This window comes from Euprymna scolopes, chromosome 2, assembly GCF_053919585.1.
Source record: "Euprymna scolopes isolate OS-2025 chromosome 2, ASM5391958v1, whole genome shotgun sequence".
NCBI classification, from domain to species: Eukaryota; Metazoa; Mollusca; class Cephalopoda; order Sepiida; family Sepiolidae; genus Euprymna; species Euprymna scolopes.
In genome coordinates this window covers 180,000,364-180,288,721 of record NC_136483.1, presented here as the reverse complement: position 1 = coordinate 180,288,721, position 288,358 = coordinate 180,000,364, and the positions used below count along the sequence as shown (strand labels likewise).

The 288,358-nt window shown below is 35.6% G+C and overlaps 5 protein-coding genes across 7 annotated transcripts; 4 read left to right on the top strand and 1 right to left on the bottom strand.

Moving 5' to 3' along the window:
- Positions 1–13,844: 13,844 nt before the first annotated feature.
- Positions 13,845–103,663, bottom strand: LOC145299277 (kelch-like protein 38). Of its 2 annotated transcripts, XM_080144390.1 has the most exons (7): positions 103,531–103,653; positions 65,558–65,674; positions 44,719–45,384; positions 32,550–32,750; positions 29,851–30,058; positions 16,144–16,374; positions 13,845–14,529 (listed from the first exon to the last, which is right to left on the bottom strand). In XM_080144390.1, the coding sequence occupies exons 3-7, from the start codon at positions 45,337–45,339 to the stop codon at positions 14,048–14,050; spliced, it is 1,743 nt and encodes a 580-aa protein (XP_080000516.1). In that variant the 5' UTR covers positions 45,340–45,384; positions 65,558–65,674; positions 103,531–103,653; the 3' UTR covers positions 13,845–14,047. The 2 variants fall into 2 exon arrangements, with proteins under 2 accessions (XP_080000516.1, XP_080000515.1); XM_080144389.1 differs by lacking the exon at positions 65,558–65,674 and having other exon boundaries at positions 103,531–103,663.
- A 47,498-nt stretch (positions 103,664–151,161) lies between these two features.
- LOC145241121 (uncharacterized) lies at positions 151,162–151,998 on the top strand. Its single transcript, XM_080104008.1, has one exon. It carries the CDS (start codon positions 151,162–151,164, stop codon positions 151,996–151,998), a length of 837 nt encoding a protein of 278 aa, XP_079960134.1.
- Positions 151,999–152,223: 225 nt separating this feature from the next.
- Positions 152,224–152,568, top strand: LOC145241105 (uncharacterized). The gene has a single exon (XM_080104006.1). It carries the CDS (start codon positions 152,224–152,226, stop codon positions 152,566–152,568), a length of 345 nt encoding a protein of 114 aa, XP_079960132.1.
- Positions 152,569–153,028: 460 nt separating this feature from the next.
- LOC145241089 (uncharacterized) lies at positions 153,029–153,676 on the top strand. The gene has a single exon (XM_080104005.1). The coding sequence runs from the start codon at positions 153,029–153,031 to the stop codon at positions 153,674–153,676; it is 648 nt and encodes a 215-aa protein (XP_079960131.1).
- A 3,785-nt stretch (positions 153,677–157,461) lies between these two features.
- On the top strand, positions 157,462–278,796 carry LOC145299251 (uncharacterized). 2 transcript variants are annotated; one of them, XM_080144387.1, is made up of 23 exons: positions 157,462–158,028; positions 167,404–167,475; positions 167,949–168,072; positions 171,566–171,639; positions 176,626–176,747; positions 178,955–179,114; positions 188,467–188,633; positions 189,980–190,053; positions 192,457–192,579; positions 194,885–194,994; positions 197,501–197,643; positions 202,583–202,695; positions 203,473–203,576; positions 209,914–210,138; positions 221,862–221,972; positions 224,532–224,634; positions 230,643–230,799; positions 234,855–234,972; positions 237,812–237,919; positions 248,789–249,547; positions 254,630–254,856; positions 257,206–257,360; positions 278,151–278,796. In XM_080144387.1, exons 1-23 carry the CDS (start codon positions 157,825–157,827, stop codon positions 278,177–278,179), a joined length of 3,582 nt encoding a protein of 1,193 aa, XP_080000513.1. In that variant the 5' UTR covers positions 157,462–157,824; the 3' UTR covers positions 278,180–278,796. The 2 variants fall into 2 exon arrangements, with proteins under 2 accessions (XP_080000513.1, XP_080000512.1); XM_080144386.1 differs by lacking the exon at positions 278,151–278,796 and adding an exon at positions 262,138–263,802 and having other exon boundaries at positions 157,469–158,028; positions 197,501–197,645; positions 202,585–202,695.
- Positions 278,797–288,358: the final 9,562 nt, after the last annotated feature.

Below are 288,358 nucleotides of genomic sequence, written 5' to 3'. Positions count from 1 at the left end.
AAACTGAATTTTACATGAAAATAATGGTATCTACGTATTCCTCATATTTTTAAGATGATTATATCCAAAAATTTCAAAAATCGTTACGGTACAAAATTATTGATTAAAGAAAATAAAAAATAGAATTTGAACAAAACAATCGTATTTGCTTATGTGACACAAGAGAGTTCAAAAGGGAGGTAATTTTCCGTTTCGATTTATTTCATGAAAACAAAATGGCTGCAATTTTTCACCTGCTAACATGATTAAAGTTATTTTTTTAATAATTCAGTAATATTCAGGTAATTTCGACTGCATAATTTGGAAGCTAACATTGTAATTTATTAGAATTGACAAAAAATCATGAGAAGCCATTGTTTTTTTTATCTGAAAACTCCATTTATCGACTACAAAATTTCGTTCTGATAGTGTAGAAGTGACACTAATTTTTTAATAAAAATATTGGACTTAATAAAAACAAAACCTGTTGAATTCATAGAGTTCTGTCCTATCATGTTTTTATACATTTAACAAATTTTAGTTAATTTGGCTAAAACTTGTAATTAAATTAACTTGGATAAAGTCAGTAATCCTCTGCTTTTTCTATACATACATAAAGAAAGCTATAGAAGGAGTTTGGTCCCATCTTTGAAAACATTTTTTTGTAAGGTTGATTTGAAAATTTTAGAAAAACAACTATCTCTACTTATATATAAAAGGCATTGTGTGTGTGTGTGTGTGTGTGTGTGTGTGTGTGTGTGTGTGTGTCCATTCCCTATGAACTCTGAAATGGCTAGGCAGACTTTTTTTTTTTTAATTTCACATAAATGTACTTTATGTGTCTGGTAGTGTTTTTTTAGATAGGTGTTTGTATCAGAATGCCTCCAATAAGTATCAAAAATCGATAATCCAAAAAAATCCAATTAAAGAAGGTGTAGTTCAATTTGGACCAAAATATTGCAAGTGCATTTGATAAGTTTTATCACCGCACAAGCAGAAAGGCCCACTGTATAAAATCAACAGGAGATTCTTTCTTCTGGAAGCGCGTTCGAAAGGAATGTTTCCATTTAGAACACAATTGTATCATGATACTCAACTTTTGCATTTTAAACTTGAATTCAAGCCATTATATGAAATAATTTTATAAAATAATCAGTAGTTGTAGACTATAATGTATTGTGAACAAAGTCACTGTGGGGAGGCAGATAAAGCTTCCTCCCAATAAACCATTGTGGGACCCTGACTAGAACAGACAATCGATTTAATTGAAAAATTAACAATTTTACTGATTTCAATGACAATAAAAGTATTGGAAGTGTGAAACATTCATTGATCCTTATTCAATCCTGGGCAACTTTGGGTTTACCTGCTTGTAATGTTATAAAATATTTTATTAAATGAGTAAAATTATTTTTTTCCTGAAACTTTATAACATTATTTGGTTATCTTAAATTTTCAAATCAACTTTACAAAATAATGTTTTCAAAGATGTGGACAAACGGGTGCACCAGTCATGCAAATCCACTAATTAAAACTGACAACAAACGCTAATAGCAGATATATCCTTTTCTCTCCACAGGAGAGACTGACCTTTCGAGGTTAATATCACTAGAAAAAGGAAGAGAAAAAAATAAAGTAAAAACACTAACAGTGTTCTGTGAAAAAGGTGTCTTACCAGAAAAACAATATTTTAATCATTTGATCAAATATTTTACATGTTTTTTTTTTTAAATGTTCAAATTAACCCAAGAATAATATGACAAATGTTGACAGACTATTATCCTCATCTTTTCTTAGTTGTTTCACGACGTTTCGGCCAACTATTCCTCTGGCCTTCGTCAGATGGTAATCGTGATGGGATAGGAACTCTGAATCTGACTTTTCTTACATCAATCTGGTTAGGAAATTCAGACTTCCTATCTCCTCGCGGTTACCACCTGACGAAGATCAGAGGAATAGTTGGGCAAAACGTCGTGAAACAACTAAGATGAGGATAACAGTCCGCAATAAATAAAATTAATAAAACAAAACTCATCTCAATAAGGAGTTCCAATTAAATAAAAAATGTTGACAGATAACCCCCCCCCTTTTCATTTTAGTATATCTTTATCTCTAACCTTCTTATTTTTAACCTTTTCTTTTTTTTAATGGAGAGTAGATAATGCACTGTGGATGTCTTATCGGCAGCTCCAGTAACTCTCGCTTCTCCTTATTTGTCCTTCAGTTCTCATTTCCAATAAGTAATTTTTCTGATAAAGGATGAAGAAAAAGCTGCTTTCTAGGTCGGCAGTTCTTGCATGAACAATAGCCTGAGAAGTCGGAAATTTTCTGTTTTTATGTCTATCCTTGTGGCCATGTTACTAGTAAGGGTGCTGGAGGTAAACTTTTCATCTGGGCTGACGTTATCCGCCTGATAGTCAGGGAACCGAACCTTGGATTAACCACTAAGGAGGCTGTCCTATCAGCAGGTGCAAAGTACTGGGGCTGCTGTATTGCCATTTGTTGAATGGATTCTGGACCATGCAGTAGTTTCTGGTGGGGCCTCTCAATGCCATATTAGTGGGTAATTGTTATGGCTTTACCTTATCAAAAAAAAAAAATTTCCTGTCTTTTTCTCCTATTTTCCCTCTCTAACCTGCTCTAATCAAGTATGCCGACCTGTTTCACAAATCCCAAAACCTCAACATGAATTATCTCCAGAAAAAAAACACGAATAAACCTAGAACCACATCCTCCAACGTAGACCCCAACTACCATATGTCCTTGTCTAACATCAGGGGTCTATGTTCCAACCTTCTAGAGGTTGAAACCCAATTGCAGGAGACGAAACTGGACATATTGTTCCTAAGTGAAACTGGCATAGGGCCGACTATTTCCCTAGATGAGTTTATAATTAATGGATACTCTAACTTAATATCTAAATCTGACCCCCAAGATCGCTATGCGCATGGAATATGTGCCTACATTAAAGATGGCTTTCCGTGTGGTAGGGATATCTCCAGAGAAGACCCGTATTTACCTTATATGTGCTTTTGGGTTGCATTTGCTTACACCACTGCATTTATATTTGCCCTCTATCACCCCTAATACAGCAGAGTTACTATCTTTAAGAGCATATCTGAGAAAATTGACCACATCCTGTCTGCTTTTCTTTCATCTAACATTCACATCTGTGGTGACTTCAATGTCCACAATGTGGAATGGCTGACCCATTCAAACAAGACAGATGATGAGGGAAGGTTCTGTCATGACTTCTCCATTACCTCACTCAGATTATTCACGAACCCATCCGTGTGCCCGATACTACCAGTCAGTATGCAAGGCTTTTAGACCTTTTTCTCACAACTTCCCCTGAGTTATGTTCATGTTCTGTTCTATCTCCCCTAGGATCTTCCGACCACTCAGTTGTATCAGTTAAGATAAAAATGAAATGCAACAAGTCTTCAGACATACCTCTCCACTGTACAGTATATCGATACTCTATGGCTGACTGGGATAACTACAGTATAACTGGAAACGTTTTCTCAATTATTAAATCATTTCTCTCTGATAGGCTCATAATAGTAGTTGATGGGCAGAAATCAGAAGCCCACAGTATTAATGCTGGTGTCCCTCAAGCGTCCATCCTGGGCCCAACTCTCTTCCTGATCTACATTAATGATCTCCCAAAACACATACTTAAATCATTCGTTGACATCTATGCTGATGACACGAACATCTATGGCAACACATTAAAGGCCGTAAATGACAAAGTTCTCTCTGATTCTCTCTCCTCTGATTTTGAGCGCGTGGTAGAATGGGGGAAGAGGTGGCTGGTTACTTTTAATACATCTAAAACCAAGCTTCTATCTTTACATCATCACCATTCTGATCCCCATCTGGCATCAATTGAAATGGATGGCTCTTGTCTTGGGGAGGCTCCACGTTTTGACAAGCTTCTGGAATTGACCTTTACTCCTGATCTGAAATGGAACACATACATGAAATCTGTTTCCAAGGTCGCTGGAAAAATGGTGGGATCCTTCTACCGCTCCAGTAGATATATCACTGCTGATGCAATTCTCTATCTATATAAAAGCCAGGTACGTCCAAGGATGGAGTACTGCTGCTAGAAGCTGCTAAAAACAGCCTATCCTGCAACACCCTTTCCATCTCAATCCTCGTGGGTCGGAGAAAGCACTCCCGCCCAGGCACCCCAAGAGGACAACCCCAAGATGAAAAGGACCAGAAAGGCGGCTGACGAGGGAAAGAGGCACCTTTCTGGGGGACCACTCACAACGAACCCCCCTCCACCTCAATCCTCGTCGGCCGGAGAAGATCCCACCACTCCTGCTCCCCACGAAGTTGGAGACGAAGAGGCCAAAGGCAATAATGGTGGTCCACAGCCCGTGGCACCCTCAGTCTCCCAGCCCCTATCCGGTTACCCAGCACCTACTCCCCATGAGGGCAGCTCCCCAACGCCCAAAGGGGAAGATGATGAAGACGGAGTTGCCCATAGAACCCAAGCACTTTTCAGGGACACTTTGGAATCGCTAAAGGTTCTCGTGGGGAGGGGGGGATATAAGTCACTTCCACCGCCCAAAGCTCCCCAAAACACTCCGACACCACCGAAAGCCCCGAAAATCAACCCACCGACAATAACGCTCAATGGGAGAAATTCCATGACTCAATCTTCGGGCAAAAAGAAGGAAAGGGGCCAGAAAATGGGCCAAAACCAGTCTACGACACCACAGGAGGACTGGCCAGAGTTAGCCCCAAACAAAAGGTCCAAGCAGCAGCAACAGCAGCAGCAGAAAGAAAAGGCAGTGGCAGCCGATCCCCTTCCCGGTCCGTCCAACACAGACAGGATGAGAATACAGCATGGGGCCCTCAGGAGCTGGAGCAGATGACACCCAATGATTATAGGGAACTCTTCAACTCCATTTACAAGGATGTCACAAAGGGAACAACCATCAAACCCCTTCTGGGACAGATCGAAAAATTTGAAAAGAGAGTTCTCTCCCTGATCACCTCCGACCTCAAGACCAGGAGTTTAACGGGTGTCAACAAAGACACCATGGTGGAAATCCTCATTGACTTGAACATTCCAGCAAGTTATATATGCAGAAGGAGTTTCGCCATGTGGGACATTCTGCTCCCCAGCCAGGAGGATGCAAAAAGACTGGCCAGGACCGAACATAGAAGCAGGAACATTCGGCTCCAGCCAGTATACCTCAGCGGGAGGAACACCACTGTCTCAGTACTGAACGTCCCGTGCTATATAACCGGAAAACAAGTCGGGACCATACTGAGTCAATACGGTGAGGTGGAGGCAGTCGCCCCAGCCCACGGTCGACGCAATGTTTTGACCGAGGACTACAAAGTTTGGATGGTCATCGGTAAGGAGAGTTTCGACAATGTTCCAGCCATGCTCAAGTTTGGAGAGCAGACCATGACGCTGATCGTAAAAGGGAGAAAACCTCACTGCTGGCACTGCCAGCTGAGGGGACACATGGCCAAGGACTGTCCTAAAAGGCAACCAGCCTACCCCCAGAGAAAAGTCCCCGCCAAAACCCCAGCAGAGGTACAAGCCACAGCCCCAGCTGCAGGGAATTCCGACCCGGCAGCAGAAGCACATTGGGCAAAGGTCACAAGGAAGGGCAGACCCAGCAAAAACCCGCCCAAACCAATAACGACCAAAACTCAACCCAAAATCACCCCGATGGACACTCAGGCGCCCTCTTCCTCAAACAAGAGGAAGTTCCAAGAGTCTGAGGAAGAGATCGCGTCGGAGGATCTAGCCACAGACACAGAAGAGACAACAGCAGCAGCAGTCAGCAAGAGAATGACGAAGAGGAGGAAAAGCAGGAGATCCAAGGAAGACACCCCCACCCGCAAAGACAATATCCAAAACAGATGAGGCTAAACCCCCCAAATCCCACTCCTCCAAACAGCCAGAGCAATTTCCCCCCTTCCTCCCCGAACCCCCAAGAACACTACCACGCAATCCATCCTCAGAAAGGTCTAATAACGACCCAAAAAAAAAAAAAACACCTCCCCCACCACTAAACACCCCAACACCCGACACCCCCTACACCCACTCCCCCTCCAGTCAAGGAAAAACCCACCCCACCAGTCCGCACAGAGCGGACAAAGAGACTTCCCTTCCTTCCAGGAGGAAGGATATGTGAGACGGGCCCTCTGCAGCCAACAACAGAACTGAAAGGCCAGCAGAAGGTTCGTTATAACGAGCTAAAGAACTTTCTCTATGTCGGTGGCGATAATGTCACCGACCCAACCAAGTTCAAGGACGCTCCCTTGTTGACCACATTTATTAGGGTCAACAGGGATTCCAGGACTGAGGCCCTCTGAGCATGGATAGACACCGCAAAGGATGCAATCCCAGGCCAGCAGCTGGTGGACACGATGCATCCTTTGCTAAACAATTTAGTTTTTAAATATGAGGGCAGAGTCCCTGTATATATTCCTTCTACAGGGCTTTAAAATTAATTTTCCCCCTGGACGTGGGAGGCGTGGCCAAGAATCGAGTACCCTCTGCAGACTTACTGACAGGAAGCCTTGGACAGGCCTGCGACGTCCTCACCCTCCGGGGACTTCAGGCCCGTGTGTGACACTGAATAAGGTAGATGATCATGGGTTTAAACTTGCCTACTTGTAATGTGAGGGGCCTCAGATGTCGAAGCAAGGCCACGCGCATGCTGAGAGATCTGGTGTCCCTCAAAATAGATATTGCCGCTATACAGGAGACCCAATTTATTTGTGACGGGGATTGTCAGGTGCTGGTGAACGATTACGATGTTTACTTAGCATATGGCAATAACTATAGTTGTGGAATATCCTTGCTAGTAAATTGTACCCTATCAGCGTCGGTGAATGTTGTTCACGCGGACGAGGATGGGCGGGCGATTGTCGTCGATGTTGCCGTTAATAGCAGTGTGTTTTGGATAATCGCAGTTTGCGCACCTAATTCTACTGTGGAGAGGGCTTCCTTCTTTCGATGGGTGGAGGGTTTTATAGATGATCCAGAGAGGGTAGTCTTAATGGGTGATTGGAATGCCATCCTTGATCCCAAGGTAGATAAGGTCAGGGGACTAGCGGGTTGGTGTTGTGTGACAGCAGTCTGTCTGACCTAATGGCTTCGTGCGACCTGGTCGACAGATTTTGCATGGATCACTCGGGGTGGGAGATGTGGACATGGCATCCTAATGTGCCTTCCCATTCAAGTACTTACTTGGATCGGATGTTAGTAAGAAGAGGCGATGTAGACTTCATATCTTGCCCCACGTTTCACTTTTTAGGACACTCGGACCATAAACTTGTTATGGCCCATTTGAACTTGAGCTCTCGGCCTAAACTGGCCGGATACTGGAAGTTTAACAGCACCTTGTTGGAGCTGGAGGACTACCGGTTGAAGGTTACAGAGTTAATCCGGTGGGTATTAGTGGGGGCGGTTACTGGGAGTAAGTGATGGGTTAGTCTCAAAGCTAAGATTAGATGCTTCCCGGTCCAGTACAGCCAACACCTCGCACTAGAGAAGGCTAAGGCCAAGAAGCATAGAGAGAATAGGCTGACCCGGGTGGTGGAGGGACCCCTAGAGATAGTGCTAGCTAAACAAGACCTCAACCGCTTGGCTAGCGAGCGGTACGAGGGCCAGATAGTTAGGGCTAGGTTAAGTCTCAAACGAGGCTGTTAATGTAGACGCTGTTGAGCGTAAGGCTGCTCTAAGGCACAGCTCGAACGGGTACATTCGAAAAGTAAATGACCTGGAAGGGCACACCCTCGTGTCGACGCGGGAGATTTGCGAGGGGTTTTGGAAGCATCTATCAGAGCGCTTCACCCAACTACCCAGACTCAGGGTCGAAGAGTTTGGCATCTATTTGGCCAACTCGCCTTACCTCATGACGGCTCAAGCGGCTAACTGTGATGGTCTTGTCATGGAACATGAGATCATTACTGCGTTGAAGCAGGTCGGCTGCAACAAGTCCCCTGGGCTTGATGGTCTAACATACGAATTCTACTTGAGGCTGTAGCCCATGTTGGTCCTTATTCTGAAGGATATGTTCAACCATTTGTTTGCTCAGGGTTCCATCCCTGGGCAGGTGACCAAGGGAGTGGTCACATTGCTAAGGAAAGGTCAACGACATGGAGGGGAGGAAGACAGACGATTTCAGGCCCTTGACTCTGCTAAACACAGAGTTAAAGATTTTGGCCAAGGTTCTTGCAAATCGGTTGCAGGTTGGCATCACTGACTTGATCGAACCAGACCAGAGCTATGCTGTGAAGGGGAGATCGATTCAGGACAATCTTCATCTGATACGCATGATCATAGAGGGGACAGAAGACGACGCCGAGGCGGTGCTGATCAGTTTGGATCAGTCCAAGGCTTTCGATAGGGTCGACCATCGGTTCCTGGGATCTGTGCTGGAGGCCGCCGGTTTTAATCCGGACTTCCGCAAGCGGATCTTTGTACTGTATGACAGGCCGACGGTAGCAGTGCAGATCAACGGTAAGCTGTCGGAGTCATTCACCGTCTCCCAGTTGGTACGACAGGGTTGTCTGATGTTGCTTCTCTTGTACGTCCTGGCATTGGAACCCCTCCTTTGCAAGTTAAGGGACAAGGCGACTACACCAGTCCTGCGTGGGATAGGTCTCCCTAGAGGCACATGAGCCAGGGTTTCCGCATTCGCCGATGACGTTACTGTGTTCGTGTCTTGCCCCACGGACATTCAAGTGGTCACTGAGGCACTCGCTCGATAAGAAGCAGTTACGGGGGCCATCTTCAATCGCAGTAAGTCAGTTGGGTGCCTGGACCGGAGTAAATTAGCTTCTGGGCATCTTCAGTTGGCCCGACGGCCCGGTCCGGATCCTTGGTGTGTCTCCAGCTGGAGAAAAACTGCTTGGAAGTGGAGACCAAGGTCAAATCCTCTGTCAAGACTTGGATTCGAAGGAAATTGTCCTTGAAGGGTCGGGCGGAGGCATGTGCTACATACGTCTTTCCACTCAACCTGTACGGTCTGTCTGTACTTCCCCTACCTGCAGAAAAACGAATCAGCTTACAGGAGCACCTCGACTCACTCTTGTGGAATGAGGTGAAGCAGAGATATCTGTGTTCGAAATCCAAATGAGGGAGGTTTAGGACTGCCCGATCTCCTGCGTCACAAGCACGCAGACAGGTTGGCCTTCCTGAACCGTTCACTGTACGTAGATGTTCCATGGGTCACTGCGGTTGGAAGCTCATTTTCCAATCTCTCATCTGACCCCTTGGTCTCCGCTGAGCTTCGACCGAGTGGGGAACAAATTCTACGCCGAATGCCGGTCCGAACTTAGAGCGTTGCCGGGGACCAGTGTCCTCGAACAGTCTAGGTCTAGGAACAGGCTTTATCGGGAGCTAGTGGGGGCATAGCAAAAAGGAACCGCTAGTTAAGCGGATGGGGATGTCATTAGAAGAGGTCCGCTCCCAGTAGAGTTGGGCACCAGGACGGGACTTTCTTACCAACTCGGAATTTTCCCTTACCTGGCAACTTGTCCGGAATGCACTGCCCCTCTTTGATGAACTCCACTTGCACAAAGAAGAGACCCGAGTCTATTGCCTGCGCTGCGATGAAGGCATGAAGGAAATGGTTGTTCATGCTTTCTTCCACTGCAGCAGGCTTAAGACCCTTCTAGGGTACGTCAACGAGGTAACGGCTCTCATCAATGCCACACGCTTGCTTGAACTCGACGAGTCATACTTTTTGGAGATCCGCCGCTGCCTAAGTAGAAAAGAATGGGTTTTCTGGAGATCCTAGCAGTAGCGAGAATGTTCATATGGATCACATGCCTCAAGCGAGTCCGCGAAGGGATATCTGTTCCGGATCGGGATCTGATCGTCTACTTTAAACATCTGCTTAAAGTAAAGATCAGATGCGATTGGAGGAGGTTGCCTCGAGTGGTCTTTGACAGGAGGTGGGTGCATGACACTAGCTTGTGCATCCAACGAGGCGCCAAGTTTGAATACGTGTTACCACCTACGGAACCCATCCCGCTAGGTTAGCAAAAGAAAATTAAAAAGACTCTTGACTGGTGGTACAAATGAGATCTGGTCCCCCAATTGTTTGTTTTGGCACTAAAGAACCTTCCTGGAGATTTTACTTTTTTAAATTTTTTAATTTTATATTGAAATTTTTTTAATTGGAATTTTTTCTTTAAACGGAATAAATTAAATATGAAGATCAAAGTGTAGTATCTGTTCTTACTACATGTTGTACTTATGTTTGTAACTTTGTGATATAAAGTGGAGGATCACTTTTCTGTATTAATTTAATGTAAAATGATCACCCACTTTCCAACCAGTCAGTTTCAAAGCCATTCAAGTCATTCTCCAGATTATTCAAGTTGTTTTTGAAGGATTCCATTTATTTTTTAAGCATTCAAGTCAATCTTAAGGTCATTCAATTCATCCTTAAGTTCATTAAAGTCATTCTAAGTTATTTACTTTTTATTTATTTAAGTCATTTCAGCCCATTTTTCGGTCATTTTAGTTTATCTTTAAGAATTTCATGTCAATCCTACATTCACGCATTCATTTATTACACGAGAGCATGTGAGTAATGGCTATAGACCTTGTTTCGACTATCTAATAATAATCCAACTTTGTCAACTAAGCTCCAACCCCTGTCCCATCGCTGCAATGTTGCATCTCTGTTTTACAATTTTTTTTTTTTTTTTTTTTTTTTTTTTTTTACATGGGGTCACCACTTATCAAGGCCCGAAGGCCACTCAGGGATAAAGGTTATTGCATGTACAGTATTGTAGTAATCATTAGTATTGGGGGTTTTGATAGAGTGTCTTACTTAAGGGGGCGGTTTGTCAGGAGTTTGTTTATGTTGAACTTGAAGACGTCCAAGTTGTAGTCAGGTGGGAAACAAGCAAGCGGCAGAGAGTTCCACTGGCGTGCAGTTCTAAGAAAGAAGCTTTGCTCATGGAATCTATGTTTGGATTTAGGCACAGATAAAGAGTGGGGAAAATTATTGCCAGTAGTTTCAGCCAGAGGGGTGTTTCTTGTGAAAGTTTAGCGAGGGGGGACGAGGGATTGGAGCTCAGACGAGCACTTGCCATGGAAATAGCGATAAAACAAGGACAGACTTGCAACGTCTCTTCTGTGGGAGAGAGGTTGCAGGGAAGAGAAAAGGGCATCCCCCACTAAACCACGAAGTCAATTTTGTACTTTGTTTTAATGGAATGTGCTCTGATGAACTTATTGCACTTGTGCCCCCCGACATACATATCCCTGATAAACCTGCTTAGCAACAAAATCACACCCCTTCACTGCTGAAGTCCCTAAATGCCAGAAAGTTTTCTACTCTAATAGTTTCTTTCCCCTCAAACAGCTAGACTTTGGAATTACCTTCCAGCTACCTCCTTCCTTGACTGTACTGATATGTAGAAGTTTAAATGTAATGTAAATCAACATCTTGTTAATCTTTCCTAGGCATGGTCCCAAATAGTAGCCTCTTGCATCGAAGTGGTGATATGCCTTGTTAGCGATGAATGCAAATAAAAAAAAAATAAATAAAAAAAGAAAGAAATTGGCATTCTAGCAATTTTGAGAAAGATTGCAATGCAGCACCATTATTTCATGATCTCGAATGTTTTGGTGAAGAAAGAATCAGCAAAATTAAAGATTCAAGACGTTCAAATTGGGTGATAGAAACCTTGCAGTTAATGAATCATGGTCAAGCATCAAATTTCAATGACCATTTTTGTAGATATGGAAGTAGAAAAACGCTTGCTATAAGAATGTTTGCCAAAAACTTCAACATGGACCATCTGACATTTGAATTTTAACTCTCAAAAAGCTCTGAAAAGTATGAAAATTGACTGTGTGGTTCCCACAAGAAGTCTGAAAAATGAAATGTTTTTATTTAAAGTTATTTGTTGAAGTTCATATCCACGTCTACACTTAACTTCCAAAGCATATTACTGTTAATATAGAATTTTTATAAAGTAAACCCGATATTGACTTCCGCAGAAGAGTAAACAAGACGTACAGAAAATTAAATTCTGTCAAAGTTTTGCTGAAATATTGAGACAAAAAAATTGACTAAAGCAAACCATTTCTCTGAACAATAGAAATGAATCTCACACCGGTTCTCGCCAGATCCATGAAGTTAAGCAATGATGAGTCTGACCAGTACCAGATGGGTGACCATTTGGGAAGGCTAGGTGCTGTATATACCGTGTGGAGTCGTAGAAATTTCCAGATTGGTATCTGGGGGCGCGTTTAACACTCAGATGGGGAGATACACCCTCGAATCAAGACAGAAAGCAATGGGAAATTACTGACTTTACTTGTCTTTGGTAGTACAATTTGGAAAGGCGTGGTCGCTGATGCTGTTAAAACAGCAGAGGTACTGCATGCATGTGTGCATCTCTTGTTGATGGGGCTACACATTTTTATATCTCATATCACTTTTTAGTTCTCGCAGTTCACCAAGTCAATTGTCTCTAAATTCCACGATGTATAGTCCTGTATAATCGCTTGCTTCCAAGTTTTCCTTGGCTGGTCAAACTTCCTGCAATTCAAAACATCAATATTTCTGCAAAAATTTATCCAGGAGGATGAACACTCCATATATACCAGCATAACCAATTTCTCTTTAGGATAGTTTTATGCTCGGCAGATCTAGTACTTTCAGCAAATCATCTGACTTAAATTTCCACACTGTAGATCGATCTGAGTTAATAACCAGAACAAAAATAAGAGACTTGAAAACATTTCCCTACAAATACTGACTTAAAAATATTAGATTAAAGGTCAACTGCTTTTTTTTTTTCATGAAAATCGTTGCAGACAAGGCATGAAGCCAATTGATGCAAGGAGTTAAAATTTAAAAAAAAAATACTATTTCAAACTCAAAAACTAGCTAACAATAAGTGTTGATAGATTCTGACCTAGAAAACAGCAATTTTTTCTCCTTTGTCAGAAACATCACAAATGGAATGTGAGGACTAAAGAACAAAGAGAAACTAGTTACAAGGTTTTCGAAAATAAACTCACGCTTTACTTTCTGCTCTCCTAATTATGATCGTTATGTTGAACCCAATATATTTGATTGATTTCGATTAACTGTTTTGTGTTTTAGTATGAAATAAAATTTAAAAAAATAAATCGTTAACAAGAAAAAATAGACAATTTCTTATTTACTAAGAAGACCACAGACATTCACGGTTATAGAAAAAAATAAAACAAAATCCGAATCAATTTCGTTTACTTTAACAGCCTCGTAACTCGCTTTTCTTTATTTATCTTTTGGTCTGTACATTTCATGAGCGATGTTTCTGACAAAGGGGAAAGAATTGATGTTTTTCCCAGATCAGAATCTATCCATATAACACTTTTCACTGACTAGGTTTTCACCTTGAAGTGTTTTTTTTCTTTTTTATTTAAGCTCTTTACATCAAGTGTTTTTCTGCTTTGTCTGGAGCAATTTCCATTAAAATTTTTTTTTTTTGATAAGATTGCATTCATGATTACTGAAAAACAAAATTGAAATTAATTAAGAAAGCACCATTTTATATAAATATATATATGTGTGTGTGTGTGTGGAAATGTTTTTTTTGCCCCCAATTATATTTCACCTTTTATTTATACTAATCCTTTCATTTAGTAAGTTCAATGTAATTACAGAGCATATAACAAATAAATAACACAGGCACCTACATATATATATATATATATATATATGTGAAATGGATCGTTTGTTTTAGTATAAAATAACCACAAAGTATTAAAAACTGCTCATCAGAGACAAACCATTTATGGTTTGCTAATAAAGCTGCAGATATTCACGGTTGCTGAAAAATAATCACAACAAAATCCGATAAAAGTAAGAAAGCACCATTTTATATACTATAATTAATTATTATTAATTAATTATTAATTTTATATACTATAATGTACAGCAGCTTTTTATTTTCAGTTCTTTTAAAAAAAATAAAAGGAAAGAAAAAGAAAAAAAAGCAGCAAAGTAAAAAAAAAATAAGTAAATTTAAAAAAAAAAAAAATCAACCGGTAATGACGCAACTCCTACTGCATAGTTTCCTCATAAAATGGCAATGTGACCAAGAAACTTCTGGACAGTTGAGATGACACAGACATCTCCACCCCAAATTCCTGTGTCGCTAAATCATACGTTTCCATGTGATCACAGTCATTCCCCATACAATAAATTTTGCCATCTAGTTCGGCACAACTGCCAAAAACGTCCTTATAACGCCCGAGGCAAGTCCAGGCTTCGTTCTGGTCTACAATGTCCGGATCGTATTGATAGAGCATATTGTTGTAACCACCTTGGATAATGATTTTCGAGCCCACAGTAATTGCTGACATGACTGTGAATCCAGGGGTTTTTGCTGGAGGGACGTCAGTGGTCACTATAATCCACTGGTTTGTATCGGGGTTGTAGCTCTGGATGTCCAGTGTCTTAAAAAGGTACACCCGTTGATTTACACTTGTTGCTGTTGCAGCAAATTCTGGCCGGATTAACTCAGAACACACAGTCCAGCGATCTGGAGAAAAAAATAGGGAAAGAGAAAAAAAGTGAATAAAAAATGTCATATTTTGAATTTAATTTTAAAATATTATCTGACGATGTTTTTGAAGTGAGATTTAAAAAAAGACATTTTTTAAAGAAAGGATCACCACACATCTATGCTCAAAGGTCACAGGTGGATAACGAGGCTACACCGTGATGATCAGTAATGGTGGAACTTGGGTAGGGTTTGATTATTTAAGAGGATGGCTCAACAAATATTTACATTAGATTTGAAAATGACCATGTTATAATCAACTGGGAAGCAGCCCCACAGTATTGTTCCACAGATGGGTAGTTCTAGGATAGAAACTTTGCTCATGGAATTTTCGTTTAGTTTTAGGCACTGATAGGTAATAAAGAAAATTATTGGCAGTTGTTGTAGCTAAATAAGTGTTTGCTGCAAAAGTTTTAATGTGGGTGGGTTAGGCGGAAATAGAAGCTCAGCCAAAAACCTGCCATAAAATGATTATAGAGAAAAGACAGTAGATCCACACCATCTCTTCTGCAATCTTCGTCATAACTAGAAGTGACTTAGTCCACAATACATTGTAGTGTACATTGCACTGTAGAGAACTTATAGTTGATTTTATAAAATTATTCTTATATATAATGGCTTGAAATAAAGTTTAAAATGAAAAAGTAAAATATCATGGCTCAATTGTACTTTAAACAAAAACATTCATTTCAGATGCACCCCTGTCATATAAAAGAACCTACTGCTAATTTTATATAGCAGGTAATTTAGTAATAAAAGTTTACAAATGCACTTGTGATATTCGACTGTGTAAGGTGTTAACTTTGATCGAAATCGCCTGCTCTTTCTTTCATCGGGTTATTTCGATTATCGATACGATTTTGATACAAAACCTATTTAAGACCACTGCCAGGTACACAAAGTACATCTGTATAAAATTTCATAAATATTAACTCAGCCATTTCAGAGTCTATAGGGAACAAACTCACACACAAAGCTCCTTTTATATAATGGTAGAGATCTTTATGTATACCGTTTCACTATATTGCTCTCATATTTGTCTTTTACAAACCTCTGTGAGAATAAAAAAAAAATATATATATATATATATATATATATATATACACACACACACACACAGTAGAAACCCGGAATATGGCATAAAAAATTAGTAACAAAATACAGTACAGTATATAATACACATATATCTAATCAAATAACATCATAAATAACACTGTAAGGCAGGGCAAATACCATAATCAGGGGCCGGAAAAACATTGTATTTCATATCGTAACCTAAAAAAAAAAAAAACATATCCTAGAGCCACTGTATCCCGGGGTATTACTGTACTTTATGTAAATTCAACCATAATTTATTATAATTTCTTCATCGCTGTCCTTTTTTTATTATAACCTCTATATTATTAACAAAAATCACATATTCAACATGGCAACACTTGTGTTGGTGAATGGGCTACAATACATGCATCACTATAAAAACGACAAAAGGGAAGAGTAAATATTCTAATTTTACAATGTTATAATTAACAATTCTTTTTATATAATTTAAAAAAAAAATTTTTGGAAGCATGAACATCTTTCCACAGAACTTACCTTCATCGGAATGGTACCGATGTACTGAGCTGGTGATGACTCTGTATTTGGTGAAGCCACCGATCACGTAAATATCCTTGTCCATCACGCAGACAGCATGGTGACGCCGTGGCTCTAAGAGGGAAGCTTTCATAGTCCATTTCCGTCTCAACATGTTGTAAGCCCATGTAGTCATCTGCCAATTGTTGCTACCAAGCTTGGCCTCACCCCCCAGGACGTACACTTCAACCCCTGGAAAACAAGAAAATAAAACAACTTATTTTCTTATTTGCAACTATCAATTTAAATTTAATCTTTTAATCTAATATTTAAAGTAAAGTTGTTGTTTTTTTTTGTTTTTACAAATCAGTTTCCACTTATTAAGGCCCAGAAGCCATTCGAGGATAAGGCTTAATGAGTGTATGGTAGCCAATGGGACAATTTAGTAATTGTTCATAATGGAAATTCAGTAAATTGGATTACTTAAGTAAGGGGATGGCTCATCAAGAAGAGATTTGCACAGGCGTGCAGTTCGAAGTAAGAAGCTTTGTTCATGAAATCTATGTTTAGGTACAGATAAAGAGTGGGGGAAATTATCAATGGTTTCAGTTAAATGAGTGTTTTTTTGTGAAAGTTTGGCAAGGGAGGACCATAGATTCGAGCTCAGACGAGTACTTGCCATGAAAATAACGATAAAGGAGAGATAGGCTTGCAATGTCTCTTCTGTGGGAAAGAGGTTGCAGAGAGGAGAAAAGGGCATCCTTCACTAGGGTACAAAGTCTATTTTGAACTTTGTCAAGGTAGAATAAAGGCTTCTAGCAGCTCCTGCCCAGATGTGGCAACAGTATTCCATCCTTGGACGTACTTGGCTCTTATACAGGTAGAGAACTGCATCAGCAGTGAGATACCTACTGGAGCAGTAGAATGATCCCACCATTTTTTCCAACGACCTTGGCAACGGATTTGATGTACATGTTCCATTACAGGTCAGGAGTAACTTAGAAAACGACCTCAGTTTGTAGCGAAATTAGGCTGTAAATGGATGGTAGCATTTAATGTTAAAACTAAACTTATTTTCTTTAACAATTACAAGAAACCTTCTCAATCACTATGACACCTAACACCCTACTTGAGAGTTCATCGTTCAAACTACTCAGCTTAACATTCACAGGTAACATGAATCGGAACAAATACATTAAGGACATTGTAAAATCTGATACAAAAAGGTTCTTTTTAGTGTGCTATAAAATTACTCACACCTATCCTGTATATCTACCATTCGCATACCATGGATGGAGTATTGTTGCCACATATGGGCTCTCCCTCTTAGACAGGGTCCAAAAAAAATTCTCCAGTCTAATATCGACCAAGCTTCAACCTCTGTCCCATCACCATAAGGTTGCTTCCCTATGTCTGTTTTACAAATACTTTAATGAAATGTGCTCTGGCAAACTCACTGCACTTGTATCCCCTCTCCTCAACATACAGGGTGGAATGAGAAAAGTGTCATCCTTAAAAAAAACAACACTACAGCTTTATTTTAAAACTTTTATTGAAAAAAAAAAAAACAATTTAGGTAACTTGATAATGTAGTAGAGCTGACATCTATTTAATGTAGCCACCTTCAGCCTCAATCACTGCCTCAATACGGATATGGAACTGGGAGTATGATTTATCCACAAGCGCTGACTGGCAGGAGTTCAGCGAATACTCTGTGGATTGTGGCGATCAGGCTAGATTTGGTGTTGTGGGAGGTCATGTTGGTGATATTCTCGACGTATAACCAAACAAAGTAATCCAACAAGGGGTGGGAGCAGGGAAAGAAGAGTACAAAGTTGTAGCACTCCTTCTGAAGCCAAGCCAGGGTTTCTTTGGACTTGTGGGCTAGTGCCGAGTCCTGCTGCCACACCCAGGGTCTGCCAGCAGCCATCTGATTGCACCAGGGGATCGTCACACTCTTCAGCACATCGAGTGTTGACTTTCAAGCCGACTTCCAAGATATATGGTATGATATGGGCCTTACTTGAAACCACACCAAAGATGATAACCATGGTCGGAAACTTTGTTTTCATCCCCCTGAGCACATCCCTGTTATTCATAGCAATCCAACGATGGATTTTGAGGGTGCTGGCAATGGTCCTGTTGGATCGGTAGAGAGCATTAGTTGTACAACGGTGCATCTCTGATTTTGCTCATTGAACATTGTGTCACTTTTAGACATGATAGAGAGCGCCTATCGCGCTTGGGATTTGTACACAACTGGCCAACTAGTAGATGGTCTGCAACAAAATAGGAAACCAGTTTTCATCAAACGGAAATGGAATCATGTCATCTTTTCTTGGGTGACAATATTACTATTCCACTTTGTACACCCAACAAACTTGTCTAGCACAAAAATCCCACCCCTTCACTGTTGAAGTTTCTAGATGTTGAAAAACCTTGTACTCTAATAGCTTATTCCTTCAAACTGCTAGATTTTGGAATTTCTTCCATTTCCTGCTTCCTGATTGTAATAGCACACGGAAGTTTAAATGTAATGTGCACAGATATCTTGCTCATTTACTCACATCGAGGAGGGGCATTGCCCGGTTGTAAAATACAGTTAAATTAAGAAAAAATTTTAAAGAAACGGGACTTGGGTGCTATCTTGTGTTATTAAAAGAAAAAAATTCCGTCTAGTGAACGTGCGTAAGAAAGTTAAGAATTTTAAAAGATAGGAGAGAGGGGAAAAAAATGCTGCGTACTGGGCGTAAACTTGCAAAACTTAAGTTCATAAGTGAACATATTGTCAATTGGACCATGATGACACAAATGTTATGACGTTACAAATTTGGCTTTTTAAAATGAAAACGAATCGACCGTTCGCGTATGCACGATTAACAAACAGCATCAAAAGTATTTTTACATGAAATAATTGCTTTTCTAATTTTCCGATATTCTGTGTCTGAGAGATCACTCTTTCAAACTACATTGATGCCACTTCGATGTGGATGACAAAAGTTTTAGTGGACATACAAACACACAAACAGACGACTGAGATTTATATTATAGATGAGGGCCATCTTAAAAAAGTGTGCATAACTGTGTATAAATAAAACAGAGTTATATCCTCTGTATCCGTTCATACAAAATAACTTCTCTTTGAATCTGTCTATATACATATAAAAGTGAACGTGTGTGTGTGTGTGTGTGTGTGTGTACATTTCTCTACGCAATAACTGTCAATTTGGAGTCTACAGACTCGAAATTTAATATACAGGGTACTGAGATTTGGGAAAATCTTTGTGATTGGTTTTCGGCCAGAAATTTGGCTGTTAAGGGGTCAAAGTTCAACGATTTGACTTTTGAAAACTCTATCAAACTCCTCTGCCAATTTTGGGTCTAAACACTTGAAATTTTAGATGTAGGTTACTTGGACATGGATCAAACTTTTTTAATTTGATTTGAGCCCAAAACAATAAATGTTAAGGGGGCAAAATTGGGGTCAAAGCTTTTTAAAATTTGACCTTTGCGGTCGCTACCAAATTACTCAGCCAATTTTTGGTCTAAACATTTAAAATTTTACAAAGTATATTTAGACATAGGGCAAGCTTTTTAGTCAGTTTTTGGCCAAAAATTTGGCTGCCGTCTCTAGCAAACTATTCAGCCAATTTTGGACCTAAACATTTTAAATTTTACAAAGGGTATTCAGACATGCAAGCTTTTTAGTCAGCTTTTTATATATATTTCATTTTAAAATTCAAATTCAGTCAACGCTTCCAACACGAAAAAAAAAAACTAACCTGATATCGTATTTAAGTTTATATCATGAACGAACAACACCGAGCGGCCTGCTAGTCTTCTACAAATTCAAATGTTTTTAATTACATTTTAATATTAGGAACTCATTTTCAAGGCTAGTATTGTAATCCCAGGTTAAAGGTATGGCTTGGAGACAGTTTCAAGGAAAAGAACCAAACATTGGGATGAGATTAAGATGAAAACGATCTGACACCCATTTCCCTGTTTCACAAATAAAACATAGTGGCATCAATACTGATTGGTACCAGAGAAATGAGAGAATGGAAGACCCAGGGGAGAAAACAGAATTTTCCGCAAGATGTTAATCTTAAACAACTGTTCAGAGAGGGAGATTTTTTTGTCACTCAGACTCCAGGGAACAAGACTTGTTTCTTCTGATGAGCAATTAGTGATAATGACTTGCTTGAGAACTTGTAGTGAGTAGAGGTAACGAAAACTAAGCATCTTGCTGCACAAATCCCCACTTAGGATGGCCTTGTAAATCTGACTCCTAATTCACAGTAACACCTCTTCAGTGGCAATACGCCTGAAGAGGTGCAAATATGAGTAAAAAAAAAAAATATACACCAATGTTCTGAATTGATTGTAAATCAAGAAATCTTTCGTAGTATCAACTATCGTAGGAGCATTTTCGAAAAATATGGGACAAAAGATGAAAAAAGACTAAAACAAAATTGGAATCAAAGAAAAAAAGTGCTTGTGCAGATTAAGTGATGTTTTAAACCAACACATTTCGGGTGAAAACATTACATACTTACAGGCTATGTCAAAATTAGTATAAATTCAGTAAATTACAAAAGACGATACAGTAAAAGATGTGTTAAAGGCATTTTTAACAAAAAAAAAAAATCATCCACAGTTATTAAACATCGTGTGTTTTAAAATGGTGGGCCTTTAAGGGAGATAAGTCAGTTTGTCATAAAAAAATGTTGCACAATTCTCATTAAAACAAACGATAAAACTTGATAATTCAATAAAATTTATTTTTACTTGTAATTATTTTACTCTTGGATTATTTTTCATAATTTTTGGAATTTAATAAACTTAAGTCGACATGACACGTAAATAGGTAATAATGTTTTCACCTGAAATGTGTTGGTTTTGACATTTCAACATTACAAATAAATAACTGAACCTCCATTGGATTAAAGGGAATTAGCTATTCCATTCTCAACCAGAAGAGGAGAAATCATTCTAGACTGAGGTAGACAAATAGGGACTTTCGTGATAAAGGAATTCAAATGATACGAAAACAGTAACAAGCACAATCGGCACTCAAAGTCGAGTTGGGCATGTAAAGGGGGAAATAACTCTTTAAAAAAAAAATTAGAATTACTTCCCTTGGATCATAAGTTTGGTCAAAATTAATTGGAAATAGGATTTTTTTTATTTTTTTTTTAATTAGGACAATACTTTATTAAGCAACATGTTTTTTTTGTTTTACAAATTTTGATTGAATGAATAGATACATTCGTTTTTCTTTTCCCTTCTCTATCGAGGTATTATCAGTTATGCATGTTTTTGTTTTTTTAATTCAAAATAGCTGATAGTTTTTGAACAAATGATTTTTAATAAAATATTTGCATCTTAAACATGGTTTCAAAACATTTTGTCTGTTTATACAAAATTTTAAATTTCTAACAGATGCTTCTAAGAACTTTTGTCAGATCCCATTACACTACTGCGACCATGTGCTTAAAAATAGCTTCAATTAAAGAAATATTCTCCACCTTATATTGTGTGGCAACATCTGCCCACCACTTCAATAGTAACACTAGACATTAGAATAGGTATTAGACTAGTATTTCTAATTATAACTAAAAAAAGAAAGACACTTTCTTTTATGATGGATATTTATGTATTTTTTTATTTTATTTTTATTTACTTTATAAAGCCAGGAGTCCATCCTGGGTCCAACTCTCTTCATCAATGATTTTCCAAATCACATCCTAAGATCATTCGTAGACATTTATGCTGACAACACTACTATCTATGGTAACACTTCAAAGGCCGTAAATAACCAAGTTCTCTATGATTCTCTCTCCTCTAATCTTGAGCACGTGGTTCAATGGGGAGAGAGGTGGCTGGTTAATTTTAATGCATCTAAAACCAAGCTTCTATCATTATCAACGCTCTGATCCCCATTTGGCATCAACTAAAATGAATGCCTCTCATCTTGGGGAGGCTTTGTGCTTTGACAAACTTCTAGATCTGACCTCTACTCCTGATCTGAAATGGAACACAGACAGAAAATTCGTTGCCAAAGTCGCTAGAAAAATGGTGGGACCATTCTACCACTTGAGCAGATATCTCACTGTTGATGCAATTCTCTACCTGTATAAGAGCAAAGTACATTGAAGGATGGAGTAATGGGTAAGAACTGCTAGAAGCATGTTATCCTGCCTTGCCTCAAGTTCAAAATAGACTTCGTAGCCTAGTGAAGGATGCACTTTTCTCTTCCCTGCAACCTCTTTCCCAGAGAAGAGACGTTGTGAGCCCATCTCTCTTATCATTTTCATGGCAAGTGCTTGTCTGAGCTCCAATCTATGGTCCCCCCTTTCACGAAAAACACTCATCTAGCTGAAACCAATATCAATAATTTCTCCCACTCTTTAGCTGTGCCTAAACCTAAACATGGATTCCATGAACAAAGCTTCTTTCTTCGAACTGCACGCCTGTGAAACTCTTGTTTACCTGCTTTCTAGCTGACTACAATGTGATCATCTTCAAGTCCAACATAAACTAGTTCTTGATAAGCCATCCCCTTAAGTAATCCAATTTACCAAATTCCACTAGCAATTACTCTACTGTCCCATTGACTACTGTACACTCATTAACCTTTATCCTAGAGTGGCCTCCAGGCCTTGATAAGTGGTGATAATTATAAAAAATGAAAAGCCGCGGTCATAAAACCGTTAGCAATAGACAAAGGCTACTAAGCTAATTAGGGAATGCATAAAACTTAGGAATATCACGATAGTTAGCCAGTATAGAACTCTGAAAATGTGACAGTTATATATGCTCATTCACACAATTCTGAGGCAGCACATTCAGGACTGCAGAACATAATGCAAAAGGAGATTGTCGATACATCATGAGTATAATATATGCAGAGGGTCTAATATAAATGTATATCATCACAGGCTTGGCCTGTTCAGATGCAGCACAGGGCAGTATTTCAGCACTGCAGTGGAGTAAGCACCACAAAATAATCTGTAAACAACAAAAGCAACTGTTACATTCCGGTAAGTAGATAGTTGATCTAATCCAAGCAGCTCATATACTCCAGGGGGAAACAGGGTTGCGGTAGAGAATGAGTCGTATATATTTGATGGCATAATGCTGTAAATGCTCAAGAGAATCAAAGATCACCTTGCTAACTCTGGTGAACACTAGGAATCCATATTCCAAGTGGGAACGAATCATTGCCTTGTAGAGCCCAGTCAGCAAATGCCATTTATGAACAATTTGGTAGCTCAGGAGATGCAATACATAAAGCTCCTTATTAACCCTAATCGATATAGAAGACAAGTGGTTGTCAAACCTGAGTTTGGTAGATATTATTACTCCCAGATAGTTATGACATTTCAAGAATTGCACAAAATTTATTAGAAAAAAAAATCAAGTTTAAATAAAAACAATGATTTTTTATAAAATATTTGCATTTTAAACATGGTTTCAAAAACATTTTGCCTGTTTATCAAAAATTGAAAAAAAAAAAATTACATGATGTTTTGTTTTTGTTTAAATTACTAATATTTTATAAAGAAAATATAAATATGCAAAGACATGCATAAATATTATTACAAACTACTGCCTTCAGTGGTGTGCAGATGTCTTGTGTTGTCCTGGGATCAACTCCCTAATTGTATTGTTAGAAATTGTACCATTAAGTTTACAGATTTCAGAGTTCATTTTAAAAAGGAGAAACAATTCTTAGCACCATTTTTGTACCATGCAGAGTAAAAAATATTAAAAAATAATTAAGTAGCTACTTTGGGGAGCTATACATTAACCTTGCGTTAACCTGTTCAGAAATTTACTGTACCTTTATGAATTGTCTTCCTTCTTCTGACTAGCAAATTTGGCACCTAGTTATAACATTAAGTTGGTTGGATTTTCAAAGTCAGGGCAAAATAGCATTTAAATAAACTGTTCTTATAGAAAATAAATTTTCATTTGTTTTGTTGTCTTATGTTATTGACAAAATAATAACATACTTTGCAACAATTTATTTTTAGCAAAAGTTAGGCATAGTTGCAGAAGAAATTTGAATATGATGGATCTCAGTACAGCTAACTTATAATAAAGTAAAGTCAGTCTCTTTGTTGATCATCATCATAGCTTTCACCTTATAAAATCTATGTTTGATTCATCAACATGTTAGTGCAAGTGTTCTTAACTAGAAAAAATATAATCCTATTGAATTCATTTGAGAAGTTATTTTTGAAATGAAACGGTTATGAAAAAGAGAAGTGTCTTGATGGAGAGAGTTATTTCCCTTTGTTTGGTCTACTCGTTAATTTTTTTTTTTTTTTTATATATAGATGCCAATCTTTAGTCACTTAAAGAAAAAATAATCCCAGGCAACATCGAATAGGGATAACTTTAAATAAATATAACTCTGGGTGTTTCTGAGATGAGGTACACGTTTTAGACTGTTATACCCATCTCAGGTATCACTATTACATTTGTTAGATAATAGCCAGGCAACACCAGGTAAAAGCGTTTGTTATCTGTTCATCTATCTATCTATCTCTTTATCTATCTATCTATCTGTTTATCTAATTGTCTATTTATCTAGCGGGGTAAAAAAAAGATTGAATCATGGAAAAAAACAAGCTGAGAAAGCATGCAAGTGCAGAAACAGTCAAAGGGTCATGTTGTGACATGTAACAAACTGAGCTGCCGGTGAATTGCACTGGAACTATGCGAGCAGGGATCGGATGTGACATGTCAGGTGTTCCGGTTTGAGCAAGTTTAGTCACTATTAGGTTGAGAAGAAAGTTCTTGCAGAATTTTTTATTTTGATTTCAAATGGTGTATTTTCAAATAAGTTTTCGTTGTAATGCCTTTAATTCATGCATCATTTTAAAGAGCGTTTTTCACTCTAATTGTTTCAATTACAATTGTTTTAAAATATTATGTATTTTTTTCAGAACGTTGAATACAAGATGGGAAAAAAAGCAAATCATACAATTTTCTTATTTCAATTAAAGCTAGGCCAAAAAGCTGCTGAAACAGCTTGCAATATTAAGGAAACGTTTGGCCCAGGAACCATGTACTAGATGCATAGCACAATGGTGGTTTAAGAAATTTCATGGTGGCAACAAAAGTCTTAAAGATGATGAGCATAGTGGTCAACCGTCGGATGCTGATAACAATTAATTCAGAGCTTTAGTCAAAGCCAATCCACACACAACTGTTGGAGAACTTGCTTCCGAATTAGACATAATATATACGACAATTTCCAACCACTTGAAAGAGATTGGAACGACAAAAAATTTTGATAAATGGGTGCCTCATGAATTGAATGACAACCAAAAGAAACGCCATTATGAAGTGTCATCTTCCCTTCTTTTACGCAATAAGAGCGACCCGTTTCTCGACCGTGTTGTGACTTGCAATAAAAAACGGGTTCTTAACAACAACAGACGATGCTCAGCTCAGTAGTTAGACACCAACAAAGCTCCATGACACTTCCCGAAACCAGATTTGCACCAAAAGAAGGTAATGATGACTGTTTGATGGTCTGCAACCGGTCTCATCCATTGCAGTTATTTGAATGCAGGCAGAATCATCACAGTGGACAAGTACTGTCGACAAATGAATGAAATGCATTAGAAACTTCGACAACACCCAGCATTAGTCAACAGAAAAGGCCCAATTCTTCTCCATAACAATCCCAACCGCATGTTGCTATAGCAATCCTATAGAAGTTGAATGAATCTGGCTATGAAACTGCCTCATCCGCCATACTCTCCAGACCTCTCACCTACCAACTACCACTTTTTCAAACATCTCGACAACTTTCTGCGTGAGAAATGCTTAAAAAACCTAAAAATGCCTTCAGTGACTTTATCATTAGAATGCAAGATTTTTACGTTACTGGCATAAATAAACTTATTTTGTGTTGGCAAAACTGTGTTGATTCTGATGGTGTTTATTTAAATCAATAAATTTTTGTTTGAGTCGAGATATGTTCATCTGAATTCAAAAGTTAAAAACCTGATATTTTCACATGTTGAGAGTTGATTTTGAGAGATTGTGAAAATGGTAAATAATGTATTTTCAAGCGATTCTTTTAAATTGTTAGTTTTATGAAATGAACTGCTGTATGGATCCATATGCAATCGAGTAAAACATCTGTAATTAATAATTATTGTAAACCTGATGTTGCTCAGGATTTATAATAGCAATAACACAGAACCATATCACAATAATGAAGTATATTATCTGGTAATTGGTACAGAGTAATCCAAAAGTGCTCAATTTCCTAAGTAGAGCAAGTGTGTTTAAACACAGCATTGCCTAGGAGAAATACTTTCCTTTTTTATTATTTTGTATACTAGAAAAATGGCATATAAAAATAGGAATAATACAGCATCATATATCGTACGGAGTATAAGTTAGTTTATCCAAAGTGCTTAATATCCTGGATAGAGTAGATATGTTTAAAGCCCATGTCACCTGGGGGAAAAAACAATACAACTGTTTTGTTATTCTGTTTTATACAAGAAAATCTATTCAGCTTTGCTTGGATTAGAAAGTGATAGATAGTTATCAAAAAGTGCTCAATATCCTAAAAATAGCAGTTGTGTATAAATCCCAAGAGTGATAGGAGCCTTCTATCATGTCTGAAAGTGACACAATGTTCAACAAGCGAGAGCGGAGATGCACCGCTGTACAACTCATGCTCGCTACCGATCCAAGTTATGACAACAGGACCATTGCCAGCACCCTAAAAATGCATCACTGGATTGCCACGAATAACAGGGACATGCTCAGGGTGATGAGAAAGTTTCCAGATACAGTTATGGTCTTTGGTGTGGTTTTAAGTGAGGGCCACATCATGCCACCTCACATCTTCGAAATTGGCTTGAAAGCCAACAGCAAAGTGTACCTAGATTTGCTGAAGAGTGTGATGATCCCTTGGTGCAATCAGGTGGCTGCTAACAGACCCTGGGTGTGGCAGCAGGACTCAACACCAACCCACAAGTCCAAAGAGACCTAGGCTTGGCTTCAGAAGGAGTGCTATGATTTTGTATCCTTCTCTTACTGGCTCCCCTCCTCCCTCGATCTGAACACGCAGGACTACTTCGTTTGGTCATACATTGAGAACATCACCAACATGACCTCACACAACACCAAAGCCAGCCTGATCGCCGTTATACACCCAGTTTCGCTGAGCTCCTGCCAGCACTTGTGGAAAAGGTATGCCCCCAGTTCCGAACCTGTATCAAGGTGGTGATTGAGGCTGAAAGCAGCTACATTGAATAGATGTCAGCTCTACTACATAATCAAGTTATCTAAATTGATTTTTTTTCAATGGGAGTTTTAAAATACAGCTTTAGGGTTGTTTTCTTAAGGGCGACACTATCATACTACCCTTTACAAACACACACAAAGTTGGTCCTTTCTTGATTGGCATTGCCCGGATGCATGATATCTAAAATTTAGAAAAAAGATATTTATTCTTTGATTCTAAACTGAAATAGATTTCGTCAGGTAGTGTCAGTTTTCCACACAGATTATGAACTAACTAAAGGAAGGTAACGTAGTTTTTAATCAAGTAGTTAATACCCTTATGAATTATCTGCGTGCGTATGTACACGGAGAAAAGAAAGGGCTGAGTGGAGAATAAGAGGTGGTAGGCAAAAATAGAGGAAAACAAGGGAAGATGAGGAGATAGAAGTTTTTATAGAAATATGTTACACTTTTATCCTGGATAACACAGCATACCTCTGCTAGTAAATAAGATTTCTAAAAAACATTGACCATATAATAAATACTAGCAGGACCTGTAGAATTTCCACAGTGGAGTTTTTCATATGTAATATATTGATGTTTACATTCTGTGGATGTTCAGTGTAAATGGAGACACACTGATATTATTGTAGCTCTTTTGTTAAAACTACAAAAGTATTTAAGTAAGTAAGCAGGGATACCCGGCATAGCCTTATAAAATACGCTTAAATATATTTTAATTTATGTAGATATTATTGTGATTGTGATTTCAAAAATAAAAAAATATATCCATATGACTTGGGTGCATCAGCTTAAACCAAAACTTATGAAGAAAAAAAAAAAAATATATATATATATATATATATATAACCTGAGTTCCTTCTGCTTTAATCAAAACCAAAAAATTCTTGGTAAAATCATTTATAAAAAAAAAAATAGATGATTTGAGTGCCATCAGTTATAGTCAAAACCAAAACTTATGAAGAATTTTTGGCATAATTATTTAATACAAGCAATGGAGGGTCATAACAATTGAATAACAGTCACTCAGAAGAAAAAAGATGTAAGCATAACACAAAATAACATGCGCTATCATTAATATATAGAAGATTTCTAAAAAAAGATTAACCATATAATAAATCTGTCATTTACAATCGCCATTTTAAAGACTTTAACCTATCTAGAACAACCAATGTAAGTAATCATCATATTCTGTATTTCACATGTATACAAATTAGTGATGGGACGATTCCAATATTTTTCCCTCATTCGATACCATAACCGATTCCGTACCAAATTCCCGATTCGATACAATAACCGATTCCGTACCAAATTCCCGATTCGATACAATAACCGATTCCGTACCAAATTCCCGATTCGATACAATAACCGATTCCGTACCAAATTCCCGATTCGATACAATAACCAATTCCGTACCAAATTCCCGATTCGATACAATAACCAATTCTGTACCAAATACCCGATTCGATACAATAACCAATTCCGTACCAAATACCCGATTCGATACAATAACCAATTCCGTACCAAATACCCGATTCGATACAATAACCGATTCCGTAATAAATTCCCGATTCGATACAGTAACCGATTCCATACTAAATTCCCAATTCGATACGATTACAGATTCTGTACTGAATTCCCGATTCGATACGATTACCGATTCTGTACTGAATTCCCGACTCGATACAATAACCGATTCCGTACTAAATTCCCGATTAGAGACAATAACTGATTCCATACTAAATTCCCGATTCGATACGATTACCGATTCCGCACTAGATTCCCGGTTCGATAAGATTACTGATTCCATACTAAATTCTTATACAATTACTGATTCCGATTCTTTATAAATCTCTAAATATTTAACTATAAAATTGTTATTTTGTCCAGATTACTGTAAAAACACATGTTAAAGTGAGAAAAGCACATGCTACAATTCGAGGAAGTTGAAAGTAAGACTTTGTTGCCACAGTAGAAACAGTCCTTTTTTATGGTGCTGAGGCATGGACTCTTACAAATGCGCTGAAGAAGAGACTGGATGGCTGTTACACACGGATGCTCAGTATAACCCTCAATACATGATGCAGGAGCCATGCAGCAAACCAACAACATTATGGTGACCTACCACCAGTATCATTGAAAGTACAGCAGAGAAGGATGAGCGTAGCCGGTCACTGCACGAGACAGCGAAGAGAAAGCCGCCAGAAAGCTAGTTCTGTGGATACCAACAGATGGACACCCAAACCATGGTATGACCTACATTGACAACCTACTACAGGGCACAGGATTAGAAAGTGTCATACGAGATTGAAAGAACTGAAGAAGTCGTGTAGATTTGATGGTGAAGTGTCTTTAAAGACGACAGAGATGAGATGAGAGATGATAAACTGTTACAATGATTTCCACTTTAGAAAAACTATGTACATGCATCATACCTACCCATGGTACACACGCGGTAACCCATATCTGCTTCAACTGGAGCTTTGACCGGGTACATGTCGTCAATCTTGACGTAGACTTTCATGGTTGGGTCCCAACGCATTATTGACCAATTCGGACTTGGAAGATTGTTACTCATTTTACTTTTATCGCCACCAACCCAGAGGAGGGCCTTCGGAATTTCTCGGCATTCAACTCTCACCTCCTCCTGTAAATGACATGGACAGGAAATTAATAAAAATAAAACAAGAATGGATCTATTCATGAGATATGTGCATTCAATCTGCTCGCAAATGCTAGTTCAAATAGAAATTTAACAGACGAACTGAGAAAATGCTATTTCAAACTTGCATGTTACAAACAGACGAACAGAGAAAATGCTATTTCATCTTGCATGTTACAAACAGACAAACCCAGATGCTATTTAAAACATTAGTGTTACAGAAAAACAGATGTACAGAGAAAATGTTAATTCAAACGTTAGTATAATAGATTGCTGGATGGTCATACAGAGACTCTCACACAAATGTTTGGATATATCTAAAAATGCTATTTAAAGTTCACCATGACTGACGAACTGAGAGAACATATATTTGTAACATCTAAAAACCGAGTAAAACTGTAGCCTTTGTTAATCCCACCTCTCACACATACATAAAAAAAAAATTAAAAAATTACACCTTTTTTTAGCTGATTACATGCTAACAACCCAAAAACGTTGCTGGTAATCATGTTTTGATCTAAGTTTTATGTAAAATATACACCTACTTCCGGCTCACTAATCGGTAATGATCACTTATTGCAAACCAAATAGCATTTAAAAGGACCAGCAAACTGGACAAATAAGTTTTCCACTTCATTTCTACATTTCATGAGACCAGCCTGATTGTTGTCATCTATATATATAAAAGCGAAAATGTATGTATGTATGTACGCTTTTCCTCGATGTCCACAAAAGGCTTCTTTCAGAGAAGCACTCGCTCGCTTCACAACTTCTTAAAACTTTTTATATCATCTATAAATTGTAATATCTCAGTTAACCACGGAGTTCGCCTGTCTATTTAATTTTATTGACTTTCAAACGTTAATTATTTCACATTTCCCGCATCGGCACGCGTTACATTCGGTTTTCGGTATAAAAAAAACGAAACTCGACTAATCACAGGCCCAGAGCCAGTGGTCTCTAGAGAGCTAAGTAACGTTTGGTCAATGTCGACTTCGTCATATCAGACGGTAGCTTTCATTTCGAGACGAGGGAGCGGGTTTTTAAAAACAAACAAACCGATTTATTGACCTCATTAAAAACTGTCCTGCACAAAATGCTAACTGCTGAATACCTATCGCCGTCAAGTCAATCAAAAACGTGCACCTGTTTTTTTTTCACACTTTACTATTTTCCAACTGTGCGTCGTCAAGGCTTTTTTTTTCATGGGCACCTTTTTTTTTTTCACACACAACTACAAACACCCGGACAACGCCGGGTACCCCTTGCTAGTCTTCTATATAAATCTCACCTTTCTGTTTAACTGTATGTATGTATGTTTTTATGTCTGCCTAAAACTTTTGACAGAGGTGACGAGTTTTCACGAGTGTCATCATTTTGAAGCTTGACATCTTGGATGACAAATATCGAAAAATTGGGCAAAAACATTAATTCCTTCACCCTCAACTGGGCACTTTTCTACAGGGAGGGGTCGCTTTTTTCGCCGATATATTTGAAAGTCATCCCCTCTTTTCGATTGTCTAGCCCTTATTTAAACCTATGTCACCTTCGGGTTTGGTAATGGGTGCAATAACAAAGACGTCAGGTTTTTTTTTCACGTTATTTGTCTCCTTCACGAGATGGATTTGAGACTGCCTGCTTACTACCAATTTTTTTTTTTTTTTTGCCCAACACACACCTCCAAACACCCAGGCAATGTCAGGCACCTAAGCTAGTGTCAATATAAAATAAACCTAGATGGTATACAATGGGAAAAATCAAACGTGAAGTATTTAATAAGATAAAGTTAAGAAATCAATTTTGAAAATTCTTGGCCTTTTTTTTTTCATAAAATCTTTCTGGGAGTTCATATCTATTGCTCTTTCTGCTACTCATAAAGTTGCTTATCTTTATCACTGCAAAAGCTTCATCACACCTGAGCTAATTTTCTATCACTAAAAACTTATCAGGCAACGTATGAAGCACTGTTGTCATATTTGAGTTGGCGAATCTGTCCCATTTGAGGGTTCTTAAAGTGCAGAAACGTATCTATAGTTTAATTGGCCTCATCCTTTCTTTATCTCTCACTCATATGATGTAACTAGTCTCAGTCTTTTCTATAAATACTATTATGGCATGTGTTTGAATGGAATGCATTTGTATCCCCCCAATGTAAATACAAAATAAATTTTTACTTTGACAGCTTTTTTTTTTTCTTAGACTGCTTGCCTCTAGAATTCTCTGATTCTGGTTTCCCCTGACTGTACCGACATGTAAAAGTTTAAATGCAATGTGACCAAGCAACTTGCTATCAAACTCCCCACTGTGGTTGCCTCTCTATAAATATGGCCACTATCACAGTAGTTTGTTATGCTCCAGTAGCAATATAAATGAGAGAGGAACACAGTACAAATAAAAAGAAAAAGAAATTCATTTTCGGATATTGAAAATTATTGTTAAATATTGCAAAGTATAAAAAGAATCCCGAGGAACTTACCTGATCGTCATCATTTTCAAGTCCATTACTTGCTGACTGGTCACAAATGGACGATAAGGTAGATAGGCACTTGGGGAATTTGGATAATAATTTTACAGACTTTAAACTCTGAATCTCTTCTTCGTCGAGTGATGAGAAACATATACAAGAATGGAAGAGGGATTCAAAATTGTCACCGCGACTTTCAGCATCATGTTCAACCTTAAAGAAAAAAAAGAAACGTCAATGTATATACATTAGTCAATGTGATTATAGCGTAGTAAACATAAGTAGTGGGAATTTTGTAAATTGGATTACTTAAGGGTATGGTTCATCAAGAATTTGTTTACATTGGACTTGAAGACAATCAGATTGTAGTCAGCTGGAAAGCAGGTAATCGGAAGAGAGTTCCCCAACTTGTAAATCAGCCCTTACCCTTCGGAACACATCAATGTAAGAGATGACAGGAGAAGAAAATCAAAACTTTTTTTCCTTTTTGTTGTTTCTTCCCATTAATACAATACATGATAATTTACAGTTTAACAATGCTTGCAAAGACTTTATTCTCCTTTTACAGCATACGTGCATAATACTTTCATAGGGGAGGATTAGCTGTTCTAATAATGGCTTCTTTCTCTCTCTCTAGTGATTCAAAAAAGAGAAGGATTTAATCAGCTTATCTGCTACTTGTTACTTCAGAATTTCTATGCTATATTCTGACACATTGTTTTAATCTTAACTTCTATTAGAAAATTCCTACTTTTCTGCTTAACCTAACCTTATAGAAAACACTATTTTTAACATTAGTTTTATGCATTCAAATTCAATATAACTACAAGGCAACTCTTGCTAGTCTGTAACTTCAACAGGAACATCTTCAAATGAAATACTGACTCACCATTAATAATAATAAATTTAAACGAAACAAAAAATATGTTCTCTCTCTCTCTCTCTCTGGTGATTCAAAAAAAGAGAAAGATTTAATCAGTTTATCTGCGACTTGTTACTTCAGAATTTCTATGTTATATTATGACACATTGCTTTAATACCAATCTTTTAACTTCATTTAGAAAATTCCTACTTTTCATCTTAACCTAACCTTATAGTTATTAACATTAGTTTTATGCATTCAAATTCAATATAACGACAAGGCAACTCTTGCTAGCATGTATCTTCAACAGGGACATCTTCAAATGAAATAGTGACTCAACATTAATAATACTAAATTTAAACAAAACAAGAAAATACTAACTACTGATATCATGGCCACTTTATGGTGACGACACAGATTGGCCATGATTTTCATATGCCTGCTACGAAATATGAAGTTGAGAAACAGAAAACGTTTGCACACAAAAATGAACATTGTCTTCACAATCATGTGATCCAATGTACTGAACAGCAGATACACAACTACTGGAGGAGAATAGAAAGTGGATCTTGGCTATACTTTCAGCAATTTTTCTGACAAAGGAGAAGAATTGCTGTTTTTGGGGTATGAATCTAACACTTCTCATTGGTTAGTTTTTTACCTTAATTTTAGCTTCTTACAGCAAGTGACTTCATGCTTTGTCTGGAGCTATTAGATAAAAAAAAATGTAGCACTAATTTTGGAGAATTTTCTTTTAAATATTGTCTCATAAGAATTACCAGAAAATGTTTTTTTTTTCTTTTTTTTTTAAGCATCTGTGTATAAATGTAAATATCTGAACATATAAAAACTGAACTTCAGAAAATTAGTGTATTAATTTATGCTCTAGGCGGGTACAGTATTCACCCTATGCAAGTTGAACCGGCTTCCTCCTATGTAGGAAGTTTCTAGGGAATATTAAATTCACAAGTGGTCCCCAGACTCATGTATATCCTGGTCAGGGGAGATAACATTAGTTTTTGCAGAAAGGTGGCACCATCCTTCCACATACAGCACCTGATATTTCCAAGTGATCCACCACCTGGTACAACATTGCTTAATTTCTTTGGGCTAAGATCAAAGTGTAGTAAAAAAAAAAAAAAAGTGCATACACAAACATACAGATTATTTTTTACAAATTATGTTTTTTCATTCAAAACGCTGGGGAATTATTAGTTAGATTAGGATCCACAGAGTGAATGAGGTATTGTGGTAAATGTTGCCAGTCAAGCGTAAGACTCCAAAGTCTACATCATCATTACATTTTTTCTGTAGTCTCAAAGACCCTGTGCTCCCCCCCTTCTTCGAGGGCCTTGTGTCTAATTTTGTTGTTAGTGAATTTTATTGTTTTTTCAATTTTATTATTGTAAAAATTTTAATTTTACCGGCAATAAAATATATAACTAAAATCAAAGTGTAGTATCCATTCTTCAGATGCTACGCTTCAATTTTTTGTTCTCTGTCAGTGGAGGAGAAATCCTTCATGACTAAGACGATTTTTAATTCTTTTTCCTTTTCTCCACATTAAAAAAACGTCTCTGGTGTCTAACTCTGTCCTGTAGGGTGGCATTGAAAAATAGGAACTACAATGATCTAATGGAAACCGGCATGTCAACATGATTATGTTGTATAAGCGCTGGATTAGGCGTGTCAGAAATTTCGTGAAAAATATTGAATAATTCCACCCTGTCTTTCCAAGCTTATAACTCCTCGAAAAATGTAATTCAAGCCCTAATTTTTTTTCAATTAAAGGAGCAAGGACCAAGTTTTCATTTGAAAAAAAAAAAAGAAAAGAAAAAACAAACAATGTGGTTTTTTTAAAAAAAGGTTTTAAACTTCGGACTTTACAGGTAAATTTCTAAAAAACACTACTTTTTTGTTTTAAATTTGAATATATTATTTATTGATCTTTTATCTTCAATTTGTGATATATAAAACTTTGGTGAGTAAATTAATTATTTACTTTTTAATAGACACTTGAAAATGGGGGGGGCGTGAATTTAAAAAAAACGTTTGTCTAAAATATTATATTCGGTTTATTGGAAAGAGCATAAAATTTCCCACTGACCCTGAAAATATCGTAAAAATTGAATCAATAGAAAAATTTGGATAGATTTTTAAAGTTTAAAAATTGAAAAATACTGAGTTTGTAAAATTCAATTAATTTCATTACTGTTTTTTAAAAAATAAAAAAAAATTCTATTACTTTTAAAACAACTTTAATGGTTTATTTTGGGAGTATAATCCATGAAGAAAATAAATAACCCCCTTTAAAAAAGAGAAATTACGAGTTTTTTTATATTTTATTCGCAGTTTCGTGTTAGAGGTATCAAAAATTCGTACAAAAATTCTGAGTGCTAGATATGTAACTAGATTTTACATTGAAAATATTCCAAAATGATATTTAAAAAACCATTGTATTGTTTTTCCAGTCTTTCTCATTAGACGATCTTTAAAACTAAAAAAAAATATGCAAACTTAAAAAAAAACTTCATTTTATGCGATTGCATTATTGACTCAGGATATTCAGGAATTATCTCCCTTATATTATATTTAAGTTATCTTCCTTGAGATAGTTGCGACTATGTGCAACTGCAACGAGTGCAACGTTGGGTGTTTAGTTGACTGCTTAGAGTGGTCAAATTAGAAACAGTTGAATACTCATCATATAAATACCAAACTTTCTTCATATTTATATAATCAGAAAAGTTGAAAATGAATTTACCATACTGGATAATTTTTTTACGAACTTTTTCAACAGTTTTGATCTAAGAATTAATATTCAGTGATATTTTAGTTCCAAAATCACAGATGCATTCTTTGCGTTTTTTTTTTTTTATTTTTTTTTTTATTTTTTTTTTGTTTTTTTTGTTTGTTTTTGTTTTGTTTTTGCATGTCTCATCCGCTGCAAAGAGAAATTCAGCTATACACCAAAGACTAAATATACATTTTTTCACAAGGCAGTAAAGACTTTACCACATTTAAAAACTCACAAGTAAGGGAAACAACTTAGGATATAAAGAGGGAATTTGTCAACAAAGATAAACGAAGCCCAGGCATAACGGTCGGAGGGGGGGGGGACAAGGAACCCATGTTTTCACAGTACCATTTTCTGCAGCTAAGAAACCCCCCTTCGTATGAGTAACTGCAAACAATCTTTCATGTGAAAGGTTTTCTTCTCACTGTAATTTTAATAAGCCCTTCCATGCACACAAAACTCTGGCCATATTATTAAAAGCAAGCTTTGTCTTTTTACTTTTTTCATTTCTTCTTTTAATTAATTTCTTATAAGAAAATACATTTTGAAAATCTATTCAATGGAAAAATAAACCATTAGAAACAAATTAGTTTTGCACTAAAATCAAGAGGACGTCTTATAAAAAAAAAACTATGAAATTCAAATCCTGTGGTTAGAAAAAAACAAATGGAGAGGGGGAGCTCCTATATGAATACTAATTACCAACAAAAAGCTAGGTATTAACTTGTGTGATATTGAAAGTTTAATTTATTTCAATTTTTTTCTGATTTGTTTTTTTGGGGGGGAGGGGGGGTAAACTGACCCATTATTTGTATTCTGTGCCAATAAAAAAATTAGGTATAAAGTGGTGTGATGTTAAAAGTTCAAAATTTTCAATTTTTTTTTTTTTTTTGTTCGTTTTTTTTTGCAAGATGTTCTAAAATTTTTAAATTAAATTTCCCCATTATTTGGAAAATAAAGGCAAATATATTAGTTTTATGGTTATTGTAAAAAAAATAAATACATTTTTAATATTGAGGAGTTTTTTTATCCTTTCTAGAATTAGCTTTTTATCAAACAAGTCCATAAATAATTATTTTTTGTTTTTATATTTATTTACAAACTAGAAGGCCATCCGGTGTTGCTAGGTCATAAAATATGTTTATATATAATATAATTCATGCATATTTTGTATTTATCATTTTATAGCTAATCTCTATTGATTATTATATTGTATCCTACATACAGTAGTGGCCACTTGGCGTTGCCCAGTCATAAAATACGCTGAAATACATTACAATTTATGCAAATTTTGTATTTATTATTATTATAGAACCAATTTTCTAGTGATTATTATATTGTACCCAATTTATAGTAGCGACTTCAAGTTTTAAAAACTAAAAATATATTTTGGGTGCCATCAACTAGAATCGAAACCAAATCATTTAGCATTATTCTCCAGCATTATTCGTCACCATCTGAACTAAGTCAATATGCAAATCAAAACTTTAAAATTAACGTTAAAGAAGTAACATGTGTAGTCAACTTATGCCTATCAAGTTTCAATTTTGATTCCTTAGCAGCTATTTTTGCCGGCTAAAAAACCAAACTGAATTTGTTCCTCAGGCCTGAATCCCCTATGTATCAAGTTTCAAGTCTGTAGACCAAAAGTTGCCAGAGTAGTTTAGTAGAGACCGTTCCACAGAGAGACAGACAAGGTTACTTATATATATATTTTTATCTTCTTTTGCTTTCTATTATTCGCAGAATAATGTATTTTTATAAGTTTCTCTCCTGATGACCTGACATTATCTGGAAATCGAAGTATAATACTTCACAATTAAAAACAGCCTACAATTAATTTACAAACGAAATAACTATAAAGCAAAAGTGACAAACAGATCCATTTTTCTATCCTTGATGCCCGACACTAACTGGAAGATGTACTTCACGTTAGAAAACAGTCGTTTAAATAAAACTCACTGAACAGATGAATCATCGAGCATTTTGTTTCTTCCTTTCTATTTTAGATTCATATTGCCAGATTTTTATTTATTTTTTTTTTTTGTAGTTGTTTAAAACTGGAGTTGTGATTTGTTCAGAGGGAGACACTTTTTGTTACAGAACAGACTGATCACATGACTGACTTCAGACAGCAACAATGATTACAGACTGTGCAGTGAATGCACACAGATGTTCACATACTGAGCAACAATATATGGAACAAGCCTGAAAGAACTGCACTCATTGTCGATGTCACAGTCCCAAATGATTTCGGCCTTAACAGAGCTGAACGGGAAAAGATGACAAAATATCAGGACCTTAAACATGATCTAAAAACGACATGGTCTCTGAAAGAAATAAAAATTATACCAGTTGTGATCGGAGCGACTGGATTAATAAAAAAGAATCTTCATAAATACTTAGAAGCAATCCCTGGAAGACCAAGCTGTAACGAAATACAAATAGCAGCCATAAAGGGAACAGCATCTTTTCTTAAAAGAGCCCTCGGATATAAATTTAAATCATAACAGAATCAAGTGTTAGCTCCAGGAGGGAGCCCCTTGATCTCTTAAAACTTACTGAAGTTAAATAAAAAAAAAAAGCAACTAGAGAATCAACTATTTTTTTCTGGAAATCAATAATATATTAAAGTCGTAGTTTTATGGAATTAAGTGTAAGAAATGTGTTGCAGAATAAAGTGTGAAATGTTGTATATGAGGATTGTGAAAGAACTGTTTAGGAAGTGCTTATTTTCCTATTAGAAAATTTGGGAAAAAAAAAGAAAAAGGAAAATCAAGATTACTTTTTTATATAGATGTCATAATTATGAACATATCCAAAAATTACAAAAAAAACAATAAGGTAGAAAATTAATAATGAAAACAGTTTTCAAAAACAATTAGCAAAAATTGAATTTTGCTAAACTGACCTAAAATTTTCAAAGTTTTCAGAAAATAATTACTTCTACTGTTACAATTTGAACTCACCTGTTTATTTTTAGAAAAGCTCAATTTTTGCTAATTTTCTTTAAATTATGTCCAATGTTGCGATATGATAATTTAAGTAGACACCATTGGTTTATTGGAAATTCAATATCTCGATTTTTAAATTTTGCTCTAATAATGAAGAAGCACTAAAAACATGCATAAAATGAAAAGAGAATTTAAGATGCTTATTATATGGGAGTTGTTGAGTTTCTTTCATTAGTAAAAAAGAAAAAAAAACGACTATACTACATGTTAATTAAAGATATTTTTAATACAATTAAAAGACATTTAACTTGTTTTAACCAAGACTATTTTTTTTAAATAAACCATGATTGTCACAATTATTTCAACAAAAAAGTACTTTTATTTTTTTTATTTTTTTTTTTTTTTTTTACACAGGAATCACCACTTATCAAGGTATCAATACACATGAAAAAATTGAAATAGCTTGAAATATTTCAATATTGGTATGCATAGAAAGAGCTTGATTAGCTAAGAAAGAATCTTTTTAAATTTTTTAAATCTGATTAAAATTAAGGAAGTTATGGCTATTTTTGTGCCTCACACGTTTGGATATTTTTCCCTCTTTAAGACCATATGCGTTTCGTCACATTTTTTACACTACTTTTTCAGTAAAAATGTCATATCTTTGTTAAAACACAAGACTAAGAAATGAAATTTACCATATAAGTGTATTTTTGTACAAGGAATCAGAATATGCAACTGAAAATCTCCCAAAGTTTATGGTTTCCAAATAATCTGCAGTAAATGTGCATAAATATGCAGCAATTCCTTAAAAATGCCATGTATCCATAAACAGAAAAGAAGTTGGAGAACTCAAAGTTGAATTGTAATTTGCTTTATGTACAAAAAACTTAAATCTAAACATAAGACCATTTAAAAATGAATATATTGCAATATTTCTTTGATATTATTGTAGATTAACACTTTCTGTTTAACCCCACTCAACTCCTTCTGACCACCCCTCCAAAATGTGATTCTACCTTTTTAGGAAATTATGTACAAAATGCCATGAAAAACTTTAATGAAAGATAAACAAATTATTTTAGAATTGAATGTAAAATAATTTCCTATTACAGGTCATTCTAGCATTTTAGGGCAGTTAACTGTTTTTTTTTTCTATGGGAAAATATGCATGCTTTTTTTTTTTTTAAAGATGATTATGTGTAGTTTTAAGAGGGTTTCTATGCAATGAGAATATGGGGAGGGTTACCATTCGGACTTTGAATTAATTGTAAGGAAAATTATGTGTGAACATACTGAAAACTTGACAGAGACAAAGCTAACAAAAACAATATTAGAAGGGGGAGCGGTTAGTTTCACAAAAATTTAATGTAAAATAATTCATCATTTCCTGGCCATTCTACCATTTTAGGACAGTTAACCAATTTATTTTTATGTGTATTTTTCTTTAAGGAAGGATCTATTTTTTGTTTGTTTGTTTTAGATGCTTGTATGTGGCTTACAGAGGTATTTTGTTGGGGGGGGGGCTTGCCACTCGAACTTAGTGTTATTGTTAGGGTTAAAGAGTGTTTTAGGAGGAGACTTGCCACACATAATTTGTATTAGAAGTGAAGTTAAGAGAGCTTTTTTTCAAAGAGAGCGTTCAAAAATTTGTTGATTTCTATTTTCGAGGTTGAAGGTGTTAATTCCATAGGCCGTTTATACTACGCTGGAGCAGGTTGTAAAAATATCTTTCGCTTAATAAGTAGAAAAAAAAATAACGAAATAAAAAGCTTCCTAATTGTAGTTTGATGTGTTTTCTAATTGCTTTTAAAATTTCAAGAATATTGATACAGATTTTGAGGGTTTGTATTACTATACACATAGATTCGAAAAAGTTGTCAAAAAAAACAAATATATAACAAATAAATGTTATCAAAAGCAAGTTAATTTTCTACCTAACTGGATAATTTTTTAGTGTTTTTATTTAATGTAACATGTTTATTCAGCTTGAAAACAGTGTTTACCGATATTTTGGAAAATTTAAAATGGTGCCCGATTCTCTTGAAACGGTAATTTTGGGGAAAAGAGTTAAAAATAAAAAAGTAGACAAAATACTGCTAGAAACTCGCTCAATATATGTTACCGTGACATAGGCTGACATATATTCGGTGAGTTTTTAACAGTATTTTATATAGTTGTTTTTTATTTTTAACTCCTTTTCTCAAACTTACCGTGTCAAAGAGAGTCGGGTCGGGCGCCATTTTTAATTTTCCAATACATCGGTAAACACTGTACGTTTTTCGAGCTGAATAAACATGTTACATTGAATAAAAACACAAAAAATATATCCAGTTTGGTAGAAAAGTAACTTATCTTGCCTTTGATAACATTTATTTGTTATATATTTGTTTTTTGACAACTTTTTCGAATCTATGTATAAACGAGATTTTGATACTTATTTTGATTTTGAAAAAAAACATTTGTGGCTGTTTGCAGTAAAACATTGTTTTAATTCGTTGTTCAAAACTAATTTAAAGAATAAAAGTGCATGCAAGCTATATATCTACAAAAGTTTATTTTGTTTTTTTAACCATGTTTTTAAATTTGACGAGCAATGTGAGAAATTGCAACAGATTCATAATGCCGAATTGGTTGGGATTGTTGTTATTATACATTCTGAAAACCGAATAGTTCTAAACTAATGTTATTCTGATAACAAAATAGCTCTCATTAAACATATAAGAACATTTATATTCATATTTTCATGTTTTTCTTAATTCGTTCTTGAATAAAAATTAAAGAACGCGTGTTGTTTATACACTGTGCTATTGCTGATTCTACAGGCTGGAGCTGCTGCTGCTTCTAGTAATACTAACTTCATTTGACCAAATTCGAGAAATAGAAACAATTGTTTTTTCGGGTAGGTCCTTTTAAATTATCAATTACCGCGGTCCTACTCAACATAAAATAATACTTTTAATTGATAAAGATAGTAAAAAGATTGATTTACTTACTACTGGGTGTCCAAAGAATTTTTTTTTCAAAATGTTCAATACTCGTCATATTAAAGTCTTATTTTTAACACGACAAAAAAAGAAATGGTCAAAAATATTTCGGACACTTGACAGTATTAAGATTAACACCTCTTCTAATTGGTTCCCAAATTTCATGACGAAATTCTTCATACAATCACGGTACGGACCTTTAGAAAACAGGGGGGGGTCATTACAAAACCTTACCGAAAACGCCATTTTATGACGTTCACATTTTTATCACTTTATTTGCTTAAAACTCTTAAAATATATAATGTACATTCATATTTATTAATTCATTTGAAAGTATATTCATTTCCGAACAAAACAGTAGTAATTTGAAGACTTGAAGTGCTTTGGTTTAAGAAATATGGCTATTTTAGTAGAACTACCTTGAAATCTGTGATTATCCAAAGCGTTTTTTCGTCCGTGTGTATTACTAATCAAGGTCCGGAGGCCACTCGAGGATAATGGTTAATGAGTATACATTAGTCAATGTGATTATAGCGTAGTAAACATAAGTAGTGGGAATTTTGTAAATTGAATTACTTAGGGGGACGGTTCATCAAGAACTTGTTTACGTTGGACTTGAAGACAATCAAATTATAGTCAGCTGGAAAGCAGGTAAATGGAAGAGAGTTTCATAGGCGTGAAGTTCTAAGAAAGAAGCCTTGTTCATGGAATCTACATTTAGGTTTAGGCACAGATAAAGAGTGGGGGAAATTATTGATAGTGGTTTTTGCTACTGTCTTGTATGCAACTTATTAAAAATGAAAAAATCGTTAATTAGTCTCACCTTTATCTTTAATAATTAAATAACAGAAAATTTATGATACTTATGCTTTTATAAACAAAAATATAAGACTTCAAAAATGATTTTTTTTTTTCGGCACTTATATAGTATGGAGCACAGGTGAAAATCGCATTCCAATAAAAATTCTTCCATATACTTACCAGGTAATTACAATAAGCTTCCAGGCTTTTTTCATATGGGCACTTTTATTAATAGTACATACATGGAACTCTAGTCTCCTTTGAAGTAATCTTCTCTGGCTGCAATGCATGTACCATTCCAACAACTTCTGGAACGCCCCATGGAAGTCCTCATGTGAACGTGTCAATGACCCTCATCACAGCCCCTTTCATCTACATTGTCTCATAACGAGAGACTCTAAGGTTTTCTTTGAGCTTAGAGAATCACTAAAGTCATAAGGAGGGTAAGGCACTGTCTTGATGCTCATCTTAGTTAAATAGTCCATGGCAAGGATGGAGATGTGGACTGATACATTTGCACAAATCTTCCGCATCTTCAGTTCCTTGCAAATAATTGTGTGTACAATTCCCACACTGACATCAAACTGTCCACTTATTGTCACTATTGACGCACAACGGTCCAAAATTCTTTATTTGGCCAATCAACTCTGGTTTTCTGACTTTCTTACTCCTCCCACACCTCTCATCATCTTTCACAGATTCCCTGCCTTCCTTGAATTTCTTATGCAACTCAAAAACTGATGCGCGATTTATGCAAGATGGTCCAAAAGCAGTCTGAAGCATTCCATACGTTTCAGTGGCATTTCAAAGTGTCCTCATATCCAGATTACATTTTTGAAATTCATCAGCTGTGACAATCAGGCTTTAGTAGGGTGTATTCCAATTCCAGCTGTAGCTGTTTATTTGAACCTGAAATCATAAAAATTGGTCAGTCATCTCATAAGATGTATAGTAATATCATACTGAATTTTCAAGAGTCGATGAGAATTTTAAATACTTGTATTGTTTTGATTATTCGGACAATTATTTTCATCTTGGGTGTTATTGGCACAAAGTTTTGGTCGATGAAACCTCCGACCTTTGTCAAGTGTAAACTCCATGTTTTTTTTTTCAACTAAGGAAAAAGGGGGTTAGCTCTGTATTGCAAGAAATCGGATCCTGGGTTTGAGGGTGTGTCCGTAAATTATAAAAAAAAAGACAATTTTCAGGGGTCACTAGGGTACTTTTTAAGAATTCCTACAATTTTTAACCAAATCCTTCTGCTAATTGTCAATATTAGTGAAAAACATTTTTACAAAATCATGGATAGACATCTTACGTGCTTTCGGTTTTTCTAGAAAATAAAGTGCAAGGGAGGTGACTCTAAGAAAAAAGTTTTTTTGGAGAAGAGAGATTATCTACCTTAGGTTGGGCCTATTTTGTGGAAGGGTTAAAAAAACGAAATTAAAAAAAAAAAAAAAAAAAAAAAAAAGTTTCTTTCTTATGTTGTGCCATCAACCGAAACGTTATGCCAAGATGAGAATAACTGTCCAAACAATAAAAATGATACATTCATATCTCATCTCAATAATTCAGAATTGCATTTTAAATGCCTGTACAAAGAAAGTCTGGAAACTTATTGAAGGCACCTCATACATATCAGGCAAAAATAAGTATCCTCAACAAAAATTAACGACTATACCCCAAAATAAGCCTGCACTTTTATTACATCCAGCCCACATGAGGAGGCAGGTAAATACTAACTCACTGGAACAGTTGAAAAGATTGGAACTCTACTTACCCATTTAACCAATGTCTGGATGACAAGCAGTTCATTTGGTGTATTGAGTCGCCTGTCGCTTAAGAATGCTTTTAATTCCTCATTGGTTAGATATAAAAGGTCATCAGCGTCCGCCACTTCACTGAAATACCACAACGCATATGCCTTGCAGTAATTGTACAAGTCCTTCATGAAGAGAGTCGATGCTAGCATAAGCACTGCAAAGCAATTCTGATTCGCATGGTCCCAAAGAAAATCTTTGCAACGCGCATAAACATCTGTGAATGCCAACATGTCCGCGGTTCGTGTTAAATCAAAAATATTTTCGCGATCAATGATAAGTGCTTTCCGATAGCAAGAATCCAGGATGAGTTTAAAACTGGTCGCAGACACGCATTTTAAATCTATCGTGTCGAGGTTCTTCTCCTTCATCGGACGTTCGAACATGGCTTTAAAGTATTGGCTGTTGGACGAGAGGACCTCCTTGTGGCATTCGAGTGTCTCATCCTCCACGACTAGAGAGACATCTGGGCAGCCGAACTCCTCTATGTATTCGGGTGATATGTGAAATGACTGTTCACAGTTTGAAATCTGTCCAGTGTCATTTTGAGAATCGGAAAGGTCATTGGTGGAATTGTTCATGTCACAGCATTGATTAGGAGTTGGTAAGCAGGAACTAGGGGAATGCTGAAAAACAGAAAAAAGAAAGGACATTTTTTAAAAAAGGTATGCACCAATCTCGTGCGGGGGGGGGGGGTCTCAACGATGCATTTGTTTACAACATAAAAAAATAACATTTTTGGAAGATTTCATCATTCTATTAATTATAGTAGCAACCAGACTCGTGAAAAAGAATTTCAAAAACTACCTTGCAAATATACCCAGTAAACTAAGTGTAAGAGTAATACAAACAATTGCACTTAATGGGATGATTAGAATCTAAAAAAAATCTCTCTGTTGGAATATATAAGACAGTGGATAAATGCTTGCATTCAGTAGGATGCCTCATTGCCAGCTAAAATAATTGAAAAATAATAAAATGAAGTCGATTTTCCCTCTCTCAATTCAAATACCATAGAACTATAAACAGAGTCACTACATATAATTCCAATATGATCAGTTTTCTGCCAATAGCTAATGTATGCTACCGGAAATTTATAGTCATTTCATTTCGATTTCAGAATTTCCTACATTTATTCCATCCAACATGACTCTCACAAAACAGTTATACTAAAAACGTCTACTACCACGCTTTAATCAAATCCCAGGAATTCTCCTTCACTAAATACATACTCGTTCGAAGACAAGGCTTTCTTTTCCATCTCGCCTTAGTTTCAACCCCAGCACCGTTCCTCCATCTAGGGCCTCCGCCGGTTTCGCAGTTAACCCATACTTCTCGACATGGCTTCTTACTTTCTCTGCTGTCACCTCTGCCTCCTCCACCAGGATGTCGTCAATGTACGAACTAGTGGCCTCCTCCACTGTACAGTCTTTGCTCAGCACTGTCTTCAGAACGGCAGTCATAATTTTGGGGGCTGAACTCAGCCCAAAGCCTAACCTCGACAGACAATACACCCGCCCCTTGTACCGGACCAGTTGGTACTGCCAGAGTTTTTCATCTACATGGATCTGCAGATATGCCGATTTCAGATCAACAATCTTAGTGGCCCGCCCCATTCTTCTCCATTTCCTCATGACCTCCTCACATACGTCGATCCCCGTTCCAGTGTGGCAGGCTACGTGTCTGTTCAATTCCCTAAAATCCAGCACAGGCCTAATCTTGTTTTTGGTAGGCTGAACAACCGCCAGTAGTGGCAACACTCCTTTTTCTTCCCCTGTCCACGGTCTCAGAATTCCTTCTTTTATCCACCTCTCCACTTCTTCCTCGAATTCTTTTCTTATTTCTCCTCGCAGGGTGTTTTTGTAGCAGCCCACCTTATTCTGTAGTTCTGGGGGCCCGGAGATCCATTTCCATTCCACCGTCCACCTCACGCCATCAAACTTCGCCAGGAAATCTTTGTCCTCAATGCAGCAAACCTCCGGTTTTGGGGTTCTGACGGTTCTATCACCTTCCACTCCTGTCATCCACACTGCGCCGAGACGTCCAAACGTCACTTGGCCCCCTCTTAACGTAGCGGCCCCCAGTCAGTTAATTGCACTCATACCTATAATCACGTCGACACCACCAACCAGATGATTCAACACTAGGGCTTGCAGTCCAATGGGCACCCCTTGCACCATTACTTCCGCTGTCGTCTCTCCTAGGCATTTCACATCCCTGCCATCCACGGTCCTAATAATCCTGGTTCCGCTCCATGACCTCGCGACATTCCTCGCTAACAACGTTGTAGTGTAGCCTGTGTCGACAAAGGCTATGGCTCTCTTCCCATTGACTACCACCGGTAACCGAGGCAATGTTCCATCATGCGCCATTTCCACACAGAAGGGGTAACCACTGGCGCAATAGCTCCCCTTCACTCGTTTCCCTGGTCCCGTGCAGCAACACAATAGCGGCTAATATGCCCCACTTGTCCACATCGGTGCACGTGATCCCCGGTCTCGGCTCTTTGCAGTCCTTGATCAGATGAGGACTCTGGCACCGGAAACACTTGATGGTAGGTCTCCCCTCCTGTCGCCTCGCCGGCTGCCTCTCATTCAAGTGAGGCCTCATGCACATATTTCCACTCACAGCTGCAGCCACGATTGGGCTTTTAACATTTTTCACTAGGACTCTGGCGTGGACCAAGAGATCGTCCACTTCCATAGAATGGATCCCCGTGATTCTCTGCATGTTCGCAGAGATTTCCTCTGGGAAGCCGTTCACTAGGTACAGCTTTACCGTCATCTCCAGGCTCCTCCCCACGTAACCAGCCAACCCTGCCAGTCTCCTGATCTCTGCCGCAAAGATGGTCCACCTCAAACTTGACAGCTTGCCAAGTGCTTCAAATGGGCCCTCAGCGAAGGCCAATTTCAGCCTTTGCTCCACTAAGGCAAGGTCTTCCTTGTCTTCATCTCGCATCTGCTGGTAAATCGTGAGGGCTTCCCCCTCTAAGTATAGCGGCAGCAGGGTGACCACATCTTCTATCTTTTGCAGCTTCACCACCATTTTTAATTTCTCCAGCCACTTAATCAGGTTACCCTCCCCAGTAAAGGGTCTCAACATTTGAGTGCTCAGTCTCCACTCAGCCATGTTAATTTGCTTGATGCGCCGAAATAGCTTGTCGGTTGCGTGACACTGCTGTCCTAACTTTCACTTTCTGATTACCACTTGACGCGTCTTCTCTCCACTCCAAAACGAACTTCTGCAACTTTAGCTTTTCTCTCCCCGAATCCGACTTTTCTCTTCTACAAATACAACTTCTCTGCTCGCAATCTAACTTCAGAATACCTTCCTTCCCCAAATCACTTTTCTTTTATCTCCAATCAGGAGCATCTCATTTGCATACCTCGCGGTCACCCTGTAGGCATATAAAGAAACAGGGCAGCCATTTTTGTTTCTTTCTTCATTATGAACACGAGGTAAGCCACACAAAAACGCGGTCGGTCGTTCTTGTTTCTTTTTTCTTCATTTACACCACAAAGCTCAGTCCATCATCATTACATTCTTTAATTATGTGATATTATCTATCACTAAAAATTACTTTCCTCTGTAAATATGGACTGCTCCCTCCATCTTAGTAACTTATTTTTATGGTCTTTTAATTGTCCAACCGCAATCCTATTCAATGAATAAAATAATATAATTACTGAACACTAAACATGGCACCTCCTTCTCATTCAAGATTACATTACTTATACAAAATAAGTCAACCACTGATTGTCATGGCAAATAACACCTTGAGAACTCCTTCAAACTCCTTAGCTTAACATTCAGAGGAAACATGAACTGGAAGAAATACATTGAGGACATTGCCAAGGTTGCTGCACAGAAGATGGGTTCCCACTACTATACTAGAAAATTAATCCCTCGCAAGAGTATTCTGTATTTCTACAAAACCATCATCAATATTGAGTATTGTTGTTACATCTAGGTTGGTGCATTTTTAAACAGGGTCCAAATAATAAGTCTAATAGGTGCGGCAAGCTCCAATTTAGAAATCACTATAATGAAAGAATTCTTGTAAATTGACACATAACAGGAATATATTTTGTTTTGGATTAGTCCCTATTTTTTTGTCTTCTTGCGAGGGAAGAGTTTGACATTAAGTTGTCTTCTTTTTTTTTTTTTTTTTAATATGGGGGTCATCTAGCTACCAAAAAAGAGGCCCTCTCGATGGGACAGGTTTGAATAATTTTAGATATTTTTTTTTTTCTGTTTTTTTTTTGTTTTGTTTTTTTTTACAAAAAATCATTTCAAAAGAACTTTATCTGAGTTTTGATCAACTTCAAGAATTAGATGGAGTTAACTCCCCTGGTGCTCTTCCTCCTTCTCATAGCTGGAGTATGACTCCGTTGCGATCACTGTCACTAAAATTTGATTTTTCTCTTGAAAAAATTATAAAATGAAAAAAAAAAATTACTTAATCAAATAAAGCGATATTTTTTAAGAACTTTATTCCATAACAGGCATATATATATATATCAAAGAGATTTTTCTTTATCTTCATTGTTTTTTTATTATGTTTGTTAAACTGCACAAGCACCACTTTTTATGTATCCCTTTTTCTCGAGTTGGAGTCAGATAATTTTGAACAAAACCCCAACATCTAAAGCAACGAATTTGCTCAGATTTCTCACTTCATAACACTAACAATTTAAGAATTAACCCACATTATGCCAGCATAACTTTTTTCTTTTTCTTTTTTTTTTTTAGAGTAAAATACATTAAATGCATCTGTTGTCCCTAGAATTATTTTAATTACCTCCCTTGGATTCAAACCCAAGTTATTTCCCTTAAATTATTTCGACCAACATTTGAAAATCACTTTCATGTCTGGAAGTTAAGAAAACTTGTTTCACACAAATCTAGAATAAGATTCTATTCCTTTTCTGACTGATCTTTCAAACCCATCCTTTATATTTCGACTAACTGGCCATTTCTGTACAGTTTTCACAAGCACAAACATCATCCGAATCAGGCGCCATTTCAGTAGCAATCGCTCCCAGAACAGCTCAATTTAAATTTAAGTGGTTGCAAAAAATGTAACAAGTGTGATATAAAATATTTGTTAGCTTAACACATCAAATTAATTTACTCCAAACTAAATCATTGAACCCAGATATTCAAAGCCATAAAATCCATTAATTTATTACAGTCGTAATGTAAATTTATGTCTTATCAGATATGTGGGGTTGTTGCTGATAAGTGGTGATGTTATGTGCAGATGTTGGCAGCCACACAAGCTAAAGATGAATTAATGTGGGGCGATGATAACCTGTGCGGAGGTTGGAATGTAGAGAAGGTGTAACGCAGGTAGGGGATTGAGAGTAAGCGGAATTAAAATACTTATTCTTACAGACTCAAGAAAAAAGAAGGTTGAAAGAAGAGAGGAAGATGGGAAAATAAAAAGAAAAGGGAAAATCTTTCGGCATTTCACGGTAAAGAATTATTTTTTGGGGTTTGTTTTTCTCAGTGTCGATAATTTTGTTATTTTGCTATTTTTTTTTTTAACACATTTTGTATGAAGTTATTTGAATTGGAACTTGACAGGCGTAAATCAACTTAAATTGCTCTTCTATGCAAATGTGAAAGCAAAGATTATTTTTAAAGAAAACAAGAATTGGGCCTTTGCTTTTTTTCTCACCAAACAGGTTGCATACTGATTGGTCAATACTTGAAACATCTGAGCTAATCATGTAAGCTATTTAACAGATAAGGACGGTAATTTATTAACACATTAGCAGGGGTGAGGGGACGCCCGGCTTTGCTGGGTCATAAAGTATGCTTAAATATACTTTAATTCATGTACATTTCGTATTTATTATTACGGAGCGAATTCTAACCCGTAGGGAGGTTGGAATGTAAAGAAGGTGTAACGCAGGTAGGGGATTGAGAGGGGGAGGATTAAAATACTTATTCTTATAGACTTCATAAAAAATAAGGTTAACAGTAAAGAGGAAGATGAGAAAATAAAAAGAAAAGGAAAATTTTTCGGGGGGGGGGGGTAGTACTGAACGCTAATTGGAAAAGGATGTGTTTTTCTCACTGTCCATTATTTTGTTGATTTTCTTTTTTTCAAAGAAATTTTGTATGAAGTTATTTGAACGAGGGAGAAAACTGAATTAGAAATGTCAAGGGTATGAATTCCATATAGAAACGATTTAATTTTAATAAAATATGCATCAAGTGCGCTTGAAAGTCAAATCACAATATTAGGAAAATAAACAAATACTTGTTTGAAATTTGTAACATAAATATTGGCTTTCAAGCATACTTGGTGCATATTTTATTTTATTCCAATTAAATCAACGTTTCTGTATGGAACTCACACACTTGACACACTTCTCACGTTGCCTACGCACAGTTCCAACATTTCCAAATACAACCACTAAGATACAACATGCGGTTCTTTACAGACATTTCTTTCTCCAACTTTACAACATAGCAAGAAAGAAAAAAACAAAACAAAGAAAACATACTGAGGATGAAGTATGGCTCCGAAATATATGTTTAAATTTCAAACAAGTAAAATATTTGTTTATTTTCTTAATATTACGTTGTGATTTGGCTTTCAAGCGCACTTGATGCGTATTTTATTTTATTAAGTATGACAACATTTGCTAAAATTATTTTAAAATTACAAGAATAGCCTTGCAAATGTGTCCAGTGAAAGCATAGAGTATTTCAAAAGAAAACAAGAATGAAGTCTTTCGCCTTTTTCTCACCAAATAGATTGGATAGTGATTATTCAATATGTGTAGCATATGAACTAATCAAATAAGCTATTTGACAGAAAATGAAGGTAATTTGTTAACACACTGGAGGGGAGGGGGACTTGCCAGGTCATAGATCAGGTTAAATATATTTTAATTAATGCAGATTTCAGATTTATTATTACAGAGCCAACCTCTAAAGTTGAGCTTTTTTTCTCTCTGATATTAATATTAAAAGCCTACTTTTTCTATTTAAAAATTGTTAAAACAAACGTCTTAATATACTCAGTCATAGATATGCGAGCGACTTCATAAAGGATAACTAATTTGCATATTCGATTGAAAAAATAAGCGTTCATTAATTTTTAATGGTTTCTATATTGTGCATAATGGCGTAGAATTTAGGATGAAAACGTTTTAGCTCACAGACATTTTTATATATCTATATGTACATATAAAAGTCACCTTTTCTCTGTGTGTGCGAAATGTCTACCAAACTCCTCTCTCAATATTTGGTCTACAAATTCGAAATGATATATAGGGTATTTGGACCTTGTGAGCACTTTCAACGTTTTTAGCCTGTAAAATAGCTGCTAAGTGATTAAAATCGAAAAAAAAAAATTAGAATTTGATAGGCGTAATTAGTCTTCTATGCAAATGTGAAAGCAAAGATTTAAAAAAGAAAAAAAAAATGGTTGGGCCTTTTGCTTTTTTCTCACCAAATAGATTGCATAGTGATTGATCAATATGTAAAACGTTATGAGCTAAGATTTTTTTTCATTCAGTCCCTTTTGTATACATAAAAAGCTTTGATTTCAGGATGATAAACCTTCAGTCCGGAAGGATCTTGCGAGAATAAGCAGCTCAGAGAATATGGGTAATAATTGTGAATCATCATGTGCTTTTGTAATAAGTGCAACATGTTTTTTTTTTTGCATGTATAACAAGGTTGAAATGCAACAAAGAAGAGAGCTTCAACATGACCACTCTTTTACATGATTAAAAAGAGAAAGATTTTATCAGCTTATCAGCTACCTGTGTCTTGAGAAAATATATCCTGACACATTTTTTAATCCCTCATTTCTTTGGCCTTATTTTTCCAGACTCGCTTCCTATCTTGCCTCAAAAAAAAAAAAAAAAAAAAAAAAAGGTAGTGCCTGGGAGGTTAGTATCATAACAGAACAGCTACCCCACTAACCCACCACAAAAGGAGATAATATTTGAGAGGATGGTCTTATGTCAATAGAACAGATCCTACATTGCTCCCTCACATGCATTGAGCATTGAAAGATAGCACAAGAGTCTAATTTATGTCATAGTTTTGGTTTCAGACAGATATCAACTCAAGTCTTAATTAGTAATAAAATAAATCGCTAGGGCCCTAGGTATGATTTTAAAAGACATCCAGGGATAAACCCTGTTTGGGATCTGTGGAGTTCTCCCTTAGTTACTATTGCTCCCAGGTCCACTTTAACCCAAAGTGATAATACCTGTTAGGGCATCTGGTGCTTCAAACAAATACAGCGTGCAGCAGAAATAGCTCCCACATTTTAAACGTCCAACTATACATTGCTAATGAACTTATGCAAGTGCCAATATTTTCATTTAGCTAATAACTTGCTATTTTTTTTTTCAGGTACCCTCATCAAGCAATATAGTTTGGACTGGTGTACATCGTGCTTTCAATTTAGAAATGTTTTTGAAGAATGGTGAATCTGTAACGACAACACAGAGAACTTTTCAGGTCCATTATGGAGTTAGGACGACATGATGCAGTTCCAGATAGAAAAATCAATATAGCTATGGGTTGTAAATGTTAGAGCTACTGGAAAGTCTCGAAGCAGTTAAATGCCAGAGAGTATTTCAAACTGTGAGACTTCCTGTTATTCAGTCTCCTACACGTTCAGCTCGCAAACATGCTTCGACCTTAGGATTGTCGATTGTCTGATCGAACAATCAGAAGACTTGATATGCAGTTCCATTCATGCCAAATTAATGATTGCTCAAAAACTGCATGAGCACAAATGAGGTGGGCGATATTTCTGTCGCACCCTGTATATACCCAAGTTCCATTAATAACTGATGTAGCTATTTTTTTTTTATTTTTTTTTTATTACATTTTCACCCCAAACAAGGCACATTGCCACTTTGGTGTAGGGGGCTACTAACAGGGGCAACAACTACTGGAGTACTATGTAGGTATTTAGGCAGCAAGATGTTGGTTCACGTTGCACTTGAACTTCTGCACGTCAGTACAGTTGAGGAAGCAGGGACCTGGAATGGAATTCCAAAGTCTAGCAGTTCTGGGGAAGAAACTACTGGCGTAAAAAGATCTTTTACATCTAGGGATCTCTACAGTGTGGGGGTGGGATTTTGCAGCCTGTCGGGTCTGTCGAGGGTGTTCACGTCGTGGGGGCACAAGTGCTTGCAGTTCGTCAGAGCATTCACCATTATAATACTTGTAGAACAGGCAGAGGGATGCAACGTTTCGTCGATGGGACAGAGGCTATTATATGAAAAAGAAAACAGAATGGTAATTTTTTTACACTTAGTTACCATGCTACCAACAGAAAGATAAAAATGAAATCCTTTTTTTTATGCGATTACACATGTTTTGTTTTTGTTTTTTTGTTTTTTTTTCAAATAATGTTTCTTTTTTTTTTTTTTTTAATTTAAACTGGTGTTAGATCCAAAGAATCCATTACGCATATTTCTGAAAGATTCAGAAAATTTGAGCAACCAAAAATAGATTGAAAAGAATTAAAATGTTCATTCAGAATTTTTCCTTCTTTCCTTCGTGTTCTTAATTTTTGTTTTATTATTCTTCAAAATATTTTAAAAATTACCTTCACTGGGTGTTCAAGTGCAACTTATGATAATTTATTCGCTGCATAATTGAGCAGAGAAGCTGTTACTGCTGACAATAATAATTAAATATGGAACATTAAAAAAATCAGTATAATGTTAATAGTTGTTAGAACACTAGGAACAGTCCCAAAAACCTAAAGAATGGGAGAAATTGGAATCAAAGGGAAGACTAAGACTATACAATGGATATCAATGATGAAAACAGCTGAAACCTAAAAGAAAAATCCTTGAATGCAGAAACTTGACTATAATCGAAACATTTGTATTTGTGTAGTCAGACGTGTTTGTGTAAATAGAAATATTAGATTTTTAATGCAAGATGATTTATAATTATTTCCATAATAAGACAATGCCACAGCCCACACAAACCATGAAAGCCACAGACTGGAAGTCTTAGACCTGAGTTTTGTTGGTCAATAGACTTTTTTTGTACATGGTGTACTTGCTCAGGTAATCCAAGTTTGGATATGTTCTACTGATAAGCACAAAGGAGGATAAAACTCAAGTCTAAGGCATCAAGTCTGTGGCTTTCATAGTTTGTGTGAGCTACATCATTGTCTAATTGTGGAAATAATTATATATCATGTCACATTAAAAAAAAAAAAGAAATCAAATAATAGCAGGCTGCCCGGCATTGTCCAGTCGTAAAATACACATAAATATTATATTCTAATTCATACAGAAACTTAGACATGTGTATGTGAGTATTACATTTTTTTTCTAAACTCTTGTAATTAAAAATTAAAAAATACTCAAGCTGAGATCAAAACCAAAACCGAAAAGACAGTGATTCAAGTATAATAACCATTAGGCCAGCTTGAAACAATTTTTAAAAAGTGTTTTCTAAACCTAGTTATTTTTAACATAATGAATGTGTCATCTGAACCATACATGCATGTGCATTTGTGAAATAGTTAGCAAAGAGTTAAAAATCCGATGACCCCTCACATACCAATTTTCCAATTTTGACCCCTCACATTGTCTGGATATCCTATATACCAAATTTCAAGTCTGTGGATCGAAATTCCTGAGTTCTTTATATTTAGATGACTACCAACTTGTTGAGAAGAAGTGGGTATATTCTACAGTTGGATTTTACTACGGTTTGCTTGATCTGTGTTAATCTTGCTTGTATTTGATTAGGAGAATACTCGCCTCACATGCAAGTGACATGAAATCCTGAATTCAGATATGTTCTCCTGATGAAGAACTTAGACACCAAGATTGGAAAGTGGGATTGAGCAGTCAGTGCCCCCAAAGTCCAGCAGTCTGAGGGAAGAAACTATTAGAGTAGAAAGCATTTTGGCATCTTGGGACCTCAACAGTATAGGAGTGGGATTTTAATGTTTGTCAACAAAAATAAGCCTCAGTTTCCGCTATCACTTTACTGGAGTCAATTTACTTTGCCTAAAGTATTGTTTTCAGCCCAAACCTCAGGCGATTAGCAATTAACTAATTCCTTCTCAAAGAGAGAAGACAACACCTGAGAGGGTGGACCTCCTAGAACTGCACAGAAGTAGCATCACACCACAATCAACAGGAACCAGATCATTACAGGAACGCTCTAATGTCTGTTGATTTTGTTTTGGGGGGGGGGTCAAGAAACTTGACTGTAGGGCTTCCGATCTGCGGTTTTCACGTTCTGTGCGAGCTGCAGCATTATTCAAGTGTGGAAATAATTAAATTACACTGTATATTGAATAAATGTATATTTGGTGTAGCTTCATCATTGCATTGACATTTACTTGTAAAAACTAGATGCTCACATCAGTGCCAATCGGAGATTTTTGTACAAGTTCTTCCAAACTAGTTCTTTACATTATTCTATCGCCTCTCGTAAGGAATCACGCGACCAAAATTCGAGAGAGAGGAGTGAAAAAGGGAAAATAGCAAATAAAAACGTTTAACAAAGAATTTGTCCCCTGGGCAACACTTTGCATTTTGGAACACTAAATCCCCGCCCCATAAAGTTCTATTTTTGAATAGTTTGGACAGACTTCTTGGCACCGCAGAGTGCTTGGAGTTAAATTTTGGGAACTAGGTCGGCCTGAACAATAGCCAAAACATTTGTATTTGTATAAATAAGAATTCATATTCAATAACTAAAAGACATCACTCAATAAGTCCTGAGACTATAAAAAAAAAAAAAAAATTATAGGCCATCAACCTATAATAAAAATTATGCCATCAACCTATAATCAAAATCATGCCATCAACCTATAATCAAAATCATGCCATCAACCTATAATCAAAATCATGCCATCAATCTATAATCAAAATCATGCCATCAACCTAGTTTATCAGATAAGAATGAGACCGATTCCAACACTTTTCTAACAATTTGAAGTCATTTTTCTAAAATGATCTGTCCTTAAACTTCTGCATATTAGTTCAATCAGGGAAGCAGGAAATTCCAAAGTCCAGCAGTCTGAGGGAAGAAACTATTAGAGTCGAAGGCATTTTGGCATCTTGGGACCTCAACAGTATAGGAGTGGGATTTTGATGCTTGTAAACAAAATATGCCTCAGTTCCCGCTATCACTTTACTCGAGTCAATTTATTTTGCCTAAATCATTGTTTTCAGATCTGCAAACAGTCAGTAGTCACTAAAGGTCAGATCAGGAGAACAGGGTGAATGCAGAAAAAATTTCAAGTATAATTCATGTAGTTTTGTCATTATTGTGAGTGACTTGCAACTTTATTTGTGGATTTTTTTAGTGTTCGTACACACCAATAAAATTTGACTTCAGAGTGAAGTAGTATATCCTGTTATCCTCATCTTCATAGTTGTTGCTTCACCACGTTTTGGTCAACTCATCCTTTGGCCTTCTTCAGATGACTGCACGAATTGCATACATACACAAATCATCTCAAAGAATTAAAAAAAAAAAAAAAAAGTAATAATAATGCTTATCAAGATATTGATTTGCTTGAGCAGTATTTTTTTCCATCAGAAAGCAATGTTTTATCAACATACAAAATTCAAATTTTTCAATTGTTTTGAAAATTTCTAAAATAGCTTAACTAATATTTAGGTTCAGCTCAAGCTTTGGCATTGGCCACTTGAAGGTATATATATATATTTGAATGTTCCCTATAGAAAGAAAGGTCAGATAATCAACATAAAACCTAAAAATGTATTCTGATGTCAAATTTATCGGGGAAGACAATGGAAGTGTTAACAGCTAAGGTAAGGGACTATGAAGGCATAACACTTAAAATTCAAATATATTTTGGTAAATATTAAACTATATGTATAAACTTTTCTGGGAAGTCATCCTGAATTATGAAAAAACTACAATTTTTTCTTATTTATAGTTATGGCGCCATTTATACATCAGGCCCAGGACTTATTAAGTGATGTTATATTCAGTGTAGGCTGATCATTATATTGACAAGAAATAAGAAATTTGGAGTTTTCATTTGCAAAGAGATGATATAAACCAACTTTGTATTATCTGCTCATTTCCATATCAGGTCATAAAACAATGAGAATGCATGAGGCCATTTAAAAAAAAAGTTCTTTCTTGAGATGATTAACATTTAAAGCAATAAACCTACTTTAAGGAACCCCCACCCTAACCCTCAACGATTATTAAACCACATGTACCCCATCCAGACTTATCTTAAAATTGGCCACACCCTGTGTAGATATAATGCACATGTCCCTAATCCCAGTTTTAAGGTGACAGTACTTTTAACAAAATGGTGAAAAAAAAAAAATAAATAAGACTTAAGAAAAACTTTAAACTATTTTTTATACAAAAAACTAATGACTAATTATTTTAAAAGCTTGTATGTTTCATGCAGACTTCAAAGTTTGTCCTGGGGAGGGCTACCTAGGTCTTTAGCTCAGATAACTAAGATTAGAATAATAAATATTGAGAAAAGTAATAAAATATATGAAAAGCACACACACACACATATATATATCTGTGGAAATATTCTTTATTCGCTTATATTTCCCTTTTTATATATACCAATCCTTATTTAAGAAGCTCAATGTAATTACAGCGCATATAATAAATAAAAAACAAAAATCTTTATTCCAAATTTCATGATGTTGACCATCTTATAATTTATTCCTTTAATTCAGTTGACATTCACAATTCTTAACAGTATCTGTTTCGTAGCACAAAATCATTCACTTAATTATTATATCAGTCAGTGAATCTATTTTGCCCTTAACACAATTTTCAGAGCTTTTAACGCATTTTATTTCCTTTTGGTGGATTGGTTGTTGCTATTTTTTCTGATGAGTTAAGGACAAAATAGATTGCATGGAAATTTACCTCATTGAGCGAGGATTTAAATCTCCTTTTAAGCAATCCGATTTTGAACTACTATTCTTTTAATATGAACACATATATACGTATTCGCTTGTATGGATTTATGGACTGTTTTTCTCAAAAATAGCCACAGACTTTAAGCGCTCGTGCGGCACTCTTATAAAAAAATTTAGTAATTTCAAGCCTCGTGATATTCTCACAAAACCCTCACTTCATTAATCCTTCATTATGAACATTCAACACAAGAAAACATTTATGTTGGAACAATTCAAATTAATATTCCTAACACATAAATAAATCTTGCTTATTTTATGCTCATTCAGCGATTTCGTGTTCTTTGTTGAGTGCCGTTTTTCTAGATTCCATTTTTATTTCTTTATGAAGAATGTAGATTAGTGAGTCCTTTCTATTAATCTATTTAATGGTCCCGTGAATACACTCCTACAATTGATAAATCCCGATTATGGATTGGTTACCCTGCCGATCGCACTTCCCACAAGTCTTTTAGGATTTAATTAGACATACATAAAATCGAGTTTATTTTTTAGCCGTGTATAATTAGTAAAATAAAGGCACGACTAATCTAAAAATTAAACTTCTTTATTTTAAAAAGTTTAAAAAAAAAAAAAAAAAAAAAAAAATGGCGCACAGAATTGGGGAAAAAAAATAATTGTTTCAGTTTTTAAAGAGTTCATTCTGTAAATAAATACTTATCTATTTACCGTCTGCCTTAAGAGAATATTCAAAAAAATAATTTATTTTTTGTAAATACTTTTTATATTAACCTAGAAATATATTTGCCAAAAAATAACCTTTTGACTGAAACTTGTCAGTAAATTCATTTTGTTGTTTATCTTAATACCACAACAGATTTTTACGATATTTTGCGCTGACAAACCCAGTAAATCGTTCATGTCGACGTTGCTTTAATAGCAAATCAGCAGCAGGATCAAATAATCGTATATTATTTAGTCCTGTAATTTTAATAAACCTCCATATGTCCGACTAAAATCCGGCACAGCAAAATGTCCGATTCAGCTCCTGTTGATTCAAACAAGTTTACACATTGTTTACACATATGACAAACAGCAGGAGCAGTCAGTTGTATATTGATCAGGCATAATTTAGGTCGTACATTTTTAGTAAAATCCAAAAAAAGGCAATTATAAGAATCGTTTTTGGTATCGGAATATATGCACAAATTTTTCCGATGCCAATACCAATTTTTCAATTCCCGATTTCGGTTTTCATCCCAACACAAATATATATATATATATATATATATATATATATATATATATATATATATATATATATATGCATGCATGTACGTAGATTACTGTTTTAAAAAAAGCAATGTAAATATATAAACGATAAAAACTAAATATATATATATATCTGATCTTGTCTGTCTGAGGAAAGGTCTCTACCAAACTGTCAATTTTTGGTCTACAAACTTGAAATCAGATATATAGGGGATTTCGACTTGTGGAATAAATTTGATTTGATCTTTAACCAGTAAAAATAGCTAAGTGTTCAAAATTGAAAAAAAAAAAATGGAATAGCAGGTGTTAGTAACTTAAAAGTGTTCTTCTACATATTTTTACCTCTAATAACATTTTAAATTATCATCTGCATAAAGGCAGTACAGATTGTAATGAATAAGGCTGGATAGCTATACGTTTTAGTTCCAATTCTAGCTGATGGCACCCAAGTCATTTTTTTAAGTTTTGAAATCATTCCTATATAATAGATACAATATAATAATTGATAGAAAATTGACTATAATAACAAATACGAAATCTGCAGAAATTAAAATATTATATTTAAGTATATTCTATGACCGAGCAATGCCGGGAAACATAATTTAGTAATATAAATTTTATGATTTGAAACGGTTAAATTTAAAATCTAGAATTTTTATCATATGCAAAACAAAGAATACATTTTAATAAGTATATTTTCTTAACCCATGAATTTTTTAAGTTTATGGTATTTATTTGCTTCCCACGAAAGCAAATTAGGCACAATGCCGTTTTTAATGTGGGTTTAAACCAGCTCCCCTAAAAGTAGGGGAAAAAGGGGGCACTCTGGTTGTGACCAAAAATAATAATTGACCTAGTATAGAGGGTTTCCCCTCCATTGACTGGTACAAACTATCTTAAGTGCAGCATCTGCAGAACAGATACTACACTTCTGACCCGAACGCCAAGAACAAAATAACTTTTTTCATCTCAAACGAAAAATATTAGCAAATTTTATAAATGGTTTGCACCTAATTTGCTAAAGGTAATAAACAGAAAATTATAATTAAAAGTTTTTAAATATTTTGTAAGACCGATAATCACTGGATTTGCATATCAGTAGATTTATTGCATTATTCTGAAGTGTGTGTGTATATATATATATATATATATATATATATATATATATAGGCAACCTTTCTAGGAGAAGCAAATCTGATTTAAAAAAAACCATAAAGCGTGAGACCAGTACCCGCATTAAGCTGGTCTGCAGTTTAATTTGTTGCTGGCTATCTTGCTCTTGCTTGTTGCTGGATCTCAACATTTTGAACCGAGAGAGAGATTTAGCTGTCATACAAAGCTAAGACTCTGTAACATCATCTTTGTATAGACACTCCCTCAGGCATTTGGGCTCATAGACTTTAACTGTCCGAGGGAGTGGCACTCGTCTCGCAAAACATTGCAATCATATATATATATATATATGCCAGCATGAGGAGACAAGCATCAAAGTGTCCTCATTCATCAATCAATGGTGATAAACTATTAAATATTCATAAATGAACCTTGGACAAGCCAGTCATAGACTTAAAATGTACTTGTACCAAATATGGTTGGATTGCAGAAGGAATTGTGAATTTTAAGGATTTTCACAACAATTCGACCGATATAACCTCCAACCTTCTTCCGGTGTATATTTTTATATTTTTTTAGGTTTTGGAATCTTTTGCGATGAGGCTTCATAATTTGTGTATTCATTCTTTTTGTGGACTGTTATCCTTATCTTTATTGTTGTTTCGCAATTGTTTGTGAAACAACAACTATGAAGATGAAGACATCAGTCTGCGAAAAGAATGAATAAACAGGAGTTTTTATCAATGTTCAACAATTAGCACACCTGTATATAAAGTGCGGAATTGGAAAGAACAGTGACACTGCTCAGATTTGGGCTGTGCAGGCCCTCTTCAATTGAGCAAAGAGCCAGGGGGATTGTTTTTATAGATATTATATTTGAGATCATCCTGTAGATAATAATCTGGGATATTATAGTCCGGTGGGTGTGAAGCCCATTCAGGAGCACACCTACAATTCTTAAAGTATTTAAGTATCTGCTGATATTACTGGAATCAAAAATCAAAAAATTGTTAAACATTCATAGATGAAAGATGGTGTGGTCTGAAACTTAATGAACAAGACAAGTATAGACTTAAATTTACTTGAACCAAATATATTATTAGATTTTAGAAAGAAATGTGAATTTTATTAGTGATTCCGTCACAGTAGTTTGTTAGGGGAGGGGGGGGTCATTCTTTTTTAAGGAGTCGATTCTTTTATTCCTGGGCAATGCCAGATGATTCTGCCAGTGTGATATAATTCACAAGTAATGACATTTAGCTTCAGTCACAAATGCAATCAAAAATAATTAAAACAATTAAGTAGTTTTTCGGTTTTGTACATTTTTACTAATTTAAAAATCGTCAGGATGCTGACATTATTGAATCACGCCATAATAGCATTTCATTTGGGATTATCTTCATCCACTACAATAATTAAAGTTTACTCTAAATATTACAGGATTTGAAATTCTACAATGGTGTCACCCAACAAATGGTTTATTCATTTCATTTTTTTTTTTTTTTTTCTGAAGTCGTCTCTTATTTCTTTCATTCCCGTTTCTAATTAACCTTTTACTAATTCTAATGAAAAGCAATTAACAAGTAACGAATTAAGAACCCAAATATTAAACAAGATTAAAAAAAAAAAAGTCCTTCGTAGATTTGTTTTTTGTTTTTGTTTTTTGTTTTACTCTTTTTCAAATTCAAACCAAGCATACTGCCACCTGGAACATAAGTTACTATTTGGGATCGTGTCTAACAGTGAACTGTGGGGAGTTGAACAACAAAATATCTGTTCACATGACATTTAAACTTCTTCAGGTTAGTACAGTCAGTTTCTTCCTTGGAATGCTAAACTTTAGAATTCCCTTTCTGTTTCATGTCTCCCGGGGAAGAAACTATCAGAGCAGAGGGCTTACCGGTATCTAGAGACCTGTACAATAAAAAGCAGGCACAGGGATGCAACATTGCAGTGATGGGACAGGGGGTTGAGCTTGACTAACAGTGCGACACCTATTAGATTTGTGATTCTGTTTTGGACCCTGTGTAAGAGCAAGAGACTAGTGTTAGATACACCAGCCTAGATATGGCTACAATACCCCATGCATAGATGAATTGTGGGTTTGTAAAGATACAGGATGTTTTATGGTGCGAGTAACTTCTTAGCATAGTAGAGGTAGCTCACCTTCTTTGCAGTAGCTTTGGCAATGTCCTCAATATATTTGTTCCAAGTCATGTTACCTGTATATTTTAGTCTGAAGAGTTTATGTCATAGTAATATAATATACTGAGACAAAGTTGAAGTGACGAATCAACAGGTTCAGAAAGGGAAAGAGACAACGTCAGTTCCAAAACAAGATCGATTCAGCAAGAAAGTCATGTTGTGCGTTTGGTGGAACTTTGAAGGAATCGTGAATTTTGAGTTGGTTCTGAATGGTTGTGCCATCAGTGCAAAACTTTACTGTAAGCAACTGGAGCAGGTCTATGAAAAGTTGAAACAAAAATACCCAGCTCTGATCAATCAAAATCGCCCTTTAATGCACCAGGACAATGCCTAGCCACACACCACCAGGAAGACCAAAGACAAGTTTGAAGAGCTGGATGGTGTTGAGATTCTGCCACATTCAGCCTAGAGTTCTGAGTTCTGACTGTACTCCATCAGATTACAGTCTTTTCCGCTCAATGCAACACTTTCTGAAGAGCTGCAGATTTAACTTGTTTGATGAAGTTGAGGAAGCATGTCAAGAATTTTTTTGATTCAAAGCCAGTTGAATGGTCATTTGACCAAATCCAAAAGCTTGCAGATTGATGGCAGAAAGTCTTGGAAAATGATGGTCTTTATTTTGAAAATTCATTTTTTTTCTTGTTATTACTTGGCAAGTAAAATTTCAGTTTTTACTAAAGTGTACTAATTTTGGGGACAACATAATCTATATATCTAGAAAAGTGAACGCGTCTGTGTGTGTAACTGTGTACATTTCCCTACACAATAACTGTCAATTTTAAGTCTACAGACTCAAAATTGATATACAGGGTACTGAGATTTGGGAAAATCTTTGATCGGTTTTCGGCCAGAAATTTGGCTGTTAAGGGGTCAAAGTTCAATGATTTGACCTACCAAACTCCTCTGCCAATTTTGGGTCTAAACACTGGAGATTTTAGATATAGGTTCCTTGGACATGGATCTAACTTAACTTAATTTGAGCCCAAAACAATAAATGTTAAGGGTCATAATATTGGTCAAAGTTAAAAAAATTGACCGCTTTTTTTTTTTTTTTTTTTTTGCTCAACATACCTCCAAACACCCGGGCTACGCCGGGCTGAAATACTAGTATATGTATAAACAGCTTTTGTTTTTTTAAAGTTTTTTTTTAAAGTTTTTACATATACATAAACCTCAATAAACACAAGCAACAAATTTCCACAAATTCATCAAGAAAGGTTTTATTAAAATACAATTGTTTCAATTGTCCTCAATCACATTTGTGATATACAGAACATCAAATTCTTGAGGAGACTTCATCAGTGGCGATAAAAGTTCACCTATGAAAAAAAAACAAAAAAACTGAAGTATTTATCGTTTTATTTTTAAATATATTTTTAAAATTCTATTTTTCACATATTTTCTATTTTTTGATTATATTATTCAAGGGAAAATATTCCTTTGTTTTTAATCTGAATGTCTAACCACAATTTACACATTAACATAATTATTTTCATTACGTTTATTTTAGATAAGGCCTAATTTATGGTGGAATACTGAATAAAATAAGGAGTGTTTTAATCCTTTTTTGTTCGTATTTTTGGGTAGGTGGAACTCATCAGTCCTGGAAGGCAATCCATCTAGAAAGTAAAACCTGATTTCAAACGTTGTGGAATACCTACTGACGGGAAAGGCTTTAGATGTAAACTTGAAGAAAAAATCTATAATGGGAGCTCCTAAGGCAGTTCAATGTTACCTAGAACTTATATTCTACCAGGTTTTTGCAATAGTGCCAAACTAGAAAAGATTTGCTGTTCCTTTGGATAAAGCAGCTATGTAGAGAAGAGGAAACAATGCTATGAGCAACAGCCTGTTCTCCATATCACACCACCCAGACTAGTATCTAAAGGATACATCTCCATAGTCGACTGATGGAAGCCTCCTCCTACTACTACTACCACTGTACAGATTAGTTAATTTTTTTCTTTACTTTTTCCCTTATTTCTCCAATTATTCTTTTTTTATATGATGTAATAAATGCTGACACACATATGGCAACAGCCAGCATATGCAAATATTGAGACGTACACGTGCGAGGTGACTTCAGAGAGGAAGACGGAAAGAAAAATATTATTAAAAAAAAAAAAAAAAAAAGTGGATCCTTGAGGTTAGAAAAGGACAGAGATAGGTTAGTTACACAGGTGGCCCAGGAGGGACAGGAAAAGATGCATGCTAAACATGGCCAAACAGAAACAGAGTACCACTTGTTAAACACATTGGAGTATGAGGGAAATTTTAAACAAGAGAGAATGCGTTTTCTGAAAAGTACCTGTAAATAAATGTCTGTTGTTTAACTGGAAAAAAAGCAAGTAGAGTTCTTTCCTTGTCTTGTTTCCTTGCGACTGTCTGCATACAACATTAGAATGGCTTTTGTCCAGAAGTCCACCTACATTAAAAAACAAAAATAAAGAAAAATATCCTTGATGTATGTACCCATGATGCAACAAAATCATATTCCAAAAATCACATATTCATCAAGTAGCTTATATTTTTATAATATAAATCGTTTTTAAGCTATGAATGTGAATTCATAGACATTACAAAATAAATCTCACAAACTTTGAATTAGTGTTAAGGTATCTCCTTTATTTTATTTTTTTTCGAAATGGTAGACAAGAAAATCATTCCTCTAATATTCATAAAATTTGATTTTCTTATTTAAAAATAAATCTACTTGATCAATTTATAGGATTTTTGGAATATGACATTTTTGTTTCATCACTGGTATGTACATCATACAGATTTTTGCTTTTTTAATATAAGGAGAATTCTGGACAATAATTATATATATATATATATATATATATATATATATATACTAGCCTGGATGCCCGGCGTTGCCTAGGCGTTTGGAGGAGTGTGTTGAGCAAAGAAAAATAAAGGTGGTAGTAGGCAGGCCGGCTCGAACCCATACGAGAAGGAGGAAACGAACACAAAAAAAAAAGTGACGTCTTTGCCGTTGTGTTCAAACCGGAAGTCGCAAAATTAAATTAAGGCTAGTCAATCGAAAAGAGGGGATGACATTTGAAAATATTGGCAAAAATGTGACTGTCTGATAGAAAAGTGCCCAGTTGAGGGTGAAGGAATTAATGTTTTTGCCCAGTTTTTGGATATTTGTCGTCTGAAGGGTTGAGCTTTAAATCGATACTGATCTCGTGAAAATCCGTCGCCTCTATCGAAAGTTTTAAGCAACTTACATACATACATTTCAACAGATGGGTGAGATTTATATTATTGATGTCTGTGTGTGTATACATATACATACACGAAATTTCATAAGTAAGAAAGAAATCATTATGTAAGTATATGTATATATATATATATATATATATATATATATGAATATGTATGAAAAACATGCAAATATAATACATATCAAATAATTTATACATAGAACTATTTGTCTGTTCATGCGCAGACATACATACATTTAAATAGACAGGTGAGATTTATATTATTGATGTGTGTATGTGTGTGTATATACATACACAAATTTTCTTGAGTAAGAAAAATCATAATTATGTAAGTACAAATATATATATTATATATATATATATATGAATATGTATGAAAAACACGCAAATATAATTCGAATCAAATAATTTATAAATAGAACCATTTATCTGCTCATGCACTTGAGTTGCTAATGGTCCACTAACTACAGTAACAAACACAAATCATGTTTGATTATTCGAAAGGGACAGACAATAGATTCCAAATACCTTGATTGTTCATCCAAGCAGAAATCAAACAAAGTTAGAACAAAGCGTTGGCACAAGCAAGCATATATGTGCAACAATCTGGTAGTCAGCAATGACGCCAGAATTACTCAGAGAATTTATTTAAGCTCCATTGAAACCTTGAAACTACAGCTATGATGCCTTTCAGATGCGGCAGCAAATTGGCATGAACTTCAACACATTTTTTTTTTTTTTTGGTCCTCTCGCTTTCTGACCCAATTATGTAACCTGATCCAGGAAATCTGTAGACAGATAAGTTGTAGGGGAGAACGGTATCACTTTCCCTTGGTTGTTTCATTAACCCTTGGGTTTATCTTAAAATACTGATGGCTTAGTAAAGAGGCATCTTTCGGGAGATGAAACCGAGACTTGAACCTCGATTTCCACAGCCTACTAGCAATACTTCACTAATCATTATGTCTACAGTGGTTGCCCATAACTATCTTGACAACTGCTGATTGTCATGCATGGTCTGTGTTCATTTGAGACACTGTGTGCTCTATAAGAGGAGCTGGCTCAACCCTTCCTGAATGAATATCACGAAGTCAGACGCCAAGTTAATCATTATGTTAAATGGGCAAGTTAAATAAACAGATTAACTGTAGTTATGGACAACTTGAAATCTGCTTTTTTGTTGGTTACAATACCAAAGTTATGGGGAGGTGCCACTTCTTTCTCTAGATTGCTCCACTTACTCTTGATCCTCACCTTATAATGCTGAGTATTTCTAATTCAGCCTAAAAGTAAAAGTGTTCGCAAATCAGCTGGTCAAGTCATACTAGATTGATTGATATAGGAAAATGAATGGACGAAAAAATCAGAAGTTAAAAAAGGGTACACTTCGACAGAGGGGATAACTAAGCCTGCATATGAACGATACGGCAGAATCATATTGATACACTGAAGTTAAGCAATGTTGAGCCTGGCTACTACCAAATAGGTAACCATTTGACAATTTCAAGGTGTTGTATTGTGTTTTTTTACATGGAGGTCACCACTTATCAAGGCCCAGAGGCAACTCAGGGATAAGGGTTATTGCGTGTACAGTAATCAATGAGATAGTATTGTAGTAATCATTAGTATTGGAGATTTGATAGAGTGTCTTAAGAGGGCAGTTTGTAAGGAATTTGTTTATGTTGGACTTGAAGACATCCAAGTTGTAGTCAGGTGGGAAACAGGCTAATAGAAGAGAGTTCCACAGTCGTGCACTTCTGAGAAAGAAGCTCTGCTCATGGAATCTACATTTGGATTTATGCACAGATAAAGAGTGGGGAAAATTATTGACAGTAGTTTCAGCCAGACTGGTGTTTCTCATGAAAGATTGGTGAGGGGTAGGCGAGAGATTGGAGCTCAGACAAGCACTTGCCATGGAAATAACAATAAAACAAAGACAGGCTCGCAATGTCTCTTCTGTGGGAGAAAGGCTGTAGGGAAGAGAAAAGGGCATCCCCCACTAAGCTATGAAGTCTATTTTGTACTCTGTCAAGGCAGGATAGGCTGTTTTTAGCAGCTCCTGCTCAGATGTGGCAGCAGTACTCCATCCTTGGACCTACTTGGCTTTTATATAGATAGAGAATTGCATCAGTAGTGAGATATCTTCTGGGGTGGTAGAAGGATCCCACCATTTTCCCAGCGTCCTTGGCAACAGACCTGATGTACATGTTCCATTTCAGATCAGGAGTAAAGGTCAAACCCAAAAGGTTGTCAAAACATGGAGCCTCCCCAAGACAAGAGCCATCCATTTCAATTGATGCCAGATGGGGATCAGAGCATTGACGATGTAAAGATAGAAGCTTGGTTTTGGATGCATTAAAAGTAACCAGCCACCTCTTTCCCCACTGTACCATGTGCTCAAGATCAGAAGAGAGAGAATTAGAGAGAACCTTGTCATTTATGGCCTTTGATGGGTTGCCATAGATTGTCGTGTCATCAGCATAGATGTCAACGAATGATTTAAGTATGTGTTTTGGGAGATCATTGTAGATCAGGAAGAGAGTTAGGCCCAGGATGGACCCCTGAGGTACTCCAGCATTAATACTGTGGGCCTCTGATTTCTGCCCATCAACCACTACTCTTATGAACCTATCGAAGAGAAATGATTTAATGATTGAGAAAACATTACCAGTGATACCGTAGCTAGAAATCTTGTGAAGTAGGCCCTTGTGCGATCCATACCTTATCAAAGGCCTTCAATATGTCAAGAGCAATTGCCCTGGAAAGGAAGCCTTTGTCAAGTGATTCACTAATCCTATGAGATAACCGTTATTACATCTGCTGTAGATCTTGTGGAGCGGAAACCATATTGCAGGTCACTAAGAAGGTTGTTTCTGCTGAGGTGGTTGACTACTTCTTTATTTAATATGGATTCCAACAATTTACTCATGACACACAGGAGACTTATTGGTCTGTACTGAGAGGGAGATGACTTTTCACCTGAATTCTTAAATACAGGTCATACTGATGAGGTTTTCCAGAGTGTTGGAAAGCACTTCTCCTTAAGGCAACGCTTAAACAGTTTTGTAAGTATGGGGGCAAGTTCTCGTTGGAGGTTTTTCAGCACTATAACTGGAATGCCGTCAGGGCAAGTAGCTTTACTGGAATCAAGATTCTTGATTAGCTTGGCGACCTCACGCACAGATATTTGTATGTTGCATAACGTGTTGTTTGTTATAGGAGGAAATACGGAGAGTTGATCTTGTAGACATGTAGACACCCAAGACTCAATTAAGCTCAGGTTAGATTACCATTGACAAGGGTGTATCCCTTGAGTGATATGAACAACATCTATTCAACCTATGCTAGGTTAGTATATTATTATGCTTGGATTAATTATACTTATAGCACCTCAGGATCAGAACCGACCAAAAGGACACATTTTGAGTTGATATAAACATTTCTGAGCAGTTACTTATGTGATACTATTGGCGATCTCCACCTCTCAGGTGTTGGGAAATAGAGGAGAAAGAAAAAGTAGTAGGAGAAAAAAATGTTAGCGGCAGAGTCATGGATAGGAAGTTGTTCACGAAGACACACAAAACGAAGCTGACATGGGATTGTTGATCATGGTATGGCAGTGAACAAGAAAAAAAAAAGGACCAGATATATATTTAGAGTTATTTTATGGGTAGTTTAAGGTGTGTGTGTGGGTTTTGCAACAATTGGGACAGTTAGGAACCGTCTTGGGTTTGTGAGAGTTGAGGATGGTTACATACAAGTTGGACATAGTTGAACGTAAGCACAGCTTAGACAAGATCAAGAGATCTTTAGGAGGTCAAGATGAGAAAATCAATTTATCTCCCGACTGACCGACACACTTTCAACAATAGATAAATGTGAACCTTAGCATGCAGAGGGTTGATGGAGTCACACACACACAGCACAGAGTGCAACAGACATCCACAGAATGTTTCCGATGTTTTATCTTACTTTATTTTTATACTTGTAAGACAGTGAACCCTCTCAGCAGCCAGCAATGTGAGAGATGATGATATGGCCAGAATGTGAACAGACAGCGAAAGAGACGAAAATCATGGAAACAATGTTGGGGCCAGCAATGTTTAGTTGGGTAACCATTTGGACATTTCCAACGTATTGGATGTGGAAGGAAGATGAAACCCATTAAAACCTTTAATACATTTATATAAATGATATAACATAGAAAATATTCTTATTTAAAATTTCACAAAGAGAAGACAAAGGCTGAGAAGATGGATCCTCTAGTGCCAAATTTGATTCCAGTTTTTACAGGTATGATACCTGTTTCATGCTTAATAGTTGAACGCATGTAGAAACTGCTGACGTAGGTATGAGAAACATGATTTATCTTAATTCTTGATTTGTTGCAAGTAGTTTTTATTGCGTGGGTGGGGGCAAGCTTCGTGGCTTGCTTGTTTATTCATCAACACACATTTTAACACGCATTCAGCTCTTTTAACAATTAATCTTTATGCAGAGGGAACATTTAATTAAATTTCCAGCAATGGATAGGGAGTAGGCACGTTTTACAAAAAAACATAGCATATATATATATATATATGTTTGGGAAGAGTACTAGCGTTGTTTGGTGTGTGTGTGTGTGTGTATATATATATATATATATATATATATCAATTGAAAAAACAGTTGTGTATGAATAAAGTTGCTTTGTGAATGATTATACTTTTCCCTCCACTCATATGAGCTCTCTGGTAAGCAGGATAATGATTACTACTTGATATAAAGCATTGCATTTCATAAAATATTGATCTCTCTAGGAAGGGAGTAAAGTAAATAAATACGGATTTTTTTGATTATTCGGACTACTGTTCTCATCTTGAATGTTCTTTTTATGTTTCAACCAATGTAATCTCCGACCTTCTTCAGGAAGTTAAATTCATTACAAAAGTAGAGAAAATTATGTTTTTTGTTTTTGTTAATATTTGATTACATGTTTCTGAATTTTTGTGATTAGGATTGATATTTGAATTATTTGGACTACTGTTCTCATCTTGAATTTTATTCTCACAATGTTCAGGTAAATGTAACCTCTGACCTTTAGGTGTTTCTGGTTGAAATTATGACTGTGCGGAATTTCAAACAGAAGCCTTTATTTAACCCAAGGAGGTAGCATGCTCTTGTTCCATCAGCCACTAACAGACAGAAATCTTAAATAATACGCAATTATTCTCTTACTATTATCCACGCTGAGGATTGACCTTTTGACCCTCTAACTCCCAGAAGAGCAGGAGTTAGAATCGAATTTTTCTTGGTACTTTACCGGTCTTTGTGGAAAAAGAACGAGAGCATGTTATCCCTGTGGATTAAAGGGTTCCGTTCAAAATTCTGTAGAGATTCCCCAACTTTGAGGAGTTGAGAAGATGAGAACAGTAATCCAAATAATACAAATTATCCTCATCACAGAAATTCAGAAACATGTAAACAAGTATTAAAAAAAATTATAATTTCCTTTAGTTTTGGAGTGAGACGTCTTGACTAAATTCACTTCCTGGCCTCAAATAGGAAGGTGGAATTGTTAACAAAAATATGTCAGAAAAGCATTGGCATGGTTAAGTAAAAGAATAAGTCAACTGAAATAAATGGTCGTCTATTTTAATTTACTTTTTCTTATTAGAGGTTAGACACAAGGTCAGTACACGTTGAGAAATCCACACTAGCCTACAAAATAAACAAACATAAAAAAACGCCGAAGTAGCACAATCAGCATTCCCAATTAGCAGTAAACTACCTCCTTTTTAGCAAGAGAAAATAAAGACTGAAGAGTATGGTCTATCTAAATAAACTGATAGCACAGCATCACCTCTTCACTTCACTGCGTTCTATCAACTTCAAATAATACATCACACCTCAATGTAGCGTGTGCATAGCTCACCTTGCTCCAAAAAAAATGACAAAAATGAACTCTCCTTTTGTTCTTGCTTATATGCAACCCAACTGTCTCATTTGCATATGATCGTCGAGAATTCTCGTTAGTTCGTACAATTGTTGAAAACATCAACTGGATGTCACCATTTTTTAAATTTTTTTCTATTATTCAGCAGCTGGATCCTACAAGACTCACAGACATGTGCACGTTTTTTGAGGCAAGTAATGGCTCTCGTCTTCAGGAGGCCTCAAGTTTTGACAAGCTTCTGGGCTTGACCTTTACTCCTGATCTTAAATGGAACACGTATATCAAATCTGTTGCCAAGGCCGCTGGAAAAATGGTGGGATCTTTCTATCGATCCAGTAAATATCTCACTGCTGATGCTATTCTCTACCTATATAAGAGCCAGGTACGTCCAAGGATGGAATACTGTTGCCACATCTGGGCAGGAGCTGCTAGAAAGGACTTGTCCTGCCTTGATAGAGTTCAAAATAGACTTCGTAGCCTCGTAGGAGATGTCCTTTTCTCCTCCTTGCAACCTCTATCTCACAGAAGAGATGTTGCGAGCTTGTCTCTGATGTATCGTTATTTTCATGGAAAGTGTTCAACTGAGCTTCAATCTATGGTCCCCCCTCGCCAAACTTTCACAAGAAACACTCGTCTAGCTGTAAACACTATCAATAATTCCCCCCACTCTTTATCTGTGCCTAAACCTAAACGTAGATTCCATGAACAAAGCTTCTTTCTTAGAACTGCACGCCTGTGGAATTGTCTTCCGTTTTCCTGCTTTCCGGCTGACTACAATATGGTTGTGTTCAAGTCTAAAGTAAATAAGTTCTTGATGAGCCATTCCATATAAGTTATTAAATTTACCAAATTTTCATTACTAATGATTACTATATTGACCAATTTCTACTGTACACTCTTTAACCCTTATCCTTGAGTGGCCTCTGGGCCTTGATAATGTGGTGATGCCTTTGCAGTATAATGGATTATGATCCTGCGCAGTCAGGAGATTCTATTTATAAACAATGCTGCTAGGAACCGACAAATCGAATTAATTCACATTCTGCTACCAACTAATCAGAAACCAGAATGCTCCATAAATATTAAACCTTTCTAATGTTTTCTTCATGTACACCAGAAGAATCTTTTGCTCTGGATTCCAACTCGAGAACTGTCTACAGCAAACCAGCCACCTCCAGGACTTGTGTAGAACAATGAACCATCAGAAACTGTTCTGAAACTAAACATGGCTTACACTTCTAGACTTATTACAATTTTCTCTACAGAGAGTGGACCTCCTAAGTTTGCATAATTTACATAAGTATAATAATATGAATGCTATTGTTTGTGGATGACTATACTTTCGCCCAACTCTTGGTTGAACTCTCTAGTAGGATAATTGATGATTAACACTTACCATAAAGCATTGTGTTTTATAAAAGAATTGAGCTCAGTAGACAGTTGGTAATGTAAACAAATATAAAAATAGTATCATCTCCTGGTGAGCATAATTTCCAGGGAAAGCACTTGATTGAGCTCCATCAATCTCAGTTTCCTCGTAAGACATACATAGATAGAACTTTTGTTGCTAGTACAATGAAAAAAAAAAAAAAACTCTTTGTCTGCCGAGCATCAGAGGGTATCTTCAAATTGAGCTTCTTTGCGAAGCCTTCCTTTCTGTGAAACCATTACTGCAGGATTACTTCCCTACAGATTACAATGGGCTCATTTTAAATCCAATGTTATGAACCATTCCCATCATTCTTAATCCTCTTATAACATCCTACAACATTCATCTGACAATTATTCTGTCTCATTAACACATATCCTCGAGTGTTTTTGTCTTGATAAGTAGAAACCGATCTAATTATTATTTTTTTTTAATTTAAAAAAAAAAAAAGAAACGTGATTTTTTTTAATTGTCAATTGAGTTTCGAATCCCAGTCAAGTATCTGCCTGATCTTTTATCAGGATACTATCCTTCCATCCTTATTTTTCTTTTATTTTATTTTTGAGGGGTTGGGGATAAAATAGTATCTGTTGTCATAATACCATTCTTTCAAACATTATCTCCTTTTTGGAGAGAGTAATAAAACATCTGTTCTACTGGCATAAAACCACTCACCCAGGCATTACATCCTCATTTGGAGGGGCAAGTAGAGTAGAACATGTTTGTTCATTATACAGCAGACGTTCCAAAAGTAATGTCTCCAATTTTTTTTTTTTTTTATCCATTCAATCTTTTCTGTATGGAAGAATCCAATGATGCATCTCTACTTCTGACAAACTTCCATGTCAGGGGCTGCTTTCTTAGAGTTTCACATGGTCAATATCTGCAACAGAGAGATGAAGCTTCCAAGTCATGAATGCAGAAGTTCAGTCATCATAACAATGTAATTTGCAATCTCCTCTGATCCATTTGGGCGGAATAAAAAGATAGGAGGTATTACTTTTGAATGTTCCTCATAAAATGAATATATGAATAATAGAATGATATCACTTATCAAAAGAAGTGTATTTCCCTTTACAGTTATCTATGTTAATTAGTGGGCCAGGTAATTAATATCCGCTGTAGGTGAAAGGTGGATTGAAAATGCATGCTTAGCATCTCCATACCATTTAAGGAAGTGTCGGTTACACCATGATGAGTGGTTGTAAAATATGATTAATGGCTGCCGGCTTTGAGCCAAATAATGACCCACACCAGTCCCCCTCCCCCCCCCCCAAAAAAATAATATATGAGCTGAGCTGACCTCAATGGAACCAACATGGATCCATGTTTGATATATGTCCGTTAAATCTGCACATTTAATGGTGGAAATACTATTTCAAATAGAAATTTTAGATTGACAAAAGGACTAACCCTTTAACAGATAGAGAGAACCCCTTACAGATGCATAATTTCTATTTCCATGCTCCCCCACGAGGGCAGAGTTAGTTGGTTTTTAATATGGAGAAAATTCAGCTCACCAAAATAGGGCATTCTATATTGGGACAAAAAATTTAAATTGCCTCAACCTAAAACGATTTTAAATTCACTAATCAAGAACATTGGGCACACAAAAAGTGCAATGGAATTATGGGTAGGCTGAAAAAATAAAATGGACATTAAATTGATGACGATGATGATATAAAAAAAATTTTTTTTTTTTTTAAATCAACATAAATGTTCATTGTAAAAAACGTTAAACAGACTAATCTTACTTTATGTATTAGATTATTATTTGTTGTTTGAAACCTTTTAGAGTCATTTTATACCCACAATGATCAACAAAAAAAGTACTTATGCAGAATAGGGACCGTGTTATCATTGGGATTGATGAAGTGTTTGGTTAGGTTGTTTTGTTTTATGGCATATCAATCATTTACAGATTATTTAAAGCTGAATCCAGTAGTTTTGGTAAAACGCTTATGTTTCAAGTTCTTTGTGTCTTCAAATATTTATTCATCATGTTTTGTTTGATTGCTTTGTTTTACGACATATCAATACTTTTCAGGTTACTTGATATCCAGTCATTTTGGTAAAATTTTCATGCTTTCATGCAAACAATCACGTAGAATCAAAACCAAAACAAAAGCACTCCAGCCATATTTCCTACTGATGTAGCTATCGGGAGATAGGTAAGAAAGATTTAATATTAAATAACTTTAAGAAATTAACTGAATTTGGGCATGGGCAAGATGAAGTAAAAATATGCCGATAAGTTGAAATGAACAGTTTGCATTTCAACTTGCCAATATATGCCTGTATGCATTATTCATTCAACCGAACAAAGATTTTAATCCTTATAAACCATCCTTGGTGTATGATTACTATTTCCTGTTAATTACAGTGTTATGTGACCAGTAGTTTAAGAGTTTATCTGTTAAATATTTACACACAAACAGACAGACACATACATCTGTTTTATTGATATAAATCTATATCTATATAAAAGGCAAAAGTGTCGCGTGTGTTTTTGTATGTCCAGCAAAGGCTTTTTACAAAGTGGGTGTTCTCGAGAGGGTTACTATTTTTTTACAACTTTTTATACACTCCCTAGATCATAATATCTACGATTTGCGAACGGACGTCTTATCTAAATTTATTTACATCAACTTTTATAAAATGCACGTTTTTCTATCCTCTCGTATGTTTGTTCATGTTTTTCGTATAAAAGCGAAACTGAATCAAAAGCAAAAAGCATCTTCCTGGCCTTTCGTGAAAAGCAATCAGTTTTGAGCAATCTGGGGGAACCCTTCATATCAGACAATTGCTATTCATTTGGACACTCCCTTTTTGTGGGGAGTTGGTTTTCTCCAACATCGTGGGGAAACAAACAAATAAATGAAACGGTGGAAAGCTGAACTAGCCTCCAGCACACGTTCGTTTCTGCAAGTCAATGTTTTAATTGTCATCACTAAATTTTAACGCTTTTCACTTCCTATGGCCTTGTAGCGTAGCAGTAAAATGTCACATTTTTTTTTTTTCACTTTCTTTTCCGCCTTCAGGTTCCTCAGAGGTTCAAACCTCCCTCCCTTCTACCATTTTTTTTTTGTGCTTAACACACACCTCCAAACACCCGGCAAACCACCGCACGTCAATTATAAAGGGGAAAGAGTTATCTCCCTTGCTATATGTATGATAATTTCATGTCACGTTTTTGAAAAATTCGATCAAAAAGGCACTTTTTAATCATATTTTTGCTATAATTAATTTATAATTAACCTATTTCATGTTATTTTTTTTTATTTTACTAAAATATGTTTTAAGTTGTTTGAGAGTAATGCTGAAACACATTTTACTATAAAGTACCAACCTTAAACTAGTCGATTACTCATATTCGCTAAATTTACACACATTACTGCGACGATCAATCGACCTTAATACACTAATGGTACAAAGAATAGGAAACGCCCCTCCCCCTCTTCATTTTAGGTATGAAGGTCCATAACCTCCGTTGTCAAAAGTGAGGGCAGGAAAGATACTCAATTGCACAGTGGAATTCATCTTAGACATCTATGATGCTTGATGTGCAATCAATACTAAGATCATGTTGTAGAGATAATTGACAGGCTATTTTTAGTTTATAGTTAAAAACAGATCTTATAGGCTGTGTTGGAAATCTATGCGAGTGAAAAGGAACTAAATGAAATTAATACATGACCGTTTACATATGTTCCAAGATTTCAAACAATAACTTTTGTTTTAATTCTTTCAACAAATGTAAATGATCTGGTATTAATTTCATTCACCTCATATTTACTCTACTATAGCTCTGGAAGAACTAACTCCTCTTATATTGAGCTGATATATATATATATATATATATATATATATATATATACACGCACACACAGGATTTTGAATGAATAATTGTAATTCCCATGCTTTCCCCACCAATATAAGGGTTAGCCAAATTGTTATCTGCATATTGTGTACTCTTATTCTGGCTTCAGACAATTATATATTAGTGGCCCGCCAAAAGTGTGGAAACCAAGCAAAAAAAAAAAAAAAAGCAAAATTCATCCAAAAGTCGCAAAATTTAAGTTGGCCTGCCAGGATACTATATACACAAATAAAAGCAAATTTGAGCATATTTTATTGAATTGAAAATACATATTCTTAGTTTACTAATTGTCATAACATGTTAACTATAGAATAGTATTACAATCTTCAAAAAGTCTGCAATTTTTCATGTAGTTTCGTCTCATAGAGCCAAAGATATGAGCATTTCAATATTCAATTTGGCTACTAGTCAGTGGCGGCTCGTGCATGGAGCTGTGGGACTGCAGCACCCCCAAGTTATTTCTACACAATATTAATGATAAAATTAAAAATAATACGTTTGTTTATTATTATTATTATTTTATTTTTTCTACGTATACATTATAAAATCATTAACTTTAATGTCGGTATCTCCAAATTCATATAATAACAAAAATAAAACTTGCATGGAGCTGTGAAATTCACAGTAACACTTTCTTAATGAAATTCTCTTGTACGCATGCGCGGATTAGACGCTTTAGGCAGCCGATGAAAGCCGCTTGAAGAACTGTTGCTTGGCACAGTTCCGTGTTGTGAAATTCGTTGTTTGCTTAGAGTGTGCGCTTGTATAGATATGATAACATTGTTATTGAAAAAAATAAAGGAGGTTTACTTATATTTTTTAAAATCATTATTAAAATCTGCACATAACGTGTTCTTGTACATAAAATATTGTGCTATTTTTTTTCTAAATACGCACACTTTTAGCGTTGTGATTTAAGTCGGTAGCAGACGGAAATATATAATATGCAGAAACTTTATTTTTATTTATTAAAAGTATTCGGGAATTTAGCAGTGAAGCTAACACGCGGCCAAGAGTAAAAACCAAATATACAATAAATAAATTTTACCATAAAAATAAAGTTACTTTGCCATCTACCTGCCTTTTTGTTTGTTTCTTTAAAGTAGTTTTAAATGCTATTTATTTTGCAAAACTAAACTTTACAAAAACAACTGTTTACATTTTTTCCTAGAAGCAAAAAAGCGAAGAAACAGTTTATGTTGAAAATATATTTTAGTTAGAAATCTTTTTAGCGTGTATCTTTTAGATATAAAAAATTAGCATTTATTTGCCTCCGACAAGGACAATGTTAGAAGTTTTACACTTTGAAAAATGGATTTTTTACACAAGATTTTTTAATTAAAATGTGTTTGTAAGTAAAAAAAAAACAGTTTTTTTTTTATAATTATGCATTTTTAAACTTTACATTGAATTTGTTAGTGGATGGGTCAGATAATACGCATTAAAAAAAATTAGAAATCCTTCTGGACTGAGACAATTTTAATTTTTTGGGGAAGAAAGCTACATTAAAATTCGATGTTTTATAATGCTTATATATGACATCCTATTTTCTTATAATAACTATCCACTTTATGTCGATCTTTACCGGCATGGGAAGGTCAGTAAATAGCCAAGTTTGTTCTTTTTATATAAAAAGCAAGTTGTTAAAAGATTTGTAAATAAAATTTTGTATCTTTAAATATTTTTGTTTGTTTGCTCACTATATAAAAATGTAAACTTTTTTATTTTGCATTTTATTTACAAATACGTTTTGTTATAAATACGTTTTTAAAAATAAATTTTGTAAATAAAACTTATTAAATAAAACGCTATTTTCAAATAGTAAACTAAATTAACCCTCGTAGGGAGGAAGATAAATTTCAAAGTTTTTCTTTTTTGTTTTTATAAAAAATAAGTTATTTTTAAAAATGTTTTTCGTTTGTTTGCAAAAGAAAAAAAAAAAAAAACGCAAACTTTTATTTAATCTGAAAAGGAATAAATATATATATTATTTTTATTCTGTAAAGTGTACATAATTTAAAAAAATCTTTTTAATAAAAAAATTTTTGCGTATCATCCATTTCTGATTGATTATTTGTCTTTGTTATATATTTGAATATTTGAATGTTTGTTTATTATTTGATTAAATATTTATTTATATATTCGAATTCCTTTACACGATATTAAAAAAATACGTAAAACTTTTGAAGCAGCACCCCCACTAATCTCAGGCACGAGCCGCCATTGCTACCAGTATATACATATCCATATATTTCCCCAAAACCTCTGGCGTTTATGAAGGAGAGACAAAAACTTGCTATGGTTTTATATGAGCTGAAATAGGGAGACTTGATTCCAAATATTTCTATGTTATATATCCCTCTTTTGATTTTCATAAAGTAAATTTCAAAGTGTCTAAGGATTATTTGATACTAATCGTACCCTATTTCCAAAAGCGGGAAGATATAACATAATCAAGTCTCCCCTTGCTATTATTTCAGATCATTTGAAACCATAGAATCAAGTTTTAGTCTCCCCGGAATACAGGCCAGGGGTTCTGGGGAAATATATATATATATATATATATATACATACACACACATAATTAAAAACAATTATTACAACACAATATGCCTGGGGATGATGGAAGTATTCCAATCGAAAGTGCTTGCCAAAGAAACTTATAGATCCAACCTAAACAATTTAGAGAAAAACGCAAAAACAATTATTTGGAGATTGGAGAAGATAAAAAAGAAAATAATAAAACAAAAATTCTGTGTTTTTAAATAACACTTGTCTCAATGAGAATATGCTGCCTAAATATACCCAATATATATGAGAATTGCACCAAACTCAGTTTACTATACTATTTCAGACTAATATATAATACGAGCAGGGTGACTAGACGTTGCCTGGGATTGAATAATGATCAACGATCAAAAAATGTTTCACATTCCCATTTTTCTATTGTCATCTAAATCAAAGAAAAAGCTCAGTTTTCAAGCAAAACGATCGATTGTCTGCTCTAATTGGGAACCCATCATGATGCACCTGGGGAAAGCTTCACATGTCTTTCACAGTGACTAAGTTCACAGTATATTGTACCTATTTACTATGCCTCCCCACGGGACAGAGTTTGGGTTAGGGTTAGGGTAAGAAATAATGTAAGACGTACTCCGGACAGAAGCAAACTGCGCACTGGAGAAAAAGAACGTGTACCTATTTACAATGCCTCCCCACGGGACAGAGTTAGACACCGGGGTCATTTTTTAACGTGGAGAAAAGGTACAAAACTAAAAAATTGTCTCAGTCTTCAAGGACTGATCCTCCACCGAAAGAGAACAAGAAATGGAAGTGCAGCATCTGAAGAACAGATGGTATTTATTTGCTCCCCCACCGAGCAAATTAGGCACAAGGCCAATTTTTAATGTGAGGAGTGAAGGGAGGGAGAAGGGAAAGGGGGGACCAGCTCCCGAGAGGTGGGAAATGGGAGCTGGTTAAAGGTCAGGCATGTGGGGTTGCCCCCACATCTGGTCTTTGCTAGTCATAGCTAGTCCTAGCTTGCAGTATCTGCCGGAACAGATACTACACTTTGAGATATTAAATCTTTTATTCATGTTAAAAAAATACAGAAAAAAAATCAACGATGAACAAAAAACTTAGGCACATGGCCAACTCAAAAGGGGGGATTTTGGGGGTCGTTGGTCATCCTTGTCACTCCAGAACTAAACAAAGTCAAAAGTTTCTCCCAGCTAGTATCTTCTTTCACCATAATACCGCATTCACCCTTTCATATTGGGGGACGTCCTAGTAACTCCCAATTTTTAAAACATTTTTTATTGACGTGTAAAAACAAAAATGATAACAATAAAATGGTAACAATAATTCATTTGTGTCGAGGGAGGGGGAAGAAAAAACAAAAGGTGATTAGTAGGACCCTCCCAACCCCGTCTAGTTGATAGGTTTGTAAAAGGAACCTCGCTTCTGCGGGTCAGTCTCTAGGTGGGGATGCCCTCTAGATGGGGGTGAATGGAGAAAAGAAAATTTTGTGGGTAAGGGATGGAGGTTAGTTTGTATTTCTTTTTCTCCAAGATGGGTAAAATTTAGAGGAAGGGGTGAAAACAAAAATTGCAGGTAAGAGGGGATGGGGATCTTGGAGGCTTCCTAATCGGGGAGGGATGGAACACACACTCAGCTAGCTGAGAGACTACTTGTTTAATTTAACTTTACAGAACTGCGCGTTCCACACCTAGGCGGGGAACACGTATTCAAATTTGGCTCCTCTTCGTACACACAGACTTGCCATATGTATCCATCTTCTGTCAAATGCCGCGCGATGCAGCCTTCTTCTATCACATCTGATCTTCACCCGTAGTTGGTGTTTAAAGAACGCGATCAGATCTTGATCAGAAAAAGACAACACCCCCCGGCAACCTTGCAGACGCGACGTCCAAATCACCATTCTCGCCACGGCCAGAATCGTAACGTAGACCATTTGTCTTTCCCGGTCCCACGGCGGCCTCACGTTGTCCACAACATTGGATACAGTAATTGGGCGAGGATGCTCAGGATCGATGCGAGCCGTCACCCCACTGACATACGACCAGTACTGGCGGAGTTCGCGGCAATCGAAGAAAGCGTAATCCGTAGTTTCCACAGCCGTTGTCCCACAACGGGGACAATCAGGCGACTCCAGAAACCCAGAACTGCATTGTATGTTGTTGAGTGGAAGTGCATTTCGGGCCAATCGCCAGGTCAGAGAGAACTCCGAATTGTTCAGATGACTCGAACCTGGCGCCCAGCTCCACGCGGAGCGGATCTCACTCTGCTGCCACCCCAAACGCGCGCATAGCGGGTCGTCAACGGCCCCCTTCACTAGATCCCTGTAGAGTTCCCTACGGGTAGCAGTCACAAGGTCACTGGACCTTGGTAGTCGTTTTAGCGCGGCTCGGCACTCTTTCATGTAGGCAGATTCTCCCCGCGGCCTGCGACGGCTCTCGATGGAAGGGTCGAGAACGAGGTCGGGGAAGGCGGCAGTAACCACGGGGTGCCACGGTTGGTCCTCCTGCATATAGTGGCTCAGGAAGGCCAGCCTCTCAGCATCTCGATGACACTTCAAGTCCGGCATTCCCAAGCCTCCCTCACACGGACGTTGAATACAGACCTGTCTGCTCACCCAGTGTCTTCCTCTGTCCCAAAGGAGCGAGGACAAGAGTTCGACAAGAGCTTTTAGGTGTTGTGCAGGCAGGGGAAGTACGGCCAGTCGGTAAAGGATGAGAGGAAAGACGTAAGTGGCGCACGCCTCAGCTCTACCCTTTAAGGAAAGTTTCCTAGGAAGCCACGAATTGACTGCAGCCTCCACCTTTGACCGTACCTCCAACCAATTCTTGTCAAGCTGGAGACCCGGTCCGAACCACACGCCGAGGATCCGGACCGGGCCATCTGTCCAGCTGAAGGGCGCAGGGAGGTTTGCGTTGCCACTCCATGCGCCCAACCGCAGTCCTACCGACTTGTTGCGGTTTATCTTGGCCCCTGTAATTCTTTCGTACTGTGTGAGTGCCTCCGACACGACCTCAATGTCTCTGAAGCCCGACACGAAGATCGTGACATCATCGGCGAACGCGGATACCTTGGCAGCTGAGCCGCCAGGCAGAGCCATTCCGCGCAGGGCCGAATTTGCCTCACCATGTCTCAGCTTGCGGAGAAGAGGCTCCAAAGCCAGGACATAAAGCAGGGGCGACAGCGGACAACCCTGACGAACCGACCGAGAGATAACAAAGGGTTTCGAGCGCTTTCCGTTGACTTGCACGACAGCCATGGGCTGTCGATACATTATGGAGATCCACTTGCAAAAGTCCGGTTTAAAACCGGCGGCCTCTAAGACAGATGCCAGGAAACGATGGTCGACCCTTTTTTGATCTTGACCAATATTGTAGTCTACATTACACTTTAGAGAACCTAATGTTGGTTTTATAAAATTATTTTATATATAATGGGTTGATATAAAGTTCAAAATGCAAAAGTCAAATATCATGCTTCAATTGTGCTTTAAGCAGGAACATTCATTTCGAATGTGCCCCTGTTATATGAAAGAACTTACTGTTGATTTTATATGTTGGGCCTTTCGGCTTGTGTGGTAATAAAACTTCTTAAATGCACTTGTGATGTTAAACTGTATAAGATGTTAACATGGTCAAAACCACCGGTTCCTTCTTTCATTGGATTATTTCGATTATCAAAACTTATCAAAGACATTCAGGCACAAAACCTATCTAAGAACACTGCCAGTCATATAAAGTACCTTTGTGTGAAATTTCATAAACATCAACGCAACCGTTTTCGTATCCATAGGGAACGAACACACAGATACACAGACAAATAGTAGAGACAGAGATTTTATCTTCAATGGAGGATTAGTGTAGTATCTATTCTGTTGTCATGATAGCATCCTCCCTTCTTGGAAGGGAGTAGAGTAGTATCTGTTCAGTGGTCATGAGACCATCCTCCTGTCTATCTGTATGTCTCCATATTTTCAAACTATCTCTTAAACTAAAAGTCACAGTGATGCTAGGAGTTTCAAATGATTGGATTTTTATGGACCGTTCTTTTATGGGTCTTTAGCAGGTTAAAATAGTTAAGGTCAAAAAGGGGTCAAAATTGAAAAAAATCCTTATACATTTTGTACATTAAGCTTAGTTTATTTTTAATCAGTTCATATGCGTGTCTCGTTGGCGTAGTGGTAACGTCACCAGCTTTGAATGCTACAATTTTGCTTTCAGTTTCAATTCTAGCAGATGGCACCCAAATACTGTTTTTTTTTTTGTTTGTTTTTTTACTTTTAAAATCACAACTTTATAATATATACGAAACTTGAACAAATTAAAATATCATATATAAGTGTATTTTACGACTGGGCAAAGACGGGCGTCCCCCTCCACGCTAGCCTATTTATGAAGAACAGTTATTTGCATTGAGAATTAGTGAAGTTTTGTGAAATGAGAGCCACTCTGTGAAAAAAGAAAAAATGAGCTAAGAAGGAATGGCAAGGGAAATAAATATCGTAAAGTAAATAAAAATATCCAACTGTTATAATTAAATGTAATTGTCCAAACCAAAAATTGGAAGCATCAATCCAGTCAGACAATCTTTGAATTATAAATAATGCAAGGTAAAAAAAAAAAAAAAAAAATGATAGTATTAATCCAGTAAAGATCAGTAGAGCGTAGTTCCCTTCTCGTGTCAAGATGAAAAACTATGACTGAAAAATTTTAAGAGATTCAGTATATTTATGCAGTGATACTGATGCCGGATTCACAATTCTTATCACCCTGGCTATAAATATAATCGTCCAAACCTTTGTGATCATGCACTAACATTGTGCAATAAATGCTGCCACAAAGTTATTTTTATAATGTCGACCACATATAAATAAAAAACAAATATCAAAAATTATGTTCACATGAAACACATTGTGGCTGCCGTCAAATTTGTCTTTTTATAGGACAGATGTGCTTTGATTTACCTGTCTGGAAAAGTTTTTTTTTCTGTTTTAATTTATTTTAAAGCATTTATTTACTTTGCAACACAAGTAGTGTCGTGTCTTAAGTTAGAACAAGGAAAAATGGCTGACATGAGACGGTTATCTGAGAAGTCTTGATAAACACTCAAAAAATCGAAAATTACTTCTAGTAGAGACCGACCCAATAAGTGATATTAACTAGGTCGATTTCTAACACAAAGTAACTCATCTAGTTAAATAGAGTAATTTATCTTGCCTTTGGTAACATTTGTTATATATTTGTTTTTATTTTTTTTTTAACACGTTTTCGTTTTGTTATTTTAACTACAAAATCCTCTTTTATTAATCATCTTCAATTAAACCTCACTTTTACATACTTGTATGAATCAAAGTATAATTGGAGTGTAGGACTATATAGAATCTTACATAATTAGTCTACAAACTAAAGTTCTTTAATTTTAAGAATGAACGGGTTTTCTCCTTGTACGTCGACAGCATAAAAAAAATAACCTCGCTAACCTTAGTAAAAGAAACTATTCTTTGTAAATTGACCAATTGACTAAACATTTCTTTAATTGTAATTGCCATGAAAAGCCAAGTTAATCTCAAGCTAATTAGGCACCAAAAAAAAAAAAAAAGAAAAGATTTTTGCTCCCCCGACAAAAGGAGGATCAACCTGTAAATTCACCCTCGTCAATTTGTCTGTCCGCACATTTCTCAATAACTATACCTTTGAATTTTTTTAAATTTTGCACTAATATTAAACATGATATGAGTAAAAAGATAACAGAACGGATTTTCTGGGAAAACTCCAGTTGCCCCCACCCCCCACCCCCAGGGTTGCCTTTCAGGTTAAAATGGCTAAAATTGACACTTTTGTGCTATTAAAAAAAATTGATATCTTGGATTTTTATAAAACTTTCTGCAAAGTAGTTACTAATTTTTATATAATTTTGTTTGTCTATACTTCACAATAACTCTTGGGTGTGCCTCAGGGGCTCTTTTAGGGCTAATAAAAACACTTCATTCTTGGAACTATTTTACCATATTTGTCCAAAATTTTCTGTGTATGTCTATTTAGCAGTTTTGCATGATGCAGAACTCAAATTTACATATGTTAAACTGCACCATTTGTTCATTTTCGCCAGGATTTGATGTCCCCTGGGGACTTTTGGGACTAAATGGGGAGATGGGGCACATGTTGAACTTAGTCATTTTTTTATGCCTCGTCCACTGTGCACTCACGAGGGACTATGCATGCTTCACTTGTTTTTTCTATAATTTATGGCCGATGTTTTTCAGTTTGCTGAATCAGAAAGATGTGATTTGTAAGTTGGAACTGAATTAGAAAATAAAAAAATTACAACACTCAGGATTTCCACTTAATAATGATTTCAGTAAAAGTTTCTGATTGGATAATGGAGTTGGCTGTTGCCCAAAAAATAAGCCATATTTCATTACATGTCCTTTTGGCACTCAATTTCAATTATTGAAACCATCCTTTTCCTAAGATCCAAGGGCATAGCCATCCGTGCTTTCCGTGCTTTCTGGACCCTGCCCTCTGAGAAATCAACCGAAATATTTTTCCCTAATTTAAAGCACCAGTAAAGCAGCTAGAAACGAGCAGGCAGGTATTTGCCTTGTCATAAATAATTTGTCTGCATTATTTACTGCTTACAAATTGATTTTGCCTGCCATTTCACAATGTCTCAAAGTTTACTTACCTATAGGGGAATTTTGTGTTTCATTCAAAATGTTTACTAATTTATTTATATTTTTTTGTACAAAAAATGAAAGGAATCTTCTCACATAATTTCGTTTCGTTCATTTTTCGTTTTGCTTTGTACATCTATAAGTATTTACTTACAACCAGAATGCAGCAAGACTAGACAAAAATTTATGAAACATGAAAAGTTAGAATTAGGGCAACCCAAAAATTAAATTTCTTAATCAGGTTGAGTAATTTAATTCATAAATCAGTCAAAATATTTAACTTTCACATTATAAGAACATTCAACATTAATTGTAATTTTTAAGTTGTCCTAATTAAATTTAAAAAATAAACAAAACTTTACTGAAACGAAGCAAGCATTTTATTTTGCAAAATTTTTGCAACAAAAGTTTAGGCCCCCTCCCCAATTGATCTTTCCTAGCTATGCCTTTGCTAAGATCAAACCTATATGAAGTGTCAAGTACTGTTAATGATTAAAGCCAATGTAAAGTTACTGTCAATGGTATGTGAAGGGGGCATTCATTGTAGAATGTGGGAGAAAATGAAACGCACACCTTAAATCATATAAATGAAAAGTATAAAACACTTCTGAATATTTCAGATTTATCTTTGGAACTAAATATTCAGAAATTAACCTCCTTTAACCATACCCAAGTTATCTCATGAATTTCTGTTATTTACTGTAACTGTCATTTTCACCCCAAGCAAAGCACAGTGTCACTTTGACATATGGGGATACTATTTGGGACGAAATTTACAGAGATAATATGTAGAATGTTTGTTTACATTACACTTGAACTTTTGTATGTCAGTATAGTCAGGGAAACAAAGACCCGGGAGAATATTCCAAAGTCTAGCAGTTCGAGGGAAGATGCTAATTGAGTAGAAGGTTTTTCGACATCTAGTGATCTCTACAGTGTAGAGGTGAGATTTTGTTGCTTGTCAGGTTTGCCAGGGGTATCTATGTTGTGGGGGTACAAGAACTTTGAATCCAGACTACATTCTATTAAAATACTTGTAAAACTGGCACAGAGATGCCACATTTCAGCGATAGGACAGAGGTTGGAGTTTGGTTGCTAGTGCGGGACTTATCATGTAGGCGATTCTTTCTTGAACCCTGTCTAGGAGCAAAAAAACTAGTGGCAGATGCACCAGCCCAGATGTGGTAATAATACTCCATGCATTGGAGAATAGTGGCTTTGTAGAAGTGCAGGATACTCTCAGGTATGAGTAACTTTCTAGCACGGTAGAGAGAGAGTTCACTTTCTTTGCAGCAGACTTGGCAATTACCTCAATGTATTCCAATTCATGTTGCTGATGAATGTTAAACCGAAGAGTTTGAACGAAGTAAATGCAGGTCGTGTATCATTAGCCATAGCAATCGGTGGTTGAGAAGGTTTCTTGTAGTTATTAAAGAAAAGAAGCTTAGACTTGTTAGCATGGAACGGTACCATCCATTTACGACCCCACTATTATTTCTGGAAATTAGGAATAACTTGTTCTACAGATGTGTAAAATTCAGAAGAACACCTTTTTTTTATTTTCTGACTGATTCTCAGATGTGTCCAAAGTAGTTGGTCATCTTTAGATAGCTTTCATCACTTATTTTTAGGGATGGGACGATTCCAATATTTTTTCCGATTCCAATACAATTACCGATTCCGTATTAAATTCCTGATTCAGATTCTTTATAAATATCTAAATATTTAACCAAAAAGTTGTTATTTTTCACGATTACCATAAAAAACACATGTAAAATATGCAGATGTTTTATCAAAAGTAAAGATATACTTGTGATAGATAATTTATTGATTTTAGTTTTACTAATCGTTTAAAATCAATAGATATTCATTATTTTAGTATTCAGGAGCAGAAGAATTCTCTTTAAAGAAAATCGAATAAAAAAAAGCCAATTAAAAGAATCGTTTCTGGCATTGAAAAATAGGCACACATTTTTCCGATTCTGATTCTCCAAAAAGTTCTTTTTTTATTCCTGTTTCCGATTAATCGTCCCAACACTACTTATTTTCCATTAGACATCTATCAGTCACTCCTGCAAACAATTAGACAAGTCTCACAGAAAAAAATTGGCATCTTCGTATTGTCTCGCTCTCCTACTCATAAAACCAGGTTCTCAGTACATCAACAAGAAAGTATTTACTTAATCATTGCATATCTCTTTGTTTATCCTGGAAATACATGTTCTTTACGAATTGTGTTGAAACAAATGAATGTAGTTTTCCTTTAATAATCTCATGAACATTTAATTACCATTTCACATTTTTTTTTCAACCACCAAATGGTGACAACTTGTTTAAAAAGAAACCTAACTAAACGATCGCTACAAATACGTAGAAATAGAACATCAAATATTCTAGGGCTTTTTACTGAAAAGAACTTTATTGATCCCCCCCCCCGACAAAGGAGGGATTGGACCTAGTAATTCACTCCCGTTCGACCGTCAATTGGTTCGCACTTTCCTCAATAACCATGCCTTGCATTTTTTTTTTTTTTTTTTTTTTTTTTTAACATTTTCACAAACATTAATCATGGTGAAAGTAAGTTTTTGCCAGAATGGATTTTCCGGGATAACTCTTGTTGCCCCGTTAGGGGGCATTATAGGGGTAAAATCGGCCCAAAATGTGTTTGTTTGCCTGTTTGCATTTTTCTAAATAATCATGCCTTGAATTTTTGGAAATTTTGCACAAACAGTCATGGTGAAAGTAAATTTTTTACTTGTGGAAAAGGGATCTTGCATGTTCAGCTTGTTTCTGTATAAATTCAGTAAAAACAAGAAATTCAATGTAGAACCGTTGCTAATTTTTTAGTAGTAAACGACCGCTTGCACACACATCAATATATCATATATATCAACACATATACATCACATACATCAACACATATATATCAACAGAAGTCATTTAAGTGTTTTATTTCACTTTTTTTATTTTCATCCAATAATCAAAAAAATGTCAGCGCTTTTACTTTGACAGCAGAATAAAAAAGCATTAACTTTTAAAAAAGGTGACTAATAGGAAACATTCATCATTGAACATAATTTAGTGCTTTTTTTTTTCATTTTTTAAATGATTATTCTTTTTTTTTTTTAATAGATTTTATACAACTGTACTAATAATTGCTGAGAAAAAGAGTTCCGTTTAAAAATGATAAAAGGGAAGTTTCTAATCAAATTGTCATATCAGGTTTGCTTAAAGGAAAAGCAAAAAAAATCTAGGGGGATAGGGGGAGTTCGGATGAATCACCTACACTTAAATCTTTGTTAGAAATTTTGGCAGAGATTCGGAATAGAGATTGCGTTTTGGTGAAAATTTGTTTAAACTGCAGATTCTTACTAATCCTCACGTTTAGAATAAACATTATCAAAAAGAAAAAAATTTAAACAAAAACGATTCAAGGATATTTAAAGGAGCGTGTGCTTTTTATTTTTTTCTCAATAAATTATGTTATTAAATGTATTAATTATTCTGTGTCAGTATTAAAAGGCATTGAAGAATGTTATCGCTGTTATTGAAATTTATTTTATTAATACTTCGTTTCTTATATATTTTGTTGTTGATGGCAACCATCCATCTAGGAAGATGATGGTGGAGTTACATAGCCTTGAAAGGGTGATATGGGAGAATAGCTGTTGCCCATGCAGCAGTCCTCCCGTCTCCAAAACCAGAGGATCCAAGGGAAAGATAGAATCAATACAGTTTGGCTCTAACTGGACCACAGGAATTGCCAGTGATGACAATATATAGTCACGTCGCCTTAGGGACTGTCTCTAGATTTTCCGCTGGGATTTACACCCTTAGCCTTTTCCCTGATGGGGTAATCCTGCAAGGCAGCGGAGGTTTTGAATCAGAGTTGCCTTTTCCTAGGTGAGTTACCATCCAAAGTTGACGAACCCCACCTCCCCAAAATGCCAGTGGACCAATTTCGCCCTTTCTCCCAGTTATTATAGTATAAATAGTTTTGCCAGAAGGCCAGGAGCTGGACATGGTTATCAGAGGCTATTTGAGATGCATGTCATGAGGGCATTTTTTAGGGAAAGGAGGAGGGAGCTTATCCCCACGACCACCCTCGGTTGTAACAACCTTTGAAGCCTTTCTTTTATATAACACAAAATTATCTTGTGAGATTTTTAAAACTTTAATGCGAAATTTGATTATTTTGGTTAAAAAAATGTTATACTTCGAGTTCTTTATATTTGAAAATATTTATGTACAGTATTTAGTTTGGTTGTTTTGTAAAGGAAAATTTTTGTTTTTTTTTCTTCGCAAAATAGGATTTTTGCTAAAGGAAAGGGAAAACAATAGTTTGGTGCATTTCTGGTATCTTCAGACAGTCTGATCAGCACAATGTTGCATTATGTGATCTACCAAATAGTTCCTTATCCAATATGCGATCTAGTTTACATTTTAATATGGTTCGGGTTCACTTTTAAACTACTTAATATTTTGGTACTTGTACAGTTTAATCAAGACATTAAAAAATGAAAATATCGAAAAAAAAAAAGATTATATTGTACATATGTTTTGGACTGAAGATCTCCAAAAAAAAATATTTCACTTAATTTGATCAAGTAGTTTTTTTGTTTTTTTTACAGCGGAAAAACATGTTTTTATGACAGCATATTGAAGTCAGCCATCTTTGAATTTTTTGAACACGTCATGAGGAGATAACTCCGTTTAAAGCGCCGACACTCCCTCTCCTCATCTTTAATATTAGCTTTTCTCCCTAAAAACCAAACCTTTTGCTCAGTACCATAAATTGTTTTTTTGCTGTTGACTGTTCTATCTTGGTTTTCTTTTGCATTCTTCATTGCATGCAGATTAAGCAATTGTAGCCTCTTTGTGAGTTGCAGCATGCCAGGAACATCTGTCTTGAGTTAGTTTTTCCCAGGAGTTAAAATACAAACTGAACCGTTTGAGGGAGACGTGATATGACAGAGGTTGTGGGTCAACTATGTAGCCATACTTAGTTAAGATGAAATATGTGCATGTGGATATTTAAAATATTTATCAAAAATACTTATAAAAAATAGGTAAGTTTATGTTTATATATTTGTTTGTGCACAATTCATTCTGAAACTAATTAACTGATCATTATGAATTCTGGAAGACAGCCATTTAGTGTAAAATCTCCAAATTTGAACTATATTTATGCAAAGTGGTAAAAGCCCTTCATGAATATTCAAATATTTCAAACTTCAAACTTGTAAATTCTAACAATATTCCCCAAATGTCAGTTCTTTTTGGGGTGTTTTAGTTGGTTTTTAGAGAGCATAATATGAGCGCAACCTCCAATTTGGAAATCCAAATATATCAGAGTGGCACTGAATTTGATCCAGAGTCATTTCACACCAATTAAGCAAGATTCTCTGAAGGTCTTCATAAAGTTTAGACAGTTTCTAGAATTAAAATCATGGAATGGATTTTGATCAAAATTAGAATAAGGATTCTAGATATAAAATTTATATTATACTAATTGGCTACCCAGCATTGCCCAGTCGTACAATATACTTAAATACGATATTGTAATTTATGCAGATTGCATATGTATTATTATAGAATCAATCCTCTATTGATTATTATATATTATGAGGAATAATTTGCTCGGTGGACTAATTTGTAAAAAAAATATTAGAAAATAATAATTATAATGTTGTTCATCAAATTCTGTCTGTGTTTGCTTACAATATCACGTCACCTGATATTTGGGCTTGGCAATCTTAAATACAGACTTTCTTCTCTTATAGATAAAGATTTTTAAGGGAAATATTTTACATTACACCGGCAAGGGAAATAATAAAATAAAAGAAAGAGTGTTTAAGATCGGATATTTTTTTTTTTTTTTTCGATAGACTTTTCGGATGAATTTCTGTACAAAGCACATCTATGAACACTGCTAGACATAAATTACCTTTGTGTGACATTTGCTAAAGATAGGCTAAGCCGTTTCGAAACCTATGAGGAAGGAACTCTCACACGCACAAAGTAGTAGAGATATACTAGTAAAACTATGCGACCGATGAGTACAATAGTTTTTCTAGTAGAAACAATAAATAAATGCTAGCTTTTTTTTTTTGTTTTTATACAGATTCACCTTGGCAATCAATCCAACAGATCATTAGTTGCTGTGGCATATTTAGGCCCTTTTCTGTCAAAGTAAGGTATGGTCCCACTCAGTTTTAAAGGTGCACTCTCCCAAGCATTAATTTCTACATGGTTGGTTGGTTGGTTGGTTGTTTTACGGCATATCAACCCTTTTCAGGTTATTTAATGCTGAATTCAGTGATTGTGAAGAAAATTTTTAATAGAAAATATTTTTTTTTCAAGTCGGTTTCTATTCAACCCATAGTTGGGACTCTAACAGGTACTACCACTCTGGGTCAGAGTGGACCTGGGAGTAATAGCAATGAAGGGGTGGCTCCACAATCCCTAAAGTCAGCAAGCTGGGGCCTCACCATCGGATATAGTTTAAGGTCATCTCCAGGACCTCTCCATTGGAAGAAGGATTAATTTATGACTAATGACCTGAGGCTTCCTACTGAGGAATGTTGACAGATTTGTTCATGATTATTTTGAGAAAATTTTAGGGCTACCTCAACGGCATTTTTTTTTTTTTTTTTTTTTTTCCTCGCCAATTGCTGATCCTGTACCATATTTTCCTGTGGTAGAAGAACTAAATAGCAGCATTTTTCATACCATCTGGGGATCATTCTGACTAACTAGGGACTGCTTATTTTGGCAACTCCTTTGTTGAAAGAAGGTATGGTTTGGTACAGGTTTAAGAGATCATCCTTCAAGGCAATACCTCCTGCTTGAGCAGGGAAGGTTAGTTCATTGCTGATCACTCGAGTTACTCCTAACCAGGAATGTTGATAGGTTTATTTATGGTTGTTTTTGCACAGAGTGCCCCTCACAGCTTTGTACCGCATTTTGTTGCACTGGGAAGCAAAAAAATACAAGCTATTCTGTTGTTTGTTTTTATTTAATAGAAGTCGCTCCAGACAAGGAGTCAAACCACTTATTTTTTTAATAAGTTAAGAAAAAAAGTAGGAAACTGTATTATAATGAGGTATCAAAACAGCAGATTGATGAAGATCAGTAGACCAACAAGTCAAACGAGCTGGAACAAAGGAAGCAGGGAATAAATAAGAAAATTCTAGAGAATACATGCCATGATGGTATTTATAGAAAAGACTGAGACTAGCAACATCACGTCTGTGGGAGAGATGTTGCAAAGAATAAATGGTGAGGCCCAATCAAATTTGCACAAAAAATAAATTTTTTTTAATTTTTTCACCAAGAAAAATAAAATCACAATGAAATAGGAAATTAATTTTTAAAATTATCCTATAAGTTTGAAATGCGTTTTAAAAAATGTTTTACTCTTTATCTTTATGCTTTTAACGGAAAAATAAAAAAATTTTTTTTTTCATTACCCACTATTATTTTATGAATTTTCAGAAGTACTAGTATATCTCAATTCTTTTCAGTAAACCTCCTTCCCATACTCTAAACAAAATGAAATAAAAATAAATACACTGTAAAACAACAAACAAACAAAAAACATACAAGACCACCATTCGCCCATACATGGAGTATTGTTGCCACATCTGGGCTGTGCATCTACTACTAGTCTCTCCTTCTTAGATAGGGTCCAAAAAAGAGTTGCTAATCTAATCGGTCCCACTTTATCAACTAAGCTTCAGCCCCTGTCCCATCGCCACAACATTGCATCACTGTGCCTGTTTTACAAATATTTTAATGGAATGTGTTCTCATGAACTCGTTTCACTTATACCCCCCCAACGTACATATTACCGACAAACCAGCTTAGCAATACGATCTCACCCCTTCACTGCTGATGTCCCTAAATGCCAGAAACCTTTCTATTCTAATAGTTTCTTCCCTCAAACAGCTAGACTTTGGAATTCCCTTCCTGCTACCTGCTTCCCTGGCTGTACTGATATAGTTTAAATGTAACATAAGCAAATAACTTGTTAATCTTTCCTAGACATGGCCTCAAATAGTAGCCTCTTACGTCCAAGTGGTGATGTGCTTTATAAGGAGTGAACATAACAAAAAAAAAAAAAATAAAACATGCCCTTTATTAACACTAATCTCAAATCAGAGGTAGCAATACGAATAAAATAAAAAGTGAAGTGGCATTAAGAGAAGAAAAAATATTAAAACTTACAAGTAGTTCTGAAAAGAAAAAAAAAAATGAACAAAAAAAGGTGGTCATTTTTAAACTCCAAAAATGGTTATTCGTTCCGTCTTGCATTATATCATTGGTTAATAATGCTTATTGATCAAAGTGAGGGTGACCACTTCACGTCATATTTAAAATATTTTTGCCAGGTATTTCCAGGGTAATGACGTGTAATCACATGATACAAATAAGATCCGATTCCCCCTCCCCTCCCCCATTGACATTGTGCGGCAAAGGGTAAAATGTAACCACACTTGTGGTCAAAAGAAGTAAGGGGAGTGTAATATTGTCGCATTCACATGCAATGCAAAAAAAATCAAGAGGCAATTTTTAATAATATGATTAACGTGTCAAATGTGATTGTTACGGATTCATTGATTGGTTGTTAATTAATACTGATTATCAAATAACGTAGAGAGTTCAGCTTCCCACTCTGCAGCAAGATTAGACATGAGATCAGCTTAACATGGAAAAAGGGCCAACCATTGTAAATATTTAGGGGGCCGTAGGTCAGCTGCCTCTAAGAGGGCACCTTGGAAGAGTGCAAAAATAGTCGAGAACTGATCTGTTGGTATTCCCTGATAAGGATGCTTAGGCAACGGTAATAAATCAATCCCCTCTCGAAGGAAAAGGTAATGCCTGGAAAAATGGCCTCCCATCTATACTTCATCCCAACAAAGAAGGGTCGGGTTCCTAGCGAAATAAACATGTTAATTGTAAAGTGCCGATTTTTCTCACTCCAGCTGGTATTAAGGGGTTTTGTCTATTTGTAATTTAGCTTTAAAAATTGATATTATAGTTCTGTCAGTTTGTCTGTACCATATTTTCTCAGAAACTACTAGACCGATCTGGCTGAAATTTTGCATAGATCTTTGTTATGATAAGGTGCAACGAACTAAGTATTATGGTATTCATTCAATGCACAGTTAGAGATGTGGCACAATGGAAAGGGAGTTGGGGGCTCTACATTAATAAACCTTATGCCTAACTTGGTCTGTGCTTATGAGGTGCAGATGTGTTAAGCAGGTGTTTGTGATTTTGAAAATGTTCTGCTATGACTCAAGCCAAGAACGGCAGTTCGTTTATAATATTGATCCAAGGCAAAACGATATAAGACCTTAGAATTTGAAAGGACAAACCCGAAAGAACTCCGGAGTACAAAAACAAAATGTTTAAACGTTATGTATGAATGCCCCTCCTCTCTCTTTTTCACTTCTCTCTCTTTCAATGAAAAAAAGAGAATTAAATATAATTCTATTGTTTTAAACAGTTGATGCTTGCATTCTGGAGTCGGAAGACATGACATAGCATGCTTCTGGTTTCAACTGGTCTTTATAAAAATATGCTCCTCATTGTTAAATTTTAAATAAATTATATTTTTATAAAAATGCATTTGTTCGCTATTTTTGTATAAGCGTTAAATTTCAGCATGCCATTAATACCGACGATGGAAAAATGCCTGTAATGATGCAATGAAGACAAGAAGCGACCCATCCCAGGCAGTTATAGCCAACGACATATCAACCCATTGTGTTGCTGTTTCCATGTGTCTAACACCCGAGGAGCTGGTTGCGTTTCCAGGACGTTCCTCAACCAAGTAACACTCCCCGGGAAACGATAGTACCATAGAGATTAATAGGGATTAGTCATTATGCTTTAGCAATAACACCTTACATGCAGAACACACAAGACTAAATTTACATGGTAATAAAAAAAAAACAAAAAAAAAACAAGTGTTTAAGACCAAAAATGGCCGCTCGATACTATATAGTGTATCTAAAACAACAAGAAGCAGGCTTAATGCCTGGTTTAAAAAGCCGTAATAAATCCCATTAGAATTTGTGGGGTAAGGAAAATAACTCTGCCCCAATACATTGCATCCCTTCAATCTTGTTTGGGATCACAGATGTACTTGTTCAATTTTATAGATGGTCTACGAATACATCCTGATCTGCAAATGGAAGGTGTTGTAGGTTTTTCCACCATTGCCGGGGTCTCTGCATTTTCATCCATATGTCTGCCTTCAAATACTAAACTTTCTTCAGGAATTTTCATATATAATGAAATTCTCAAGATTATCTGCAGTGTTATCTGACTATATCTCCGGTGTCACTTCCTTTGCTGCCGTTGATGGGAGTTTCATAAGCTGGTCTGCATGTCCCCTTCCAATAGCCTCCACTTCAAAATTCATTATTCCAATCATCAGGAGTCGCATCTTCTGCTTGGTGATCCCAACTGTCTGGTAATAGCACTTTCAATCCATTGTTGACCAGATCCACAATTACATAAGAGTACATAATCTGCTACTTTGAAAACATGAAGTGGTACGATTACTTTGCTCACCTTATCCATTTTGTTTCTCATGTCCACAGCCTTGTGGCCTATTTCCATCCTCTTAAGTGCTTCCTTGAATGTGCATACTGTGGTCTGCCTGTCCATTTGAGGATAGTAAGGAGTTGCGAAAATGTGCCAACTTTCATTGACATTCATGAATGCTTTGAATTCTTGACTTGTAAAGCAGGAACCATTATTAATCACCACCAATATCGATAGTCCGTGTGTTGCAAAGATTCTTCTCATTTTCTCAATAGTGGCCGCAGCATATGTTTACATTATGCATACCTCAATTCACTATGTGTCCCAAAAATGGACCTACAAAATCTATGTGGATTCTTTCCCATGGTGAACTTGGATACTCCTAACGATGACTGGGAGCCTTGCTGAGGTTACTTTGATTAAGCATGCAGGTTCTGCAAGCTTTACTAGTCTTCTTGATATCAGCTAAATTTGGGCACCACACATAGCTGCAAGCAAGGACCTACATTCATACAATTTTTTTTTTTTTTTTTTTTTTTTTTTTTTACATGGAAGTCACCACTTATCAAGGCCCGGAAGCCTCTTGGGGATAAGAGTTATTGCGTGTACAGTAATCAATGGGATAGTATTGTAGTAATCGTTAGTATTGGAGGTTTTATAAAGTGTCTTAAGGGGGTGGTTCATCAAGAATTTGTTTATGTTGTACTTGAAGACATCCAAATTGGAGTCAGGTGAGAAACAGGCAGACGGAAGAGAGTTCCACTGGCGTGCACTTCTAAGAAAGAAGCTTTGTTCATGAAATCTACGTTTTGGTTTTGGCACAGTTAAAGAGTGGGGAAAACTTTTGGCAGTGGTTTCAGCTAGACGGGTGTTTATCGTGAAAGATTGACGAGTGAGACCAGGGATTGGAGCTCAGACGAGCACTTGCCATGGAAGTAAACGATAGTCGCATCTTCCACTTGGTGATGGCTGATGCAGTTGCTGCAATACTTGCACTCTAAGGTTAGGCGGAATCACAACCCTGCTTCTTCATAATACGATGCCTTCTTCACGTCAACTCCGTTCACTTCACTAAGGCTTCATGATTACATGTGTGATGTAGTTGTTCCAGCCACTTATGATGTGCTCATGCACCTGACTTAAAGTAGGGTCTCTTCTTGATTCTGTTCTTACGACTACCACCACGGTTACAGAATAGAAAAGATGAAGAGTGGTACTAGAACAGATACTTCTTTGTTCCCAACTGAAAGGAAATGCAATTTTTTTTTTTTTTTTTTTTTTTTTTACAAAGAATCATCACTTATCAAGGCCCGGAGGCCACTCGAAGATGAGGGTTAATGAGTGTACAGTGGTCATGGGGAGCATCTCAGTCATCATTAGTAGTGGGAATTTGGTAAATTGGATTACTTAAAGGAGATGGCTCATCAAGAATTTGTTCACATTGGACTTGAAGACAACTATATTGCAGTCAGAAAGCAGGAAAGCGGAACAGAGTTCCACAGGCCTGCAGGAAAGCTTTGTTCATGGAATCTACATTTAGTTTTAGGCACAGATAAAGAGTGGGGAAAATTATTGATAGTGGTTTCAGCTAGATGAGTGTTTTCCGTGAAAGTCAGGCCATGGGGTACCATAGATTGGAGCTCAGACAAGCAATTGCCATGAAAATGATAAAGCAGAGACAGGCTTGCTTTTTTCTAGGCTATTAGCTGATCATATAATTGCATTGCAATTCTTAAAAAGACATTAAAAAAGAATTAATTTTTATAATGATGTTAAAAAAAATAAAGAGTTCTTGCTATTGTAGTGATATTTGAAAAAATGAAATATTAAATTTTAAGTGAAGCAAATGGTATCTACTGAACTGTCATATCGCAGTAATGAAAATATCCCAAAATTATAAAAAAACGATAAGATATAAGATAGAAAATTAATTGTTAATGAAAACAGTTTCCGAAAAATTTTCATAGCATCAAGTCAGGGGAAGTAACTTGGTCCATCTTGTTACAATAATGATGGATCTCACGCAATCACCTATTTGTACAATGTGTTTTATATAATAATGTAGAAACATCTAACTTAGTGTGACACCACAATTATGTAGATAACATTGCTTTTTTTTTTTTTTTTATCGGCTGTCGGATTTCGCGAACAAACAAGAACCAAATAAACTTTGAAAAAAGAAAAGAAATATTGGACACTTGTTAAATGAATATAAGCACTTATGCAGAACATGGACCGTGATTTATATATCTACTAGCCTGGGTGCTCGGCGTTGCCCGGGTATTTGGAGGTATGTGTTGAGCAACAAAAAAAAAGTGGTAGTAGGCAGGCAGACTCAGACCCATATCGTGAAGGAGGCAAAGGACGTGGAAAAAAAAAAAAAAAAACCCTGACGTCTTTGCGATTGCGCCCATCTCCAAACCGGAAGTGACGTAGGTTTAAATTAACGCTAGTCAACCGAAAAGAGGCGATAATTTTTGAAAATATCAGTGAAACTGCGACCCATCCCTGTAGACAAGTACTCAGTGAAGGAATTAATGTTTTTATCTGTCATCGGAAGGGTCGAGCTTCAAAACGATACCGATCTCGTGAAAATCCATTGCCTATGTCAAAAGTTTTAGGCAGACATACATACATACATTTAAACAGACAGGTGAGATTTATATTAAACTAGCGAGGGGTACCCGGTGTTGCCCGGGTGTTTGGAGGTGTGTACGGAAACTCGGGGGGGGGGGTTAAAAAAAATGAGTTAATGAGGTCAAGTTTGACTGTGGGATAGTATTTCCCCAAGATGTTATAGGACAATGACTAACCCACATGTGGCGAGCGACAAATGTTGAATATTTATCTTCCCGAAATCGAGCAAATTAAATAGACAGGCGAGCTTCGTTGTTAGTTGTTAACTGTGAGATATTACGATTTATATGTGATATAAAAAGTTTTAAAAAGTTGTGAAGTGAGCGACCGCTTCTCTAAAAAAAAAAAAAAGCCTTTTGTAGACATACAGAAAAAGCGGACAAACATATATACATTTTCACTTATATATATATATAGATAGATAGATAGATAGATTAAAGAAGATGTGTGTGTGTGTGTGTGTGTGTGTGTCATTCTCGGTTATCTTCAAGTTTTGTCCCCAGATATTTACAAAGGTTTTACACAGACCTGTCATCTACAAAATGAAACGAGTTATTTATTCATTTTTTTTTTTTTTTTTTTTTTTTTTGTGCTTACGCACTTATGTTACCATGCTATTTTTTTAATGATATTTTCAAGTTAAATTCAAATTTGACAATATCTTTTTATGGTAAATTTTTGTTTACTTTTCACATAACGATCACCTTTAAAATGACACAGGTTTTCTTGTATGCTGAAAACGAATACCACGTTTTAATTTGTCGCAAACAAGAAGTTTTCTGGATATTAAGCAATATAATTCCTTATATTATCACTGGTGGCTATTGTTGTACGCGTAAGCGCGCGTGTCAAAAATATGGCTTGCACGTACAATGGTCACCAGTACTAACATAAAGAATTACATTGTTTAATATCCGGAAAACTAATTGTTTATGGCAAATTTCGTTTTCAGCATACCCGAAAATCGGTAAGCGTATTTAATAACTGATCCTAATTGGGTAGCTAGATTATGATAAATATTTGAAGCTAAATCTTTAAGAAAAAAGCCCAAAAAGGCCAAATTGATAAGTGTAGCAAGCATTAGCAATTTTTTTTTTTTCACAAACAAAAAAGCCAAATTGAAAAAACAAAGCGTGTGTGCGTAAATATATAAACATTTATACATTTTGATGTCATTGTTATTTGTTATGTGCTTGTGTAGATTGGGGAGTTTTTAACCGACGCATTTTGTATATATTTATATATTGAAGAGTTTAGCTCCCAAATATTTGCGTCTTTTATACTACGACTTTTTCCGAAAAAAAAAAAAAAAAAAACTACGTAAGTTTATTTATCAATTTGATCTACTTTTGGCCATTAGTCCGGCAACCCGATTAGGGTCAGCTATTGGACAGTTTTACCCTGGAGCCTATACAAGTCGTCATTTTAAAGGTGATTGTTACGGTGGAAAAAGCAAATATCGGGAGACGGAACTTGAAGATGACCGGATTTTCGAATTAAATTCCATTTTTTTTTTTTTTAATTTGTTTATTAAATTATCAGGTGTACAGAGTAGTTAAAATAAAAGCCTGCAATACCCATGTAAAGAATAGGTTTATTTCTAAATGATATTATTTCAGCACGGTCCGCATTTCTGCAAAGATGCTGAAAAATGATAATTCATGAGCAATGACAGCAAAATTACGCGCGTTTAAAAATTATACAATTATCCAAGCAAAATTATCGCATTTTTTTTTTTTTTTCAGAAATGAATCATGATCAGTGCATAATCACGTGGTTTTGAAAATGCCGACAATTATTTTTTTTAAATGCTGAAATAAATGGATTTTTATTTGTCTTAGGCAGAAACAAAATTCCAGATTATATATATATATATATATACATATATATATATATATATATATATATATATATACACACACACACACGTGTGTGTGTGGGGGGGGGGTTCGGTTTGTTTTATGTAATATCCTCATAATATTTTGCGATTTGGGAACCCTTCTTTTGTCAAACTTGGGAGCCTACACGTAATTCCAAACGAAACCTTTTATTTAATCCACAAGTAGATTATTCTTGTTTCGTCAGCCATGATCGAATAGAAATGTTAATTTATGCTGTTTTTAGTAAGGAAGGCACTGAACATTTATACTCAAGAAGATTGTCACTTAGAATTGATTGTTGGCCAACGCAATTAAGCATTACGCCATGGGTCCATGTGTTGTGTAGTGTGTACAATTAATGTATGGATTTGGGGAGACTTAAATCTAATGTTATCAAGACATGTAGTATTATTACTGCGATTTAAAATCGACTTTTCTTTTTCATGTAAGTTCCCGAGTTCGGCTAGAAGGTCTAAAAATTCGAAAAGATGCAGTGCAGACTGCAGTGCAGCTGCAGCACTCGGAGACGGTCGGAGATTACATCGGCCGAAATGTCACGAATGTTAGAACCAAGGGGGTTGAATTTTGCTGCTTGTTGAGTTATTTCCATGGGCAAAGTTTCTTTGTAGTAGTGTTGTTTCTTTGTAGTAGTGTAGTAGTGTTGTATATAGTTTGTAGTTGTAGTAGTTTGAATAATTCAAATAATGCAAACTAGTAATCTTCATCTAAAAAAATAATAATATTCTGAAAAGTGAATTCCTTTGTGTATATAGCTGTAAAAAGAGGACATGTGCACTGCATGATGTGCACAATGCGAACCGTGTTGAAATAACAACGTTAAAGCCATTCTTAACATGGGGAGGGTGTTTTGTAACTATTTTGTACTTTCACTTAATTTAATAAACAAAAATTCGAGTATCGTAAAAGTTGAATTTAACTTAAAAAGAATTTTTTTTTAAATAGCGCGATAATATAAGCATCGGGGTTTAAATTAAGTTCTTTCATTTAACAAAGAAATCACGTCAATTTATAATTTAACTTGAAAGGCTGAGATTATAATATATATATATATATATATATATATATATATATATAGCATCATGGCCCGTAAATTGCACAGCGAGCATCATCAAACCTAAACGAAAAAATAAAATAATAATTGTATTGCAAATAAGAAAATGCACATTACAAACCTGTCCCAATAATATTTTTTCGTCTAATTTGTGAAAATAAAATAAAAAAAAATAAAATATTGTTATATAAAATACGGCCGAAAAAAAAAATCCTCGAATTCGGAGATGTCAATTTTGACAAATAACGCGTTTTTTTTTTTTTTTTAGTCTTATTGACAAGTAGTTGTTGGGTTTTCTAAAATAAAAGAATGACATGCAATTTAAAAAATAATTATTAATCCGGTTTTGAATACAAAATGAACACGAGTTCATATTTATTTAAACCGGCTTTTAAAAATACATTATTTAATCAATAAACCAAAAAAAAATTAAACACTACTCACGGTAGATATAAGCTGTAGTTGACTCGCTAAACAATTCCTCTTACATCTTTCTTTGCATTTAGAGAGAGAAAGACAAAGACAGACAGGGAGGGTACAAGGTGTTTGCAGTGGGAGTAGTGAGCGTAGAGTTAACCATTGGAGTAGTAAATCCAAACAGAAATCGGGCGTATAGTCTCTCTTCCTTGTTTACCGGAATTCCCCGGTAAAGAAATACCCTAATCATACTATTTACCCGGTCAGAAAGTTTACCTTGTATCAGCATACAAATGTTATTCGCCCGGTGACAATGTGTATCTATCTTAATTGATTGCAGTAGCTCAATTCTACGGGTGGCCATTTATGTTATAATCTTTATTTATTTTTTTTAAACGCATCAATAAGGCCCAGAGGTCATTCGAGGATAAGGGTTACTATGTGAAAACGTAGACGATGATTCAACAAAGGGATTAGTAACAATAGTTTCTCTACCAGTTACAACCAATTATTTAAAAGAAAACTCAGCAAGAATCCGTTAATAGACTTGAGAACTGCGACGTGATAGTCAACCGTGAAGTAGCCATGTGGTACTGTGTTCCACAGACTGGCAGTTCCAGGAAAGAAACTTTGCCCATGGAAATTCCGCTTAGATCGAGGTACACAGATGACGGACTTGAAGGAGAATCATACCCCCTATATATTAATATCCAATCAATGATAATTCACTGAAAAAATTGCAAAAAATCGAAATCCGTTCTTAACGGGGGTGGGGTATTTCGAAAGCCTTTCTTGGGGAAGGGTGATTCTCGTTCAGGTCTGCCGAGATATTTATTGACAGTGGTTGAAGTTAGAAGAGTTTTTGGTGTTTATTTAAATTAGTCCTTAGCGGCAATTAAAATTAAAGAAAATACATAAAAGTCTGTTTGATGTACGTACCAGTCACGGAACGAAAATGAAATATTCCAAAAATCACGTAATTTGATCAAGTAGTTTTGTTTTGTTTGTTTTTTTATTCAAGAAAATCAAATTTTATAACTAAGCGAGTTGTAGTGTTTTCGTCCGCCATGATTAAATCCGATGAAAGAAAAAAAAGGGAGAAATCTTAAATCGAAGATGATAGGTAAAAACCCAGCCTTATATTCAATACAGTTTAGTAATAAAATCGCTAAAAATCGTAAATTTTGATCTTCTTAGTTTTAAATAAAACTACTTGATTGATTTATGTCTTTTTTGGAATATGACATCTTTGTTCTGTAACTAGTGCGTACATCGTACAGACTTATGTATTTTCTTTACTTTTAATTGCCGTCATAAGTGCCAACCTGAATAAGCACTAGAGTTTTTGCTCTGAATGTTTTACAGGGTAGAGGATCATAGAATGAAGCTCAGTCGAGCACCTGCCATGAAAGTAATGATAGAGTAGAGAAAGATTAGCAATGTCCCTTCTGTGCGAGAGAGGTTCTAGGATGGAGAAGAGGAGATCGCCCACAAGATTTCAAAGTTAGTTTTGTACTTTGTCAAGGCAGGAAAAGATGATCTGTGTAGCACTTCTGCAAATGTGGCAACAGTATTCCATGGTTCTCAGGAAAACAGTCCATATGTGAAAAGAGGTAGTGCATCTTGACGCTCATATTGCAGCTTAGGTTTCTGAAAGCAGTCATCATGTGGTTGACAAGTTCTGCAGAGTTTCTGGCCTTTATGATGATGATGATATCTTGCTTGTTACCGTGCACACTTCATCTGTACACAAATGATTTAAATAACGGAAAAAGGTTTGAATAATAATTTTTCTTTTTAACGATTTTCACTCCAAACAAGGCACACTGCCACTTAGATGTAAGGGGCTACTATTAAAGACCATAGCTACAGGGACACTATGTAGGGAGTTGAGCAGCGAGTTGTCAGTTAACATGCATGTAGTAATGGGTGACCAAAAAAAAACAGGCCCAAACTCCAATTAGGCCCTGTTTCTTAGTGTTTTGTCCGAATGAAATGAAACTCTGTTCATAACTAGTTTATTAGATTCAAAACATCACATCAAAATACTAGGGTTTTTGGCCTTTTTTTTTTCTCCGTTCTACAGCATATGTTCTAGATGGCCTCCATTTAGCTTTTGTTTTTGTTTTTTTTTGGGGGGGGGGTCACCCTGTATTGTTGCCACATCTGGGCTGGTACATTTACCATTTGTTTCTCGCTCTTAGACAAGGTTCAAAAAGGAGTTTCCAACCTAAAATGGTCCCGCACTATCAACCAAACCTCAACCCCTGTCCCATCATCAAAATTTTGGATCCCTGTGTCGTTTTACAAGTATTTTAATGAAATATGCTCTGATGAACTTGAAGCACTTGTATCCCCTTGACTTAAATACCCCTGATTAACTCAAAAAGCAGCAAAATTCAACCCCCTACACTGTCAAGATCCCTAGATGCAAAAAGCCTTCTACTATAATCATTTCTTCTGATAAATTGCATGACTTTGTAATTCCATCCTGGTTCCCTAACTGTACTGACATGGAGAAGTTCAAGTCTAATGTTAATAGACATTTCACTGTTCAACTCCCTACAGATTGTCCCTGTAGATTTGGTTCCAAATAATAATCACATATGTACACGTGGCACTGTGTCTTGTTTGGGGTAAATTACAGTAAAAAATAAAAAGTAAAACATAATTAAAGGTGTCTGCCAGATGGATTCCCTGGTTGCTGGTTGGGGGGCAACCAGGTCTGGGAGCTGTTTCCACAAACTTCCGGCCATGTTTGAATTCATGATGCCAGCGTTTTACAAGGTCATATGATGGGGCATTATCACCATAAGTTTCTTTCATTTCATCAAAAGTTTCCTGTGGTGTGCGTCCTTTCAAATACAAAAACCGGATCACTGCTTAACATTCAACAGGCTCCATTTCACACCTGACTCAGTTCAAACACCTGTAAAACAGAAACCACAATTAGTCCAGAGCTGTAATTTGCCACATAACCCGTAGAGATATAAATCATTGCACTTGCAAAATTTCAGCTAGATCAGACAACTGGAAGTGGGTCAGGGGCATTACTTATTGCACGCCCATCATACCATGACGCTTACGACAGTTTTCTTAGTACATTTTGCACTTAATCTTTCACCAATATGTCTCTTTAGATTGTTTTTTCCATCTTTTCCAAATAAATTAAACTTGCTTTCATCACTAAAAAATACTTTTGCCCAATTTTCATACCTGTTTTACATACCTGTTTGCAAACTCTAATCCCTTCTTATTCTTCGAACTAACAACTGGTTTCTTCCCTGGGGTTCGATTAAACAGTCCTATTTCTTGCAGTCATCTAGAAACAGTTTGTCTTGACACATTAACACATGAGGCATTATTCATAACCCTTTTAATTTCTGTGCAAGACTTAAAACGTCCCTTTAATGACATATGCTGCATTATTCTCTTGCCAAAGTTTTGCGGGTCTGCCAGTTTTAAAAGCACTATTTTGCCAATATCATTGTAGGATTTAACAACCCTGCCTACAACACTCTTGGAACGTTTCACTTTCTCTGAAATCTCTCTAATGGTGTGCTTTTCCTTGTATAGCTTCACAATAGCCTGTCTCACAGAGTAATTAAGTTTTTGGCGTTTCGCCATGGTGCCTACTGATGCAACGTTTACAAATAACTAAGTAAGACTTATTCTTTAGTGCATTGAGTGAAAGATCGGCGCATTACTATTCACCAAATAGCCCAAGATGTCAAGATTAGTACAGGGTCTGTGGAAACTATCATTCATGACCATTTGCATATGCATAAGGTGTCTGCCAGATGGATTCCCAGGTTGCTCACTCCATTCCAGAAGCGAGAATGCATTGAGTGCTCGAGGATAAATTTGGAGATGTGCCAAGAAGATGAGTCAAAGTTTTTCAAAAGACTGATTACACAGGATGAAACCTGGGTCCATTACTATGATCCAGAGACCAAAGCCCAGTCAACGTAGTGGAAGCACTTGGACTCACCACCTCCAAAGAAGGCAAGGGTGCAGTCCTCCGCTGGCAAGGTCATACTCACAGTCTGGGACCAGGACGGAGTAGTGATGACAGATTTCCTGGCAAAGGGTACCACAATTACAGGAGCCTATTATTCTTCACTTTTGAGGAAATTAAGGAAAGCTATCAAAATCACGAGGCGGGGCAAGATCAGCAAAGGTACCCTCCTACTGCAGGACAACGCTCCGGTCCATAACTCGCATGTCACCAGATCAGAAGCACGGACGTGTGGTTATGAAATCCTTCCCCATCCTCCCTACTCTTCTAACCTTGCATCCTCTGACTTTCACCTCTTCCCAGCCATGAAGTTGTTTTTGAAAGGTAAGCGTTTTCCAGATGACGCAGTCTTGATTTCTGAAGTCACGTCGTGATTGGAGGACTAACCTGGGTGTTCTACAAAAATGGTCTCCAGAGCTGCATCAAATGGGAGAAATGCATAACTCTGGGTGGTTCCTATATAGAGAAAGACTAATAACTGTGTCAAGTTTTGTTGTTCTACTGCTATGGGAAGTGGGTCAGGGGCATTACTTATTGCATGCCCCTCATATTTGGAATGTTTTCTAGCCAAGGTACAATGCCTCTTGTCTGGTTACAAACTCGTGTAAATGTGCAGATCTATAAAAACATTGTTCAAGATCATGTTGTGCAAATCATGCAGAATTCAGGTTTCGATAGGGCTACCTTTATGCAAGATAATGCCCCATATCACAAGGCAAAGGGGGTAATGAGTTATCTTAGCAAGCAAGATTTCAAAATTATGGATTGGTCACCGCAAAGTCCTGACTTAAATCAAATAGAAAATCTTTGGAAGACCTTAGGAGTTAAAGTTTCATACTTCCTGCACATATTGTCAGTTAAATTGACCAATCAATTCCTATTAAAATATTGTATCGTCAACAGCTGAATAGGTAATATAAAAAGGGTGCATTTCTTAACTTCAATCTACCAAAAAGATTCACACCAGAATTGCCTAACGTTTTACCCTGAAGAAATCCCTTCTTGACAAAATGGCATTTCCAGTACCATGACAAATGCAGTTAGCAGCAGCAGTAACTTCGCCACCTTTTTTCTTTCGTATGTCAACAGCAATAATGACTGCTGTCATAATCACTATCGTCACAGTAAATACATCATTTCATTTTTAACCAATAAACCAATCATTGTACAAGCTGGTCATCATCATCATCATCATCATCATCACTATCATAGTCATCATTAAACAGCCATTTTCCAGTGAAAAGATCAAAGAACGTTTCATCCAGAATAAATCATTATCATATGTATTTTTTAAAAATAAATATTTGATATTTTCCTGTACATAAGAGTTTGTTTTTCATTTATTGCCATTATGTCTGTATCTCTCCAGTGCTATACCTCTGCAATGCCAAACAATCCTAGCAAGATTCATTCATACAAAATTACACAATGAATAGCTTATCTAAAACTGATCTGATATAACATGAAGTTGGGAACTGGAAAATAAAAATGTTATATATAGGCAAAAGTGATGAAAAGTTCTGGAATATTTAATTCAAGAAGAGTTTATTATGGGTAGCTATTATGTACAAGTCCTGGAGATGAAGAGTTTTCAGTCGGTAGCTGATCTGTGCAAGTACTGGACATTAAGAGGTTATGGTGAGTAGCTGTTCTGTATAAGTCCTGGACATGAACAGTTTTCGGTGGGTAGCTGTTCTGTATAAGTCCTGGACATGAACAGTTTTCGGTGGGTAGCTGTTCTGTATAAGCTTCAGACTTTATAATTGAAAAGAGCAAAAGATTGTTCTCGTATTGACACGAAAAATTATCTGTTTTGTGATTGGTTGCTAGCAGAACGTGCCTCCATTTGATTCGTCAGTTCCTATCGCCAGTGTCTATGAGTAGAACCTTCCAACTTTCAGGGATCATACCTACTTAATATATCAAAAATATTGTAAAAAAAGTAATTACAATAAAAAATGAATGTTGTTAGCATAAGAGTCTTCACTCCTGGACAGGGTTCAAAAGAGAGTTGCCAACCTGATAAGTCCTGAACTGTCATCTAAGCTTTAGCCTCTATCCCACCGACGAAATGTTGCATTCCTCTGCCTGTTTTACAAGTATTTTAATGGTGAATGTTCTGACAAACTACAAGCACTTGTACTCCTCGACGTAAATACCCCCGACAAACCCGACAAACAATTAAATCCCATCCGTACACAGAAGAGATCTCTATGTGTAAGAAAGCCTTCTACTCCAATAGTTTCTTCCCCAGAACTGCTAGACTTTGGAACTCCCTTCCGGGATTCTGCTTTCCCAACCGTACTGACATGCAGAAGTTAAAGGGTAATGTGAACAAACATCTTGCTGCTCATCTCCGTTCATAATATCCCTGCAACTTCTGTCCCAATAGTAGCCCCTTACTTCAAAGTGGGACTGTGCATTGTTTGGGGTGAAAATTGAAAAAAAAAGTCCCCACTTTTTAAATGTGGCAGATGAACAGATTTTCGAAAATTGAATGCAGACACAAACGTTTATTCATGCCCCCTTTTGAAATTTCAAAAGGAAGTCTGCACGTCTGACAAGTCTGGGTCATTATTGAAATGACCTATTTTCTGGTGACTATGATATTACTAATTGGTTCTGTGCAGTTCTAGGATGTTTACCCTCCCAGGCTGTTGCTTCCTGTCTTTTGGATAAAGTTAGTTTATTGCTTGTTGCCTGAGGTGCCATGACCAAGGAATGCCGATAGGACTGCTCAGGCAATTATTAGTAATCCAAAAATCAAGGTTTTGCTGAGCCATCTTCTTAAATAATCAAATAACACTAAATTCCCACGACTAACAATTACTACACTGTTGTACTGATGATAACTTTTGTCTTGTTTTCTTATCTTTCTCCTAAATGTTTTTGTCAGAAATACCATTATTAACCAATATTTTTTTCTTCTATTTAAAACGAAAAAGAAAAAAAGTCTCCCATGGAACTGAACATTTCTCAAATTATATTTGCATATTATCTGAACTCAAAAACACGCGGCTTTCTTGTATTTTTATTTATTTATTTTTTCTTAAGTATGCATTACTTCTAGCTAAAGTTAATACAAACCCCTAAAGGTATTACTTCCTAACCAGCGTTTTAAACGAGTTAAAAATAACCAGATTTTTTCGATTTGATAAAAGTTCCATTATAGTATATTTATTATGGGGTGGAGCTGGAACAATTTAACATCCCAGCTCGACCTAGGTAAAGACAAAAAGTATCCATGCATTAACATGGGAGGGGAGACTATCTTCAAGTACTATCCCAAGCCGAGAATGGGTAAAGGACTTCTACTAAGTAGATATTAATAGGTCCTTCTCACCTTTTTTTCACTATTTTATTTTTTATTTTAGTTTTTTTTTTTTTTTTTTCAATGGAGAGTAGATAATGCATGTGGATGTTATTGGCAGCTCCAGTAACTCTCGCTTCTCCTTTTTTGTCCTTCAGTACCCATTTCCAATGAGTGATTTTTCTGACAAAGGGTGAAGAAAAAGCTGTTTTCCAGGTCGGTAGTACTTTGTAAAGAGTAGCCTGAGATGTCCGAAAATTTCTATTCCTATATCTATCCTTGTGGTCATGTCACTAGTAAGGGTGCTGGAGGTAAACGTTTCATCTGGGCTGACGTTACCCGCCTGATAGTCAGGGACCCGAACCTTGGATTAACCACTAAGGAGGCTGTCCTATCAGTAGGTGCAAAGTACCGGGGCTGCTGTATTGCCATTTGGTGAATGGATTCTGGACCATACAGTAGTTTCTGGTAGGGCCTCTCGATGCCATACTAGTGGGTAATTGTTACGGCTTTACCTTTTCATGTGCCACAAAAAAAAATTCTTGTCTTTTTCTCTCTTATTTTCCCTCTCTGTCCTGCTCCAACCAAGTCTACCGATCTGCTCCACAAACCCCAAAACCTCAATCATGAAAAATCTCCAAAAAAGAAACACGAATAAACCTAGAACTCCATCCACCAACGTAGACCCCTACTACCGGGCCTCCTTCTCCAACATCAGGGGTCTATGTTCCAACCTTCCAGAAGTTGAAACACAATTACAGGAGAGGAAACCGGACATATTCTTTCTAAGTGAAACTGGCATAGGGCAACCACTTCTCTAGACGAATTCATAATTAAAGGTTACTCCAACTTAACATCTAAATCTGACCCCCAAGATCGCCATAGGCATGGAATATGTGCCTGCATCAAAGATGGCTTTCCATGTGGTAGGGATATCTCCAGAGAAGACCCTAATTTACCTTATATGTGCTTTCGGGTTGCACTAGCTTACACCACTGCATTTATATTTGCCCTCTATCGCCCCCACAACAGTGGAGTTACTATCTTTAAGAGCATATCTGAGAAAATTAACCACATCTTGTCTGCTCATCCTTCGGCTAACATTCACATTTGCGGTGACTTCAATGTCCATAATGTGGAATGGCTGACCCACTCAAATAAAACCGATGACGAGGGGAGGTTTTGTCATGATTTTGCCATTGCCTATGACCTCACTCAGATTGTTCCCGAACCCATCTGTGTGCCCGATACACCCAGTCAATATGCAAGCCTTCGAGACCTTTTCCTCACAACTTCCCCTGAGCTGTGTTCATGTTCCGTTCTATCTCCTCTGGGATCCTCTGGCCACTCTATTGTAGCAGTTAAGATAAAAATGAAATGTAATAAGTCTTCAGACGTACCTCTCCACCGTACTGTATATCGATACTCTATGGCTGACTGGGATAGCTTCCGTACATTCATATCTGACCTACCTCTGCATTCCATGTTTAAAAAGGATGTATCCTCTATAGTATAAGACCTGACCGAATGGTTAATTATAAGCATAGACCGATTCATACCATCCAAAACATTCCAACAAAAACCTAACAGCCAGCCATGGTTCTCCCCTAAATGTGCTGCTGCTATCGCACACAGAAATCAGTTTTTCCATAGCTACCAACGTAATAGATGTACTGAGACTAAAGCTGCTTTCAGGACTGCCAGCAATCACTGTAAAAGAGTAATAAAACATACAAGAGAGCTATATGCTCAGTCTGTTAAATCCAAAGTAGCTGATCAGCGGCTTGGTTCCCACCAGTTCTGGCAAATAGCAAACAGGATCTTGAACAGAAGTGTGCGTTCTATCCCAACTATCATCAATGGACCTGAGGTCATCTCGTCAGCATCAGACAAGGCCAGACTATTTGCCAAGAACTTTGCAGCTAATTCTACCCTATGCGACAATGACCATCAACTCCCTGTATTTCCTCCTATAACAGACAACACACTATGCAACATACAAATATCTGTGCATGAGGTTGCCAAGCTAATCAAGAACCTTGATTCCAGTAAAGCAACTCGCCCTGATGGCATTCCAGTTATAGTGCTGAAAAAGCTCCAACCAGAACTTGCCCCCATACTTACAAAACTGTTTAAGCGTTGCCTTAAGAAGTGCTTTCCAACACCCTGTAAAACCTCATCAGTATTCCCTGTATTTAAGAATTCAGGTGAAAAGTCATCTCCCTCTCAGTACAGACCAATAAGTCTCCTGTGTGTCATGAGTAAGTTGTTGGAATCCATATTAAATAAAGAAGTAGTCAACCACCTCAACAGAAACAACCTTCTTAGTGACGCGCAATATGGTTTTCGCTCTGCAAGATCTACAGCAGATGTGCTAACGGTTATATCACACAGGATTAGTGAATCTCTTGACAAAGGTTTCCTTTCCAGGGCAATTGCTCTTGACATATCAAAGGCCTTCGATAAGGTATGGCATAAGGGCCTACTTCACAAGATTTCCAACTACGGTATTACTGGAAATGTTTTCTCAATCATTAAATCATTTCTCTCCGATAGGTTCATAAGAGTAGTGGTTGATGGGTAGAAATCAGAGGCCCACAGTATTAATGCTGGAGTCCCTCAGGGGTCCATCTTGGGTCCAACTCTCTTCCTGATCTACATCAATGATCTCCCAAAACACATACTTAAATCATTCATTGACATCTATGCTGATGACATGACCATCTATAGCAACACATCAAAGGCTGTAAATGACAAAGTTCTCTCTAATTCTCTCTCCTCTGATCTTGAGCACGTGGTACAATGGGGGAAGAGGTGGCTGGTCACTTTTAATTCATCCAAAACCAAGCTTCTATCTTTACATCATCAACGCTCTGATCCCCATCTGGCATCAATTGAAATGGATGGCTCTCCTCTTGGAGAGGCTCCATGTTTTGACAAGCTTCTGGGTTTGACCTTTACTCCTGATCTAAAATGGAACACGTACATCAAATCTGTTGCCAAGGACGCTGGGAAAATAGTGGGATCCTTCTACTGCTCCAGAAGATATCTCACTACTGATGCAATTCTCTATCTTTATAAAAGCCAAGTACGTCCAAGGATTGAGTACTGCTGCCACATCTGGGCAGGAACTGCTAAAAACAGCCTATCCTGCCTTGACAAAGTACAAAATAGACTTCGTGGTTTAGTGGGAGATGCCCTTTCCTCTTCCCTGCAACCTCTCTCCCACAGAAGAGACGTTGCAAGCCTGTCTTTGTTTTATCGCTATTTCCATGGCAGGTGCTCGTCTGAGCTCCAATGCCTCGTCCCCCCCTCGCCAATCTTTCACAAGAAACACCCGTCTGGCTAAAATTACTGTCAATAATTTTCCCCACTCTTTATTTCTGCCTAAATCCAAACGTAGATTCCATGAGCAAAGCTTCTTTCTTAGAACTGCACGCCAGTGGAACTCTCTGCCGCTTGCCTGTTTCTCACCTAACTACAACTTGGACGTCTTCAAGTCCAACATAAATAAACTCCTGACAAACCGCCCCCCATAAGTAAGACACTATCAAAACCCCCAATACTAATGATTACTACAATACTATCTCATTGATTACTGTACACGCAATAACCCTTATCCCTGAGTGGCCTTCGGGCCTTGATAAGTGGTTACCCCCATGTAAAAAAAAAAAAAACTGTACACCCATTAACTTTAATTCTCAAGTGGCCTTCCTGCCTTGATAATGTGGTGATCCATTTGTAAAACTAAAAGAAAGTGCTCCTCCTTTAGGGACACTGGTATGTTTCTCCCCCATCTTCTGACCTTGTTTCACATCTTACTGCAGTAGGAAGTAAGTAAATTCTCTATTTGTATAAGAGCCAACTACATCCAAGGATGGAGTACTGTTGCCACATCTGGGCAAAATCTGCTAGAAGTAGCTTATCCTGCCTTGACAGTGTTCAAAATAGACTTAGTAGGCGATGCCTTTTTCTTTCCCGGCAATCTCTTTCCTATAGAATAGACATTGTGTGCCTGTCCCTGTTTTATCGTTATTTTCATGGCAAGTCCTCGTTTGAGCTTCAATCTATAGTCCCCCCCCCTCGCCAAACTTTCACGAAAAACACTTGTCTAGCTGAAACCACTATCAAAAATTTCCCCCACTCTTTATCTGTGCCTAACCCAAAACGTAGATTCCATGAACAAAGCTTTTTTCTTTAAATTGCATGCCTTTGAACCTCTCTTTCATTTCCCTGCTTTCCAGCTGACTACAATATGGTCGTCTTCAAGTTCAATGTAAACAAGTTTTTGATGAGCCATTCCCTTAAGTAATCCAAGTTACCAAATTTCCACTACTAACAATTATTACAATATTGTCCCATTGACTACTATACACTCTTATCCTCAAGTGGCCTTTGGGCCTTGATAAGTGTTGACTTAATGAAACCTCTGGCAAATGAGGCTAACTGATACTTGTAAAGAAGAGAGAGAATTATCTAACAAAAGTGAGAGGGAGTGAGGACAAAACAGAAAGGTCCTAATGATACCTTGATTACTTTAGCTCGGTTTAAAAGAAGGGTAACTAAAATAATCCTATACCTACATCCTATAACAATTGAATCTGTCATTCTTGTTTTTTTGCAGCACAAACTCCATACACTCAACCGACGACAAAATACCACTCAAAATCGACAACAGTAACTTTTCACAGTTGCAAAACTTACACCTGTAGAGAATAGGAACGACCATTAAGACGGGACACACAAAAGAGTGACACCGTCGTCTGATTAGTAGTATATATAGAGCACGCACGCATGCACCGGTAGAAGAACGACGACTACGACGATAGTCGACTCGGAAACCTTACATGGCGCTACGAACAGGATTTATTTTTCAACATAATTTCTTTTGCACGATTTTTGGAGTATAATGGCGTCAGGACAACACGAGGACGGCCAATACATGCAGTTGATTCAACAACTAATAAATCTGCAAAGAGAAAACAATGAGCTTCGCGGAGGGAGTGCCTCGAGTCGGTCTAACACCAAGAAACCAGACCGGCTACGTATCGAACATGGATTCACCGATGCGGACTGGGCGCTTTTCATAGACTCGTAGGCCCGATACAAACAAATGTGCGGCCTTACCGACCCCGTGGAAATCCGCAATGAACTAAGGACAGCCTGCTCAAATGAGGTAAATAGACTTTTATTTGACTTAGTTGGGCCTGGAACCCTCAATTCTGTCACAGAGGAACAACTCTTAAGGCATATACAGTTCATTGCGGTGAAAGGTCTACACCCGGAGGTGCATAGACATAAATTTCATAACCTCGGACGGCGTGAAGCCAACTAAAAAAATGACGGAGGCTATTCTCAATTTCCCGACCCCAATGAGCATTACTGGTATCAGGTCCTGGTTTGGTTTAGTTAACCAGGTGTCGTATACATTTGCACAGGCCGATATAATGGCCCCTTTTTGAGAGTTGCTGCGGACAAAGAACCGTAAATTTTACTGGGATGACACATTGAATAGACTTTTCGAAGAGTCGAAGAGGAATATCGTTCAGAAAATCGAAGAAGGGGTGAAAACCTTCGATATGAACAGAGCGACCTGCCTTTCAACCGACTTCAGTAAGGTTGGCATTGGGTATTTTCTGTTCCAGAAGCATTGCCAATGCCCAACGGAATTAGGTCCCAACTGTGGTAAGGACCACTGGAAGATGATTTTGGCCGGGTCTCGCTTCACGAAAGATGCAGAATCTCGTTATTCCCCTATAGAGGGGGAGGCTCTAGCGCTGATTTATGGCTTGGAGTCTTGTAGGATGTTCATCCTGGGATCCCCAGACCTATTGGTCACCGTGGACTACCAGCCCCTAGTGAAAATTTTCTCGGATAAGATCCTGGAGAATATAAAAAATCCCCGCCTGTTCTCATTCAAGGAGCGGTCGTTGATGTACAGGTTCCAGATTAAGCATGTTCCCGGGAAACTCAACGCAGCACCGGACTGCACATCCCAATACCCGGCGCCGTCAAGACACAGCAGACTAAAGGGCACTGACACTTCCCAGCAAATCGAGGGGAGTATACAAGCATCCATCATAGCTGCATACGCACATGACCCCAAGTTCCGAGCGATCACCTGGGATAGGATAGTCGCAGCTGCAGCCACCGATGAGGAGTGCCGAACGTTGGCGTCATACATTCAAGACGGGTTCTCAAGGTCACGCCACGAACTACCACTAGAAATCCGGCAATTCTGGCCGATGGCAGACCAACTATATTGTCTGGAAGGGGTACCCATAAAAGGGGACAAAATTTTGATACCAAAACGGCTTAGAGCCGAGGTGTTAGAGGCATTACACTCCGCCCATCAAGGGGCGAATGGTATGTTGGCTAACGCCAGACAACGGTTATTTTGGCCTGGTTTAGATGCCAGCATCCGACAAACAAGGGCGCAATGTCGGAGTTGCAATTCGATCGCCCCATCCCAGCCTAGGGAACCATTAATGCCACTCATAAACCCGGAATTCCCATTTCAAAAGACAGTCACTGACTTGCTAGATATGCACGGGAAAAGTTACATGGTATACGCGGACCGATATACCGGTTGGATTGAGGTCGCACCACTACCATCAGGAAGGGCTGCAGCGGTGTGTAACGCCCTGAGGGTTTGGTTTTGCACGTATGGTGCGCCGGAGGAAATATCATCCGATGGAGGGCCACCATTCGATTCACTAGAATACAAATCGTTCCTAGAAGACTGGGGTGTAAAAAGGCGCATATCATCTGCACATTACCCCCAGAGTAATGGCCGAGCTGAACTGGCCGTAAAAACGGCCAAAAGAATGCTGATGGACTGCGTTGATGGCTACGGACACCTACATCATGATCGGGCAGCACGGGCGATGATGACTCATAGGAATACGCCCAGTCAGGACCTTGGATTGTCGCCGGCGGAAATGCTATATGATCGAACAGTAAGGGGCCATCTCCCCGCACTTCGCAAAAAATACTGCATCCACAAGCGTTGGACGGAGACCAGAGATTTGAGAGAGAGGGCGATGGCGAAAAGGCACGTACTTAACAAAGAACAGTACGACATACACAGCCGCCCCCTCCAACAGCTCCGAGTCGGCGAGTCTGTGCAGGTGCAGAATCAGGAGGGACCAAATCCACGACGATGGGCGAAAACTGGGAGAGTCATCGAGACAATGGGTAACAGGCAGTACAGGATACGGTTGGATGGTAGCGGCAGGATCACATTACGCAATCGCCGTTTCCTCAGGAAAATCAAACCGGTCATGGATACGCCGGAGTATCCACCCACTCAACAACCCCATCAACCACCTCCCCAAATACCAAGAAGGGAGGACAGCAAACCACCGTGCAACATGCATGAGATGATGGAGGTGGAAGAAGCTGATTGTGACACATCAGAAACAGATATGGAGGTGGACCAAGATCCGATCAACCACAAGCCAAACGAGTCCGGTCCCACGACGCAGCATGAGGGTAACACGAGCACCAAGGTCACTTTCCCCTCAAATGCAAGTACCAACTCACTACTACACGGAATTCTCCAGTCACATGACCACAAAACGACGGTAGTGTGGTCACATGGTGGGGGGAGGGCATGTAGAGAATAGGAACGACCATTAAGACGGGACACACAAAAGAGTGACACCGTCGTCTGATTAGTAGTATATATAGAGCACGCACGCACGCACCGGTAGAAGAACGACGACTACGACGATAGTCGATTCGGAAACCTTACAACACCCATCTTTTGCCGAATTTTGTTGGAAAGTTTCTCCTTTTGCATTTCTAGACGTATTTTCAGATGACGCTGAAAAATGAGAATAAGTATGAAAGCAGTAAATGTCTCATCTCCATAAACTTCCTTCCGCCATGTCGACCACAACATGCCTCTCATAATGATTAGCAAGCAAAGAAACAGAAGCTTATCTTCATTTCTAAATTATATGAAATAGAAACGAATTCCAAGATAAAGAACCGTACATTCAACATACAAACTATGCAGCCTTCAATCATCTTATATAACAGGTAGACAATATTACAGTAACAGAAACCATTTCGCAGTCACCACAGCGGATACAAGCAGGTGGCTCAACATTTGCAATTTCTCGTGGGATGTTTTCTATTAGAGAAGTTTCCCAAAGCCAATTCTGTAGGTTAGAGAACATCTAACCAGCAAATGAAGAAGAATATGGGGTTTAATTCTTGACTATATGTTTGTCACAAAAGATGTTGAGGGATCTCTAGATTGCAACAAGATTTGGGAATTACTCTTTGTTTTGTTTTTGTTTTTTTTTGCAAGGGATTCTAAGTCTTTCTATCAAGATGCATAACTCTAGCCTAGAAAACAATTTCTCCACAAAGGGAGATAACTCTAGACCATGCACTTTCATTGAAATGACACCTTGAAACTATAGAATGCTATTTCTGCCGTCTTCATGTAAAACTTAGCAATTCAAATATTTTTTCAAAAGGAAGTAGAAACACAAAAAGCATCAAGGTTAAGTGCATTTCATCTCAGGAAGCCAATATCTTCAGACAGCCTGATCTGATAGCATCAGCTTTATGTAAAACTTAGCAATTCATTTGTACTGGCTAGAAAGCAAGTATCTATAATTTTTTCCTAAATATCATCTTCAGATTTTTTGTGGGGAGAAAAGTTTAACATGCCAGCTGTGGAAAATCTATTGCAGATCCAAAGTGCATTTTAGGTGAGTGATGCCTCATAATTATCGAGTTTACACAACCCAGGTGCCCAAGACTAGAATTACTGAAGTTCATCCTGTTGAATAATGATGGCGGGCCATGCCAGAGTACCCAAGAGAGCAAATGAATTATTAAAGACAACATATATATTACAATGTTATGGAAATATAAAATATTTTTAAAGAATAGCAGATATTAAAGTCGCAATAAAATATTTACCGGATAAAATATTTTAAAAGCCAAGTAAATATTTATAATAAAAGACTTGGAATTTTAGTTTGACAAAACAATATTTATTGTTAATCAAAAAACGATAATATTGACCTGTTTACGTGACTTACATAAACAAAGAAACGAGGTTATAATATATTCACATAAACAGACAAGTCAGTCAGTGTAGTTCGGAAAAAAGTTGTCTCTTGCGGTTCGGAAGCATGAAGGGATGTACTTATAGCAGGATGTAGGAACCAAAAGAGAAATGTTGGCAAACTCCGAGGGAGGGGAGCTGAAAATAAAGTTATATGTAAAATATAACCTGTTGTCTGGTGTTTCCTTCGGCGGGAAGTATCTTCATTCACAGCATTTTACAGAACCTAAAAAAGGAGCAATGGAAGAAGACATGTTTTCCTATTGTCTGTGCTAATATACTATTAAAACTCTTATCTCTTTTATCATTTCAAGATATTTAGAGTTGTAGCAGAGGCGTTTAATAATATTGTTATTACATATCTATTTTCACTTTATTTTGCATTGTTTTGAGTTATTAATAATATGAATTTTATATGTATAGACTTTGTCATTTTTCATTTAATATTGCTTTTCTTCCTACATAGTTACCTACCATTGAACAGGTCAGATTGTTAACGATCTCAGTATTTCGTTAGGAAAGAACAAACCAACTTGCCCCAAAAGCCAAGTGAATGTAAATATTCTCTCTTTTTGTCCTGATGTTTGTAGAAAGACTTCTATAGATATTATGTTTCAGAATTTTTTAGTTAAGGAGTGATTATTCATATCGTTTGGATTCTTTGGATTACTATTCTCATTCTGTCATTTTCACAACATTTCGGTCGATGTAATCTACGACCTTCTTCAGGTGTATCTTGTCAAACTTGGAAATCTTTCTTTTGAACTCGGGAATCTGCATGGAATTTTAGGAGGAATCCTTTATTAAATCCACAGAGGTACCATAGTCTTGTTCCATCAGCCATGACAAGGTAGAAGTCCTAAGTAATTCACAATTGTATTTTGAATGTCGCCTGCACTGAGTATTGAACCTTCAACTTCCAGAAGAGTGTAATGTACAACTGAATTTTACTAAGTACTTTATCCACGATACACTTGAAGTCAACTAAAACGTTGTGAAAATAACAATTAAGATAAGAACAGTTGTCTGTAGAATCCAAATAATCTATATATAAAAGTGAACGTGTCTGTCTGTGTGTTTGTCTGTGTGTCTGTCTGTGGGTCTGTGTACATTTCCCTACGCAATAACTGCCAGTATTAAGTCTACAGACTCGAAATTTGATATACAGGGTACTGAGATTTGGTAAAAATCTTTGTAATACATTTTCGGCCAAAAATTTGGCTGTTAAGGGGTAAAAGTTCAACGATTTGACCTTTGAGAACTCTACCAAACTCCTCCGACAATTTTGGGTCTAAACACTTGAAATTTTAGATATAGGTTCCTTGGATATGGATCGAACTTAATAACTTGATTTGAACACAAAACAATAAATGTTAAGGGGTCATAATAGGGGTCAAAGTTTTAAAAAATTGACCTCTGCGGTTTCTACCAAATTACTCAATTTCTGGTCCAAACATTTGAAATTTTACATAAAGGGTATTCAGAGATAGGGCAAGCTTTTTAATCGGTTTCGGTCGAAAATTTGAGTTACCAATATATAAATGTGTGTATGTATATTTGCATGTCTGCCTAAAACTTTCGACAGAAGCAACGGATTTACACAAGATCAGTATCATTTTGAAGCTCGACCCTTCAGACGACAAATACCGAAAAATTGACTAAAAACATTAATTTCTTCACCCTCAACTTGGAACTTTTCAACAGAGAGGAGTCGCTTTTTTCGCCAATATTTTTTGTTTGTCTAGCTTTAATTTAAACCTAGATCACTTCCGGTTTGGCGGTGGTCGTAATACACAAAGACGTCACGTTTTTTTCCTGTTCTTTTCCTCCTTCACAGTACGGGTTAAAACCTGCCTTCCTACTACCACTTTTTTTTTTTTCTTTTTGGTCAACACATACCTCCAAACACCCTGGCAACGCCGGCCACCCATGCTAGTATATATATATGATCAGCATATAACAAAATTTTCATACAAAAAGAAAAACAAAAGGTTTTTTATAAAAAAAAGACAATGAAGGGGTAAAACCAAGCTTCTCTCTTTTCATTATAATTATTCTGACACCAATCAGGCCCCAATTGAAATGAATGGCTCTTGTCTAGGGGGCACACCATGATTTGACAAGCTTCTGGAACTGACCTTCACTCTTGAAATGGAACACATATCACATCTGTTGCCAAGATCGCTGGCAAAATGGTTAGATCATTCTACCGCTCCCGTAGCCATCTCACTGCCGATGCAATCCTCTATCTGTATAAGAACTAAGTACGTCCTATAACGGAGTACTGTTGCTGCTATCCTGCCTTGATAGAGTTCAAAACCAGCTTCATAACCTAGTAGATGATGTCCTTTTCTTTTCCCTGCAATCTCTTTCCCACAGAAGAGACGTTGCAAGCATGTCTCTGCTCTATCATTATTTTCATAGCAAACGCTCGTTTGAGCTCCAATCTATGATCCCTCTTGCTAAATTTTCACAAAAAACACTTGACTAGTTACAACCACTATCAACAATTTCCCCCATTTTCTATCTGTGGCTACATCTAAACACAGATTCCATGAACAAAGCTTCTTTCTGCCCGTGAAACACTGTTCCACTGGCCTGGTTCCTGGCCGACTACAGTATGATAGCCTTCAAGTTTAATATAAACAAGTTCTTGTTGAACTGTCCTCTTAAATAATCAAATTCTACTCAACTTACACCATTAACAATTACTACCCGACCACCTTACATTCATTAACTCTTATCCTCTAATGGCCTTCGGGCCTTGATAAGTGGTGAATCCCTTGTAAAAAAAAAAATTACCAACACTGATTTTTATAAGCTTAAGAAAGTTGGGTAGTGTCCAAGTGAAGAAAGGAAAGATAGAGTTTTTTGAGTTCAGAAATTCTGTCAACAATTATCTTCAAGTGAAGATAGTTGATGCTTGAGTGTCCAGTGGAGAGGGACAGGAGTGAAATATTCCTTGTTGCTTCCAGGGTTCTCTCAGCTGACCAACCGTGATTGCCCAAGTAGCTGAAGTAGTTCTTCAGAAGACAGATGGAATTAATGCGTCTTGCAATCTGATCGGTCAGTGTGTCGCCAAATCACATAGCAAGGACATTTCTCCATGAGAGGAAATAAGTCAGGTGACGGTGGTCAAGTGGTTAACGGCGTGGGCTGATAAAATAGGTGTCCCAAGTTCAAATCCAGTTTATACCACAAAATCACTTTCACTTAGGATGCTGGCAACCTTCACACGGTCTTTCCTGTAAGTACCTGATGTTTTTCTGAAAAAAATTTAACTAGAAAAAAAGCGGGGAAACCAATACTGACAATAGAATCTTTGAATTCATACAATGATGATGACTTATGACTAATCATTGTATGACCAAACAACATCATTAGGGACGCTCTCCACCAGAGGAAGGACATATCAAGGTTTAGAACTGTTGCAATACTCACCCAGCCATAACAGTCATTATTGAGCAATTTACTTCGATGGTGAAACTTTTAAATTATCCTATTTTGTTGGGGACAGTCTACCAAGGTACAACGTGGGAATCTTAAATTAAATGAATCTGAAAAAAAGTGCCACATCTGATGCAGCTTAAGCAGATATTGTTGTACCCATCAATGATACGTCCTTGACAATCAGTCCGACTATGGCTTTGTTATTGTCAAACTGAGGCATGATTTCCAGCAAGAACTCATTTTTTTTTTACTTATATTCTCCCCAAACAAAGCACATTACAATTGAGATGTGAATTAGGGACCATGTCTACACTCTAAGTAGGGAGTTGAGCAGCAGGATGTTTGTTCAAATTACATTTAAACTTCTGCATGTTAGTACAGTAAGAAAAGCAGGAAACAGGGAGGGAATTTCAAAGTCTAGCAATTCAAAGGAAGAAACTATTAGAGTAGAAGGCTATCCAGCATTGGGAGATCTCTACGGTGAAGGTGTGGGATTTTGCTGTTTGTCCAGTTATTCATGATATTTACATCAAAAGGACACCAGTTCGTTGGAGCACATTCCATTAAATACTTGCAAAACATGCACAGGGATGCAATATTAATTAGTGTGGGGTCTATAAGAATCCAGACTCCGTTTTGGACTTTATCCAACGGAGAGAGACTAGTGGTTGATGCAACGGCCCATATGTGGCAATAATACTTCAAGCATGGGCGAATGGTGTCTTTGGTAGAGATATCGAACACTGTCAGGTGTGAGTATCTTCCTAGCATAGTAGAGGGTACCTATCTTTTCACAGCAGACTTGGCAATGTCTTCTATGCATGTGTTCCAATTCATTTTATTTATGAATGTTTAACCAAGGAGTTTGAATAATGAACTCTCAGTGAGAGCGTTATTATCCATATTGATCAGAGGCAATCCTTTCTTTTCTTCTTCCATAAACCAAGCAGAATTTCCATGAACAGAGTTTCTTTCCAAGAACTTCCTATTTGTGGAACACATTGTGATATAGCCGAGTTGAAAGATAATAGTTTTTTCAGCCAAGAAAAACTCGCAACACAAATTTGTTTGTTAGAAGTGTATAAAATTATATCATTAATTGCCTCGAATGTGTGCTTCCAAGCGGTAGTCAAAGGGGGAAGCAGGAGGGGAGCGGATTCAGCAGCATTATGTCATTTGTAAACTGACTGGTCTTGTGCTTGACCTGCTTATATATATATATATATATATATATATATATATATATATATATATATATATTGATCTCTTCTCTAACAGGTTTTTCAACCCCCGATAACTGTAGAGGTAATTTACTTTACCTATTCACCTCCAGCGACATCAGTTTTGACAGCTTCACCCCATCACTCAGTGTGTTTTAGCTACAAACTATCATGCATGTGCGTGCATGTGTATGTGCACAGTTACAACATGAAACACATAACCACTATACTGCTTCCCTGTAGACTACAACATGGCTGCCTTCAAATTTCATGTCAATGAATATTTGTCAAACTATTTCCATTAGTAATCAAACCAGGAGGTCTACCTCCTAGGTTTTACCTTTTCTGAGAAGGGGTTAGCTTATTGCTAATCGTCTAAGGTGTCCCTACTGTAGAATACAGACAGGGTTGCTAAGCCATTTTTCATAGGATAGAGTGCACTTCATCTAGTGTGTTGGCTTTGCAGAACCTCACTTGACCTTGTGTCACACTTCATGTAGAGGAGGATAATAAATATCTGGTACCTGTACTGCCACCATGCTTAAGAAGAATGCCAAGAGAGTTAAGGCCTAGAAAAAGAAAATCTGCCCTCATCCAGTTTTCGAACATGCGGAAATGAGCAAATATTCTTACAAATGCCACAATTACAACATTTATAACAAAAAAACAAAAACAAAAAAAAAAAACAATTTCCAGCCAATAAATAACTGCATTGAAGTCATGTAGAACAAGTCAGGATGAATTTATCCACAAGTTGTTTATCTTTGTTCAAGCAAAAACTTATTGCTTTTACTTGTGTTTGTTAATTAGTTTGTATACATATCTCTACTATTATATAAAGGGAACTGTGTGTGAGTGAGTGAGTGAGTGAGTGAGAGAGAGAGTTCCCTATAGAATCAAAAACGGCTGGGCTGATTCCTTTAAAATTTTACACAAAAGTACTTGATGTGTCTGGGAGTGTTCTTACATATGTTTTGTATCAGAATGCCCCCCAATAAGTATTGAAAATTCAAAATCGATTATTGAAAAATTCTGATTAAAGTAAGGAGTTCAATTTTGATCAAAGTTAACACTTTTATACAGCCTAACATCACAAGTGCATTTAAGAAGTTTTATCATCGCACAAACAGAAAGGCCCAACCTATAAAATGAACTGTAGATTCTTTTATATAGCAAGATTGCGTTCAAAATGAATGTTGCTTTTTAAAATACAATTGAGCCATGATACTTGACTTTTGTACGTTTAAGTTTAATTCAAGTGATTATGTAAAAATAATTCCATAAAATTAAGTTTTTTTTTATAAGATCAGAGTGCGTTCAAAATAAATGTTTGTGTTTAGAGCACAATTGAACCATGATACTTGACTTTTGTGTTTTAAACTTTAAATAAAGCTATTATTTATAGATGATTTCATAAAATCAACAGTAGATTCCCTACAGTGAATGTATTATGGACTAAGTTAATGTGGGGAGGCATGTGAAGTTTCATCCTTATACACTGTGTGGAGAGGTCCCTAACTAGGGCAGGCAGTCAAACGATTTTATTAAAATATGGGTGATTTCACTGGTTTAGTTGACAATAAAAGTATGGGAGGGCAGAACATTTGTTGATCCTCATTCAATCTTGGACAAAATTAGGTTTATCTACTGGTGTGTATATATATATATATATGTATATATATAAAATGGTAAAATGTCCACATATGCTTCTAGAATAGTAATTTTAAGGTTATGAGGGGTTTTTGAAGCATAAAAGAGAGGTTGTTTTTTTTATATTTTATATTTCAAGCGGTTCTCTGTTCTTGATCACAAAAAGTAAATACTTTTTTTGTGATCAAGAGCAGAGGACCGCTTGAAATATAAAAAAAATATATTAAATATAAAAAACAACAACATTATTTTTATGCTTCAAAAATCCCTCATAACCTTGAATATATATATATATATATATATATATATATATATATATATATATATATATATATATATATATATGTATATATATATATATACACACCTCAGATCAGCTTGCTTGCTTGGGCACTTAAACCGTCCATCTGGTTTCTGACTTCCGTTTTCAAAAAATTTGTCTGCTTACTTATTTCATGGCCGCCCTGTCTTAAGTCTGATATTAAAAGCCACTGCTGCTATTCAAACAAGGTAAACAATATTTTTTTGTTTTAACTTATTTTAATGTTTTCCTAACAAATAAATTTAATTGGGTTAAAAAAAAAACTGATTTAAATACAAATATGCAATATATAACTATAATCATATTTATAACCATATTTACTGCTTTTAGTAATGCTCCTGTGGATTCTGACGATTTATTTTTTTGCAATCCTTACTTAAAAAATATTTTCTCTTCAAGGAGTGGAGAGGTAGAAACTTGGTTTTTTGGTAGTAGTTTTAGTAGGGCCTCCTCAATTTTAATTAATTCTTGCAGTAATGCTCTCGAGGCATCCTGAGTTTTATTTTTTCACTCATCACTTAAAAAAAACGTTTGCTTAAGACAATAGAAGACAATATAATCTCAAAATCACTTTTTATTTTGAACATTTTTCATCTTACCCTTTAAGGACCAACGAATAGACTACTACTATCTAAAAAAATACCATTTTGTTTTGCAAAGGTATTATGCTTGTTTACACACATTTCAAGGCAGTGTTTATTACAATTACATGAACAAAGTTTCTTTCCTAGAATATCACAAGTGTGGAACAAAATACCAAAACAAAAATTCCTAACTGACTACAACATGGTTATATTCAAGTCCAATGTAAACAAATACTTGTTGATTCGTCCTTTTTCGATAATCAATTCCTCTTAAGTAATCTTCTGTTAATTCAATCCATGGTTTCCAATTCTTTGGTGGTAGCGATCATTGTCCAACTGACAATCTCTTTAACCTATTATCCCCGAGTGGCTTGTATCGAATTCAACTTTAATCGTCACGAACGCTCACAATAGTAATACAATAACCTCGTGACTGTAAACGACACTGTCCCTTCCTCTCACTCAAGCTTGCTTTTTATGCAGTTGTTCACCCTGTCTCATTTGCATGTGTGCCCTCTATCTTCTTGTGATCTCGCGATCTCGTGAGACCACAGTTTATAAAACACCAGACGCCATCTTTTTTACTCTTTTCCCACCCAACACTTCCATGCGGCAAGTCTACCCCTCCTCAGTCACGTCACCGCTCGCACGCACATCCACACAATGCACAAATACGCGGACGCTTGCTACTCTGGTGAGTATTACAAGGCTCCAGGCCTCGATAAGTAATGGCTCATTAGTTTAAAAATAAATACATAATATTGAAAAGGCCATTAAGATCAGATTATTTTCTGACAAATTTTTTTTCAATCAACAGCACTCAGAAAAAAAATGGCATTATCTACCCCTGTTCAACACATGTACAAAGACTTTAACTAGAGGATGTCAGAACCGAATTAGCTCCCCTTTTCTTTACCGAAGGTGGTGATACAATCTGTCATATAAAAAGTACTGCACAGCAAATTCACTCATCTTTTTGGACTTGATAGACACATCTATCAGGCACTTTTAATGTGATGAGTGAAGGGGAAATGGGGACCAACTCCCTGGGGAGTAGGGGAGCCGGATAGTGACAATTGGTATGAAGGGTTTCCCCTACATTGACCAAGGTCTTATGTGTGGGGTTGACCCCACATATGGTCTTTGCTTGCAGTATCTGCCGGAACAGATACTACACTTTGATCTTTGTTGAAGCGGCCACGGAAGGGGTCTGATGAAAAAGAAAAAAAAACAGAAACAAAAATATAGCATGGAAGAAAAAAGGGACCGTATTGTTATCATCGTTGTCATCATCAGTTTAACGTCCGTTTTACATGACGTTATGTGTTGGACAGAAGAAACTGACTTTCAAACTACGAGTAACCTACCTCTGGTCAGGTCTTTATGTATCCCTCTTTCTCATAAGTTTAATTTTATCACTTCCTCTCATGTTTTCCTTTGCTTACACTTGTGAACTGTAATTACTACCTTAACTCGTAACTCTGGGTTCCCTTATTTTGTCCTTTAGTCCTCATTCCAGGATTGATGTTTTTAACAAAGGAGATAGAATTATTACTTTTTGGAGTCCAAATCTATCGTTGGCTATTTTTTTTTTTTTTTTTACCTTGAAATAGTTTTTTTTTTTTGCTCCTTACATCAAGTAGATTCATGCCTTGTCTGGTGTGATTTCCATTAAAAAAAAAAGACAACCCTGTTCTGTAACCCCACATTGATGAAGCTCGGCTAGGACCCCTTTTTGTCTGGAAACTTGGCTCGGATAGTCTGATCTTTCTCTGGGGTTGTTACATTGAATCCTATATGCTGAAAGCGAATATCGAAGTAGCAGGCAGAAAGAAAAACAGACACGTGAATTCTACTCTACAGAATTATTTCACAAACTTATGTACAATGTTTTTACAATTATTGTCAGTTCTTAGTAAGTTTTCAAAGTCTCAAATCTCTTTACAGAGAGCGTCAGACGGGCGTAGGAGGAGGAGGAGTCACGTCTCCAGGGGACGGCAGGTTACCTCAAGTTTCGCACACAACTCTTTCAGAAACTGCTTCGAAACTGGCTAATTTCCACGTGAAACTCGTATTAATAGTGGTGTATGGTCAGGGTTGGAAGTCTCCTTAGCCAATCAGATCACGCCACGGAATTGGGAAACCCCAGATTTTGCAGGTGTGCAATCCACCAATTTTGTGATCTGAGATTTACAGATATATTAAATTCACATGACCCCCTAAGGTCATCCCTGTCAGTCTGACATCTGGCTTTTGAGTTCGCTAAGGCCAGACAGTGTTATGTTATTGTTCTAAATTCCTGTCATCAATTTTAAATGCAAAATATATTTCTCTGACTTCCAAACAATATCTATTTTGACAATGAAATAAAATATATATTTATATTCTCTATTTCCTCGGGATATCTGTCGCTACCCCGGACTGATTAAAACGGTCTTCGCATAGTTATTCGGCTCTCCTCGGGCCCCTGGGGGGATCTAAACTAAACCAAGTATTCTCATCATTTTCTTGTTTCACTGTAGCTATATCAATCCAAGTTTACTCTTCTACACATGTCTGCGCTTTAATCTATGGGACCCCCTTGCCAAACTTTCACAGAAAACACTCGTCTTCCCCCCACTCTTTATCTGTGCCTAAACCTAAATGCAAAGTCTCTGAACAAAACTTCTTTCCTAGAACTGCCCGTCTATGGAACTCTGTTCTGCTGGCTTGCTTTCCAGCTGACTATAATATGGTCGTCGTCAAGTCTAATCTTAACAAGTTCCTGTTGAGCCCACCTGCATATAATCAATTTGCACCCCATTTCCACTACTATTAATATGCTCTTGTGTCAGTGACTACCATAGACTTGTTAAGCGTTATTCTCGAGTTGCCTCCAGGCCTTGATAAGTGATGATTTCCACGTTAAAAAAAAATATTGCATTGAAGAAAGTATGTCGATGTCGTATGTGTAGGAAATTAGAAGAAAGTGAAAACACGTGGAAGAAACAGGAGAAAAGAACTTTATGGGAACGTGTTAGATGCTTGATACCTGTAGACATCTGGGGTGGAATGGGGTGGCTGTGGTACAGGAGAACAAAACAGGTAACCGTTCTCAGTTATGCAACTATTTAATTACCTGAGGATTCCGCTTTTGTTAGTCGAGCAAACATTTTACAATTAGCAAAAGCTTGAAGTTTTCCAACTTCGTTTTTTGTTTGTGTTTTTCTATTCTCTTTCGTTACTTTTCCCATCTCATCTGATTTAAGACTGAGGATTTTTTTTTCGCTTCTAATTAAGCAATGATTTGATTTATTTTCTGTCCAAGTTTTTCTGGAAGCATTTTATTTACTTCTCTGTACATACAAGGTGGAACGATAAAATTGTTGCCCTAGAAAAGACGACGTGCTTCAATTTCCATTTAATGAAAAACGATTTTCTTTTTTTGTTACAGACTATCTACTAGTTGGGCAGTTGTGTACAAATCTCAAAAGCGATAGGAGCCTTCTTAACGGAATTTGGGGTTCGTCACCAAAATCCGTTTTTCATGGTAACAAAGAGGAAAGAAAAAAAAGGGGGAAAAGCATTTAGGGCAAATTTCTCGGAAAAGAGTAACTAATAGAAATGAGCAAAAGAAATACAGACCCGAATAAGTTTAAAATGATCCAAGTTTATTAAAACAAAAAGTTATCGATTGCGTTTATTTCCCAAGGCTGGGGTTAAAAAAAACCCTTAGGGCAATTGCTCTTGACATATCAAAAGCCTTTGATAGGGTATGGCATAGAGGTTTACTTCACAAGATCTCCAGCTATGGTATAGCTGGTAATCTTCTCAATTATTAAATCATTTCTCTGATAGGTTCATAAGAGTAGTAGTTGATGGGCAAAAATCAGAAGCTCACAGTATTAATGCTGGAGTCCCTCAGGGGTCCATCCTGGGCCCAACTCTTTTCTTGATCTACATTAATGATCTTCCAAATCACATCCTTACATCATTCGTAGACATTTTTGCTGACGACACTACCATCTATGGTAGCACATCTAAGATAGTAAACGACCAAGTTCTCTCCAATTCTCTCTCCTCTGATCTTGATCACATTGTACAATGGGGAAAAGAGTGGCTGGTTACTTTTAATGCATCTAAAACCAAGCTTCTATCTTTATATCATCAACGTTCTGATCCCCATCTGGCATCAATTAAAATGAATGGTTCTCGTCTTGGGGAGGCCTCAAGTTTTGACAGGCTTCTGGGCTTGACCTTTACTCCTGATCTTAAATGGGATACGTCATCAAATCTGTTGCCAAGGCCGCTGGAAAAAAGGTCGGATCCTTCTATCGATCCAGTAGATATCTCACTGCTGATGCAATTCTCTATCTATATAAGAGCCAGATACGTCGAAGGATGGAATACTGTTGCCACATATGGGCAGGAGCTGCTAGAAAAGACTTGTCCTGCCTTGATAGGGTTCAAAATAGACTTTGTGGCCTGGTGGAAGATGTCCTTTTCTCTTCGCTGCAATCTCTATCAAACAGAAGAGATGTTGCGAGTTTGTCTCTGCTTTATCGTTATTTTCATGGAAAGTGTTCGACTGAGCTTCAATCTATTGTCCCCCCTCGCCAAACTTTCACAAGAAACACTCGTCTAGCTGAAAACGCTATCAATAATTCCCCCCCCCACTCTTTATCTATGCCTAAACCTAAACATAGATTCCATGATCAAAGCTTCTTTCTTAGAACTGCACGCCTGTGGAATTGTCTTCCGTTTTCCTGCTTTCCAGCTGTCTATAATATGGTTGTCTTCAAGTCTAACGTGAACAAGTTTCTGATGAGCCGTTCCACTTGAGTTAACAAATTTACTGAACTTCCATTACTATCGATTACTATATTGTCCTTTTGACTACTCTACATTCTTTAACCCTTATCCTTGAGTGGCCTATCGGCTTTGATAAGTGGTGACGCCTATGTAAAAAAAAAAGGAAACATTTAAAAATACATATAAAAGAAATACAAAAAGAAGACGTCAATCCTTACTTGCAAGAAAGGCTGAAAGAAAAGAACATAAAAAACGGGAAACAGTCCTTGTTTTGAATTCAGTCCTTTTAACAAAATGTTCAGTCTTTCTTTGACAAAATGCTCTTTTTTTTTTCCAAAAGGAATCACAATCAAAAAGTTTCTTTGACCTAAAATGGGAGAAAGAAGTATTTTCCCTTTGTGAAGGCTCATGTGCCTTTTAATTCAAAGGGGAGAGAAGACCATAAAGCCGCTTTGGTAGGCTTTATGTGTACAAATACGGGGTAAATTCTTGTATTAAGGAAGATTTCCTTTCTGAAGGCAACTTCGGTTGAAAAATCTTTCAAAGAGGGGATTTGCTTTTTAGGGGCGATATTCTGCTCGTCTCGTCAGCAAAATTAATTTTTGTTCTTCTTAGAAAAGAACTCCTCAACACATGGTTGTTTCCTTCGTTAATCCTTTGAGAATAAAAATTTACCAGTTGTAAGACTCGTTTGTCTTTTAATAACCGGTATTAATCTTCTAGTCATAAGACCTACTTGTCTTATAATGACTGAGAATAAGATAATTCTAACAATTTAGTACCACACAATGGAGTTCTAAACAAAGGTCTTTCTCCAAAGGAGGAGAGAAAAAAACGTAGAATTTAACATCAAGAATCCTTTTTTGACGGAGCCGAATAGCGTCCTTCTTGGCCTGCTAGGTTCGAACTGACGAAAACTGACAAAAAGCCCATCCTCCTCCTCCTCCTCCTCTCCCCCCCCTCCAGAGTAGGAGTGGAGCCGACTGCTAGAAAGGGAACTATATTTATGCTGATGATGATAATAGAAGTGACCTGCCGATCCAATTAGCACCAATTGGCAGCACGCTCAAAATGCAAATCCAGATGGTTTAATGATTGAGGGCACAGCACAATGAAGTTTCGGCCACAGTTATAGTCTTTGGTGTGCTTTCAAGAGAGGGCCACATCATGCCACCTTACATCTTCGAAATCGGTTTGAAAGTCAACACCCAAGTGCATATGGACGTGCTGAAGAGTGTGCAGACCCTGAATGTAACAGCAGGACTTGACACCAGCCCACAAGTCCAAAGAGACCCAGGCTTCAGAAGGAGTGTTACAACTTTGTACCCTTCTCTCACTGGCCACCCACCTCCTCCCCTGACCTGAACCTGCTGGACTACTTTGTTTGGTCATACATCGAGAAAATCACCAACATGACCTTCCACAACACCAAAGTCAGCCTGGTTGCCGCCATCTGCCAAATATTCACCGAGCTTTTCACTGGCGCTTGTGCAAAAAGCATACTCCTAATTCCAAACTTGTATCGAGGTGGTGATGGAGGCTGAAGGCGGCTACATTACATAGATGTCAGCTGTACTACATGATCAAGTTACCGGAATTGAGATTTTCAATAAAAGTTAAGCTGTAGTGTTGGTTGTTTTCTTTCGGGTTACAAATTTATTATCCCACCATATATATATATATATATATATATATATATATATATATATATATATATATATATATATATATATATATATATATATATGTATACATACACACACACTGTGTATCAAATTATTAATGAGTTTACATTTTAGAACACAATAACTACATAGCAATTTCTCCGTTGACATAATTAGGAGGGGATATGCGATCCCTTTTTATGAATGACTTGTAAAATACGTTGGTCCACAGAATTAGTCAAATTTGTGATTTCGTCAACAGTTATTCCTCATGATACCTCTTGGAGAGCATCCCACAACTCATCTTTGCTATTAAATTGGCGTCCACTTACAAAGAGGCGTCGCTTCATGATACTCCAAAGGTTCTCAATTGGGTTCAAATCTGGTGAACTCGCAGCCCACTCCATCTTCCGTAGGCCAGAGAATCCCAGTTGTTGCAAATGCTCTTTACTTTTGTTTGCTCCATGTGAGGGAGCATTATCCTGTATAAGAATAATGGTTCTTCTGAACGTCAACCTTTGCTTCTTCAGACTTTGCCATTTCTTTCAGAAAGCGACATCGAGTACTTTTTGAGACATTCTTCAATCCGGCTTGATCAAAGACTTCTCAACTTGTCTGCCAGGGTTCTTAACAACTTCATTCCAATATGGAGTAGAGAACGGCGTAAAACAACTCTAGATTTACATTTATCAGCTCCCTTACGTATTTTGTAGGGTCCTTGACAAAGTTCTTCACAGTTTGATGATACCTTCCTATCATTTTCGATATTTTGAGGGTAGTTTTAATTTTTGCTAGCTGTTCTGTAATAGTACTCTTTTCAGAACTACTCAAACCACCTTTACGATCCATTTTATTGATGAAACAAACTGCCTTGTTAATTTGACACACCTCAAATACAGTGGATTTAGCAATTACAATGACAACTTGTTTACATTGCATGGAACAGTACGAAAATTTCACAGTACGCGCAGCTCAGCATTGCCAACGTTTCCAAAGCTTTTGATATGAAACTACCTGTAAGTTTCTGAAACTGATAAAAAATGTTATCTCGTTAATAATTTGACACGCAGTGTATATACAAACGTATACATAAACATGCATATACATATACTATCAGGGAAACTCAATGTTGCCCAGGATTGAATGAGGATCAACAGATGTTAAGCTGGCTTTGTCATCAAAATCAATGTAATCAACTATTTTTCAATCAAATCGATTGATTGCCTGCTTCAGTCGAAACCCACTGCAATGCAGCGAGAGGAAGCTTTACATGTCTCCCCGCACTGATTTAGTGAATACATTGTAGGCTACATTGCACTGAAGAGAACCTACTGACGATTTTATGAAATTATTTTATACTAGTAGGAAGACTCGACATTGCCCGGGATCTAATAAGGATCAACAAATGTTTCACCCTCTCATATTCTATTGTCATCGAAATTGGTGAAATCGCCTATTTTTCTATCAATTATCATGCTTCAATTGTGCTCTAAACAGAAATATTAATTTCGACCGTGCCTCTGTCATATTAAAGAACCTATTGTATATGTCTGGCTTTCTACTTGTGCGGTGAAAATGGCTTGAAATAAAAGTTTAAAATGCAAAAAATCAAGTATAATGGTTCAATTGTGCTCTAAATAGAAACATTCATTTTGAATGCGCCCCTGTCATATCAAATAACCTAGTGTTGATTTTATATGCCGACCACATTTATTTATGTGGTGATAAAACTTCTTAAAAGCACTTGTAATGTTAGATTGTATAATAGTGGTAACTTTGGTCAAAATCGGACGGTTTCATCTTTAATGTTTTTTTTTCGATTATCAAGTTTCGATAATTATTGGAGGCATTCCAGTACAAAAGCCATCTAAGAACACTCTCAGATACATAAGGTACATTTGTGTGAAATTAAAAAAAAAAAAATTAGCCCAGCCGTAGTCCATAGGGAATGAACTCACTGACACACAAACACACAGACAAAGTCTCTTTTATATAATAGTAAAGATAGTGGCTTTAATTAAAATTTAAAATGCAAAAGTCAAGTATCATGGTTCCATTGTGATCTAATCACAAACATTCATTTGACAGAATTTGTAAATAAATGATTGGAGTTTGTTTCCAGTAATATATAAGTGAAATATAGCAGTTCAAAATAAAATAGCAGGAAAGTGATTTGATAAACGTACATATTAGGCAAAAGCAGGCATTTACACCAAAAATTATGGAAAATTATCAAGTAAAATTTTAATAAAAAAATAAAGTCAGTCTGTTCATGTAAGAGAAGACGTATGAGTATGTGGGAAAATATCATCAAGGAAAGCTGGCTTCTGAAGATATTACCAGTGATAGTCCAAAAAGCGCATATGCAAATTAGGAAGTCCGCGTGGGCTTGCATTAGAAGAAAAACAAAAAAATGAGGAGGAAGGGAAGCAAAGCTGACGTTGAAGTGAGAAATGGCTGGCTTGAGGTCGGAGGAGAAAGAGAAACGCACCAGTTGAGATAGACATGTGGCTCTGCAGTGGTAGTGAGAGACCTTTAAGCTAGTGTCAAGATGGTGGGGTTTTGTTAATCTTATGGCAGACAAAATGAACAGTTAGAAGATGGGCATGAAAAGTCGAAGATGAGAAATAGCTAGCTAATGTCAGCATGAGGAGTAGAGAAAGAAAAGCGACCGGGGGTAGATGAACGCCTGGGCCCACATTGGCGGCGAGATACCTTTAACTCTCTAGGGCCTGAACATATTAATACTTGAACAAAAATTCTGAAATTTGAAATTATAGATTTTATTGGATCAAGAATTATGAATCTGAAACAAAAAAAAGTGAATTCATTAAAAACTTGAAAGTTATGAAATATGCCATATCTCTCACCTTGGGCTTTAATCTTCCTGATTAGGATTGTGCCTTGTATGGCACGGGCGGCTCTAGAGGGTTAAACTGGTATAATCTCATGGCAGGCTAAATGACCAATAAGAAAAAGATGCAGGTATTGTTTGAAAAGTAATGGTAATACTCGTAAATGCCTTTTGCTAAAACAGAAAGAAAAGTTGAGTCGGATTTATTTTTGTTTGTTTGTTCCTTTTTGATAGTGTCAGACAGTGTGAGGGTCTGAAAGAGCTTTGAACTGTAACAAACATGGTTTGAATGTAACGAATATGTTACATTCGTATATATCATCCTTATGGAGAGTAGATAATGCACTGTGGATGCGTTATCAGCAGTTCCAGTAACTTTTGCTTCTCCTTATTTGTCCCTCAGTCCTCATTTCCAATGAGTGATTTTTCTGACAAAGGGAGAAGAAAAAGCTGTTTATTAGGTTGACAGTAATGCGTAAACTATAGCCCGAGATGTCTTCAAGTCCAACATAAACAAATTCTTGATGAACCGTCCCTTTAAGTAATCCAATTTAGCAAACTTCCATTACTAATGATTACTACAATAATATCTCATTGACTACTGTACACTCAATAACCCTTATCCTCGAGTGGCCTCCGGGCCTTGATAAGTGGTGACCCCAATGTAAAAAAAAACAAAAAAATATCCAATTCTGGATTGAACTGAACTCATTTTACGTTTTCAGTTGAAAAGATTTACATAAAAGAATGTAAAAAGGGAGATAAGTCAGTCGTAAAGCATAAAATGAGTGGAACTGGAAAAATATCACAGCTTGACAGAAAAAAAAGGTCATCACAATGGTCCAGTCAGGCTGATAAACGAGGATCCGTCTTTGACTGGTATGTTAGACATAAGAAAGAAGGCAGCTTTCTATTTAAAGGTATTGCGCTTTAAAGAAATATTATCGATGTTATAAATAAAAATTAACTGCAAGTATAGTTTAAGCCATTAGCTTTTGTATCCCACTCCAATTTTTTTTTTTTTTTTTACAAGGGAGTCATCACCTATCAAGGCCCAAAGATTTACTTTTGACAGCCTTATAACTCTTATAACTCTTGCTTTCCTTATTTTGTCCTTTAGTCCTCACGTTCTATGAGCGATGTTTCTGACAAAGGGGGAAAAATTGTTTTTTCTAAGTTGAAATCTGTCAACACTTATAGTTGGTTTATTTATGTTTATTTTCTTAAAATTTTGTTTAGCTCCTTACACCAAGTGGTTTCATACCTCGTCTAGAGTGATTTCCATTAAAAAAAAAAAAAAAGTATTATGTATGCTCCCACCCAAAAGGAAAATATTCAGATAACAGGTTCAACCCTAAATTACGAAAAAAAAGAGGCAAACATCAATCATATCAACCCACTAGGGCTGTATAACATTAGTACACGCAATTGACCACCCACCCATCCGTTGCCATTTCTTTTTTAAAAATAATTTTATCTGTTCCTGGCACTACATAATTCTGCACACAAATTTTCTTATTATTGTGCTAAAACATTTTTATTTTTGTATTACGTATTCTAATCAGACTATTATTCTCATCTTGAATGTTATTTGTGCAACATTTCGGTTGGTGTACCCTCTGACCTTCATTGGGCATGCTGGTTATTATCTTTATTGAAGTTACCTTCCCTTGTCAACCAATTTTTTTTTTTTTACGAAACTATGGAAAAAAAGACAAAAACAACTTCAAGAACATAAAACTATCTACGGAGCTAGTAACTTTTCTCCTTTCTTTTCCAAGATGGCGACCAGCATGCCTGATGAAGGTCAGAGGCTACACTGACTGAAACGTCGCACTAATAACACGCAAGATGAGAACAATAGTTCCAATCAAAACAATACAAACAATCAGCCCTCATCGTGCAAATTCAGAACTGTAATTTTTACATGTATTTTTATTCTGAGTAAAGGAAATATTTTTTGGAGGTTTTGCCAAATCACGTCATTTCGAAGATGTTGGTCAGCATCCAAACATCAGTGCTTCTTCTATCTACCTCTTTATTTATTTTATCCGAACGATTCAAAGAATAAGCCACTCTTTGGAATTTCTCCAGAAATTCAAATTACCTGGAATTTATATTCTTTCACAAATTTTCCAGTATTCTTCATCCATTTATCGAATTGCCAGAAGAACTGGATTAGGCATTAAATAATCCGAAAAAGGTTAAGTACTCATCCAGTTTATGACCAAATCTCTGACTATACAGTTGTACAGGGTTGAACGATAAATTTGTCACCCTAAAAACAAACTGCAGCTTTATTTTAGAACTTTTATTGAAAAAAATCAATTCAGGTAACTTGATTATGTAGTAGAGCTGACATCTATCCAATGTAGCCACCTTCAGCCTCAATCACTACCTTGATAACTGAGGGCACGCCTTTACTAACGTTGGAAGGAACTCGGCGAATACTCAGATAGTGGTGATTAGGTTGGCTTTGATGTTGTGGGAGGTCATGTTGGTGATGTTCTCGACGTATGACCAAATGAGGTTCAGGTCAGAGGAGGAGGGAGGCCCGTGAGAGAAGGGTACATAGCTGTAACATTCCTTAAGCCAAGCTTGGATCTCTTTGGACTTGTGAACTGGTGCAGAGTTCTGCTGCCACATCCAGGTCTGCCAGTGGCCACCTGATTGCACCAGGGGACTACCACACTCTCCAGCACATCCAGGTACACTTTGCTGTTGACTTTCAAGCCGACTTCCAAAGATGTGAGGTGGCATGATGTGGTCCTCACTTAAAACCACACCAAACACTATAACTGTGGCTGGAAACATTGCGCTGTACCCTCAATCCTTAAACCATCCGGATTTGCATTTTGGAGGTGCTAGCAATAGTCATGTTGTCATAACTTGGATTGATAGAGAGAATGAGTTGTACAGCGGTGGCTCTCCGATCTCACTAACTGAACATTGTGTCACTTTCAGACATGATAGACGGCTCCTATCGCTCTTGGGATTTGTACACAACTGACCAACTAGTAGATGGTCTTCAACAACAACAAAAAAATCGGTTTTCATGAAACGGAAATGGAATCATGTCTTTTCTAGGGTGACAATTTTATCGTTCCACCTTGTATACATGTTTACACACGTTAACATGTAGACACTCGGGACCCAACATATTGTAGGCTCCATTGCAAAGGAGACCAAGACAAAGAAAAGAAAGAACTTAAATTTGCTGTTTCAGGTTTTAAGAAAAGACCTTTATTCCTCATTCTCCCACCACGCATGACTTCTCATTATGGCTGTAACGTCACCCATGTTTCTAACGTGAATGTGATCCTCTAAAACTAGATCCTCAGCCTATGCAAACATTCTTCTTTTTATATCCTTTCCTTTTCTTTCTCACCATGATGTCAGTCCTGGATATGACCTTAAACTATATCCCATGGTGAGGGCCCAGCTTGCTGGCTTTAGGGAGTGTGTGACCCGGAGTGGTAGCACCTGTTAGGGTCCCAACTATGGGTTAAATAGAAACCAACTTGCAAAAAAAAACCAAATATATTCTATCAAAGAACCTTTCTTCGGCATTAAATAACCTAAAAAGGGTTGATTTTTTTTTTTTTTTTTTTTTTTTACACAGAGATCATCACTTATCAAGGCCCGGAAGCCACTCAGGGATAAGGGTTATTGCAAGTACATTACGTTAGTGAGGAGATTTGATGAAGTGTTTACTTAAGGGGGCGGTTCATTAGGAATTTGTTAACATTAGACTTAAAGACATCCAAGTTGTAGTCCGGAGGGAAGCAGGCAGACGGAACAGAGTTCCACAGGCGTGCAGTTCTAAGAAAGAAGCTTTGTTCATGAAATCCGCGTTTTGATTTAGGCACAGATATAGAGTGGGGGAAATTTTTCACAGTGGATTCAGCTAGACGGGTGTTTTTTGTGAAAGATTGGCGAGGGGGGACCAGGGATTGGAGTTCAGACGAGCACCTGCCATGAAAATAACGATAAAACAAGGATAGGCTCGCAACGTCTCTTCTGTGGGAGAGGGGTTGCAGGGTAGAGAAAAGGGCATCCCCCACTAAACCACAAAGTCTATTTTGTACTCTGTCAAGGCATGATAGGCTGTTTTTGGCAGCTCCTGCCCAGATATGGCAACAGTAGTCCATCCTTGGCCATACTTGGCTTTTATATAGATAGAGAATTGCATCAGTAGTGAGATATCTTCTGGAGCGGTAGAAGAATCCCACCATCTTTCCAGCGACCTTGGCAACAGACTTGATGTACGTGTTCCATTTCAGATCATGAGTAAAGGTCAAACCCAGAAGCTTGTCAAAACACGGGGCCTCACCCAGATGAGAGCCATCCATCACAATTGATGCCAGCTGGGGATCAGAGCGTTGATGATGTAAGGATAGGAGTTTGGTTTTGGATGCATTAAAGGTAACTACCACATCTTCCCCCACTGAACCACGCGCTCGAGATCAGAGGAGAGAGAATCAGAGAGAACTTTGTCATTTACAGCCTTTGATGTGTTGCCATAGATGGTTGTGTCATCAGCATAGATGTCAACGAATGATTTAAGTATGTGTTTAGGGAGGTCATTGATGTAGATCAGGAAGAGAGTTGGGCCCAGGATTGACCCCTAAGGGACTCCAGCATTTATATTGCAGGCCTCCGATATGATATGCCGTAAACCAACCAACCAACCAACCAACTATCACCATGACGTCACTTTCCACATGGATTGTCATTTGCATACAGCCGCCATGTCGACATCTTTCAGCTGTTTACATAAATTTCCAGAAGATGCAGAAATAAAGACTGCTAGATGATGAATTCAAAACACTATGTTTCCTCCCACTTTTCGCCATGTTAATGGCTTTTTATTTAGAAAGCCATTCTTAACATGTTGACATAGCATGTTGAAAATCATTCCCTGTTTTGAAAAAATTTTTCTTGATTTAATGTATGTAACACTTTCATTGAAACTTGCCATTCACTGACAAATGATTGGATAATCGCTTCAGCATCTTCCGGCTGCTTATGTAAGATGCCAAAGGGAAATTGCTGATGATTGGATCATAAACTGGATAAGTACCAAGAATTAATGTCGTAAAGCAAGAACAGGCATAAGTGGGAGATGTATATCCAGTCTGTTGCTAGGGTCTCCGGAAAAATATTTGGATCATTTCTTCCACTCCAGAAAATACCTGGCTGAAAATACAAAAAACTACTTTCTTGCTGTATTCATTTTTTTTTTTTTTTTTTTTTGCTAACTGTTTTCCTCACATTTATTTATTTATTGCAGACTATCATCCTCATCTTCCAGTTGTTGTTTCACAATGTTTCAGCCAACTATCCATCTGGCCTTCATCAACAAGAGCATGAGGATAATAGTGCGCGAATAAATAAATAAATATATAAAGTACTCATCTCAAAAGTACGTCCAAGGATAAAGTACTGCTGCCACATCTGGCCAAGTGCTGCTAAAAATAGCCTATCCTGCCTTGACAGAGTACAAAATAGGCTTCATGGCTAAGTGGGGGATTCCCTTTTCTCTTCCCTGCAACCTCTCTCCCGCAGGAGAGACGTTGCGAGCCTGTCTTTGTTTTATCGTTACTTCCATGGCAAGTGCTCGTCCGAGCTCCAATCTCTCGTCCCCCCTCGCCAATCTTTCACGATAAACACACATCTAGCTGAAACCACTGTCAATAATTTTCCCCACTCTTTATCTGTGCCAAAACCAAAACGTAGATTCCACAAACAAAGCTTCTTTCTTAGAAGTGCATGCCTGTGGAACTCTCTTCCGTTTGCCTGTTTCTCACCTGACTACAACCTGGATGTCTTCAAGTCCAACATAAACAAATTCCTGATGAACTGCCCACTTAAGACAGTTTATCAAATCACCAATACTAACGATTACTACGATACTATCCCATTGATTACTATACATGCAATAACCCTTATCCCCGAGTGGCTTCCGGGCCTTGATAAGTGGTGACTATCTTCTAAAAAAAAAAAAAAAAAAAAGAAAAAAAGTATTCCAATAATAAAAATAATGTTATCCTAGTCTTCATAGTTGCTGTTATTTCACCACATTTCGGCCAACTCATCCTCTGGCCTTCATCAGGTGGTTAACCATCACAGGATAGGAATGCTGAGTCTTAACTGTATCCCCAGTAATTACTGCCTTCCATAGTTGTGGTATCACCATATTTTGGCCAAATAATCTTCTGGTCTGCTTTGAGTAGGATTGAAATCGTTAACTTCGGACAATGCTCACCTAGAACCATAGAGACTCAACGTCTCTATCCACTGTGCCACGGTTCTTGAGGATTAGTTGACCAAAACGTAGTGAGACAACTACTGGGGATACAGTTACAAAACTCAACATTCCTATCCCATTGCGATTAACCACCTGAAAAAGGGAAGAGGATGAGTTGGCCGAAACGTGGTGAAAACAACAACTATGAAGATGAGGATAACAGTCCGCAAAAAATGAATACTCAACTTATGTGAAGCTTCATCTCAAAGGATTCTAAATAAAATTTTTTTTTTTAATTCTCGCTATTTAAACAGTTAACTGATCCCCCCCCCCACACACACACTTTGAACATATTAAAACGTTGTCTTTAAATATTTAGAAAAAATACGTTGGAATTCCTTTCTTCTTACAAAAAGAAAAAAAAATAAATGAAAAAGGAAATTCTGAAAGAAAAAGAATAAAATGGAAAGATCAAACAAACTAAATATTAAGACATTTTATTTGAATTTATTTACTCATATCTTTTTGTTTGAATTTAGGAGTTTTTTTCTTTTCTTTTATTACCTCGGCACAGGTTTTAATAAATTCTTGTAAAGTATTTTTTTTTTTTGCATGGAGAGGAATGTAACAGAGCCGCTGATGCACATTTAGTAGCAGCCGCATGAAATACATGTAAATGACCAAGCCAGTGCGTGAGCTGACATCACAGCGAAGAAAGAGAATGGAAAGAAAAGTGGAAAAAAGCACCACATAGTGAGGACCAAAAAAACATGTATCAGCATGAGTTGGACGTGTGGCCCATGGCAGCCTAAGAGACTTTTAAGCACGTCGAAATGGCAGGGTTTGTTAACTATATGGTAAATTAAGACTTTTAAAACAAGATGAAATGTGCTGTTGGAAAGTACTGTAAATAAATGCCTTTTATTTCGGCTAACAAAAAAAGCAAATCAGATTTCTTTTTTGTTCTTTTGCGACTGTCTTGGATTCAACATGCGAGTCCAAGTGAAAATGTAATGACCATGTTACAAGAGCACAAAATCGACTTTAAAAACTAGTGGGAGATTGTCTCTTCTCGTCCCTACAGTCCCTTTCTCACCAAAGTGACATTGCTAGTCTCTCTCCACTTTGTTATTTTCATGGAAGGTGCTTGACTGAGCTCCAATCTTTCATTCATCCTCATAAGACATTTACAGCAAGAACTTGTCTACCAAAACAGAAAATAGTTTTCTTCTGTTTTTTTTTTTCATGTGCATGGTGTCAGAAATTCTATGGACAGAGTTCCTGTTCATGAAACACATTAACACAGTAATGCTTCCCTGCAGATTACAACATCGTTATCTTCAAATTAAACGTTAATAAATACTTGACACTTTTTTAAATTGTATTTTACCCTAAATAAGGCACAGGTATCTCTTTGACGTAAGAAGTGACTATTTGAGACCAAATTTATAAAGATACTATGTAGGGAGTTGAACAGAGAGAGGTTTGTTCACATTACACTTGAACTTCTGCATGTCAGTACAGTTAGGGAAGCAGAGACTCGAGAGGGAATTCCGAAGTCGAGCAGTTCGAGGGAAGAAAGCAATATTTAAATATTACAAATGGACATCTCATTTCTATATTTCTCTTATGCTTTTGCATTTACTATTTGCGTCTATTCCTCTTTTTCCACAACTTCTAGAAACCCGAAAAGGGTTGATATGCCATAAAACAAAACAACCAAACCAAACTCATGATTAAATATTTGAACATATAAGGAATTCGAAGCATAAAAAACTTCTAAAACGACTGTATTCAGCATTAAATACCATAAAAACGATTGATATGCCAAAAACAAAACAAACAGAGCAAATTCCATGAATAAATGTTTAAATATTTGAAGATTTGGTACTAGCGCAGAGAGTGATCCGGACGTAAATAATAACGTTATTTAAAAAAGCCATTCTTAACATGGGGAGGGGAGGGTGTTTTGTGCCTATTCTATACTTCAACCTTACAATTGAATAAAAAAACATAAAACTTTAATTAAACTTGGAAATACGATTTAAAAAATAGCGTGGATCACTCTCTGCACTAGCACCGAAGATTTTTTTGTTCTGTTTTGAAAACGATCAGACTTAGCATTAAATAACCCAAAAAGGGTTGATATGCTGTAAAAAAAAAAAACCCCCAAACCAAACTACGAATAAAACCTTTTTTGAAAACGAAAGGTTTGAAGATACAAAGAATTTGAAGCATAGCATCTTTTTCCAAAGCAATTGGGTTCAGCATTAAATAACCTGAAAAGGGTTGATACGCCGTAAAACAAAACAACCAGACTCAAATCTATGAATAAATATTTGAAGATATAAAAAAATTTAAGCATAAAATCTTTTTAACATAACGATTGGATTCAACATTAAATAGCCTGAAAAGGGTTGATATGCTGTAAAAAAAAAAAACAACCAGACTCAAATCTATGAATAAAGATTTGAAGATATAAAAATATTTAAGCATAAAATCTTTTTAACATAACGATTGGATTCAACATTACATAGCCCGAAAAGGGTTGATATGCCGTAAAACAAAACAGGCAAACAAAAGGAACATTTGTTTTTTTTATCTCACTTGTTTTTTTCTCCCTGCTGCCTAAAACATTCAAACAACGAAACTAGTATACAAGATTTGTTTTAGTATTATCTAGATGCTGTCTGTAGATATGGCTAAAAAAGAATCAAAATACAAGTATAATTTGTTTTCCTTTTTAAATATCTTATGCAAAAGGTTTTTTTTTTTTTAACATCTGTTTAGTTTTAGATGTTGTTTGCTTAGTATAAATACCGAAAATCTTATTCACTAAAATAACATAAATGCACAAGCTGCGTGGATAGCATTCGTGAAGAAAAGTTGCAGAAGAGTTTTATTATGCGTAGTAAGAAGTAGTTTAGAACATGTTATTCTTTGGCTACTAGAGGTGTAGAAGTGGGAGGTCAACATTTTTGCCGTTGTATGCACTCGGGTTAACCACTACCACCTACATTATCATCATCAACAGCAACTTTTATGTTTGTTGCCTATAATTCAACTATGCTCAATATTTATCTAACTCTCATGGCGGGATGACGTGACACAAGGATCATAAAGTGGGATTTGAAAACCATCGACCTAGAGAAAGAGCACTCTGGCCTGTAAGAAATGCCTGAACAGCCTCGTTATCATTACTCAAGCGAATTGATTTCTTCTTTCTTTTCATTTCTTTAAGGTCTTATTTAAAAGGTAAATAAATTTGTATAAAAATTATTAAATTATGCTGAGCAATGGTGCATGTTTGTGTGTGTGTGTGTGTGTGTGTGTGTGTGTGTGAGAGGGGGAGGGATTGATAACATCTTGTGGAACATCAAGCCATTCCCTCTAAAGAAAATGCTAGAAAGGAATATCTGAACACAAATGGGAAAAGATTTTCTATGAAATAAAATAATATTCATAAACAAAACCATTATATTTAAATCAACACAATTATTGGATTCAAAAACGATCAAAAGACAATTTGTCGTCATCAAGACAGCTAAAAAGAGAGAGAGGAAGGAGGCAAGAAAAGAAAGAGCGAAAGCAGTTACGAGATGTCTTCAATAAGTTTCCAGACTTTTATTGATAATGCACACATGAAACTCTAGTCTCCTTCGAAGTAATCTCCTCTGGCTGCAAGACGCTTGTATTATTCCAACAACTTTTGGAAGCCTCCATGGAAGTCCTCTTATGTGAGCGTGTCAATGACCCTTCTCATAGCCCCTTTCATGTCCTCAGTTGTCTCATAACGACAGCCTCTAAGGTTTTCCTTAAGCTTAGGGAATAACCAAAAGTCACAGGGAGCAAGGTCTGGACTATAGGGAGGGTGAGGAACCGTCTTGATGCCCATCTTGGTCAAATAGTCTGTGACAAGGATGAAGCACCCTTGGTACAAATTTCGTGCGAATCTTTGCATCTTCAGTTCCTCGCGAATAATTGTGAGTACAGTTCCCACACTGACATCAAACTGTGAAATTATTATCTCTATAGATACACAACAGTCCTTATTCATGAAATTCTTTATTTGGCCAATCAACTCTGGAGTTCTGACTTCCTTACTCCTTTCACACCTCTAATCATCTTTCACAGACTCCTTGCCTTCCTTGAATCTCTTATGCCACTCAAAAACTGATGCCTGATTTATACAAGATGGTCCAAAAGCAGCCTGAATCATTCCATACATTTCTGTGGCATTTTTCTGAAGTTAAAGACAAAATTTTATTGCACAGTATTCTTCTAAAATGTCCTCACATCCAGATTACATTTTTGAAATTCATAAGCTGTAACAATCAGGCTTTAGTAGGGTGTATTCCAGTTCCTACTGTAGCTGTTCATTTGAATCTGAAATCATAAAAACTAGTGAGACATCTCAAAAGATGTATAGCAATAAGATACTGAATTTTCAAGAATCTACAACAATTTTAAATGCCTTTGCAAAAATAGTGGAAACTTATTGAAAGCACTTTATATCTTATCCTTTTATGTAGGAGCTATTATGCTTAATCTGTATATCTTTCTTTCTAGTTAGCTAAGATACGAGGCGCATTCCAAAAGTAATACCTCCTATCTTTTATTCCGCCTGAATGGATCAGAGAGGATTAGAAATTGCATTGTTATGATGACTGAACATGCATTTATAATCTAAAACTTTCACTTTGTTGCAGATACTGACGGTGTGAGAATCTAAGAAAACAACCCCTGTCATGGACGCGTATCAGAAGCAGAGATGCATCATTGAATTCCTGGCAAAAGCGCATTGCGAATGGTGGTGACTGTGTGAAAAAATAAATTCTGAGGCACAAAAGGTAACTCGTTTTAATGGTAACACTCCGCCTTAATTCTTCAATTTCTGGAGATTTGCTTTTGAAAGACCCTCATATGATAAAGCACACTCTGGACACCAATGCACAGCCATTGTTCATTGCTGGCAAAAAAACATTAATAGTGACAATGTAGAAAAATAATTGTGACTATGCCACTTCACGTTTCTCTATTGCATTCCCCTTTCCTTCCACGCACGTAGTCGTCAACGGCCGAATGAACACGTGTACACCCAAGACTTTCATTTCTCAACAGAAAATAAACGACATGTTTATTTTATTCCAGCATTTGAGTTCTTTGTTTCCTTCATTCAATTCGTTTCATTATTTTTTCTTGTAGCGAGTTAGGGTATTTATATCCTGGTCCGCAACAGGCTACATAATTTTTGTGATCATTCTTTTGTAGATTGTTACACTCATCTACATAAGTGTTAGTACTTCACCGCATTTCGGCCAACTCAACCTCTGGTCTTTTTTTAGATGATTAACCGTGATGTGATAGAAATGCCGAGTCTTGTAACTTATCCCCAGGAATTACTGCCTTCCATAGTTGTTGTCTCACTGTTATATCATCTCTTGGGGTCTGTATTTCTAAGTATTCAACGATATTAAGTTAGATCGGTCCAAATGTCAAGAGGGTCATCGACAGGAGCATGCGCTAGACAACCTTTCGAAATCCCTCACTGTCAAAACTTATATAACATAAGTTATAACAATTTTGACTTAGAAATGATGCCTATAATCTTAGAAGCGGTTATGTAAATTACAGACTCAGTTAAACAGAGTGTAAGTTCAGGTTGACCGTTGCTCGATTATTCTTTTGGTGCTAGTGCACTTACTGATCCGCGCTATTATTTTAAATCGTATTTCTAAGTTTAATTGAAGTTTTTTTTTTTTTATTCAATTGTAAGGTTAAAGTATAGAATAGGTACAAAACACCCTCCCCATGTTAAGAATGGCTTTTTAAATAATAACGTTATTTAAGCATGGATCAATAAGTGCATTAGTGCAATTCTTTTCCCTTAATTCCTGTATTGGGTGAGAAATATAGCAGAGTTCGCATGACGATGTCTGAATAAGGAAATACAAATACGATAATTTGGTTATAAAAATGTTAACATAATCTTTTTTTTGGGGGGGGGGGGAATTATGATATATAAAAGTCGAAGATAATGTAAATTGCAAAGTCAAGCAAAAAAAAGAAAAAAAAAAAAATTAAGGAGTTCACCGTTTTTTTCAAGATGAGATGGTTAATGTAATATGAACACAAAGTTGATTCATGCAAGAAATTTCTTAATTTCTCTTTTCCTTTTTTTTTGTCTTAAATTCAAATGAAATAATCCAAGCATATCTTGTCTCTTTTTTCGTTTGACTTATTATTTTATTTTATTTCCTTCGTTTGCCAATCAAAAAAAAAAAAAAAAAATGGCGCTTAAGGTAGGTTTCAATTCCTTGAGCATAAAATTTTCAAGTGGAGATTTAATTTCAATCACCGTTCCCAGTTATTTTCAACAGTTGATAATATATCTATATGACTTAACAAATTTCCAATTACGAAATTAATTTCTTTCCACTTTGGATCAAGAATGATTATAATCTGTGGAAAAAAAAATAAATAAAAAAATGAGTTGGATGAATGTTACTTACATCTGGCAGGCTCAGCGACGGGGGATATTGTGACCAACTTGAATGTCTATCTACTTCTGATATTTATTGTCGGGATTGAATAGGAGGGGTGGGAGGTGATTACAACCTATATATTTAGGGTTGGTTCTCTCTCTCTCCATCCCTTTCTCAGTCTGTACTGTTATCATAGAGACCAGACCGTTAGTCTTCTACTCTGGAATTTAGATAGTTCTGTTACCAGACTCGTTGGGCGGGTCGCTTAAAGAGGATTTCTTTTTTGCAACCCTGATTGTTGCCTACACCTTTTAAGCATCGCCCTTTAACTTTTTTTTTTTAACAAATTGCAAAAAAGAAAGTTTTAAGAATTATCCTTTTTCACTGACCTGTGACATAATTGATCAACTCGTTATTCAGCATGGAAGTTTCCAGGGAACAGATCCGTCAATGATGACTGTACTGAAGATAAAGGTTGAGGAATGGTTGAAGCTGTGTCATGGAGATGGAGTGACCCCGCACGCTTATGCCAGCTTTCGCAAGGATATTTTGGAGTATATTCATAAAATGGAAGTATGTGTCACTGAACTGGAAACAGAAGTTAGTTGGGCATCACAACTCATGGAATACCATATAGAGTTGGGTGAATTGGATGATTCCTTGGCTGCACCTACTGCCAGTTCTTTCATGGATACAACTCATTCGACATCAGGAAGAAGTTAAATTTCCTTTATTTTTCTTGTAAACCTCCAGATACAGATCACCGGACCTACATTCGGTGGTTCTGAGATGGCTATTGATCACATGAGTTTCCAGAATTTTTTGTCAAGATTTGAAAACTGTGGTTGGTATGGCTAATGACACGGAATATTTAAATTTCTTAAAATGCTCCCTTATGGACAGAGCCTTGAAGCTAATCAACCATCTGAGCTGCACAGATGCAAATTGTCAATATGCCCTTGCTTTACTGAAAAAGGAATATTTAAATATCGATGAGATCATCGATCAAATATTCCAAGACTTACTTGATTATACACCAAGGAAGGAGATCTCCTACTCGGATTTTGGTGAGTTTATTTCCAGGACTGCATCCCTCTTGGAGGAGCTAGGAAACGCTTATTCCTGTGACTTTTCTGTGAATACTTCAGGTGGAGCTCGTTTAATGGCCAAGATTCTGTTTCCTAAGGAGCTAAAGGGGGAAATGATTGGGCTGATGGGGAGCCGCATACCAACCTTGTCTTCCATATTAGAGCTCACCGGGGAGGCTATTAAACGACTACAGGTCAAGGTCGGCACCTCTGCCAGTATTTCATTTGATAGTGAAAGGAGTTCTTCTCAGAGTGGCAAGGAGACCCAAGCCCACCTCATCATTCCATATAGACACCATCCCCCAGATGTTGCCTGTATATTCTCGAAGCTTGCCCCCCATTTTGTTTGTGACTTTCAGCAGGGGAAAGAAGTCTGTGGCAGTTAATTGCCTCCTGGACACAGGCAGTGGGAGGTCATATCTGTCTGCTGATGTACTGCATGGCTTGTGCTCAATAAAGACAATTGGAATGGATTGCCAGATCAGGTTATCCACCCTGCTTGGCGAATGTGATAGAAGTTTCAAAGAAGTTGCTCTGGACATCAATTTGGGTTGTGGAAATCCAGTGACATCTCATGTTTTGGCAGCCGAGATGATCGATTTGTCCGACTAACAAATTTGGAACTCTTGTTAGATGCCTTCTGGGATGTTAAATGTTCCCTGACCGGGAAATTTTAAATTAGCTCGGATTTCATACCAATCAAAGGTATTATCGGTTTGGACCTCTTAAATCAATTGTGGCCCTTTCAACTTGTTCTTTGTCTGAAGGGATGGGCCTTCTCCACACCAGCAGGTGTTGTTCCATTTGGAACTGTGGAATCCTTCTTCTCTGAGGATCAAACTCCCTATGAGGTAGCACACCTCTCGTTTAACTCGGTAATGATGCAGACTCCACAAGTGCATTCCTCCCACCTGTGTTTTGTTCTTGAGAGCCAACCCACATACCTAGACCCCTTGGCTGAGTTCTTCCCTGATAGTGAAGTACAGAGGAGGTTGGAACAGATGTTCAACATGGAATCTTTGGGAATACATGATGAAAATACCTTCTCTGACTATGACCAAGAGCAGATAAGGCGCTTTCAAAATGCCATAGAGTTCAAAGATGGCACATACTATGTGGAGCTTCCCTGGCATGTTAACAAGTTAATCAGAGTCCCGTCTAATCATGCTGTCTCTTTATGTATCTTGGACCGGGTGACTAAGAACCTGATAAAAAATAATATGTATCAGGACTACTTGGAAGTGTTCCGGCAACAGGAGCAGGATGGTATAATTGAGATCTTTGTACCCATCCACGAATTTCAGAATTATGTATGGATACCACACCGGCCAGTTGTTAAGCATGACCCTACAGCTACAACCAAGATCCATCCTGTTTTCAATTGTAGCTTGAAGACTGGTAACAGAATGTCCCTTAATGAAGCCGCTTACTCTGGCATCAACCTCACAGGAGACATGCTAAATTTGATGAGCTTCAGAGCTAATAACTACATTCTGTTGGTGGACATTCGAAAGGCATTCTTAATGATACGTCTCAGCCTGGAAGCTGACAAGAACAGGTTCTGTTTCTTCATCAAGGACAGAGATTATCTTCGCTGTTTTAGATACTGTACGTTGATTTTTGGCTTCACTGCCAGCCCATTCATATTGGGGTGTATTCTTAAATTTCATGCAGCTCAGTATCCATTGGATGATTGTTGGAAGATGATGGAAACATGATTTTATGTGGACAACCTTGTTACAGCTGAAGCAGATCCGCACAAACTTGTCGAACTATATTCCCTTACAAAGAAACGTCTGCAGGAGGGAGGATTTATTATCCAGTTATGTAACACAAATGTTGACGCCCTCCGAGATAGGATGAAAAGTGATGGTACGCTAAGTGTACATGACAAGGAATGGGGGAGGGTTTGGGGGTATCAATAAAATCTCCTTTCAGAAAAAATGCATGTGGCACCTATTCAGTATGATCCTGGTGCCTCAACGAAGAGAAGAATCCTTTCTGAAGCTTCTAAACTATTCGACCCACTGTCTCTCTGCCTCCTGGTTACAGTCCGAAGTCATGTGCTTATTAGGACAATGTGGAAGAATCATTTTGGTTGGGATGATCCTCTCCCTCCTGAGATTTTGAGTGGTTCGAAAGAACTTTCTAAGGACCTGTCAAGGTTAAGTGATCTTCATTTTGATAGACAGGCTCTTGCTGCGAGACAACCTGGTGACCTGTACATCTTTTGTGATGCAGGTAAGGAAGCCTATGGATTTGCAGCATATGTGGTGAAAGACCGCTGATCTTGCTTGCTATTCGCTAAGGTAAAGGTTGCCCCAATGAAGGAAAAAATACTGCCTGTGTTAGAGCTAATGGCAGTTTATCTTGCACTAAAATGCCTGCCAACCATCCTGAATAATTGTGAGCAATTTATTCCAGTTAGGTTGTGCATGGCCACCGATGCCCAGGTAGTGTTGTCTTGGCTGTTGTTGCAATCTATGGCCAGCAAAAACATTTTTGCTAAAAACAGATTGAAGGACATTTTACTGATGAATTGCGAGTTAGAATCACAATATGGACTAAAGTCTATTTTTAAATATGTGGCCATGACGCATAATCCAGCTGATATGATAACGAGAGGATTAACGATGAAGGTTTCTGTCCAATTTTGAATTTTGGTGTACTGGTCCCTCTTGGCTAGGCGGAGGACTCCTTCAGTGGCCAGCATAGGAGTTACCATGCTTAAATGAACATTGCCGACAGATGGCTCATGCTTTGATGAGCTATTCACTGGTCATGGGCCAAGAATGCCCTTCTATCATACCTATCCATAGGTTCTCAACTTTTTCTCGTTTGCTGAGAGTCACTTCATTGGTCTACAAGTTTTTAGCTATTAAACTGAGGCGTGAATGGGACAACAATTCCAAAGCCGCAGTTTATTTGCTGAAATTACTCCAGAGACAGAAATTTCCTGCAGAAATTGAGTATCTGACGGAACCTATGAGGAACCAGGAACCCATGCGAGTTCGTGCCTTGGATCTATTTCTGGATTCTGATGGACTAATCCGCTCAAGGGGAAGATTTGATCGATCTTCACATCTGGCGTATGAGGTAAAAAATCACATTTTGCTTGGAAAACAGCACCCAATTACAAAACTTATTGTTGTAGACTGTTATGTGAAATGTTCACATTTGGGAACCGGAGCAACCTTGGCTGAATTGAGGCAGAGCGGCTACTGGGTTCCACAAGGTAGACAAGCGGTAAATAAGGTCTTGGCATCTTGTGCAAGATGCAAGCGATACAATTCCAGACCGGTGATTCCCAATGCCGTGACTAGTCTACCGGCTCCTCGTGCTGATTTTGAAGTGCCTTACCAGCATAAAGGCATTGACTTCACTGGCCATGTCTAGGTGAAAGAGGGAAACTCTGACAGAAAAATGTATTTGTTAGTTTTCACTTGTCTGAATGTGAGAGCCGTCCATATACAGGTGGTTCCGGACATGAGCGTGCTGTCCTTCTTTCAAGCTCTGGCTTGCTTCACAAATCAATATGGGATTCCGAGGGCTATCTATAGTGATAACTCCAAAACTTTTATTAGAAGTGGGAAACTTTTTGGCCGTATTTCTCTAATGAACGAATATCAAGATAAATTTGGCTCGTGTGGCATGAGACTTAATACTATTCCCTTGTTTTCACCATCGTATGGAGGAACTTGGGAACGTTGCATCAAGACCATAAAAACCTTTCTATTTAAGATCATTGGCAAAAGAGCAAACTGGATTATTTCACACTGGTGACCGTGATCTCCGATATTCAGAGATCGGTTAACAATCGACCTCTAACATACCAGGTGTCTGCAGACAATAATGCTACAGCTATCACTCCCAACATGTTCTTGAAACCCAACAAGAGCCCTGGGTTATTGTTACAATTGGGGCAGAGAGATCTTGCTACGACAGTGCCACCCAGCAGGGAGAGACTGATCAGAACCATGGAGCATAGGCACCAATGGTGCTGATTACCATAAGTTGTGGTACAACGAATACCTTTTGGACCTGGGACGGAAATCTCCGGAGCACTCCAGATTGCGATCAGAGAATCACCTTCAAAAGGATGATGTGGTTCTGGTTAAGAGCCCCTTAAAACCAAGACCATTTTGTATTTTGGGAACCATTGTGGATCTTATACGAGGCAATGATAATGTAGTTAGATCCGCCCGTGTCAGGAGAGGAGATGATCTTGTTGAAGTCCACTCATTGAAACATCTGTATCCTTTAGAGCTTTCTGTGGGCCCCTAACGATATTCCAGAACCAGAGGTCACCGATTCTATCAAACCCACAGTGAATGAGCCAATTGTTGATGGGGACGGAGAGCCATTGTGTCTATCTTCCGTTCCAGGAGACCCTGTCTGGTTATATCTAATATGCAATGCTCCTCAATTAGATAAGGACATAATTGTATGCAACTCATGTGATGAATGGTATCATTTCCAATGTGTTGGCATCGATGAGGCACCTCCAAGAAGATGGAAATGGTATTGCCTGAGTGTGCACCACAAAAACGACGTAGAGGAAGACCAAGCTTGCTACCTGACTAAAATTGCAATCAGCAATAGCATGTTGTAAGGGACAAGGATACCATGTTCCTTATAAACAGTGGATTGGACATTGTTATTTTATTTCTCTTTCTGAGCTTCAGTTTAATGATTATTTTTTTCCCTTTTGAATTTTTTTTCTTTTTCTTGTTGTTGGGAGTGTGGAAAAAAATGAGTTGGATGAATGTTACTTACATCTGGCAGGCTCAGCGATGGGGGATATTGTGACCAACTTGAATGTCTATCTACTTCTGATATTTATAGTCAGGATTGAATAGGAGGGGTGGGAGGTGATTACAATCTATATATTCAGGATTGGTCTATCCCGTTCTCAGTCTGTACTGTGTTATCAGAGACCAGACCGTTAGTCTTCTACTCTGGAATTTAGATAGTTCTGTTACCAGACCTGTTGGGCGGGTCGCTTAAAGAGGATTTCCTTTTTGCAACCCCGATTGCTGCCTGCACCTTTTAAGCATCGCCCTTCAACCTTTTTTTTTTTTTTTTTTTAACAAATCAGTGTCATTTTTATTTTACTGAAATTTCCGTATTTTCGAATCTTTTCTTATAAGATCCTTTGTTCGCAGAACAAGATGAAAGGTACTAAAATCGTAATACACATTTTATTACGCCTCATTTCAATGGTTTATATTTAACACAAAATCTTCCCTTTCAACAATACGTAATTGCTGTTAATGAGCTATTTTTGCATTTTATTTTATTTTTTTTCACACAATTCGTTATAATTCAGTCTTTCTTTAGCGAACTTCCATTCAAAGAACAAACATGAAAATTTTCCTGAGGTTCTTAAGCTCGTAAAATATTTGCATTCACCAATTCTATCTCGGATTATTTCTGTTCAGAAATTCATGGTTTCCATTCTTTTTGATTCGGTAATTATCCCTTTCGTCCCAATCACTAAATTCTTATTAGCATCGATGTTCTAAAAAAAAAATCCTTTTCATTCCTTTCTCTTTTTTTTTCTATGTTAGCACTTGTTGATAACGGAGTCACAAGAAAGTTCAGCAGGTCTGGACTGGACTAGACCTTAACACCAACTGACTAAAGAATGCCAAGAATAACGGTTACTTTATTTTTGATGCTAGAGTTAATTTGACTTTTAATCCAACCTGTTTGATTACTTGGTTCTTCCGTCATTATAATACTCTGCTGTTATTATTTAGGAGCATCATCATAAATCTATTCGTTAACCGATAGTCATTTATTGGATTTTTTTTTTTTTTTTTTTTTTTTTTTTTTGTTAGGTGATAATGATCTTGGATCATCACACTACGTTTTAACCAACTAATCCTCTGGCTGGCTTTGGGTAGGATTGAAACTGTTAACTTCAGACAATGCTCACCTGGAACTACAGAGACTCAACACCTCTATTCACTGTTCTATGGACCCCAAAGGTGATCAATGTTGGATTTTATGGTCTTATAAATCCAATTTTGTATTCTTATCTGGTCTTGCATTGTCGGATCAATACTGAATGATATTAATTTTTTTTTTAATCCTTTGAGATGAGGCTACATACTTTGTGTATTCACTCTTTTGCAGACTGTTTTCCCATCTACATAGTTGTTGTCTCCCCACGTTTTGGCCAACTAATCCTCTGGCCTTCTCGAGTAAGATTGAAACTACCATCCTCAGACAATACTTACCTGGAACCATAGAGGCTCAATGTCTCTCTCCACTATGCATGGGCCCTAAAGGGCGATCAAGGTTGGATTTTATGGTTTTATAAATCCAATTTATATTCTTATCTGGTCTTCCATTGTCGGGTTCGTACCAAATGTTATTATATCATATATTTTTATTTATAGTTCTTTACTTCCTGAAACCAAAATTTTTAAAATCCTATTTCGGTCACTTAAAAAACAAAACAATTTTACTGGTAAGAATAGCTTTCTTTCAGAAATATGTTTATTCATGCCAGATAATCATATTTACATTTATTTTCAGGTATTTTGATCCATAATTCGCTCATACATAGAGTATTGTTGCCACTAGTCTTTCCCTCTTAGGTAGGGTCCAAAGAGAGTCTCAAATCTAATAGTTTCCACACTATCAACCAAGCTCAAACCTGTGTCCCATCATAGAAATGTTGCGTCCCTGTGCCTATTTTACAACTATTTTAATGAAATGTGCTCTGATTAACTTATTGCACTTGTTTCCTCTTGACTAACCCGACCAGCAGCAAAATCCCACCCCCTTCACTGTTGAGGTCCCTGGTTGTTGGAAAGCCTTCTACTCTAATAGTTTCTTCTCTCAAACTGCTAGACTTTAGAATTCCTCCTTACCTGACTGTACTAACGTGCAGAAGTTTAAGTGTAATGTGAATATAAACCTCGCTACTCAAGTCCCCACAGTTCCTTCTTAGACACAATCCCAAATAGTAGCATTCTAAGGTTCCAAGTGGCACTATGCTTTTGGCGTGAAATAGAGAGAGGAGGGGGGGGGGTAAAAAGAAAGATAAAAAACGAATGGAGAGAAATGAATGATTACTTTTCTCTACTGCTATCTATAGCGTGAAGCATGGTGCAAGGGAAGTAATTACATACTATGAATTCAGCTTTGTACACCAGGTGTCATCAGTCATAACTTCCGGTGTAACCGGAAGTTAAACAACACACAAACAAAAAATACTTTTCCGCTACGATTTGTTTTTGTTATCATATACGTTGATAATTCATATTCACGTCGATAATTATTATCGCGATGAAAAAAATAGTGAACGTCTTCTGAAGGCAATGATATCAAATGGATAAAAAGAGAAAAAGAAGGAAACGTTTTTGTTGCTGGACGTTTGACAACATGTTTTATTTTTCCACGAAGACTGCAAAAGCCGTAAACAAAAACATTGGACATGGAAAATGAATAAAACATAATATTTTTTTTATTTTTAAAAAAGAAAAGGCAAAGCTGATATTATTTAATTCGTGCCGGTTTCAAATAAGCGAATGATAATGTCTGATATCGTGGAGAAAACACTGAGCTCTCTTCCTCGGCTTTTCAGCGAGAATCTCCTCGGAGGTTTCGCGACGTCCGGTCCGGGTGTGTCCACGGGATCCGGACCGACCATCGTCGGTGGTCAGAACGGTGCCTTCGTCTCCAGAGGTTTCCATACTCTTATACGCAATGTTGATTACGCACGATCCGTAGCCGTAAGTGTTTATCTTTATCTTGCTACTTGTGCAGTTTATGGACCGTGCCGAAATAGTAACGTTATTACGTGATTGTTTACACTTGGACTATGGTACTAGTGCAGAGAGAGAGAGAGAGAGAGAGAGATCCGGGCGTAAATAATAACGTTATTATTTAAAAAGCCATTCTTAACATGGGGGGGGGGAGAGGGCGTTTTGTATCTATTCTATACACTTCAACCTTACAATTGAATAAAAAAAAAATATAAAACTTTAATTAAACTTGGAAATACGGTTTAAAAAATAGCGCGGATCACTCTCTGCACTAGTACCTTATATATATATATATATATATATATATATATATATATATATATATAATGGGACCTGTATGAGAGTGCCTACCCACTAAAAATGCGTGTTTTACACCTTTTAAAACTTTTTTCCGACAATTATCAGAGATTACAAGCTTATTAGTAGAAACAATTTTGAAAAATAATGAAAATAAAGATGGACCTTTAGGAAATTGACCCCTACCTCTAAATTCAACAATTTATATTTTCTTTTCTTCTTCTTTTTTTTTTTTTTTTTTTTTCACGTAAATCACATCGTTTACAAACTTTAAATTCCAGATTAAAAAAAAAAAATGACTTCTATCGTCGGAGATCAGTTTTCAATTATAATGTTCTACTAAATTGAACACGTACTTTGTGACCATGTCACCATCACCGAGAAAAATATTGTGACTCTCTTACGTGACAGGTGATTTATTCCCGTTTACAAAAGGGGGGGGTTAAGGTAAATTTTTACTTTCTTTCCAACTTGATGACGACTTTTACAGGCTTTCAAGTATGCTGTAAATGAATATCAGTAATGTCCTATTTTATGACGGGGGGGGGGGAAGAGAATCCAAAAATGTTCAATTCAAACAAAATTGAATACAAAGTTGTATAAAACACAAACACGTTTTTTGAGTTATGAATAACAGACCTCTTCATTTTTTTAAAGATGAACATGTCTGTCTAGACATGGCATGTCCGCAAGAACACAACTTGTTGCGTGCAACAAGATGTTTTGCCATATATATATATATATATATATATATATATATATATATATATATATACATATATATACCGTAACACATTTTCCGTAAAATTTGCAAAAGGTCCATGCTTGGAGTGGCCATTTTATTATGGTTCAGATTCTTACAAGCGAGACGACGTGGATGAAATAGATGAGAGAGAGGGTAGAAGGGGTTAAAAAAGTTCTCTTCCCAACCCCTTTTTTAGACGGGAATAATCACCGGTCACGTGAGAGAATTGTAATATTTTTCTCGGTGAGGGTCACAAAGTACGTGTTCAATTTAGTAATAAGTTATGATTGAAAACTGATCCCCGATGACAAAATTAAAATAAAATTTATATTTTTCAACTAAATGTTATAAAAGGCAAGATAAGTTACTCTTCTACCTATCTGGAAAAGATTTTAGTGATTTTACTCACTTACGATTATTCTGTTCGAAAAACATATAGCGTTGAGTTTTATATGAGAACATGAAAAATGTCACAGTAACATTAGGTGTCAGAAACCAACACTAAACATGTGTGAAAAAAATTGAATAATTCGACCTCTTATCTTTCCAAGCTTATAACTACTTGAAAAATGTAATTCAAACCCTATTTTTTTTTTTTTTTCAATTAAAGGAGCAAAGACCAAATTAAAAAAAATAACAGGTTTAATAGTAAATTATGCAATATTTGTGTTTTTTAAATCGGTTTTCTTTAAAAAAAATTTGAAGAAAATCAACAAATTTTAACTTGCTTCGATAAATATATGTATATATAAATTCCAAAAAATCACTTACCTATAAAAAATAGTATTCAATGGGTACGTCCATTCTTCATTTTTAAGAATTTATCCATATTTATATTTTAAATTCCATGTATTTTTTAAATAACTATTTGAAAAATCCGCCATTTCATAAGCATTTTTACATTGTTAGCGAAACACTGGAAGTGATGTTTGTTCTTGTTTTGAAATACGGATGGACAGAATGACATAAAAACCATAAGTTCACGTTAGCCTCTAGCCTTGTGCATAAAGAAATATGTGTCCTCATAGGTGAAAACTAGTCACATTTTACTTATAAGTTTTTGCCTTAAAAAAAAAAAAACGAGTTGGAATTTTTTTTTTTTCTTTTCTCAAAGAAATATAGGAGTTTTTGATTTAATACATTTTGTTTCTCCTTTATGGAGTGATTTTTCTTTTTAATATCTAAAAAAAAAAACATTGACTGAAATAGAAATAATTGTCGTAATTAAACAAAACTTTCTGTGCAGTATAAGAATATTATAAGGTTTCACTTAAAAAAAAAAATTCAACGTGATTTAAAAAAAAAAAAAAGGTTTTAAACTTTGGACTTTACGGGTAAATTTGCAAATAACTATTTTTTTTTTGTTTTAAATTAGCTTATTTTATTTATTGATCTTTTATCTTTAATTTGTGATATATAAATTTGAGGTGAGAAAATTAATTATTTTCATTTTAATAGACATTTCAAAATTGGGGGTGGGGGTGAATTAAAAAAAAACAACCTTTGTCTAGAATATTATATTCGGTTTATTGGAAAGAGCATAGCATTACTTATTGAACCTGCAAATATTGTAAAAATTGAACCAATAGAAAAATTTTGATAGATTTTTAAAGTGAAAAAATTAACTCGTAAAATCCAATTGATTTCATTATGTAAAAAAAATGTCTCCATGAAGGCACGCAGGCACTTTAAAAACACTGTTTTTGAAAAAATAAAAAATAATATTTCTATTATTTTTCAAACGACTTTAATAGTTTATTTTGGAAGTATATTCCATAAAGAAAATAAACAAACCACTTTTAAAAAGAGAAATTACGAGTTTTTTTTTTATATTTTATTCGCAGTTTTTTTGTTAGGGGTGTCAAAAATTCGCCCAAAATTCTGAAGTCATTAGGACAACTTTAAATATTTAGGCGTCAATTTGCAGCCAATTTTTATGTTCTCAACTAAGGCTCAGCACTATATATTTTTTGAACAGAATAAACGTTTTTAAGTAAAACCACTAAAAACTTTTACAGATAGGAAAAAAGAGTAACGTCTTGCCTTTAACAATTATTTGTGTATTTGGTTACTTATGTATTTGTTATTGTGTTGAAATATAAACGTTATTTAGAAATAACATGGGAAAGGGAGAGTGTTTTGTAACTATTCTGTACTTTCACCTAACAATTTAATAAAAAAAATATTGTCAAACTTGAAAATATTATTAAAGAACAGCACGGTAACATAAGTGCATAAGCACCTATATTTGAATTGTGACCTCTTTTTTTTTTTTTTTTTTTTTTTGTATCAATATGGATTGTAAATCATACCCAGTTTGGAGATGGAGCAATAAAATTGTCGCCATAGAAAAAAAAAGACATGATTCCATTTCCATTTGATAAAAACCAATTTTTTTTTTTTTTTTTTACAGACCATCTACTAATTGTGTATAAATCCCATGAGCGATAGGAGCCTTCTATCATGTCTGGAAGTGACACAATGTTCAATGAGCGAGATCGGAGACGCACCACTGTACAACTACTGATCCAAGTTATGACAACAGGACCATTGCCAGCACCCTCAAAATGAAAATCCGGACAGTTCAACACTTGAGGGCACAACTCAATGCATCGGATGACCCTTTCTGCTCACAGTTATTGTCTGTGGCATGGTTACACGTAAGGACAACATCATGCCACCTCACATCTTGAAAATCGGCTTGAAAGTCAACACCAAAGTGTACCTGGATGTGCTGAAGAGTGTGCTGAAGAGCCGACAAGTCGAAAGGCTTGGCTTCAGAAGGAATGTTACGACTTCGTACACTTCTCTCACTGCCCTCCTCCTCCCTTGACATGAACCCGCAGGACTACTTCATTTGGTCATATGTTGAGAACATCACCAACATGACCTCCCACAGCACCAAAGCCAGTCTGGTCGCCGCTATCCACTGAGTATTCGCCGAGCTCCTGCCGGTGCTTGTGGAAAAGACATGCTCCCAGTTCCAGACAAAAATCTAGGTGGTGATTGAGATTGAAGGTGGCTACCTACATTATCAAGTTACCTGAATTGACTTTTTCAATAAAAGTTTTAAAATGAAGTTGTAGTGTTTTCTTTAGGGGCAGCACTTTCATCGTTCCAATCTGTAGTAGTAAAAATCAGTGAAATTCATTGTGTTCATCATTATTATCTTGTTTTGTCTCTATTTGTTACTGTCTTGGTACTTGTGCAGTTTACTAACAGTGTTGAAATAAAATTATTTAGAAATTCATACCAATCATGTGGATGGAGTCTTTGCTAACTATTCTGTACTTTCATTTAACAATTTAATATACAAAAGATACCATAAAAATTGAATTTAACTTGAAAATCCTTTTTTTTTTTTTTTTTTTTTTTACATGGAGGTCACCACTTATCTAGGCCCGGAAGGCACTCGTGGATAAGGGTTATTGCGTGTACAGTAATGAATGGGATAATATCGTAGTAATCGTTAGTAATGGAGATTTGATAAAGTGTCTTACTTAAGGGGGCGGTTTATCAGGAATTTGTTTATGTTGGACTTGAAGACATCCAAGTTGTAGTCAGGTGGGAAACAGGCAAATGGAAGAGAGTTCCACAGTCGTGCACTTCTAAGAAAGAAGCTTTGTTTATGGAATCTGCGTTTTGGTGTTGGCACAGATAAAGGGTGGGGAAAATTAATGACAGTGGTTTCAGGTAGATGGGTGTTTATCGTAAAAGATTGGCGAGGGGGGGACCAGTGATTGGAGCTCAGACGAGCACTTGCCATGGAAATAACGATAAAAGAAAGACTGGCTTGCAACGTCTCAGCACGGTTTGTAAACTGCGCTTTTTTTTATTTGTAATGGCCAAGTAAGAAATTTGTCAACAAAACTCGATAATTTTTGTTAAATTTGTGGTGCACATACAAGTAATTGTATCGTTTTTAGATGCTTCTACAGAATTTGAATGAAACTTTTTATTTTCTTTTAAACTAACAGAAATTTTAAGTTTGGTTCAAATTCTGTAGAAGCAGTTTTTTTTTTATTAAAAAGAAATAGGTAGGGTGGGTTATAATGTCGATTTTGGAGAATTCTGAAGAAAAAAGGAACATTTTTGCATTTGTGCATTTTAGATTTGAAGGACTTTTTTTTTGTTGTTGTTGTTGTTTTCACTTCTTGAAGAATTTCACTCAGAACAAGCGGAGACAATTTAAGTTTTTCAAAGCATTATGTAAAAATAAGTTTGTTTTCCCCCTCAAAAAGTCACACGCTTTTTAATAAATGTCTAATTATTTTGATTCCTTACAAAAGTTAAAATTTGTAAACAAAAAAAAAGAAGTTAAATGGCCTCTGTTCTGACTCGAGAAACACATTTGGGCAGAAAGATAACGTGTTCTCACCAACCATATGAAAAGTGGTAAAATTCTTCAGCTGGTGAAGCATAATGAGTCACCATTATGTCTCCAAATCAAAACTCCCATTTTTTGTCAAAACAAAAGGTGATAAGCAATTCCAACATGCAGCATAATAACAATAACGCAACACGCAACATAATAACAATAACGCAACATGCAACATAATAACAATAACGCAACACGCAACATAATAACAATAACGCAACACGCAACATAATAACAATAACGCAACACGCAACATAATAACAATAACGCAACATAATAACAATAACGCAACACAATAACAATAACACAACACGCAACATAATAACAATAACGCAACACGCAACATAATAACAATAATGCAACACGCAACATAATAACAATAACGCAACATAATAACAATAACGCAACACGCAACATAATAACAATGACGCAACACACAACATAATAACAATGACGCAACATAATAACAATAACGCAACATAATAACAATAACGCAACATAATAACAATGACGCAACATAATAACAATGATGCAACACGCAACATAATAACAATGACGCAACATGCAACATAATAACAATAACGGTTTCTTTCCAACATTGTGGAATTCTCTTCCTGCTCACCTTTTTCCTTCTACCTACATAGCCTTTTCAAAACTAAAGTCCATAGGCATCTCTTGTCTTTGCAATAATGAAATTATCTTTTTTCTTGTTACCTCCTTAAATCAAATGGCTTCATGCTTTGTCTCGAGTGATTTCCTGTAAAAATAAAAAGGTAATTAGTGAGCTTTATATTTATAGCTATCACCACTATAAGACTTTATCAGGAAAAATACAGAAAATGCTTATAAAATAATTACTAGGTGCTGCTGCTGGGGTTGGATGGCGCCTTGTGTCATCACTTTCCAGGCATTGCGATAATTAACTAGGTGTCCTGTGATGCGCAGAGGTTAGACTTGATGTTGTCCTTGGTCAGCTGCGGTATTTGCTTTTGACATCAAAGGACAACATTCCGTGTTGCCAAAGGTTGTCATCCATTCTTTTCACATGCACAAACCATCTCAATTTTCCACATCTCAGGATAAATTCCAAAGAGAGGTTACCAAGCCATTCTTGATTCTCTCAAAGTGATTATGTTGACGTCACAATGAAATATCCTCATTCCTGAACAGCATTTTACTTAGCTTTCGATTGCTGTTGATACTTTAAAAAATTTTAATCATTAAATTCTTGTGTGTCGGTCTGTCTGTTAAGTTTTTTTGTCCTCCGATGTAGTAATTGACTTCCATTTGTTTGTTTGCACTTTTCTCAATAACTACGCCTTGCATTTCTTTGAAAATTTGCACAAACATTAGTCATGGTTAAAGTAAATTTTTGCCAGCATGGATTTTCAAGGATAACTCTGGTTGCCTCACTTGGGGGGCATTATATGGATAAAATTGCCCCCAATTCGTTAATCTGTTCATTTGTTTGCACTATTCTCAATAACCCTGCCTTGGATTTTTTTGAAATTTTGCACAAACATTAGTCATAGTGAAAATAAATCTTTCACTCATGGAGAGTGACCCCACATGCTCAGCGTTTTTTTTTTTAATTAGGGAGTCACCAGTTTTCAAAACCCAAAGGCCACTCAAGGCTAAAGATTATAGAGTAGACGATGAGACAACACCGTGATGATTGCTAATGATGGAGGTGGTTGGGTAGAATTTGATTATTTAAGAGGGCGCTTCTTGCTTTCCTTATTTTGTCCATTAGTTCTCACATTCCATGAGCGATCTTTCTGAAAAAGGGGAAAGAATTGTTTTCTGGGTTGGAATCTATTTATTTTACACTTATCGTTGACTAGTGCTCGTTTTTTTTTTTCCATAAAAAAGAAAGAAAACCAAAGAAGCCATTCATGGTTTCCAATACACATAATCTTTGTTTATTATTTTCCTCCATGTTTTCAGATCGACAACAACAGGGAACCGGGTAAAGGGAAGCCATTCTTTAAGCACAAAAAATTGCAATGCAAACTTTAAAATCTGAGTTATTGCCCTTGTCAGATTTCCTTTTTTTTTTTTAAAGCATCAGCATCATTATAATCTCTCACAATCACATATTTGTTATGACCGATTGGGATGTAAAATATGACTTGTGGAATTTCAAATAAATGCATTTTAGTTTCGGACTATATTTCTCATCCTGAGTGCAGCGTTCCGATTGGATTGTCCTTCGGCCATCTTCAGGCATGTTGGTTGTTGTTTGGCAAAGAAAAGATAAAAGTTACTGGCTCCGTAGATATTTTCGTATTCTTTGAGTTAGTGTATTTTATAATTTTAGTTTTGAATTTGTGACAAGAAATTGGTTGACAAAGGGGAGGCAATTCTCATAAATATCGATACAGGATTATCTCCCTTTCATCGTATAAATTTTAAGGGTGTAATGGTTGTTTTTTTCTATAATTAGAGACATCCAAATGCTACTAAAACTCACTGAATATTAAAATATCTGTCGAGCCAATACCTTTTCTCTTTTCTTTTCCAAACAACAACCAACAACCGACATGCCTGATGATGGCTGAAGGACAATCTGACCGAAACGTTGCACAAATAACACTCAAGATGAGAACAATAACCCAGTCAATATTAGTACCTATTTACAATGCCTCTCCACGGGACAGAGTTAGACAGACACTAGGGTGGTTTTTTAACGTGGAGGAAAGGTACAAAAATTAAAATTGTCTCAGTCATGAAGGATATCTCCTCCACTGAAAGAGAACGGGAAATGGAAGTGCCGCATCTGAAGAACAGATACTACAGTCAATATTAGTAGCATTAACAATCAGCAGCTCTCATCTAAAACATTCAGAACTTTAAATGCATTTTAGGTAAAAAAAAAAAAAAAAAAATACTATTACGTATTTACGTATCATGTCTAAATTAGTAAAATTTCCTAAATTTACGAAAATGATCAAATAGAAGATCTGCTAGAATTATATTTTACAATCCCTCCCCTCCCAAAGCATTTCGCCATTTTCCATTTTTAAAGATTATTTTTAAAGATTAATTCATAGACTAGAGTTACCTCCCCTGGACTGGACATTATCAAATATAATAAAACTTTATAATTTGATAAATTTTATTTTTTATTTGTAACTAGCATTTCAACCCGGCGTTTCCCGGGTGTGTGGAAGTGTATGTTGAACAAACAAAAAAAAAAGCGGTCAATTTTTTTAACTTTGACTCCAATTATGACCCCTTAACATTTATTGTTTTGGGCTCAAATTAAGTTATTAAGTTAGATCCATGTTCAAGGAACTTATATCTAAAATTTCAAGTATTTAGACCCAAAATTGGCGGAGGAGTTTGCATAAGTTCTCAAAGGTCAAATCGTTGAATTTTGACCCGTTAACAGCCAAATTTCTGGCCGACAACGGATTACAAAGATTTTCCCAAATCTCAGTACCCTGTATATCAAATTTCGAGTCTGTAGACTGAAAATTGACAGAGTTATTGCATTGGAAAATACACACACACACACACGTTCACTTTTATATATATATAGAGAGATTATTTCTCTATGCTATCATTTTTCATAATTCTTTGAATTTTTACTAATTTCGACATATGTAAGTTTTTTCTTTTTTCCTTTTTTTTATAAGGGAGACACCGCTTATTAAGGCCCGAAAGCCACTCGAGGATATAGATTAATAAGTGTATGGTAGTCATCAGAAGAACACCATAGTAATCGTTAGTAGTAGAAATTTGGTATAATTTGATTATTTTTTTACTTAAAATTTAAATCCCATTATAATGCACAAACACCAAATGTTTTTTCATATGTAAGACCAGTTTTCGAAAATCCCCCTAAATTTTCTTGAAAATAAACACTAATGTATTTGGATTAATTATTAAATCAAATTTGTTTTCACTTTTATTTCAGAAAGAACAGCACATAATACAAAAAGAACTAACATTGATTCAACAGCGACTTGCGCAGCCAGACATTTCAGTGGTAAGTCTTATTCTTAATTTTCGTGGTGGCATATGGTCGTCATTTATCTGTTGATATTGCTTTGAGAGAAAAGATAACCATTTGAATGCAAAAATATAGAGGTTTGGTTTGTAAAAAGATACTTAAAAAGGGGATAGTTCCCCGAAAAATTTGCGTATTCATATTTCAATCTTGTCTAATCTTCCTATGCTGTCTAGATTTAATCTTTCTTGGAGGACTCGCATTACATATCCATCGTATCATACTCGTATCATTTCTCTGCATGCAACACATATCCTCAACCCTCACAGACCAGGTTTCACTTCTGTACATCATTCCACTGTATATACATGCTTACTAGGCACATGATTGATAGATTCTTCCCTTGACTATATAGATATGAAACGCCTTCCATATGAATTCTGTCCCTCCTGACTTTCGGAATTTTTTCCGCCATTTGATTGCTCTAGTAATGTTCTTTTTTTTTTTTTTAGCAACAAATCCGCGATTATTTAACTCGGTTGATCTTCTGCCACATGATGGGTTACGACGTCTCATGTGGCTATATACATGCGGTGAAACTGGCCCAGCAGGGAACTGGATGGATGAAATGGATAGGTAAGAATTAAATTCATGCTTGTCTTTTCTGTTTATATGATAATTCAATTTAAAAATAGCAAATAACATGGGTTTCTGAATTTTTGAGTTAAGGATTATCAATTTATATTACTTGGACTACTTTTCTCATCTTGATTGTTACGTTAAGGTTGATGTAAGCTTTGACCTTCTTCAGGTGTAGATATTGAACTCGGGAATCTTTCTGTTGAACTTGGGAATCTACACAGAATTTTGAACGGAACCTTTTTATTTAATCCACCGACAGTAAAATTAATTTGTAAGTTACACCCCTCTGGAGATTAAAGATTCAATCCTCAGTGTAACGGACGCTAAACACACCATTGAAAATTACTTAAGACTTCTACTCAGTCATGACTGTTGGAATGAGAGCATGCTACCCGTGTGGATTTAATAAAGGGTTCCGTTCAAAATTCTGTGCAGATTGCCAAGTTCAACAAAAAGATTCCTGATTTTAACAAGATATATCTGAAGAAAATTGAAGGTTACATCGACTGAAATGTTGTGCGAATAATAGTCAAGATGAGAACTGTAGTTTGAATAATTAAAATGATTAAAATGATAAAAATGATTAAAATGATTAAAATATTTAAATTGATTAAAATGATTTAAATAATAAAAATGATTAAAATAATTAAAATGATTAAAATGATTAAAATATTTAAAATGATTAAAATAATTGAAATAATGAAAATAATTAAAATGATAAAAATTATAAAATAATTAAAATGATTAAAATAATAAAAATGATTAAAATAATTAAAATGATTATAAAAATTATAATATGTAATAACACGGAGTTCATTTTGTTGGATATTTGTTGAAAAAAAGATTTTGGATTAATTTCCCCTTAATTTTATGGCCACAGCAGATGTAGTGCACCAGACTAGATGCAGAACACCATTATCTCGTTAGATAATCATCATGGTAACTGTAGAGAACCAGTGTGTTTCTTTTCCACTAAGATTTAAAATTCATCGAAGGAGTAACAAAAGTTGTCAAGATTTTAATATAATGATTCTCCACTGATATATCTTAGTTTTTAGGAGACAAATTATGAAAATGACGCCATAGTTGTATACTATTTTAAAATGTTATTCATCAACATTAATTCGATGGTTCTTTTTGTCTACAATATTTTTTGTCTGCAATGTTTTTTTTGTCTACATATGTTTTTTTTGTCTACAATGTTTTTTGTCTATATATGTAGTATATTGGCTCCCATTGTACGAAAGTCTGCAAAATTTCTCAAACACTTATTATTTATTTAAGCAAAACATACATTTGGCACAAGTTTTTTTTTTTTCTTTTTAATAAAAAGGTTCATCATAACATTCATCATTTGCTTTAGTCATGAAGCTTGAATCATTTTTTTTTCTTATGTAATTTTGTCAAAACTGTTGATCTCTTACCCTACACTATACAGTCACACCAAAATACCACATTCACTCTGTGGTTTTATCTTACTGAGATAAATGATCCTCAGTTTATTTTAAAAGGATTTTCTTTATCAAAAAGATTCATTATCAGCAGTAGGACAATATTTATAGATATTAAAAACAAAAAATTCTCAAGTGTTCATGCATGATATAAAAAAATGTTTTTAGTGTTATATATCATATTTTATTATTTATCTTTTTTTATTATTTATCTTTATTTTTATATATCGTTTTTATTATTTATCTTTATTCTTATTATATATCGTTTTTTATTATTTATCTTTATTTTTTATTATATATCGTTTTTTATTATTTATCTTTATTTTTATTATATATCATTTTTGTATTATTTATCTTTATTTTTATTATATATCGTTTTTTATTATTTATCTTTATTTTTATTATATATCTTTATTTTTTATTATATATCGTTTTTATTATTTATCTTTATTTTTATTATATATCATTTTTTATTATTTATCTTTATTTTTATATATCGTTTTTTATTATTTATCTTTATTTTTATTATATATCGTTTTTATTATTTATCTTTATTTTTTATATATCGTTTTTTATTATTTATCTTCATTTTTTATTATGTATCGTTTTTGTATTATTTATCTTTATTTTTATTATATATCATTTTTTATTATTTATCTTTATTTTTATTATATATCGTTTGTATTATTTATCTTTATTTATTTTTATTATTTATCTTTATTTTTATTATATATCGTTTTTATTATTTATCTTTATTTTTATTATACATTGTTTTTTATTATTTATCTTTATTTTTATTATATCGTTTTTATTATTTATTTTTTATTATATATCGTTTTTTATTATTTATCTTTATTTTTATTATATATCGGTTTTTATTATTTATCTTTATTTTTATTATATATCGTTTTTTATTATTTATCTTTATTTTTATTATTTATCTTTATTTTTATTATATATCGTTTTTATTATTTATCTTTATTTTTATTATTTATCTTTATTTTTATTATATATCGTTTTTATTATTTATCTTTATTTTTATTATATATCGTTTTTATTATTTATCTTTATTTTTATTATATATCGTTTTTATTATTTATCTTTATTTTTATTATATATCATTTTTTATTATTATCTTTATTTTTATTATGCATTGTTTTTTTATTATTTATCTTTATTTTTATTATATATCGTTTTTTATTATTTATCTTTATTTTTATTATTTATCTTTATTTTTATTATATATCGTTTTTATTATTTATCTTTATTTTTATTATATATCGTTTTTATTATTTATCTTTATTTTTATTATTTATCTTTATTTTTATTATTTATCTTTATTTTTATTATATATCGTTTTTATTATTTATCTTTATTTTTATTATATCGTTTTTATTATTTATCTTTATTTTTATTATTTATCTTTATTTTTATTATATATCTTTATTTTTTTATTATATATCGTTTTTGTATTATTTATCTTTATTTTTATTATATATCATTTTTTATTATTCATCTTTATTTTTATTATATCGTTTTTATTATTTATTTTTTTATTATATATCGTTTTTTATTATTTATCTTTATTTTTATTATATATCGTTTTTATTATTTATCTTTATTTTTTATTATATATCGTTTTTGTATTATTTATCTTTATTTTTTATTATATATCGTTTTTTATTATTTATTTTTATTTTTATTATATATCGTTTTTATTATTTATCTTTATTTTTATTACATATCGTTTTTATTATTTATTTTTATTATATATCGTTTTTTATTATTTATCTTTATTTTATTATCGTTTTTTATTATATATCGTTTTTTTATTTATCTTTATTTTTTATTATATATCGTTTTTATTATTTATCTTTATTTTTATTATATATCGTTTTTATTATTTATCTTTTATTTTTATTATATATCGTTTTTTATTTTTTATCTTTATTTTTATTATCGTTTTTTATTATATATCGTTTTTTTTATTTATCTTTATTTTTTATTATATATCGTTTTTTTTAATTTTCTTTCAGGTTATCTTTCGTGTGGTATCTTGCTACATGAAGACCACGAACTGGTCGTTCTGCTGATTAACACCATACTCAAGGTAACAGAAAATAAAACAGGTTCTGTATTTGCATCAATTAACAGTGTGAACTATGGGATAAACATGTTCAAATCAAATTATTAATTGAACCAAAATGTTATAAAAAAAGTCTTTCTAAATGTTGGTCATTTTTCCTTTCATATTTCGTACTCACCTTAACAATACTAACAGTTTCAGCATCTTGCTGCTTCTTCATTGCTGGAGTGAAATTCGAAAATCAAAAAAATGAATTTTCATTAAAAACAATGGTAGTTACTTTTTGTCAATTTCAACTAAAACCAATGTTAACTACTTGTCATGTTATAATTAATTAAATATTAATGCATTATTACATAAATAAATACATACTTTGACTATTTCATGATTTACTAATATCCGTCATTAATTGTAACAAGATAAACCAGTTATTTCCCCTGAATTTATCCTGTTCATCTATAAATATAAAAGCGAAAATGTATGTATGTGTGTTCGCTTTTTCTGTGTGTCTATAAAAGGCTTCTTTCAGAGAAGCGGTCGGCCGGTTCACAACTTTTTAAAACTTTTTATATCACATACAAATCGTAATATCTCACACTTAACAACGAAGCTCGCCTGTCTATTTAATTTGCTCGATTTCGGGAAGATAAATATTCAATATTTGTTGCTCGCCGCATGTGGGTTAGTGTTTTTCCTATAACATCTTGAGGGCGAGGGAAAAAGCGTTCAGCAGTAAATGAAATCCCGCAGTCAAACTGACCTCATTAACTCATTAAAACGAGCACCTGCTAAATCCAACTAATTAAATAAATTCAAACGTGTTTCCATAAGCATGTCGCGGTGGAGCAATGGTTAACGTCGCACGTTTTTTTTTCACAACTTCGCCTCAACAGTTCGGGTTTGATGCTCATACTTCTTTTTTTTTTTTTTACTCCCCCCCCCACACACCAGGAGTTTGCACACACACCTCCAAACAAACGCCGGGTACCCCTCGCTAGTCATTTATATATATAAAAGGCAACTGCGGCACGCGCATTTTTGTATGTCTCGAAAAGGCTTTTCTCGCTGACGGTCCCGGGGGGGGGGGTTTACTATCGCTTAGAAGTGTTTATATACCCCCTAGATAATAATATCTACGATTTGGGAACACGGGTCGCGTCTAGATTTATTTACATCGATTTTTACAAAATTCTTGCTATTTCAACCCGTCTTGTGTTCGTTCAGCTTTTTTGTATAAAACCAAAGCTAAGAATTGTTCCTGGCAATCGCACCGGGGGAACACCCAGTAGCAATCAGCTTTGATCAATGTGGGGCAAACTCCTTGTATCAGACAATTGCTATTCAATCTGGATAATCCCCTTTTTATGGGGAGCTGGTCCCCCCCCCCCCTCACACACACACAACATCTTGGCGAAACAACCAGCCAAAGTAAAAGTTAACTCCGCTACTCCTATTTGACCTCATTAATGAGGTCAAATAGAAGTAGCAGAGTTAACTTTTATTGCAGGCACGTGTCAATTCTGTTTTTAGTACTTAAATAAATTCAAACGTGTTTCAGTTGCTCTTTGTTGGCCGAGCGGGTAACGTGTCAGGTTTTTTGCACACTTTCTTTTCCCCCTTCGCCTCAAGGCTTCAGGTTCGATCCTAACTACTTACCAAAACTGTTTTTTTTTTAAGCCCCTCCCCTCCCCCAACACAAACAGCCGGGCAACAATTTTTTTTAAAGAAGTTTTAACATTGTTTTTATATATATATATATATATATATATATAAAATTTAAATAGGGTTCTTACTTCGCTTATTCTTTTGTTTTGACCCCCCCCCCCCGCCCAACACACACACCTATAAACACCTGGGCAACGCCGGGTACCCCCGCTAGTCTATATATATATAAAAGTAAAAATGTGTGTGTGTTTGTATGTCTCGCAAAAACTTTCGCCATGGGCCACGGATTTTCGCCAGATAGGTATCATTTTAAAGCTCCAACCTTCGCCCGACAAATATCGAAAAATTGGCCCAAAACATTAATTCCTTCACCTTAAACTTGGCCCTTTTCTACAAGGAGGGTGCCGAAAAAAATCGTTTCTTCATTTTCTCTGCTCCTGCTACTACGACAATGACGTCATGTTTGACCTAGAAAACGTTCACATTAGTTTAAACCACCTGCAAGTGTTTTTAAAGGTTTTTTTTTTAATTATTTATTTATTACATTTTCACCCCAAACCAGTCATATTGCCACTTTGTTGTAGGGGGCTACTATCAGGAACATGGGCATCAGGGGTACTGTGTAGGGAGTTGGGCAGCAAGATGTTGGTTCACGTTGCACTTGAACTTCTGCATGTCAGTACAGCTGGAGAAGCAGGGACCCAACAGGGAATTCCAAACTTTAGCTGTCCTGGGGAAGAAACTACTGGAGTAGAAGGCTCTCTTACATCTAGGAATCTCTGTGAAGGGGTGGGATTTAGCTGCTTGTTGAGTTTGTTGGGGGTATTTACGTCGAGGGGGCACAAGTGCTTGCAGTTCGTCAGAGCATTCACCGTTAAAGTACTTATAGAAAAGGCAGAGGGATGCAACATTTCGTTGATGGGACAGGGGCTGAAGCTTAGATGACAGTTCAGGACCTATCAGATTGGCGACTCTCTTTTGAACCTTACAGGAGTGAGAGACTAGTGGTAGATACACCAGTCCAAATATGACAACAATACTCCATACTGTCAATTTGGTTCTTACTTAAATAAATTCAAACATCTTTCAGAAACTTATTCTGGCTGGCCGATTTTATTTTCAAACTTCGCCTCAGGGCTTCGGGTTCGATCCTACCAACTTTACCCCCCCCCCCTGGTTTCTTTTTTATTTAACACCACACACACCTCCAAACACCCGGGCAATGCCGGGTACCCCTGCTAGTCTATAGATAAAAGGCAAATGCGGCGCGCGCATTTTTGTATGTCCAGAAAAGGCTTTTTTCGCTGATGGTTCTGGGGTCGTTACTATCGCTTAGAAGTGTTTATATATATATCTAGGATTTGGGAACGCGCGTCTAGATTTATTTACATCGACTTTTATAAAATTCACGCTATTTCGCTGTGTCGCCTGTTTGTTTGGCTTTTTAGTATAAACTAGCGGGGGGGGGGGGGGTACCCGGCGTTGCCCGGGTATTTGTAGGTGTGTGTATGAGGGGGGGGGTAATTAATAATCCTGCTTAAATATAAAAAAGACGATGTAAAAAAAAAAATCCAAAACCAAAACGGAAAAAAATGGCATAAATAAACCTGTGTATGGGGGGGGGGAGTAAACTAAAGAATATGCGAAGTAATAAAAAAAAACGTTTGGTCGGGAGGAGGGATTGAACCCGGAAGCTTTGACGTGGAGGTGGAAACCAATGCCAATACTTAACGGTCTCGACCACGAGTGAGAGTAATTGATTAACGTGTTAAGTTAAAGCCTATAAAGCTAAAAGAGGTTTGCTTGACAGGACAACGCTAAATGAGGTCATTGCGGGATCATTATTTTTAGTTTTCACTTTCCCCAGATGATGGTGGGAAGGGGGGGAAAGCAGAGCGAAAGCCGAGAACCCAACGTTTTTCACTGTATTTATACTAAAATGCAGGAAAAACCGGACACAAAGCGAAATAGCGCGAATCTCATAAAAGTCGACGTAAATAAATCTAGAGACGACCCGCATTCCCAAATCCTACATATTATGATATAGGACCCATATAAACAGTTGTAAGCGATAGTAACGAACCCGGGAGCGTGTGCTCGAAAAGCCTTTTGAAGACATACACGAAATGCTCACACACATTTTTCCTTTTATATATATAGATAAAATGAAACTAAATTCAAACAGTGTGTGTTCTTGGCTTTCGTGCCAGAACGTCCAGAAAGTAATCAGCTTTTGATCAATGCGGTGGAAACCTTATATCAGACAATTGCTTCCATATGGACACCCCTATTTTTTTTTTAAGGGGAACAGGTTTTCGACCCAACATCTTGGGGAAACTAAACCAAAATAAACTTCACTGCGGGATTGATGTTTGAACTCATTCACTTTCAACTTAATTCATCACGTTTTTTTTTATTTTTAATTTTTTTTTTCCGCTTTTGCCTCAAGGATTCGAGTTTGAGTCTCAGCCCCCCCCCTCCCTCCAACTTTTTTTTTGTTTTTCTGTTTTTCAAACACCCGGGCCCCGCCGGACCGTTTTTATTGCATCATGTTTGTTTATTTTTATTTATTTATTTATTTTAGAAGTTTTAACATTGTTTGTTTATTTTTATTTATTTATTTTTTTTAGAAGTTTTAACATTTTGTTTATTTTTATTTATTTTTTTTAGAAGTTTTAACATTGTTTGTTTTTATATTTAAACAGGGTTATTACTTCGCTTTGTACTCATTTTACCCCCCCCCCTCCACACACACACACATGCCTCTAAAAACCCGGGCAACGCCGGGTGCCCCCGCTAGTTTATATATAACTTGAAAATTCTTTGAAAATTATTTTCATTAATAATTAATTTTCTACTTTATAATTTTTTATAATTTTTAAATATTTTATTAATTTCGACATGACAATTAAGTAGATAGTGTTGACTTTTTTATAATATTCAATATTTCGATTTTTGATTTTCACGCTAAACACCAAAATCTTTTGTAACATATTGGCGGATATTTGTTTACAATATTGACTGTTATACTTGTTGTATTTTTTTTATTTTTAATCCCATTCATGTACTAAAACTGTTTGTTTTAAAACACTTTAATGGATATATTTTTATATTGTTTCGATATCTTAAATCAAAATGTAATTGTAAAACTACAAATTGAATCGAGATAGAATAAAGATCTGGTCAGAGATAGGTTAGTTTGCAAATCAATTTTGAAAGGCCGTTAAACAGATATTAAACTGAATATGATAAGAATTAGAAGATGGCAAATAAGCAATTGTGGAATTTCCACATGGTCATGCTAGAATTAATTAAAAAAATTTTTTTTTTTTTTTTTACATTTAGGATCTTAGAAGCACTAATATTCTTGACAACTGTATTGCCTTGTCAGCTGTCAGCCGCCTTGTCAATGCAGACATGATTCCATTGGTGCTTCCAGTGGTTGAAGAGAAACTCACTCATTCAAGGTAAGATCAAAAGTGGATCAACTGTGTGATTATGATGGCATTTGGAAGTAGTGACACGATGATTCCAAAATTGTTCCCGATCATAATACAATTACTGATTCTGTTCTAAATTCCTGATTTTAATAAAATTTCCGATTCTGATTGTTTAAACTTCTAAATATTTAGTTATATTTTTTTTTGTGGATTACCGTAAAACTCTATGTAATATGTGTATATGTTTTCACAAACATAAAAATACACTTGTGAATGATCATTAAATTAAGTGATTAAATATTTATCATTAGCATCAACAATGAACAATAAATTTTGTTATTAAAACAAACAAAAAAAAGGTGAACGTGCACTGTGGGATGACCCAAAGATGGTCAATGTGCATTGATTGTCCAACCTGCAAAGGGTGTTCATTCTAAAAGCCGTTCTTAACATGGGGAGTTTGGGGATGTTTATTCCAAAAGGCATTTTCTTATTGTCAACCTCTCCGTAACCAACTTCGGGTGGTCCTCCAGTGCACTTTCACCCCAAACAAAAAACAATAAAAAAATCATTTTTGGCATTGAAAAAAAAATGTTCTAATTTGGATTTCGATAACACAATGTTCCAATTTTTCTAATTTCAATTAATCATCCCAACACTAATATATATATATATATATATATATATAGTCAGGCAATGCTTTCCGGGCTGTTGGAACACTGCTTCTGTGGTACCAGTATTCAAGAATTCTGGCGAAAGAACTGACCCATCAAATTATCGCCCCATTAGCCTTCTCCCACTTTTCGCCAAAATATTTGAGACCATAATTAATCATGCTCTAGTCCGGCACCTTACAGATGCTAAACTTCTGACTGACAAACAATATGGATTTAGACAAGCCCGTTCCACAGCAGACATCCTCACTGTAATCTCTGAACGTATATACCATTCACTGGACAAAGCGGGGGAGGGCAAAGCCGTAGCTCTAGATATATCTAAGGCTTTTGACAGGGTATGGCATGAGGGTCTCCTCAGGAAAATTAGATCATACGGTATCACTGGTAGAATACTTAACATAATTAAATCCTTCTTAGATAAGAGAAAAATCCAGGTTGTCCTCGACAGTCGTACATCTAAACAGTGTGATATAAATGCGGGAGTGGCTCAGGGGTCTATCCTTGGACCTCTATTGTTCCTAATATTTATTAATGACCTCCCCAACAACACTATGATAGGCATGACAGGAAAACAAATGAACACATAACTAAAGAAATGTCAAAAACACTAGAGAATGACCTCCAATCTGTAGTGGAATGGGGACATAAATGGATGGTCACATTCAATGCTGTCAAGACTAAACTGGTTTCCTTCAATAATTACAAAAAACCTTCTCTGCCACCAATAGTAATGGCCAGTGACTCCCTGTCTGAGAGTACATCTTTCAAACTGCTTGGCCTAACGTTCACAGGAAACATGAGTTGGAACAATTATATTGAAAACATTGCCAGGGCTGCTGCGAAAAAGGTAGGCTCTCTCTACCGTGCTAGGAAACTACTGACACCTAAAAGTATCCTGTACCTCTATAAGGCCACCATTCGCCCATGTATGGAGTATTGTTGTCACATTTGGGCTGGTGCATCTGCTGCTAGTCTCTCGCTCCTAGACAAGGTTCAAAAGAGAGTCGCCAATCTTATAGGCCCTGAACTGGCATCTAAGCTTCAGCCTCTGTCCCATCGACAAAACGTTGCATCCCTCTGCCTGTTCTACAAGTATTTTAATGGTGAATGCTCTGACGAACTGCAGACACTTGTGCCCCCACGACGTAGACACCCTCGACAAACCCGACAGGCAGCTAAATCCCACCCCCACACAGTAGAGATCCCTAGAAGTAAAAGATCTTTCTACTCCAGTAGTTTCTTCCCCAGAATCGCTAGACTCTGGAATTCCATTCGAGGTCCCTGCTTCCCTAACTGTACTGACATGCAGAAGTTCAAGTGTAACATGAACCAACATCTTGCTGCCCAAATCCCAACATAGTGCCCTAGTAGTTGTTGCCCCTGATAGTAGCCCCCTACACCAAAGTGGCAATGTGCCTTGTTTGGGGTGAAAATGTAAAAAAAAAAAAAAAAAAAAAAATCCTGGATAAGTGAACTGGTTGCTTAAACAAAATGTTTATCTTGTACTTTGTTATTATTTGGAATAATTTATCATGTTGTTCTATTTTAATTTTCCAGACCAACCGTAAGAAAAAAAGCTGTGGCAGCATTATTTAACATTTGGCGCAAGAATCCGAGTTTAGTACCTGAAGTCTCCCAGAAATTTAGTGAAGCCCTCTGTGATAAAGACCCGAGTGTTGTGAATGTTTCACTCAATTTGTATCATGCTCTCATTAAGGTGAGTAGTGTTTCTGAAAAAAAAAAAAAAAAATAGTTAAACGATATTGAACCTGACCAGTACCAGATGGATGACCGTTTGAGAATTTTCAGTGCAGAGCCATTCTTGTCATAGAAAAATGTAGTTTATCCCAAGCAAAAAAAAAGAAAAAAATCTTTTTTAAATAGCAGCATAAATCCAGTCAGAAGTTTTTCCAGGCAAAGAATTAATCCAGTCATGATCATCAGTAAGAAAGTAACAAAGTGGCCTTCTTGCATGAAGACAGAAAGTTGTTCCTGAAAAATTCAAGGAGATTTAGTATATTTTATAACGTGGTTCTGGAGTTGGATTGGTTTGTTCCTATCACGCATGATTATAAATAGAATTGCCCAAATCTTTGTTGTCATACACTTTCCTTATGCCCAAAATTTTGAAGTTGAGAAAACTAAGCATTCAGCAAGTATGTATATATTATGATGTGACTTTATTTATCAAATGACTGTTTACTGTTAATAGATTGTTCGTTTCCTTCTTTTCTTACACCTTCTCTCCTCTTACTCTCCTCTTTTCTTTTTATTTATTTACATCATTTATGTGTTCATGTCATCCCTCTTCTCACATGTTACTGATACTACTACTCCCACTATTTACCATCACTTGTCTCTTCCGCTTTCTCTTGTACCTTAGTCGACTAACCAAACACCATGAATAAATATTTGAAGATATAAAGAATGTGAAACATAAAACTTCTTTCCAAAATTACTGGATTTGACATTAAATAACGCAAAAAGGCTTAATATGTCATATTTAGCGTGAAGCATGCATGGTCCACAGTGAACGAAGCATTAAAAAAATGACTAAGTTCAGCATTGCCCCTAAAGGTTTTAACATATTTAAATTTGAATTCAGCACCATGCAAAACTGCTAAATAGAGATACACAGAAAATTTAGGACAAATATGGTAAAATAGACCCAAAAATGGAGTGTTTTTATTAGCCCTAAAAGAGCCCCTGGGGCAAACCCAAGAGTTATCACAAAATATAGACAAACAAAATTATATAGAAATCAGTTAGTTACAACTTTTCAGAAACAAACAAAAAAAGGTGCACTGTGGGATGACCCAAAGATGGTCAATGTGCACTGGTTGTCCAACCTGCAAAGGGTGTTTATTCTGAAAGCCGTTCTTGGGGATGTTTATTCCAAAAGGCATTTTCTTATTGTTAACCTCCCCGTAACCAACTTCTTAAAGGTAAGTCTTCGGGTGGTCCTCCAGTGCACTTTCACCCCAAACAAAAAACAATAAAAAAAATCAATTTTGGCATTAAAAAAAAATGTACTAATTTGGATTTTGATAACACAATGTTCCGATTTTTCTAATTTCAATCAATCATCCCCACACTAATATATATTTTTTTTTAATAAACACAAAAGTGTAAATTTTAGGCATTTTAACCCAAAAGGCACCTCTGGAGGGGCAACTGGAGTTTTCCCGGAAAATCCGTTCTGTTACTTTTTTTACTCATATCATGTTTAATGTTTGTGCAAAATTTTAAAAAATTCCAAGGCGTAGTTATTGAGAAAAGTGCAGACAGACGAATGGACAAGAGTGAATTTACAGGTCCATTCTCCTTTTGTCGGGGGGGGGGGGGGGTAACAAAACAACCAAATATGCTTTGGCTACAACGATAACAAAGGATTAACAACGGTTGTATATTTGGGGATGAGGGAAGAGTGTCATGTGGTTCTGAATGCAAAAAGGAGACATGAAACATTGCTTCTCCTTTTTTTTTACAACTAAATTTCAACAAGTACTGATATGACAAGAACTTGTGAAACACAGCAGCCTTCATAAACATCCAATGGAAGAAAAGTTTTGGATGTGATACTATGGAATCCTCCTTCTCTTCATAATTATAACAACAGGTAGAGATTTGTTAGGAAATGAATGACAAAAGCAAACTAATTGATCCATTAACTTTCATAAATCTGTGACACCATTACAAATACTTTTTTAATGGCCATTACAATTACTTACTTTTTTAATGGCCAAATAACAATGGTGAAAGTAAGCTGAGAAAAAAAATGTGTGTAGAGTATCTGGCAGACATATCTCTGTATCTGTTTTACAAGTATTTTAATAGAATGTGCTCTGGCGAACTTATAGTATTTGTGCCCCCTCGACGTACAGACTCCCGACTCACCCGATAAGGGGCAAGATCCCACCCCTTCACTGTAGAGATTCCTAGATACTAGAAAGCATTCTATTCTTATAGTTTCTACCCTCAAATTTACTCCCAATCTTTTTCTTTGATTTGTATTTATATACATAAATTTAAATGTAATGTGAACAGACATCTTGCTTCTCACTTCCCTACATAGTTTTCTTGTAGATATGGTCTCAAATAGTAACCCTTTATGTCTGAGTAGCAATATGCCATACCAGTGGCATTCACCATGTTTGGGTTGAACTGACTTTCCCCAAAGGAGGAAATTTCATGGGAATATCAAGTTCACAAACGGGCCCACTCGCATGTATGTCCTGGTCAGGGGAGATAACAATGTTAGGTTTTTGAAGTTTTTGCAAGGAAGTGCTAATGTTTTCCTACGTACAACACCTAGTATTCCCAAATGATCACCTATCTGTAGCTGGCCAGGCTCAATATTGCTTAACTTTGGTGGTCTAACAAGAACGTGTGCATCAACATGATTATGCCGTATATAAGTGGCAATATGCCTTGTTTGGTGTGAATAAGAATAAAAATATCTGATTTCTAATGGAAAGTAAATATATTCGGGTGACACAGGTGATCATGTCAAGAGATGAAGAAGGGCTGCAATTGATGGTGTAAGTTTTTGTTGAAAGCTTTGTTCGAATGTAGAGAAACTAACGACAGACCCTAACAACAAGCACATACACTCGTGTTCAATAAATCACTTGTGTACAATGTCTGTGTGTTATTTTTATTATGAATATAAACTGTGGACTATATCTTTGTGCACCGCTGACCATCCACATTAGAATCCTAACACGGTCCATAAGAAGAAAATAATAAAATAAGAAAAAACTATAGCACATGTGTTTGAGTAAGGTGGTTGGTCAGAGGCACGGGCGCGGTTCCACGTGGGTACATAGTAATAGAAATCTAAGTGCAACTACACTATAATAATGAAATTCGGAAAACAAAAAAATCAATTTAAAAAAAAAACAATGGTATCTACTGACTTTTTGTGTCAATTTCTACTAAAAACAATGATTATTACTTAGCATGTCAGAAGTACTTAAATATTACCGTGTTATCAAACACAAGTTTTTGATCTTTATCGTAAAAACTCTTCGCCATATTTCTTTGGGAATGCATGACATGATAACAAGGGAAGTAACCCAGTTATGCTAAAACAAGGCAAGTAACTCATATTTATGATAGTTAACACAGAATTAATTTAAAAGTTCTTCACAATTGGTAATAGTTACATGCTATTTATCTCCCCTTGGAACTCTCCAGTGTTTTTTTTTTTTTTTTTAGCCAAACATTTTATATTCACTAATTTTTGTCAAAAAAATGCTTTCTTTAATAATTTTTTCCTACCTTATCGTTTTTCATAATTTTTGGATATATTCATTACTGTAACATAACAATTAAGTAGACAATTGCTTTGCCTTGAAATTCAATATTAAAAATTTTAAATTTCGCTATTATAGTATAGTTGTACTGAAATCATAGTTATGTTTTCTGACTAGAGATAAATGACAAATCGAATCTTCAATATTATGTTTATTATTGTTGTTGAAATGTTTAATGTTTTCAGCTGATGAAGTGGTATGGTGACAACTAAAGATGGCGACTATAGAACATTTTTTTTGGTTCTGGTTCAGAATTCCTCCTATATTAAAAAACAAAAATAAAGGAAGTTTTATTTTTAAATAAGAAAATCAAATATTTTTAGTAATCTATTGTCTACCATTTTGAAAATGATCTAAAAAAACAAAGGGCGATAACTCAAGATAATTATTGTTGTTGAGATGTTCACAGCTGATGAAGCAGCATGGTGACAAATAAAGATGGTGACTATAGAACATTTTTTTTAGTTCCTATCTAAATTTCCTTCTATATGAAAACAAAAATAAATAAAAATCTTGAAAAAGGAAAGAAGTTTTATTTTATAAATAAGAAAATCCAATTTTTGGAGTAATCAAAGAGTGGATGTCTTGTCCGCCATTTTGAAAACAATTAAAAATAAACAAAGGGAGATAACTCAAGATAATTCAGACTTGCACAATTTATATTGTATTTTCTGATGAATTCCCATTAACCGCTTAAAAATGATTTTCTTTATAAAAATATAACTACTTGAGCAATTTAGGTGATTTTTGAAATAAGATATTTTTGTTTCGTCATGGGTATGTGCATCAGATTTTTCTTTATTTTTGCATTTTAATATGAAGGGAATTCTAGACAGGAACTCATTTTTTAATTTTATCCCAACTAATATATAAAAGTCACTTTGTGTTTTTTTTTTTTTTTTTTTTTTTTTTTTTATTACATTTTCACCCCAAACAAGGCAAATTGCCACTTTGGTGTAGGGGGCTACTATCAGGGGCAACAACTACTGGGGTACTATGTAGGGATTTGGGCAGCAAGGTGTCGGTTCACGTTACACTTGAACTTCTGCACGTCAGTACTGTTGGGGAAGCAGGGACCTGGAATGGAATTCCAGAGTCTTGCGGTTCTGGGGAAGAAACTATTGGAGTAAAAAGATCTTTTACATCTAGGGACCTCTACAGTGTGGGGGTGGGATCTAGTAGCCTGTCGGGTTTGTCGAGGGTGCTCGCGTCGTGGGGGCACAAGTGATTGCAGTTCATCAGAGCATTCACCACTAAAATACTTGTAGAACAGGCAGAGGGATGCAACATTTCGTCGATGGGACAGAGGCTGAAGCTTAGATGCCAGTTCAGGGCCTATCAGATTTGCGACTCTCTTTTGAACCTTGTCAAGGAGCGAGAGACTAGTAGCAGATGCACCAGCCCAGATGTGGCAGCAATACTCCATACATGGGCGAATGGTGGCCTTATAGAGGTACAGGATACTTTCGGGTGTTAGTAGTTTTCTAGCACGGTAGAGAGAGCCCACCTTTCTTGCAGCGGCCCTGGCAATGCCTTCAATGTAATTGTTCCAACTCATGTTTCCTGTGAACGTTAGGCCAAGGAGTTTGAAAGATGGACTCTCAGATAAAGAGTCGTTGGCCATTGCTATTGGTGGTAGAGAGGGTTTCTTGTAATTATTGAATGAAACTAGTTTAGTCTTGGCAGCATTGAACGCGACCAACCACTTTTGTCCCCATTCCACTACAGATTGGAGGTCTTCCTCTAGTGTTTCTGCCATTTCTTTAGAAATGTGTTCATTCGTCTTCCTGTCGTGTCTGCCATAGAGTGTAGTGTCATCAGCATATATACCCATCTCAGAGGCAATGTTGTCGGGGAGGTCATTTATGAATATCAGGAACAATAGAGGTCCAAGGATAGAACCCTGGGGCACTCCCGCATTTATATCATATTGTTTAGATGTGCGACCGTCGAGGACTACCTGGATTTTTCTCTTATCTAAGAAGGATTTAATTATGTTAAGTATTCTACCAGTGATACCGTATGATCTGATTTTACTGAGGAGACCCTCATGCCATACCCTGTCAAAAGCCTTAGATATATCTAGAGCTACCGCTCTGCCTTCCCCCGCTTTGTCCAGTGATTGGTATATACGTTCAGAGATCACGGTGAGGATGTCTGCTGTGGAACGGGCTTGTCTAAATCCATATTGTTTGTCAGTCAGTAGTTTAGCATCTGTAAGATGATGGATTAGAGCGTGGTTAATTATGGTCTCAAATATTTTGGCAAAAAGTGGAAGGAGGCTAATGGGGCGATAATTTGATGGGTCTGTCCTTTCACCAGAATTCTTGAATACTGGTACAACAGAAGCAGTTTTCCAACAGCCCGGAAAGCAAGCTTCATTAAGACATTTGTTGTAGAGTTTGGAGAGAACTGGAGCTACTTCGGCTGAGCACTTTTTTAATAGCACAGCTGGGATAAGATCGGGTCCACATGCTTTTGAGGTGTCAAGGTTTTTTATGATAGCATGCACCTGAGCAGGGGTGGTTTTCAGATCGTCTAGTGTGGCGTCTGTCCGCATAGGAAAGTCAGGTAGGGGGTGGTTGGAAGGGTCCAGTGTGGAGTTTGAGGCAAACCGACTGGCAAGCATGTTAGCCTTGTCGGTTGCTGAGGAGACAACCTCGTGATTGTTGGTTAGTGGGGGAATTGTCGATTGCCCATTATTTACTACACTGTTGTAGATTTTCCAGAAGTCTCGAGTTCCTAGTTTTTGTGCTTCGATGCGCTTTTTAGTGGTTTCCGTAAATTCTCTCTTAGCTGTCGCTATTTCTTTCTTAACGTTATTTCTAGCTTCTATATACTTCAGTCTGTTTGAACTGGACTTATGTCGGTTAAACCTACGGTATGCATGCTGCTTTTGAGTAATGGCAGTTGCACAAGTCGACGTAAACCATTGGGGAGAGTGGGGCTTACTATAAAATTTCCGCATGGGAACATGCGCTTCGATTGCAGTTTTGAACCAGTCAGTGGTCTCGTTTGCACACTGTTCAGCAGGGAGAGAGAAAATATTTTTCCATGGAGCATCTCTAATTAGTTCCCTGATGGCTTCCCAGTCAGCCTTATTATAATATCTCGTTGTTTTGAGCACTGGCTCTTCAGTTTTGGGTCTAGTGTTTAGGGCGATTTCAACCATTATCACTGCATGATCAGCGTTCCCGAGTGGGCTGTGGGCCTTCGCTATGCAGTCATCGGGAACTGTGGTCAAAAACAGATCTAGAAGTGATGCGTGTTGTTCTTCCTGGTCAGGGAAACGGGTTGGAAACGTAACAATTTGTGATAGGGAGTGAGATATAGCGAAGCTATGGGTTGTGCTGCCCGCTGCATCTGTGTGAGTAGAGAATCCAAGCCAGTTTTTGTGGTGGACATTAAAGTCACCAAACACATGTATTTGTGCGCTAGTGTCGAGGGACAGTGCCGTGTCTATGCTGTCAGATACTTTGTTTATTATGGAGCAGTCCTGAGTCGAGGGAGAGCGGTAGAGAAAATAATAGTAGCTAATACTGTGTTGCACGTTTAGTCTAAAGCACATAAAGGCTTGATCATCTGTTTCTAGGTTTGTTTCTCTAGTCAAGGGAAGGGTATTACGAATGTAAACTCCAAGTCCGTGCATATGTCTGTCAGAGTCCTTACGGCAGAGTGGGAGATATCCAGGCATGTTAAAGTGGTTAGAGGGAATGGAGGAGTGTAGGTTAGTCTCACTTAGTGCTAAGATATCCGGGGTATTTGTTAAGAGAAATGCTTCAACATCAGCTAAGTTAGTTCTAAGCCCACGGATATTTGTGAATGAGAGCCTCAAGAGTTTCTTCCTTTTAGGTTCTGAAACGGCCGAGCCTATTTTTTTACAAATTTCACACAAAGCTAATTTCTAAATAAAAAGAATAATTTTTACAGGGAACTATTTTACCTTACACTGGCTAGTGTTACATAAAATAATCCCCTGTAAAAATCATATTCCAAAAATTACGTAAATTGATCAAGTAGTTTTTTTTCAGATAGAAAATCATTTTTTAACGATTTTAAGCGATTAATGGTAAATCATAGCGATTACAAGACTGAAAACAAATCGAGTTATCACCCTTTGTTTATTCATGATTTTTATTCGTTAATGTGAGAAAGAGGCTATCGAGAAGAGATTTAGAAGTCATTCCTTTTATTTGGATTTTTCGGACTACTCTTCTCATCTTGCATATCATTTTCACATTTCAGTTGATGTAACCTCTGACTTTTTTCAGGTGTATCTTGTCGAACTTGGGAATGTTTCTGTTAAACTTGGGAATTTGGATGAAATTTTGAAGTGAATCCTTTATTTACTTTATGGGGGTAGCATGCTTTTTTTTTTTTTTTTTACGTGGAGTTCACCACTTATTAAGGCCCAATGGCCACTCGGGGATAAGGGTTATTGTGTGTACAGTAATCAATGGGATAGTGTAGCAATAGTATTGGGGAATTGATAAGGTGTCATTACTTGGGGGGGCGGTTCATCAGGAATTTGTTTGTGTTAAACTTGAAGACATCCAGGTTGAAGTTGGGAGGGAAACAGGCAAGCGGAACAGAGTTCCACAGGAATGCAGTTCTAAGAAAGAAGCTTTGTTCATGGAATCTACGTTTTGATTTAGGCACAGATAAGGAGGTGGGGAAAATTATTGACGGTGGTTTCAGCTAGTCGGGTGTTTTTTGAAAAAGATTGGCGAGGGGGGGGGCCCAGAGAATGGAGCTCAGACGAGCACTTGCCATGGAAATAACGATAGAACAAAGACAGGCTCGCTACGTATCTTCTGTGGGAAAGAGGTTGCAGGGTAGAGAAAAGGGCATCCCCCACCAAGCCACGAAGTCTATTTTGTACTCTGTCAAGGCAGGATAGGCTGTTTTTAGCAGCTCCTGCCCAGATGTGGCAGCAGTACTCCATCTGTGGACGTACTTGGCTTTTATATAGATAGAGAATTGCATCATTAGTGAGATATCTTCTGGAGCGGTAGAAGGATCCCACCATTTTCCCAGCGACCTTGGCCACAGACTTGATTTATGTGTTCCATTTAAGATCAGAAGTAAAGGTCAAACCCAAAAGCTGATGCTCTCGTTTGGTCAGTCATGACTGGATAGAAGTGATCTGCAATTGTATTTTTCGGTCACCCACAATAAGAATTGAACCTCTTTACTACTTGCCAGCAATCTTTCACTATTATAATAATGATAATTTATTGATTGTATTTATTATTGATTTTATATAGATATATTCAAAGACTTCCGATATTACATTCTAGTCGTTCCAAAAGTAAAGCCTCTTACTTTTTTTTTTAACTCCAAACATTGAAGAGCTATGAAAATTTTAGTCGTACCATGAAAATGAGCAACTTTTTCCACAAAGTCACCACCATTCTCAATGCAATTTTGCCAGTAATTCAATGATACATCTTTGCTTCTGATGCACGTTCATGATAGGGGTTGCCTTCTTATAGTCTTACACTGTCAATATCTGCAACAGAGAGATGAATCTTTCTGGTCATGAATGCATAAGTTCAGTCATAACAATGCAATTAGCCATCCCCTCTGATCCATTCATCATTTAATATCCTCAAAAATCCGAGGACAGAGCCATTCATTTAATCTGAGATTAATTAAAGATATGAGCATTGTGGGTGAAAGGAGAGAAGGAAGATGACACAAACTGACCGATTTTTCCATACCATAAAATATTGATGTTTCTTGTTTCAGGAAAATCCATCGCAGTACAAGAATCTTGGAACTCCATTCATAAATATCTTAAATCAGATTTTGAAACGAAAACTTCCGCCAGAATATGATTACCATTCCATCCCCAATCCGTGGATGCAAATCTCTTTACTACGGCTGCTCACACTTCTCGGGGCTGGTGACAAGAAGTAAGTATAATGTATTTTGATTGGCTGAATTTTTGCTAAACATGGAATCTATACAAAATATTTAATTTTAATTCATCATTTATGTATATCCTCTATCAAGTGAAAAAAAAATCATCCTTTGCTTGTATTTACACTAATATTCATGCAAAATAATGCTTCAATTAGTGAAGTTAAAGGAAAAAAATAAGAACGTCTTAAATGGGAAAGTTTAAAAAGGAAATTAATTTTTTATATAAACATTGGTGTGAACACTGGCAAACATAAGTTTTTCCTTAATTTTTTATAGAGGTATACACTTATATAATATAATATAATATAATATATATATATATATATATATATATATATATATATATATATTTTACACATGATCATCTTTTTTTAGTATTTACTTTAACTATGTTCAAAATTAACCTAATGATTTCTCCAAGGAATGAAACCAATGTTTCTGTGTAGCTTTTATATGAATGAAGCATAATTTTTTCTGTAACTTTTGATGCAAAGTATACACACACATAATATTTTATGTATTAATTTGTTTGTAAACAAACTGATAGTTTGAGCACTGCGTGATAGACAAGTTATTAATTTAATAGACAGTTAAGGAGAAATTCCGGTTTGGCAATGGACACAACGGCAAAAACTTCACATTTTTCTTTCACATTTTTTTCCTTTTTTGCGGTACGGCTGCCTACTACAACAATGCCGGGCACCAAGGCTAGTATATATATATATATTCAGTATTTACTTTTAATTGTGCTCAATGCATGATGAGAGCTTAGAGCAATTTAAAAAATTTTTTTTATCAAATTTTCACCCCAAACAAGGCACGTTGCCACTTTGGTGTAGAGGGCTACTATCAGGGGCAACAACTACTGGGGTACTATGTAGGGATTTGGGCAGCAAGATGTTGGTTCAAAAATTAGTCTTATGATTTCCCCAGACAATGAAACACTTACTTTTGGCATTCTCAAAACTCTCATCTCATTTCCCTTATTTTGTCCTTTAGTTCTCACATTTCCTGAGCAATGTTTCTGACAAAAGGAGAAGAATTGCTGTTTTCTGAGTTGGAATCTATCCATCTAACACTTATCCTTGGTTGGATTTTGATCTTTAAGTAGTATTTTTTAAACCCCTTACATTAAGTGGCATCATGCCCTCTCTGGAGTGATTTCTATAAAAAAATGTTTCTGTGTAGCTTACTTACCATGAGATATATATATGGCGCTGATTCATACTTTTTTTTTTTTATCTAAATCAGTTGAAGGGGTTTGGTGTTCATTTTATGATCTATGATCTGCGATTATTATTTGTGCTTAATACCAATGGACATTTTCTGTTTCCAGTTTCAGTTTATCCATATATCCAGTGTTGAAAGAGGTTTTACAATGTGCCAACATGAAGGAAAATATTGCCTTTGGTAAGTAGTTCTTCATCTTTGATTTGTATTCTATTGCTTCATATGTGTGCAGAGATGCCTTTTATATGCATTTCGCATTTCGATGTGTATACAATGTTTGTTTGACAACGTGTCAACAGCTTTTGTATTATTTGGATTCTTCGGAATACTGTTCCCATCTTGAGTGTTATTTTCATTTTTGACCTTCTTCAGGTATATCTTGTTAAACTCCGGAATCTTAATTTTGAACTAGGGAAGAGTATAGTTTATAACTGAATTTTATGAAGTATTTTATCCACAGGTCCTTGCATAGCCGACGTTGAAGGTTCAATCTTCAGTGTAGGCAATTGCAAATTACTTGAGACTTCTACCCAGTCATGGCTATTGGATCAAGAGCACACTACCACTGTGGATTAAATTCCATGCAGATTCTCGAGTTTGGCAGAAAGATTCCCAAGTTTGATAAGATACATATGAAGGAGGTCGAAGGTTACATTTGCTAAAACGTTGTGAAAATAACACTTAAGATGAAAACAGTAGTCTAAAGAATTCAAATAATACAAATAAGCAACATTTTAGGTTATTTTATGTAGAGGAACTGCATGTGCAATCTCCATCCACAGTTTCAGTTGTTGCCATGTTTTGTCATTGGCTGTGAATGGTCCTGTGTTCTTTGATTTTGGATGACCAGAAATCATCAAACGATGATATGACACATATTAATCATTGGGCACAAACAAAAATCAAAAAAGAGAATCTATCAACCCAGTTATTATGTAACTATTGATTAGTTTATGTACATTAAGTTGGTACAACTTGTGTAGAAATAATGAAGGAAATGTACTAAAAATTCTATTAGATTTTTGTTGATGCTAAAAATTCTATCAAGTCCTTTTTTATGCTTGTCAAGCAGTCAATTTTTGGGGTAATGAATTGGCTCATACTTCATCTGTTTAACTGGCTGTGGGGAAATCTGTCTAAAGGGCTGATATTTTTTGCTTATATACAGATAGACCCCAAGCCGACATGGGGTTGACTAGTTTTGTAGGTTTAGTTAATTCTCCAGCCTAAGCACTAGTTTCTCCCCATCTAATTTTCATTAGCATTTTGCCATACATTTTTTTGTGAAAATTGTTTTGGCCTTCTAATACTTGAATTTTTACTACTCTCTTACATCCAACATGGTTAGACCCCAGACTTGCTTTTGTTTCTCTCTGCCTCCTCTTTTCAGTTGTCGATCCTGATAAATCTAATTTCTAAAACATGTGGGCAAATAAAAAGTGATGTTCCTGGAATTCCAATCATTCCTATAGTCACACATCCTACTGTTTTGGCGACCCTGTCGGTGGGGCATTAGAATACGCCGACTGCCCCCCCCTGTAGAGGGTAAAAGTCCCTCAATGGGGGTCCTGGATATGACCTTAAACTATATCCAGTGGTGAGGCCCCAGCTTGTGGGCTTTGGGGAGTGTGGAGCCACCCTTTAATTACCATTGCTCCCAGGTCCACTCTGACCCGGAGTGGTAGTACCTGTTAGGGTCCCAACTATGGGTTGAATAGAAACCGACGTGAAAACAACAGATATACTCTATTAAAAAAACTTTTCTTCAAAATCTTTGGATTCGGCATTAAATAATCCGAAAAGGGTTGATATGCTGTAAAACAACCAACCAACCAACCAACCTACTGTTTTGACAGCTGCAAATTTTGTTTGTACTTTATGCGTCTTTTGTTATAGCACTTTGTTATATGTATTTCTTATTTGTTATTCTCAGTTTGATGAGCAAGGATGCTTTTTTTTTCTTTTTACTGATATTCAACACAAGTTGTCTGTACCTTTCTGTATTGGGAGACTATGGAATTCTGCACCTTGACGAATTTCAGCGGCTGTTGTGATTGTGCAAGTCTATCCTGGATTGACAGGCTTTGTTGCAGATGCCACAAATGTATGTGGTGTCTGGTGGCAAGAGGTCTATTGCAGCCTTTTGCCATCTGAGCTCTTTCCTCTCCCTCCACCGCTGGTCTCTTCTCTCCCCACTCCTCTTGCATCATGCTTTTACAGTTTTTCTCTAACTGTTGGGTCGATGCCACCTGCTCTTGTGTCTCACAAACATTTTTGTGAAGTAGAACAGGTCTTCCTGTTGGTCTGTAGCCAGTTGCAAGCTTGCTAAACACAAGTAATGGTATTAAAACGATAGTTTTATAACTTTTTAAAAATTGATAGCTTCATAGGGTGTCAAAATTCTGAAAAGAGAATGATTATGTTTTAATCTTGTAAAATGTGTTCCCATTCTTTTTACGACTCGTAAATTTTCTTTTTCTAACATGTCTAGTTTTAATGACGTTCATTAAAATAAAAAAAATATTGTTTAAATTTAATCTGCTTGCATGCTATTTATTGCTTCAATGTTTTTCTCAATTTCAGCCATCATCTATGAATGTATATTAACAATTAGCCGCATCGCACCTGATCCAAATCTTTTAGAGGAAGCTTCAAAGTATGTGGGAAAATTTCTGCGTTCAAGCAATCAAAATTTGAAATATTTGGGTAAGAAATCATCTCGCCTCTATATCAGTTCTGTTTCTATCCGTGTATTAATATGCTTGCACCTTTCTTTTGTGTCATACTATCAGTAATTCATAAGTATTAAAATAAATTGAAACAGTTTCAGCTGATTTCACAGTTACAACATTGCTATATATTGCTCACAGATTTTGTGTAAATTTATATTTTGAATTTTATATATATATATCTACTATTATATAAAAGGAACTTTGTCTGTTTCCTATGGACTTGAAAACGACTGAGCTGATTTTTATGAAATTTCACACAAAGGAACTTTATGTGCCTGGCAGCGTTCTTAGATAGGTTGTGTATTGGAATGTCTTTGATAAATATCGATAATCGAAATAATCGAATGAAAGAAGGAACAGGCGATTTTGACCAAAGTTAACACCTTACACAGCCTAACACCACAAGTGAATTTGAGAAGTTTTATTACTACACAAGCCGAAAGGCTTGGCATATAAAATCAACAATAAGTTCTTTGATATGACAGGGGCGCGTTCAAAATGAATGTTTCTGTTTAGAGCACAATTGAAGCATGATACTTGATGTTTTGCATTTTAAACTTTAATTTAAACCATTATATATTTAAAATAATTTTATCTTGATAAGTGGTGATCACTGTGTAAAAAAAAAAAAAAAAAAAAAAAAAAAAAAAAAAAAAATCAACAGTAGGTTCTCTACAGTGCAATGTGGACGACAATGTATTGCGAAATAAGTCATAGTGAGAGGCATGTGAGCTTCCTCCCAGTCTAGTAATGGGTCCCCGACTATAGCAGGCAATCAATCGATTTGATTGAAAAATGGATTATTTCACTGATATTGATGACAATAAAAATAAAGGAGTGTGAAACATTTGTTGATCATCATTCAATCCTGTGCAATGTCAGGTCACCATGCTATATATTGCAATCATGACAGACTATTCATATTCACTTGAAGAAGCCTTCCCTCTGCAAGCAGAGGGAAGTCTCTTAGGTTTGAATGTGATCAGTCTCTATGTGATATCATACGTTTCAGTATTTTAGACATATAGTGTATTCCGTTTTTTTTTTCCTAATACACTATATTGCTATTTTTTTAAAAATGTATCGCCTCCCATTTTATTTTAAATGTATCGTCTCCCATTTCACTGGATTTTATTAATAAAATTAAAAAAAAAAAAGAAAAAAAAAGTAAATCTCTCAATCCAACTTATAAAAAGTGAAGCTGAAACACGTTAGATGGTCTACCCCATTAATTATTTTGTTTTTTCTCTCTTTTCCACTTTTAATTATGAACATCAAAACGGGTTTTCCTGTTATGATTGCAATTATTAAATTTTGCACCCCACATAATATATATATATATATATATATATATATATATATATATATATATATATACATACTAAACATTTTAGCGCATTTAAATTTTGAATGAACAGACAAAATATCTTTGAAACCATGTTTAAGATGCAAATATTTTATTAAAAATCATTTGATATTTTTATCTTTTAAACTTCACATATTTTCTTAATTTCGGACAGTAAAATATCCATCATTCTCTGATCCCCCCTCGCCAATCTTTCTCAAAAAACACCCGACTATCTGAAACCACCGTCAATAATTTTCCCCACTCCCTATCTGTGCCTAAATCAAAATGTAGATACCATGAACAAAGCTTCTTTCTTAGAACTGCACGCCTGTGGAACTCTGTTCCCCTTGCCTGTTTCTCTCCCAACTTCAACCTGGATGTCTTCAAGTCCAACACAAACAAATTCCTGATGAACCGCCCCCCCCCTAAGTAATGACACCTTACCAATTCTCCAATACTATTGCTATACTATCCCTTTGATTACTGTACACACAATAACCCTTATCCCTGAGTGGCCATTGGGCCTTGATAAGTGGTGAACTCCATGTAAAAAAAAAAAAAAAAAAAAAAAAAAAGTGTTTTTTGTTATGTATAATTAGAAATTTCCTTGTCTTGTATTGTTGAGGTTGTTGTTGCATGCGAAAACGTGGAGAAAATTTGTTATTTGGATTTTTTTAAGCTTGTGATAGCGTAACGAGGTTTGGAAAAAAGGTTAAAAACTTTTTAAAGAAGTTTCTAAAAACTTCTTTGCCAAATCTCATGACCATTAATATGCTTCCTTATGTTGTATGTATGTAGGTATTATGTTAAAACAGTTGAATATTTTACAGCATAAAGTTAATTTCTTAAAGCTGTCCAAAACGTTAAAGCAAATATGATGATAATGTTTGACATTTATAAATGATTTTTTTTTTTTTGTTTTTTGATTCAGGTATGAAAGCCCTTACTTCATTAGTAGTAGTGGCACCTCATTATGCTGTCGACTACCAGATGATCGTGATGGAATGCCTTGAGAACCCAGATGCTGCAATTCAGAGAAAGGTTAGTCATCGATACTGATTATATCTTAGACTACTGACAAGCAATTATATATATACATCCTATAAAAGAATTTGGTGCTTGTTTACATGGGTGATCTTTTAAACGATCACATTTCAGGTGAAAACATTATAAGGTCAGCTAACATACTTCTTGACTTCTTGTGTAGCGCTACCAGAAGCGATGACAAGATAAATAAACTCCTTCACTTTTATTGTTCTTCAGTAGTTTTATTGTGAAGTAATTTATTGAAATGAAATCTAACAAAAGGACATTATTGAAAAATATACAATAAAAATTAACCAAAATATACAAATAGAAATAACACAAATAGTCTGTATTTGCATTTTTAATAATAAAATAAAAAACAAACAAAAGTATTTCTTTTATTTGAAATTTTATAAGAAATATGTTTATAAAATTATAAAAATAAATTTGTTTTTAATTTTTAAAATAAGAGTTTTTATTTGAATTTATATAATAAATATATGTTTATGAAAGTATGAAAATAAAAATTATTGAAATCCAAATAACAAAATTTCAAACATCATAAAAAACGTATTCAATGCACAATATTCCCAAAATAGTTTTTAAATATTTTTAAAAAGTGTTTTTAATAATTCTTTTGAAAATAAGAGTGCAAAACGTTTTTTCAATAAATTTAAAAAAAAATAATTCATAATTAAAATAAGACCAAAAAACTTTACAATGATTATTAAAAAAAAAAAGATTGGAAAAACGTAATAAAGAAAGGCTACATGTGCAGGTGAAATATAGGTGTGAGAGAAAAAAAATGAAGGTACTAATTTGCCATGTCACCCCTTCTGGTAATGCTATGGCAGAAGTTAGAAAGTATGTTAGCTGACTATAACCCATTATTACGAATCATGGGAAAATTTGTATAAATTCCAAAAATTACAAAATAATATCCAATAGAAGTATTTTAAATAAAAGATCAGCAATCATTATTTTCCCAGACAGTTTAAAGATGGCGGACCTTTAAGTCAAGCGTTATCTCCCTTGTTTGTCGTACCGAATCTGTTGCACAACTCTTCCACATTAAAACAAAAACAAAACTCGATAATTGAATAAATTCTACTTTTACTTGTAATTATTTTTCTATTATATCATGTTTCGTAATTTTTGTTAATTTTGCCATGACATAGAAGAGGAGTCGTCTATGGTCTGAAATCAATGATGTTCCTCAGGGTTCCATAGTGTGCCCAACTCTCTTCCTGATTTTCACCACTGATCTCTCAAAGCACATTCTTAGGTCATTTGATAGACATTTATGCAGACAACACCACAATCTATGACAACACTTCAAAGGTCAGTAATGACCGGGATCTTTCTGATTCTCCCTCTTCTGATCTTGAGCACATGGTTCAATAGGGAAAAAGGTGGCTAGTTAATTTTAATGCAGCTAAAACTAACCTTCTCTCTTAATCTTTCTGATCCCCATCAGGCCTCAATTGAAATGAATGGTTCTCATCTTATGGATGCATCATGTCTTGACAAGTTTCTGGGACTGACCATTACTCCTGATCTGAAATGGAACACATACAGCAAATAATTTATCAAGATCGCTGGAAAAATGGTTAGATCATTCTACTGCTCAAGTAGGTATCTCCCTGCCGATGCAATCAAGACTGGCTTCAAAACCTAATGAATGATGCACTTTTTTCTTCCCAACAGCCTCTTTCCCACAGAAGAGATTTTACGAGCCTGTTTCTGCTCTGTCGTTATTTTCATGGCAAGTGCTCATCTGAGTTCCAATCTATGACCATACCTTGCCAAACTTTCATAAAAAATACTTGACTAGCTACAACCATTAACAACAGTTTCTCCTCACTCTCTATCTGTGCCTGAATCTAAACACAGGTTCCACGAACATAGCTTCTTTCCTAGAAATGCCCACCCGTGGAACACTGTTCCATTTGCCTGCTTCCCGGCCGATTACAGTATGTTAGCCTGCAAGTCCAATGCAAACAAATTGTTATTAAACAGTCCCCTTATATATTCAAATTCTACTCAGTTTATACCATTAATGACTACTACACTACCATCTTACATTCATTAATCCTTATCCTTAAGTGGCCTTTAGGCCTTGATAAGTCTTGAATAACTTGTAAAAAGAAATCACAAATCTACCTAAACACTCAAGAAAATTGTCTCAAATTATGAATTATCTCCCTTACACTGATATTTTAGTTATCTCCCTTGAATCGTCGAGACACATTAAAAGATACGCCCTTTTGTATGGAGGTTGAGAAAACTCGTCCACACATATACATATATAACACACACGTTATTAATGAATCTAGAATTTATGTGTCTACACTTAGATATAAATTCATTATTTTGGGTTTATAATTCAATTTGGTTTTCGAAATGTTGCTGAGTTTATGAATGTCACTGTCGCGGCATATTTAATATTTAAAATTTCTATTGCAGACATTCATGAACATTATTAATTGTCAATGGATTTTGTTGTACCTGTTTTTTGCAGACGTTGGAGCTGATGTACCAGATGGCGAACCGGATAAATATTGATGTAATTTCCCGCAATCTGCTGAAATATATCTCCAAGACAAGCCATGATCCATTCTGGCAGGCCGACATTGTTGCCAAACTATTTAGCCTTGTTGAGAAATATCCTTTCATTGTGCTTTCCTATGGACAGCAGCCAACACCCTTTTTATTTTTAATTTAAAATGTTGGGGACAGGGCATGGGCCTATGAAATTGCCTTTGAATTGTCTGATCCCATCAAAGAATATATTGTGATTATTTATGTACTTATGCTAGTGGGAAATGTATGAGCATGCAGTTTCTCTCCAGCTATGGGTAAAATTATAACTTGTGTTCAATTAATCATATACAATGGATTGTTTGCAATAGGTAGATTATTAAACCTGAAAAATTACCTGGGATTGATTGATATGTCGTTAAATATACCAAAACATCATAAAGTCAATAAATTTAGAAAAGTAGTTTGTGTGTGTGTGTGTATATATATATATATATATATATATATATATATATATATACACTTGTGCCCGATATTATTCATACCCCCCCTTGAAAATTGAGTTTATTAGGTGTAACTTTGTAAGAATTTATTGTTTACGTCCATATTGATACATATTCTTAATAAACCTCTTCTGATAATTTTCGTCATTTTAAAATCTCGGGATACTTGTAATAAAAGAAATATACAGCTATTTATAAAATCTGCAATGTTCAAAAATAATCATACCCCCTTATTTTTTCAGTATTAATCGAGTTTCTGACTGTTTGTTTCCTGTTTGATTCTTATTTTGAATGCTTTTATACAACCTTTGATTAATTTCATTACGTTTTTTGCATTTTTCAGAAATTAAAATGATATAATCTTAAAACCAATAAAAGAATAAAAATTATTAGAATGGGGAAGAAAAAAAGAGCTTAGTAATGATCTTAGGACTAAAATTGTTAATTCACATGAGGATGGTTTAGGTTACAAGTCAATTTCCAAGAAATTTGTAGGTCCCTACAGCAACAGTACAGAGCATCATCAAAAAATTCCAGAGCCACCACACAACAAACAACTTGATTGGTAGAGGAAGGAAAAGGAAACTGTCTGCTAGAGCCACCAGGAATATTGTAAGAAGTGTTAATGCAAATCCAACCACCACTACTAAGGACATTTTAGAAAATCTGGAGTCTTCTGGCATAAAAATATCAAGGCAAACATTGCAAAGGACTCTGCATGAAAATGGTCTGAAAGGAAGAAGACCAAGAAGGACTCCACTGCACACCGGAAAACACCTTGCAGCACATCTAAAGTTTGCTAGGACCCATGTGAATTCTCCAGAGTCCGTTTTCTCAAGTATTTTGTGGACTGATGAAACAAAAATTGAATTGTTTGGCCATATGGATGCTTCTTACGTTTGGAGGAAGAAAGGAGAAGCTTACAACCCAAAGAACACCATACCCACGGTGAAACATGGTGGTGGTAGCCTAATGTTTTGGGGCTCCTTTTCGGCTAGTGGTCCAGGAAGTTTGGTCAAGATAGATGGAACCATGAAGAAGGAGCAATATTTGGAGATACTCCAGAAAAACATTAGACAGGATGCGGAGAAGCTCCATTTAGGATCAAACTGGGTCCTTCAACAGGATAATGATCCAAAACATACTGTCAAAATAGTCAAGAAATGGTTTGAGGATAATCAAATTAATGTTTTGGAATAGCCTAGCCAGAGTCCCAACCTGAACCCTATCGAAAACCTCTGGCACATATTGAAAACTGAGGTTAAAAAGCGGGAACCTAGAAATTTGAGGGATTTGGAGAACTACTGCATTGAAGAATGGTCAAAAATCAGTGTTGATGCTTGTAAAAACCTTGTTGATAAATATCCAAAACGGTTACAGGCAGTTATTAAGAATAAAGGGCATGCTATGTAAGAGAGGTATGAATAATTTTGAACTAGTGCCATTATTGTTTTTCTTTGTATAATGTTTCAAACTTGCATAATTTATTTATTTGTTGAGTTTAAATTAAATGCTTATGCTTGATTTATTGTTTGAAATCCCTTTGATATTGTCTACCTTCTGGTTTGAGCAATATTCTTATAGAAATCTCAAAGATCCGAGGGGTATGAATAATATCGGGCACAAGTGTATATATTTTGTGAATTATTCCATGGATTTCTGCCTATGGATTATTTTGGACCATCTTCCAATTACGGGGTTTCCTTGGATTTTACTTGTGCAAATGGAAATTCAATTAACTTTCTTGAAGTTATATATTTGGATTTAACCGTCACTGGATTATTTATCTTCCACCAGACTATCCATTCACGTGTAATCACCTTTTTCTTCACCATATTTCCTCTGCTTCACTTTTTTGTTGTCAAGTAAGATCTTTGACTTATTTGTTGTTTCATCAAATACTTTTGCATGCAAAATCTGATCCTGCATTTTGCTAATTCCTACCCTCTGATGAGAAGGAAAGTATTTCTACGAAACTCCGCGGATTAAGGACTACCCACTTATCAAGTGTTTCCTTTTCAGATTAAATATGTTTTTAACTCTTTTTCAAAGTGTTTTTTAACATGTTTTATTAACTGTTTGCTCGTATATATATATATATATATATATATATATATATATATGTGTGTGTGTTATAGGTACATTTGATAAAAAACAAGGAAAAAGTACTCAATACATTTGTAGAGCTACATATGATTTTTATGATTTCAACCTCAGGTGTATTAACTTAATTCATTACAGGTTACGGGATGAAAATTATCTGTCAGATGATTTAAGTTAAAATAAATTAAAGGAAAGATACTTTTTTGATTACATATGGATATTAAAAACCAAAAGAGTGGGAATAATGGATAGAGAGGGGAGGAGAAAAAAGGGGGGAGGGGGAAAAACTAGAGAAAAAAATTACTATATACATATATAGTAAGAGAGAGAGGCTGTTTTTTTTAGAGGTGACGAACTTTAAATTAACTCTTTTTTTTCTTTTCTTTAATTGCAGTTTTGGCAACTATCGGTTATTTTGCGTTCAGCTTTGTTTGGCAGTTCATCATAAAGAGACTGACACCCAAGCAGCATTTGCAAATGCTATGATCAATTTACTGAGAGAAACATTTGATGAACGAATGATTTCATAAAGTGGATTTGTCAACTGACTGCCTCATTCATTAGATTATTTTGTTTAGGGATATATATGGTCCTATGTCTACGCTGATAAACCAGACTATAGACTACTTGGAAAACAACATTTGATGCACTATTGTTGAAATACAACCTAATTTAATATGCAGAGTTTGTGAAAATTGGAATTCTAGATTACACTATGTATGCATGAGCTGTGAAGCCATATACCAAAGCGGCACTTACCCTAGGTGGGTTTAACTGGCTTCATCACAAGGAAGAAGTTTCATGGGAGTATGAAATTCACAAGTGGTGCCCAGTTCCACATATTTCTCTGTCAGAGAAGATGACAACATTAGATTTATGCAGTTCTTGTAGGGAGGTGTAAATGTCCTCCTACATACAGTGTCAAGTATCCCCAAATGGTCACCCGACTGGTATTGACCAGGCTCCATGTGGCTTGATTTTAGTGATTTAACAAAAACAGGTGTGACAACATAATATTATATAGAGATGATGGGTCTGTGTGCTCGAAATTGTATTCAAATTATAAATGCTAAAAATTAATCTTTAGAATAGAGCACATATTTTTATAATAAAAATATTTTCCTGTGATTTATTTTAAAGTTTGCCACCTCCAAAAAAACACCTTTTATATACATTTTTATGAAGTGTTATAAAATTAATATATTTACAAAAGAAAGTACATTTCTATAGAACTATAATTTCTTAATACAATTAATGTATAAGGGAAGTATGGATGCACAGAAATCTAAGACATTGGCAGAATCATTAGAAAATAACCTCCAAACAGTTGTAGAACGAGGCTGCAAATGGATGGTAACATTTAATGCTAGTAAGACTAAGGTTATTTCCTTTAACAATTACAGGATGCCTCTCCAACCACTGATATCCATGACAAATAATACTCTACCTGAGAATTCTTCCTTCAAACTCCTCGGCCTAATGTTCATAGGCAATGTGAACTAGAACAAATACATTGAGGACACTGCAAAGGCTGCTGCAAAGGAGACTGGTTCATTCTAGAAGACTACTCACACCTGAGAGTATTCTGTACCTCGACAAGGCTACCATTCGCCCATGTATGGAGTATTGTTGTCACATCTGAACTAGTGCATCTACCACTAGCCTTTTCCTCTTGGATAGGGTCCCAAAAAGAGTTTTGAATTTAATAGGTCCCACTTTGTCAACTAAGCTCCAACCCCAGTCCCATCACTGCAATGTTGCATCTCTGTGCCTGTTTTACAAGTATTTTAATGAAATGTTCTCTGATGAACTCGTTGCACTTGTGTCGCCTCAGTGTACACATCCCCGATAAACCTGCTTAGCAACAAAATTTCACCCCTTCACGGTTGAGGTCCCTAAATGCCAGAAAGCTTTCTATTCTTCCCTGAAAAAGTGAGAAGATAAAAATATTTCGAAATTCTAAAATACTAGCATTTCAGCCCAGCGTTGCCCGGGTGTTTGGAGGTGTATGTTGAGCAAAAAAAAAAAAAGCGGTCAATTTTTTTAACTTTGACCCTTATTATGACCCCTTAACATTTATTGTTTTGGGCTCAAATCAAGTTAAGTTAGATCCATGTCCAAGGAACCTATATCTAAAATTTCAAGTGTTTAGACCTAAAATTTTCGGAGGAGTTTGATAGAGTTCTCAAAGGTCAAATCATTGAACTTTGACCCCTTAACAGCCAAATGTCTGGCCGAAAACTGATCACAAAGATTTTCCCAAATCTCAATAACCTGTATATCAAATTTTGAGTCTGTAGACTTAAAATTGACAGAGTTATTGCATAGGGAAATGTACACAGACACACACACAGGCACGTTCACTTTTATAGATATATATTTTCATAAATATTTAATCTAATTGATAACAAAGACTGATCCAACCTGTTTCTAATCCTTAACGCTTTTCTCCCCACATTGTCAAGCAGTGATAGGTGGTATGTTGATACCATAAATCAGTTATTGGAAGTTACCAACGGAAACGTTCCCGATGAAATTGTTTATCGACTCCTTAATGTGATTGATGATGGTAATTATTTTTGATTTTACTTGAGTCTTGAACTCAAAAGCATTCTTTCTTTGTTTCTTTCATTAATTGGTGTCTAATTGTCTTAAAGATTTGTTTGTCTCTGCATTGTGTAATGGCAACATAGCAACACTGGTTATATGCACAATGAAACATGTGTAAAACACATATGTAAAAAATAAGAATCATGATTGTAGACTGTTTATATCATTGGATTGAAACTTAACATTGTGTATGTATATATATATATATATATATATGTATATTTATTCGGTAGCCGAATGAATTAAGTCCTTGCTAATGGAGTCAGAGATGGCCTCTGTTGCCGAGTTCAAATCTATCGACCGGTGTTAATCATGACACCTTGCATTAGGGATTCTCGAAATCTCTGTATTTAATCATTATCATATTTAATAATTATCATATTTAATAATTATCATAGTAAATAATTATGTCAGCCTAAGGCAATTTTTACTTTTGTTCCTATCCAGAATGCCCCTGGATTTTTCTCCCATTAAAAACCGACCTTGTGTTTAACTCTGCCCTCGTGGGGAGGCAAGTAAATAGGAACATAGACAGTACTTAATATGACTCCCTCCACTGCTCTACACCCACAACTGCTAAATAATGGTAGAGTAGTCCATTATATTGTTTTGTGTTATTCCACATCATAATCCCTGAAATTAATTCTGAATAACTGGCCTTTCATTTTCTTGATTGTTTTTTATGCAATTTGTCAGCAATGAGTAATGCATTGTCATTTTAATTACTTTTTTTCAGCTTCCAAAAATGATAAAGAATTTGCCCTGTTTGTGTGCACCAGTTATACCGGCTATCTCAAGAAAGAGGTGCTTCCGAATACTTTAATTCAAGTGGCAGTTTGGGTGAGTTTCTTTCACTCTTAAAATAATGTGTTCAAACATTTTAGCTATTTTATAATTAACAAACTACATCTGCAGCAATATTGGACGTGAATGTGTAACAATAATATTAAAAATGGAAATTTCCACATGGAATTAGATTAACCCTTTATGACCTGAATTCTGATGTAGATGATTTTAAAAATATTTGTTCATTTTAGTTTAAAAGGTAGTAATACTAAGATTGTCTTCAAACTGGAAAAATTAGGAAGTTCAATAGTTAAACTACCACTCAGAATTTTTGCGTTTCATAAACTTACCTTGATTATTATCCATAGTGCTTGAAAAAAGTGTGTTTATGAGAACAAATAAAATCCACTCTCTGAGACAGATGGCTGCATACTGAATGTAAGCAATGTCAGTTGCAACCTGGAGGTATCTTGTATCTACCCAGATAATGAACTAATATGTATAAGGCATGTTTGAATCAATTTTCACTTTATTTATGCCATTATCTTAATTTATTTATGACTGAACGAATTAGTACAACCAGGTCATGAAGGGTTAAGATAAAGGAATTTTCCGTTACATGTTCGGTTGATGTGTACTGGAAGTTGTGTCATGGGAAAAAAGTATGTGGCAGAAGTCGCCAACCTAATAGGTCCTGAACTGTCATCTAAGCTTCAGCCTGTGTCCCACTGAACTGTTCTACAAGTATTTTAATGGTGAATGCTCTGATGAACTACAAGCACTTGTACCCCCTCAACATTAATACCCCTGACAAACCCGACAAGCAACTAAATCCTACCCCTACTCAGTAGAGAATCCTAGGTGTAAGAAAGCCTTCTACTCCAATAGTTTCTTCCCCAGAACTGCTAGACTTTGAAACTCCCTTCCAGAATCTGCTTTCCCAACTGTACTGACATGCAGAAGTTCAAGTGTAATGTGAATAGACATCTTGCTGCTCATCTTCCTTCAGCCCCCTACTTGAAAGTGGCACTGTGCTTTGTTTGGGGTGAAAATTGGAAAAAAAAAAAAAAAAAAAAAGAAAAAAAAGAGAAGCAAGATCGATTCTCTCTCTTTGATGCTCTACATCAAAGTGAATATTTTTAAGGTTCGTCCGTCAACTCTGCTGGTCTTAGTTGAGAAAATGCAACTAAAAAGAGTTAAGCAAATCTCAGAGCAAATAATGGAGTTATTTATTGTTCTTTTTAATTACTTTCATTATTGCTGCCACAAAGAGAAAAAAATGTGAACGCCATTACAACTACTACTGTCACTAGTACAGAGAGACATCACTATTCATTGACCCAACATTTCCTAGGATTGAATAATGATCAACGAATGTTTCACACTCTCATATTTTTATTGTCATCGAAATCGGTGAAATCACCCATTTTTCAATCAAATTCATTGATTGCCTGCTCTGGTTGGGGACCTATCGTGGTGCACGAGGAATAAGCTTCACATGCCTCCTCGCGGTGACTTAGTCCATAATACAGTGTAGCCTGCATTTCACTGTAGAGAACCTTCTGCTGATTTTATAAAATTATTTTATATATATTAGCTTGAACTAAAGTTTAAAATGCAAAAGTCAAGTATTATGCTTCAATTGTGCTCTAAACAGAAACATTCATTTCGAACGTGCCCCTGTTATATCAAAGAACCTTCTATTGAGTTTATATGCTGAGCCTTACTGCCTGTGCAGTGAAAATGGCTTCAATTTAAGTTTAAAATGAAAAAGTCAAGTATCATGCTTCAATTGTGCTTTAAACAGAAACATTCATCTCAAACACACCCCTGTTATATCGAAGAACCTACTATTCGGCTAATGTGGCAATAAAACTTCTCAAATGCCCCAAAATGGCACATTTTGCCTGATAACTTTTGATCCATCCATTAGATTTTTCTGAAACTTGGCCATTGTACTTAATATAAATCCAGTATTGGTGACTCTGGCAAAATTCTGGTCAGTGTCCCTGGGGACTTTTAGTTCTAAAAACGTCCCTTTTTGTGGTTCTTTTTTCATATTTCTCAACAAAAATTTGATATGTCTGACTATGTAGTGATTTTTCATGATAGTCAACTCAAATAGACATGTGTTAAGGCATGAAACTGTACCGTTATCCATTTACACTGGGATTTGACATCCCCAGGGGCTCAAAAGAGGTAATAAATGCCCCAGAATGGCACATTTTGCCATAGTTTGATGCATCCATTAGATTTTCCTGAAACTTGGCCAAAATGTGGAGGCCATTGTTCTTAATATAAATTCAGTATGGGTGGCCATGATAAAATTCTGGTTCGCATCTCTCTGAGACTTTTAGGGCTAAAAAAACATGTCTTTTTGGAGCTCTTTTTTCATTTTACTAAAAAACTTGATATGTATGTCTATATAGTGGTTTTTCATGGTGCTGAATTCAAATATATATATCTTAAGTCATTAAACTGCACCGTTTGTCCATTTTCACTGGGATTCGGTGTTCCCAGGAGCTGAAAAGGGGTCACAAATGCCCCAAAATTGCGTAAAATAGCACTTTTTACCCCATAACTTTTTTCCCATCCATTAGATTTTTCTGAAATTTGGTGAAAATGTGAAGGCAACATTGGCCCTTCACACTTCTTGTGGCGTCATCTCACATTCATCATTTCGTCACAATTTTTTGTGGCGTCATCTCACATGCAGCACCAGAGGGAACAACACATTCACAAAGAGAACAAAAAGTAAAATTGAAATAAACGGAAAAATATGTTGCTTGACTTTAAACAATGACATCTTTCAATTTTTTTTTTTTTTAAATTGAAACTTTTGTGAAATTTAAATTAATTTTACTAAGGTGTGTTTTTATTGTTAAATTAAACTTAATTTAAACAGTTATATTGAATCGATAAGTCAGATTTACCAATATTATTTACATTCATCCCACTACTGTTCTCATCTTGAGTGACCTGGTGCTACCAGATCAGGCTGTCTATTGGCTTCCTGAGACGAAATGCACCTACATTAAACTTCTGCTTTTGTTTTCTATTCTCTTTTGTAAAACTTAATTATGTTCTACAAAAACAAAAACAACAGCCCCTTTCCGCTTCCTTTTTTTTTTTTTTTTTTCCTTCCTTACTTCCCAGCCCTGTCGGTGGGGCATTAGAATACACCGACTGTCCCCCTGCAGAGAGTAAAAGCCTCTCAAAAGGGCCACCTGTTGGCTGTGGGTGGCGACTCGTAATGATTCGGAAAAGGATCCTGGTGGCTGAGCAACTGATATCTAGAGAAATTAAAGATATCAGTTGCAACACTCCACTTTGGCCTCGTACAAGGCTAGACAGGCAGTCGGAGGGGCCCGATCCGATCAATCGGCTAGTTACGTCAAGCCCTAACACATCTATCAATTTCCTCTAAACCGTAACAAATACAGTTCTACCCTATACCACGATAAACTATATACTTTTTTCCCCTCCTTTCCATGTGTTAAAAGGCGGTGGCTAGGGTCAAATGTGCCAAATGATTAAAGTCATGACATGGCTGTATAGTGCCGGAAGTTACCACAAATGACTTGGATTGTGTAACTAAAGGATTATGGGTGCTCATGGCTCCCATTTGGGACATGTATACTGTTTATGTAGCCCTGGCATGACAAGGCGAATGGGTTTCCCCCTTAACATGCCCCAATATTGGACTCCAAGGTGGGTGGGGAGCATAAGCAATGAATTAATATATATATATATATATATATATATATATATATATATGGCCAAGTATAAAAACTCCAAGTGCCAACACGTCAACTCGGATAATTCAGATAATGAACTACATCAAACATCCTCAAAATTTATTGTATTGGAATCCACCGAAGAAACCAAAATACCTGACTTTTCACCGTTTATTATGCATAAAATTATATCGGCATATATTACCCCCAAAAATGTAAAAACTTTAAAAAATAAAACCCTACTGGTGGAAATGGCGAGAGAAAAACATGTCACTTTTCTCCTAGGAATGAAAACTTTCCACATCATAAATATTATCCACACAAGAATCTGAATATATCCAAAGGTGTAATAAAATCGAAAGACCTATCAATGTGCACTACTGAAGAAATAACAAAAGAACTTAAAAACCAAGGAGTAATAAACATTAAAAGAATTACAATAAAAAAGAGAATCAGTCATTACATACAAACACTTATGCAGTTCGATAAACCCACTATCCCAAAAGAAATCAAAATTGGGTTCAACGTTGAAAAAGTTGAACCCTTTATACAAAACCCACTTCGGTGCTTTAAATGCCAGAAGTTTAGCACCATGAGGCTGCATGTAGGGGACTAGCAGTGTGCGGCAGATGTGGCCAGAAAGATCCAGACTACACTGTCAATGACTGCAATCTTGATTGCAAATGTGCAGAAAACCATCCTGCTTATGCTAGAGCATGCAGAATCTGGAAGAAAGAAAAGGAAGTAGTGTCAATAAAACATACCAAAAACATCTCCTTCCTTGAAGCCAGGAAAATAGTAGATGGATACATGAAGGAAAAGACGTACTCTCAAGTTGTATATCATCCAACATCACTAACCAAAACTCCAAATACGAAATACTAATAAACCAATTGTTACAATTGGGATCAAATGACTGGCCCAAATTTATAAATGAAATCAAACCAAACATATCATCAAATATTAATCATCTCATTAAATCATCAACTAATGTTACTAATAAAACAAATTCTCAACCAAAATCAGAACATCCAAGAAAACAAAGTCGATCAAAAGAAAGACCACAAAAATCACCAGTACGTCGTGCAGATGGCGAAAAAGATGAAACTAAGGAAAAACAAAATCAGTTAAAAGAAAGACCACACAGGTCACCAATACGTCTTCCCCGTTGTGAAAAAAACACACTTGAAAAACAAACAAAAAATACATCTACCAAAAAACAAAATAATATAAAGAAATTACCACAAACAGAAGCCACTACTACTACTACTACTACTACTACAAATAGATTTACGGAATTAGAAGACATGGAAACTGAAGTTACTCCTTAAACCAAAAAAAAAATCATCATGAATTACAAGATCATCCAATGGAATTGCCGTGGATTGAAGGCAAATTACAATGAAATTTTATTGTTGCAAACCAAATTTAATCCTTTGGTTATTTGTCTCCAAGAAACCTTCCTTAAGAATGAGGACGATTTGAATATAAAACACTATCAACAATATAACTACATTCATAATGCAGGACTTAGAGCCTCTGGTGGTGTATCAGTATTCATTAAAAATAACATTGAATTAAAAACAAATTTGCATACATAAGAGCAACTTTACACAAACCGATAAGCATTTGTTCTTTATACATACCTCCACATGAACAAGTAGATGAAAATGAATTGGAGAACTTAAGAGGGCAAATACCCAAACCCTTTATTTTCCTAGGGGACTTAAATAGTCACAACACCTTATGGGGATGCAAGGAAACAGATAGAACGGGAAAGAAAATTGAAAATCTAATAAATAAAAATAATCTATGCTTGTTCAACCCAAAAGAAGCCACTCACATCAATCCAACAAATGGAACGCTAAAATAACTGGATACAACATACTATTCCACAAATAACTGGATTTGGCATTAAATAACCCACAAAGGATTGATATGCCATTACCCCCCCCCCCCCCAATCATCTTGACTGTCATTTTCACAACGTTTCAGTCGATGTAACGTCCGTCCTTCTTCAGGTTATCGTGTTGAATTCAGAAATGTTTCTGTTGAACTCGGGAATTTGGAAATAGTGATATTTACAACTAGATATAAAATAGGTTTAAGGCTCCCAAAATTCATACTAAACTTGTCTGCAAGGACCTGTGATGCAGAGGTTAGAGTACTTGGAAAAATTAATTGTAAAAAACATCGGGTCACAAGAATACTTGGAAAAATTAGTTATAAAAGTTATATTCTCCTGAAGATTGAAGTTTCAATTTAAAGTGTAGTCAACCGAAAAATATAATTGTGAATTATTTAGGACCTTTATCCAGCCATGGTTGATGGAACAAGAGCATGCTAGCCCCAGGAAGTAAATAAATGGTTCCGTTCAGAATTCTGTTCAAACTCCTGAGTTCAACAATGTACAGCTGATGATGGTCAGAGGTTACATCGACCGAAACATTGTGAAAATGACACTCAAGATGAGAACAGTGGTCCGAAGAATCTAAATATTACAAAAAACAAATGACATCCCTTAATATACTTGTTGCTTCGTCATGGTGATAGGTATTGAAGTTTTCCTCCATGATTGACAGCAAATATCTGATTATCATATCAATTCTTTTTAAAACTAAATTTTCTTTTTTTTTTTTTTGTTTTCTTTGCAGGTTCTTGGTGAAAATCCTGCCGAAGTGATTCAGTCTGCTCCCTCCACTGAGATCCTTTCTCTCTTCCTGAAGCATGCCTTTGCCGAGGGCACTTCTGATGATTCACAGAGTTGGATTTGGATGGCCATTACAAAACTGCTTCATTCCATGGCCCTCAGTCCAGAGAGTGTTCATTCTTTTCTCACTTCCATACCCCCAGTGTCCATGTCATCAGAGACACAACAGGTAAAGGTCTTTTTCATTGACCTCTTTTAACCTACCATATTTACCATTTTTCTCAAGAATTGATTTTCTTATGAGCCGATCCACCCAGCCTTGCTAAGTTGGCAAATTTAATGATGCCCTTTTTTTTAAAGGACATGTCCACAATCAGATTGGGGTGTTCTCTTGAAAATATTAATCTTATAGTTGTGTCTAGGTTAATCGGAATCAGAAATTGGAAAAATCAGAACATTTAGGGATATTGGAATTAGGAAAAAATTTCCTGATGCCTATAACAATTCTTTTTTTTTTTTTTTTTTTGAAACTTAATTTTCTAATGCTGGTACAAATGATAAAATTGTAAATATTGATTGATTTTAAACTTCACTGTATAGATTTTAAACTCCAATCTATAGATTGACTCCTATAAGTATATTTTTATGTTTGTGAAAATATATGTACATAGTACATGGGTTTTTACAGTAATCTCCAAGCAATAACTAAGATCTACGAGAACACAAGGGCAAGAGTAATAGCACCAGACAGAGAAACAGAATTTTTCAATATCATCGTTGGAGTCTTACAAGGAGATACATTAACACCTTACCGCTTTGCCGTAGTATTTGACTATGTTCAAAGAAAGACACTCAGTGGAAGAGAAGAGGAGCTTGGTTTTCATCTGCACAGATGAAAGAGCAAGCGTGTTCAACTAATTATTATTACTGATCTCGATTTTGCTGATGACTTAGCGTTACTGAGAAAATTGATCAAGCACAAGAAGTCCTAAGCCAATTGAAAGAGGAAGCGCGATTGGTGGGTTTGTACTGCAATGCCAAGAAAACGAAGATACAAGCTTTCAATTACGTTGACCCAATTGCAGTGAAAGCACTTGATGGAACTCTGCTCAAGGTTGTCAAAAATTTCAATTAACCTTGGAGCATGGTCAGAGAGCACTGAAAAAAATTTTGAAGTGAGGAAAGCACTGGCATGGAGTGCATGTCACAAATTGAGGAAGATGTGGCCATCCACTCTCTCAGAAAAGTTGAAAGTAAGACTCTTTGTTACCACAGTAGAAACAGTCCTTCTCTATGGTGCTGAGGTATGGACTCTTACAAATGCGCTGAAGAGGAGACTGGATGTCTGTTACACACGGATGCTCAGGATGGTCCTCAATACATCATGGAGGAGCCACGCAGCAAACCAACAGCTTTATGGTGACCTACCACCAGTATCACTGAAAGTACAGCAGAAAAGGATGAGAGTAGCCGGTTACTGCATGAGACACAGCGAAAAGGAATCCAGAAAGCTAGTTCTGTGGATACCAACAGATGGACACCCAAACCATGGTAGAAGAAGAATAACCTACATTGACAATCTGCTACAGGACACAGGATTGGAAAGTGTTTGGGACCTACAAACTGTCATGCAAGATCGAGAGAACTGGAGAGGTCATATAGATTCGGTGGTGAAACGTCCTGAAAGACGACGGCAATGAAATGATGGAAAATAAGAAAATAACTCTATAGTTAAATATTTAGATTTGAAAAGAACTGGAATTGATGTCTTTTTTTTTTTTTTATTCACCGTCAACCCAAACAAGGCATATTGCTATTTGGATGTAACAGTTTACTAATTGGGATCATGCCTAAGAAAGATTAAGACATTGGTTTATGCTACATTTAAACTTCTGCATATCAGTACAGCCAGGGAAGCAGGTAGCAGGCAGGGAATTTTAAAGTCTAGCTGTCTGAGGGAAGAACTATTAGAATAGAAAGCTTTCTGGCATTTTGGGACCTCAACAGTAAAAGGGTGAAATTTTGTTGCTAGGCAGGTTTGTCGGGCATATGTACGTCGAGGGGGCACAAGTGCAATGAGTTCATCAGAGGTCATTTCATTAAAATACTTGTAAAACAGGCACAGGGATGCAACATCGCAGTGATGGGACAGGGGTTGGAGCTTAGTTGACAAAGTGGGACATATTAGATTGGAGACTCTTTTTTGGGCCCTATCTAAAAGGGAGAGACTAGCAGGAGATGCACCAGCCCAGATGGAAATAAGGAATTTAGAACAGAATTGGTTATTGTATTGGAATCAAGAAAAACATGGTAATCGTCCCATCACTAGTTATACGTGAATAAAATCGATTAATATACTGCTTCTCAAAAACCTGAAAGAGAAATTTAAATATTGAAAAAATTAATGCAAATAGAAATGCTCTCTATCATAATAATCCATATCAAATTTATTTTATTATATATCTTGCCTTGACAAAGTTCAAAATAAGCTTCAAAACTTAGCAGAACAGACGTTGCGGGTCTGTCTCTAACCTATTGTTATCTTCATAGTAAGTGCTTGTCTAAGCTTCAATCTATGTTCCCCTCCTGCCAAACTTTCAAAAAGAAAACTTTTACAAGAACACATGTGTAGCTACAACAATTGTCAACAATTTCCCAATTGAAATGCAAAAGGGATGTCAAGTGGTTTCAGTATGGAGGAATCAATTTATTGTATTAGAAACTATGCACATACATAAGTATACCAAAGGGTTTTCCTATCAATTTTAAAAATTGTAAATGCCGGATAACGAAACTTCAAGGTTGCTTATTGAAAAAAAATATTCATCTGGGTGAAACTTGAAGATAACTCTAAACATGTATGTAAAATAATCGAAAAGGGCAAATTTCAAGCAAAATTAAAAAAATAAATAAATAAATAAATAAAGGCCAAACTGCTTTAAAAAAGGCTAAATTAGCAAAATTTGGCCTAAAAACATTAAGTGGTTCTAAAATGGGTGGTCGATTTACTAGAACATTGCATTAGAAACTGAGCACCCCTACAAATATTTAAATATAGGCTTTTTTGCATTTTTTTAATAGTCTGCTAGACTAATGCCCATTTGATAATAATCCGTTGAAAAAATTGAGAAAAAGACGAAAACAAAAAAAATAAGAGTGGAGTACCACTCGTCTACGTGAAGTGCATTTCAAGTAAAAATATGTTGAAATTAGCAAAAATTACAAAGAAAGAAGTGAAAAAAGAATGCTGTCAATTTTTATTTACATTACAAATGAATATGGTACAAATAGTTTGAATATAAATGCGTTTTAGAGTGACATAAAATTTTTATTTTTCAAATGTAACATTTCTCTTCATCATTTTTTTAACGAAATGAAGCAAAATTTTGTCAGTAAAAAAAAAAATGCCACATGCTGGGTGCGAACTTGCATAACTTAAGTTTGTAATTGAGCATGTTATGGATCGAACGACAACGACACAGATGTTATGATGTTGCAAATTTAGCTTTTTTAAATGGAAGAACGAATTCACCGTTCGCATATTGATCGTTCGCATATTGAAAAAATTAATGCAAATAGAAATGCTCTCTATCATAATAATTCGTATCAAATTTATTTTATTATATATCTTGCCTTGACAAAGTTCAAAATCAGCTTCAAAACTTAGCAGAATAGACGTTGCAGGCCTGTCTCTAACCTATTATCATCTTCATAGTAAGTACTTGTCTAAGCTTCAAATTCATCTGAGTGAAACTTGAAGATAACTATAAATATGTATATAAAATAATTGAAAAAGGGCAAATTTCAAGCATAATTTTAAAAAAAGAGGCGAAACTGCTTAAAAAAGGCTAAGTTAGTGAAATTTGGCCTAAAAATATTAAGTGGTTCTAAAATGGGTGGTTGATTTACTAGAATGTTGCATTAGAAACTGAACACCCTTACGAATATTTAAATATAGACTTTTTCATTTTTTTTAATAATCTGCTAGACTAATGTCCATTTGAAAAAATTGAGAAAAAGATGAAAACAAAAAAAATAAGAGTGGAGTACCACTTGTCGACTTGAATATGCATTTCAAGTAAAAATATGTTGAAATTAGCAAAAATTACAAAGAAAGAAGTGAAAAAAGAATGCTGTCAATTTTTATTTACATTACAAATGAATATGGTACAAATAGTTTGAATATAAATGCGTTTTAGAGTGACTTGTCTGTTTTTCAAATGTAACATTTCTCTTCATCATTTTTTATGAAAAAAAAATGCCACTTGCTGGGTGCGAACTTGCATAACTTAAGTTTGTAATTGAGCATGTTATTGATCGAACCACAACGACACAAATGTTATGATGTTGCAAATTTAGGTTTTTAAAATGAAAGAACGAATTGACCGTTCGCATATGTGTGATTAACAAACGTCAAAAGCCAGATTTTTACCTGACCCCTTCTTCAAACAAAACAACATTTCTACATGAAATAATTGACGATTTAAAAAATTTTTTCTCAATATTATGTGTCTTAGAGATCGCTCTTTCTAACGATACCAGATCTGTATCAGTTTGATGTGGATAACATCATTGAGGAGAAAAAAAAGTGGTAGTAAACAGGCAGGCTCAAACCCGTACCGCGAAAGAGGAAAAGAATGTGAAGCTTTTGCTGTTGCGTCCATCGCCAAACCGGAAGTGGCGAAGGTTTAAATTAAGGCTAGTCAGTTGAAAAGAGAGGATGATTTTCTAAAATATCGGCTAAATAAGCGACCCCCTCCTTGTAGAAAAGTGCCCAGTTAAGGGTGAAGGAATTAATGTTTTTAGCCAATTTTTCGATATTTGTCGTCCGAAGGGTTGGACTTCAAAATGATATCGATCTCGTGAAAATCCGTTGCCTCTTTTAGGCAGACATACATGCATACATACATACATACATTTAAATAGACAGGTGAGATTTATATTATAGATGACCTTAAAAACAGACAGATGCAATGTCATACCATGAGGAGGAAAAAAAAAACGATAAAATAAATCCATCACCCATATTGAAACCACTCGACAAGAAAACGCACATCTCTTTTACATAAAGGATACTTTTTTAATCAATCTGCTTTTGTGTGCATGTAAACAAATATGACATAAAAACAATATCGTATTCAGGTCGGTATTCCTTATTGTCAATACGGAATGCAAACCCCAAAAAATCAACTTTTTAAAGGTAAGTCATTAGTTGGTACTCTAGTGTACATTGACCATTAATTATTGCCTTTAGATTGACAAATGAAAAATACTTGATGTAAAAGGGGTGTGCATGTTTTTCTCGAGTGATTCCATTATGGGGGATCGCTTTATTGTATTAAAAACTGTACGCACACTTAAGTATACCAAAGAATTTTCTTGTTAATTTAAAAATTGTAAATGCTGAAGATTATATATTAAAAAAAAAAACAATTTAAAAAAAAAAAAAAATTAATATGGGCCAAACCTTTATAAATGTCGGGTTGTAACATAGCACGTAATATGCGTGTGAGAAAATCAGCAGCAACCATAGGATAGCTGACTAGCGAAAATATTAGCAGCAGCAGCTGTTTTAGCACATATGCAAATTGAGCAAGTGTGCACACACTGATGTCACGGGAAGAAAGAGAAAAAAAACGATGGCATGTGGTCGAGCAAAGGAAGCATTCAGACATGTTTTAACTCATAAGCGGCGAGAGAGAAAATGCGCCGCATGGTTGAAAAAGTGGAAATGCAGGCGACAAAAAAGACACATGCCTGAAAGGGTGTCTTGGCAAACATATGCGATGCATGTGTGATATTTTGAAACACAGTGATGTACGTTGTTGGAAATTACTGGAATAAATGCTTTTTGTATTCACCTAAAAAAATGCTGAGTTGTACTTTTATGTTCTTCCTTGTTTGTTTGCTCCTGCGACGATACCAGACAATGTGTTGCTCCGAACGGTTGAAATGTAACGACGCTGTTTGAGTGTAATCGCCACGTTACAGGTTGATGATAACCATAGATATGTATATAAAATAATCGGAAAAGGGCAAATTTGAAGTGAAATTTAAAAAAAGACCAAACTGCTCGAAGATGGTTAAATTTGTGAAATTTGGCTTAAGAACATTGAGGGGGTTCTAAAATGGGTGATCGATTTATATAGAACATTGCATTAGAAACTGAGCACCCGTCCCCACACACACACAAATATTTAAATATTGACTTCTTTTTTCATTTTTTTAAATAATCTGGTAGATTAGTGTCAATTTTTTTTTTTTTTTTTAAATTCAATTTTTATCCCAAAATGGGTGATCGATTTATATAGAACGTTGCATTAGAAACTGAGCACCTGTCCCCACACACACACAAATATTTAAATATTGACTTCTTTTTTTCATTTTTTAAAAATAATCTGGTAGATTAGTGTCCATTTTTTTGGTTTTTTTTTTAAATTCAATTTTCATCCCAAACAAGACACAGTGTCACTTTGAAATAGGGAGCTACTATCAGGGACATAAGTTGCAGGGATATTATGAAGGGAGTTGAGCAGCAAGATGTCTGTTCACATTACATTTGAACTTCTGCATGTCAGTACAGTTGGGACAGCAGAATCCCAGAAGGGAGTTCCAAAGTCTAGCAGTTCTTGGGGAAAAAACTATTAGAGTAGGAGGCTTTCTTACACCTAGGGATCTAAACTGTGTAGGGGTGAGATTTAGCTACTTGCTGGGTTTGTCAGGGGTATTTACGTCGAGGAGGTACAAGTGCTTGTAGTTCGTCAGAGCATTCACCATTAAAATACTTGTAGAACAGGCAGAGGGATGTAACATTTCGTCGCCATTCGATAATAATCTGCTGAAAAAAATTGAGAAAAAGACAAAAAAAAATGGGGATACCGCTTACACACGTGAACCAACTGCTCACATTTGATAGTATACTACACCTCTACAAAGCCAACGTTCGCATACCATGCATGGAGTATTGCTGCCAGAGCTGAGCTGGTGCATATACTACTAGTCTCTCACTCTTAGACAGGGTTCAAAAAATAGTGTTGCATCTAATAGGTCCTGCACTATCAGACAACCTCCAGCGTCTGTCCCATCACCACAACATTGCATGTCTCTGCTTGTTTTACAAATACTTTAATGGAATGTGCTCTGATAAACTCAGAGCATTTGTACCCCCACAACGTACATACATCCGATTAACCTGATAAGCATTAAAATCCCACACTTTCATTCTAAAGGTCTCTAGATTGTAGAAAACCTTCTACTCTAATAGTTTCTTCCCTTAAGCTGCTAGATTTTGGAATTCCCTCCCTGCTTTCTGCTTCCTTGACTGTACTGTTATGCAGAAGTTTAAATGTAATGTGAAAAAACATCTTGCTGCTTAACTTCTTTAGAGTTCCCTGTTAGACATGATCCCAAATAGTAATCCTGTAAGCCGAAGTGACAATACACTTTGGGATAAAAATGTTTAAAAAAAGTAACCGCGACGGAATAGGAACTATTCCGTCGCGGTTACCACCTGACAAAGGCCTGAAGAATAGTTGGTCGAAACGTCGTGAAACAACAACTAAAATAACAAAGCTAAAGATAATTGTCCACAATAAATAAATTAATAAATAATGAATTCCAATTAAAAAAAAAAAAAAAAATATATATATATATATATATATATATATATATATATATATATATATATATATATACACACCATTCAGTATGGACCCGACCATGGAAGATCAGATAATAAATAAACGTCGATTTATAAGATCAAAAAATCCAGCCTTGATCGCCCTTTGGGGCCCATGGCGCAGTGGATAGAGACGTTGAATCTCTACGGTTCCAGGTGATAATTGTCTGAAGATAGCGGTTTCAATCCTACCCAAAGCCAGCTAGAGGCTTACTTGGCCAAAAATGTGAGACGACAACAACTACGGATGGCAGTGATTGCTGAGAATGCATTTAGGAGATTCGGAGTTCGTATCTCGTCACTGTTACTAACTGATAAAGGCCAGAGGAATAGTTGGCTGAAACATCGTGAAACAACAACTAAGAAAGATGAGGATAATAGTCTGCAATAAATGAATTAGGATCAGCTTAATTTGCAAAAAAAAAAACTCATTTGAAATGTGACCACATGGTGGAATTCAACATATTATATGCTGAAAATAAATTAAGAACAACGAAAAGCTCTTGTAATATGTGCTGGTGATAAGATTCCTATCTTAACAACTTACTAATGGGGACTTGTTTGAAAAAATATCCAGTTCCTGAATCCATTTGAAGAAATCACCAAAAAAGCAAGTTACAGAACATCAACCATATCAATGATAATATCTATAAATTTAGCTCTGAGATTATTTCTGACAAAAGCTGTTCAATCTAATTCTAATATTTCTGACTTTAATGGAATCCGTGTTACCATTGTTGAACAATTCAGGTTATCAATGGAAACAAGATTTTCATGCTATCTAAATAATAAAAACTTGTGTATGTCTACATTTTTAGACCCATGATTCAAATATTAATTTTAAAAGATTAGCATAGAAAACATATTTAGAACTAGCATTTCATCCGGGTGTTTGGAGGTGTATGTTGAGCAAAAAAAAAAAGCAGTCAATTTTTTTAACTTTGACCCCTATTATGACCCTTTAAAATTTGTTTTGGGCTCAAATCAAGTTATTAAGTTAGATCCATGTCCAAGGGACCTATATCTTAAATTTCAAATGTTTAGACCCCAAATTGTCGGAGGAGTTTGGTAGAGTTCTCAAAGGTCAAATCGTTGAACTTTGACCCCTTAACAGCCAAATTTCTGGCCCAAAACCGATCACATAGAGTTTCCCAAATCTCAGTACCCTGTATATCAAATTTCGAGTCTGTAGACTGAAAATTAATAGTTATTGCGAAGGAAAATGTACACAGACACACAGACTTATATATATAGATTGGATTCTACATCTACTTTCTACTGATAATCAGCAGTATACACAAAAAAAAAAAAGAAAAAAAGGATGAAGAAGCACGAATATGTGTAAATTACAACATTGCAACTTTAAAACCAAATGACAAAAAACGTAACTAGTAAAAATGTCACAAAAGATGCTTTCATCACTCCTAGTATAAGAAGACAATAGGAAGTAAACATACAATTAATTCTAATTCAATTTCAGCCTTCATTTGTGAGGTGTGAAAAGTGAACATTGCATCATTTATAATAGCACAATTGCACTGATGGATAATTTTTAAAGTATCATCAAATAAAACTGAGTTAAATGACAGTAAATATGAGCATTCAATATAATTCTAAATTTTAGCTGCAACTTCATTATAAGTCGATAAAAATGCTGATATGTTCAATTTTGGTGGCAGAAATAAAGTACCAAATGTCATAAACTTCAAAATCGCATATCACAAAAACTATTAAAAGATCTGGAATATTACATGCCTAATCAATACTAGAATTGTAGAATGCTATATCCAAACGTCAGCTCTTTACACGATTTACTTCTAAAATAGTATCCCCAAGAAAATTTTATGAAGTATTTTTCACTTTGTTTACCATGGTAATGTAATTAAGTAAACTTAGATATTTAACTTTAATAAAAGTAAAAACTACATGTTAGCAACAATAGAGTTCTGTATACAATTTGTATTTCTTTGCAATTCTGTTGAATTCTTCACTCGGCACTGATCACATTCGTCAGTTTGAGGTGGTTCTCTCAACCCCTTCCCCAGTCAAACACATACAGAGAAAAAACTTCAGTTGTCCTTCTTCAATACTTGTAGCACAAATCACTTGTTTTGTATTGTTTATTAAATTGCTAGGTGAACGTACAGACTAGTTAGAAAAACACCCTCTCCTCTACATGTTAAGAAATGGGTTTCCAAAATGTTCTCTGCATAAATACTATTGTTTTTTATCGTTTTAACATCTTTATTTTATTTTTGTATTGGATTTTTTCAAGTTAACGCTGTAATTGTTTACAAATGATTTATTTTCAGTTTGTGCGAACCGTTCTGCTTAATGCTGAATGCCCATATGAGAATTTGCGACGCTATAAAATTCCTACCTTAACAACTTACCATTGGGGACTTGTTAAAAAAATTGTCCAGTTACTGAATCCATTTGAAAAGAAATCACCAAAGAAGCTAGTTACAGAACTTCAACTATATCGATGATAATACCTACAATTTTAGCTTTGGGGTTATTTCTTTCAAAAGCTGTCCAATTCTGATATTTCTGACTTTAGTGGAATCCTTACCACTGTTGAACAATTGAATGAATCAATGGAAACAATATTTTCTATCCTATGTAACTGATAAAAACTTATGTGTCTACTTTCCGAGATCCAATATTTACATTTAAATTCCAAATGAATGACATGGAAAACTCGAAGAATTTGATTCTAAACTTCTACTTTCTACTGATGGTAATAAAGCAGAATCAACAGGATACACTTTTTCAAGCTCAGTTGAGGGTAAAAAAAATCAAAATTAAAGTAAAACTGTATCTCTTTCAAATCTGTTTGATGAATTAGCTTCAAATAAACCTACAGTAACAAATCAAAACTTAGAGCAGATAGAAACTGCAACTACAACAGAAATACAAAAATCGCAACCCAAACTCCAAAGGAGTAAATCCCTTATGATTAACTTCTTTCTTAGAACTGCACGCCAGTGGAACTCTCTGCTGCTTGCCTGTTTCCCACCTAACTACAACTTGGATGTCTTCAAGTCCAACATAAACAAACTCTATCAAAACCACCAATACTAATGATTACTACAATAGTATCTCATTGATTACTGTACACGCAATAACCCTTATCCCTGAGTGGCCTTCGGGCCTTGATAAGTGGTGACCTCCCATTGAAAAAAAAAAGAAGTGCACAAAAGAAGTTGACCATTACTTAGCTTTACAACTACTCGCAAGAGGTGATAATCCATTTCACTGGTGGAAGAAGACACAGGAGACCCTACTACTGCTGAGTAACTGGCTTCAAAATATTTAAGTGCATCACCTTCATCTTGGAGGATGAGAAGCTCTTTAGTACAGGTGGTAATGTGTATGAACCTATACAGGCTGCGTCCTGAGAATAGAGAAAGTCTAATGTTTCTACATTACAACTTAAAAGTATTCAACTTTAAATACTGCGGAGACTATGAGAGCAGAGGAAGTAGAGCAGCAGCAGGTGCAGAACTTCAGCTTATAGTTATTCACTTAAAGAATTACAATTTGTACTTTGTAGTTGGTTTGTAATTTCTTTTTTTTTATCTAATTGTTTAATTATATTAATTTAAGAATTAGAGATCGTGTTTTGTAATTTTATTTGATAAAGACAAAAGGCTATAATAGTGACCAGACACTTAATTAAATGTTAAGTTAAATTAGCAGTTACTATGTTAATGTTTCAAAGTTATCTGATGAGTCACTTGGCAGTGATGAAATGATTTAAATTTAATAGGAAAGAGAAATACAATTAATCGGCCAATTACCGATTAATCAACAAAGTGGCCGATTATGCTGATTATTGATTACCTGCCGATTAATCGGTACACCCTTAATTATTATTATGATAATTATTAGTAATATTATTTTTAACGTTCAACACATTTGTTTCAGTTTCTTAACATTTATTATACAAATTAGAAATCAGTCGTCCTGCTGACAATTTCCTATAACTTTATTATATCATCAGAACAATAAGGAACAGTAAAAGGGGAAAATTAAGAAAAAAATAAAAGAAAACTTTTTTGGGCCATGGCATTTCGAAGCTATATGCTTCACATCTTTTACTTTATATGTTTTAATATTATTGTTTGCTCCTTTTAATAGTGTTGAGCTTTTCTCATCTTGATAAGTTTTGCTTTGTTCAAGATATTTTCTTTGACAGCATAATTATATATATATATATATATATATATATATATATATATATATATATATGTTTTTCTTCATCATTTTAGAGGTTTCAAGAAGTGTTGAATCTTGTGAAACTTTGTCATCCTGGAATGAAAGACGGCCTTCCTGAATTTGACATGTACAAGATGCAGCAACGAATGAGAAGAGACAGTGAGGTAAGATTAAAAAACAAAAAATTAATTGAAATTGCTCCAGACAAGGCATGAAGTCACTTAATGTAAGGAGCTAAGAAAATACTACTTCAAAGTCTAAAACGTTGTGTGGATGAATTTTCACCCAGAAAAGAGAAATTCTTCGCTCTTTGTCAGAAACATTTCTCCTAGAAAGCACAAAATAAGGAAAGCAAGAGTTATGAAGCTACTGAAAGTAAACGCAAGGTCCACTTTCCATTCTGCATAAAATATTCCAATCCAATTTAGGTTTCGCATACAAAGGATCGAAATTGCATATTTGATAACTTTTTAAATATGGCAACCATTCCTAAAAGATATTTTATTATAACTGTCATTTATTCTCATAAAAAGATTAAGTCATCCCATAATTTCTCTCTGAATTTTAATTATAAGATAACCAACGAAAAGGGTGACTTCCTAAAAGTGACATTAAAATTCAGTCCAATTTTATGAATCATTTATTTATTGCAAACTATTATACTTATCTTTTAGTTGTTGTTGCTTCACAACGTTTCGGCCAACTATTCCTCTGGCCTTTGTCAGGTGGTTACCATGACAGAATAATACGTCCGAATCTCTTGGCTGCAACCTCAGCAATTACTCTCATCCATAGTTGTTGTTATCTCACCACATTTTTGGCTCTGGCTGGCTTTGACTAGGATTGAAACTGCTATCTTCAGACAATGCTCATCTGCAACCGTAGAGATTCAATATCTTTATCGACACCGGCTCTCACCAGATCACCGAAGTTAAGTAACAATGCGCCTGGCCAATACGTCGTAATTATTTGTGAATACTAGGCCCTGTATAAGGCACTGTCGAAGGTAAAGTATGATGTCTCATTCCCTCCACTAGTCGAGAACCCACTTCAACCCCCCAATTATGGTAACGTGAGATCATGAAAAGCAGGTGACTGCTGTAATACAGAAGCAATCAGAAATAATTCCGTTCATAGTTTTGTATCTTATTGTGCTGAGCAGTAAATTCCTTTGGCTACAAAGGTCAGGACAATTGCTCAGTATATGCACTGCTCAGACAGAAAGACACTGCAACCTACTGTCTGTATAACTGCAAAAAAAGCTATGGCAATACATCAAGCACTTTTGAGAAACAGCGTGAATGGACTTCTGAATAATAAGCAACAATGAATTTATGCCTCAAGGGAGAGAGGTAGATGGAGAGTCATAGCCGTCAAGTCTTCTTCATAAACCTGGGATATTAAAGAACTTTCTCTATTATTAAGAATTTCTTGTATGTTTTCATGAGTAGCATTTCTTTCTTTTTTTTTTTTGAAGTGGGGGTGCTTATAATAGCAATGATTTAAATAGTTGTTTTATTACCGTTCAATTATATGCTCCAAATATGCATCTCTGCGTTGCAAGAATACCTGGATATGATTTGCAAAATTGTTGATAATTTTGACACGTGTCTATTTTGGCATTGAATGAGTGGCTTTGTTGCACTTAACATGTAAGATTATTCTGTGGACCCTAAATTTGTGAACCCATTGATACATCGGGCTTTGTTTGGATATTGATGGCACCAACATTTTTTTTCTTAAAATGATTCTTCTTTATGAACCTAAAAAATTACAGCTATTGTCCAATTATTAAAGATGGATGTTTTCATGAGTAGCCAGGATTTGTGATGGTATCAGAGATGCTGAACAATAAGAGTAGTTTAGACAAGTTATTTACTTTCATGGAAACTGAAAAAATGAATTATTTCTATCAGCTTAGGAGAATTATGTTGCTATAGTTGGACTTTTCTTAGAAATGAATGTAGACGGGATGTTTTCTTAGAAATGAATGTAGACGGGATGAAATAGAGGATAATGGTTAGATGTCTTTTTTGACTCCTTGCTTTGGTCAGACATCTTTTTGACTACTTGCTTTGGTCAGACGTCTTTTTGACCTCTTGCTTTGGTCAGACGTCTTTTTGACCCCTTGCTTTCGTCAGACGTCTTTTTGACCTCTTGCTTTCGTCAGACGTCTTTTTGACCTCTTGCTTTGTGCTTTGACTTATATGTCACCTTTCTGTGATTAGTCCTAGGTATAACTTGAAAAGACATCCACTGGTGAGACGCCATTTGGAGACTGTGGGAAATGTGAAGTTGCCCCTTAGTTACCATTGCTCTTAGGTCCACTTTGGCTGAGAGTAGTAATACTTGTTAGGACATCTGGCACTACCAGATCATGATGTCTGAAGATACTGGCTTACTGACCAAAAATGCACCAAACATTACAGGATGACTGGGGACTATCTGTGAATTTAATATTTCCTTGATACTTCCTCCTTTGAAGGAAACTGCCTAGGGTGAATGCCACACCACCACCAACAACAACCTTTCTATGATTCACTACTGGGAACAATTCTATTTTGTAAGTTTTGTTTCACCATGATCTGTACTTAGTATGCCTATATAAAAATTAATACTAGCTTGTTTCCTTGCTATTTTGACATAGCCCCCCCCCTTCCATAATGTAACGCATGCAGTTTCAGCATAAACTCACTCACATCATTCGTATTTATTTTTGTCAGCTGGATTTCACTCTCTCATTTGTTGATGATTTCGTCAGTGAATCTTTGGAAAATGGTGACCAACCTTACAAGTGTCTTCAGCAAAGAAAAGCTCCATCAGAAAGTAAGTTCTTGGTTATTTCTATTATTTAATAGTTAATGTGTGTCGCAAATTAAGGTGTAACGAGCCGAGCATGCAGGGTCACCCTCCATGAGTGAAAAAATTACTTTCACCATGACTAATGTTTGTGCAAAAATATTTTTTAAATCCAAGGTGTGGTTATTGAGAAAAGTGAACAAATGAACGGATGAACAATTTGGGCACAATTTTACCCCCATAATAGGGGCAACCATAGTTATCTCAGAAAATCTGTTCTGGCAAAAGTTTACTTTTATCATGACTAATGTTTGTGCAAAATTTTTGAAAAATCCAAGGCGTGGTTATTGAGAAAAGTGCAAATAGACGAACGAACAAACAAGAGTGAATTACTAGGTCCAACCCCTTCTTTACTGGGGGAACCAATAATGAATATAGTATTATAAAAAATGAGAAGTTTTATAAATATATAAACTTTTAAAACATATGAGTTGGTTTCTTTTCAATATCTCCAAAGAAAAAAAGAGTTTGTTTTTAACTGCAGCAAATAAATAGTAGATCTAATCCTGGTTAAACAATTGTTTGAGGATATGTTTTTTTGCTTGATGTTCAGTTTCTGCTATGAGTTTGTAGTAGTGAAACGTTGATAATTACAATTTGAATTATTAGTCCCCCGTCAAAAGGAGGGTAGACCTGTAAATTCACCCTTGTCTGTTCGTTTGTTTGTCTTTCTGCACTTTTCTCAATAACTATGCCTTGGAATTTTTTGAAATTTTGCACAAACATTAAACATGATATGAGTAAAAACGTAACAGAACGGATTTTCCAGGAAAACTCCGGTTGCCCCACTTAGGAGTGCCTTTCGGGTTAAAATTGACACTTTTGTGCTTATTAAAAAAAAATTGATACCTTGGATTTTTATAAAACTTTCTGAAAAGTTGTAACTAACTGATTTCTAGATGATTTTGTTTGTCTATATTTTGCGATAACTCTTGGGTGTGCCCCAAGGGCTTCTTTTTTTTTTTTTTTAAAGCACTCCATTTTTGGGACTATTTTACCATATTTGTCCAAAGTTTTCTGTGTATGTCTATTTAGCAGTTTTGCATGGTATTGAACTCACATTTAAATATGTTAAGGCCCTGGGGACTTTTGGGGCTAAATGTTGGGAGGGAAGGGGCAAATGATGGACTTAGTCATTTCTTTTTTTTGCATGGGGCAGAACTCAAATTTACATATATTAAGGCCTAAAACTGTACCGTTTGTTCATTTTGACCAGGATTTGATGTCCCCCGAGGGTCTTTTAGGGCTTAATGAGGGGGGGGGGACAAATGCTGAACTTAGTCATTTTTTTTATGCCTCATTCACTGTGCACTCACGGGGAACCATGCATGCTTCACTTTTTTTTTTTTTATTTATAATCAAATATTTACTGAAATTAAAACCTAAAAGCTCCACCAGAAAGTGAGTTCTTGGTTATTTCTCTTAGCATTTAATGATATTTTTATTTCTTTATTTTTTTTATACTCATATTCATTCTAAACAAGGCATATTGCCACTTGGCTACTGTTTGGGACCATGTTTAGAGGAGATGAACAAGATGTTGGTTTACATTACATTTAAACTTCTGTATGTTAGTACAGTAAGAGAAGCAGGTAACAGGAAGGGAATTCCAAAGTCTAGCAGTGTGAGGGGAAGAAATTATTAAAGTCAAAGGTTTTCCGGTATTTAGGAACCTCCACAGTGAAGGAGTGTGCTTTTGTTGTTAAACAGGTTTGTTGAGGGTATGTATGTCGAGGGGGCACAAGTGGAATGAGTTCATCAGAGCACATTCCATTAAAATATTTGTAAAACAGGCACAGTTATGCAAAATTATGGCAATGGGACAGGGGTTGGAGCTTAGTTGATATAATGATGAATACAGTAATAAAAAAAAAAATTAAAAGTATGAACTTTTGACACACATAAGTTGATTTTTTTTTTCAAAGTAAAGAAAGTACAATTTGTTTTTAACTGCAAAAGTGAAGTAGTACATCTAGTGCTGATTGAAGAATTGCACGAGGATGTATTTTTTAATCATTGTAGATTTTCTGCTTTGAGTTTGTAGTAGCGAAACTTTGGTAATTATACTTTGAATTATTTTTTTTTTATTTATAATTAAATATTATATTAAAATCAAAATTATTTATTTATAATTAAATATATATTAAAATCAAAAATAAGATGCAATAGCATAAAATAATTTTAAAAATCCTATTTTAAAAAATAATTTTATAGAATTAAATCCATCAGAATGCATTTTGTGTTCTTCACAAATGAGTCAGTTATTTTAATTTTTCATTAATTAATTGCAAAAAAAAAAAAGATCAACTTATTTTGTGACCCTTCAAAATTTGAAAAATATTTGCAAACATTTAAACTATCAAACAGAAGTTATATCAACAAATTCTTATGCATTCCTCAATGCTCTAAGGAAGAATTCATTTGCAAGTTGGTAGACCCAATCACACCCACTGACTGAAAGAAATGCAAAGCTGAAGACTTGGAAAGAAATAGTGAAGACCGACACGGTCCTTGCATTTTTTATGTAAATCACTGGAATTGGGAATCCTGAACTTTACAAGGATGATTCACCCGGAATGAGTAGTGTTGAGACAATCAGAATTGAAAAAATCAGAACTTTTGTTGAGTATTGAAATTGGAAAAATTGTGTCTATTTTCCAATGCCAAAAATAATTCTTTTAATTGTTTATCTTTTTCTTTATTTTTGTTTAAAACTTAATTTTCCATTTCTGGTACTTATGATAAAAATGATAGATACTTATTTATTTTAAACTACTGGTAAAACAAAAATATATAGATCAACCCCCTAAAAGTCTATTTTTAAATTTGCGAAAATATAGGCACATATTACTTGGGTTTTTATGCAGCAGCCTTGGCAATGCTCTCAATTCCAGTTCATGTTCCCTGTAAACATTAGGCTGAGGAGTTTAAAAGAAGTACTTTCAGGTAATGTGTTCTTGGCCATTGCTATCGGTGGTAGAGAAGGTTTCTTGTAATTATTGAAGGAAACAAGTTTAGTCTTAGCAGCATTGAATGTAACCTTCCATTTCAGTCCCTATTCCACTACAGATTGGAGGTCATCCTCTAGTGTTTCTGCCATATTCTTATATATGTGTCCATTTGTTTTCCCCTGGTGCCTTTTATAGAGAGTGGTGTCATCAGCAAATATACCCATCTCCGAAACAATTTAATCAGGGAGGTCATTTATCAATATCAGGAATAATAAAGGTCCAAGGACCGACCCCTGAGGTACTTCTGCATTTATATCATATTGTTTAGATTTACAACTGTCGAGGACAACCTGGATTTTTCTCTTAAGAAGTATTTAATTGAAATGAATGTTTCTGTTCTAAGCACAATTGAATCATGATATTTATCTTTTGCATTTTAAACTTTAACTCAAGCTATTATATATAAAACATAATTTTATGAAATCAACAGTTGATTCTTGAGAGAGAACTTGTTTCACAGATGGGTATATTTGCTGATGACACCACTCTCTATAACAGGCACAATGGGAAAACAAATGAATACATATCTAAAGAACTGATAGTCTATGGCTGACTGGGATAGCTTCCATACATTTATATCTGATCTATCTCTGCATTCCATGTTTAAAAAGGATGTGTCCTCTATAGTATCAGACCTGACCGAATGGTTAATTGTAGGCATAGACTGATTCATACCATCCAAAAAATTTCAACAAAAACCTAACAGCCAGCCATGGTTCTCCCCAGAATGTGCTGCTACTATTGTGCACAGAAATCACTTTTTCCATAGCTACCAATGTAATAGATGTACTGAGACTAAAGCTCGTTTCAGGACTCCCAGCAACCACTGTAAAAGAGTAATAAAAAATGCAAGAGAGCTATATGCTCAGTCCGTTAAATCCAAAGTAGCTGAGCGATGGCTTGGTTCCCATCAGTTCTGGCAAATAGCAAACAGGATCCTGAACGGAAGCATGCATCCTATCTCAACCATCATCAATGGACCTAAGGTCATCTCGTCAGCATCATACAAAGCCAAACTATTTGCCAAGAACTTTGCAGCTAATTCTACCCTATGCGACGAAGGCCATCAACTTCCCGTATTTCCTCCTATAACAGACAACACGCTATGCAACATACAAATATCTGTGCATGAGGTTGGCAAGCTAATCAAGAACCTTGATTCCAGTAAAGCAACCGGCCCTGACGGCATTCCAATTATAGTGCTGAAAAAGCTTCAACCAGGACTTGCCCTCATACTTACAAAACTGTTTAAGCATTGCCTTAAGGAGAATTGCTTCCCAACACCCTGGAAAATCTCATCAGTATGCCCTGTATTTAAAAATTCAGGTGATAAGTCATCTCCCTCTAAATAAGTCATGAGTAAGTTGTTGGAATCCATATTAAATAAAGTAGTAAACCACCTCAACAGAAACAACCTTCTTAGTGACGTGCAGTATGGTTTCTGTTCTGCAAGATCTACAGCAGATGTGCTAACGGTTATATCTCATAGGATTAGTGAATCTCTCGACAAAGGCTTCCTTTCTAGGGCAATTGCTCTTGACATATCAAAAGCCTTCGATAAGGTATGGCATAAAGGCCTACTTCACAAGATTTCCAGCTATGGTATAACTGGAAATGTTTTCTCAATTATTAAATCATTTCTCTCCGATAGGCTCATAAGAGTAGTGGTTGATAGGCAGAAATCAGAGGCCCACAATATTAATGCTGGAGTCCCTCAGGGGTTCATCCTGGGCCCAACTCTCTTACTGATCTACATCAATGATCTCCGAAAACACATACTTAAATCATTCATTGACATCTATGCTGGTGACATGACCATCTATGGCAACACATCAAAGGCAGTAAATGACAAAGTTCTCTCTGATTCTCTCTCCTCTGATCTCGAGCGCGTGGTACAGTGGGGCTAGAGGTGACTGGTTATTTTTAATGCATCTAAAACCAAGCTCCTATCTTTACATCATCAATGCTCTGATCCCCGTCTGGCATCAATTGAAATGGATGGCTCTCGTCTAAGAGAGGCTCCATGTATTGATAAGCTTCTGGAATTGACTTTTAATCATGACCTGAAATTGAACATGTACATCAAGTCTGTTGCCAAGGTTGCTGGAAAAATGGTAAGGTCCTTCTTCCGCTCCAGAAGATATCTCACTGCTGATGCAATTCTCTATCTATATAAAAGCCAAGTATGTCCAAAGATGGAGTACTGCTGCCACATCTGGGAAGGATCTGCTAAAAACAGCCTATCCTGCCTTGACAGAGTACAAAATAGACTTCGTGGCTTAGTGGGGGATGCTTTTTTCTGCAACCTCTCTCCCACAGAAGAGACGTTGTGAGCCTGTCTTTGTTTTTTTGTTATTTTCATAGCAAGTGCTTGTCTGAGCTCCAATCTATGGTCGCTCCTCGCCAATCTTTCACGAGAAACACCCGTCTAACTGAAACCACTGTCAATAATTTTCCCCATTATTTATCTGTGCCTAAATCAAAACGTAGATTCCATGAACAAAGAAGTGCACACCTGTGGAACTCTCTTCCATTTGCGTGTTTCCCACCTGACTACAACTTGGATGTCTTAAAGTTCAACATAAACAAATTCCTGCTAAACCTCCCCCTTAAGTAAGACACTTTATCAAATCTCCATTGCTAACGATTACTACAATTTTATCCTATTGATTACTGTACACGCAATAACTCTTATCCCTGAGTGGCTTCCAGGCCTTGATAAGTGGTGACTACCATGTAAAAAAAAAAAAAATGTAGACTACAATGTATTGCATACTAACTCACTGTGGGGTGCATGTGCAGCAATCAATTTGATTGAGAAATGGGCAATTTCACAGATTTTGATGACAATAAAAACATTTGAAGTGTGCAACATTTGTTGATCTTAATTCAATCCCGGGCAATGTTGAGTCTCCCTACTAGTATTTATGTATATTTATATATTTTTTCATATTTATTTCATAGATTACCAAATTTTTGGGGGTCTTGAGTATGGTTCTTATCATACCCCGACTGCTTCACTGTTGGACTCTGAAACAATAAGTAGTCAGGATAAAGAATCCTACGTCGATGCTAAAGAACCAACCGATGGTGATGCAGCTGATTGGACGTCAGATCCAAGGTAGGATTCCAACACTTTTTCTTTTGAAGTTGTTTCTTAATCATTTTTTTTTTCTCACGGAATGTTGTTGGCAGTGTTTAGTTAGCCTTGTGTCCTACATTGATAGACATCATCTTGGATAGCATTTAAGGCATCAATAAGTAGTCAGGATAAAGAATCCTACGTCGATGCTAAAGAACCAACCGATGGTGATGCAGCTGATTGGACGTCAGATCCAAGGTAGGATTCTAACACTTTTTCTTTTGAAGTTGTTTCTTAATCATTTTTTTTTTCTCATGGAATGTTGTTGGCAGTGTTTAGTTAGCCTTGTGTCCTACATTGTAAGACATCATCTTGGATAGCATTTAAGGCATCAAAAGCTCATCATTGAAATGGAAAACTGATTCTGAAGTGAATTGTAGAAGTGTTCATGCTACAGTAAAACGTTCTCAAGGATTATCGATTATATGGCTATTTGATTTTTTTTTATATTATTTTGATTAATTGGACTACTGTTGTCATCTTGGGCCTTCTTCTTACGTTTCAGCTGATGCAACCTCCAACCTTCTTCAGGTGTATCTTGTCAAACTGGGGCATCTTTCTGAATTTCAGACAGAACTTTTTATTTGGTTGACAGAACAAGAACAAGCTGCTTTCATGGATTAAATAATGCGGCCCTTTCAAAATTTCATACAAATTCCAGGGTTTAACAAGATCCAAATGAAGATAGTCACGCCGACAGAAATATTATAAGAATCATGTTCTCCCTTATCATCAGGATGTTTTTGAGCCTTGGTAAATGGTGACTCATTAGTATATAAAAAAGAAAAAAAATATGTCCTGCATAGAAACAGTAGTCAAAATAATCTGAATAATGCAAATTTTCAATCCTCTTCTCCAAAATTCTAAACCATTTTTTTTTTTTCCAGTTCTACAATGTTAATCAGAATGAACTTTTCTCATGGTTCATTGCTCTGTTATTTGCTAAGTCCATTATTCTTGTGATTTTCTCAAAATTTGTTATTTAGTTTTTCACAAAATTTTACATTAGGCTTATCGATGCCTCCGTTCAATCTTAAAAGACAAAGGATACCCTCTGTAGGGGCAGCTGCACATGTAATTGTGTGGCAAGGGCTGCGCATTCCTCAACCTCACCTCTCCTGAATCGGCACTGCTTGAGTCCAGTGGCAAGAAGTTCAGGATAACTGGAAACAATGCAGAGATAAGCAGAGAGCACATACAACACCTAGAAGTCCCAAATGGTCACCTATTTGGTACTAACCAGGCTCATCATTGCTAAACTTTGGTGATCTGACAGGAACCCGTATGTCAAATGTGATTATGCCGTATATGAGGTTTATAAGACCATGAATATAGATATCTTATTGATTCTTACACAGTTTGTTGCATAGGATGGGGTCATATTTAAGATGACGGGTACATATATATATATATATATATATGATGATGATGAGGGAGAGATAGAAGATATTTATACCGTTCTGGAGTCTTTCTTTTTATAACATATATTAGCGAGGAGAGGGTGATCAGTTCTTTTAACACAGGAGGGGAGAATCATTACTTATGATGGAGAGGGGAACACATTACTTAGGATGGGGTTGTACAAAGTTTATATTAAGGATGTTTCACACATTAACTTTTGCTGTTGAATGACGACACGACACAGTTTTACAAAAACATGATAACTTTATTATCGTATCGACCGGTCGAAAGATGATGACGTCAAGGAATTCAAAGTCATCTACATGATTAAACGTTCTCCCTTCGCTTCTAAAAGGACCCTCCTCTTATCATATCAGCTCTGTCCAACCGACTCTGCTGGTTGTTCGATCCAGACTCGACTGCCCCTGATCTTCGACTGCCTAGCTCCTATATTGAGAATTCATTTTTGCTATGACGTCGGGTGTGTGGTCTTAAAACGTGATCGACTCACGTGGCTTAAACATACATTTCCAAAAAACTTTTTTTCAACAAAGAATTATCACTAAGCTATTTTTCAACCTAACTTATTTTTCAATATGTTTTTAAATTGTATTTTTCATCATTTTCTTAGCTGACTATTTTAATTCAATTTCCATAAAAGAATGCACAATTAAATTCTTTTTGCAAACAAACATATCTAAACTTTTTTATATGAAATTTAACAATGCGAAATTCTAACATTCTATTTTCTGAATCTATCTCTGAACTTTGCTTACATGGTTCGAATCTCGGTCTATCCTAATCTCATTTTCCACTTATCTAATGTTCTTACTTACAGGAAAAGGGGACAGCCCCTTTTCCTGCAACAAGTTCACAGGCGTATTGTGCTGATACACAAAAGTAGTCAGTTGTGATGTGTCTCCTTTTTATAGTTGTGGCAGTAGAAACCCTGTTTACTTACCTCCCTACTAGGGCAGAACTAAATGCAAGGTCAGTTTTTATGTGGAGAGGTACTCTAGATTAGGACAAAAAATAAAAATTACCTCAAACTAGAAGGATTTTTTTACTGACCAAGGATAGAAGAGACGAAGTGTCATATCAAAACAGATAATGCTTTGCTACTGATCAAAAGTTTAAGAATCATTCTCTCTCTTCATCTTTTGGATAGATTCCGACCCAGAAAACAGGAATTCTTCCATCTTTGTCAGAAACATCGCTCATGGAATGTGAGGATTAAAGGGCAAAATAAAGGAAGCGAAAGTTACACGGCTGCTGAAAGTAAAACCAATGTCCACTTTCTAGTCTTTAAATTAATTTGCTCCTAAATCTAATAAAATTTTAAATTTATGTCCTTTTTTTTATTTATGTAAAATTGATTGTAGGGTAGGGTGGAGATAAGTCATGCTTTACTTTTTTTTTTTTTTGCATAATTCATTTGCAAAGTCTGGTACTTCTGTGTTATTGTGTATCTATATATCTATAAAAGTGAAATTGTCTGTGTGTGTGTGTACATTCCCTATCAAACTACTCTGTCAATTTTCAGTCTATAAACTCAAGATTTGACATAAAGGGTATTAAGATTTGGGAAAACCTTTTTAATCAGTTTTTGGCCTGAAATTTGGCTGTCAACGGATCAAAGTTCAATGATTTGACTTTAAAAACTCTACCAAACTCCTCTACCATTTTTGGGTCTAAACACTTAAAATTTTAGATGTAGGTTACTTTGATATGGATAAAACTTTTTAATTTGATTTGAGCCAAAAACAATAAATGTTAAGGGGTCAAAATTGGAGTCAAAGTTTTTAAAAATTTGACCTCTACGGTCTCTACCAAATTACTCAGCCAACTTTTGGTCTAAACATTTGAAATTTTATATAAAGTGTATTCAGGCATAGGGCAAGCTTTTTAATCGATTTTCGGATGAAAAAAGAAAGAAAAAGAAAGATTTGACCTTTGTAGTCTCTAGCAGAATATTCAGCCAATTTTGGATCTAAGCATTTGAAATTTTACATAAAGGGTATTCAGACATGCAGCAATGTTTTTAATTAGTTTTTAGGCGAAAATTTGGCTGCCAAGAGGTCAAAGTTGAAAGAGCTGACCTTTGCAGACTCTACCAAACTTCTCTGCCAATTTTGGGTCTAGACACTTGAAATTTTAGATGTAGGTTACCTGGATATGAGTCAAACTTTTTAATATATATACACATGCACATAAAGTTATGAACAGTACATAGGGCCTGAACAAAGCTGAACTGAACTGCTAATATGAAATATTTTCGTCTTAAATTTAATTTGATGGAAAGGGAGAGATAGTTCAAACTTTTTAATTGTACCTAGCATAAAACTTTTTTTCACGTGTTTCATTTAGTAAAACTTTTATTTCATTTATCTAATTTTTTTCTATTACAATTGGTTTATTATTTGATGCTTTACTTCTTTCAATAAATTTTTATCTATTAAAATTGATGTGATGCTTAATTTATTTCAAAAAGTCTATTTAATTTTAATGTATCGTCTGAAGTTTTTTTTTGCTTTTGTATTTATTCCACCTTTCATCACCCAAAAGATTGAGCTAAGTGATTTATATATTTATATATCAGTGTATTGTTTATGACATTTAAAATATTTTTACAGCTCTGTACAACATTTGGCTTTGAAAGGTGTGAAGCAAGTTTGGTCCAAAGACGGTCTTATTCAGGAAACATTGGACAAAACCAACTCAGGACAGAAAGAAAGCAACGAAACGTCAATGGTAATGTTCTTTGGCACGTCTTTGTAGGGTTATAAACCAATGGAATCAGTAAAAATAAAATGGCAACAATAGTCATTGCAGCAGTAGGATCAATCACAAGTATGTTTTAAAAATGAGCAAAGCAATCATAAAGCAATTTATCCAGCAGAATATGTGTACCAATAAGTTCAATACAATCTGAGATTAGTGTTCATAAAGTTCCAAGGCAAAGCAATTTATCCAGCAGAATATGTGTACCAATAAGTTCAATACAATCTGAGATTAGTGTTCATAAAGTTCCAAGGCAAAGCAATTTATCCAGCAGAATATGTGTACCAATAATAAGTTTGATACAATTCGGAAGGAGTACCTATAGCATAACGAACAAAATACTAGATAAAATTTAGTTGTAAGTGAGACTCTTTTGGAAGTTTAAGGTTCAATCCTCCATGCGGATGATACAAAGAATCTATTTATTTGCGGACTGTTATCCTCATCTTCATAATTGTTTCACCATGTTTCAGCCAACTATTCCTCTGGCCTTCTTCAGGTCGTTAACTGGGATGGGATAGGAATGCTTTGGAGGCCCTCACACAGAGGATAAAGGCATTGAGTCTCTACGGTTTCAGGTGAGTATTGTCTGAAAATAGTGGTTTCAATCTTACCCAAAGCAAGCTAGAGGACTAGTTGGCAAAAAAATTGCTGAGGCAACAACCACTATGGAAGGCAGTAATTATTGGGGATACAGTTTAGAGACTAATAATTACTGAGGATACAGTTACAAGGCTAAGCATTCCTGTCCCATTGCGGTTAACCACCTGAAGAAGGCAAGAACAATAGTTGGCTGAAACGTGGTGAAACAATAACAACTATGGAGATGAAGATAACAGTCCACAAATAAATAAATAAAAATATAAATTACTTATCTCAAACCATTCTAATAAAAAATAATATATAACAAAGAATATAATTGTAAACTTTTACACGATCATGGCTCATGGATGACAGAACGAGAACAAGCTATCCTCATGGATTAAATAAAGGGTTCTGTTAAAAATTTTGTGCAGATTCCCAAATTTGACAAAACGACAAGATATATCTGAAGAAGGTTGATGAATATATCACCTGAAACATTGTGGAAATAACACTCCAGATGCGAACACTAGTCCGAATAATCCAAATAATAAATATTATTAATCCTCATCTAAAACATTCAGAAACATAATCTCAAACCAGTGTTCACTAAATCCATAATCAAATCGACTATAAACAGTCTAGCAAGCAGTCACAAAAAATGCAAAAAAAAAATAAAAAGCAAAAATAAATCAAATCTTCCATACAAAAACTAAGAAAATGAACTCCAAAATTTATGATTTCACTATATAATAAAGCATAGCTTTTTCTTCAGAAGGAGGCATATTTTTTCATTAGTTGTTCAATAGGGAAAGAAAATTAATATAATTTATCACTTGTAACATTAATTGTTTTATAATTAGTAAATTTATATTTAACATTTGAACATAAATATTTCATAGCTGCGATAAAGCATTCTTGCAGCAATGTACTTTCGTAGAGGCAAGTCAACAATGCTTAGTTTTTGGTTCGATGGTTTGGATATGTCCATACATAAACATTGGAAGGAAGGTACTATTTAATATGCATAATAAAAAAGTAAACAGCCTTACTTACGTAGAGATAAGCCAAAAATGTTTAGTTTCAGTTTGGATGATGTGGAAATCAAATTGTGTCCATACATAAACATTAGAAGTAAGATATTATTTGATAGGAAGTAAAATAAATGGCTTTACTAACATAGAGGCAATAAATGCTTAGTCTTTGTGTAGATTGTGTGGATATGAAAGTGTGTCTATACATAAACATTGGAAGTAAGGTACTATTTAATAGGAATGAAAGAAAAAAATGGCCTTAGGTAACATTATTATTGACTTTATATCCAGATTGAAATATAAAATTCAGTGAAAGTAAATTCACATTGTAAGAGGTCATTAAATGTGAATTTCACCCTAAAGTATCTTATTCAGTCTCACAGATGAGAGTTGATATGTTGCAAAACAAAAATAACCAACCAATCAACCTAATTTTAAAACTTTAACTTCAAATAAAAATTTCCATTTTTCTGCTTTTATATAAATTTCTTGATTGAGATTGTCAGACTGACTTCCTCATCTTGGTTGTTATAGTCACAACGTTTCGGCCTTTTTACCCTCCGGCCTTCATCAGGTGTTTTGTCTCTAACTGAGGAACCGTTTGTTAGGAGTCTCGAGCCCAACCCTTTATTATTATTATTACGGGGGTACCGTGTTCGAACTCCAGCTAGGCTCTGGGACATAGTTGCTGATTCTCTGTTTTGATTGTTACTTTTTTACTGCCTTCGTTCAGGATTGAACTCAGCACCTTTGGGTAACTGTAAACTTTGATAGAACGTCTAGGATCACTCGGCCATATGTCACTAGGACAATTCTTAGCTGTTTTTGTTAATGTTAAACCTATGTTGTTATTCAAGGTTTTCTCTCTCTATCAGAGGTGCCCAAATTGCAATGAAACACCTGATGAAGGCCGGAGGGTAAAACGGCCGAAACGTTGTGACTATAACAACCAAAATGAGGAAGTCAGTCCGACAATCCCAATCAATGAAAACACCTCATCTCAAAAATACAGACAATTACTATGTAAATTTCTGTTTTCTAGCCTCATTTTTACAAGCATCACATAATGAAGAGGAACGTGTATTCTTTGAAAAATTAATTTCTGTCTTTTTTGTTTATCGTTTTTGAAAATTTAATTTTTACATACATTTTTTTTTCTTTCAATATTATTTTTAACTTTATTAATTCTTTAGGTTCAAAGTGGTAGTTCAAAGACAGAAGAATCACCGCAGGTAGATTCAGCCGAGAAACGGGAGCAAGACGAATTGGCGTCTGCACTATTTGCAGGACTTCCAACCAAGGTAATTTTTTATGCATTTTATTATTTGTTTGTTTTCCCAATTTGGACATTTTCCTTTTTAATTATTTTCTCATGTACAGAATATTTACACCATTAATAAAATATTAGTAAATGGATCAGATTCTGTTAAATACTTTGTCTGGTAGTTCCCAACAATGCCATCTAAATTATTATTATTATTTTTTTTTTTTACTATTTCTGAATCAATTCCACCATAAAATGTTTGATGACATTGATATTCTTAATCTTATCTGGCAAATTATTCAACAATAAATGACTATTAGAATAATAAAAAAAATGTGACTATTAACAAAAAAATATGTGACACTATTATCAAAAAAAAATGACTTTATTAAAAAAAAATAAATTTATGACACTATTATGAAAAAAAAATAAATTTATGACACTATTATGAAAAAAAAATATATGACTATTATCAAAAAAATATGACACTATTATCAAAAAATATATATGACACTATTATCAAAAAATATATATGACACTATTATCAAAAAATATATATGACACTATTATCAAAAAATATATATGACACTATTATCAAAAAATATATATGACACTATTATCAAAAAAATATATATGACACTATTATCAAAAAAATATATATGACACTATTATCAAAAAAATATATATGACACTATTATCAAAAAAATATATATGACACTATTATCAAAAAAATATATATGACACTATTATCAAAAAAATATATATGACACTATTATCAAAAAAATATATATGACACTATTTAAAAAAAAATACATTATTCTGTTAGCAAAAGAAATATATATGTCTCTATTAGCACAAAAATATATATTACTCTATTAGCACAAAAAATATATATTACTCTATCAGCCAAAAAAAAATCAGATTTAATTTCTGAAATCTGTTTTAATAAATTTTCAGACTGAGAAAAATATCAAATGTCTCCTATAATTTGAAATATTTTGTCCTTTAGTCCTTACATTCCATGAGCAATGTTTCTTACAAAGGGGGGAAGAATTGCTGTTTTTTAGGTATGAATTTATGTAACAAACACTTATGATTGGCTAGTTTTTGACCTTACAGTAATGTTTTTTTGTTTTTTTAGCTCCTTATCAGATCAAGTGGCTTCATGACTTGTCTGGAGCGATTTCTATCTATTTTTTGCTAATAGAGTAATATAGTTTTTTTTTTTGTTTTTTTTGCTAATAGTCATATTTCATTTGCTAATAGAGTTTAGTAGTTAATCCTAGTTGTTCCGGTCTTCCCTGTAACCATTTACCGTTTTTATTAGTTTTGTAATGCTGCTTCTTATATTTTACAATCTCAATACTCGTGCTACCAGATCAGGCTGTCTATTGACTTCCTGAGACGAAATGCACCTACATCGGTTTTCTGTTTTTGTTTTCTATTCTCTTTTGTAAAACTTAATTATGTTCTGCAAAAACAAAAGCAACAACCCCCTTCCCCTTTCCTTTCCTTTTCCTTCCCTACTTCCCAACCCCGTCGGCCCCCTCTCTCTCCCCTTCCCCCCCTTTTTTCCCTGTTGGTAGGGCACTAGAATAAGCCGACTGCCCCCCCCCCTGCAGAAGGTAAAAATCCCTCAATTGGGCAACCAGTTAGCCGTGGGTTGCTACCCGTAATGCCTTAGGACGTGATCCTGGTGATTGAGCTAACCTAGACCTGGGTGCATAAAAGTCTAGGCACTGCAACACATTACTTCGGCCCTTACTTCGGCTAGACGGGCAGTCGGAGAGGCCCGATCCGACCAATCGGCCAGTCACGCCAAGCCTTAGCATTTACACCCAAAGTACCAACTACCACAACAAAGAACAAAACTTAAAGGTACTCCCACCTTTTTTTTTATTTTATTTTTCTTCCCCCACTACAAAAAATAGGCAAACCAAGTAAGTGCTAGAAGGTGGTGGCAAGGGTCAATCAATTGGAAAGACCAGAACTCAACACTCCATCTGAACAAATGTATTTTTGAGGACATATTGAACAGAAAATATTGTGCTTGAGAATGCCTTACCAAAAGAGTATATCCTCCACGTAGCCCCGACATGGTCAAGGCGAATGGGTTTCCCCCTTACTATGCCCCAATTTTGGACTCCGAGGTGGATAGGTAGCGTGGTTGATGAAAAATAAATCCCAAAATCCATGGCTGATAAAAACAAATGCATCTCCCTCAAAACCCTTAAAAGAAACCATTCCTCTGACTCTGACCTCTCAAGCTCAGATGAAGAACAAAAATTAAAAACTACAAAAACCGTTCCAACTATAGACGAAGGAAACTTCCCACGATTCTTGGTTATTGAATTAATCGAAAATAAAAAAAATTGGAAATTTATCACCTTTCTTAATAGAAAAGACATTATCCACGAAAAGTAAACCAAAAATGATAAAAAAAAAAACAAAAGATGGAAATCTACTAGTTGAGATAACCAATGTTAGAGATGCTCAATCTCTACTCAAAATGAAGAACTTCCACGAGTAAAAGTGCAAAGTCTTTCCCCATAAAACACTAAACATTTCGAAAGGAGTAGTTCGAAGTTATGAACTATCGCTAGCAACTGAAGAAGAAATAAAAACCGAATTAGAAAAACAAGGGGTATTCAACCACATCCGCATAAACATAAAAAGAAACAATAAAATAATAACCACCAACACATACATATTAACGTTTAACAAACCAACAATACCTAAAGAAATAAAAATTGGCTACTTTAATGTAAAAGTAGACCAATATATCCCATCTCCATTAAGATGTTTCAATTGCCAAAAATATGGACATCATAAAGAAGCCTGTAAAGGAATAAAAATATGTGGAAAATGCAGCAACAAAGAGCCTGACCACAGCGAAGAAAAATGCATAAATGAGGTGAAATGCACAAACTGCAAAGAAGATCACCCGGTCTTCTCTAAAATATGCAAATCATATAAAAAAGAAAGAGAAATTATAGAAGTAAAGTACAAAAAAACACAACCTTTCCAGAAGCCAGAAAAATAGTTGAGACGTACATGAAAGACAACACATATGCTGAGACAACAAAAAAGACAACTAAACCATACCAACATAATGAAATACATGATCAATATAGGGAACTGATAAACAAACTGATTACATTAAACATTAAAGAATGGCCAGAATTTCAAAATAACCTAAAAGAAAAATGCTCAAATCTGGGAAACAAAATAGAAATAACAAATTCAAACAAAGATAATAATATTCCATCCACAACAGAACCTTTAAAAAAATTATCACAGAAACCAACAAAACAATCTCCAGAAATTAATAAAAACAGAAGCAATGATAAAAAACACTGAAAATAGATTCCAAATTCTAGAAAAAATGGAAACCGAAAACACCCTAGAAAAAAAAAAAAAAAGAACCAAACACAAGTAATCAAGAGGGGAAAAATGAACAAGAAGCCAAAACAGCAACATCTCAAGCAAGATCCAGATTGACGTCCAGATCCAAACAAAAAAAAAGAAAAAACCCAGCAAAACACTTCACGAAAGACACAAACTCCGACAAAACTCTATTTCTAAAGAGATGGAAATAGAGGAAAACTAAATAACCTCATGGATAGAAATAAAACACAACAAATTATCCAATGGAATTGTCGTGGAATAAAATCTAACTATAATGAACTTCTTATACTTATCTCACTCTTCAACCCAGCCATTGTCTGCTTACAAGAAACCTTCCTACAATAACCATTTCAAAACACCAAACTATGAACAATACAACTATTTGCCTTCATGCTAATGGAGGCACCTCAATTCTTGTAAGGAATAACATACCTCAAAGCAATTTCTCTGTCAAAACAAATCTCCAAACAATTACAACTCAAGTCACATTACACAAAACAATCACAATCTGCTCAATATACCTCCCTCCTCATGAACCAATAAATGAAAATGAACTAGAAAATTTAATAAAACTACCTTCACCATTCATTCTCCTAGGAAACTTTAACTGCCACAGTACGTTATGGGGATGTAAAGTTACAAACTCAAAAGGAAACAAAATTGAACAATTAATTAACAAAAATAACTTGTGCCTTCTCAATCAAAAAATCCCACATACTTAAATCCAACAAACGGATCAACTAGTGCCATTGATCTTACCATGTGTGATCCATCAAGCTTCTTGGATTATATATGGAGCACTTACGAAGAACCCTGTGGAAGTGATCACTTCCCTATTATAATTAATTACAGTAACTCCATCCAAAACCACATACCCAGGTGGAACACAAACAAAGCCAACTGGGCCGAATTTAAAGAACTTCGTTCACTAAAACTAACAGAACATCAAATCCAAACAAACAATAGAAGAATTCACGGAAGTACTCATAACAATAGCCAAAAATTCTCCTCCTGGAAAAAAAACAAACCATGGTTCAATTCAGAATGTAAAACGGCCATTAGACAGAGAAAGGCAGCCTTAAGAAAATTTAAAAAACAACCCACAACGAACAACTTAATAGAATACAAACACCAAAGAGCTAAAACTCAAAAAACAATTAAAGAATGCAAAAGATCCTGCTAGCAACAATTTGTCAACAAAATCAACACCACCACTAAACCCAAAACCGTCTGGGAAATGATTAGAAAAATAACTAGAAAATATAATCCAAATCCAATCAAACACCTTCTCACAAATAAACAGAAAATAACTGATAAAGATATTGCTAACACACTAGCTAAAACCTTTGCCGAAAATTCATCATCAAAACACTACAATAGACAATTCCAAATACTTAAGAAACATGAAGAAAAGTACAAAATAAACTTTAACTCCAAAAACCAAGAGCCTTACAATGAAATCTTCTCACTCAATGAACTAGAAACCGCCATAGAAAAATCCCATAACTCAGCTGTAGGATCAGATGAAGTGCACTACAGCTTCCTTAAAGAAATTTCACCAGAATCATTAAAACTCCTTCTCAAAATTTATAATAAAATATGGGAAACAGATTTCCCAACTTCCTGGAAAAATGCAACAATAATACCGATACCCAAACTGGGAAAAGATACATCAAACCCAGAAAACTACAGACCAATAGCTCTCACAAGCTGCCTATGCAAAACGTGTGAAAGAATGATTAACTATCGTCTTATATGGTATCTAGATGACAACAAAATAATTTCTAAAATCCAGTGTGGATACCAAAAAAATCGAGGATGTATAGACCACATCACTAACCTCGAAAATTACATCAGAGAAGCTTTTATCAATAAGGAACACGTAACATCTGTTTTCTTCAATCTTGAGAAAGCATATGAAACTACCTGGAAACACGGTATCATAAAAGATCTCCACAACATTGGATTAAGAGGCAGATTACCTGAATTCATAAAAAACTTCCTAACAGACAGATCTTTCCAAGTTCGCATAGACTCGACTTTATCAGACCCACAAAATCAAGGAGTGCCCCAAGGCAGCATATTATCAACAACTATCTTTAACATAAAAAATCAATAACATTATAAAAGAACTCTCTCCTGATATACATAGCTCCTTATATGTAGATGACTGCTCAATCAGCTACAGATCTAAATACACTCACACTATTGAAAGAAAACTACAACATAACAAAAAATAAAATTAATAAATGGGCAACGAAAAATGGTTTCAAATTCTCCAAGACTAAAACAAAATGCATCCATTTCTGTAACCAATGCAAACTCCATCCTGACCCAACCTTACAGATTGAAAAAATTCCATTCGTAAACTAACACAAGCACCTGGGAATCATTTTTGACAAAAAACTAAATTTCATTCCACACATCAATCACATCAAAACCAAATGTAATAAAGCATTACAACTCTTACGAGTCATCGCCCATACAGATTGGGGAGCTGACAAGAACACACTACTCAAACTATATAGAGCATTAATTAGATCAAAAATAGAGTATGGTAGCTTCATATATCAATCCACCAGAAAGTCATATCTAAAAACCCTCAACACAATATGCCACTCCGGACTAAGACTAGCACTAGAAGCATTTCCAACCTCCCCTGTAGAAAGCCTATATGCAGAAGCACATGAAACTCCTCCAATGCTTAGAAATCAAAACCTTGGTCTAAAATACTACACAAAACTTACAGCCAACCCCACAAATCCAGCACACAATAGCACTTTAAGCTTTGGGCTTAGAATAAAATCGATTTCCAAAGAAGCAAATCTCCCCATAACCAAAATTCACGAAACTGTCCTACTCAAAACCCCTCCCTTGAAAATCATATCCCCTAACATCGACCTAAGTTTAAGTAAATATGAAAAGAAACATACTCATCCAATAACTTATCATGATGATCTAGATAAAATCAAAGAAAAGTATCCAGACCACACACATTTAGACAGATGGGTCTAAACAAAATAACGCAACAGCCAGTGCAGCAATACTCAATAAATCAATCAAAAAACGATCAAACCTCCCAAAAAAAACCTCAATCTTCAGTGCTGAAATACATGCTCTAATCCTAGCTCTCAAACACGCCTCTAATAGCAAAAAAAAAACAAATTTATAATCCTTTCAAACTCCCAATTTACTCTAAAAGCGATTATGGACAACCGCCTTATCGCAAAATTACTCCAAAAATTAACTGAATTAAACAGTACAAAAGAAATCATTTTCTGCTGGATACCGAGCCATTCCGGTATTAAAGGTAATGAATTAGCAGATTCAGCAGCAAAAAACGCTTTAAATCTCGATGCAAATTTTAAAATTCCATACAGTGATCTAAAAAGACGCATCAACATATACACAACAGAGAAATGGCAAACCTACTGGAATGAACACCCTAACAACAAACTTCACAAAATCATGCCAAAAATCAAAAAAAAAAGAACAAAATACAAAATTAAACAGAAAAGAAGTCAAACTAACAAGAATAAAAATAGGCCATACTCACTTAACCCAATCATATTTCCTATAAAAAGAAAGCCAATCCATCTGTATATCTTGTCAAACACCACTCACAATCAAACACATATTAATTGAATGTACTGATTTTGTAACAGTAAGAAATCGATTCTACAAAGAAAACAATATTAAAGAGTTATTTGATAAAAACAATCCCCATACCATACTCTCATATCTTAAAAAAATTGGCTTTTATAAAAAAATTTAAAAAGAACCCTTTATACAACAATCCTGGATATGACTTTAAACCATATCCGATGGTGAGGCTCCAGCTTGTGGGCCTTGGGGAGTATGGAGCCACCCTTTAATTGCCATTGCTCCCAGGTCCACTCTGACCCGGAGTGGTAGTACCTGTTAGGGTCCCAACTATGGGTTAAATAGAATCTGACTTAAAAAACAAATATACTCCATTAAAAAATCGTTCCTCAAAATCACTAGATTCAGCATTAAATAACCTGAAAAAGGTTGATATGCCGTAAAACAAAAACAACCAACCAACCAGCAATCTTAATATTACATTCCAATTTCAATGCCTTTACACTGGTCCCAAGACTGAATAAAATAATCTTATAAGGTATTATTCAATCTATCCATTTATATACATACTTCAGATAACTTCATCATATGTTTGAGGACAAACTGATGCTTATACATGTTTGGGCATCAGTGAAAATTGCAGTTATACAGGTGAAAATCACAGTTCCAAATAAATTAGCAGGAAAACTTTTCGATATACTTATGTATCAGGTAAAAATAAGTACACCAAAAATTAGAAAAAACTAATCAAATAGAATTTTAATTAAAAATAAAAATCAGTTTTATTGTATTTTGTCGATTGGATCATTATGAATTTTAGAATTGATTATTATGATTTTTGAAACATATAATTTTAGAACTGATCATTATGATTTTTGAAATACATAATTTTAGAATTGATAATTATGAATTTTGAAACATATAATTTTAGAATTGATAATTATGAATTTTGAAACATATAATTTTAGAATTGATAATTATGAATTTTGAAACATATAATTTTAGAATTAATAATTATGAATTTTGAAACATATAATTTTAGAATTGATAATTATGAATTTTGAAACATATAATTTTAGAACTGATCATTATGATTTTCGAAACGCATAATTTTAGAATTGATAATTATGAATTTTGAAACATAATTTTAGAACTGATCTTTATGATTTTTGAAACATATACTTTTAGAATTGATAATTATGAATTTTGAAACATATAATTTTAGAATTGACCATTTTGGATTTTTAAGCACATAATTTTAGAACTGATCATTATGATTTTTGAAAGACAATTTTAGAACTGATCATTATGATTTTTGAAAGACATAATTTTAGAACTGATCATTATGATTTTTGAATCACATGATTTTAGAACTGATCATTATGATTTTTGGAACTGATCATTATTATTTTTGAAACACATAATTTTAGAACTGACCATTATGCTTTTGAAACATAATTTTAGAACTGATCATTATGAATTTTGGAACACAACAATTTTGGAACTGATCATTATGAATTTTTGAACACAACAATTTTGGAACTCATCATTATGAATTTTGGAACACAGCAATTTTGGAACTGATCATTATTAATTTTGGAACACAACAATTTTGGAACTGATCATTATGAATTTTGGAACACAACAATTTTGGAACTAATCATTATGAATTTTGGAACACAACAATTTTGGAACTGATCATTATGAATTTTTGAACACAATTTTGGAACTCATCATTATGAATTTTGGAACGCAACAATTTTAGAACTGATCATTATTAATTTTGGAACACAACAATTTTGGAACTCATCATTATGAATTTTGGAACGCAACAATTTTGGAACTAATCATTATGAATTTTGGAACACAACAATTTTGGAACTGATCATTATGAATTTTGGAACATTACAATTTTGGAACTAATCATTATGAATTTTGGAACATTACAATTTTGGAACTAATCATTATGAATTTTGGAACATTACAATTTTGGAACTAATCATTATGAATTTTGGAAAACAGCAGATGCGCATAACAGTGCATAATATTTTGTTTAATTTAATTTGGCAAAGTCACTAAATTGTGGCATGACTGAAAATGACATGAGAGAAAAAAGATTTTATATAAATATTAACAATTTTTTTTCGTTAAATATTATTATGTGATGAATCTTTTCAAGATAAAAAGTCGGTGCCTTTAGTTTTATGTAAAGAGGGTATGGAAGACTTTTGTAGAAATTCAGAAACCTTTGATTTTTGTGAAAGTTTAATAATAAATATTAGACATTAATTTTTTTTTTACATAGGAGTCAGCACTTATCAAGGCCTGGAGACCACTCGAGGATAAGGGTTATTGAATGTAGTCAATGGGATAATATCATTGTAATCATTAGAAGTGGAAATTTAGTAAATTGGATTACTTAAGGTGACGGTTCATCAAGAATTTGTTTACGTCGAAAACTACCAAATTGTAGTCGGCTGGAAAACAGACAAACAGAAGAGTTCCACAGTCATGCAGTTCTAAGAAAGAAACTTTGTTCATGGAATCTACGTTTAGGTTTAGGCACAGATAAAGAGCGGGGGAAATTATTGACAGTAGTTTCAGCTAGACTAGTGTTTTTCATGAAAGTTTGGCAAGGGAGGAACATAGATTGGAGCTCAGACAAGCACTTGCCATGAAAATAACGATGAAGCAGAGACAGACTTGCAATGTCTCTTCTGTGGGGAAGAGAAAGAGCATTCCCCACTAGGCTACAATGTCTATTTTGAACTTTGTCAAGGTAGGATAAGACCTTTCTAGCAGCTCCTGCCCAGATGTAGCAACAGTACTCCATCCTTGGATGTACGTGGCTTTTATATACATAGAGAATTGCATCAGCAGTGAGAAATCTAATGGAGCGGTAGAAGGATTTCACCATTTTTCCCCAAATATACTTTCACTAAATTATTTTAATCTTTTTTGAAGGCATAATAAAGACACAACTTTCCTTTTGAAAATTCAAATGTTTCAGATTTCAATTATATTTTATCCATAATCAGTAGACACAAATTAAGATACCTTGAATTTTAATTTCTTAAGTCTTTTTAAGCTTAAGCCTTAAATTTGAGATATTTCTAGAATCACAATCATGTAATAGATATTGGTAATTATTTAGAATACAGACTATGCTATTTTTTTAAAATAATATTTTCAAGTTGAATTATATTTTTATGGTATCTTTTGTTCATTAAATTGTTAGGTGAAAGTGCAGAATAGTTACAATGCGCTCCCCCTCCCCATGGTAAGAATGGGTTTGTAAATACTTTTATTACAGCACGGTCTGTATTCTGCATAGTACCTAGATTTTGATCAAAATTGGAATAAGATTTTTGGACATTAATTATATCTTAATTTTTATCAAAATTGGAATAAGAATTTTGTGAATTTAATTATATCTTAATTTTGATATTCATAAAGAGGACATCAAAATATTACAAAAGTTTAGGGAATTCATTTTGCCTATCTTAGTTCGAGTATCTTTCTAGTATTTATATTTAGTCATCATATTGTATAAATCTAAAGATACTATTGTTGCATGTTCCTTTGATTTTTTTTATCTAGTCAGAATTCTTTTTAGAAAAACATCAGGTACTTAGGGGAGGGACCACTTGAAGATTGCTAACATCTTGAATTAAAGTTATTTTTGTGGAATGAACTGGATTTGAAGTTTGGACATCAAGGTTTTCAATACATGTTGTTAACCACATCTCCCTTTATATATAGTAAAAAAAAAGATTTGTGTGCGGATAAATACTTTACTGCATAAGCTTTGTCATACTATTTCCTCATTTACACTAAGTAATTAAAGTGAGCAATATCTATTTTAAGAAAAATCTCTTTTCTTTTCTTTCCATAGGTAAACCCAAACGCAGGATCTGATGATCTCTTTAATGAATCCACGCAAGATGAAATGTCGGATACTTTTGTTTGTAATCCGAAATTTGGCAATGTGCAATTCTCGTCTCCATTTGGTCAACTATCGAAAGTATGCATGGAAAAAAAAGAAAAGACATTTGATTGGCGGACTATTGGCACAAGCCAAACTTCCAACTCACTCACTCAGCCAGTCAGAGACTCAAACGAAACAACATCCGATGAACCTACAACGGCTGCTGAAACCTTCACATCGCCTTCTTTCCACCCACTTTCTCCCGTGTCTTCAGATTCCAAAATAAGTTCTCTTTACAGTGATTTCTACACAACTTCCTACGCAGGTGCCGTTAACCTCGAAACTAGTGAAGGACCATTGGATGTGATTGATGATGACTCATATGAAACAATTTCAGCCAAATCCCCGGAACCTCCATTCCGACTAGGCACTGATTATGTCTACCTTGACAATCCTTCCCCTATCAATGTTGAACAATCAACTACATGGCAGCCAACTGAGCCTTCAGTTATTGCTGAAGAACAAAACCCTGAGGATATTCCTCTTTCTACGTTTGCCCCTCTTACCGCAGTGGACAATTTGATTCTTCGATTTTGTAAGATGCATACTACCGGCGGACTTTGTGTTATATTAATGCTGGACACTAGGACAGACAATTCTCAGCTGCCAAGTGGCTGCTCTATATCGGTCCAATGTTCGGAATGCTTGATGCCTTCATTTGAAATGGTAAATAAATTCCTTTTTTAATTTTCTTACTCTTTGTATAATTTTACAGCTATTAAAAAAAAAAAAAAAAAAAAAAAAAAAAACGAATATGAGTGAGGGTTGGGGAAATGTGTTGCATGGTGAGAAATAATATGAGAATGATATGATGGATATGTTATATGAGTCTCAAAGACAGGTTTAGTCCTGATGATTTTTGGAGAAAATTAAATATGGACAAGCTACAGCCCCTGTCCTATTGCTGCAATGTGATATCAATGTGATTGTTTTGCAAGTACATCAATGGAATGTGTTTCGATGAACTTGCTGCTCTGATGCTCCCACAACATAGATACTCTCAACCAGCATGACAATCAGCAAAATTTGGAGTGATTCTAAGTTAAAAAAAAAAAAATGTAAAGAACAGATAATCCTCTCTAGATGCCTTTTCAATGTTTGAGTTTCAGTTTTGATCTGGCAGATGAATTTGCCCTCTGTTCACTGTATAGGTCTCAAAGTGACAGAAAGCTTTCTACTTTAATAACCTCTTTCTTCAAACTGCTTATTTCCCTGTATCCCCGACTTTACAGACAGACGGAAATTTAAATATAATGTGAACAAACATCTTGCTGCATAAATTCGCACTTCATATGCTCCTGTAAATCTGATCCCTAATTCACGGTAGCCCCTCATGTCTCAGTTGCAATCTGCCTTATTTGGAGTTAATCTAAGTTTGAAACAAAACGTATATAGAACAGATGATCATATCTAGATGTCTTATTGATGTTTGTGTCCCAGTCTTGATCTGGCAGATGAATTTACCATAATCATTGGATACTTTCAAACGTTTTTTTTACTGGAGCCATCTTCAAGGGCTGGATATTAGGATATACAATTTGATTCTTCGATTTTGTAAGATGCACACTACCAGTAAACTTTGTGGTAATGCTGAACAGTAAAATGAAAAATTCTAAATACTACATATTGAAAAATTTATTTCAGAAAATTATACAATAATCAAAAATAGGCACAAGGTCATTCAAAATAGTGGAGGTGATAGGAGTGTATGGTCATCCTTGTCATTTAAGATTTGTCAATGCTATTCCTAAAATCCTCAATTACCATAATACCACATTTACTTCAGGGGACGTCCTACTTAAAGTTCCCAAATCCATGTTTTTGTTCATTATTAAATAAATAAATAATCATTTCATTTGCATGGAGTAGGGAACAAATACAAAGTAAAAAACTCTTACACTTCGATCTTAGCCGAAACGCTTAGAACCATGAAAAATAATACCTTTTGTGATTAGGTATTTTTTAATGAATTACAAAAAATCTATAAATATATATAATCAGTCAATGTATATTTTTTTTTTTTTAAATAATTAAAATACTTTTAAATTATTCATACCAATAATATTGTGGGGTCTTGACATTTATAAAAAAGAACTACGTTTTACTTTTTATTTATACTAACCAGTAATCCTATATTATATTTTTCATGAGTTTGTGTGTTTGTATATAGCTATGTGTTTTTACAAAGTTAAAACTACTCAAGTCTCGAATATATATATATATATATATATATATTCATTTTTATAGCATGAAAAGGTTAGATAATGCAATTAAGAATAGGAAATTAGCTCAAATATTTGTAACATGTCTTCTTCCTAAGATTAAGGGAAGTGGTGTTTGATCAACACTGCTGGGGAGCCATGATATAATATGCTGTTTTGTTTTTAAATCCCAAAACAGTGTTTCATGGTAAGCAACTGATGATTCCTTAAAAAATAAATTATTATTACTATAGTAAATTCGAGAGCGAATTGATGCAGTGATTGCAGGTGATTAAATGACTTACTGACTGGATGGTTTTCTAACAAATGATAAAATTTTTTTTTTTTTTTTGTATAGTTTTAAAGGTTAAAAACTTTAAAGACTATATATATATATATATATATAGTAAAATTGTTAATTAGTAAAAACCTGGAGAGAGTGCTCAATACTGTTGCAGAGCAAATATGTGTTTTATTTTTTTATTACCGTTTTATCAGTTCAGGTTTCTGTAAGGTCTAACAAGGCTGCTGGATCGTAAACATGGTCCAGCATCCGAAACATATGTAACTGAACAGCTAAAACGGTAATAAAAAAATAAAAACATATATATATATATAGAGAGAGAGAGAGAGAGAGGAAAAAGGAAACAAACCAAATTATATGTTCATCAACGTTTCATCTTCATTTCAAGACTTCCTCAGGATCATTAATTTGGAGAGAATAAAATGCTCATACAATATTTAAAAATATACTTGTTTTATTTGTGGACAAAGCAAGTAATGGAAAATCTCATCAGGATGAGCGATCACCTGAATTCTTAAATACAGGGCAGTATTTAAGAATTCAGGTGATCGCTCACCCCCCTCTCAGTACAGGCCAATAAGTCTCCTATGTGTCATGAGTAAATTGTTGGAATCTGTGTTAAATAGAGAAGTAGTCAACCATCTCAGCAAAAATAACCTTAGTGACACACAATGTGGTTTCCGTTCTGCTAGATCTACAGCAGATGTGCTCACAGTTATATCTCATATGGTTTGGCAAATCTTTCTACAGAGGCAACCTTTCTAGGGCAATTGCTCTTGACATATCTAAGGCCTTTTATAGGGTATGGCATGAAGGTTTACTTCACAAGATCTCTAGCTATGGTATAGCTGGAAATGTCTTCTCAATTATTAAATCATTTCTTTCTGACAGGTTCGTAAGAGTAGTAGTTGATGGGCAAAAATCAGAAGCTCACAGTATTAATGCTGGAGTCCCTCAGGGGTCCATCCTGGGCCCAACTCTTTTCCTGATCTACATTAATGATCTTCCAAATCACATCCTTACATCATTTGTAGACATTTATGCTGATGACACTACCAGCTATGGTAGCACATCTAAGTCAGTAAACGACCAAGTTCTCTCCGATTCTCTCTTCTCTGATCTTGAGCATGTGGTACAATGGGGAAAGGAGTGGCTGGTTACTTTCAATGCATCTAAAACCAAGCTTCTCTCTTTACATCATCAACGTTCTGATCTCCATCTGGCATCAGTTGAAATGAATGGCTCTTGTCTTGAGGAGGCCTCAAGTTTTGACAAGTTTCTGGGCTTGACCTTTACTCCTGATCTTAAATGGAACAAGTACATCAAATCTGTTGCCAAGGTCGCTGGAAAAATAGTGGGATCCTTCTATCAATCCAGTAGATATCTCACTGCTGATGCAATTCTCTTTCTATATAAGAGCCAGGTACATCCAAGGATCGAGTACTGTTGCCACATCTGGACAGGAGCTGCTAGAAAGGACTTGTCCTGCCTTGATAGAGTTCAAAATAGACTTCATAGTCTTGTAGAAGATATCCTTTTCTCTTCCCTGCAACCTCTATCTCACAGAAGAGATGTTGCGAGTTTGTCTCTGCTGTATTGTTATTTTCATGGAAAGTGTTCGACTGAGCTTCAGTCTATAGTCCCTCCTCGCCAAACTTTCACAAGAAACACTCGTCTAGCTGAAAACACTATCAATAATTCCCCCCACTCGTTATCTGTGTCTAAACCTAAACGTATATTCCATGAACAAAGCTTCTTTCTTAGAACTGCACGCCTGTGGAATTGTTTTCCTGCTTTCCAGCTAACTACAATATGGTTGTCTTCAAGTCTAATGTAAACAAGTTCTTGATGAGCCGTCCCACTTGTTAACAAATTTACCGGATTTCCATTACTAACGATTACTATATTGTCCAATTTCTACTGTACACTCTTTAACCCTTATCCTCGAGTGGCCTCTTGGCCTTGATAAGTGGTGATGCCTATGTAAAAAAAAAACAAAACAAAAGTATGTTTTAACAAACAAAACAAGTATATTTTCATATATTGTACTGGTATTTTCATTTCTTCAAATTAATCATCCCGAGGAAGTCTTGAAATAAAGACGAAATGTTGATGAACATATAATTTGGTTTGTTTCCTTTTTCAATTCTCTGTCACATGAGAATATTATTTTTAAAATGTGCATCATTTATATATATATATATGACTACTTCATTTAATCACATAAATTAATATACGAAAATATTTAATGCATAAATTTTCAGTATTTACTTCAACAGTGCTCAATACATAGGTAGAGCTAGGTAGTAAGTTATTAAAATATATATGGCAATTAAGCTACACAGAATATTCCACGTTTCATTCTCGTGAGAATTCATTAGGCTTATGCATAAGCCTGACCAATTCTCACGAGATGCGGAAAATTAATTTTAAAATTATTATTAAAATAATTAAAAGCTTAATTGCCATATATATTTTTATAATTTACTATAATATATATATATATATATATATATATATATATATCTATACTGTTTGTCTGTCTGACTATTTCATCATTATGATGCAGTGAATTATGTGTTGTATCCCTTGGATGCACAGTTAGGGATTAACAGGGATTAGTATTTAATATAAAAATTAACCAAATTTAACCATATTAAACTATTAATTTGGCATAAAGCACTCATTCTTAGTTAATGGCCTATAACTTTTGCTTGTTTTTCACAAGTAAAATGTCTAGTATATGTACATATATATTCGTGATGGGACGGATGATTCCAATATTTTTCCCGATTCCGATACAATTACAGATTCCATACTAAATTCCCAATTCTGATTCTTTATAAATCTCTAAATATTTAATTAAATAATTATTTCTTTCTGATTACTGTAAAAGTACCTTTGTTTAAATGTACTGATATTTTCTCAAACGTAAAAACAATATTTATTTTTTATCATTACTACCAGCAGTGGAAGATTTTCTTGTAATTAGAGGAATCTTTTTTGGCATCGGAAAATAGACACCGATGCCCCAAAAAGTTCTGATATTTAAAAAAAAAATTTTTTTTTTTATTGCTGGTTCCGATTACACACACACACACACATATATATATATATATATATATATATATATATATATGTATAATTGGCAAATATATTCCTATTATCAGAACTAAAACGTTTCTGTGGTGAATTCAAATTTTTTCAGATGAAAGTAATATTTGTTTTATTTACTTTTTTCAGGAGACAGCTTCTATTCTCTGGTCAAAAACTGGTATATCAGAATTTAATGGCCGCATCCAAAAAACAAATGATGGTTTTCCTATTTACTCAAAATTGTATCTACATCCAATTGCAATCCAACGGGATCTTCTTTCAATCCGTGGATGCATTCAACTGGAAGCTGAAGGCTGTGAATCCAAAATGTCTGATAAATTTAATCTCTCTTTATTCTGGATTGATTTTGCCAGGTTCGTTGATATCTTTTATGGATTTTTAAAAAATTATATCCACAATTGTGTGATGAGAACAATCAGTTTTCTTGTATTTATTGGATTATTTGGACAACTATTCTCATCTGGTTTCATGATGTTTTGATCCCTGTAACCTCCAACCGGTTTACTATTGTGAACTCTGGGAAATGTGAAAATAATGACCAAAATGAGAATAGTAGTCTGAATGATACAACATTATCAATCCTCATCTAAAAAAAATTCTGAAACCTAATATCATTTTCATGTTATATACTTGTTCTATTCAAAGTTTGGTATTAATGTTCCTGGAAATAAAATTCTGTAGTGCAATGAAAGTTCTTTTTCATTATTCCATGGAGTTTCAAAAATCCATACTTTTCTCTTTAGAGGAAATGAGTAGCAGAATAAAAGACTTACTAGTCAGCAGAAAATAAAAAAAACTGTGACATTGTAGTCATGAATTATGTTCACAGAAGTTGGAAAGAAAGTAGGGTCCATGAAATTGACTTCTAATTCAAAAGTAAAATCCATCAAAGTTCATTATTAAGATGATAAAATTAATTTTTTTTATGCTTAAACATTTGATGATTCAATAAATAATGTAAGTTTCATTCATTACTAGCAGGGAGACCCGACGTTACCTGGGATATAATGATGATCAACGAATATTTCACATTTTTATATTTCTATTGTCATCGAAATCCATGAAATCGTCTGGGAGGAAGCTTCACATCCTTCCATGCAGTAACTTTGTTCAAAATATGTTATTCTACATTGCATGCTAGAGAACTTACTGTTTCTTATATAAAATTATTCTATATAAACTTCTTTCCAGTTAACAAAAAAGAAAAAAAAATTAAGAAATTTACTTAAAGGGTTTGAATGTACGGACCATGTCATGCAAAAAAGAAAACACGCTATGAACTTACTCACAGTAGAATTTTCACAGCCCATTGTTCTATCATTGTTGCAAAATAATGGAAAAAATGGCTTTACTGATGATAGATAAATTAAAATAATGGTTTTGATTATTGATTATCGGTAATTATCGGGGGTATTCTGAGACAAAACTTAACTAAGATCACTCCTAGACTTATACACTAAAGTTCTGTAAATTTTAAAGAAAATTTGTTCAGCCATTTCGGAGCCTGTAAGAAACAAACTTCCGCACACAGACAGAGTTGCATTTATATAATTCTAGAGATTAATTTGGATTCTTCACACTACTGTTCTCTTCTAGAGTGTCATTTTCACAATATTTCAGTCGATGTAACCTCCAACCTTCTTTAGGTGTATCTGGTCGAACTTGGAAATCTTTCTGTCAAACTTGGGAATTTTAAACAGAACCCTTTATTTAATCCACAAGGAAATGTAGTCTGGTGGATCAAGTACTTTGTAAAATTTAGTTACATTCTTCTAGAGGTTGAATGTTCAATCCTCGGTGTGGGCGGTACTAAAAATGAAACTGCGAATTACTGCGGCCTTACACCTAGTTATGATTGACGGAACAAGAACATAATATTTTCATGAATATAATAAAGGGTTACATTCAAAATTCTGTACAGATTCCCGAGTTTGACAGAAAGATACCAGAGTTTGACAAGATACACCTGAAGAAGGCTGGAGGTTACATTGACCGAAATGTTGTGAAAATAACACACAAGATGAGAACAGTAGTTCAAAGAATCCAAATTATACAAATTCTCAATCCCTATCTCAAAAATTCAGAAACATGTTTTTAATTCATGCGAGAAGAAAAGAATTAGACATTGACAAAAAATACAAAAAGATTGGAAAATGGTTTATAGGATCATCCAAGTGGGGAGGAGGGGGATGGAAGATTTATGGCGGTTACCATAATGTAATTCTTGTTGGGTAGGTCACCATTTCGGTGGGTCCCCCTTTTGGGAAGTCATCGAAATTAATAAGACGGGAGTAGAAACCGACCTGGAAATAATAATAAAGAAACAAAGGAACTTCCAAACGAAACGGTTTTATATTCATTTCAGCGTACAAGTGGTATCGGGTTATATAAAGTTTGTGATTTTCATTTATGTCCCCTGACTCTGGAACCACTCGCATCTCCGTCTTTTTGCTTCCAACACTTTTTGTATCTCTCTTTTTTGTCTTTCCCACCAGAACTGTTCTCTGTCCTGATTGGTTACAACCTCTTGTCACATTTTTGAGGAAAGGAAGAAGGAAGGAAGGAAGGGGGAAAGGGAAGAGTAGAGAGAAAGAGACATGTAATGGAGAAATAGTAGTCTTGGCTTCACAACAGATTCATTAAACATTAGAGGATGTGGCTGTTATTTTTCTAACACTTATCCATTCTTTTTTTATTTTTAGTCCTCGTGTTCTGCAGTTAAAAGAATTTACAGAATTATGGCTAAGTTTTTGCTACTCTGAAAAGGTAACAATTAGTCAATTTGAATCCCTGTCTCTTAGTACGTTCATCAGCAAATTATGTCGGACGATACCTGCCCATTGCATTTACCATAAAGGTAAGTACCATCTTTGTCAGCTTTGTATCGTTGAGATTTTTGTTTTGAAATGGTTCCAATTTTTCTTTTAATGTTCATTTTTGTTAAATCATTGACATTGTGTTTCAATGTTTGCGTTTCTGGAAATATTCCATTTGCTACAATGTTACGATGAATCCAACACGAAAAACATTTTTTTTTTTTACAAGGTCATCACCACTTATCAAGGCCTGGAAGTCACTCGGGGATAAGGGTTATTGTGTGTGCAGTACGTTAGTATTGGAGATTTGATAATGTGTCTTACTTAAGGGGGTGGTTCATCAGGAATTTGTTTATGTTGGACTTGAAGACATCCAGGTTGTAGTCAGTTGAGAAACAGGCAAATGGAAGAGACTTCCACAGGTGTGCACTTCTAACAAAGAAGCTTTGTTCATGGAATCTACATTTTGGTTTTGGCACAGATAAAGAGTGGGGAAAATTTTTGACAGTGGTTTCAGCTAGACGGGTGTTTATTGTGAAAGATTGCTGAGGGGGGACCAGAGATTGAAGCTCAGATAGGCACTTACCATGGAAGTAACGATAAAACAAAGACAGGCTCGCAACGTCTCTCCTGTGGGAGAGAGGTTGCAGGGAAGAGAAAAGGGCATTCCCCACCAAGCCACGAAGTCTATTTTGTACTCTGTCAAGGCAAGATAGGCTGTTTTTAGCAGCTCCTGCCCAGATGTGGCAGCAGTACTCTATCCTTGAACGTACTTGGCTTTTACATAGATAGAGAATTGCATCAGTAGTTAGATATCTTCTGGAGTGATAGAAGGATCCTACCATTTTTCCAGCAACCTTGGCAACTGACTTGATGTAAGTGTTTCATTTCAGGTCACGAGTAAAGGTCAAGCCCAGAAGCTTATCAAAACATGGAGTTTCCCTAGATGAGAGCCATCCATTTCAATTGATGCCAGATGGGAATCAGAGCGTTGATGATGTAAAGATAGGAGCTTAGTTTTAGATGCATTAAAAGTAACCAACCACCTCTTCCCCCACTGTACCACGCGCTCGAGATCAGAGGAGAGAGAATCAGAGAGAACTTTGTCATTTACGGCCTTTGATGTGTTGCCATAGGTAAACTAAAGACACATTATTTTTTAAGCCATGTAGAAAATCCACAGTTGCTTATGTGAAGTTTTGCCTTTCTTTTTACCGAAAAAATAGTTTATTTCAATTTATTTTTGTGGAAATCGCTACAGATAAAGCCACTTCATCTAAGAAGCTAAAAAAAAGGATACTACTTCAAGGAAAGATACTACTAAAAGGATACTACTTCAAGGTCAAAAACTGGTCAATATTAGTTATATGGGTATATTCTGACCCCAAAAAACAGCAATTTTTCTCCCTTTGTCAGAAACATTGTTTATGGAATGTGTGGATTAAAAGACAAAATAAGAGAAGTGAGAATTATGTGTCTTCCAAAAGTAAATCCAATGTTACTTTCCACTTTCTACATTGTTGTGAGCTAAATCTATTACATAAAATCTATTTTGAAATTCAAAAAAAAATGGTTGGATCATTTTATCACTTTAAAAAGTACATGACTCTTGATACAGTCTTTTACAGACTTTATAAAAAATCAGATTTGGCCAAAGATGGAGTACTGCTGCTACATATTGGGGAGTGTTGTTTCAGGCATTTTTTTTTCTTGACAGAATACAAAATTGACTTTGTAATTTAGTGGGAGATGATCTGTTTCTCTTCCCTGCAATCCGTTTCTCACAGAAGAGACGTTGCTAGTCTTTCCATACTCTGTTCATATTTCTGTGGTAGGTGCTCGACTAAGCTTCAAGTTATGGTTCCCTTCCTCCACCTTGTATAACCTCAGCAAGAACTCATTTTCTACCAACGGTGCAAAGAACTTTTCTTTATTCAAAATCAAATGGACCTTTTATGAATATAGTTTTTCCCACTTGTCGAACATGTTACCATGGAAACAATTCTCTATAAACAACATGGTCGTTTTAAAATCTAGTGTCAACATGTCTTTCAAGTTATAAATTAATCACAATTCTCAACCACTTTAGAATACCATTTCATCATCCAATTGGAATCTCACTAATCCTCATCCTCAAATGGCTTTTGGTCTTGATAAATAGTGATCCTTTAGTATTAGTGTATATATATATATATATATATATATATATATATATTATTAACATAAAATTTTATGGAAATATTTTCAGTATTTACTTCGACAGTGTCGATACGTAAGTAGAGCTATGTAGTAAGTTTTAAAAATATATATGGTAATTAAGGTACACAGAATTTTTCGCATTTCATCTTCATAAGGATTCGTCAGGCTGTTGCATGGAATTGACAATGCTTTGTGTTTTTATATATACTTGTGGTATTGGGTTTACTAATAAGCCCATCAGGTTCTTAGTTATTCACACACTCATTTATTGTATCCAATGAGCATGTATTCATCTGTCCCTTTGTTGTTTTAGCAAGGACTTTCTCTTTTATTTGTGATTAGAGATGACCTAGTTATAATTTGGATGTTAATTTGCATTTTATGTTATCCCCATATATATAAAATGAACTCATTTTCCCCCTCTGATTTTGATCTTAATAGGATTAAAAATCAAGACATTTCATGCAAATGTAATACGCACAAACTGCAGCACAATATCTAAAGTGTGTTATAGGCCTATTACCTATCCACTTCCTCGATAATCGTAGATTCCTATATTCTATCTGCTGAGAGTTCACTGCCAAAATCGGTTCAGATCAATGAAAGTGGTAAAATCTTTTCCCTCTAATAAATTCCTCCTTCCCCCGCCACCACTTAACACCGTTGCAGGATCGTCTACAAGAGACAGTTACAAACGCACACCGGTTTCGGTTTTCTTTACATCGTAGTTGCTTAAAAAACTGGAATGGAATTTTAATTCTACTTGGTGAAACGCACCATGGAGTTAACCGAATCGAAGGGTTATTATGCCATTTTTTTTCTTCCGCTTTATTTTGTTTTGTAGTTGATTAAAAAAACTGGAATGGAGTTAACCAAATTGACATTTTCTTTTTTTTTTTTTTGCTTTTTGCTGTGTTTTTTGTTTTTTTGTTTTTCCAAACACATCCATCACTTTTTCCCCTGATTTGTGCTTTTCGTTTTTCCGATATCTTTTTAAAAGAAGTTTTATGTTTGTTCGCTGTTTTTTGTTTGTTTTGGTTTTGCCGATTTTTTTTAAAGAAGTTTAACATCGTTTTTATTTTTATATTTAAACAGGATTATTACTTCGCTTATTCTTTACTTTACCCTCCCCCCCCCTTTACACACACCCACCTCCAAACAACCGGGCAATGCCAGGTACCCCCGCTAGTACTAGAATATTTTAAAAAATATATTTGTTTATTAATTTTTATTATGATTATGATTTTTGTTCTTATTATTAACAGTAGTAGTTTATATTCCCACCCCTGTTATCCTAAGGCAAAGTTTATTTTGTGTATACATACATTTTCTATTTCACTTCTGCAGTTTAATAACACAAAGCACAAAAATATTATTCCTAGAAATAGTACTGATACAAATCGTAATAAAAATAAAAACACTAGCAATGAACAAAAATAACTGTAACTGTAAAAATCAGATGCAGTGTCCATTGCAAAATAAATGCCTAACCAAAAGCATTGTTTATCAGGTTACAATTTTCGTAGACTACGTTTGAATGAGAAATTAGCTATCCTAAAGAGTGCAAAGAACTCATAAATTTATTAAACCGCACGAGTGAAATAGCAAACCTATGTATGCATGAAATAAACTTTATCTTAGGATAATGGGAGGAGGGATATGATGAAATACTACTACTAATAACAATAACACAAAATCATAATCATAATTATAATAATAATTAATAAATAAGTAAATAAAAAAGTACCCTAGTATAAAATAAAATGTAAATAAACATCCAAATTAAAACTAGGTCATTTCCGATCACAAAGAAAAGAAAAAGATCCTCGCTAAAACAACAAAGAAACAAGTGTGCACGCGCATTGGCTTACAATAAATGGGTGTGTGAATAACTAAGAATCTGATTGACTGACTAAAAAGCCCAGTACTATGGATATATATAAAAACACAAAACAATATCAATTTCATGCAATGAATCCTCACAAGAATCGAATCAAATGTGGTAAATTCTGTGTAGCTTAATTGCCATATATATTTTCAAAACTTACTACCTAGCTCTACTTACATATCAAGCACTGTTAGAGTAACTACTGAAAATATAGCCATAAAATTTTAATCAGTCTGTCGTAGTTAAGGTTGAAATGGCATTTTAATGAGTCTGTCATAATTAAGTTTCGAATAATATTTTAATCTGTCTGTCCTATTTAAGTTTCAAATAGCATTTTAATAAGTTTTTATGCTTAAGTTTGAAATTGCATTCTATTACACTTAGTTTGAAATAGCATTTTAATTAGTCTGTCATATTTGAAATAGCATTTTAATTCGTCTGTCATACTTAAGTTTGAAATAGCATTTCTATCTATTTCTCTGTTCTGCTTAAATTTGAATATTATTTTCATTTGTCCTCATGCTTAAGGTTTAAATAACATCTGCATCTGTCTGTCACGATAAATTTTTAAATAAAATTTTCATCTGTCCGTCTGTCACACTAAAGTTTGAAAAAGAATTTTATTACCAACGAATTATTATTGAATGAATCCATTTTATGAATCTGCTATTTATAGTTTGTGAGTGTGTCTTTCGTGTTAACCTATTTTTCTCTCTCGTCTTTTGTTGTAGATGGAGAGGCTCTATTGAGCGGCCAATGCATCGACTCTGTCATCTATTTGCTGCACATGAAGCAGGCGGCAAAATCTGTGACAGTTCTTTTAAAATCGGACAACAAAGATCTGCTGAATATCTTCACGCAAGATTATCTCACGTGAAAAACTTTTGCAAAAAAAAAACAAAAAAACATACAATACAAATTCTTTGATTACTGCTGCAATATTTTAACATAATTCAGAACAAAAAATCCCACAAAAACAAAAATAAGTAAAACTAAATATATTTAATTGTTAAAAAGGAAGAATGTTTAAAAATGGTTGATATGAGTGGTGTCATCTTAAAAATCTGTCTCCTAAGAAAATCTATTCACTAAGTTTCATCAGAGGAGTATTGCCAGAATATAATGATAGTGCTTTTTTAAAATAATGGTCCTCAGTATCTACTATACATACAATTTTAATTTGATGTTCTAATGCTGCCAGATCAGGGTGTCTGAAGATACAGGCTAGGTGACATAAACTGCACGAAACATCGATGTTATTAGTAATTGTCTGTATTTTTGAGATGAGGTGTTTTCATTGATTGAGATTGTCGGACTGACTTCCTCATCTTGGTTGTTATCGTCACAACGTTTCGGCCGTTTTGCCCTCCGGCCTTCATCAGGTGTTTTGTATTGAATTGGGGAACCGATTGTTAGGAGTCTTGAACCCAACCCTTTATTATTATTACGGGGGTACCGTGTTTGGACTCCAGCTAGGCTCTGGGACATAGTTGCTGATTCTCTGTTTTGAATGTTACTTTTTACTGCCTTCGTTCAGGATTGAACTCAGCACCTTTGGGTAACTGTAAACTTTGATACAACGTCTAGGACCACTCGGCCATATGTCACTAGGACATCAATGTTATTGTTTGCTTTTTTTTTTTCGTTTCTTTTAAAAAACTCAATCATGTTCTGCAAAGCTAAAAACAATGATAAAAAATTTTCTCTACAAAACAATCAAACCAAACATCATGAATAAATATTTGAAGATATAAAGAACTTGAAATGTGAACACTTTTATCAAATTGAATGGATTCAACATTAAATAACATGAGAAGGCGTTGATATGCTGCAAAACTACTAAACTTGAAATAGTGGTGCTTTTTAAGATAACGATCCTTAGTATCTACAATAAATATGATTCTAATTTTGTGTTATGCAGATTTGCCCAGGGAGATTAAGGAAGCTAAGAAATCTTTCTTCTAATCTTTGATGCTACATTTTTCTTAGTGATAAGCAACTTGAAATATCGGCGGATTCACAGTGCCAGGTTGTAAACACAGATACATCAGTGTGAATTTTCCATTTAGCCGGATACTCAGTGAGTAAGCGAGAGAATAATGGCTGCTTTAGTACTTAAATAATAAATGCAAGTTCATACCTCACCCCCTCGAAAAAAATCAAATCAAACAAGTATTTTTATTCAAGATTTAAAAAATTGTTTTCATTTTTTTAAAAAAAAGGTTTCAGACATGATTACCGCTTAGAATATTTACAGGATACAAAATCAAATCAAAATAATAATTAACAAGAAAAGACAACTCAGTCTGACTAAATGCTATATTTTTTTGTGTTGCTTGTCCAGAATTCAACTAAATTAAAAAAAAAAAAAAAAAAAAAAAAAAAAAAAACAGAAATACCGAAAAATCTTCATGTATACACCAGTCACGAAAAAAATGTCATATTCCAAAAATTACTTAAATTGATCAGGTATTTTTTGTAATTAAGAAAATCGTATCAATTAGGTTTCAAAGGATCTCAGATCATGAGCAAAATGAACGAGATGGCATTCTGGTTGATCTTTGCACACTATAAACAAATGGATAATAAACTGACAATTTAGGATGTTTAAAGCATACACTCCCCTCCTCCGAAAAAAATAGAATTCTCGGTTTCGACACATAAGGACAAGATTCGTTTGTTTATTAAAATATCTTGTATAAAAACAAAAAAATGCAGCAAAAAATAAATATTTCGTATCCCCCTTTCTTTTCTAAAAGATAAATCTTTTCCTATACTGTAACAGAAAACAAAACAACTCAGGTTTATTATCCATTTGTTTACGGAGCACATAAGTCAATTGCATATTTTCTGGGGTCCTTAAAACCTATTTGATCCAGAAAATCAAATTTTATGAGGAAATGAGGATGGCATGTCTCGCTTCGCCATCTTTAAAACTCATCACTGGTTACAACCTTAACAACCTCCACAGAAATAGAGATCAAAATCAGCCTTGTAATGGCGGCGATTAATTGTAAATTGTTAAAAAATCGTGAACATATATACATTATATAAAAAAAACAACTACTTGATCAATTTACATGACTTTTAAAATATGACATTTCCATTCCATGATGGGTACCTACATCATAAATATTTTTCTTTATATTTTCTTTCTTTTTTTTTTTTAAATTATGTTGAATTCTGGACAAGCAGATTTTTTTAATGTAATTGTCGTTAGACAAGGAATTAAATCACTTGATATAACGAACATAAAAAGAACGAAAGATGATTAACACAAAGCCAGGAGATGACTGTTGATATTAATCTTAAAAAAAGCTAAAGCTGTAGGTAGGAGGAAAGCAGTCAGTAAGAAGATCCACAACCTTGCAGTCATCGAAAAGAAGCTATTGGAATATGAAGATGTATTATAACAAGATAGCAAATTGATGAAGACCACTAGACTAATGAATTAAATAAGCTGAAACAAAGGAAGCAAGAAATAAATCAGACAATTCTGGTTAAGTCTTCAGGTTGTATTTTTAAGCTAATGTTATGTTTTCCTTAATGAATCAAATAAATCAATGTCTTTATAACAGGAAAGGACGCTCTTTTATTCTCACTTTTTTTATATTCACTTCTTTTTATTCACGCAACTTTCACTGGTTTTTTTAATTGCTGAAACAAATACAAAGACGTTCACTGAAAGTTTTTGACATGTTTTCTTTTTGGAGAGAATTGACTCACACAGCAGAGAAAGAGAGAGACTAAGGTTCTCTTAGCTACATATTTGGTTAATTTATCTTACTTATATGAGTGACATGCAAACAGAGATATCGAGGTAACATTTCGCACTTAGCGACTATTAAAGTTTCTTTCAGCAGTAGTGGTGGTGTATCTCATACACAGACAAACTGATTTTTTTCTCAGGTTTCAAAAAATGCGATGTCATCCGTCATTTCGATGTACCTCTGTTTTGTCTAACTCATCTTACCTCTCATTCTGTTTGTACCTTAGATGTCATCCATATTTAATTTAACCCTGGGAATGATTTTATTTTGCAGATTTGAATCATTATGACATGTACATGTCAAAGTCCATTCTAATTGACCTAATCGCCATTGACACAGAATCCTTAATATGTAAAACTAAGACAATCTGTATAAGAATGATAAATATTTACTTATACACTTGGATCGAGTAGGGTTTGAAATAATCAGGGAAAAACTATAGCATTCTATTCCTATGGTAAACATACTCGTCTTTGGGATGTTTGCTTGTGTAATATAGTTCATCTCAACTCGTTTTTTTTTGTTTTTTTAATTGCATTTTCACCCCAAACAAGGCACAATGCCACTTTGATGTCGGGAGCTACTATCTGGGACATTAATTGCAGGGTTACTATGTAGGAAGTTGAGCAGCAAGATGTCTGTTTACATTACACTTGAACTTATACATGTCAGTACAATTGGGGAAGCAGGAACCTTGAAGGGAATCACAAAATCTAGCTGTCCTGGCGAAGAAACTATTAGAGTAGAAGGCTTTCTAGCATCTCGGGATCTCTACTTTGTTGGGGTGGGATTTTGCTGCTTGTTGGGTTTGTCGGAGGTATTTACGTTGAGGGGCTGCAAGGCTTGTAGTTTGTCGGAGCCTTCACCATTAAAATACTTGTAAAACAGACATAGGGATGCAACATTTCGATAATGGACTTTACAACAAATGTAGTTATACAAGGCTGGTGTTACAACATTCATTCAAGCAACTGTATATAATTTCATATCAACAAAAATATTCATTATAAATATGTGTGGTGTGACATACCTTAGTTTGCTGTCTCACTTCGACCCTTTGTAGCTGTTTGTTCCTCAAATTGACTTGTGGTTGCAAAGGAATCTTTTTCACAACACACAATAATGGAAATATTGAATCATTCTGTTTTTTTGATACTGTTGAGTTTACTGAGCTTCAACACAGCAGTTTGGAAATGCGCTTTGTTAGCCCTTCATCTTGGGGAGGATCTTGAAATTTGGTGGCTACATCTTAAAACACATGTTTGTTTATCTCTCTTCCAAGAACAAACTCTGAAAAACACTTTTTTCAAATCTCACTTCAGAAACATGATCTCATCAAACTGTCACCAAATTTTTTTCCTCATGAATTAGGGGTCTGCTGCAGGTGTCTGTACTTGTTAACTTTTTGACATGATCCCATAATCCCCTTCGTATCACACCAGCCACCTGCGGCAGTGTTCATGACAGGTTTTGAACTCAATGACTCCTCAAACTTAAATGGAGCCCATTTCTAAATTTATATTCTAGTTAAAACTACTAGTCTGCTAATGTAGGGCCCCATTACATAACAAGTGTTTGTGCTTGCTGGATTATTGCTTGCATGGTGTAGTTGTGAAGCTTTGCTGCTTTCAAATATTTTTTTTATTTCAGACTAGCAAGACTACTCAATGTTGGCTGGGGCAAAAGTATACCATATTTCTATAACTTTCTCTCTTACTCGGTTTCCTCCCCCCTCTTTTTTTCTCTGCCAATCCTATTCTTCTCTCTGGACATATGTACACACTTTTATAAATTAATTGAGAAACGAGTCGCCATAAGGGAAATTACTCATGAGAAAAAAATTATTTTGTTTTAGTTAGTACACCAAATGGCTGGAAAGCAGACCTCCCCACCCCCCATTCACAAAATCTGTGCCAGTTTAGTGTCAAAGAATAAATATTTTATTCTAAATTTTATACATTATTCATCTAGGGCAATGCTGACCAAGAAAATATCAACTTAGGTGTTTTGTAGTTTCTCCTGCATCCCCAGATGAGAAATGTGTTTTTTACATGAGGAGTGAAAAATAAATCTGAGGAAGCCTTCAGAACTCTTCTAAAAGCACCAAATAAAAATAAGAATGACTCCAGAACACTAGTAAAAGTAAATTTCTTTGAAAGAAATGAGAACACTTAAGAAACGATCATTTAAACCTGACATTAACTGCTTTCACTTTAGAAAAATGCTGACTCATTTCCTGTCTTGTATAAATATAAATATTAAACATTATGTTTAACTCTTAACAACATTCAAACAAATGGTCATTTGACCTTCAAAAAAATGAATAATTTTTTCTAAAATTTAGATAATATTTTCTCAGTGTTATGCTGATTAAAAAAAAACTTTGCAGGGGTTTGTTGAGTATTTTTTAAATTTTTGGTGGACATACAAACATTCAGACAATTGCCATGTATATATATATATATATAAAAGGCAAAATAGCCGCAAGCGTTTTTGCATCTCCATGAAAGGCTTCTTTTACCGGGCTTCTCAACAAGGTTACTTTTTGGAGAACTTTCCTTATACTTCCTAGATTATAATATCTCTGATTTGTAAATGGACATCGTCTCTATCTTTATTTTGATCGACTTTTAAAAAATTCCCACTGTCCCATCCTTTTGAGTGTTTGTTTGTCTTTTTCATATAAATAAAGCAAAACTAATCAAAGCAAACGGCAATGCCTGGCCTTCTAAGTTAAGATGATCAATGTGGGGGGAAACCCTTTATATCAGACAATTGCTATTTATTTGGACACTGCTGAAGTTCCTCGTTTTTTGGGGAGCTGGTTTTCCCCCACATTATAAACGACCTTGTGGAAAAGCAAATAAATACCACAACAGAAAGTGGAAAGCTTAACTGGCCCCAAGCCAGGTTTAAAAGCCACTTTCATTTCTGCGTCGACTCCTATGATTCTTAACTTAATTTCCAACTCAATGAATTTACTATTCTCTTTGGCGTAACGGTTAGTGTATGTTTTCGAGTTTGATCTCACCTCTCTCTCGCTATCTTTTGAAAAAACTTTTTTATTTTGTCTTTGTGCCAATATCCTTCACCCGGGCAAAAGTTAATTAACAAATTTTTTTTCTACATTCTTTTCCTCCTTCATGGAACGGGTTTGAGCCTGCCTGCCTGCCTACTACCACTTGTTTTTTTTTTTTCGTTTTTGCTCAACATACACCTCCAAACTAGTTCTTTATATAATAGAATAAGGGAACTCATTCAGTATTTTTAAGCCAGGTAGCAACGTCTCTCTTGAAAATATCGGCAAAAAAAGCAACCCCTCCTTGTAGAAAAATACTTAGTTGAGGATGAAGGAATTAATGTTTTTAGCCAATTTTTTGATATTTGTCGTCCGAAGGGTCGAGCCTCAAGACGATACTGATTTCGTGAAAATTCGTCACCTCTGGCGAAAATTTTAGGCAGATATACAAACATACATACATACATACATACATACAGACTGATGAGATTTATATTATAGATGAGTGAATCAAAAAACATTAATGCAATTGAAAGTTCTCAATAAAAGAATTAACACTTGGAGAATTCACTTGAAGAATAAGGGAACTCATTCAGTGTTTTTAAGCCAGGTAGCAACGTCTCTCTTTAGACAAATAAACAACGATACCTTTTTGCTACTTTCTGTACTTTGTAATTCAGTTGCTTAACTTCACTCTGCATGGATTCTGTCTCATGCTTTGATAGTTGCATAAACTTTCTATTGACATATCCGCTCATTTCAACCTAAAGACTGTAACTTGCTGTTCATTTCTGTTCCTCACAAGTGTTGATGAGTTCCACACGTCTTCTTTCATTCTTTTCTTTTTCTGCATACAAGATTAACATTGATAAGATTGTCAACTCCAGCAGATAAATACCCTCGTCTGATTTTTGCAGTTTCATCTCTATAGAAAAAATGAGGAGTTAATTAAGATCTGTCCATATTTCTCATACGTGTGTGATGATACTGGCTTCCTGACCTAAAATGTGCCAAATATTGATGTTTTCTTTCCATTTGCAAAACTCAACCATGTTCTACAAAAGCCAAAACAACCAAACCAAACATCATGAATAAATATTTGAAGATATAAAGAACTTGAAGTATAAAACTTTTTTCAAAATGACGAGATATGACATTAAATAATCCTAAAAGGGTTGGTATGCCATAAAACAAAACAAACTAAATCATTTTCCTTACGATAACATAAATTAAAATTGTATGTATTGTAGTTATTATTAAGTCAAGAATTCAAAATATTCAAGAAAAGCCAGGCGTTCATTTGAGTAAATTGTCTCCCAAAAATAAATTAATAAATAATATTCATCTCAATAATGAATTCCAATAAAAATAATATATATACCATTTGGCACGGACCCGACTATGGAAGATCAGATAATAAATAAACATGGATTTATAAAACCAAAAAATCCAACCTTGATCGCCCTTCGGGGCCAGTGGCGCAGTTGATAGACATTGAATATTTACGGTTCCAGGTGATAATTGTCTGAAGATAGCGGTTTCAATCCTACCCAAAGCCGACCAGAGGCTTACTTGGCCAAAACGTGGTGAGACGACAACAACTACGGATGGGAGTGATTGCTGAGAATGCAGTTAGGAGATTCAGAGTTCCTATCCGTCGCGGTTACCACCTGATGAAGGTCAGAGGAATAGTTGGCCGAAATGTTGTGAAACAACAACTAAGAAAGATGAGGATAATAGTCTTATGGTGTCTCATGTATACTAACAATGACAGAAAAATTGAATCCTCATTTAAATACAGAGTGACTCCCAAAAAAACAAAAGCTAAATGGAGGCCATCTAGAACATATGCTGTACCTATTTACTATGCCTCCCCACGGGACAGAGTTAGACACCAGGGTCGTTTTTTAACGTGGAGAAAAGGTACAAAAATAAAAATTGTCTCAGTCGTGAAGGATTTCTCCTCCACCGAAAGAGAACAAGAAATGGAAGTGCAGCATCTGAAGACAGATGGTATTTATTTTCTCCCCCACCGAGCAAATTAGGCACAAGGCCAATTTTTAATGTGAGGAGTGAAGGGAGGGGGAAGGGGAAAAGGGGACCAGCTCCCGAGAGGTGGGAAATGGGAGCTGGTTAAAGGTCAGGTATGTGGGGTTGCCCCCACATCTGGTCTTTGCTAGTCATAGCTAGTCATAGCTTGCAGTATCTGCCGGAACAGATGGTATTTATTTGCTCCCCCACCGAGCAAATTAGGCACAAGGCCAATTTTTAATGTGGGGAGTGAAGGGAGGGGGAAGGGAAAAAGGGGACCAGCTCCCGAGAGGTGGGAAATGGGAGCTGGTTAATGGTCAGGCATGTGGGGTTGCCCCCACATCTGGTCTTTGCTAGTCATAGCTAGTCATAGCTTGCAGCATCTGCCGGAACAGATGGTATTTATTTGCTCCCCCACCGAGCAAATTAGGCACAAGGCCGATTTTTAATGTGAGGAGTGAAGGGAGGGGGAAGGGAAAAAGGGGACCAGCTCCCGAGAGGTGGGAAATAGGAGCTGGTTAAAGGTCAGGCATGTGGGGTTGCCCCCACATCTGGTCTTTGCTAGTCATAGCTTGCAGTATCTGCCGGAACAGATGGTATTTATTTGCTCCCCCACCGAGCAAATTAGGCACAAGGCCGATTTTTAATGTGAGGAGTGAAGGGGAAATGGGGACCAACTCCCCGGGGAGTAGGGGAGCTGGATAGTGACAATTGGTATGAAGGGTTACCCCTACATTGACCAAGGTCTTATATGTGGGGTCGCCCCCACATATGGTCTTTGCTTGCAGTATCTGCCGGAACAGATGGTATTTATTTGCTCCCCCACCGAGCAAATTAGGCACAAGGCCAATTTTTATTGTGAGGAGTGAAGGGAGGGGGAAGGGAAAAAGGGGACCAGCTCCCGAGAGGTGGGAAATGGGAGCTGGTTAAAGGTCAGGCATGTGGGGTTGCCCCCACATCTGGTCTTTGCTAGTCATAGCTAGTCATAGCTTGCAGTATCTGCCGGAACAGATGGTATTTATTTGCTCCCCCACTGAGCAAATTAGGCACAAGGCCGTTTTTAATGTGAGGTAAAAACCAGCTCCCCTAAAAGTAGGCAAAAAGGGGGCACTCTGGTTACCAAAAATAATAATTGTCCCAGTATAGAGGGTTTCCCCTCCATTGACTGGTACAAATTATCTTAAGTGCAGCATCTGCCGGAACAGATGGTATTTATTTGCTCCCCCACCGAGCAAATTAGGCACAAGGCCGATTTTTAATGTGAGGAGTGAAGGGAGGGGGAAGGGGAAAAGGGGACCAGCTCCCGAGAGGTGGGAAATGGGAGCTGGTTAAAGGTCAGGCATGTGGGGTTGCCCCCACATCTGGTCTTTGCTAGTCATAGCTAGTCCTAGCTAGTCATAGCTTGTAGTATCTGCCGGAACAGATGGTATTTATTTGCTCCCCCACCGAGCAAATTAGGCACAAGGCCGATTTTTAATGTGAGGAGTGAAGGGAGGGGGAAGGGAAAAAGGGGACCAGCTCCCAAGAGGTGGGAAATGGGAGCTGGTTAATGGTCAGGCATGTGGGGTTGCCCCCACATCTGGTCTTTGCTAGTCATAGCTAGTTATAGCTTGCAGTATCTGCCGGAACAGATGGTATTTATTTGCTCCCCCACCGAGCAAATTAGGCACAAGGCCAATTTTTATTGTGAGGAGTGAAGGGAGGGGGAAGGGAAAAAGGGGACCAGCTCCCGAGAGGTGGGAAATGGGAGCTGGTTAAAGGTCAGGCATGTGGGGTTGCCCCCACATCTGGTCTTTGCTAGTCATAGCTAGTCATAGCTTGCAGTATCTGCCGGAACAGATGGTATTTATTTGCTCCCCCACTGAGCAAATTAGGCACAAGGCCGTTTTTAATGTGAGGTAAAAACCAGCTCCCCTAAAAGTAGGCAAAAAGGGGGCACTCTGGTTACCAAAAATAATAATTGTCCCAGTATAGAGGGTTTCCCCTCCATTGACTGGTACAAATTATCTTAAGTGCAGCATCTGCCGGAACAGATGGTATTTATTTGCTCCCCCACCGAGCAAATTAGGCACAAGGCCGATTTTTAATGTGAGGAGTGAAGGGAGGGGGAAGGGGAAAAGGGGACCAGCTCCCGAGAGGTGGGAAATGGGAGCTGGTTAAAGGTCAGGCATGTGGGGTTGCCCCCACATCTGGTCTTTGCTAGTCATAGCTAGTCCTAGCTAGTCATAGCTTGTAGTATCTGCCGGAACAGATGGTATTTATTTGCTCCCCCACCGAGCAAATTAGGCACAAGGCCGATTTTTAATGTGAGGAGTGAAGGGAGGGGGAAGGGAAAAAGGGGACCAGCTCCCAAGAGGTGGGAAATGGGAGCTGGTTAATGGTCAGGCATGTGGGGTTGCCCCCACATCTGGTCTTTGCTAGTCATAGCTAGTCATAGCTTGCAGTATCTGCCGGAACAGATGGTATTTATTTGCTCCCCCACTGAGCAAATTAGGCACAAGGCCGTTTTTAATGTGAGGTAAAAACCAGCTCCCCTAAAAGTAGGCAAAAAGGGGGCACTCTGGTTACCAAAAATAATAATTGTCCCAGTATAGAGGGTTTCCCCTCCATTGACTGGTACGAATTATCTTAAGTGCAGCATCTGCCGGAACAGATGGTATTTATTTGCTCCCCCACCGAGCAAATTAGGCACAAGGCCGATTTTTAATGTGAGGAGTGAAGGGAGGGGGAAGGGAAAAAGGGGACCAGCTCCCGAGAGGTGGGAAATGGGAGCTGGTTAAAGGTCAGGCATGTGGGGTTGCCCCCATATCTGGTCTTTGCTAGTCATAGCTAGTCATAGCTAGTCATAGCTTGCAGTATCTGCCGGAACAGATACTACACTTTGATCTTGTCCCGAAGGCCAAGAAGGTTAATGTAACATGTTGTAGAACGGAGAGAAAAAGGCCAAAGACCCTAGTGTTTTGATGTGATGATTTTAATATAATAAACTAGTTATGACCAAAGTTTCATTTTATTCGGAAAAAACACTAAGAAACAGTACCTAATTAGAGTTGGGGCCTGTTTTTTTTTTGGGGGGGGTCACCCTGTAGAAACAGGTGGTTGTATGTTGCAGCCTCTTCACTATTTTATGAATGAATTGTTAATGTTTTTCTTCTTTACTATGTAAATAAAACAAGAAGAACATCTTTTTTTTTTTTTTTCAGTCCAAAAAGCAAATTGTATGTTTTCTTCCTTATGATGTCTTGTGTAGGCTAACAACGGTAGAAAAATTTAACTACGTTTTGAAATATTAAAAAAAAACTGACGCTGAATTAACCACTTCCTTTTGTTACGCAACAAAGTTTTGTCAACAGGAAATGTAAACGGCCTCGAAAACTTTAAAGTGAAAAGATAAACACAGGAGCACAGGGTGGTGCAGGTGTTAATCTTATTATAAGAATTAGGAGTGGATGGAGTAAGTTCAATGAACTTTTCTTTTTGGTCCCCCCAACAAAAGGTGGGTATTCGTCCGTTTGTCTGTTCGCACTTTTCTCAATAGCCATTTCTTGGAATTTAAAAAAATTTTGCCCAAACATTTCACATGATATGAGTAAAAAAAGCAACTGAATGGATTTTCCGGCAAAACTCTGATTGCCCCCCCTAGGGGTGCCCTTCCGGTTAAAATGGCTAAAATTGACACTTTTGTGCTTATTAAAAAAAATTGATACCTTGGATTTTTATAAAACTTTTTTAAAAGTTGTAACTAACTGATTTCTATATAATTTTGTTTGTCTATATTTCGTGATAACTCTTAGGTGTGCTCCAGGAAGCTCTTTTAAGGCTAATAAAAACACTCCATTTTGGGAACTATTTTACCATATTTGTCCAAAATTTTCTGTGTATGTCTATTTAGCAGTTTTGCATGGTGCTGAACTCAAATTTAAATATGTTAAGGCCTTGGGGATTTGGGGGCTAAATGGAGGGGGAGGTAAATGATGGACTCGGTCATTTCTTTTTTGCATGGTGCAAAATTCAAATTTACATATGTTAAGGCCTAAAATTGCACCGTTTGTTCATTATCACCAGGTTTTGATGTCTCCCTGGAGACTTTTGGGACTAAATGGTGGTGGTGGGGGGGGCAAATGCTGAACTTAGTCATTTTTTTATGCCTCATTCATTATGCACTAACGGGGGGGGGCCATGCATACTTCACTTATTTCTTTTATAAATGAATCACCCCTTATCAAGGCCTGGAGACTGCTCGAGGATAAGGATTAGTGAGTGTATGGTAATCATTAGGACAACAGCATAATAATTTTTGAGGGTGGAAATTAAGTATAACTTGATTATGGCTCGACAGGGAAATGTTCACATTATACGAGAGAAAGTGATAAAAATGAACCCAAGGAGAAGAGGGATAAATGATAACCTGATCAGAGAAAGGTCTGTTTGGAAGTTAATTTTTTAAAGCTCTCCAATGTCAGCAAGTAAAATGGACGGTAAACAAAATATGATGGTGACCCAGCAAAACTGACAAATATTAGTTAACAAAAACAGGCTTTCCTATGAAAAAATTTACTTCAATCAAACTGCTTTTTTTTTAGAGATTAAAACAAAATTGCTTCGATTTACATTTTTTTATATGTAAGACTCATTTTAAGATCAAGATTTAGTTCTTTTGTACAACAGGGGCATGTGAGAAAATAAATGTTTCCCTTACCTTTAGGAACACAAACCCAAAAAGGCAATATGTAGACACAGCAGCCTAGAAAGAAAATAACTGCGGTGTTTGAGTTTTATGTAAAAACTGAAATTGAAAGAAATCCTTACTCCACATGTAAATTATGGTGGGATCCTCCTACTGCTCCAGAAGATATCTCACTACTGATGCAATTCTCTATCTTTATAAAAGCCAAGTATGTCCAAGGATGGAGTATGCTGCCATATCTGGGCAGGAGCTGCTAATAACAGCCTATCCTGCCTTGACAGAGTACAAAATAGACTTCGTGGTTTAGTGGGGGATGCCCTTTTCTCTTCCCTGCAACCTTTCTCCCACAGAAGAGACATTGCAAGCCTGTCTTTGTTTTATCGCTATTTCCATGGCAGGTGCTCGTCTGAGCTCCAATCCTTCGTCCCCTCTCGCCAATCTTTCACGAGAAACACCTGTCTGGCTGAAACTACTGTCAATAATTTTCCTCACTCTTTATTTGTGCCTAAATCCAAACGTAGATTCCATGAGCAAAGCTTCTTTCTTAGAACTGCACGCAAGTGGAACTCTCTGCCGCTTGCCTGTTTCCCACCTGACTACAACTTGTACGTCTTCAAGTCCAACATAAACTCCTGACAAACCGCCCCTTAAGTAAGACACTCTATCAAAACCCCCAATACTAATGATTACTACAATACTATCTCATTGACTACTGTACACGCAATAACCCTTATCCCTGAGTGGCCTTCAGGTGACCCCCATGTAAAAAAAAAAAAAAAAAAAAAAAAAAAAAAGATAATTATTCAAGGAAAATTTGCTTTTGCTCCAAAACAGTTTTTTCGTATAAAACGACGAAATCCATCTTTTGAATATTTCCACCTCTAACCATCAATTGACTGCGAATAATGGTTCAGTGTACATGATAAATTATAGAATTGGCTATTAACCAACGCTTTGTAATCCAGTAAATCATTTTCGAAATTGTCAGACATCTTCATGACAAACTGAAATATTGTTATTTCTTCAGTCTGCATGAGATTGTGCTAAACATCATTTACATGGTTTGTTGGATGCATTCTAAAAAATCAGCTGTCATTTTTTTCTAAGTTGCTGTGACTACACATTACCATTATAATATTTGAATGGATCGAGCTTGGTTACATTTTAGAAATTGTTTCTCTATTTAAAGACCTTTACAGTGAAGAGGAAACATTAAAATATACACCAAATTCAAAATACTCCGAACGTATGTTTGGTCTGTTCTTTTACACGGTCGTGAGTATTGGACAATCATGAACAGTACAAGGAAGAGACTAGGGGAAACTGAAACTTGGTTCCTGAGGAGAATTTTGGAGATATCCTGGACAGAAAAGAAAACAAATAAAGAGGTACTAGAAATGGCAAACACAGAAAGGTCTCTAATAAGAACGGTACGAAAAAGATAAATGAGTTTCATGGGTCATGTCTATAGAAAATGCAGAATAGAAAAGATTGTGGGTAAAAGAGGTAGAGGACGACACCTGGGCAACATAAAAAATGATGAGCAACAATGAATTCATGAATGACTTGAGGGCAAGAGATAGATGGAGAGCCATACCCGTCGATGCATATTCCAGGCAGGATACCACTTAAATGAATAAACAGTGAAGAGGTAAGATTTTGCTGCTAGTTGAGTAGGTCTGGAGTATTTTTTTTGAGCGAGTACAAATACAGTAAGTTCTTATGCTGTATCCCTTCAGAAGTAATTTTGAAGCTAGACTTTTGGTTTGAGTTGAAGTTTAATAGCCATATGGCATAATGAGTAATTGTGTGAAGAATTTTAATTAAGATTCTAATTCTTAAACAAGACTAAGCGCCATATTGGGGGCCCATCTTTTTGGTACAAAGATTTTTCATTGCTCATCCAATCAAAAAAGGCAGAAAAATGCAATGTGAATTATAATAGACTAGCCTGGGTGCCCGGCATTGCCCGGGTGTTTGGAGGTGTGTGTTGAGTAAAAAAAAAGAAGAAGAAAAAAAAAAGTGGCAGTAGGTAGGCAGGCTTGAACCCGTACAGGGAAGGAGGAAAAAAAAATGAAAAAAATGTGATGTCTTTGCTGTTGCGTCCATCGCCAAACTGGAAGTGGCAAAGATTTAAATTAAGGCTAGTCAATCGAAAAGAGGGGATAACTTTTGAAAGTATCAGCAAAAAAAGCGACCCCTCCTTGTAGAAAAATGCCCAATTGAGGATGAAGGAATGAATGTTTTTAGCCAATTTTTTTTATACTTGTCGTCCGAAGGGTCGAGCCTCAAGACGATACTGATTTCGTGAAAATTCGTCGCCTCTGGCGAAAGTTTTAGGCAGATATACAAACATACATACATTTAAACAGACTGATGAGATTTATATTATAGATGAGTGAATCAAAAAACCTTGGTGCAATTGAAAGTTCTCAATAAAAGAATTAACACTTGGAGAATTCACTTGAAGAGCATTGGTAAGCCTGACAGACTGAGAAAAAGACTGAGTTGTTGACTGATCACAGATAAGTTCAAAAGACTAAAAAGAATTCTTTTTTAACTTCACCCTTTTCAAGCACAAAAAAAAATCACATAACCAAGATGTAGCACCTGTCAGATTCTTCAAAATGTCTTTTCTTCCCAACAAGAACATTTTCTTTTTTCTTTTTTCTTACACATCTGTGTTCCAATAAATATTGCTATTGTTTATGGCAAGTTTTTTTCCAAGAGTGATAGGAGCCTAATATCATGTCTGAAAGTGGCACAATGTTCAACGAATGAGATTGGAGATGCGCCACTGTACAACTCATGCTCTCTACCAATCCAAGTTATGACAACAGGACCATTGCCAGTACTCTCAAAATGCATCACTGGATTACCACGAATAACAGGGACGTGCCCAAAGTTTTGGGCCTCAGTTATGGTCTTTGGTGTGATTTCAAGTGAGGTTATATCATGCCACCTCACGTCTTCGAAGTCGGCTTGAAAGTCAACACCAAAGCTAGTCTGAATGTGTTGAAGAGTGTGGTAATCCCCTGGTACAATTCCTTTTCAAGAACAAAAAAAAAAAATTACAGAAAACTTCAACTTTCATATCCAACATATAGCACCTGTCAGATTCTTCAAAATGTCTTTTTTTCCCAATAAGAATATACATTTCCTTTTTGATTATTATTCTCACACATAAATATTGTTATTGTTTATGACAAATTCTTTTTCTTGACTTCATGTTACCAGCAGAAATGACTTCCCACCTAAGGTCCTGAAGCTGAATCCACACCACAGTTTTGTAGGTCTTTGAACATAGCATCGACGTGGAGCGATTGATGGAGCAGCTAGTAAGAATGCATGTGATCCTTGTGACCTTTGGCTATGTTGAGTACCGAGTCACCTAGAATACCACAGTGAGTGACTATCTCAAACCATGATAGTATGGCAGCCAAAGTTAAATATAATGATTTAATGGTGCTCTTAAACCAAAGTAAAATATTAATTTTCTCACATGTCACTCTTGGTTAAAAGGAATTTGAGATTTTGAAAAAAATTCTTATAAAGGAAATGAGCTTTGATTACAGTTCTCTTATTGTTTATTTATAATTGTGTACAACTTGAAAGGAAAAAAAGATTCTTCGAGATTCCAAAAATCAATACTTTGATTACAATGAAAGAGTATTTCATTTAAGTTTTGTTTAAATACTAATATTTCAATGGACAACTCGGTTGTTGTTGTTGCTGTTGTTGTTAATGTTGTTGTTGTTGTTACAATTATTTTGTAAAAAAAACAAAAAACAAAAACAATTTTATTAAAACAAAAATTAAGAAATTGTCTATTCAAATTTTTGTATCCATTTAAATATTTCCTTGCAATAAAATCTGCTGAATTTAATACTTGTCGCTAATTAGTTATATAAGTATGTATATGTGTTTATATGTACGTATATCTATATAATTATAAAACTCTGTGGACCTTGCTTGCATTTTGTCTTCGACAATCAGGTAATTCCATCTTTTTAAAAGCTAGATGACAGGTGATTTTATACGAGTCTTTCTAGTGTGGTCCCAGGATTATCTACAGGGCCTTGAGGAAAAAATATGCTGGTGCAAGACCTTTTTTCTGCACTCCCCTTTCCAACATTGGTCATATCTAAATAATTCAGTTGCAATATATTATATGTTATGAGGAATGTTATTTAGAATTGCATTTGATTAAAAATAAAATACAGAAAAATCTTTATGATATACATACAGAGCGGAGATGTCATATTCCAAAAATCATTTAAATTGATCAAGTAGTGTTATTTTAATTAAGAAACTCCAAATAAATTAGAAAGTCATGCAAAAGTCAGAAGCGGCCATATTGCTTTATATTTTACCAAAATTCACAGGCAACGATTCGATTCGACGACAGAGATTTTGTTTGTATTCAAAATAATCAAAACTTTTTAATCGCTAAAAATCGTACAATTTAATTTTGGAATAAAAAAAAATTACTTGATCAATTTATGTGATTTTTGGAATATGACATCTTTGCTCTGTAATGAGTTCGTCCATAATTAAGATTTTTTTAATGTATTTTTGTTTTTCAATCAAATGTAATTCTAAATCAGCACCATATTCTTTGTTACTCATAACATATATTGCAACTGAATTATTTAGATATGACCAGTGTTAGAAAAGGTGGGGAGGGGCAGAAAAGGTCTTGCACCAGCACGTTTTTTCGTCTCAAGAGCCTAGAGACATTCCTGGAACCACACTAAAAAGATTTGTATCTTGCTGAAAACATGAAACGAACATTTTAGTCATTTAAACATTTTTATAGGTTTAAAACATTTATGAATTGATGTAAAATTCACAAAGTTTTCCCATTATTTTATCCAACTCTGGTATGTCCCCTTTTATCCTATATTCTTTTCACCTACATGTTCAACATCCTACTGCTATATACACATATTTAACTCTATTTTATTTCTAAGCACTTTTTCTCCTTTTTCTGATGAGAAGCATTTGGCTTCAAAATGCCATGACATAAAAAGGTTCTTTTTTTCCTTTTCCTAAAATAAATTTTCTTATTTAACTGTGAACTTGTATATTATTTTAGCCTGCTACTCTAGTAGTTTCTTCCCACAAACTGTTAGTCTTTGGAATTCCCTAACTGTTTCGTGCTTCTCTGACTGAACTGACATGCAGAAGTTTAAATGTAATGCAAACAGTTTTCTTGTGCCTCAAATCCCCATGTAGACATGATCTTAATTAGTAACTCATCATATTCAAGTGGCAATACAGGATAGAATGATAAAATTATTGCACTAGAAAAGATGACATGATTCCATTTCCGTTTGATGAAAAACAGTTTTCTTTTTTGTTGAAGACAATGTACAGGTTAACCAGTTGTGGAAAAATCCCAAGAGCTATAGGAGCCTTCTGTCATGTCTGAAAGTGACACAATGTTCAATGAGCGAGATCGAAGATGCGCTGCTATACAACTAATGTTCTCTGTCGATCCAAGTTACGGCAACAGAACTATTTCCAGCACTTTCAAAATGCATCGCTGGATTGCCATGAATAACAGGGATGTGCCCAGGGTGATGAAAACAAAATTTCCAGCCACGGTTATGGTCTTTGGTGTGGTTTCAAGTGAGGGTCACATCATGCCACCTCACATCTTCAAAATTGGCTTGAAAGTCAACAGCAAAGTGTACCTGGATGTGCTGAAGAGTGTGGTGATCCCTTGGTGCAATCAGGTGGTCGCTGGCAAACTCTTGCTGTGGCAGCATGACCCACCGCTGGCCCACAAATCCAAAGAGACCAAGGCTTGGCTTCAGAAGTAGTGCTATAACTTTGTATCCTTCTTTCACTGCACCCCCTCCTCCCCCGATCTTAACCCACTGGGCTACTTTATTTGGTCATACATCGAGAACATCACCAACATGACCTCCCACAACACCAAAGCCAGCCTGATCGCCTCACAAAAAAGAAAATCGGTTTTCATCAAACTGAAATGGAATCATGTCGTCTTTTCTAGTATTGTTACATGATAAGGGCTGTCCCCTTTTCATGTAAGTATAAAAATAGAGAGATTTAGTTAAAATTAAAATGAAATAGAATAGACGAAATTCGAACCTCGTAATTTAGGTTTAGAAATAGATTACGAGAGAGAATTAGCAAATGGAATGTAAAAACAAACCATTGTTTAGCTTTGAGATAAAATAGTTTTAAGAAAAGAATGTGCATTTGTCAATTCGGTTATGAAATTCAATTGAAGAATGCAACTATAAGATAATTTAATAAACATGTTTTTAACATATTGGAAATATAGGTTACTGGGAATATAGGTTAAAATTCCTTTTGTAAACAAAGGAAAAAGTTTTAGACACGCATTTCCAGAACACGTGAAAGAAGACACATGTTTTAACACGTGTATGACGTCATGGAAAATCGGAAGTTCTCGATATAGTTAGAAACTTTAGAGTTAAGCAGAGAGAGTCTGAGAGGGAGTCTGAGAGAGAGAGTCTGAGGGCGAGAGACGACAGTCTGGAGTCAAGAGATGGGAGTCGAACGTCTGGAAGCGAGACGGTCACCTTTGAAACATAGAATGTAAAACTTTGAATTCTTGACTAAAAAAACCACGACCGGTCGAAGAAGAAATAAACCCATCATGTGTTTTTATAAACGTCATCTTTGTGTTGTAATTCTACCAAAAGGTAAAGTGAAATTGTCATTATATGTCTTATATATCATGTGTTTTAAAATGTCTTTACATACACAATGTCTCAACATCTCATATCTACAATGTGAACACTAAGACTGTCTCAACACTGTCTCCTCACTACACTTCTAAGTATGAACATTTTATATATATGAATCTCTTCATAACACGAACACAGAACGCAGCATCTCTCTTAATAAGACTCTCTAAGACTCACACTTTTAATAAGACTTCCTAACAACGAACAATAACACCAACAACAAGAATAATAATAATGAAACCTATAAATATAACAGTATGACAATTATATTGTTCCATCTTGTACTGGTATATACATGTCTCTTACTATCTCTCTCTCTCTCTCTCTCTCTCTCTCTCTCTCTCTCTCTCTCTCTTCATATGGTCCCCCTTCTACGTCTACTCTGCAACTATTTTAAGCATCTTAAAATTTCAAAACAGGAACTTAAATAATTTTTTTCAAGGGCAAAATTTTTAAATCCTCTAAAAAAGAAAAGTGTTTGGAATGAAATAAAGAACAGGCTTGTTTATAGGTTTCATCAACAAATATTCAGTGCATAACGATAAAAATTTAAAACATCGAAAAGCAAGAGAAATTTAAGCGACAGCTACTAATGTCATCACAAAGTGAAAACACCTTTGAATATTAGATTAGATAGACAGACGTAGTAGAAAACATTTTGTGTGATAGCATTTTCATGTGAGGACAATAAAATTCAGATCGTTTTCTATTTAAAAGTTAAATCGTTCTTAACCATATTTTATAAACATCTGTTACCACCTAGCAACTCATTTCTAATCTGTATAAAGACGCAGTTGGTTTTATATAATGAGAATTAAATCAATAATTTTAAAGTGTTGAATGTCGTTTCTCTGTTGGATGAAACAAACGTCTTTTTTGTTTTGTTGAATACCGTGTTCTACAGTTCATTGTCGAGTTCCACTCACAAAGCAAATGCCGGCTTCCATCTGTTCTTATATAGTCCTAAGGGGCAGATGACTCACTGGTACTTTCTGTATCAGGGGCAGATAACTCCATGGCACTATTTTTCAAAGAAGTGGTAGTTTTACCACTTTACCTATACAATTGTGAAATAATATTTAATTTTCAATGGTATGATCACGTTGTAAGATGGAAGGTCTTAGGTTAGTAGATGTTGACCAGTTGAGAGTCAGTTAGCAGAGGAAGACAAATGAAAAAGGAAAACATGAAAAAAAAAGAAGTGATTGTGATACAATGGAGTTCTCTGCTCCGGAGCTAAGGCCATGGCAAAGCATTGGGAGGAAATAGAAAGAGCTATAAATCAAGAAAATGAGAAATGATTAAAGGATAAAGGAGAGACACAAAAAAGGCGATCGGAAGTTTATATAGATAATCAGAATTGTTTGTGACAATCTTTAATTTGTAGCTCGGACAACCAGGAACAGATTGTTGTAAAGCAAGAGATGAATTGATGAGCTGATCAATGAGCAAAAATGATAAATCACCAAACATCGATTTTTATGCTGGTGTGACCATATTGCAAGATGGTAGTTCTTGGATAAGTAGATGTAGAACGGTTGAAGATCAGTTGGAAAAACAAAGGAAAAAGAAAAACATGAAAGGAAATGATTGTATTTTCCGCACCAGAGTATGGCCCCAGGGAGATTCATCAAGAAGGAAGTTGTCGTTGGAAATAGAAAGAATCATGACCCAAGACAATGGAAGGAAGTGATTAATAATGGGAAGGAGAGAAACAAAAAAAAAGGGGAGAGGCGATCGGAAGTTTATATGTTTGGAATAGTCAGAGTTATTGTGAAAGTTTAATTTGCAGTTTGGCCATCCAGAAGCAGATTGTGGTAGAGCAAGTATTTGATCTTCTATGGTATGTCTCCCTTGTAAGATGAGAGCTCTTGGGTAGTAGATGTAAACATCCCTTATAATATTATCAAAATTGTTTTAAATATCATGCTCAATGAAGTTATTTTTCCGGCCTCAGAGCATATATGGGATGCATCCAATACACACACACACACACACACACACACACACGTTGCGGGTTAGTTGGCAGGGGAAGATAGGAAAACATGGAAGGAAGTGATTGCGATACTGTGAACGTTCCCTGCTCCAGAGCTGGGACCCTGGTGAGTGTTAGGTGATTCATCAGGAAAGAAACGGTTGGCAGAAATAGGAAAGAGCCATGACCCAAGGCAATGGAAGGAAATGGTTAACAATGGAAAAAAAGAGGTGATCGCTATAACTCAGTACAATGGAAGAAAGTGATTAACAATGGGAAAGAGCGGCACAAAAAAGGGGAGAGGCGATCGGAAATTTATATTTCTGGAATAGTCAGAGTTGTTTGTGACAGATTAATTTGCAGTTTGGGCAGCCAGGAGCAAAGAAACAATGAGACCAGCTGATCAACCAACCCACAATGATGCCTCAATAAGTAACGTTTGTGGGTCGTTTTTTTATGCTGATGGTATCACACACAAAAGCACAACTAATTAATACACAATGTATCGAATTTATTTCTTTTGTGAGTCTCTATTGCTTTTATTCTATACTAGCAGGACCTGTAGAAATTTCACAGCAGCATCTTTCATATGTAATATATTGCTGCTGGGAATTCTGTGGACGTTCATCATAACGGGAGATCCCGCAATATTATTGTAATCCTTTTGTTAAAACTGTAAAAGTATTTATCTAAGTAATATCGTTAATGCAGTGTGAGAATATATCAAGAACTCATACAATGCTGTTTGCATAGAAATAATTATATACTAGCCTGCCTAAAACCCGACCAGGTAAATTAAAGTTAAATAATAATCAGTATGTAATAGCTTTCAGGTGAAAAAATAAAAAATAAAAACAAAAATAAAATAAATAAAAGCAAAACAAAAATGAAAGAAACAAATAAATAAAATAAATTTATTAATAAAAAAAAAGTGACTAGGGGGTAAGTGACAAGAAATAGGATCTCATAGAATCATACAAATATAATAGAAAGGATATGAGCTTTCTGTTTTCCAGCCCTGGTAAAAATATATAACATATTATTAAACAAATACAGGGTGACCCCAAAAAAACAAAAGCTAAATGGAGGCCATCTAGAACATATGCTGTAGAACGGAGAAAAAAGGCAAAAGACCCTAGTGTTTTGATGTGATGTTTTGAATATAATTATATAGTTATGACCAACGTTTTATTTCATTCGGACAAAACACTAAGAAACGGGGCCTAATTAGAGTTGGGGCCCGTTTTCTTTGGGCCAGCCTGTATAAATAATTGTTTAGCTTAGCATATATTGAACAATTATAAAATATAAATTGAATCATAATTTAACCAAAATCACGAATAATATAAATTAGAAACATGAGGTAATAATTTGTAAGAAGTTTCCATAAATCTGGTCAAAACTTTATATATATATATATATATATATATATATATATATATATATATATATATGTGTGTGTGTGTGTGTGTGTGTGTATAGCAAAAATGGTAATTAGTAAAAACCTGTATATATATATATATATATATATATATATATATATATATATATATATATATATATATATAACTATTTCATTTATTCACATAAATTTACTATACGAAAGTATAGATTTATGCGTAAACTTTAAGTATTTACTTCAAAAGTGCTCAATACGTAGGTAGAGCTAGTTAGTAATTTATAAAATATATATGGCGATTAAGCTACACTGAATATTCTGCGTTTCATCCAACTATAGGATTCGTCAGGCTTATGCGCGAATTCTGTCGTTGCTTCTTGTTTTTATACATGTTGGGGATTACTAGTTGGCCAATCAGCTTTCTAGTATCCACCGCGCCCCTTCCTACCAGCCAATGGGCATGCATTTTATTAAACAAAGGATCTGTTTTAGAGCTAGGTTAGTGGTTTTAGGTGGCCGTTCTACTTCTTTTTTTTATATACATATAAATATACCTATGTGTACACAGTAATGCACATATATATATACATATATATATATATATATATATATATATATATATATGCGTGTGATCGTTTATGTATATTCATGTTTATTTAATTTATTTATTTGTTTGTTTTCTATTGTTATTGTTAGTTTTAAAGCTATTTTGTATCGCTATCCTAGAGTAAGTTTTATTTTGTGAACACAGTTGTTTGCTATTTCCCGCCTACAGTTTAATAGATTTTGAGGTTCTTTAAAGTACAGGATAGAAAATTTTTCATGGAGGCATAATTTACATGGGTCGTCTAAAAAGCGTAGTCTATCAAGCAACAATATTTGCAAAAGAAAACCCGAATAACAAAAAATATTACATAGGCATGACTTCCCTAGATTTCAAAACCCGATACTATGACCACAAAAGCACATTCAAAAATAAAAAAACACCGTATAAAAACAACACTAGCGAATAAATACTGGGAACTCACAGAAAGCGGACATTCGCCGGTAGTCGAATGGAAAATAATAAGACAAGCTACCACATGCAGACATTTAGACGACCCATGTAAATTATGCCTCCATGAAAAATTTTCTATCCTGTACCTTAAAGAACCTCAAAATCTATTAAACTGTAGGCGGGAAATAGCAAACAACTGTGTTCACAAAATAAAACTTACTCTAGGATAGCGATACAAAATAGCTTTAAAACTAACAATAACAATAGAAAACAAACAAATAAATAAATTAAATAAACATGAATATACATAAACGATCACACGCATATATGTATATATATATATATATATATATATATATATATATATATGTATATATATGTATATATATATGTGCATTACTGTGTACACATAGGTATATTTATATGTATATAAAAAAAAAAGAAAGAAGTAGAACGGCCACCTAAAACCACTAACCTAGCTCTAAAACAGATCCTTTGTTTGATAAACTGCATGCCCATTGGCTGGTAGGAAGGGGCGCGGTGGATACTAGAAAGCTGATTGGCCAACTAGTAATCCCCAACATGTATAAAAACAAGAAGCAACGACAGAATTCGCGCATAAGCCTGACGAATCCTATAGTTGGATGAAACGCAGAATATTCAGTGTAGCTTAATCGCCATATATATTTTATAAATTACTATATATATATATATATATATAGTGCCGGCAAAAAGAAAGTTCGCACTTGTAATTTTTTTCAAAAACTGCAAATTTAAGTTAAATTTAATGTAACTGTTTAAACAACCTATACCTCATTTGATTCGCTTTTTATTTCTCTATAATGTTACCTATTCATATTTTACTTTTAATTGAAATATTCTAGTGTTCACGTCAATTTAAAAAAATAACTTCAAATTGAAGAGCAAAAAAGAAAGTCTGCAGCAACAAATTTACTTAAAACCAGCTTAAATTATCGCCTCTAAATCAGTTGAAAATATCCACCAACAGGCAACAAAGCATCTCTAATCGTAATTGCTGTTGTTCTAGGTAATAAAACGTAACATTTAGTCCATATGCCACGACTTTCTCTTAGTGATCGTTAGGAGCTCATTAATCCCCACCTTTCTGGTTTATATAATCGAGAAATCGGCTGCAAATGTGATGAGAAAACGGTACGAAAGACTGTGCAAAAGCACCAAAAACACCAGCAGTGTTCATGACGCCCCTACATCTGGTCGTACTAGAGTTACTTCTAACAGGTAAGACAATGCTATCAAGATCCGAAGCCTAAGAAACAGATTTGAAACAGCTCCCCAAATCCAACAACAGTGCAATCTTGTTAAAAAGTGCTCTCTTTCTACTGTCAAGAACAGATTAAAGGAATTTCATTTGCGAGGATATGTTGCAAGACACAAGCCAATGATTTCTGTAAAGAACAGAAAACGCCATCTGGACTTCGTCAGATGCAATGAAGATCATGACTCTTCATATTGGTCAAAAGTGCTTTTTAGCGACGAAAGCAAGTTCAATAGGCTAGGCAGTGATGGTAGGGAGTATGTCCGTTGGAGGAAAGACGAATTTAATCCTAGCTGCTCAGTTTCAACGCTGCAAGGTGGTGGAGGTTCAGTTTTGGTGTGGGGCATTATTAGTACCAATGGTCCAGGGCTTATAGTTCGCTTACAAGGTCGAAGTAATTCGACCAAGTACATTAATATGTTGACTGAGCATTTTCTACCCTATTTTGGTAGGAATTTGGATGATAATCCCATTTTCATGCAAGATAATGCTCCCATTCACACAGCTGGCAATGTCAAGAGGTTCATAGAAGAGCATGATATTCCGTGTTTGGATTGGCCTGCACATTCTCCAGACCTCAATCCTATCGAAACCGTATGACATTACATCAAGCAACAGCTACGTAATGATAAAATTTCAAATTTGGAAGAACTTTGGACAAAATTTAAAGAAAAGTGGGAGGCCCTTCCCCCTGAGTATTGCTGCAGTCTAATTCAAGCAATTCCCAAAAGATTGCAGGCTGTCAAATTGCAGAAGAGCTTTGCTACTAAATATTAACTAGTTCATTGTGTTCCTTTTGTATTTGTGTTGCATTAATGTCTTAAAGTTACATTCAAATAACAATTTTCCATTGTGCAGATTTCCTTTTGCCTCCTCAATTTGAAGTTATTTTTTATAAATTGACGTGAACACTACAATATTTCAATCAAAAGTCAAATATGAACAGGTCAAATTATAGAAGAATAAAACGTCAATCAAATGAGGTATAGGTTGTTTAAACAGTTACATTAAATTTAGCTTAAATTTGCAGT

Coding starts and splice junctions, on each gene's coding strand:
- LOC145299277 (XM_080144389.1), bottom strand. CDS start 45,339: ATGAACAATTCCACCAATGACCTTTCCGATTCTCAAAATGACACTGGA. Junction 16,375..29,850: donor TTACCGCGTGTGTACCATGG/GTAGGTATGATG, acceptor CTTGTTTTCCAG/GGGTTGAAGTGTACGTCCTG. Junction 14,530..16,143: donor TCGGTACCATTCCGATGAAG/GTAAGTTCTGTG, acceptor TTTTTTCTCCAG/ATCGCTGGACTGTGTGTTCT.
- LOC145241089 (XM_080104005.1), top strand. CDS start 153,029: ATGGCTCATGCTTTGATGAGCTATTCACTGGTCATGGGCCAAGAATGC.
- LOC145241121 (XM_080104008.1), top strand. CDS start 151,162: ATGCAGACTCCACAAGTGCATTCCTCCCACCTGTGTTTTGTTCTTGAG.
- LOC145299251 (XM_080144386.1), top strand. CDS start 157,825: ATGATAATGTCTGATATCGTGGAGAAAACACTGAGCTCTCTTCCTCGG. Junction 224,635..230,642: donor AAGAAAAGCTCCATCAGAAA/GTAAGTTCTTGG, acceptor TTTATTTCATAG/ATTACCAAATTTTTGGGGGT. Junction 254,857..257,205: donor TTCTGGATTGATTTTGCCAG/GTTCGTTGATAT, acceptor TTTTATTTTTAG/TCCTCGTGTTCTGCAGTTAA.
- LOC145241105 (XM_080104006.1), top strand. CDS start 152,224: ATGCATGTGGCACCTATTCAGTATGATCCTGGTGCCTCAACGAAGAGA.